The sequence below is a fragment of the Vicugna pacos genome, chromosome X (genome assembly GCF_048564905.1).
Source record: "Vicugna pacos chromosome X, VicPac4, whole genome shotgun sequence".
Classification (NCBI taxonomy): Eukaryota; Metazoa; Chordata; class Mammalia; order Artiodactyla; family Camelidae; genus Vicugna; species Vicugna pacos.
Genome location: NC_133023.1, coordinates 78943363 through 79231720, shown reverse-complemented (window position 1 = coordinate 79231720; position 288358 = coordinate 78943363). Strand labels below are relative to the sequence as shown.

The following is a 288358-nucleotide window of genomic DNA, read 5'->3' as shown; positions in this document are numbered from 1 at the left end:
AGAGGGAAGGGAAGATGCAAACATGTGGAAACTTAAATAATTATAACATGTTTAAATAGCAGTTCAAGACCACAATAGAAAAGATGCCACAAGGCACTGTGTGATTAATTGCCAAATGAATTGCATGGAAAAATAATTACTATGGGAACTCAAAGGAGAGAGAGAGAGAGCACTTGGGGCTGCGGTGGTCAGGGAAAGCTTTAAGGAGGAGGCATCTAAGCGTCTATAATTGACTGCAGCCATGCCTGTGTAATATTAAACAAAGACTTGGAGGGAAAAAAAATACTGACTCTGTTTGAAGTGAGGCATCTTAATGATTTAACTGATACCACCATTTCATTTCAATCTCAGCAAAATTCTCTACAATGCCACCTTCCCTATGAAGACTTCTGTGGCCTCTGTCTAGTCTTGAGGTTACCAATTAGCAATATAACAAGCTGCATCTGGCTCACAGACACATTTTGTTTGGTCCAATTTTTTTTAAAAAAGAATGAGCTGCAAAAAAAATTGTAATGGGCAAATCTCACATAAAAGAGGTATTTCTGTTTCTCTAGAAAAATCAGAGGGCCTGGCAACCCTAGGTAGGAGCACGTACAACCTAGGAACGTGGCTAATTTCACCCCTGCGGGCAGCTGCAGACGTTTCAGTTTGTGATCTCCTAGAGTCAGAGGTCTTAAACTGAAAGCTATCTTACGAGTGCATCTGTTTTCGTTCCTTGCCTTTGGGCAGGTATGGTATCATTACCCCTAATTTACAGAATATCAATTAAAACCCATAGAGGTTGAGACTTGCCCAAGGTCACAGAGCTATTAAGTGGAAGAGGGAGAACTACAACCCACGTTTTCTGCTCTTTGGCTGTTTAGCGGGTAGACGTTTTCAATGTTCTTTCAAAGATCCGGCGTTCCAGGCTAGATGCATATTGCTTAGTTACGTTCTTCTGGCATTTTCTGGTTATTACTTTGTTTTGTTGAACAAATTTTGATATGATGTCTCTCTCAAATTACATTGTAACAGCAGAGTGCAAGGGGCCCACATTATGTTCTATGAAAGCCCAGAGCCTGGAACACAGTGCTTCACATTTAATGGGCACTCAGCAGATAGTTGTTGGCTTATAGAGCAGTAAGATTGTGAAGAACTCACTGTGTAACCTTCTTTCAAAACTTGGGTGTGTTAAAATGTGCTTATTGTTTAGAGACAAATATATCTGTTACCTTTAAGATGTTTCAGCCTTGTGATACTTGGTAGGGCAAGCTGTTTGATGTGAATAGGCTGGCTCGAGGATAATCTTTTCATATTTCATGCAAATGTTTTCATCCTAAATTGAATATGTCAAAGAAGGGAATGAGTGATTTGTTTGTCAAAGGACCCATCTTTTGATCAGAGTGAGGGAGGGGACTATTATAATAGACACATGTCCCTGGGATGTACCTTACTGTGTCTTGGCTGCTTTCTGAGTGACAAGAGGAAAGATAAAATAATAGGAGATGTAGGGAAAGTGGTTTAAAGCCTTGCCTTAGAAGATCAGACGTTCTCAAACCTGAGGGTGCATCAGAATCTCCCGGAGGGCTTATTAAAACACAGATTACTGTGCCTGTCCCAGAGTTTCTGATTCAGCGGTTCTGAAGTGAATTTGCAGTTCTGACAAGTTTCCAGGTGATAGTGATGCCACTGATCCAGGGACCACACTTTAAGAACCATTGCCTTAGATTAGCAAAGTGGTTATCTCAAGAGAGTAGCTAATTAGATGGATCTGAGCAACAGTTAGCAACCAGAAGGAAAAAAGACCATGGGGAAAGGGTGTGACGTATGCAGTGGGGAGAGTGTGAACTGGCCAGGAAACCAGAAGGGCTGGATTCCAGTACCAGTGGTATTTTCTTAAGCAGTGTCCAAACATAGTAAGTACAGTTTAATCAACACGTTCCTGATTTATTTTACTAGCGTTTCCCAAGTTACACACTATGGAACCCTACAAGTTGCTCACAGGCATTCAATGGGATGAAAAAGATCCATAGTCAAATAAGCTTGGAAAATTTTGAATTAGATAAAATTGAGCAGGGTTCTTTACTGCAAGTCTCAGAGCATTTAAAATGCTAATAAGCATTGTAGATCTCCAAAGGAAGATAGAATATGTAGCATTTCTCAGACTTAGTTGACTAAAGATCCCTTATTAATGCCTGGCTAGTTTTCTGTAGAATATGGCTTGAGAAACATTCATTGGTTTACATCCACATGCCAAAACATTTTATCAATGTGTGAGGCTGCTTGTAACAATGGAAAATGGCACTGGCCTGGGAGTCAACATGTAGGGAGTTTTGTCCTGTTTCTGCCACTTCGTTCTACCGTGAGTTGACTTGCTCCCATGAAGATGGGTGTGACTGAAATTTATCATTCCCTTGCAAATGGTAGCAGCCAGTAGCCCCAGCCAAAACAGATCATGTGTGCGCACACACACACACACCCTTTTTTTTCTAAAAATCTGGAACTCACCATGCCCTCAGGAGTATTCAATCTTCAAAGCCAGAAGGGTGAGAAGCCTTATGCAGACAGTTTGATAGGAAGGAAGGAAAGAAGGAAGGGACAGGCCTTTGCAGACCATGATTCCCTCTGGAATGAACAGGCTGAGAAGCGTAGACACATCCTGTGTTTATTTGATTCCTGGCTCTTAGAGAAAGTTTTGTTTTACCTAGGACACTGAGTCAGCTTATTTGTTTACCATCGAGCATTGGAAGTGTGTCCGCCCCGCAATTAATCATTAGTTGTGTTTTTTTCCCCACTTGAACAAAATAGAAACCTGACCCAAAGGAGAAACATTGCAAGTTGTATGTGGCAGGAGGCCACAACCTATCTACATTGATAGATAGATGAAATACATGTCCACATTAAATAATCATTTGAAAAGAAGCAGATGGGATTTCAGATTCAACTTGCTGAATTTATACAAGGTACATAAATATAGGCGACATAGGATTCCTTGTAGATCTGTGTAAAACCTTTTTAAAAAAATGTAACGGTCAATTCAGATTAAAAAAACAAAATGTCTACAAGCTTTCTGTTTTATTTTTTATTTCAGAATGAAAATAATTTGTAATAACCCAGGAAAATGTATGTTCTAATAACTCTGATTACCTATTTGATTGCATAGAAGAATGACCACAAAAGCATCAGTACTGCTTTCAAATAAAATATTTGGGAAGTAACAACACAGAAGTAGCTTTTAAATCTTTTCTCTTTAAATCAGATCTCCTGTATATCTTAAAGCTATGTGAACTGAACATGCCTGAGAGGTCTCAGGAGCCTCCCTACTGCTGTAGACCCCCAAAGCACAAGGCTGTAGAGAAGAGCACGTGCTATCAGACAGCATGACAGAGCTGGCTCTGTTGAGTTCTTTGATCACTGTCTAGCTTCTGGAAGGGTTGAGCTATATTGACTCAATTGTCTGGTCACTCTAGCCAAGCAGCTAATGAATCCAAACTGCCTTATCAATCAAGGCAAGAAGGTGAACTTGGTTTTTCATGTAGATTTTGACTATAAGGGCTTTCAAGAAAGAAGCTTCCCGAGTGTCTCATAAACCTGCAGGATGCCTCTCTTTCCCATGACGGTTGAAAGTTATTGACTCCTGAGCCAGCCTTGGTGGTGAACAACTGGAACCTAGTTGTTCAGAGTAGGCTCAACTTCAAAAGGAGACTGGTTTACTCTGGAGTGGAAAGTGGAGAGAATCCCCATGAAGCTCTTTCTCTTCGCCTATTTCCTTCTACAACTTTAAGTTACTTCCTATTGATCTGCAGTTTTCAAATGTGTGCTGAAAGCTCTGCTCTTCTGGGCTCCTTTTCAGTGTTTCTGCCTAGCTTTTCTGGGTTTGCTTTTATAGAATGAAATCCCCTTGTTTGGTTTTCTGCACATTCACACTGAGGCAGTGAATGTCCACTAACTCAATTCAGAGCCACAATTGAATAGTGTATTAAGAGTCCATGTGACTGCCACATGGGCCCTGGACTGCTGAATTCATGGGCAAGTCATTGTTTCTGCCACCATCATGCTCAGGCCCCCTCCCCCAAGTCTGTGGTGAACATAGATTAATAAGCACTGACTTAGACTCAACAGTTTTCTGATAAGTAGTGCAATACTGATGATTTCTCTTCCCCTTTCAATTTTTTTATAGTAATCACGTTTTTCTACATCATTATTGCAGCCTCCAAGTAGTACTGCTTCAATGTAGAAAATTTGCAAATTCCTTTGCTCGGACTCCAACACCATGGCAGTGGCAGAACCATTTTAGGAATGTCTCCTGCCACAATTTCCTCTTTGTCCTCCCCCCTCCCTTCTCAACTTCTCGTGGCTTCCATATATTCCCTCATAAAAGAGGCATCCGAGTTGTTTAGTGAGAAGCCATCTGTATACACAAAGCCATAACATGTGGATGAAAAGGAAATACTGTGAACCCTCTTAGGCCAAACACCCAGATGTTGGCAAGTAGTTCACAGACCAAACAGCCTAGTCATTGAACAATATCACCTCCTCCTTTTTTATTTATCCAGACCTTTTGGCATCACGCAGACATGGCCTGTTTTCACCCATGATTTTGTCAAAGACTGAAAAAAATTGCGAAAAAGATGATGCTTCTCCTCTGATGAACAATTATCAATGAACTCTCTGTTCAGAAGAGCAACAGATAATGTTTCACTTAGAAAGACCAATACTACTGAATTAAAATTCCCATGGGAGTTTTTTTTTTTTACGTTCTTGTGAATCACAGATGAGTTTATGATGATCCATGCTTGTAGGAAAGAATGGCAAATAAATTCATATTGATTATTCATTTAAAATAGCACATCTAAAAATGTTCAGCATTGCATTCACTATCGGGCACTTATTCATCTACCAACTCCGAATGTGAGTGGAAAGAAGTGGAGCCCAAAGCCGAAAATGTATTAGAAGATTTAAGTGTTCAGCTTTCCACATATTTTTTCAGTCTGTGTATGTTTGGAAATGTACAGTCAGATCATTGGGCCTGGAGTATATAGAAGGTGCCCGTGGATTACAGCAAAACGATTCCATTGCTGTTCTAAGCTATTGGTTGCTTCCATCCTCAGAGGGTCTGGGAGGGGCCTGGGGCAGGAAGGGCCCTTGGGCCTTAAATAAGTATTTTTATATGTATTCCATGAAAATTAAAGAGGCTGGAAAGCACTGAGGAGGATCAATCAAAAGGTTTGATGTGATGTGTGTATGTGTGTGAGAGCTGGGGTTTGGGGGTTGTGGGTGGATTAGGGAGCCTGGGCTTTGGCCTCCCCTCTGCAACTTCTTTCCAGAGGTATGTGTTGGCAGGAACCTTGCTTCCTGGATTAAGACCACATTTGGGGCATTTGCACATGACCCCTCAATCTCTGGGCCTGTTTCTGACCAGAGACCGCATCTCCCATGGAAACAGGAATGCAGCAGAGAACCTAAGAGTTTGGGCAGTGAAGTCCATTGCCTGGGTTCAAACAGTGGTACCATCACTAATTAGCTGGGTCATCTTGGGCCAGTAAACTTCTCTGAGCCTCACTTTCCTCACCTATAAAAGGGACGGATAACAGTACTTACCTCATAGCTGTTGTGAGGAATAAATAAAGGCCTGTCAACTGCTTATCCCAGTGCCTGGCATGGAGCAGGCACCCATTCAATGTTGGCTATTATCATTCTTGACCAAATACTATATACCAGGTGCTTTATCTTCATCCTCGAGCCCCACAACAACCAGATGAGGCTGATACAACCAGTCTTGATTTTCACTTTGAAGGTGAGGAGGCTGAAGCTCAGTGAGATAAGGTCCACTGCCTGAGGCCCCACCACGAGGAAGAGCAGAAAGCAGGCTTCAAGCCCCTTCCTCCCTTCCTCCCAGGGCCCATCTTTCCACTCTGGTCACTCTGTCCATGCTTCTAACGTTTCCTCTGCCTCATGAACAGCAATGATCAGGTCAAGATCACCACCCTCACCCCCACCAACTCCAACATCTCTGCAGTTTCCAGGTGTAGGGAAAACTGTAGAAGATTTTGAAATGCACCAAGGAAATTGCTGGATATCCTCTCAATGTAATTCTGGGGGCTCTGGGGAGTGTATAGGTCCAGTGTCTGGCAGAATACAATTGCTTATTGCTGCGAATATTGGCCAGTTTTTCCTGTTTTACATCCATTTGTAAATTCATTTTAGCATTCCTTAACTGACTATAAATGTGTGTTACTTTGAGTTTTCCTTTGCACCAGTTATGCTGTCTCACTGGTTTCTGCATGAATGACTTAAAACCTTCTGCATGTGTTTATTTGAAACAAATGTACAAAGCACGTATTTCCTCACTAACCCTCACACAACCCCGTGAGGGGTTGCCATCTTGTCACGATTTTACAGAAGAGGAAGTGGAAGCTCAGAGCATGGAGGTGACTTGCTCAAGGTCATGCTGGTAGTAAGTTGATGGAGCCAGGATTCGAATGCAGGGCTAACTTTTGAGCCGGCCCCAGTTCCCACATGATTTCAATTACACAGTCCTATGCAGGTTTGAGGGAGAGAGACAGGCAAGGGAGGGAAAGGGCAATTTGCTTGTGACTCCAGAGTGTCCCACGGAAGCTCTGGAATCTCCTGGGAGTGAGGATTGGGTTGGCCTATATGAGTTACTCAGGGCACTGGAAATGCAGCCCACACCAGATTGCAGTGGCCTTCCCTGTGGAAGGCTTCCTACTTGCCTAGCTGCTGGCCAAAGCAGCAGAGGTCAAAAAAGAGAGCTCCAGGGTCCTTCTAAGTAGGGTGGTTTGTGTCCCCAGGGGTCATGGGAGAATTCATCAGAAGGAGCTCTGGCCTTTTAAGCAGAAAGTTGCTTCAGAAACAGCATAGGCAGATTAGAAAGAGCCTAGACAGATGAGGTGGGCATTTGTCTTTTTTTTTTCTGGCCACCTAATATCAAAAGCCTTTCCTCCACTGGGGAATCCTGACCCGGTCTGTTTTGTGCCCCCCTCCATCTACCACCGCTAGGTAGAACACAGGCCCTAGTATCCAGTATTACTCCATATACATTTGTTGCCTGAGTGAATGGGGTCAAACCCAGGTCTGACTCTAAAACACATGCCTTAAAAAATTTCTCATGAAAAATTTCATACATGCTGAAGTAGAATAGTATAATGAACCCCTCTGTATTCATTACCAGAGTCAGTATCTCTCAGGATTTTTTCCTGTTAGCTTGATTTATCCCCCTTTCGTTTTCTCTCTTCTTTTATGCTTTGCCTTAATATTTGAGAGGGAATCCCAGGTATTACATCGTTTACCTTTACATACTTCATGATGCATCTCAAAAAATGAGGGATATTTTCGTATACGGCGACAATATCATCATTGCCCCTAACCAAACTAACAATAACCTCTATTAAAACCAGGCTCTTGAGCACTACAGAGTAGTTTCTCCATCCTGCTTTCTTCCTCGGCCCCCAGCAGGAAGCATTTCTCAGACATCTGCTCCTGTACCTCCTCCGAGCTGGAATTACAGTGTGATGTGTATTGGGTACTCACAAGGTGTCCTCTTAGGTAAGCAGGGGGCTCTGACTGCCCTCTCCTTGTTTTCTCCAAGGTCACACAGTGGATTAGTAGCTGATGAATGAGACTCAAGCATTGCAGCTGGGTCTTTACAGCCTCAAACACAGCTGGCAAGGAAATTAAGTGATGGGCTCCCAGTCCTGGGGACAGTCCTGGTTTCTGTTGCTGTTGAAATCCTTGCCACTCAGCCTCAAGAAAATCCCTTCCCTGGGACAGTGTGATCCTGGCCCATTGGGACAGCCTGATTGATGAGCTCAGAGGTGCCACCTAGGGTAATTCTCCTCCATCTGATTGGAATGCAGCCGCCACCTACAGGCAGGCCAGCCACATCCTGGAGCTCTTCTCTTCTTTACATGTTCCTGGAGCCGACTCAGTGCAGGGAGGGTGGGTTGGGGGCTCATCTCTCTCCTCTTTCTAGGCTTCCACTTGCTTGATCTCTGTTGAAGGAGAGACTGCAAGAGCACTCACCAGCTGAGACAGGGCAAATGTATGAGGCAGCTTTTCTGTTCTTGCCTCCTTCTTTTTCTTAGGTCCTCGGGCTCTCCTGAGGTTCACCTCCATTTCTCATTCCCCAGACCTCTTCCGCTCCCCTAATCTCCCACCCAGATTTTCCAGATAAGTCACTCAGAGCCTTGTGTTCCAAAATGAAAACTGGCCAGTGAAGAGAAGGAATCCTTGCTGCTGGCTGGCAGAAGATTGATCAGTCCAGTCCAACTGGGACAACAGAAACCACGGAGTATTTAAGGGAGAAGGAATTCAGTGCAGAGAATTGGTTATCAGCTGATGAGAGGGCTTCGGTGCCAAGCAGAGGCCAGTGAGGCAAACCAGACATTTTAGCCACAGCGAGGAGCTCCTACACTAGAACCTAGGGGCTGGGTCACTCGGTGGAAACTGGAGCTGTGGTAAACCTGGTCGTGGCCGGAGGCACGAAAGAGACACAGCCACTGCTGGGGGCATCACACGAGGCAGAAAGGGAGGGAGGGAAATACCCCAGATTCTCTCTTCCTTCTGCTTTCCAATGTCCTACCAGTAACTCCCAGTGGCCAAACCCACCAGAGCCTGGGAAACAACCTTCAAGGGTCCACTCATTCCTCTCCTCCCCTGCCCCCGTCCCTCTCTTGCTACAGTATAGAGCAGAGGACGGAAGAGGAAGAGATGGATTAAGGGCAAATAGGCCTGGGACCTGCATGGGCCTAATGGCTGAATATATACTCCTCCTCCCGCCTGCTGCCCTCAACTTATTTGGATGTATCAGGGTCTATCTAGAAAAAGTGCTTTTACCCCAAACCAACAAGAAAAAAAGAGTTTTATATATGAGGCTGGGGGTGGAGCCCAAGCCTGCTTCCTTGACTAGCTGCCTGCAGGTCTTATCTAGATTCTTCCTAGTTCTCTTTTTCCCTCCTTCCCCCACAGTGCCCCCACCCCCTACTCAGAGTCCAACAAAGAGAGGCCACTTTGCTTCTGGCAATATGTGACGCATTCACTGGATCCCAGGACTATGTAAACCCAACCTTCTTCCCTGCAGGGTTTTGGCTTGTCAACAAGGCTCTGAATTGCAATGTTGTCAGGCTGGTGAACCTGCTGGCATCATAGTCCAGACAACATACCTACTGATGCCTCAGCTGCTCAACAAGTTCAAATGTGTAGGTGAAGGGAGATGCCTGGGAGGGGAAAAAGAAAAGAACCGAACGACATACTTTGCCATGCTTTATCTCACTTAATCTTCACAGCCCCTCAAAGAGGTTGCCCTTCTGCCTGTTTTTTAAAAATATTTTTTTTAAAAAATTGGAATAATTTTAGATTTACGGAACAGTTGCAAAGACAACTCAGTTTCCCCTAATGTTAACATCTTACATAACCATCTTAGGTCTGCTTTTACCCATGAGGAAATGGGGGCCCAGAGAGGTGAAGTGATTTGTCCAAGGTCACAGAGCTAGAACACTGCAGAAGAAACAGACATAAATCCAGGTTGCACTTACTGCATTACACCATTGGGTTGAATTATTTGTTTCCATCTCATTAGGTGGGAAGTCACTCTCTGAACTGGAGCCTTTCACTTCACCTTGGAGTTGGCTTGCAAACATTATCAGAAGGCACTTACTTCCACAGAGCCACAGAATGTTTACACTAAAACGTACATCTGAGGCCATTTAATTCACGGAAGACAAATAAGCTTCATTTCATTTGCCAACTTTAATTGAGCGGTAGAGGCTATTTAGGCCCCAGCATTTAGAATGACTATGTTTGCTTCTCAGGAATGGGCACTGTGATCGATTCCTGGTGACCCTCATGGATGCTGATGAAGAGAGTGGTGGAATCCATGTGACACATTAGTTTCCCCTCAGCAAATCTCATTTTACAAAGTATCTGAGGTCCAGGGAGGAGATAGGGTCTTTGCTTCATTAGTGGTACTGCTAAGAACAGAATCCAGGCTCCTGACTCATGGTCTCGGCTTCTGTCTGCTCTACTATGGACTCACAGTAACAATCACAGCAACTACCACTTAATGAGCGTCTTCTTGCTGCCAAGCACCGTGCTATGTGAGTTCCAACTTCCGTACCTTACCTTTAATCCTCACAACAACCCCGCAAGGTAGGTATTTTTATCCCCAACTTACCTAAACTTGGGGAAGTTCTAAAATGTGCCTAAGGCCCACAGCAAGCCAGTGGTAAAGCTGAAATTTAAACAGAGGATGGTCTGGCTCCAAAACCTAAATCCTGGATTCTCACTTCCTCCAGACACCATGTTGAATTTGTCTTCACAACCTACAGCAGGTGGAGGTGACCCTTGTCCCACTGATTTTGGTGAGGACTAAACTATGGTGCAAAATAAAATGATCATTTTTGTTCTGAATAATTTTCAAAAAAGATTTGCTTGCAGGCCCTTACCTAGATGGAACTGATTTGTTTGGGCTGTTTCATGTTAGATGTGTTAAAAATTGACCTGTTAGAAGAGCTGACGTGAAAGATGACCTGGTTCACTTACAAATAAATGATTAATACAACCTCATTGTGCAGCTAGACTGCATTACTGATTCTCTCACTTGGGAAGCTCAGAAAAACAACAGGTCTGGCAATAAAATCCATGCTAGCAAAAGACTATACTGTGGGATGACCATGGATGAGTCAGGGAGAATCAGAAGATAATTAACTAAGAGTGAGCTCTATGGAGTGCAAAGATAATTAAAAATTGTTCCTTCTCTAAGCTAAGAGTGTCTGACATTGTCAGCAATGGCAATGAAAAGGAGAAGGGGAAGGGGTGACTTAAGTGGAATTATTAGATATAACATTTAAAAGAAATTGACAAGGACCAAATTTCAATGGGAAGACATTCAATTCAACCAACTACATTTCAGCAATTCACCATTGATTAGGGATGTATTATGCGTGTGGCTGTGGCCTACGTGCTCAGGGGAGCTATGAAGATACAACACTCTTCCCCCTGACAGTTTGCTGAATAGATACCCAAGTTTTGGCAGGATACTAAAGAATCTCTTATCTACAGATACGGGTGCAATTTAGAAAATTGCTTCTGTTAAACAATATTATGTGCGACTGTACACATATCTTATGTGCCAGATGTTCCTGTTAATGTCAGGCTAAACATTCAAACAGCATGGATGCCTGAATAGCAAATGCATTAATTATCTAGGTATATGCAGTTCAGTGGCCAAAACTCTCCTAAATATGAGGAATCCCTTCCTGAGAGGCCCCGACATAGCCTTACTTTTTGTTTATGGCCACGGGGTCTTTCTAAGTGCTTAATGTCTATGCTACACTGGTTATTATACATTTTTAAAATTGAAGTATAGTTGGTTTACAACTTTGTGTTAATTTCTGGTGTACAGCCTAGTGATTCAGCTATATATGTATTTTTTTCTTTCCTTGTCATATTCTTTTTCATTATAGACAATTACAAGATATTGAATATAGTCCCCTGTGCTATACAGTACAACCTTGTTGTTTATCTATTTTATATATAGTAGCTTGTATCTGCAAATTCTGAACTCCTAATTTATTCCTCCACCCTCCCCTTTCCCCCTGGTAATCATAAGTTTGTTTTCTATGTCTGTGAGTCTGTTTCTGTTTTGTAAATAAGTTCATTTGTGTCATTTTTAAAGAGTCCACATATAAGTGATATCATATGGTATTTTTCTTTATCCTTCTGGCTTACTTTACTTAATATGACAATATCTGGGTCCATCCATGTTGCTGCAAAAGGCATTATTTTATTCTTTTTATGGCTGAGCAGTATTCCATTGTATATATATACCACAACTATTTTATTCAATCATCTATTGATGGACTTTTAGGTTGCTTCCACATCTTGGCTATTGTAAATAGTGTTGCTATGAGCATTGGGGTGCAGGTGTCTTCTTAAATTAGGGTTCCTTCTGGATATATGCCCAGGAGTAGGATTGCTGGGTCATATGGTAAGTCTATTCCTAGTCTTTTGAGGAATCTCCAAACTGTTTTCCACAATGGTTGCACCAAACTGCATTCCCACCAACAGTGTAGAAGGGTTCCCTTTTCTCCACACCCTCTCCAGCATTTATCATTTGTGGACTTTTCAATGATGTCCATTCTGACTGGTGTGAGGTGATACCTCATTGTAGTTTTGATTTGCATTTTTCTGATAATTAGTGATATTGAGCATTTTTTCATGTGCCTATTGGCCATTTGTATTTGAATATCTCTCTGCTCTGAGGTGTCACTCAAGAATACTCTACCTTGTCTGACTCCTCCTCCAGAGATTGTAATCTCTCACCAATTCTCACTATTTCAGCTCCATCTCCACCTGCCATGTGTTGTTACTTAAATATGCTATTCTCTTCACTTGGAATATATTTTCTTTCCTTGTCTGCCTAACAATTGCTACTTGTCCTTTAAGTTCTATCTTAGATGTCTTCTCTGTGGAGCTTTCCCAACGCCCCCGGGTATCCCACTAGCCCTCCCAGATCTGCCTCTAGTACAATGTGTTCTGTCGCACTGCAGGAGTGTGTTGGCTTGTGGCCACTTGAGTGTGAGCTCCTTGAGAACAAGGACTGGTGTTTTCATGTCTGACTCTCCAGGATACAAAGGAGGGATTCAGGGCTTGGGTGGTGAATGAATGAATGAATGAATGTCCTAGCCCTTTGTTATCTTCAGAGACTATTACCAGGCCTTTAAAATTTGGTCTCCCTTTTCTGCCAAGAGGTGGTAAAAACAGGCCAGATGGACTTGATACTTAATGAATTTCTACTAAGTACCAGGCATTGTGCTGACCATTTTACACCCACGATCTCACCTCTGAAGGAGATGTTTTGATGTCCATCCTTATTTTACAGATGAGGAAGTGGAAATTCAGAGTGGTGACTTGCCCAGAAGCGCATTGCTGGGAGGTTGCAAAGCCAAGATATGAACCTAAGCTTTTGGTCTCCAATGCCTTCTCCTTTCCTTTGTGTTTGGAGGGTGGGGCCAGTTCTGGGTCAAACGGTGACGTTAAGTCAAGTTTGTTTTTGGTGCCTTTAGACTCCCAGTGTATCTCAGGGACTCAGTGCCACAATATCTCCCAGCCCCTACGCCCCCCACTATGGCTCCTACAGGTAGCCCATCCCATTAGGAGCTCTATCCTTTCCAACCCCTCTAAGACCTTGACTTTTGGGCTGTGCTAACCTTTTCCAGGCCACATATTTACATTTTAACAGTGTTCTCCCTGAAAACAGTTTAACCCAGGAGCAGGTGGTCCCTGTGGGAGCTGTTGGGGGACTTCTGTGTTGTGGTGAGTGGGGCAGGTTGTCTGGGAGCCCCTTTCAACATCCGCCAGTGAAGCTCTTCCTACAACCAAAGGATGCTTGGCCCCTCCCTCAGATGACTGAGTTTTCTGAAATCAGACCAACTTGTCTGAATCCAGCTCCACCATTATGTGATTGATGCTGCGATTTGCCACAAATTCCTTCACCTCAGTGAACCTCTGTCTCCTCCTTGGAAAAGTGGATCTCATACTAGTTCTCATCTCCTAGGGTTGTTGTCAGGATGACATGAGATAACACAGTACAGTGTCTAGTACAAAATAAGCACTCTGAAAGGTTAATTCTTCCCTGAAATCTGTTTTTGCTGCCTCCCCCACCCACTGCCACCCAGCTTTTTCTTCTTCCGCTGTTTCATCCCTCACCTCACCAACACATCTCTGTTTGCAAAACCTCTCCTTCCTCTCCCTCAACCGACTCCACATCAGACTGTCCAGGTCAATCCCATTTCCACATCTTCTCTCCTGCCATCTGATGGCACAGATTTGAATTCAGAAAACAGAGTCCAACCGTCTGAGGAGGGTTGGCACAGTTCATCTTACCTGAGAATGGTGAGGGCTGACTTGATGGCCCCACATTGTAATCTGATGGGGGTTGAGAGGTCTTCCCCTGTCCCCAGATAGCTCCTTTGTGCCTATGAGTTATGCCACCCACCCTACCATCAGCGCACGATTCCTTTGAGTCCAACTGCCAGGGGTGGTCTGGCAGGGGTACCTGGGCCAGGCAGGGTGATTATCTATACCTGAGTGCAGATTCCTTTATCAGAGACTTTCCCATTAGGGGGTGGAGGGGGAAGGCTTTTAGGGAGCTGACTCCCCAGGGAAGACAAAGACCAGGCCAGCAGGGGTGGGGTGTGGGGGTGTGGGGGTGTGAGAAATCGGCAGACTGAAGGTTATGTCCCCGGCTCACTTTGGCCTAGGTGGGCCCCGGGTGTGGCAACAGATGTGTGCTTTGGAATCACCAAGGTTGGGGAGCTAGGCCTCAGAGGGAGTGGCTGTAGGCTGAGCTCATCCTGAAATGATGTGGGCTTGGATTCCCAGAGGGCAGAGAGGTGGACCAGGGAGGAGGCCATGCTTTTGTGGGGATCTAAAGACAGAAAGAGGGCTTTGGTTTCCTTCCTCTTTAGGTGTCGGTGATGGTTGCAGGTAGGTGGGTGGTAGCAGAAAATGGCCCCTGAAGCAGGGCGAGGTCTCCTTTTTCTGATTTGGAACAGGAGACCGAGCTCCAGGACTGCCTCCTTTCCTTGAGGAAGCAAACAGCTTCTGAGGGTGTGGTAGGGTTCACTGAGTGTTCTCCCTCAAGGGAGGCTAGTCCCTAAGTGAAGCTGCCTGGCTGGTGGAAGGGAACTGGGTGTTCCCCAATCCAGAGAAGCAGGTGATCAGGTGCCCCTCCCTGTAGGCTTTTCAGTCTGTCTCTTGCCGAGCTCTGCCATCCACTGCAGTCACTGTGGGAGAGGAGGCAAAGCGGCCAGTGTCTCCCTGCCCCTGCTCTTCACTGAACACAGCTTTAAACAGAGGTCAGAGATGTCCACCCCCTGCCCCTCCTGGTGATTCTACCACACCCTGCAGACCCCACATGAGGATGCTGATTCTGAAATTTTGTGGCCATGCCCATAGGGACCATGGGCCAAGTATCTGAAATCACCATAACCATAACAAAAACACTTACTGACCATTTGGTGAATTCTTTGAGCTGCATTACCAGAGGCCACTTTATATACAGGGCCTGAAAGGGCCTTGACCCGAGGAGTAATGAGGAGGTTCCCCCTGCTTCACATGCACGCATGCGCGCGCGCGTACACACACGCACACGCACACACACAGCCATCTTCCTCAAAACGTGTCCATGGTACCAAGGCTGAAGAGAACGTTACAGACATATGTTCTGCCCGCAGCCAAAAGTCCTCTGTCTTTCCCAAGTCCTACTGCTGGACCAGACTCCCGGTACCCAGATCCACAGTCCCATATCTATCCTTCCCAAGACCCTAAAGCTCTGCAAGCTGAGGGCCTTTTGTAAGTTTATGGTAAACTCATTTGGCAGCAAAACTTGAACTGGCATGAGGCTATTTATAGTCTTCCTTTATCATGCCCTGTGTGAATATTCATGTGTTTTTGCTCCAGAAATATCAGTGTACTTCATTACTGGGTGCTGCCTCAGACCCTGCTAGAGGTGGTATCGAATATGACGCTACATGCACCCTCTGGCCTTTTAAAATTCCAACGCATTCCAAATTCCTTCTATTATAGGATGCATCCCACTGTCTTGTAATGATCTATTTGCTCTCTCTCCCTCATGAACCTGTGAACTTCTCCAGTGCCCATCACACAGTTCAACATGTGTCTGGGGCTCTACTAATGGTTTAGGACTGAAGAATGAATGGCCTTTAGTGTCTGAGGAGATGCATTGTTGGGAAGTTCTTTCTTAGATCTAACTTAAAGTATCTCATGCTGCAGTTCATGTATTCGGTGTCATCAATAGTGAGGAAGAAAGAACAGCTGGTCAGACGCCTTCATTCTTTTTTTTCCCCCCTCTTGGGGCTAAATCGTCCTTATAATCCTAATACCTTTCACCTTTTCCCCTAGATCCTTTTTTCCAATCCCTTAATCGTCTTCACGGCTATCTTCTGAAGCCTTTACAGGTTCTTTCATTCTGAAATTGTGGCTGAGTGCTTAGATCTGGTTGCAAAGAGCTTGGCCATTACACGTAATAGGTCTCCCCGTTTCTATGGTGAACTTTCCCAATCAGTTTCATTTCGCTGGGCGAAGAAGCTTTGCCTTTTAAAATACACTTACAGGGCAGACTCAAGGGGCCACAAATGACTCTCCCAAGCATGCTGCTTGGTAAAAGGCAGAGGAAACAGCATGATCTGACCATAAGAAACGGTAATTACAGAAAGCCGAAAAGCAACAGGTAATACGTGTAATAGGAACCAGCATGCAAAAAGCACTGTTGATAATTACAGTGACCTCAACCTGCCATTTTTACCTCAGGAGAACTAGCCTTGTTGGTACGCACCTCGTGTGCCTTTTCACTAACAAGGTTGCTAAAGGCCATTTCTGACCACTTATTTCCCATTAAATGCAGGGAGTGAGCCTGATTTGGGCTGGGTTATTGCAAAACCACTGGCTTAAGTTAAACTCCTTGCTCATTAAGCCTGTTAGACTTCCTGTAACTCACGATTTTTTCTTGGCGTAAGTAAAAACATTTGACTCAGAGGCAAAATGTATTGTATTAATAACCGGGAAAAACAAAATACTATAGACTGTAGCATTTTCAGGAGCTGATTCTGTCATCCGCAGACTGTTGGAACTGCCATTATGATTTCTCATAATAACCCAAAGTGTTTCCTTTTTGGGGTGGAAACTAGACATCCTGTGATAGAAGATTCAGAGATAAATTTTTGCCAGTCAAATTTCTGGGGGAAAAAAAATCTATTCAGGTGTGCCTGTTGCTTCTCCCAGGCATGAGTCAGAGACTTTTGTGGGGTTTTGTGCATATGCATTTTTTAAGAGGCGCTGATGGATTTTTACATACAGGTCATTCTTTTTTAAAAGGTCACATTACAATGTTTCTATCCTTTCTCGTGTTGTTATACCGCAGGGAAGGAGATGTAGGATGCCAAATTGCAAAGGGAGGTTGTAAAGAGAGGAATATTGAAATTGGATGACCAAGAACTCCCAGAGAGGGCCCTTAATGGCAGAGGGGAGCCCCTTCTGGGCGAGTAGGAGGCAGCATAAAAGCCAGATTAACGTGAGGAGGGGGTAAAGCGCGGGGTGGGGGAGGAGCTGTTGTGGGAATGCTTTCTTTACCTCCCCGTCTTCCCAGGCCTGGCTGGTGTGCACCTGAGAATGCTAGTGCGCCAAGGAGGGGAGGACAACCTGCCCTCACTGCTAATGGGAGAGGCTGGAATTTTCTTCCAGAGTTTCTACATGTCTTTGGCCAATGCTCATGATGGCCATTTTCTCTTTTAATGATTATAGTTAAGTTACCTTTTTAGGGAACATTAAGATAGGCTCTGTGCCAAATGCTTTACATAAGATATGTCTTGTAATTGTCACAATCCTTCAAAGAAGGTACTATTATGCCCTTCAATTTCTACAGGGAGAAACTGGCTCAGAGAGGTTAGGCAACCTGGGTGAGGTCACACAGCTGGGAAAGCAGCAGAGCCAGAAAAACCCAGATCTGCCCGCCACCAGATCTGGTTCTGAACCATTCTGTGTAAGTCCTTGGAATGTCAAACAGCCCCCGTTGATGAGCCGAACTGTATTTTTTCCTTTCACCAAATAGAACATCGGGCTGCTTGATTTTGTGAGGCTGTAATTACAGCAACTAAAAGGATGTTAGCCTCCTCTGAAAGACCTAGCTGAAGGGCTTTCTATTGCTTTGTCTAGGGATTTGCTTTCCCTACCCCACCTCCCCTCTCCAGCTGGATAGCAACCTTCAAGAGAAGATTCTAGACTGATTTTTATATTCTTCTGCTTTCTCTAGCCTGCACAGTGCCACACACATAGTAGGTGCTCAATAAATATTGACCCATTAATGGATATCTGGATGTTCCCTTCAATGGTTTCTGGGTCATTAAAACCCTTAGTTAATGCTAAGCAAACAGGTTAGAACCTTCAAGGTGTTTGTTGCCTTAATCTAGCTGCTTATACTGAGATGACTTTTTAATATCATCTCTGCACAGGAGCTGAATGGTCTCTTTGGCACCTGGATGACTGATTGTGTTTTTCCCTTTTCCTCCAAAAGCTCTGGCACCAGGCAGACACGGCTTGAGGTGATTAACCATGCAGCCAACTTTGCCAGACACCTTTTCAGACAATTCCTGAATTTTCTAAGAACGTGGGTGCCGTAGTTAAGTATAGTTCCTAATTAATCTGGCTCCCCAATTCTGGTCTGCTCAATGACTACTTCTCAGATTGTCTTTGTGGGATGAGATAGGATAGAAAAAAAAACTGTAAAAAGCATTCTTTTTGCCTGGGAGAAGAGAGCCTTTCAGATTTTCCCAGCCTAGTATCTCTCAGCAGATGCAACTTCAGCCCAGATGCAGACCCATCCTGGTCAGCCTCAAAAAAACACTTTTAACTTGGTCTGGAAGATAAAGTGGAAACATGCAGAATGGGACAAGTAACATTAGCAGAAGCCAGTTTTCAGTGCACACCATGTGATTCCCAGAATAGCAACAATAACTATCATTTTCTGGTGGATTACTGTGTGCTAGGCACTCTGCTAAGCATCTTATAGGCATTCATTTCATCCTAAGAAGGACAGTATGGAGGTAGGTACTATTATTATTACCATTTTCTGAATGAACAAACTGTAGCTCAGAGAGTCTAAGTGAAACTTCTCAAGTCACTCAGCAGTATGAGGTAGACCTTGGGTTCAAGGTCCGTTTGATTTCAGAGCACAGACTCTTGGCTAAGGTGCTCTGCAGGGAACTAGGCTGGGTTCTCAAATGTTCGGGGGGCTGTCTGTGCGATGCTGACAAGAAAGCGCTTTAAAAGACTGGTAGAGGAAAGCTCAGAGGGTGGGCAACTCTCCTTCTCTTCCTATTTGCAGAAGAGGGTTCTTTTGTCTTTCAATATCCGATGGGAATCTAGGTGTGGGCAAAGGGCTACCGGGATCCGGTGAGACCCAAATTCTAACCTGGCTGTAGTCGGACCTGATCTGCCGATTATCAACAGCCCGGGCGGGGATGGAGAAGGGGCTAAGGGCTGAGCTGCGGAGTGGAAGGGCCGCCATCTGCCGGTAGCGGCACCCTTGGCGTGGCGTAGGAGACTCCGCTGCGGGAGCTGAGCTCAGTGGGGGCACCCAAAGGGAGGGGCAGCAACAGGTTGCGATGCAGTCAAGCAGTTCACTTCGTTGGAAGCTGCAGTCCGACTCAGCCTAGCTGAACCGATGAAGAGGGAGTGAGGCTTACGAGTCCTTTCAGACACTGGGAGCAAGGATGGGACTCCATTCCTTGGGGGCAGAGGTGAAGGGGATGGGAGTTTGGGGAGAACCAGACAAAGACCAGTTCTATGGAAACTGAAAGGCTAGAGCCGTGACTCGAAACTGAGCGAATACTGCCCCCTAGGGGACTTTGGGGGAAATCTGTGAGCTCATTTAGTGGACAGGAAATGGAGATACTAGATGTCCCCCTCTGCCTGGGACAGTCTTGCAAAATGGAGAATAGTCCAGCATCCTGCATGATTTTTGAGTGTTCTGTTGGACTTCCACGAAGGTGAAAACTCTATTTATAATGATCAGAACGTTGACTATAAATATTTTACCTATATGCATAAAAGGTTTTGCTTCCCTACCTCCACACAGTTTTAATGAAACTATTGTGTAGAGAGAGGGAAGATTGAACTTTTTTTCTTTTCCCAGAGGTTTATCCAGAGTCGGTCATTGTTTAAAAAAAATCAGGCCAACAATTGCGATGTTGCTTTTGGAACTAGAGTCGGTCATCAATGCAACGTCCCTTAGCAGTTTGTGTTTGTAGCTGTTGCATTTGTGGGGGTTCTAGCTGAAAGCACAGGCCTCTGCCTACTTCCTTCAGTCTTTCAATGCCATCCTGTGTGAGTATTTACATATTTAAATACATTTTAGTTGAGTATGGATTACTTTCATTTCCTCTTTGCCTGACGGGACATCTCTTGATCTTATGTATGTATGTGGGTTATTATATCTATGTCTTTAATTTCAGGATAATAAAGGGGTGCACCAAAAAACATTTATTATAAAAAGAGATGTTGATTCTGATAGGGTTGAAAATGACTGTGCTAGCCTGTTGGCTTCCTGTGGGCCAGGACCGTGTCTGTTTTGCTTCCATTTGGCCTAATTAACCCAGTGCCAGGTCAGAGTAGGTGCTGAGTAAATAGTGGGCGGGTGAAGAATGAATAATGAATGTGGACTCAAGCACAGAGCCAAGGAGTTAGGGATCTAGGGCAGCAGAGTCGGGGGAGAAAACTGGTCGGACATGGGGGCTCTTGATCACCTAAAGAGGGCAGGATGCCAGCTCTGAGAAGAGGTCATAGTTCAGAGCCTTCTCCCAAAGCTAGAGTGTCCAGATGTCACGGTCCAGTGCTTCTTACAGGCCTGTTGTCTCATGAGTCATGCTCGGGCCCAGGGACTGAGGTTAGATGATCCCAGTGGTGGAGAGAGATGTGTTCAGACCCTCACTTGCTGGTACCAATCTTAGGAGCCACAAGATCTCGCCAGCTTAAAAAAAGGCTGGTCCCAGCATGGCTGTACCTCTTTGCATGGTGTTACCTGAACTGTGGCAGAGTTGATCCATGAAACATGAGCCTTGGATGTGGTCCCTACAATATGTCAATGCTCTCTATGTCTACAGTGGGGTCTCAGGCTGCCTTGACCGTCAGGCAGATCTAGCCCCCATTTTTCTGTTGTTGGTACTGTTTTTCTCTCTTCTGGCCCCCCTTTCCCAATGATAATGTGCGTACCTCTTCTTCCTGGGTCCTGTCCTCAAAGGTGACTACTCAGTGTCTGACAAGTGAATAGCAGAAGTCTTCAGGGCTCCTGATGAGAGAGTGGGCCCCCACTTGGCCTGGGGATGGGGGGTGAAGGAGAGCACACCTCTTAGAGACAAAATACAGAAATGCTGAGGGAGGTATCCAAGTACCTAATGTAATGGGTTGTGGGGAATATCTCAATGGGAGAGAGCATGCTAAGCATGTGTGAGGTCCTAGATTCAATCCCCAGTATCGCCATTAACAAAGAAAAATCTTCCCAAACCTCTGCCTAAAGTCAGAGGTGGAAGCGACCTTGAGGTCATCTGGTTCACTGGATCCCAAACCTGTCTGCACAGTGGAATCACTGGGTGTTTTGTTGAAATATGGATTCAGTGGCCCCTAACATTCAGGCAATCTGATTCAGGAAGTCTGAATGAGGGCTTGGAATCTGCATACTAATAAGTACTACTGGAGATTTTGATGAGGAGCTTGGCTAGGGAATCCACTCAGGCTGACTCGCTCATTTTACTGGAAGCCACCTGAGTCCCAGAGAACGGAAGTGACTTGCCCCAGGTCACACAGCAAGTCATGGCAGGGTTGGAGCTGGAACTCAGGTCTCTTCCCCCGGTGTTGGTGGTGGGAGGACCTGACACTGTGCCTGGTTGGAGAGATCCTTGGCATGGGAAGAACAGCCTTAAATCTCACTGCAGAGGCTGGCTGCCCACTCTGCCCGTAGGTAGGGGACAGACGGGATGTTATGAAGTGGTTTTACCTTATTACCAGCAGTAAATTTACTGCAGGGTTTAGGAGAAAAGCAACAAAATACCCACCAAGATTAGTAGGACAATAAGAACCTGCCAATATGTTCAGCTATGTCCACCCATGGAAAGCCAAGCGAAATAATAGTGGCAATTATCCACCTATTTTGTTCGAACACTTTGACCGAAAATCTCCTGGTACTGAGGGAAAACATGAGTTAAAAAAAAAAAAGGTCACCTCAAGTGGCCTGAATGACTTCAACCCCCACTTCACTTTTCTTTTTCCCTGGAGACACCTTCCTGCCCACCTGTCTCCTGGGGGTGTGACAGTGTCCACGTGCCCAGGGAAATATGGACGGAGAGGGGAAGGCTTGTACAGGAGACACCACGTGAAATGGACTACGAGGTCAAGCTGTATTGGAGATAGTGTAAACCCTTGTCCTTTTAAGATAAGCTTTTGAATTCTAGGCCTGTTCTAGATAGGACCCCAGAAGAAGCCCCAGAAGTCTCCAAATGGCCAGAGTGATGGCTTTGGCCTAATTCGAGGCAGGCCCCTTGGAAGACTCCTGGGAAGGCAGCTGCTCCATCAGCCACTGAATGAAAACAAGCCAGATTTCTTTATTTAGAATAGACACTTCCTATTTTGATTCTGAAATGGCAAATCTGTCTGCCTTCTGCCCCCCAGCCCTCTGCAGCCAAAGCTACCTCAATGGGAGGTAGCCCAGCCCAGGTCAGCAGGTGTTTGCCTATTTATAAGCAGCAGGGCTGCCGCGGGGGCTGCAGTCCTATCTCTGCACGAGAGGTCAGGGGGCTTATTGGAAAGGGAAAGGGCCGTGGCCATGGCCGTGGCCTCAGACCATGAATTTCAGCATGGGTCGAGAGGGTGGTTCAAGTGTGCTCATGAGTGGAGCTGCGGCGAGCTCAGTTACGTCTTGCCTGCCATAGGAGTCAGCCCCTCCTTCAATTTCTGTTCAGTTCTGCCACCACTAATTTGCTATGTGACCCCAAGCAAGGCTCTTCCTTTCTGTGGGCCTCACCTCACCATCTTTGGGGAAAAGGACACACCATTTAATTCGGGGTAGCATTTATTGTGACAACTGGCCTGCCACTGGGAAAAAATAAAGCCAAATCTCCACCTCCCTCCTTATTCCCAGATAGATCTCAGTTTAGTCAAAGATTTAGATTTTTAAAAAGAGAAACCTTTGAAAGATTGGAAGAAAGCATCAGAGAATTTTTTTTAAATATTGAGATTGGAAGTCTTTGCAAAGCAAGAAAAAATCCTAGGAGCTATAAAGAAAAAAGAATGACAGATTGGACCATGAAAAAAACTGAACACCTTGGCTATGGCAAAAGACATCTCATGCAACGTTGAAAGATTAAGGACAAACCAGGATAAAGTCAAAGTCAGACAGAGGCTTATTATTCATAATATTTCAAGAGCTCCATTATGGGAAGTGCACTATTTTCTTTCCAGCACTCACCATGATCTGCAATTACATTATTCAGTGATTTGCTTATTATCTGCTTCTTCCACCTACATGTCCGCTTCATGAAAGCTGAGGCTTTGCTTATTCCCCACTGTATCCCTAGTCTGAGGGCAGTATCTGGCACACAGTAGGTGCTCGATAAATACATATTGAAAGAATGAATGAGGGAGCTTCTATAGATCAGTGAGAACATGATGAACCGTCCATTGGAAAATGGTCAAAGAATAATGAACAGGCACCTCACAGAGAGGACACAAAAGGTTTATGCCCTATAAAAGCGTTCACAATCTTGGTTATAATTAAGTAAGAATAATGCAAATTAAAACAGTGTTGAGATGGTTGATATGTCATTTTTCATGCCTCAGATTGGCAGAAATTTAAAAGGTTGCTAACACCCAGTGTAGATGAGGATATGGTGAAACAGGCACATGTGTTTCAGTGCACATCTGTATTAGCACAACTTCTGAAGAGCAACTTGAAATATTATTTGACCCAGCAAGTATTCTTTTAGTTTATCCTTTTGAAATCCTCCATGTATAAGGATCTTTATTTCAACATTATTTGTAAATAGCAAAAAAAAAAATGGAAATAACCTGAATGATGTCAGTGGAGGACAGGTGTCATAATTTATAATTTATAAATAATTTATAGCATGTTTGAATAATGGCAGACTAAGCTTCATGAGGCCAATGATGAAGAATTTGGACTCTGTGGTCAGACTACCTGGGTTTGACTTCCTCCTCTAGTCCTTGTGAGCTGTGTGACCTTGCCCAAGTTGCTAAACCTCTCTGTGCCTCCATTTTCTCATCTGTAAAATAATGCCTCCTTCATAAAGTTGTGAAGAGTAATGAGATAATCCCTATGGCATATGAAATACTTAAACAGTACCTAGTACAGACCATTCAATAATCGCCATCCATTACTATCCCTACTACTACTGTAATGATGACAGTGACAATATAGCCACAAATAAGGGCAAGCTAGATCTATATATACTGATACACGTAGCTAGATCTTTATGTATTGATACTTTTTTTTCTGATTGATGTCTCCAATACAGTATTGTGATAGAAGCAAGTTGCAGAAAATTTAGTACAAGAGGATCTGATTTTCGTAAAGGATATTATATATTATTCATAGGAAAAAATCTGGAAGGATAGACAGATTGTCAGCAGTGGTTACCTCTGGGGAAAGGGATAGGGGAGGTGGATTTTCACTTCAGTAATGGTTAGAATTGTTTGAAACAAGCACGTGTTAGTTTTATAATAAACAAAAGATGTAAAGGGAAAAAAAGCTTCATTTGGAAGTCTGAGGACAGTTAATCCCACCGAGCCTCACATCCCCCAGTCCTTGGCTACAGCCCAAACGTGAGCCTCCCTGCCCATCATCTGTCCTCTCCCATACCGTCCCCATTCTGCTCTGTGCTCCCGTTCCCCACCACCCCTGGCTCACCCACCTCCCAACTACTGCCCCCTCCCGCTCTTCTCTGGACCCTCTGGAAACCCCACCCCATGGGAAATAATTCCCCCTACACTCTAAATAAGCATCGCAGAACACCGTTCTCTACCTCCGCGCCTGGAAGCGCTGAAACCTGTCTCCGCGGAGGAGCTCACGGCTTTGCCTGCAGCGCCCTCTGGTGGACACTTCTCAGACTCCACACCATAGACACCCTAGGGCTGGGAGGTGGGGTCTGTGCTCTAGCTTCCCCTGTTTGCGTCCAGATCGTTACTCCTCCGCCTTCGGCCAAGAACTCCTCCTTCTGATGCCATCTGGCTACAGCACCCTCTTCTCTCCTCTCCTCTCCTCATCGACTCTTCTTTTTAGCCACCCCTCCTGGTCAAACCACCCCCCTCACCCATTCAACGAAGAGTTCGACATCTGGCTCAATGTCTTCTTCTCCACCCCAAGTCCTGACATCATCCTGGGTGAGTTGACATCCATGATCCATGTGCAGGACACACTCCCATTCTAGCCGTACCATCCTTCATCATCGGTCGGAACTGCTTCATCTCAGAACCCACCATTATCCATATCCTGCCCACTGACCTCAAAGCTCATCCTTTTGCCTCAAGAGGATCTCCAGGCTCTTGAGCCCCCTTCATTCTCCCACCCAGTCAGCCCTTCCCACCTTCCTTCCTTCCCCCCATCCTTGAAAATGATGATGATGATAAAAATAATAACGAATATGTATGTGCCAGGCACATACTAAGCATCTTACAACATCATTTCAATAACTCCATGTAATTCTCACAATAACTTTACGAGACAGGTATTGTCTTTTTTTTTTTTTTAATGAGGTGACTGGGGCTCAGAGAGGTTGAGTGACTTACCCAAAGTCCCACAGCTAGTACAGGACAGAGATGAGATTTGAAGCCAGGTCTGTTTGCTTAACTCCTGGAGTGTAGACGTCAGGATCTTGCCTATATCCTCAGCTCCCTTGCCCCTTGTCTTTCTGACACATCCACTAGGCAAAAACCCAAGCCTGGATAAATTTAACTGACAGCCTCCTCCTCGTTGCTTACACCCAGATGGAGGAACACTGCTGGAGAAAATCCGATCACTTTGTTGATTAGTCCCACTCAGAAGTCATAGTTTCCAACCTCAGCTGGGCCCTCGACTCGGCTAAACAATCCTTTTGAGTAACTGTCCTGACAACAGCACTTTCAAACTTTCTCCACTGCCCTCTGGAGTCAGACTGTCTGAGTTAGAATCCTGCCTCGGCCACTTCCCTGCTGCATACCGTGCCAGCCTCTAAGGAAGGGTGAGGTGGAAGGCAAGGGAATGAGGGGAAGGGGTCGGAACATGTGTTGAGTGTCTTCTGGGTACCAGCGACTGTGCCAGGTGCTTTGTATGCAGTATCTCATCTAGTTCTTCCAGAAGCTCCAGAAGGGAGATGCTATGGTTATTCTTGCTTTACAGAGGAGACTAAGGCACAGAGAGGTTAAGTCACCCACTAAGGTGACACAGCGTGTAAGTGGAGAAGCCATCTCAATCGTTTGGACCCTCCTTATCTTAATCGATGACTGTGACAGCCTGCTAAATGGTCCCCCTATTACCTCTCTCATATCCTTCCCATCTGCCCTCCATTCTGTTGCTGGGGCAATTTTCCTCGAATGTGTATCTGACTGTGCCACTACCCTGCTTAAATTAAATCTTTCCGAAGCTCCCCTACGGTCTTCAGAATGAAACCGAAACCTTTAATTTTCATGATTTGCCCCCCTCCTTCCGTTCTTGCTGTGTCCACTGCCGTCTGCCTAGGATCCAACCATTCTGGACTATTTTTGGCTACCTGATGACACCTTGTTTTCTCCTAACGTCATGCCTTCGTGTATGTTCTGCCTGGTCTACCCGATCTCCTGCTCCCCGCCACCAGCCCATCTCCAGTGCTTCTCTTCTGTGCGTTCACAGCATTTATGCATTGATCACAGGCGCGCTCTAATTTCTGACTTGTCTGTTTCTCTTGCTAAACTGGGAGCTACTTGAGGGCGGGGACTGTGATTTTGTCATCTCTGTCTCCGCACTCCCCGAGGCGTAGCATCAGAACCCGGTTCAATCCATGTTTGTCGAATGGCTGACTGACTGAATGAATGGAGTCAATGAGGGAAGAAAAAGCCCTCACTTGGAAAGTTTAGTGACATGAGCTTTATGGTATCTGGTTCTTGGCTGAAGCTGCTGCAGTTTTTCCCTATGACTACAGTGCTGTAAAAATATGTCTGCACGTGGATAAAGACTGGAAGAGAACTTTCCACACAAAATTAAGAGTTTTGTTAGAGTGGTGAGTTGATGGATGCTTTTTTTTCCTGTTTTCAAAATGTTCTCTAGCGCTTTCCGAGTGTTTTGGCAATGTAGCAGACACAGTAGAAATAGAATCTGGGGCTCTCGTGCAGGAGTCGACAACCAGTGTGTATTGATGTCCAGTGTACCCTGTTGGGTTCTGGTGCTGTGGGGAGGGTGGTGGGTAGAGAGGACTCATTCTGATTCAGGTTCACATGGCCAGGAGTCTCGCCAATTTGGTTGGATTTGCTGGAATAAAATGAGAACTTTCAAGAATTTTCCAAACTCCTGGGTTGAGGTATTTTTTCTCCCAAAGCTGGGCAGCAAACAAAGATGGCTTTTGTTGTCAGTAAAGTACTCATTCCTTCTTCTTTTTTTTTTTTGTCCTGCAAAGTGACTTCTGCAACTTTGGGGGATAGATTTAAATGAGTGGGGAAATAGATGGCCCATGTTCGCGTGGCTTAGAAATGACCCCAACGATTTCCCTTTTCTGGCTCTCGAATAAAATGTTTAGGAATTTCATTGGCAAAACGATGAAATCGTTCCTTTACTGTGGCAGGATTTCCAAAACTACATATCGTGTGTTAACCCAGAAGAGGCAAATAAAATAAAATAAAATAAAATTAGGAAGCAGCGCTTTCCAAGATTCAGATGATGAGTATGCTGCCTCTGTTGGGGGCTTACTCACTCCGCGGTGTCCAGCGCTGTGTTCAGGACTTTGGAGCTATCTCATTTAAAACTCGGAATGGCCTTGGAATCGAGACGGTTAGTATCCCCACGTTAGAGATGGTGGAACTGAGGTTCAAAGAGATTCCACTCTGAAATCATGAGGCTGGGCTTGGAAGCTGTGTTCAACTAGTTCTGCAGGCAAGTGCTAACCACTTGGCTACCCTGCCTCTAGGCTAGTCTTGCTACAGAGGGACAGAAGTACGGGCTTATTTTTATTTAACAAATAGCTTGATGGTGTTTACCGTGCACCCCTGCATGTGGTAAGTGCCTTACAAACATTCACTCACTAGATTCTCATAGACCACTATGTGAGGAGGTACTATTATTGGCACCTTGTGACAGATGACAAAACAGAGGTGCCGAGAAGTTAAGTCACTTGCCTGGGGTCAGGTGGGCTAGTATGTGACAGACCCAGAATACAGTCCAGGCAGCCCTGTTTTGGTGTCTGACTCATCCTCTTGACCCTGTGCTGGACAGCATACTATTCCCTGGGTCCTGTCTACATAGCTCAGGCTCCGAAACACTGAAGACACTGGCCTCTTTTTGTAGTTTTAAAACAGATTTGTATTTTTGGAGCATTTCCCCCCAGTCAAGCTGTGTGTTCTCTTCCCAGGAGTTTTGAGGGCATAACGGATAAATACGTACCTCTGTCCCTCTGAAGCAAAGCGTAAGCACCCGACAGAGGCAGTGTACTCATCATCTGAATCTTGGAAATTGCTTCCCAATTTTTTTTTTTTTGCCTCTTCTGGGTTAACTCGCGATGTGTAGTTTTGGAAATCCTGCCGCAGTAGCCAAGGGGTGAGAGTTTTTCTGTGGCGCCAGCTGAATGCTCTGCTTTGAAGCCCAGTCTCATGATTTTGGAGCTGAACCTCTCTGAAGCTCAGTTTCCCCCTCTTTGCCAAAGGAGAAGGGAGCTTTCTCCTGACACTTTCACTTCCTTCCATTTTTCAGTGTTTGGAGCAAGAGGTGGGTTCCCTCAACAGCTAGGCCCTGGATGGGTGAGGGGCTTTTGACATGTCCCTTCAGGCATCAAACCGACCTCTGATCATTCAGCAGAAACTTCAGGAGAGCACCCCTTCCAAGGCAGTTTGCTCAGTCACCAAGAGCAGAGCAGACAGCATGCACTTCCCTACCCACCTCGGCCTGCCTCGCCCTCCCCACTTCTGATCCCTCCTGCCACCCTGCTTGAGTCCCCAGAGCCCAGCGAGACAATGGCGGCGGCTCAGCTCCGAGGGAGGGGGAGTGAAGGGGCAGCAGGCCCAACCCACCAGCTTGAAAGCTTCATTTGACAGGGGACGAGGCACATCTGGTTTGGGTTTTCCATTCAATTCAACAATGATTTATTGTGGGCCTGCCAGCTGCAGAGGTTCTGGGCGAGGCTAGGCAGGGAGAGATGCAGAGATAAGTCAAATATTGTCTGTGCCCTTAAAGGAGTTTCATAGCTTGTAACGAAGTATAGACCTGAATGTGCGATTTTTATGGGATGGGTCCCGTGCTGAGCAGTTTACCTGGTGTCTGTTGTCTTTGAAACTTCGCAACAGGTTCTGTGATGGGGCAGGGAAACTTACTACTTCCTTTCACATGTAAGGAAACTGGGTCTCAGGCAGGAAGTGACCAGCCCAAGATCACACAGTTTGGAAGTGATGGAGGCAGACCTGGAACCTAGATGTGTCTGGTTCCCAAGCCAACGCACTATTAACCATTACTGCACCCTGCTTCCCAGAGATGAGGAGGATGGTGATTAACCACAACCCTCACTAACTCCCTAGACCAAGTCTCCTGCTGAGTGGGCTGCAGATATTATTTTATTGGCAGCTTCTAACATCCCCTTGAGGCAAGCTGTTATATCCTGTTTTCCAGAAGAGAAAACTGAGGTTGCTTACGGAAGCGAGGGAGTTATTCCAGCCCACTGTCTGCTAGCCAAAAGAGGTAGACTCAGGGTACCATGAGGGTTCAGGGACAAGGCAATGAATTGTGCCTGGGAAGGTTTCATGGCAGAAATGGCCCTTGGATTTGACCTTGAAGGGTGAGTTGGGGTTTGATAGGTAGAGTTGGGAGAGAGCACCTAGTCAGAAGGGGTATTACGAACAGAGAGATGGATTGTGGGGCATTTTGATCGCGAAGGCAGTAGGTTCACCCAGTTTGTGGGCACGGGACCCTGGGTGTAGGGGAGCAATGGGAAGGAAACTGGATCCCCCTGAGGGTGTTCACATTGTGTCAAGTTGAAGTTCTTGTTTTTCAACTAAGCAAGTCCTCCATCCAAAAGGCTTTTCAAATGATACGATCATGTAACCCATGAGCCAAGGCACAGGGGACTCCCGCTGTGTACATACTCCTGTGCTGAGAGCTGGGAGAAAACAAGATCCACACACCAAAAAAAGCCACAGCCAGCCCAGACAACTTGTGATCAAGGCCAAATGAGCTTTCCCAACTGTCAGATTTCCAGGAACAGAAGGGTGGGGGGAGGTGGGGGGTGCAAGTGGAGGCTTCTCCAGGAGAGTGGGTCTGGGCTTTGAGGGGGTACTTTAACAGGCATGAATGGAGAGGAAGGCTGGCAAGCTGAAGACCAGGTAGAACCACTAGTGTTGCTGGCACGAAGGGCTCTGCAGAGGCCTCCCTTCCCCAAACGGCTGCTGCCCCAATCCGTGTCTTGACCTCCGGGAGTTTACTGGGGAAGATGAGACTGTCCGGGGTCAGAGACAGCCCGTGGGAGCTGGGAAACAGGGCTGGGTACCCGATAGTCCTGATCCTCCAATTTTCTACACTTAGCCTCAATTCCTGGCAGCTCCCCCAGCTGCTGAATTGTATGTGTATGTGTGAGCGGTATTTTAAATTAAGCAGTGAGTGCTTTCAGCTCATCATAAACATGCTAAAAAGCTTCAGCCGCGGCCTGAGCCCACCCCCGCCCCTTACACTCAGGCGGCAGCTGGGGCCACTCGACCCTACACTCTAATGCGCGTTGCCTATGACTCACCAACGAAATAGACTATATGTTTCAGTCTTCCTGGGTAGCTGCTTCCTAGTTGTGGTGGGAAATCTCAGTCCGAATTTGGAAGGCGGAGGGCCTCAGCCCCGCCCTGCTGACTGACAATTCTACAACATATGGAGTGCCTACTGTGTGCAAGGCATTGTGGGTAAGTCCATTCATCTCTCTGGGCTTTCCATGTCCTCATTCAAGATGCAGATCATCATCCTGCCTGCTTTACCTCCCTCCCAGGGCTGCATGTCTCAGCCACATAGTGCTTTTGATTTCTGGCTCATTCCCAGGGTCTTTTTCCTGCCCCAGGGCCTTTGTGCATGCTGTTTCTTCTTCTACCTGAACTGCTTTTGCTCTTGCTTTTGACACGAGAGGCTTCCCCTTAACCTTTCAGACTCCACTTAAATGTCACCTCCTGAGATATGCCTTCTCTGACCACCTCCAGTTAGTTCCCTCCTGCCCCTCCCTAATATTCCTTTAATCAGCAATACTTCCTTAATTGCACTTACCTCTCCAGGTAATTATGTTTGTTTCTATGTGTCTGTTTCTTGTCTGTCTTTCCCACTGGAATGTAAACTCCAGGAGGACAGGGACCTTATTTTTATTGCTCCAAACTGTGTTTCCCTCATCTAGACGGGTGCTTGGCACATAGTAGGCTGACATAAACAAAACCATCTGGGAAATATTTTCTCCCTGAGGTTTGTGCCAGACATATGGTTGCTGAGGGGAAAATCATGACAGAACTGTGTCATTCCAAATAAGAAAAAAAAATCAGGCTAAAGGGAGGAGTTTGTTGAAAGCAGTTTTGTTTTAGAAACCAGTCCTTGGAGTCTCATCACCAGACACAGTCTTAGGAAAGTCAAACAAAAGGAATAGAAAACATAAAAAGCTAACTTTTTACTAGATGCTTACTGTGTGCCAGGAACTGTTCTAAGTGTGCTACCCAGATTATCTCATTGAAGCCTCATAATAACCCGATGATGTCAATTCTATTATTAGCCCCATTTTACAGATGAGGGAATCGAGGTTCTGAGGTGGTAAGCAAAGTGCCCAAGGTCACACAGCTAGCAAGAGGGAGAGCCAAAAGTTGAACCCAGGGCAGTCTGAGGCCATGAATCGAATCATCTATACCCTCTGCAGCCCTGGTCGTCTGTCCTTCCCACTAGACTGGGAGCTTCTCAAGTGAAAGGACTCTTATCTCCTTTATTTTTGCTTCCCCTGTGCCTAGAATAGAGCTTGTTCCAGAACAGGTACCAATCAATATTTGTTGAGTAAATGAATGAGTAAGGCAGTGAGTGAATCCATGTTCCTTTCTATTCTCAGGCTTCAGGCTTATGGGCTCATGTTTATTTCCCTGGTTTATATTAAAATGTAGCACTGGAGCCAAGGTGTGTTCTGATGCAAGAGGTCCCTCTCCCCACGGGATATAAGGGGGACTGGCTTTGACTGGGAAAACCGAGGCAGCGTCTCTAGAGCAAGGCACTGGATTGTAAGAGTTTCATTTTGTCGTCAATCTAAAAAGTAGCTGGACCTGTTTAGGACTTACACAAACTTTCAGTGTTCCAATCCCATCTCAAATCCTTTGCAGAACGAGGCAGGGTGTGGGGGAGGAGGAGCAGGGGGCAGTTATAAATAAACAAATACCCACAAACCGGCTGGTTTTTTAAACAGAATTTGCTTCAATCAGCGCTGCGCCACATTTTCCCAACTGGCCTCCGTCATGAGAACAAGTGGGAACTTTCATACTGAATGGCTTTATTTTTTTTTTTTTCCGACCAGATGAATGGTAGGAGTTTTGGCTTTGGAAGCAAGTTTCAGATCCTCGGCACACACTTTGCTGCCCTACTGTGCCCCGACCATCACACACAGTGCCCTGCACAGCATAGCCACTCATCACATCTGCTGCTTCAGCCCTCCAAAATAATTGGGTCATTGTTTTATTACACCAGTGAGAGAGCTGCGAGCCTGTTAGGATTATGTCATTGACATTTGCGTGAAAAGGCAATCATGATATGCTGGTCATTTAACACAGCTGGGAATGCAACTGTGTTGTCCTTGTTTGAGGTTCTCATCTGACCATGTGACTTCGTGTCACAGCCCAACCAGTGTCAACGGATCGCTCTGATGTCTGTCACCTTTAAAAGGTGTTCTAGCCCTTTCCAAAGACCAGGCAGGATCTAACTCTTTTCATGCACTTGGACTTTTCTGCTTGTAGACACAGTGGGCAGAAGGTGAGAGATGCCTGCTCTTCAGGCGTGAGGGAGTTGTACACTCTAGTGGCAGGAAGCTGTAATACAGTGTCATTTGTTCACTAACTGCTGAGCAGAGCCAAGGACAGTTTTGGCTCGAGAACAGACGAGGGCTAATGTTGTCTGTGGGGGGAGACTATTTAGACAATTTATGAATCAGAGTTCTGTGGCGATTTCTATTGTGTGTTACTTTCACTAGGACCCATGCTTTGATTGCAGTTGTCAGATGCTTCAGCACGGGTCTCTGCTAATGAAGTTAGCCTATTTGCACTTATCAACAGGTATTAATGATGGCAGAACATCTCAGTTGCCAACAAGGAAATGATGAGCACTGATTATAGAAGTAGAAACAGACCTCAAATTCATGTGCCAGTTTTTTCTAGTGCAACTCACCGATCCACTTCTCCCACTAACGTGCTAGCTAGAGTTTCATGGCATGTGGCCATTAATGTCCTCTTCGAAGGAATCTATTGCAGACACCTGTCCATCCCTCTTCTGGTCCCAGTTCTTGCCAAGCCAGCCCTTACCAGCCACCTCGAGGTGTGACAGGCACAGCTGGCCCAGTTAAGGGAGTCAGCTCAAGAGAGGCGGTGGCTTAGATGCAAATCTCCTAATCCCCAGTGCCATGACTATAAAGAATTCAGGTTCCTGAATTTCTCTTGGCAACCGATTCCAAGTCCTGTGCCTTCTGGCTGCTTTGGTATTTGTGCTGCTCCTGATGCCTGCTTTTGATCTGTCTTTTCCTTATGGCTGCAGTTTCCCTTTCTGTAAAATGGGGCTCTTGCTGGGATCAAATCAGAGAACTTTACCCAGACCTGGCACAGTGCCTGGTGGAGAGCGAGTAAGTGCTCAACCAACGGTAGCTGCCATCTCCTTTTCCCAGTCCAGGCTTCTTCCGGTTCTGGTCTCTGAACCTCCACTATTGGCCCTGGACCAGGGCCTGTTCCCTCTCCTGGCTGGCAAGCCAGGTCATCTACCTCTCAGACAATCTGAGCTCTCTTCTCTGGCAGCTTTCTGCTGTCCTTACCTGTCGCCATGTGGCACTCACTGTAACCACAGGTGGACCTCTGCCAGCTGCTGACATTAACCTATTGAATTCTGGCAGGGCAGAATAAGTTTCCAGACAGGAATTTGCATGTCTGGGCCAGATACAAGACCAGGAGTCCAAGCCATATTTACCTGCCCTCCTGGAGGGTGAGCCAATCACCCGCATTCTGGTTACAACCAGATGTTTCACACCCATGACTGCAATGCCACCCATCAAACAGTCGCTTACAAGAAGTGTAACCTGTGTATGACTTCTCAAATTTCTTAAAAGCAGCTACCACACCTGGATACGTTTCCCTTGAAAAGGAGCACCTTGTTGAGGGTCTTGTAGGAACTTTCATTTGGAAGCCCTGGGTGTGCTTCTATGCTCTTTCCAAGGGGGTCCCTGACTGTTTTAATTTGCAGGGAGTTAAAATATTGGAGAAGATAAGAGATCTTTCCCAAACTCACCTGATTTTTGAAAAGGCTCTTCAGTTGCCTTGGCGAACAGCCAATCCAAACACTAAAAAAGAGTCAGAGAATGCAGGAATCCCGAATGCAATGCTCGGTGCATGTCCAAACAGGACCGGGGAGGGGGGCAATAGAAAGTGGAGAAAAGGCAGCTTTTGCATCCTAAGCTGGGAGCCAATCCCACCCCATCTTGTCCAGTCTCCCGGCTACTCTTAAAAAGGAGAGAGGACATGTGGTGACATCACTGACAGCAGACTTCCCTCCCAGGACTGAGAGTGAAGGGTCTGTCCAATGAGGTCACTACCCTGATCAGTTGTCAACTGCTTTGACTCGTTTTTTTTTTTCTTCTGTTTTGGCCTTGTTGGTTATTGGTGCATTTGTTTCTCCCCTGATAATGTGAATTTCCCAGTGTTCCCAACATTAGGTATTACATCCTAAGAGATAGGTGGCCTCTTACTGGGAATTCGATCTTCCTCCTTCAGACCTCATGCAGTTGCTAAAGGGCATCCAGAGGCATCCTGAGTTTCTTTCAGGCCATTTTTTTTTTTTTGAAAATACGTATTCACTAATTCGTCAGATAGCTTTTTTTTTTTTTTTGAGGCGTTATTCTGTGAGGTACTGTGCTATCGCATGCTTTACAAACCACGTCTTATTTCATCCTCACCACAAAGCTGTGAGGTGGGTACAGTCATGATCTTAATTTTACAAACGGGGAGACTGGGCTGGGGGAATGTAATGCAAGATCACACAGTCGATCCGTGGGGAGCTGAGGTTCAAATCCAGGTTTATCTGCTTCAGCGACACTATTCCTCCTCCACATAGCATATTTTGGGCCCCTCACAGCCCTTAAGAACAAAATTAATCCTCGGGGAAAATTGCCTACTCCACTTTTTGCTAATCATTGCAATTACTACTGCTATTACTCCTGCGGCCGCCGCTGCCATGGTTACTAGTCCTATTATCATTTTCCTAACACTGGTGTGTGCTTTCTTCCCAGCCGCCAGTTACAGGTTTCCTACCCAGGCCCATATGAGTCCAGCGCACCCATTCTACTTTTTCATACTGCCTGGAATGCCACTCAGTAGAAGTAAGACACACAGAACTGGGGCAGGTTACCGGCTGTTAGCTCAACTTCCAACATACACCGCAAATGTTATTGAGCACATACTAGATGAGCGATCTATAGTTGTTGTCCTCCCTCGAGTTGCTCATAAAACCGTCCAGATAGACAGATATGGGAAACATACATTTAAATATAGTACATTTACCTGACGTAAAGAACAAGCATGACTTGTAATTAGCATATCAGTATAAGAAGGCTCTGCCACTAACTAGCTACCTGGGTGATGTCCCCTTAACCTCTCTGGGCTTCTGTTTCCACATCCGGGACCCCACCGTAATAGTCAGAGCCATTTATTAGGTACTTTACTGTGGACCAAGCTCCAGACTAGGTGGTTTCCATTTAGTCTTGACCACCATTATTCTCACATTGCCTTTTCTGGAACTGAGGCTCAGAGACAGCAGGTCATGTGCCCTAGGTCACACAGCTCTTCAGTGGCTAATTGTTTCCATCTCCAGAATCTTCTAAGCCACTGCATGGTCTCCCTTAACTCATGAGTGAACTCCAAGTCAAGTGTTCTCTATTATGTTGCCTTAAATTTAAAATCAAGGATGGTCTTGTTCCACGAAGCCAAGAGGATAAACATTTGAAAGAGCAAGTAGTAGGTAGAATGTTGCCAGGAAGAGTTATATAAAAGCGCAGAAAGACACACAAGGGAGTTAACGATGTTGGGGGCGCTGGGGGCGGCAGTCACATGGGGTGCTTAACTGGATCCCAGTTAGCCCTTACCTTCCTCCTTCACCATCCTGCTCCGCAATTTCTCAGGCTGCTCTAAAGAGCACAACCCAGCTAGAGACAGCCCGAGCCGCCACAGGAGGGCACCAGGCCAGGATTGGCAGGCCAAGGGCAGTTGGGCTCTGGACTGGAAACCATAAATAACCACTTTAATGAAAGCCAGCTTTGGTCAAGAGCCTGGTCATTTCTTAAGAGATTCTGTGCCTCTTATATGGACCTAGTTACTTGAGAAAGGCCTAGCTTCGCGTGTATGACAATGATGATAATCCTAACAGTTTCCGTTTAGTGAGCACTTATTATGGGCCAGGCCCCGTGCTAAACACTTGCAGACACTAACTCCTTTAACCCTCGCGCAGCCCTGTGAGAGCAAGCGCTATTGTTTCCCCCATCTGACATGGAGGCATCACGCTCAGAGAGGCTAAGTAATCTGCCCAAGTTCATACAGCTTGTTGGAGCTGGAATTTGAAGCCTGAAGCATCTGGTTCCCGGGCCAGAGCTCTTAATTCCTGTATTTAATGAATGTCTGTTAAAGGGATAAACAGATGAATGAATGGACAAACGTATTAATTCATTTCACTTTCCTTTAACAAACATTTATTGAGTGCTCCGTATGTATCCGCCCCTATGCCAGGCATTGAGGATTCAAATGTTAAACATTTAAACACAGGCACCCCCCACTCCCCGAACATGGCCCCTGCCCACGAGCTCACAAAAGCACTCTCTAATGTGGCACGATTTCTTCTGGGGAAAAGTAATTTGAGTTTCTTGAACAGCAGTTTTTAATGATGCTATTAAATTTAACCCAAAGTGGAGGTTGTGCACCGGTGAGCAAAGAGTTTCAAATGAGAATGTGTCTTTGATTAATCATCAATTCAGCCAGAGAATGGTTACTACCAGAAATGGAGCTGCAACTCCCATCACATGAGCTAACTCTCCTTCCATCTATCACGTCTGTACCCTCTCGAACCCTCCCACCATAACAAAATGATCTGTCCTCTAATGGACAATTATCCCATTCATCATCTTCCTGGTCCTGCTGATTGCTGGCAGTCTACTTGCCCACGGAGGAGACTTACAAGTAGTCACGACTGATGATGCACTGGAAAATTGCTCATTTTCACACATTTCAAATCCATGCAGACTGAATGCCTTTGCAGGCTGCCCTTTAAGCTACATTTGTTTTCCAGGTTATATAAGAGCAAGTTATGAATTCTTTACCTGTATGTGAAACGTAGCCTCTCAGAATATTTCAGAAAGCCCCTAGGCAGGAGCCCTATAAATATTAAAATAACAAATGAATGGAACACACCTGGGGTAAAAGCAGAGGCGCAGGCCCTGTTCCTGGGGCTCGGGTGGCTGGTCAGTCCCGTTAGGGTGATCACCATCTTCCTTTCCCTTTCCAGGTATTTTGACGAGAATCCCAAGTTGATTAGGGTTGAGGTGAGGACTCATGGCGCTGAAAGCAGGGGTTGAGTGGACAGTGAGAAATGCCTGTTGAATTCCCGGGGACTATTGCTAGGACATTTGAGAGCATAAAACCCCTCCTCACCAACCTCCCACCCCAAGTCTGGTAACACCTTCAACTTTTGATCATTGTAACCAACATGCCGAGTACAATCAGAATCAACAGTTGCCTAAGGCAAAAATCCAAGGGTTATCTTTCCCACATCCTTATTTCTCACCTCTTCATTCAGCCAGTCACTCAGCCCTGCCAAGTCTACTTCCTAAGCATTTCTCCAATTTGACCCATTTTCTCCATTCCTCCTGCCAGTGCTTTAGCTCAGGACTCCCTTGCAGTCTTCCCTTGCCTTGATTCTTTCAATAGCTTCCTGTTTCCTCGCCTTTTTTTTTTCCCCTCTGTGATTGTTCTCCCCAAAGCGGTCCTAGGGACCTTTCCAAGTGGCCTATCAGACCATTTCACACCGCCTCCTCCACTTAAGCCTAACTGGCTTTACAATACCTGAGACCAGAGGCTCTCAAAGTGTGGTCGTGGGGCTAGCAGCCACAGCATTTCTGAAAACTTGTTAGAGTAGGTACTTCGTAAGACACCTATGGAATCAGAAGCTTGGGGTGCCCCTCCTCGCCGGCAATTTGTGTCTGACAAGCCCTCCATGTGATTCTGATGAGCGCTTAAATTTGAGACCTCCCACCTCTAAGCCCTGGTTCTCAATCCTGCTTGCATATTAGAATAAACCAGGGGAACTTTTAAACATTCCAACGGGCCTCCCCCACAGGCTAATTAAATCTGAGTCCCTGGGGGTGGGATCTAGTCATCTGTGTTTTCTTAAAGCTCCCCAGGTGATTTCAGTATGCAGTCAAGGCTGAGAACTACTGCTCTGCGGCATGCAGTCCCAATTCCTCAGCTTGGTGTTTAAGGCCCATCTCTTTGGTCACATAGCCCCATGTTCCTCCTATGCTTATTCTAGAATTGAATCGTAGGGAATCATTTACAATTCTCTGAGGCCACAGACAGTCTCTCACCTCTGGGCATTTGCACACATCTCTTCCCCTCCTCGGCCCGCCCCTCCCTCCTTCTCTTCACCTAGCTAACACCTTATCTGCACCACAGGGCTCAGAAGACACTTCTACAAAAAGAGCCTTCCGTGACCTCCCCAGTCTGGGTTGGAAGCCTGTTGCCTGTACTCCCATAGCACTTTCCACATCAGCTTGTTATTCTCTGCCTAGTTGTCTGCCTCCCCTACCAGCCTGAGAACAGGGATTATCAGCCTAAAGGACAGTGCCTGGCACGTGGAAGATGTTCCATCATACCACACATTCTGTTCCCTCTTCCTGGGGTGCCCTTCTGTGCCTTGTCCACGGTGTGAATTTCTACTCCACCCTCAACATACAGCTCAGATAACACACCTTCTCAAAAATCTCTGAATACCCTGTCTGGGTTTAGGAGACCTGCCTTGGCGCTCCCGCAACATCCTAAACTTAATCCAATCCCGGCCATTAGCACAGGGGGCGGTCAGGGTCTGTTTACTTAATCTGCCTCTGTCACCGTGAGCAGCTTGAGGTCAGAGGTGGAGTCACATGTATCCCTGAAAACCATCCCTTAGCACTATTCCTAGCACACATCAGGTGCTCAGTAAACATCTGGAGAATGGATAACTGCATAAAGTGAAGACCCCTCTCCTTCTCCATGTCCGTGTCTTCTGCCACTCTTCCTGTCCAGACCCCCACTGCTTTATTGTAATTGTCTCCTGACTAATCCCTATCTCTCCTTTCTCCAATCCATCTGTACCCTCAGCCCCATGCGGCTTCCTAAAACCACAGTCACCATATCCCTCTTGGACTCACACACTTTCAGTGATTCCTCATTGTCTGCAGAGCAAATGTCAAAATGGCATTCAAGGACTTTCCCAAAAGTGCCCCTGTCTTTCCAGCCACACCTCCACCCATTCCCCTCTACAGGACTGGCTGTATCATTTGTGGATGAGCCCTGGGGCAAAATGAAAATGTGGAGCCCCGTGTGGAAAAATTTTAAAGACTTCCAAGATGGCGACAGCAGTACATTCAACCAAGCATGGGACCCTTGTGAGTGCAGGGTCCTGTGCTACGGCATGCAGCATACGGCACAGGCCTGCATGTCTCCAGCGTGCTGGCCAAATGAACTCACTGTTCCCTGAACTGCTCAGTGGGATTATTTTCTCCATGATGTTGGTCAGGCTATTCCCAGTCCCCTCTGCCCCTCTCACCACTCCCAAGCTCCTCCTCCCCCCAGATCCACCGCTTCCCTGTCCTTCAGGGAACTTCTACCATTCCACACCACGGTGGTTTCCAGCATGCAGCCTAAGAGTGATGGTTATTTTTCTGTGTGTAGTTGTGTCTCTGTACTGACTTTTAAGCTACTTGAGGGCAGGAACTCTGTGGTGTTCATCTTTGTAGTTTCTACAGATCGAACACAGTGCTTTGTACCCATCTCCCTCCTTGACTGACTCAGGGAAAATATGCCCCAGCCCCAGTAACCGAGTCTGCCAAACAAATTAGGCACTGAGAACCTGACTTGAGTCCTTGTGATTAGCTATGGAACATTGAAGGAGTCCCTGCCTTGTCTGAGCCCTAGCTTTGCCATCTATTGAAAGATGATATGTTTGCAAAGCATTTTCTGCTAGTATTTTGTTCTTTGCTAATGTTTTCAAAATCTTCTTTTATTTTTAAATACACCTGAAATTAAAAAAGATACCTTTTCTATCACGTAATTGTAATATCTGAATCTTGGAGCATCGGATTCGCTTTTTGTTGTTTCTGGCTTTGTTGTGTGCTTCATAATTTTGGATTATGAGTTCATGTTCAGCCAGACTATCCATGGGAATCTGAAATTAGATGGAGGGTTGGTTCCTCCAGGGAGAATTTGTGTTTGCTTCTTCTAGATGCTTCTGGGCATTGTGAACCCAGGACTTTGAGTGAATTGTTTATTCCCAAAGGCAGGAGCTGTGCCTTATTTGTCTGTATCATCTGGCTTAGCTCAGGGACTTAGAGAGGCTCAATGTGTATTTGTTGATTGAATGGATAAATGAATAAGGCATCTCTGAACTTCTTTTGGAAGCCCAATAAGAACTGTACCTCTGGTGGTAACAAAGGACAGTAGGTACATCAGGAAAATAATAATTACTAACATTTATTGAGCACTTATTACATGCCAGGTATCATCCTTAGTGTGTATTAACTCATTTGATTTTCACTGTAACTCTGTGAAGTAGGTACTATTATTGTCATCATTTTTTTAAATTGAAGTATAGTCAGTTACAGTGTGTCAATTTCTGGTGTACAGCACAATGTCCTAGTCATGCATATACATACATATATTCATTTTCATATTATTTTCCATTAAAAGTTATTATAAGATATATAGTTCCCTGTGCTATACAGAAGAAATTTGTTTTTTAATCTATTTTTCTAGATAGTGGCTAACATTTGTAAATCTCAAACTCCTATATTTATCCCTTCCCACACCCTTTCCCCCAGTAACCATAAGATTATTTACTATGTCCGTGAGCCTGTTTTTGTTTCGTAGATGAGTTCATTAGTGTCCTCTTTTTTTCTTTTCCTGGATTTCACATATGAGTGATATCATATGGTATTTTTCTTTCTTTTTCTGGATTAATTCGCTTAGAATGATGATCTCTAAGTCCATTCATGTTGCTGCAAATGGCATTATTTTATTCTTTTTTTATGGCTGAGTAGTATTCCATTGTATAAATATACTATTGTCCTCATTTCACAGAGGAGGCACATGGCTCAGACAGGCTGAGTAACTTGGTCAAGGTCACATAGCTAGTGAATGGCAGATCTCAGATATGAACCCAGAGATACATCCTACCCTAGAGATACATCTAACCATCATCCTATATTGGAGGAGAGAGCAATAGTTGTGACAGTAGCAATAGAGTGGAAAACTTCAGTACTGCCAGAGGAACTGTAAGAGGCATACAGGCTACACCAGGCATGGGAGGAGACTTGGCATGGTCTTGTCTTGTCAGTTAATCCTTGTATGTAGTTTCCCCATACCCCCGCCCCCTAACTAGAATAGGAGCAGTTCGAAGATAGGAACCAGGCGTTACAGCTCTTTGAAATGTTTAATATATATTCACTAAATGAACAAATGAATTTAAAATTGATTTGAAATTAAACAAATGAGTGCTTTAAATAAATTTCTTCACATGTTGGTTGTCAGACTGAAACTGGTGATAAAGCTTTCACTTTGCTTTAAAACCTGAAAATGCCTAGATGTGACCATAGACGATTGGGTATAGTCACACCTTGCATTTGTCCCAGCGTATGGTTTCCAGGACGCCCTGGGAATAGGAAGGAAGAAACTTGGATTTTGCCTTCCTAGGCCCCGAGGCTGTTAGGAACCAAAGGCCACTGTGTTTGTAACCCGTTCCTTTGGCTGCTGTCCAAATCTAGGAGGGCCTGGAGGGAAGGGGGCGGCTTTATTTGCTCTTATCCTTGCCAAGGCCAGGAAAGAATTTGAGTGTGGACTCTCAGTAAACATTCTGGGTCTTCCCTCCAGCACTGGTCTGATGGAATGAAATTCCCAGTCTCCACCAATCTTGGTTCAATATTTATCTGGGGGGTTTGCAGTGAAACTGGGGACAGGGCTCTAGAATGAAGAGGAATGGAGTTGGGGAGTGAGGGGAGGGCTCTGTGTGTGTGTGTGTGTGTGTGTGTGTGTGTGTGTTTACTGGATGAGGAATGGCTGGGGAGGGGGCGGTACCAGGATTACAAGGCAGTGAGAATGGGGTTGGGACAGAGAGTACTGGAGAAGAAATAACTCCTTAGCACATATTCGTTCCTTTCCAAGGACTTCTCTTTGCTGAAACAACTTGCCTGGTCCCAATCTTAGAAGCCCAGATTGGGCAGATAGCCACCCAGGTTCCCAATTTGACTTATGGGTTGGGGGTGATGATTAAGAGGGTGAAGAGATGCCCTGGGAACAGGAGTTGCTCCATGACTGTGCTAATATTTTCATTGCCTCTATCCTGCTAGGGGCCATACAGCAAGTCCTTCCCTCTGCCACTGCCTGAACAGACCAGGACTCACTGCTAGAAAACCCCTGGGGACGTCATTGCTGAAGAATTTCATATGGGGCCGGGTGGATTTGAGGAGCACGAGGAGCATTCGGGCAGCTGGCGAGGTCTAGGCTGGAAAGAGATACGGGAGTTAGGAGCATATAGGTGAGAGCTGAGCCTGCCCAAAGGGAGCATGTAGACAGGAAAGTTGAGGAAAGGGCTTGCAGAGTTATTATGGCCTGTGAGGTGGGAACAGGGCTTGGGAGTCATATAGGTTTGAGGAGCTTTCGTGTACTCATTTATCCAACCCATCCATTCAACATTTATTGAGCTTTGTGCCAGATACAGAGTTGGAAGAGGAAGTTGGGAGTTTAAGAGGGAGAAGGGTTAAGAGGGGATCCCTGGGTGGATTCAGATGAAGGAGAAGGGAGGGGCTGAGGGCCTGGGCTCTCTTTTGCCAGGAGAGCACATCTGTTAACACAAAGCTGCATCTGTATCCCAGCCAGATCTCCCCTCTTCATCCCTTCCTCTCTACTCACCCCCACAAGATGGGGAGCCACACGGTGGCTTCCTCCACCCCTGTACCCCCTCCATGTTCTTTCTAAGCACTTAACTGTGGCGCCAGCAACACCCCTTCTGAGCGCTCACGCAATCCCCAGGGGCGGGTTGGGTGGGTAGGTGGTTGAGGGGGAGTTGATAGTTGAGAGAAAAAGAGAAGGAGCTGTCTGTCTGTAATTAGCTCCAGCTGCTGCTGCCTGGCAGCACCGGGGCCGTGGGGAGTGTGAATGCATGTGTATCAACCTGTGCGCGTGGCTCCTCATTGCTATCATTCTATTTTTCACCGTATTGTACACTGGCTTCGGCCTCCCTGCTCCACAACCTCTCTGGTCCCTGCGGATCCCAAAGGACAGAGTGTTCCACAGGCAGCACCAGCTTGAATCGCTAATGCTGCTAAGCAGAAGGACAACAAATATAGGCCCCCATATGTCCTGGATACACAAGCCCCCACTCCCTCCCTCCACCCCCACTTCCTGAATGTTTCCTACTGAGCGAAGCCCCGGCACTTGAAATTAGCATCACCTCAGTTCTGCACAGCCTTTTGGCAAAGAGCTTTCACAGCTGTCATGTCGCGCCTCCTCAGACAGTCCTGAGGGGCAGCATTTTACAGGTGAGAACCCTGAGACCCAGGCAAGCAGGGAGATTGCACAAGGTCACCTGGTCGGTTGGTGGCAGAGCTGCGTCCAGGATGCTGTTCCTACGACTCCTGACCGGGTGCTCCATCTCCAGCAGGGCGCTACCTAAAGGGCTGCTGCTGGGTGGCTCTGGCTGCTGATCTCTGTGCTCCTGAGAACCTGTGAGCTGTGGTTCCAAGACCTGCCTCGGCAATTGCTGAAAACTAGGACCTCCGAAGCTGAGCCCAGACTAAGAGCTTATTTAGGGCCTGCCGTATGCCTACCATCGTGCCGGTGCGTATAGGGGCCTCCAACAGGGGTCCACCATAGCCCCTGCCCTCAAAGAAATGACAGTCAGAATGGGGAGACTACGTTAGACATCAAGTCCAAAGGCAATCCCAAGGGCCTCCCTCTCTTCCACTTACCAGGGACCTCGATGCAGAGACGCCTTCTGCATTCACCTCTTTCCTGCCCCAGCCCTAGGGGGTGATGAGGATCTAGGGCTAAGGATGAAGGATGGGAAAATGGGGGAAGAAAGGAAAAACTAGAGTTCCTGCTTAGTGTCAGGCACAGTGTGGTGTATATATGTTATACGTATATCATCTAAATGATGTTTATAATATATATTTATATACACACAAACACACACATACATAATCACTTTCCATGAGTTAACTTATTTAGCTGACTGCCATCCATATAGAGTTCAGGACAGTGTCTTGCACATAGAAAGCACTGAAGGGATGCTAACCTTCATTCTTATCATAAACATCTTCTTTATCATTATCTGCATGAATATTTTATGTGTTGTCTCATTTAATCCTTCCAGCTCTGGGAGGTAGAAACTATTCTTTTCATCTCCGACTTACAAGTGAAGAAACCAATAGTTTATTGTAGCCAAGGCTGGGTGATACTGCGAATGCAAAGGAGAACCCACTACGGTCCCAGGTAGCCTTTGGGGACCTCTCCATCTAGCAGGAGGGACTGAGATGTACATAAATGAGATGCATGGTCCAATGGGTGCTCTAGTCAAGGAGTGTCGTGGGGGCCCTGATGGTGAATGACCTGGTATCTGGGGAAGTTTGGCAGATTTCTCAGATGAAGGACATTTCAGCTGGATTTTTGAGGGTGGAGGCTTTGCCAGGGGGAAGGGGAGCTTTGGGGGAGGAGAAGGACATTCCGGCAAATGGAACAGAGTATCTATGAAAGTGCCTGTTCTGGAGGGGAGGGGGCGATCGTTGGTGGGGTGTGCGATTGGCGGCAGCAGAAGTGGGGGGAAATGTGGTTGGGAGCAACTTATTCAAGGCTTTGTTGGCCAGGCTGAAAGTTTCACCCTTTGTCCTGTGAGCGATAGGGAGCCACTGAAGGTTGTATGAAGGCAGAGGAGTGACAGACCAGGAAGGCAATTCTTAGAGAGGCTTGGAGTGAGTAGACCGATTGGGAGGCCACCTCAAGGGTCCCTGGAAGAAGTGGCCAGTGCTCTGGACCAGGACTGAGGCAGTGAGGGCAGAGAGCAGAGGGCCATTCCGGGGATGTGTCCACAGGTAGAAACCACAGGGTTGGGTGTCATGGAGGGTCAAGGAGAGAGAAAAGGTGACGATGACCCTGGGCTTCCAGCTCGGGTCCGTGGTGATGCTATTAACTGAGGCGGGGAGCACAAGACTGTTAGTTGCCGGGGCGTGAGTGGCGGCAGGTGGCAGATTCAGCCTGGACTCCTTGGGTTTAGGCTGCCAGTGGGACGTGCGAGTGGACATGTCCAGCCGGGAGTGGGGTGAGAGGTGGGCTGAGAGCCACCAGGGTCCAAGTGGCGTGAGTTGACCCCATGGGACCGGATGGTGTGTCTCTTCTCCCATTTACCCCTTCAGGGCAAGGGCTGCAGACAGAGCCTGGTGGGTCCCGGCACAAAAGGGGCGAGGTGGTGGGGCACACCGGCTTGGGCTGAGAAGGCACCCTTCTTCGAGCCTCTCCCAGAAACCTCGTCCCTTCCCCTCAGGACCAGTGTCCCCTTCCCATGGCTGTGCCCCTGCCAGCGGAGGGAGGTGCTCTGTGGGCAGGTCTCATGTTCCACAGGGGCCACGAGCCACGGAAAGGACAGTCTCTTCAGCTTTTGAGCTCTTTGGGGGGGTGTCTTCTAGTGAAGTCCAATAAATTAACCACGGGGGACTTGGGACAGAAAGGACAGATACCTAGGCTATACGATGACTGCTGGGGCATCCAGTGCCGACAGCTGAGTCTTCAGTGCTACGAAGCCAGAAGCACATTCACGACAGCATTTTTAAGGATCCAGCCTGTGCGAGCCACTGCGGGTCTCCTAGGAGTCCTGAAACTTTAATTAGACCCAGCAGGTCCCATAACCAAATCCCATAATCCCATAAATCCATAGCAACAAGTTAGCCATGAGTTTTAGTTACACTCTGAATGAAAGAGGCCCCAAACGGCCATCTTCTTTCTGAGTCTCTGACCAACTCCTGCCCTAGAACTACTATCCAGGATGGCCTGGATCTCCTCTGAAACCCTGAGGATAGCTACTGATTTCTGTGTTAAATCCCTGGGACCACGCCGATAATACTTCTGAACACTTTACACACGTAAACTCATTTATTCCTTGTGAATACTATAGACCCTGTTTACATATATAATATTAATAGTAATAATCATAACAGATCACATTTGCTGAGTGGTTCATGTAGGCCAGGCGTGGTTCTAAACACATTAGACGAAATCACTCATAATTCCACATGAACAACATCTGAGGTAGGTGTTACTACTCTCTCCTTTTTACAGGTGAAGAAACAGATCACAGAGAGATTAAGTCGCTCAAGGTCACACAGCTTATAAGAGGCCTGCGCTGTGAGTCCAAGCTTGCCAGTGTGGCTTCAGCATGCTCTGAACCACCCAGGTCTTCTATAGCCCCCAGTAGCTCACAGTACCTCCATATAAGGACTCGCTGTCCATTTATCACCTCAGGCTGGTAGCATCACTGATGTAGCTCAGATATTTAAAACTGCTCTAGGTCTTCGTGAAGCAGCCTAGGAGCTGCTGCCTGGGCTAGAGGTCAGGACTCAGAAGTCATTTACATGTGCTCCCAGAGAGTCAGGATGTAGGCTGGGGCTGGTTATAGGAATCAGAGCCCCGGGATCTTCCTCCCCACCCTCCCGGCCCCCATTCCACAGGATGGAGTGCACCATCTTATTAAACCTGCAAATTCCAGAGATGGACCCCAAACCCAGAGCCTCTGTATCTCTATGGAGATGGTAGCTGGAATATTGCACTTTAGCAAACTCCCTTGCTGAAAAAGTTCTAGAACTGCTCTTGCTTAAGTCTTTGAGAGGATAGAAGCCTGTCTTCGGATTCTGGAGGTCCCCAAAGCATGCGTAGCGGTGCTTCCTCCCCCTCCCCTTTGCTGAGCAAAGAGTTGGGGAGGGCTAGAATGCAGAGAGCACGCTGAGGGCATGCCTGCACAGAAGGCAGAGCTTTTTCTGCCACCACACCCCTTGAAAGAGAGTGAATTCTGTATCCTCTGGAGAGGGTGGGGAAGGGGAAGAGAGGAAGTGAAGGAAAGCCTCTTGAAGCCGCAGCACCCTGGGGCCCAGACAAGGGAGTGTCCTGGGGTAAGCAGGGTGAGGGGGGGTTTAAGGGAAGAGGAGCGGAGGGCCAGCAGCCACAGGGTCAGGGAGCCACAGCGGGAGTGGACGTGGCTAGGTATTGATGCCACAGCTGCCAGAAGCAGAGATGCAAAATTTGAGGTGGAACGCCCTTCCTTTTGTTGCATGCTTAAGGAGTTGCACCCTTCTGGACCCCGCCCTCCCAGAAATGATTCCGTCTCACCACTAGGGGATGGGTGGCAAAGCTCAGTCTGCGGTTGGGGAAAGCCGAACAAAAGATTTCATAAATCCTTAGTGCTGAATCCGTCTATTTAGTTAGCTGGGGTATGGAGTGGATGTAAAATTAGTGAGAGGAAAGGCTTGGGAACGCTTTCATCTTGTGAGACTGGGAGGCAAAGGAGAAGAGGGCTATGTTAAGGAAATGGTGAGCCCCAGAAACCCTGGTGGTGGTAGATCGCCACTGAGCGGGACCGTTTGCTGCTCTAACCCATTCTCAGAGGATGGCGCATACAGCAGAGAGCTGGGAATCTTAATCAGGGCTGGTTTGTGTTAAGTACTTACTTTGTCCCAGGCACTATGCTGGGCTTTACATGCATCATCACAAGTCACAGCACTCTCTGATAGGTCCTCCTGTTATTGTGCCCATTTTACAGATGAGGCTGAGATAGGTTATATGACTTGCACAAGGCCATGCAGCTAGTGAGCGGCAGAGCCAGGATTTCAACCCAGGTAGTCTTACTCCAAAACCCTGTTTCCTAGGCCCTAGGAAGGACATAGGGATATGGTGGTTCTGTATGGGCAACCCCTCTTTGCACCTTACGGCTTTTGATGATCAAGGTGAGTCACTGTGTCTATCATGAATCCCCTTGGGTAGGAGTTCAAGGCTGGTCCCAGAGAAGGAAAGGGCAGGGCAGAGTCTCAAAGTCTTAGTCCCTCTGTGATCCTTTCCTTTAACCTGCCCTCCTGGGTTGGAGAAATGCCAGGGTTGAGAGATGACAGATTCTTTGATCTGTTTGATTCTTCATACTGAGGTCTGAACATTTGTGAGAGCCCCTAGTTCAGTGGCTCAGGTAACCAAGCTCAAGGGAGCCTTTGCAGGGAACTTTCCTATCTCCTGTCCCCCCTCTAGGAGGTACCATTCTTCCTCCTCCTGGTACCCCAGTTTCATTAACTGAGTCTTTGTCCTATTACCCAAATCCTGAGTCTATACCTCAGTAAGCTGTCTTGTTCTCCATTTTAGCAAGAAGAGAACTTTCCCTTTCTGCCAACAGACCTTCTTGGTACTTTTGGCCTTGACCCAGGTTCTGCCTCCAGACTCCTGCTCTGAGGCTACACTTCGTCCCTGTTGTGATCTCATTCCTCCACTCTCTTTCCCCCTGTATCAGAATTTGCTGTCAGAATTTACATGGGATGCATCCAGATGAGGCTTAACAGGTTGACTATCCCAAGAGTTTGGTATTTTCACTGATGCCAAAGCTCTGGGTCAAAGGAATTATGTACTTAAGAATTTTCAAGACCTTGGGAGTGGATAGGGAGAGATTTGGAAGGGCAAGGGAATGTTCTTAATAATTCTGGAATGCCATTGGGTAGACATAAAATTCCGGCTACCACCAAGGCAGAACCTGGATTATTTTGGTTATAATCAGAAGCCATCACATAGGGCAATCTCTCTTCTCCCACCCACCGCTCAAGGCTTTGACTGAAAAGTCTTCCCGACAATGAACTTCTATGATCCAAGCATCATTTTCTCAGAGCTCTTCAGAAGGAGAAAGGCTGGGAAGCTCCACGAGTTACCAAAGACCCCACAAACAAGGCAGTAGCCAAAGCAAAACCAAATTCCTCCCAAGACTAGTTTCTTTCTCTACCCTGGGAATGAATCCCGACTCCACCAGAGATAAGGTGAATTTCCTCTTTTCATTTCACCAGCACCGATATTAACACGGTTCTCCTCCAATCCTCCCCAAACCCGGCAGAGTACAAATCAGAAGCTGCTTATTTTGCCACGCTGAGAAATTTAAGGTAGCCAGCCTTAGTCTAACAAACATCTTCTGCTTTTTTATTTGCTAAAGACAATGTTCCTGCTATGGTGCTGTGTGGAAATAAAAGGCCAAAAACTGCTGGCCTCATTCTGTTCTTATTCATGGCCTGGGAAGTTGGTATGAAAGCCCCAAAGGACAGCTTTCTATCAGACATTCCTCACCCTCACCTCCAAACAAATCTGGTACCCTAAGAATGATTTGGTCTTGGTGGTGGGGAAGGAGAACAGGTAATAAATAGGGCCTGGCTCTGTCATCCGGGCTCTTTTGAGGGAACTTCAGCAGTCCCCCAATGAAGGGCTGAATGTCCCCTTTGGAGCAGTCATTTGAGCTGCTTCAGGGACTGAGGCTGGCCAGAGACCATGCCAGTCTCTCAGGAAAGTGGTAAATAAAAACATCAGAAATTTTCCTTTCCTGGGAAGCCTGTAGCTATTTTGGCCTCTCTTTCCATTCAAACAGGGAGGCATTGAAAGGGACCATCATCAACGCAGAGCACCGAGCCTCCCCTTTGTGGCAGTGTCTCTAACTGCATTGAGAATCAGCCTGAGCCACACTGCTCTTTTTACCACGGAGGAGTTTCTAAATTCTTATTTAGAATCCCCCCACTCCGCTTACAAGTGTATCTTTCACCGGTTCAGCAAATTGCTGCATAAAAGATGGAGAAGCCAGCAGAGGCAGTGCCCACGATAGTAGCTGGGGTGGCATTTAAGAAATTCAAATGCTAAGGGTGTGCTTCTCCCATTAAGTCCAATATGAGACATCAGGTGTGCACAGCACTGATGAACACAAGACCTCGAAGGTCAGGTGGAGTTGCTGGGATGCTGGGGGCTTGGGAAAGAACAAAGAGGCATTTTCATTTTCCAAACCAAGAAGCAGTTCGGAGGCAGGGGGCGGGTGGTGGTTATCAGGAATTCTTCCAACGCCATGGGCCAGCCCACACCTGAGTCAGATATAGATGACCTTCCCCAGGCCCTGCCTTCCTCTCCCCCTCCCCCGCCCCCCAAAAGAGCACGAGCGGTAACAAGCCCGGAGCCAAGCCCTGAGCCAAGACCCGATACTTACAGGTGCAGAGGATTTTAGGACAGGAAAATGGTGATGGCAGGCTCCTGAATGCCTGCTGAGTCAGTTGGATCAGGTTAGGAAGTGATGATTGTTAAGAATGAGATGTTTGCAAAATCTGGTCACCCCACTCCCTGCGTTTTTTCAGTCCGCATCCAAACTCAGACCACCTCCCCCCACCTTCCAGGACATCTGTCCTTCCTGGCTGCCTGGTGCCTCCATGCCCCTTACCGTGAGGGTGCTGGCAGCCACACTGCCTCTTGGAGCCTGTGGCCCGGCAAGGTAGTCAGGCTCCTGGGATTAGGCTGGCAAGAACGACTGTCCTCCAAACGATCAGCCCAGAGAGAGAGAGAGAGAGAGAGCGAGAAAACCCGAAAACGGGTCCAGGACGGAGAGCTCCTGGTCCTTAGCATGTTTCTGGCGTATTCCGAAAGTGGCATCCACAGCAGAGAAAGTGTCCCAAAATAGCTCAGGCTGCCAATGCTTCGCTGAAACCTGAGAAAGAATTGCTGAATTCAAAGATCTGGGTCGCTGTGGGTGTGTGATCAAAGTGCGGATTTGTTGGGAGGAGGAACTCAAGCCATGAGAGACATGAGGTCACCTGGGCATGGCCTGCCTTCTCTTTTCCAACTTGCTTAGGTTGGTGGTGGTGTCAAAAAGCTCCCCTGTGCTGAGACAGAGGGCTGGCAAGAGGTCCTAGGAATGCTGTGTTCCTTCCCAGGTCTCTGATGCACTACCAATATGAAATAGCAATGCTCTATTTTCTGCATTTCAAACAAGGGAATGGATACTGTGCAAAGGTTTCTTTAAGATATTGCTCCATAACTGATGCAATCCCCTTTCCAGTAGATTTTTCATTTCTTTTGGCCTTTGGCATAAGTAAATGTCAATGTCTTAAAAATCAACAGAGAAGAGCAAACAGTAGGGTCTCTGTGATTTTTCTTGGGATTTGAGAAATCTCCCCTCCCGGGCTTCTGATTGGATGGTGTCTGTACATTGCTGCCCATGGTACTGGGAAGGGTGAGGTCCACCCAGACACGCTGTCTCATTTTTGTATTTGCTGAGATCTTGGGACATTCACTTGCACCAGGTATGTTAAAAATTTTAGGATCGTCTGCCTAGCATGGGGCTCAGTATGTAGAAAGTTCAGCATATGTCTTCCTTGGATCAGCCTTGGGGTTTAAGAAGAAAAAGCACAGAATTTGGTTTCTAGTTCCATCTCTGCTGTCTTTTGCTGTGTGATTTGGGGTGAGTCAATAATCCCTACCCCAGCAGTATGTATAATGAAGATGAATGCCACTAGGGGAAGGGCTTGCCACTCTCAGTGAATGGTAACAGTCTTTAGTTCGTCGAGGGACCCTGACTGGTGGCCACTAGAGTCCTGTATTAACATGCCTGCAGGGAACCCGACACATACCACAGTGCTAGGCGCAAGGGGCTTTGTGCCTAACGGTCCAAATTATTTCTGATTCCAAGCTGTAGGACTTTCGGCTGGTTGCTCAGTGCCCAGGAGCTCAGTTTTCCCATCTGTCAGGTGGGTATACACATTATTAATAGTGTGGACTACAATCCCTTATCTGAAACCATTGGAGCTAGATATGTTTTGGAGTTCAGGAGTTTTGGATTTTAGAAAAGCAATAGGTGCCATATAACATGTATTATATAACATCCTTTATGGCTTCTGGGCCAAATAGCCTGTGATCAAACACACTAATATTTCTAAATGGGATAAACGAATAGCCTCATGCCAATTCAGGCCCAATTTGGCCACCAACTGAGCCTGCCACAAAATGTCAGTTTTCAGAATCTTTTGGATGCCAAAAAGGCAGGTAAGGAATTGTGGACAATGAAAAAAGCTAATGCTTCTTTAGTGCATGCCATGCACCAGGTATTGTTTGAAGTAGTTTCTGTGCATTAATTGATTTAGTTGGGCCAATGACACTCTGAAGTAGGCATTGTCACCCCCATTTTATGGATGAGGAAACTGAGGCTCAGAGAGGTTAAATCACTCATTCAGAGTCCCAAAGCCAGTGAGGGGCAGAGCTGGGATTCTAACTCAGACAGTTCGTCTTCAGAATCTGTGCTCTTAACCACCTTCTCTACCGACTCCGTGAGGTTAAAATGAAGCTTCATACACCCACAGGGGCTAAGCAAGTCATCGTGAAAAAGTAAATATAGTCAGTGGTATTGAAAACAAACTGGTGAGCTAGTGACCCATCTTCAAGGAACGGCTTATTCAGCTCCAGCTGCCTGTTGTCGTCTCAGAACCAGGATCTACGCCCTTTTGTTTTTTCTCAGAGAAGCCAGAAACCCAGCTTAATTGGTGAAATCTAACTTTCAAGTGTTGGCAACTAATTAAAAAATGGTTAAAAAAATTGTAGGGGTCAAATAAAATCTGTCTGCAGTCTGAATCTGGTCTGTGCCTGCCAGTTTGCAAGCTGTGCGAGGAGGAAATAGATGCGAAAAGTGCTTTGAAAATTTAAGAACGTGTTATAGACACAGACAGTCTCCTTTTTAGGGTTAAGGTTTTTTTTTCCCCTTGACTGTGTCTAGTATTTTGAAAACTGATGTTCCTGGCCTGATGGAGATGAAAAGTCGGAATTAAATAGAGACTTCATTGAACTTGAACGCTTCATTCTTTTGGCAGGCTGGATAAATGAGAAGCCTAGGTGTACGGGACAGGCTAAGCCTCAGGATTCCTGCCACACCCACGGGCCCCTTCTAAGGAGTTTCCATCTGCAGACCCTTTCCTAGCTGAGGGAAGCAGCAGTTTCTTATGAATAGGTGGCTATGTTTGGTGCCACGTGATCCTGATTCCCCCTGGCAGTAGCCAATTAAGCCAGGAGAGGGCATCTGATCCCAGAGCAGTCACTCTATAGGTTGGCAAGTTGCCTGGGAGGGAACCTGGGATGAGAACTTTGCCTAAAAAGCACAGTGGTGACTAAATTTGGACCAATGAGAATCTCTGGCTTGGGGAGTCTGAATAGCAGACCTAGAAAAAGTGAGCAGTTAGCAACAGGGGCTGAAGCTGAACGCTGAGAAGGCAGGCGGCAGGGCCCACGAATGAACAAGACCAGGGGAGATTACTGAGCTTCAGCTAGGTGTCAGACACTTCACACATGTTTTTTTGTTTAAAACATTTAAAGAGCTTGTGGGGTAGGCACTTTTATTATCCCTATTGTACAGACAGGGAAACTGAGGCAAAGTCACTCAAAGTGCAGGGGCTGGAGCCCAGGCTGGTTGGATGTTAAAATCAGGGTGTATAAACCACTATCCCAGCAGTTCTTCAACGCTAGAGGGTTTCAGAATCACTTGGATCTAAATGCGGTCTGACTCTTTGAACGTGGGGTCCCCCCTCCCCAAGTCTGCATCTGCATTTTAACAGTCCTCCTGGGGGGCGGCTGATGCCTGAGGGGTTCCCAACTACACTTAAGGGAAATGCAGTTTGAGGTGGGGGAGGGTATAGTTCAGTAGTAGAGTGTGTGCCTATCATGCACAAGGTCCTGGGTTCAATCTCCAGTACTTCCATTTAAATAAGTAGATAGATAGATAGATACATGCATACATACATACATACATACATATATTGATAGGAAGAAATGCAGTTTAAGAGAGTACAGCAGGTACTGGAAACTGCACTGCCTTCACCTTCAGAAACAAGGTCAATGTCCACAGACACAGTCCAAGTCCAATTGCAACTCTTTTGGAAATGGGGCCACTTTTGCAAATAAGAGGACATCAGTTTGTCCCCTTTTCTGATCCAGGAAGTATCCACTGACACCAGTCACCTGCGTGAAGATGACAGGGCTGAGATGGATGCCCCACAGTTTGTATAGGAGGACCTAGTTGCTCTTCAGAGTGCAGAGCTCACATGTTCACTAAGCACTTTCCATGAGGAACACAAATTGCAGGAACTTAGTGCATTGGCAGCAAAAACAGGAGAGAAAAATGACAAAATGCAGAGAGATAGATTGTAAACCATGGGATTTAAAAATGTAAACCTTCTTCCTAGGCTGAACCTAGAGGTTCTTCTCAGCCCTAGAATAATCGTGTAAGAATTCCATGTGTGCTCTTATTTACAACATTGATAAAAGGGTGGAACAGGGCAGGATGAAGGCTAGCAGCCGCCTTCTAGATTGTTGTAGAACCCCAGTCTGGCAATGGTATTGATCCAGTTGTGAACGCCTTCTTTAGGAACTCTCCCTGGGGAGACAAGTAATAGTCTGAAGGTTGCTTGGAGAGTCTCAAGTCAGAAACTGCGTTGTGGTCCAAATGTTTAATGGCGTCAGGCACGTATTCCTACAAGATGGCTGTGTGGTCCAAGGGATGGCATAGATCAAATGCGCTGGCCAAGTCCCGCCTCAGCAGGGCTTGACTTTGCACTTGGCGAGTTTTCTTTCTCTCATGCTCCTTCCTGTGGACACTTGCTTTATCTAAGTTAATGTCCTCACTTAGGCTAAGGTCAAACTCTGTTCTTCCCTCTCCTGGCCAGAAAGACTTCCCGTCTTATAGGTATCTGATCTTATCTGTTTTGATGCTTTAACTCTGAGCAATTCCCTAAAGAAGGTCCTTGGATATGTGCCTATCCTCCAGGAAAATTGCAGCAGTCCCTGGGTGCAAGTAAGAAAGCCTGAAGACTACATAGCCAGTATTTTGTAAAGTGAAATCTATTTCATTTAAAGGGCTGTCCTTTATTTTGAGATTGTTTCCTTCTCTTTTGGTGTTTAAAGAAAACCCTCTTTATGAAATGATAATTTGGGGGTGTTTTGTCTTGTTTCTTAACACCCTTACTTGGAAAAAAAATCTGGCAACCAACTGTCAGTCCCCTAGGTTTTTGGTTTGCGATAGCTGCCAGTCTGGAAACCTGGTTCAATTTGTACAGTTCTGCTAGAACCTCTAGGTACCTCCTATCATCACTTGCGTCCTAAGTGCTTATAAATTACCTGCTTCATAATCTGCAGCAGAATCTCTCTGAGGATTGACATCAAGCTTACAGCTCTGGAGTTTACAGTATACTGGTCTGTAGTTTCCTTATTTAAGGAAATTGGGACGCTGCCCATTTGCAGTCCTTTGGTATCCCTCCTGTTCTCTCCGATTCCACAGATCCTTCAGGGCAGCACCTAATGCAAGCCAGTTCCATTTGCTCCTCTTAGAATGTTCTTTTCCCTATAGAATTGGACATGCATATACATGTTGTTTGGGGAATTTGCAGCACATCCAATGAAAGTGTAATTCCCAACTAACAGTCAAATCCTTCTCTTTGGAGCTACCCAGAACACACCTACCCTCTCTTCCATATGACAGCCCTTCAGAGCCTGGAAGACAGTTGTGTGACTCTCTCACGAGTTAAGAGCACCAGCTGAGTCAGACAGACCCGAGTGACAAGCCCAGCTTCACTCCTTCTCAGCTGTGGGAGCCAAGGTAAGTTACCTGATTTTATTCTCTCTCTACTTCATTTCTTTGGCTGATTTATAAAGTGAGAGTGAAAAAACCCACTTCATTGGTTTATTGTGCAATGAATAACATGATGTATGTGAAGAGCTTAACACAATGCCTGGCAGGAGGAGCACTCAGTAAATGCTATGCCCCTCGCCCTCTATTTATAAATAGTCAGGTGGGCATTTGAAGCATCAGGGCTGTTGAGGGGGGCGGGGGATGGGTAAAGGAGTGAGGAGGGTTTCTCCCTCTCTGATCAGGGAAGGCACAGGACCCTCAAGTAGACCAGGTGTTTCTTAATCCTGAGGTTGTCTCTTTTCTGTTATCTGAGCGCCGGTTTGCCAGGGCTGGAGGAAAGGACATTGTGCAGAATCTAGGGAAAGGTATATTTTCAAGAGCTGGAAAGCTGTTTGTTGACATATTGAACCATCTCTTGTTTATTCTTATTTCCCCGAGCAGCTGGTCATGCAATCCCCCAAACTCAATTACCTTCTGTGAGGCTGCAGGAGCCTGACACCTCCTAGCCGTATTGATCAGTGCAGACTGGGCAAGACGTGAGAAATCCGAGAGATGCTAAGCAGCAGTTTCCGGGCTTTTCCTTCCTTAGAAGGCCTCCCCTCTCTATGATTGCAGATACACTGCCACAAATAAAGCGGAACTCTGTGACCCAAATGACTCTCTCAGTAGCCTCCTTAGAAGCCGGCTGATGACCACTAGTCACAATGGACCAGAAGTTGGACTCCGAGAGTGACCAGTGCAGAGTGGTTTTCTGACTGTAGCTCTTTGCACACACTGGGTTTTGCAAGCAATTGCATGATATGAACTCTGAATGCCATTGTAGCTAGAAAAAGTTTGGAAGGAGACACACCCAACTGTGAACAGACAGAGGAATGGGACTTGAGGGGATAGGGGGTGGGGTAGGCACAGGACTAGCTTATCTCTGTGTAGGATTTCAAGTGTTTAATCTTGTGAATATATTCCTAGATTACTTGTGTAATTATTAGACATAAATAATAGTAGAAAAACAAGAAGTTTTTTTTGAAAATAATAATTAAAAAAGAAAAGTGAGCTATTGGAAACGGTTTTCAGAGGTCATTACTGACCAAGGATCTGAGTGGTGTGAGGATTAAGCTTGTTGGGGAGAAAAGTTGCTTGGGTGGGGAGATGTTGGGGATCTTTAGAGAGAGGAAGGGAGACTGCCAGAGATAGAAGCCTAGTGGAACATACCTTTTAAAAAGAAGAAAAAATTTTCTTTCTTCTAATATAAGCAATATGGGTCCATTACAGACAAAGGAGAAAACACAGCTAAGAAAAGTAAAAGTAAAAATCTTGAATCTCATCCCTTGGGTATGCTCCTTGTTAATGTCTTGGTATACATCCTTCCAAACTATACTGTTTTCTTTGCAAAAATATCCATATTTGTTTTATACAAATCAGATAATCATTTTCACTGGTCACTGCAGATGCAATGTGATTTGTTTAATCATTAAATGAATGGTGTTCTAATATTGGCATTTTGGTTATTTCCAAGCTTTTATGATCATAAACAACCATGTTCTCTAGCTGTGCTACCTTGGGAAAGCTAGCTAATCTCTCTGTGCCTCTGGTGCCTCATCTGGAAATGAGAGTGATAATAGTTCCTACCCCACAGGGCTGTTGTCAGTAACAAATGAGATCACGTATAGAAAGTGCTGAGCACAGTGCCCAGCACAGTGAATGTTAGCTTTTATTATTAGGTGTAATCATCACCATCATCATCGTCACTGTTGTTAGGTTTCCTGTGCGTATTTTTTGGTGTAAGGGAAGGGGAGAGTGACTAGAATTTTTCTTTTTGAGGAGTATACTCCGGTGAGTTCTGGAGTCAAACAGACCTGTGTGCTTTTGGTCATGTCAATTCACCTCGCTGAGGCTCAGTTTTCTTATCTGCAAACTGAGGATTAAAAAAAAAAACCCTAGCTCACAGGGTAGCTCCTAGGATCAAAGGAGAGAATGCTGGTGAAGCCCTCACTGCAGTTCTCGGCATATGGGAAGAGTTCAAAATCGGTTGATACTATTATTAGTAGTAGTATTAGTATTAGTACTAGTATCACTGGGGTGATTCAGCCATTAGTAGGTGTGGGAAGAGGAAGAGGAAGGCTGCAGTGAACAGAGCACTTGGAGTGTTTCTAACCACTTGTTTGTTTGCAAAGAGAGGAAATGATTCTGGAATCAGACTGCCCTGGGCTCAGATCTGGCTTTGCCACGTACTAGCTCCGTGATCTTGGTCACAACTTCTCTAAGCCCCTCTCTCATTTGTAAAATGGAAATGGCATCAGTGCCTACCTGCAGGTGTTGCCAAGAGGCCTGACAGTATAAGGCAAGTGGAGTGCTTAGGCCAAGTGCCGAGGTATGGCTGGTTGCTCATCATTGTTGGCTGTTGGAGCATGGCGAGGTTTATAACGACCTGAATGCCTCCCCACCCCGGCTCTGCATCCCTTTACCTGGGCTACTTGAACTTCACCCAAAGGTTTTGCCCTCTCCAGGGCTCAGGGACCAATTCTACCCCTAGTCTAGGGGTTTAAGGGCGCCTGATTCAGAAGGCTAGAGGGCTCTGATAAACCTTCCTGCCAGTTCTATTCTGACCTTGTGCCCCAGTTCTAGAAAGCAGGCCAAAGCCCTGCTTCTGTGAGCAAGCCCTCACCTGGTATGCTCAAGGTTGGCAGGCTTTTCTCGCTAGCTGTCTGAACTCCCTGCAGTCTTGCTGTCACTTTCTAGCCCCATGGTGTGGTCACTAGCTGCCAGGTTTCCCTCCGTGACCATGACACTGGAGCACAATGGCTTTTTAATTATCATCATTGCTGGGCTCTCTTAAGTTCCCACGACCCCTCCTGGCCAACTCTGGTTTCCCTGCACCTGAACCTTTTTGAACTCTTCTGCCACAGCTCCACTCAGCCTCCAGCCCGGGTTCCCTTCCCTCTCACCCCTGCCTACTCTTGCACGGAACACCGGTTGCAGTGCCTGGCTCCCAGGACGCCAGTGTCTGCTCAGTCGCAGAGGGAGTGTCTCATTTGCTGAGCCAGGACCCTTTCCGTCTCATCTCTTTTCTTGTGTGAATCTCTTCTTTCCTTCGAGACGGCCAGAAGCGGGCACAGTGGGCTGGTGCAGCTACTGGGGTGAGGGGAAGAAGGGTGGAGTTGCATAGGCCGAGTGCTACAGTGGAGCTTCTGGAGGACTGTCAAGTGAAAGGCGGCCAGAGGCAAATGTCAGAGCCTATATAGAGGCAGGAATCTGGGACCAGAGAGACAGAGCAAGCACTAGCAAGTCAGGAGCAGTGGGGCGGGTGGGCGGGCAGGCTGGCTGGCTGGCTGGCGGGCAGGAGGGGGGCGTGGCAGGGGATAGCTAAGGGAGATTGCAGAGAACAGCTGCTGGTATTGGGTCTTACTTTAATGAACTGGCTGGGCATGGGGCATAAGTAAATTGGCCAGACCAAAAGAGCTAGGGGCGCAAAGGACACACTCTCCCGCTTCTCCCTAAATGGCAAGGTAAGATCTTTCCGGGCTTTGCCTGGTGGGAAACTGGCACGTTCAGGGATTTTTCTGAAGATGGGGGTGGGGAGGGTGGTCAACTATGACTGCTCTTTTGACTCATCTTTCCCATTGCACCAATGATTAGAGCAGCCAAGGTGCCAGCAGGAGGCCAGTATTTCTTTTACTACACCCCATCTCCACCCATGTGCAGGCTGAAGATGGGGGTTCTCAGTCATGTGACTGAGTAAGAAGGATAGAGGGCAGACAGAGTGGAGTGTTACAGGACAGTGGAGAAGAGTAGGGGCTCTGGAGCGGGATGGACCTGGGAATCTGTGTGATAGCAGGCAAATTATGAAGCTTCTATGTGCCTTAGTTTTCTCCTTTGGAAGATGAGGATAGAGTATTACCAAAATCGCTTGGTGCTGCTGTGGGGGCCAAATGAGACGATGCATGTAAAGTGGACAGCAGAGCGCTTGCCAGGCACTGCCTGCTCAATAAATGTTGGCCATTGGCATTTCTGTCACTAGGATTCTCATTATCATTATGGAGGTACACTGCACAAGATTGATGACTTGGGTGCCATTGTCCCAAATGAGCCAGTGCTCCATGTGGGGCATGCGCAGGCCCTGGGGATGTGATAACATTGTGTAATGTGTGTGTTGGTTTCCAAACTCTGTGCCAAGAAGCCCCTTCAGGGGCTGCTGCAGGGAGTGGGCCAGAGGAGTGAGGCTCTGGGACTGCCCACCCATAGGCCATCAGAGAATCTTGAAGTTTGTACTTGCTGTAGATGAGTCTTCAAGGGAGCCAGTGATCTTGGATGTCGGAGAGATAAATGAATGCAGCCTTAGAGATGCCAAAGGCTGGGCAACTCCGAGGAAAGGGTGACAGTCAAAGACATACTGTGTCTTCTTTAAGATGCAGTGACCTTATTCTAGCCCCAACCCTGGCTAATCTAGAAAGCTGGTAAAATGGGGATAATACTGCTATCTATTGTAAGATTCAAATGGGTAATGCTTGCAAATCCCTGTACATGATAGAGTTTAAAGTTAGGTAGATTGCCTAAAGTATAGTGCCTGAGACACACGAGGTGAGCGGTGAGTGGTAGTAACAGTGGTGATTTGGGGTGTTAATAAAAATTATATCAAGCAGGAATTTCAGTTCATGGAATGATGCTCTCAGTCATTGATCAGTTAAATGCCTTCCTTTTCCTGAGGAAAACATTCAAGGCCATCAGTAGTAAAATGCGGACTAAACCACTGGCAGGACTCTGAACCGTACAAATTAATCATTATCCCGGGGCAAAGGGCCTTCTCATCCAGGCCTGCCAGTATCTGGGCTGGCTTGCTAGGGCTGGAATGGGAGAGAGCCTAGCTTAGGAACCGGTACTTCTCAGAGTTTTCCAGAAGGTGGTGCTGCTGCTTCATTTGAACCAGGACAGCCCAGGCTCTTGGCTGCAGAAGTTGCCCTCATTTACGGCTTTCGTAAACTGAGAGGCGGTACTGGGTGACTGAGCCGTTTGATTTGAAAAGGATAGGGGTGGAAAGAATATTTGCTCCACCTTCAGATTTGTTTACTGTTGCACAGTTTCTTTCACCTGATAGGCCCATCTCCGATGCCCCATAGCTGGCAACACATAAAAAAGGTCTCCATCGTAAATCATTTGTCTGTTTCCCCATCTTCCTGATGCTAGATTTTGACTGCTAATCTTGTTTCCTGTTTACAGATTTTCTTGCCACTTGGGCTTCAGCAGGACCCCTGGTATAATTACTTAAGAGGCTCCCTCTACACTGTCCTGTGGCCACAGCAGATATGTCAATACCCTCACATTCACTGCGATTCAACAACATGCTGAGGGAGGAAAATGTCGACTCCCAAAACAGGAGGATGACCTTCTCTGGACCAATGATAGAGACCACAGAAGAGGTCCAAATTCTGCCTTCTCATGTACAGCCTATGGTTTCAACTTCAGCGTCAGATCCTGGAGGGATGTCCACACAGCTGACGACATCCCCAGCCTTTGACACCATGGCCACACCTCTAATGGGAGAGGCAAACTCTGGAGCAATGTCCTCACCGCTAATGCCAGTCTCAGACCCTGGGGCACTGTCCCCGTTACTAACCTCAGCTTCAGATTCAGAGGCACTGTCGCCGTTGCTGATGCCAACCTCAGACTCTGGGGTGCTGTCCCCATTGCTAATGCCAGCCTCAGATTCTGGAACACTGTCCCCGTTGCTATCCACTTCAGACTATGGATTAATGTCCCCAGGGTTGATGACAATTCCTGACTTTGCAACAATGTCCACAGTACTAATGGCAACACCAGATTCTGCAGAGATATCACCCCTGGCAATGACAGCTCCGTCCTCTGAAGCAATGTCCACACCGTTGATGCTAGCCCCAGATCCTGGAGAGATCTCCCCACTCCTAATGCCAGATGTAAACCCTGGAGAGATGTCCACACAGCCAATGCCGGGCTCTGAAGGAATGTCACCATTGCAAATTACAGATGAAGACACTGAAGCAATGTCCAAAGTGCTAATGACTGCCCTGGCCTCTGGAGAGATATCGTCACTGCTCATGTCAGGCACTGACTCTGAAGCAATCTCCTCACTGATCATGTCAGCCCTAACTTCTGGAGCAACGTCAACCCAGCCAACGAGCAACCAAGACTCTGGGGAATTGTCAACCCAGCTCATGTCAGGGCCAGAGTCTGGAGTAGTGTCTTCACCACTAATGTCAGCTCCAGGCTCTGGAGCAATGTCCTCACCGCTCCTGTCAGTCCCCGATGCTGGAGAAATGTCTACATTGTCTAAGTCAGCCCCTGACGCTGAAGCAATGTCCCCACTGCTAATGATGGCCCTCAGCTCGGGAGGGATGCCCACCCAGCTGGTACCAGCCCAAGTCTCTGGAGTGGTATCTTCACGGTTAACACAAAATCTAGACTCTCAAACTGTGTCTACTCCGCCAATGAGAGCAACAGACTCCGGGGGGATGTCCACATCGGCAGTGAGAGCCTCAGACCCTGGAGCAAGGTCAAGACCACGAATGAGAGCCTCAGCCTCTGGAAATGTGTCAACATTACTCAAGACAGTCCCGGACTCTGGAGCACTGTCTACCCCGGTGATGACAGTCACAACCTCTGGAGCAATGTCCACAGATCCAATGTCAACTGCAGCCTCTAGGGCGATGTCCATGCAGTTAACAATGGCCAAAACTTCTGGAGCCACATCCACATCCACGGGCTTTATGAAAGCCCCAGCCAAGGGGGGAATGTCCACACCGCAAAATAGAGCCCCGGCCTCTGGAACGAAGTCCACGCCACTAAGGAGAGCTCCGGCTCCTAGAGCAATGTCCACCCCGCCAAGTACAGCCCCAGTCTCTGAAACAATGTCTGTGCTACAAATGACACCCCCAGCCTCTGGGTCAGTGTCCACACTTCAAATGAGAGCGCCTGTCTCTGGAGCAATGTCCTTGTCACAAAGGAGAGCGACAGCCTCAGGAGTGACAGCTGTACCACAAATGAGAGCCTCAGCCTCTGGAGCCACGTCCACACTGTTTATGAGAGACACTACCTTGGGAGTGATGTCCGTGCCCCAGATGAGAGCTACGGCCTCGGGAGCACTGTCCAAGCCACTAACACCATCCAAAGCCCCAGAAGCAATGTTCATGCAGCAAATAACCACAGCTTCTGGAGACATCTCCACCGTGCCAATGAGAGACACGGCCTCTGGGGCCATGTCCATGCCGCAGATGTCAGACACCGCCTCTGCAGGGATGTCCACACCACTAATGAGAGGCCCAGCCTCTGGAGACACATCCACACCACAAATGACAGCCGCAGCCTCTGGAACTATGTCCGTGCCTCTAATGAGAGCCCCGGGCCCTGGAGTGATGCCCACAGTACTAATGAGATCCACAGCCTCTGAAAAGATGCCCAGTCAGCCAATGAGCACCCAAGACTCTGGGGGCATGTCCATGTCGCTCAGGAGATCCGTGACCTCTGGAGGGATGTCCCCACTGCAGATGCGAGCCCCAGCCTCTGAAATGATGTCCACACCAAAAATGAGAGCCCCAGCCTTTGGGGCTGTGTCCACACCATTGATGAGAACCTCAGATCCTGGAGAGATGTCTGCACTGCTCACAAGAGCTTCATCCTCTGGAGAGATGTCCCCAGCACTGACGAGACCCCTGGCTTCTGGAGACATAGCCACCTCTCTGAGAGCCCCAGCTTGTGGAGCAATGTCTACTCCGCAAAGGATGGCCACAGCCTCTGGAATGATGTCCATGCCACAGATGAGGGCCTCAGTCTCTGGAGCAACAGCCACATCGCTAATGAAATCCATGGCCTCCGGAGTGATGTCTGTGCCTCAAATGACAGCCACGGCCTCTGGAGGGGTGTCCATACCACCAATGAGAGCCCCAGCCCCTGGGACAACATCTATACCACAAATGATGTCCACAGCTTCTGGAGAGATGTGCACTCCATCGATGCAAGCTCCTGCCTCTGGAGTGATGTCCCCGCCATTATTAAGTGCTCCAGTCTCTGGAATTATGTCCACACCACTAAGGAGACCTTCAGCCTCTGAAGCTGTGTCCACGGAGTTAATGAGAGCTCCAGCTTCTGGAAGGATGTCCACTGCACAAGCGACAGCCATGGCCTCTGGAGGGAGGTCCAAGCCATTTGTGAGAGGCACAGCCTCTGGAACAATGCCCACGCCACTGATGTCAGCCGCGGCTTCTGGAGAGATGTCTGTGCCGCTAATGAAAAGCATGGCCTCCGGAGCAACGTCCACACTGCAAACGAGAGTTGTGAGTTCTGGATCCATGTCCTTGCCACAAATGACATACACAGCCTCTGGAGGAATGCCTGCACCACCAATGAGAGCCTCAGCTTCCGAAGCAAGGTCCACTCCGCTTATGAGAGCCTCAGCTTCTGGAATGATGTCCATGCCACTTCTGAGAGCCACAGCCTCTGGAGGAATGTCCATGCCACAGATGAGGGCCCCAGTCCCGGGAGCCACGTCCACACCAGAAATGGCAGCTGCAGCCTCTGGAATGATGTCCACTGAAGAAATCAAAGGCACAGACTCTGGGGAAGCACCTGCCCCTCACATCAAGGTTACAGCCTCTGGATCAAAGTCCACACCACACATGACTGCCACCACCCCTGAAGCAATGAAGCAACCACCAAAGGAAGTCCCATCTTTTGGCATGCTGACCCCAGCACTCTGTTACCTATTAGAAGAACAGGAAGCAGCCCGGGGCTCATGCTCTGGGGAGGAAGAGATGGAGATTGATGAGGAGAAGCAAATGAAGGGATTTTTGAATGATTCAGAGAAAATGGCCTTCCTGGTGTCTCTTCATCTGGGGGCAGCAGAAAGGTGGTCCATCTTGCAGATGGAGGTAGGCAACCCCCTCTCGGATGAAAATAAATCTTTCCTGAGTCGATCCCAGGGCTTGTATGACTCCCTGTCTGACATAGACATCCTCAGTGCGGTTCTTTGCCATCCCAAGCAGGGCCAGAAGTCAGTCAGGCAGTATGCCACTGACTTCCTGCTGCTGGCTCGACATTTGTCTTGGTCTGATGCCATTCTACGGACCAGGTTTCTGGAAGGACTCTCGGAAGCTGTTGCCACCAAAATGGCCCGGATCTTCCTGAAGGTGGCTGGCAGCCTAAAGGAGCTGATAGACAGGTCTCTCTATACTGAGTGCCAGCTGGCTGGAGAGAAGGATTCCCCGGGCAGCTCAAGCCAGGTTCTGCCATCAGCCTGTAAGCGGAATAACGAGGAGGCAATGGGGAATGAACTGAACTCTCATCAGCAGACTGAGGAGGTAATGATGGGGAAATCCACTTAAGGTTTTTGAGTTAAAAAATGAGGAAGTAATGACGGCACACACAGCATGCTCCTTTGAATAGGCTAAGGAAGAGGTGAGGGGGAGGCATTGAGCTCCTAGATTCTAACCCTCACCTGGAGTTTCATCAGCAGGCCTGGCTCTGCAGTTATTTTGGGTGTATTAATCACTTTGAGGAGCCATGCCCTACCTGAGTTACTGAGGGCCTGGGATGGTTAAAAGTCTAAGTCTTCTGATTCTCAGGGAGCTGGCTGGGCTCTGTCCCAACTCTCCACTTACTCCAATTCTAAAAGAGGGGTCATGTTTTGGGGGCTGTGTCCCACCTACAGTCACATGAGTTGTAGACCCAGGTCACTAGGGAACTGGGCTAGTCTAGTCCTCAGTCACACTTTATACAAATAAGGTACATTAGCCAAGTTCTGTGATCTAAGTTACTGAAATTATCCAGGCAGAACCCTGGAGTGATAGTGAGCATGGCTCTTACCTCTGCTGTTTTTTTTTTCTCACTCCCAGCACCAGCATGTCCCTAAACGCTGTTACTACCTGAAAGAGCATGGAGACCCTCAGGAGGGTCTGCACAACCACCTTCGACAGAGCACAGGTCATCAGAAGGCCTCCACTAACAAGTAATGCTTTCTGGATTCTTCTCCTGTGATATCCAACTCTGCTGCTAACTTCAGGACTGGTTCCTGGACCCATTCCATTCAATTACATCATTAAACCTTGTGGCCTTCCCCCTTCAGCAACCCCACTCCAGGCATATACCACCCTATCCCCCACGTGGCTGCCTTGACCTTATCTTTCACCCCACATGCCTTTGACCTGCCCCAACAATCAGAGCGTGGACTTTAAGAGTGTTTGGTGTATGAGATTCTGAACTCCCATTACTACTGAGGCCAGTCCTAGGTCCTGGTCCAGGGAAAAGTCTAGGCAGGAGAAACCGTGTCCTACCTCAAAACACCTTAGAGTGTCTTGCCATGAGTCATCAGGCAAACTTGAGGAAGCCCTGGTCCCATTCCACCTGGCAGGGGAGCCTGTAAGGAGAATGATGCCCACTCCTATATACCATCCTTTTCATCTAGTAGACTTGTCCCTATATGCCCCAACTCACAGCACCTAAAGTGAGTCTCCAGGGCCCTTGCCTTGTTTATAATCTCCATCCTGAACCATTCGTTTTGATCTATAGTAATAATCATAGTAAAGGCTAACATTTATTGATTATGTCTTGTATGACACGTACTGGGTAAACTCTTGGCAACTATCATCTCACTACATTCTTACCATAACCCAACTTGTTCTTGTGTTGTCAACTTCTGATGTCTTGATCTGTTGTCTGTGGCCCTTATCTTGTTCCTCAGTGTCAAATCTCTAGCTCTGACCTCTGGGTGACCTCCTCAGTTGTTAGTTCCCCTCACTCCCCTTGGCTATTGTGCTTGCACTCTTGATATTGTGGCCAGCACTCTTGATAAAGGTCTTGGTCTTTAAACAGGCATAGATAGTGAGAACATAATGTGAGCCGTGTTTTGCCTTCAGGCGGTGGGATTATGGGTGTTTCTATTTTCTTCTTTCTACTTCTCTGTACTTTCCAGATTCTCTACAGTAAGCATGTATTACATTTGTAATTGTAAAAGTAAATAAAGTTCACTTACAGAAAAAAAAAGAATTAACTGTGGCTAACAGAATTTGATTTATTGAGTCCTTCTTTCAATCAGTATTTATTATCTAACATGTGCCAGCCACTATTTTGGGGGACAGACAGATAAGAACCTTGATCAAATGAAAACTTTATTCCAAGGGAAGTGGGAGACAGACTATAAGCCAGAAAACACATAAGTAAGATAGATTGAAATCATGGTGAAGGCTATAAAGACAAGAAATAAGGATAATGGGGAATTTGATACTAACAGAGCCAATTTATTCAATAATAGTCCACGTAATTTGGTTACTCAAAGATCTTTGAAAAACAGTAGCAGTGACATGATTAGAAATGTATTTTAGAAAGCTAACTTGGCAACAGTTTGGAGGCAGGATGGGGGAAGGGATCATAGAGCAGTTATGAGCCCCCTACTGCAACAGTACAGGTGACTGATTCACCAGTGCCTCAATTTATGGCTGGGGCAGTGAGGATGGAAAGAGAGGGACACGGACCAATCCCTCTCTGAGGACTCAAGTCCTCTGTTCTATTATCCTAAACATTGGATCTGATTCCAGGTGAGACAGGATGGAAGAGGGCCGGACACAGCCATTCAAGGAATGACAGCAATTAACACCAAAATGTGGAAGATTCGACTCCCAGTTGGCCTTGAGGATTAAGACAGTGGGAAGTTTGACTTCTAGTAGACCTTGAGCTTCATTATATGCTCATTGTAACATATTAGTGTGATCAATAACGTGCCCGCAGGTGCCATGAGAGTCCCAACGCTAACCGCAAAAGGCCAAAGAGTAGGCAGTGGCCAAATTCCTGGGGATCCCAGCCCCTTCCCCAGAGGAGTTAGAGTGGTCCCACCTGTAGGCATGTGAAGCTACCGAGCCCATAAAAACTGGCAACACAGCGCCTCGTGGCCGCCTCTGTCTCTCCCCCTCCTCTTTGGAGATGGCCTGCACTCTGTCTATGGAGTGTGTACCTACTTTTACTCTAATCTGAGCACCCAATCCCCACACCTCATGGCCTTCTCTTACCTTTTGAAACAGCCTACACTCTATGCAGTCTGTATCTCTTTAAATAAATCTGCCTTTACTCAACTGTGGCTCACACTTGAATTCTTTCCTGCACGAAGCCAAGGACCCACACTTGGTGAGGCATGTCCCAGGGACGCAACCGAGGCCTGGGACATGGCCCTCCTCATGCCCCACATCCATTTTTCCTGCATCACAGGACGAGGAAAATGAGTCTCAGAAGAAACAGATTGTCAGATAAATTAGCAGCCCCGTGGTGATATAGACAAGAATCTGGCTCTATGGGCTGTCTGTAGATGCATCAATCCCCAGTGCTGTTGCCTTGGGAGAAAGAGGGTGTGATAAGTTGGGACCCAAATTCTAGGTAGTGGACCCAGCTTTCCCGTCTTCTCTGGCCCTGTTGGCTCACACCTGGCCCAGTCCAGGCCCAAGTGGACTTTGGATCTCCATGTTCAGCTTGAGTCACTCTTAGCTCAGGAAAGTGCTGTTGACTCTCTCCTGGAAAAGAAACTGATGATATGGAATCATAATTCATGTCTGGAACATGTATAAGGGAAGGAAAATGTCTTACAAAGGAAAGGAATTTTCTGATAGCCATGATAACGGAGAACAATAGCAATTCTTTTCTTTATTTTTCTCCCCAGTCATTCTTCCTTTTGCCTTTGCCTCTCCTGTCATTTAAGCTAACATCACTAGAGATAAATGGAATAAACAAAGCCCAGTCATACCCTGCCAGAGCCCAGTCCCTGCTCTACTACCCACCCCAAAGTTATAATTAGAAATTTCAAGAGCCACTTAGCATCTACATGGAGCTGGGCTACGGTATGCCCAGGTACTTGAGACAATTTCATTTGCTGTAAAGTAGTGTTTCAAGTTTCTCCAGGGCTCACTGGCCTATGGGTAAAAATAAGGTCCCATAAACAGTGAAAACTCAGATGTCATTGACTCCTGTCCCCACCTGTGTGTTATAGGACTTCAATCCTTTGAAGTTTTCCTCCCGTTATTTGTGGAAGACCCCAGCAGTTGCCTGTGTTCTGATAGTCTTCTGTTCTTCCATTCCTACTTTGCCTCCTGAAGGTCAGTTGCCCATATTGCCACACGAGGGTGACCCCTCCACCCTGCCCCAGCTACTGGTAGCTGACTCTGGCTGTGGGAACATGGAGGCCCCTGCTGGGGTGGGGCGTGGATTCTGCAAATCAGCCGGGGGCCTAAATGGTGCTGCCTTCTCTTTGGCTTTAGCTGAAGCCACCGATGGGTTCACTGGAGTAGGAGTTCGGGGTGGTAATTCCCGTCCCTGTGCTATGCCACACTTTGTCACCTGGACACTGAAACAGCATTACTTCTCTTCTGTATCTCAATGAGGCCCCCATGAGAAGAGCAGCTTCAGCTTCTTCCTGCAGCAAACTTTCCCTCGCTACCCCTATCCCCATGGCCTGGGCTCAGACTTTCAGACTCAGGTCCTCTACATAGAGAACAAAAGCCATCAAGTCCTCTATCTGGACCCAACCTCCAGCCCCTATTTCTATGTCTCTATCCCTTCCCCCTAAAGCACTGTAAGTCTACAGGTCTCTTCAAAACCATTATCCTCCAAGTGAATGGGTGCTACAGACTCTCTACACACCCAGTCCTGTGGCCCAGGTGGACAGCAAATGTCACACTGTCCTGGTCCTCTACCCTTCTGCCATCCTCTCACCCGCTGCTTGGTCTGTCTCTGCCCCTCATGGGCCAATAGTGTATAAGACCTTCTAAAGACCACTTCCTCCATGCAAGTATAGGCTTGGGCTGCCAGTGAATGCCTCCGACAGCTTCCAAACATTTTTGAGTCTCACTTTGGGCTCAGCTGAGATCTCACTACTCTGGACTAATTTGGTCAGATCAGATATAGTGCATCTTCCCCTCCTTCGTCCCAGTAAGCTGGAGACCTTGAAATAGTCTAAACCTTACTCTCCAGCCAGAACATTACATGTAAAATAACTGGCCCTACCTCAGAGCTACAGAGAATTTAATTTTTTTATGGCTTAGGTGTCTCCTTCCTTCTTACCAGGTCTGAAAGCTCTGCACATCTTGAGCAGCTATGGGGTGAGGGAAGCAGGCTGCTCAATCTTTTGTGATCTAATGGGGGATTTATAGGAGAATAGACATTGTAGGAGGTTGAAATGACCAGGGGAGGAGGACACATGACTTTACAGGCCATGTGATCTCTCAGGATCTCAGTTTCCTTTTCTCCAAAATGGGGATGATTATCAGTATCCTGCTAACCTCACAGCATCATGGGGTAAACATTGTGAAAGGGTTTGGAAAAATCAAATGCAAGATGTACAAATGTAAGATCTTGTTATTATTCGTCAACCTAGGCTTGGCCCTGAGGAGGTTGGGAAGTGGGTGGGATAGGGCTAGTTGGGACATGTTCAGCATCCAGTCTCTTCAGGGATTCTATTTAAACTGTGGCAGAAGATCTAAAAGTAAATCTTTGGCTGCTGACTGGCAAAAGCCATAGTTTAATGTTAACAACTATAGAGCACTTATCAGGGGTCCAAGCTCTGAACTAACTGATTTATCTGGATTATTCCATATAATCTTCAAAACAACCATGAGAAGTGGGTGCTCTCATTGATCCTATTTTATTTTATTCTTTTACCAAGAATCTCTGGCACAGAGAGGTTAAATAACTGGCCCAAGGCTATAGAACTAAAAATGAGCAGAGCTGGGACTTGAACACGTGCAGTTTGACCCCAGAGCCCCCACATGCAATCACTCCACTTATATATGCATGGCTTCATTATTCGGAGCCAGATGGCCACTGTGAAGACTTACCCTGTTACCCTGAACAAATTTGCCACCCAATAGCAGCCAACATTTGAAGCTCATAAAGTCTGAGGCCTCAGCAAAAATGGCCCTGCTTTCCCCTTTCCCCATCTTAGATCCAGATGTGAATCCTCCTAAGGGTATTTGGGGGAAGGCTTTAATATTCAAGGAAAAGAATCAATCATTGTGGGATGCTACTGAGCTCAGGAGGTTCTGCCCAGGGGCTAGCTGCAGCCCCAAAGTAGAACAGCCTCTGTTCTGAGCTCTGGCCTGAAAAGGAAGGTTAGATTCTCCCCTGGGCATCTTCCCATTGAGGAAAAAAATGCATCTTGGACCCAAGCATCTGTGGAAGAGTATAGGACTTTGAAAAGTGGAAGGGACTTTTGTGGTTACACCAAGAGCTGGCATTTCTTTCTCAGCACTTATTTTCCTCTCTTTGTCACTTCTCTCTCAAGAAAGGGAGGAATTGGGTAAAGAAGGAAGATGATCAATCATTTAGATACTCCATGCCCCTGCCTTCCAATGTCACCCTTTTCCAAACCCCTCACCTTGGAAAGTGGTCCTAGTTCTAACATTGGGGGGAATTTACACATTAAAAGGCACCATTTCATCCACCCCTCGAGCCCCTTCCCCCATGAGTGAAGCAGGTCAATTGTATGGTAAAAGATGGTAATTAGAACTTTGGTGGTGATCACTTTGTAGTGTATACAGATGTTGAGTTATAATGTATACCTGAAATTTATATAATGTTATATATCAATTTTACCTCAATTTAAAAAGGGTCTATATAAGTCAGAGTATATTTAAAGTTGTCTAGAGGCATTGCTCAATAAAAAATTAGAATATTCATATATTTTTTAAAAAGGTACCAAACACTTCTGGTTTAAGCAACTTGATAGAGATAATTTGGAGTGGCTTCTCCCATTATATACTCAAAGAAATGCTAGATAAACTGTGGGAGGAAACTCACAGCTGAGCCCAAAATAAAGAAAGGGAAATCCTCATGGGCAGAAAACTACGAGGGATCTTAATGGCAGACCAATAAGCTCTTGAGCCCTCCAGGGTGGATGTGGTAAAGCCAGAAGAGATGTAAGCTAGCTGACAGGAGAGTATTTACAGAGCACTTGAGCAGCAAAACTGTAAACTTCTAATTCTATATACTACTCAACTATCACTCAAGAGTCAGTATGAAGACTGAGTCAATTTATCAAAGAAAAGAGGCTGAAAGAGGTTGCCCTTAGAGCTGGGCTGAGCTTGGAGAAGCTGGCAAGATTTAAAAAGAAAAAAAACCTCCCACTGTTTGACAAACTTTGCTAAGAATTTCACTGGTCTAAGCACTGATGTATAAATGGGTATTGAACAGACTAACCCTTACTTTCCCACAATATTCCCTAGTATTTTTTAAAAAATTATTTTTCTTTGGTCAGAGCTTTATTGAAATATAATTCATGTACCATATAATTAATTCATTTAAAGTATACAACTCAATTTTTTAGTATATTAACATAGTTGGGCAACTATCACCACAATCTAATTTTATTTTATTTATTTTTTGCCATAATCTAATTTTAGAACATTCTCATCACCTCAGAAAGAAACCCTGTACCCATTAAGCCATCACTCCCCATTCCTCCCCACCTTCCCACTCCTCACCATAAGCCCCTCAAAGTACTAATCTACTTTCTATCTCTATAGATTTACTTATTCTGGACTTTTCATACAATGGAATCACATATTATATGTGGCCTTTTGTGTCTGGCTTCTTTCATTTAGCATAATGTTTTCAAGGTTCATCCGTGTTGTAGCATGTGTACATCTTTTTCTAGTTGAATAATATTCCATTGTATGGATATACTGCATTTTGCTTATACATTCATCAGTTGATGGACAACTTGGTTGTTTCCACCTTTTGACTATTATGAATACTGCTGCTATGAACATTCCTGTACAAGTTTTTGTGTGAATATACATTTTCATTTCTGCTGGGTACATACATAGAATTAAAATTGCTAGGTCATATGCTAATTGTATGTTTAACCATTTGAGGAATGCCGAACTGTTTTCCAAAGTGGCTGCACCATTTTACATTCCCATCAGCAGTACACGAGGGATTCAAGTTCTCCACATCCTTGTCAACACTTGCTACTATTTGTTTTTGATTATAGCCATTCTAGTGGGTATCTCATTGTGGTTTCGAATTGCATTTCCCTGATGACTAATAATATTGAGCTTCTTTCTAATATATTTTTATTACAAACTGAACTGTCTTGCAGCATATTACCATAAATATTGTTGGAGGCTTCACTTTTCAAGAGTATTCTGGGAGAAGTTACTGCCCTCCTTGCTCTCCAGTCCATCCCAGCTATGCTATTGCCCCAAATCTTTTCAGGATTCAAGGAGGAAGGCAGCTAGAAAGGCAAATTCTCATGCTTCCTCCCAGACATATAACAGCTTTATTTTTTTTAATTTTTAAAAAAAATTTTTATTGAAGTATAGTCAGTTTACAATGTTGTGTCAATTTCTGGTATACAGCATAATGTTTCAGTCATGTGTATACATACATATATTCCTTTTCATATTCTTTTTCATTATAGATTACTACAAGATATTGAATATAGTTAGAAACAGTAGAAAATGTTGTTTATCTATTTTATATGTAGTAGTTCATCTCTGCAAATCTTGAACTCTCAATTTATCCCTTCCCACCCCTTTTCCTCCGATAACCATAAGTTTGTTTTCTATGTCTGTGAGTCTGTTTCTGTTTTGTAAATAAGTCCATTTGTGCCATTTTTTTAGATTCCACATATATGTGATATCATATAGTATTTTTCTTTCTCTTTCTGGCTTACTTTACTTAGTATGACAATCTCCAGGTCCACCTATGTTGCTGCAAAAGGCATTATTTTATTCTTTTTTATGGCTAAGCAATATTCCATTGTATATAAATAAACCACAGCTTCTTTATCTGGTCATCTATTAATGGCCATTTAGATTGTTTCCATGTCTTGGCTATTGTAAATAGTGCTCCTATGAACACTGGGGTGCATGTATCTTTTCAAATTAGAGTTCCCTACAGATGTATGCCCAAGAGTGGAATTGCTGGATCATATGGTAAGTCTATTTTTAGTTTTTTAAGGACTCTCCATACTGTTTTCCATAGTGGCTGCACCAAATGATATTTCCACCAACAATGTAGGATGGTTTCCTTTTCTTCACACCTTCTCCAGCATTTATCATTTGTGGGCTTTTTAATGATGGCCATTCTTACCGGTGTGAGATAAAACCTCACTATAGTTTTGATATGCATTTCTTTGATAATTAGCAATATAGAGCATTTTTTCCATGCACCTATTGGTCATCTGTATATCTTCATTAGAGAATTGCTTGTTTAGTTCTTCTGTCCATTTTTGGATTGAGTTGTTTGTGTTTTTGTTATTAAGTTGTATGAGCTGTTTGTATATTCTGGAAATTAAGCCCTTGTCAGTCACATCATTTGCACATATTTTCTCCCATTCTGTAGATTGTCTTTTTGTTTTGTTTACAATTTCTTTTGCTGTGCAAAAGCTTATAAGTTTAATTAGGTCCCATTTGTTTATTTTTGCTTTTATATCTATTGCCTGGGCAGACTGCCCTAGAAGAACATTGCAAAGATTTATGTCAGAGAATGTTTTACCTATGTTTTATTCTAGGAAGTTTATAGTATCTTGTCTTGTATTTATCTTTAAGCCATTTCGAGTTTATTTTTGTGTATGATGTGAGAGAATGTTTTAACTTCATTGATTTACATGTGACTGCCCAGTTTTCTCAACACCACTTGCTGAAGAAACTATCTTTTCTCCATTGTATATTCTTGCCTCCTTTGTCGAAGATTAATTGACTGTAAGTCTGTGGGTTTATTTATGGGCTCTCTCTTGTGTTCCATTGATCCATATGTCTCTTTGTTTGTGTCAATACCATGCTATTTTGATTACTGTGGCTCTGCAGTATTGTCTGAAGTCTGGGGGGGTTACTCCTCCAGCTTCCACAACAGCTTTCTTTTGACTGCTGCCTTCTGCAACAAGATTGCCTCAGAATAAAGGTGAGTGTGGGCTTGTACACTGGAGTTTGCTGGAGGCCCAGAAGCCCTGGCTCAAAGGAAAATTCCCAGAGAAATGTGGGTCTCTTTTCTGTAGATTCTTCCTCCTTCAACCCAAAACTAAAATAACCCAAACAAATAATTCATTGCTGTGGTTACTCATAACCATAAGAGTCTAAGACCCACTTATTCTGACACCACTCAGAATTTCTCCATAACCCAGTCACCAAAGGTTACTTTCCTCTACCTTGAGGAAAAATGAGGAGGACAATGAGGAGGAGAAGGAGAGGGAGAGAAAGAGAGAATAAAACAAGGTAAAAATCTACATTCTAACTCTAGCTGTGCCAGTGACAATCTTTGTGACCTTGGGCAAGTCACTTGATCACTCTGGGCCTCAATAACCTCATCTGTATGGTAGTTCAGTTTTCAATAAGGAAACAGAAGAGATGATAACTCCCTTCCTGTTTAGACGTGCTCTGAAATAGGAAGGTATCTAAGTGGCGTGGGGAGAGGACTGCTGCAGTTGAAGCCCAGTCTGAGCCATTGCTAGATGGCAGCATTGTATCAGCAATTATTCTAATGATGCTGGCTGAGGTGTGGTCGTCTCCGAATTCTTTAATTCAAAAATATAGTCTTTTCCTCTCCCATAAATGGTATTCTTACAAAAGGAAGGTAATTTCTGGAAATCTGCAGAGAAACCAGAGAGAGAAGAGTGTTTCTGGGCTTCTGCAAATTTCATTGCCTATTAACAAATTTAAGATTGAAAAGAAAGATTGTGCATTTTAATTTCTAATTAAACCTATTTGTTTTTGGTCACATTTGGATACAGTTGCACAAATATCTCTTCTTCTTTGAAAAACCCACCATCATCATGAGGAAAATGTTCAGATTTATTTGAAACTTCCTCCAGAGGTTTGATTCACAGATTCAATGACAGAATTTCTTACTAGGGCATTTATTATTTTCAGTCTCTTCCTTCTTTGTCTTATATTTATTGCAACCCCCAAATGGAATACTTAGGAAATAGATTTATTATAAAGAATCATCCATAATTTTGCCACTGAATCTTTTGATTACTTGCCACATGTCACAGTGGTTAAGTTTCTGCATGTCCAGGTAGCATCCCAAGCCACCTGTCTGGGGCAAAAAAAATATATATGGCTGCAGTAACTGTTCAAACCATATATTTCTAGCTGCATCTCCTCCAGCTATTGCTGGTTCTTCAGTCCTCCATGAGGTCATGCTCCTCCCCCCAACCTCAAATTCTCACAGACTATTTCTAGGAGCATCAGGAATTGTCTTACTTGTGATGTGCTCATAAAGATAGTTCTCTCATCATTTATTAAGGAAAAGAATGAAATGGACACATTGCAACTCTATAGCAGTGGTGGCAGATACATTTCCACTTACATGTTTACTCCAATAATTTGGTAATAGCCTCTTAGAGCGTTGTTGAGAAGAATTCTTAGGTCACATTTGGAATCCATAAGAAAGAGGGCAAAATGAGCAATTCATTAGTAATGTCTGCTAAGAACAGGGGTCTGGGTGTGGGTACAAATCAAGAAAATTGCCGTCATTAAGGTAATTCATGCAAATAGCTTTGCTTTATTAATAATAATGATAATAATAAGGAAAATAATATTTTTAATACAAAGTTGGATATTATTGGAAGAGACCTGGGATGTCTCAAAAGACATCCAGGCTAGGGCTTGTCCTGGTTGGGAGAGTATAGCTGATCTTCAAGAACTCTTAGAATCAGGAACTTGAATGCCACCAGTATTCTTGGTTTTTCTCTTTGCTTTTCATGCCTGCACCTTTCTGCATATTGACTTACTTTCCCCCTCTCTATAGGCTGGCTTTCTCCACCTGGTGGATGATCTGGGCCCCTAGAGCTACCCTGTCCAATTTGACAGCCACCCACCCCATGTAGCTATTGAGTACTCGAAATGAGTCTAGTCTAAATTGAAATGTGCTGACTGTTAAGTGTAAAGCACATACTGGGCTTTTTAAAAATTGAAGTATAGTCAATTTATAATGTTGTGTTAATTTCTGGTGTACATAATAGTGATTCAGTTGTGCATATATATATTCCATTTCATATTCTTTTTCATTATAGGCTATTCCAAGGTATTGGATATAGTTACCTTCACATACTGGATTTTGAAGACTGAGTACTAGGGAAAAAAATGTAAAACATCCCATTAACTAAAAAAACATTGATTTCATGTTTAAATGATAACATATTGGATGTATTTGGTTAAATATAATGTTATTAAAATTAATCCCACCTGTTTCCTTTCTTAATGTGGCAATTAGAACACTTAAAATTACATACTTGGCTCACATTGTATTTTTATTGGACAGCTCTGCTTTACAGCATTACAACTTATATAGCTACTCAGGGAGTGATTGATTGAGTTCTCTTAGAGCAAAGCACAAAATAATGAGATAAAGGGGCCTTACTGGGAAGTTGGACCAGAGGCCTACCCCTAGAGCATTCCTATGTGGCCTGAGGTGGAGAGTCATGTGAGAACACAGCAGCTCCAGATGGGACACAAAGTTGGGGTAGCCTGAGAGACAATTCCCAGAAGCATGGAGGGGGCTACTGGATCGATAAAGCAGTAGCTATCCTCCAATCTGGGATTATCCTAAATGCTTTTTAAAAAACCCTCTAGTTCCCACAGCCAATTGTGTAGCAAGTTCTATTGATTCTACCTCCATCCATTTTTCTCCATCCTTGATGTATCTTTCAGTCCCTGTCATCTCAGCTAGGGTGAGGCAGTCACTGGCAAATGACCTTTAAATAAGCATAATATACAACTAAAAGACTATTTCTTCCCTCTAGCTTGGCATTTGGGAAAATCACACTTATTTCCAAGCAAAAAGGTTTCAGTTAATCCAGGTTCTTCTCATCATACATAATTAACTAGTTAGCATTGAATTGCTTGCTTTTAAAGTAATTGCCAAATAACTAACTTACTGTTTAAGCTCTAAAACGAATTATTTGACCTGCCGCCAACTTCTTCTCTCCTCAGAAGTACTTTGGGACTCTAAGTCCAACTGTAGCTGGAGCTCAAAGAAGTATTTGTATTTCTATGTATCCATGTTCTTTGATGTAACTCTCCTTTCTATACTCACCACAGTTCAAGGCGTCTTTCCCAGAATCTCTGATTAAAAAATCCCCTGGCTGCCCTTAAAGTAATTGAGATATGTGATCTTTGCTAAGAACCCTTGAATATGTGAGAAACTCTCAGTGACAGTTGAAGAAAAGGTGTAGGCATTACCTAGGGATGGGACCCAAGTGTTAGCAAGACCAAGATCTCAACTCCTGTCCTGGCCTTCACTCAGGCTTTTATTTTCCCCCTGGAGAAATGGTTCAATGATTAGAAATACTTGGGAAGGGTCTAAAGATCAGCCTCATACGGCAAAAGTCCCATTCTCAGTTTAAATTGTGCTCATGACTGGGATTCAGATGCATCCTTGCATGTAAGTCTACTAGCATGAGGGACTGAGAAATTTCCTGGGAGAGAATTCATTCCAAATGGAGAGGGAGCTAGGCCTGCAGGCTCCGTCCAATTATCTAGACTTAGTGTGGGAGAGGAGAGCTGATGTGGAGAACAATGTGGTATCTGTCATTTGGCTGTGCCCCTAACTCAACATCCCTTTAACAGAGTGTAAATGAAATGGGAGTCTCGTTCCCTCCACTTAACCATCAAATATCATGCAGTTTTAGTGCTTTGAGGACTCTAAGTGGCAGTCCTAGTGGAAGAACAGCACCTGGCAGAAGCAACAGTGGCAGCAGATACAGTGGTACCCAGCAAAAGCCTGTTAAGGAGGCAACAGAGTAGAATCTCAGAATGGCAAAGTGTGTTGTCAGTGTCACAAAGGAATAACCCCCATTTTGCTGACTGTAGTCCCTAATTCCTGCGAAGTTTTTTTTTTCCTGAGAATTCTGGAGGTTATTTCACAGGCATGCACAAAGAAGCATAGTCAGAAAGCATTTGATATCTGCCATATTTTTCCCTTTAGCAGTGTGGCAGGCTTTTGCAGACACTGCCCCAACCCCAAGTCCTGAAATAAGCACACAATTAGGAACCTTGACAGAAGCAGAGGTAATTTACTGGCACTTGAATTAGCATTAGGGTCTCTAGATCCCCATTAAAATGGCTACATTCTCATGATGTAAAGAGCATGAACATATGAACCATGTAGGAAGCCAAATTCTTTGAGCTAGAAAGATATGAGATGAAAGCTGACTCAGGTAGAAATGGAATTGCAAGGACTTGGAGTTATAGTTGTTGAGTGCAGTCAAAGAAGAATGGCTTAATCCACAAAGAAATAAAAACAAACAAAGAAAAAACTTCTTTGTCTTTAATTTCCAGGAATTTAGTTGTATAGCATTTGACTTATTGATCTATTAAGTCTTCAAGACAGTATAGAACATCCAGAATTCTCCACTTGTGACATCAGTAGAAGGAGGTATCAGGTGCACCCCTGAATGCAGTTCTCCTCTGATGAGGCCCAGAAGGCATTAGCCATCCTTTTTTAAAAAAACACCTTTACTGTGGTATGATTCCTCGACAGTAAACTACACATATTTCACATGAACAATTTGATAAATTTTAATAGATGTATACACCAATGAAACCACCACCACAATCAAGACAGCTAACATTTCCATGGAGGACACTATGGAGATTCCTCAAAAAACTAAAAATAGACTTACCATATAATCCAGCAATCCTACTCGTAGGCATATATCAGAGGAAAATGTAATTTGAAAAGACACATGCACCTCAATGTTCACAGCAGCACTATTTACAATAGCCAAGACATGGAAGCAACCTAAATGTCCATCGACAGATCACTGGATAAAGAAGAAATACTACTCAGCCATAAAAAAGAATGAAATAATGCCATTTGAAGAACATGGATGGACCTGGAGTTTGTCATTCTAAGTGAAGTAAATCAGAAAAAGAAATAAAAATACCATACCATATGATATCACTCATGGAATCTAAAAAAGGACACAAATGAACTTATTTACAAAACAGAAACAGACTCAGACATAGAAAACAAACTTATGGTTACTAGGGGCTAAAGAGGGTGGGACGGGATAAACTGGGAAGTTGAAATTTGCACCTCTTGGGGAGTGATGGAAATGTTAGCCATTCTTTTTTGCTGCAGCTGTTGCTCTCATTTGACCTTGCTACTGAGGATTCTAAGCCTATTCTGGATACACAACCTCTAAATTTCTCTTTACTCAAACTGTGTCATAGCAAAGGTTTGAGCTTGATAGGACAGTGATCATCATCTTTTTTTACTGGGACACAGATAATTCAAGACAGAGAAAACTTGAGGAAATGCACATTCAAAAACATTATCAGCCATTCATTCATTCAACATGTATTGAGTGACAACTGTGAGTGGGGCTCTGTCCAAAGTGTTTATTGACTACACATATAGCTAAATGAGCACCTAAGCTTGAACATGTGGCAGTGTCTATCTTCAGATACTTCAAAGAGAGACACAAATTGATACAGGTATTTTCCTTGTGGTTTATATTCCTCTTCTTCCACCTAACCCCTCCACCTTCCATGCAGAATTGTTATAGCTGATCTAGGAGAGACCCAATTCTGCTAAGCACATAAATGGCTCCCTGAAGATGTCTATATTTTAGTCCCTGAAAACTGTGAATATGTTAGGTTACATGACAGAGGAGAATTAAAATTGCAGACGGAATTAAATTTGCTAGTTAGCTGACCTTGAGATGAAGCTATTTTTATGGATCATTCAGGTGCGCCAATGTAACCACAAGCATACTTATAAGAGGAGGAGGGAGGCAGAAGAAGGAGAATCAGAGTGATATAGCATGAGAGGGACTTGGACCAATGTTATTGGCCTTGAAGATGGAGAAAGGGGGACATGAGCCAAAGAATACAGGCCACCTGGAGGGAGAGAGAGGGATAAATTGGGAGTTTGGGATTGGCAGATACAAACTACTATGTACAGAATAGATAAAAAACAAGGTCCTACTGTATAGCACAGGGCACTATATTCAGTGGCTTGTAGTAATTCTTAATTAAAAAGTATATTAAAAATAATATATATATATACACATATATAAAACACTGAGTCACTATGCTGTACACCAGAAACTAATACAACATTGTAAATCGACTATACTTCAATTTTAGAAAATGGGGGGAAAGAAGAATACAGGCAACTCTTAGAAGTTGGAAAAGGCAAGGAAGCAGATTACCCCTAGAGTCTCCAGAAAGAATGCAGTTCTGCCTATCCCTTGATTAGCTCAGTGAGACCCATGTTGGACTTCTGACCTCCAGAACTGCAAGATAATAAATTTGTGTTATTTTAAATCACTGAGTTGGTGGTAATTTGTTACAGCAGCAATAGGAAAACTAATACACTAAGGAATTGTCTAAGTCAGTAGTTCTCAACCTTGACTGCATAATACAATCACTTGTAGAGCTTTTAAAATCCTAATACTCAGGTCACACCCCAGACCAATCTGAAACTCTGAGGATGAGATTCGTGCATCAATATTTTTTAAAGCTCTGCAGATAATTCCAATGTAGAACAAGATTGAGAACCACTGATCTAAGTAAATTTTGTATATCATGATGTTTTAACTCTGAAAATCTTACTTGGCTGAGAACAATTTCTTCTTACCTATTTCCACCAGTTTGGCTTTCAGCAGGACAAGGTAAAGTCAAAAGAGATTCAGTCTCAAGAATCCCTGGGCCATGAAGTCCGGCAAGAAGAGCTTAACACAACCTCCCAAGGAGCTGGAATGAAAAGTAAACAATGGGCAGAAGCTTGCCTCTAGCCTCTGTTTTGACAGATTCATTATCCTCTAAATGCCTGGATGTGTATTTATTTATAAAATGCCACTTATTTTTCTTTTCAGTAAGGCACCTGAAAGTCATTGGAAGATGAAAACATGTTTGCCAAGAGAGTCTTAAAAGATGATCTATCAAGACTTTTGCATAAGAGAATAAAGTTGATTGCATACTTGATCAAATAGACCTGTTACTTCGCAGAGAGCAGTGGGAGCCATGTGTGTGTTACTGGCACCAGCAAGCTGGAGTTTGGAGTTCTCAGCCTAGATAATGTAAAGCTGAGAGTTGCTTTCTGAAGCATGAGGGTTAAAGAATAGGATGTATATGAAATTAGCTATGTCTTTAGCAGTAATGAGATATATATACCCTGAACCTAATTCCTCCTATAGATTCAGGCAGAATTGCCTATGGCAGATTAGCCATGACATATAGGTAGTATGAGTCCAGAGAGTCAAATTGAATCTTTCTGGTCACTAGAGAACACCCCATTTCACTGCCAATCTAATGATAAAGACATTGTAACTGTCCAGTTGACTGTTGTCTGATCTGGCAAGGGGCTGATGGATTTCTACACATTTATGGGGAGCAAAGTATGGAGAATGCAGAAAGCCTACTTTTGTCCATGAAGGTGGGACATGTATATATGACTGCCATGAACCCACATTCCCCAGATTAAGATTTGGTCCAAGGCAGATCAAGTGTTTTCTGTAGAGTTGACCTCAAAGGCCTGAGCAGGAAAGAATGGGCCAAGATCAGTGGTGTGTTGGAGGTGACCTCCACCAGTTCACTAGTGGTGATTATGATTATCTATGCATCAAATATCATCACAATGGTAGGCCATGATGGGAGCATTTGCACCATAGAAATTGGCAAATGCTACAAATCAGTCTCCCACCCCAAATTCCCTCCCTCAGAGAGCTGGTTAAACATTTACCAACACACTTGGACTTATAACACAGTGAAACAAGCTGGGTCTGAGAGATGCGGCAAGAAAATGAGTAATGTTTTGCTTGAAGAGATAAAACTCCCATAATTGCTGTCTATGGGAAGAGGTCTCAGATACCTTCTTTATTTCTCTAAAGAGTGAATCAGAACCACTGTGCATATGTGTGTGTGTGTGTAGGTTTCATGGAAATTGGATTCAACTCAATATAAAAATAATTTATTAATGTTCAGTACCATTCAAAGGGAGAAAAATTTGTCTCAGGAGATAGTGAGCTTCCCCATCACTAGACGTGAGCAAACAGAGGTTTAAAAACAAAGCATAAATACAAAACAGAAACAGACTCATAGACATAGAATACAAACTTGTGGTTGCCAAGGGGGCGGGGGTTAGGAAGGGACAGACTGGGATTTCAAAATGTAGAATAGATAAACAAGATTATACGGTATAGCACAGGGAAATATATACAAGATCTTGTGGTAGCTCACAGCGAAAAAAAAATGTGACAATGAATATATGTATGTTCATGTATAACTGAGAAATTGTGCTCTACACTGGAATTTGACACAACATTGTCAAATGATTATAAATCAATAAAAACATTTTAAATAAATAAATAAATAAATAAAATCACACTCTCACACACACAAACCAGTAGGCAGGTCTATTATAGAGGAATTTCAAGTATTAGATAATAAACTAGACAAGAATGTATGATCTCTAAAGTCTCTTCTAACTCTTGAGATATTTTTGATTTTGTGGAAAAGTAATTGATAGATTTTGAAGAACTTAAAGAGGTCTTGCATTGGCTGAGAGTTGAAAATCAGTATGAAGGGAAATAGTTTGTAAGAACTCAAAGAATACTTCTCACCCCATTCATACCATCTTCCTCCTAATTGGCTGAATTCATTCTTCCTCAAGGCACTAACTTATGGGAACACAGATAGGGCATGAAGGTCTTCAAGGCCCTTTTCTTTACTACAGATTGACATTGTTAAAGAGGGTCTTTCCTCTGACCAGTTGCCTAACTGTGTCTTAGAAGAAGGCTTGAAAGACATATATATATATGTCTTTCATATATATATATATGAAATATATATATATATATATATATATATATATATATATATATAGAGAGAGAGAGAGAGAGAGAGAGAGAGAGAGAAAGATTTTTCCAAATTCCTCTGAAAGCTCAAGTACTACCCAAAAGTGTGTCCCCAAAGTGAATTAAAATAAGCATTCTACTCAAGCCAGGAGAAAAAAAAAACCTTCACATTAAATTAAGCAGGCATTGGAAACAATTATACTTCAGTGAGAAAAGTAGCTTCATGTTTACATTGCTTGAAACTATGTTCTACAAAATCATGTCAAACATAGCAACTGGGAAAAATAAACATGAAAAGTATGGAGAGGAATTTTAGTATATTAAATGTTCTTTCCTAGAAGCTCCTCATGATTCTCTTTAGTCTGTAGTCTGTTTTCCTTAAGCCAATCATAATCTTTAAGCCCTGAACCACAAGAACCAGTACTGGTTTTCAAGATTTGGATAGTTATTGACCTGCATAGGATGTTCAAATTATTCCCAGGTAGGAAGGCAGCTGACTTTTCAAGTACCTCTCTTTTTTACCCCAATCCACTAGGCTATTGATAGAATTAAGTGAAAACTCCATGTATATGTGTGTGTGTGTGTAGCTATTAATGTGATATGTGTCTGTGAGTGATATATATATATATATATATATATATATATTTACATATATATGTAATGGCTTTGGTGATACATGGACCTTATTTGGAATAAGAAATAGTTTAGAATTGAAACAGCTGTAGGAAAGCACTTTTGGATTGGAAGATTATGACCTTACATAAAGCTGCTCCTCCTTAAAAGTAACAAGAACACAAGAAAAATGTTCAAAATCAACTTCTTCAGAACTCTAGAAATTAACCAAAGTCTTTCAACAATCCAAGAACTTTTTATTCCAGAAAAATGACTGACTCTCAGTAAGAACCATGAGTTTTATGGTATTTTAACTTGCTCTGTTCCCATCCCCGTCTTCCCAGCTCAGTGGTAGCCTTTAAAACCAATGGCTTCACAACTGTGGTATTTGTGAGAATCAGCAACCTGACAGCCACTGGAGGAGGCAAAATAGGTTTTAAAGTCCCCAATAAAGCCCTATTTTTAGAGAATTGTAATTGTCATTATTTGAGCTACCTGACCGCTTCCTCAAAATCCTCACTTGTGTTTATGCATATGTTTTGACTACTTATTGGATAATCCAGTTCGGATCTGGGTTTTTAGAAAACCAACTTAATGTAAAATTAATTATTTAATTTCACTTTGAGGAGTTTGGGGCAACTATTTTGAAACAGGGGGCCATACTCCACTCCCTTCCTACCCTCACATCTTACTTACATATGCAGAGAAAAACATACAGTTTAAAGAGATTTACTTCTTAAATTTTTTATTGATTTATAATCATTTTACAATGTTGTGTCAAATTCCAGTGTTCAGTACAATTTTTCAGTCATTCATGGTAAAGAGATTTACTTCTGAGACAAAGAAAGAGGGCTTTCATGTTTCACCTTAAGACTAACTGTATAGACCTCCTCTAGACAATAATTCAAAGGAAGACTTGCTATTTTGTATATATATTTTTTATTGAAGTATAGTCAGTTTACAATGTTGTGTCAATTTCTGGTGTACAAAGGAAGACCTGTTTTAACAGGAAGAGCTACAAAAGTGAGTGTTTGGATTAAGCCTGTTTTTGACTCATTCCATTAAGTGGTGAATGCTTTTCTGAAATCCAGACCTACAGCTTACAACAAAATAAGAATGGGGTAGAAAGTCAAAATCAATGAAAAAATATAAGTAAAATTTAACTATCTTGAAAAAAATAGCTGTAAATGATATATGAGAATGAGATTAAATCAATGTTTCAAGTTCAGTTATAAAACTGATTACATTTCTTACTTTTTGTTTTCCTCTGTCTTTTGTTTTGGTACTCTCTGTTTTATTTCATTATAGTTATAAAGTCTGTTACCTATTTTATGTTTTATCATGGTTAAATCATATTCATTATTCTCTTAGGTAAATAATACATTTGCTATAGCATTTCCCTGCAGTTACTTAGTACTTGGTTATAGGAGTCAAAACTAAGCATAACTATGTTATCTGAACAGTCATTCCAGCTCAATCTCTGAGATAGTGAGCAGGAAATGTCTCCAACTTAGGACACTACAGCCTCTGCAAAGCGACCACATTGTCTTAAGGTTATGAAAGCCTGGACTACAGTGTTTGGGTGAAAAATAGAAAGTGAATATAAGGAGTGCACACCAGAGGTATCAACAGTATCAATGTGCGAGGACAAACAAGGTCATAGGGACATAGAGATGAATTTTTTTTTTAATGAGATACAGAGGAGGGGATAAGACAGGTTCTTTAAGTTAAATGATGAACAAAAGGAACTAAGATCAGAAGACTTGAATATTTGTTGCCTACGGAAAAAGAAGGTAAACGTAAGATTGAAAAATGACTTATTTAAAAAAAAAGAAAAATGACATTTGAAAATTTCAAGCTTGAATGACTGGAAAGACAGAAGAAAAAGGAAGTAGTTTGGGGGAAATGATAATAGGTTAAAATTGGAATAAGCTTGATTTTGAGGTGACTGAGGATCTCTGACATGGGTAATATAAAGCTGGTGGCTGGAGAAATAAGACTGTTTCTCCAGGGAGACTCTAGCTAGATCCAGAGTTGGGAATCATGTTTGTGGCTGGATATATAGAGAAGACAATCCTAGGGCTGGGAGGACTGTGATAAGGTGATAGGAATGTGGGAGAAAAGCTTCTTGAAGAAGACCATGTAGATTCTAAGAGTGGTCAGATTGGGGAAAAGAATGTGGGTAGAGAAACACCATGGTGTAGACAAGAGCCAAACAAAGAATAAAAGCCACGAAACCACAAAGAGTATACTCTTTTTCTCTAAAGTATCATTGCCCTCCAACTATTCCTTTTTGGATGCCTGGGTCTGAAGCACGGCAAAAGAAATTGAGATTCTGCTGGAAGATACATTATCACAAGTATCTCAGAAGAGACGATCAGAACGGTACAAGAAAAATTAAATGATTATGCCCCATGAAGGAAATGCCAAAGGACAAGCCTTTTTGTTGGCTTTTGTTCTATTTGTTTGCTAGTAGAATGCAGTAATTAGGATCTAATCACACACACACACAAACACGTCGTTGGTGAAGAGGAGCCAAGTTGGTCAGAACTGGGATCTAAGTCCTAGATCTCTTTTTTTTTCTCCCTGACTCGCCTTATTTTTCAGTCTTCTTGAAAAATGTTTTAGCAGCTTTGCAAATATATAAAAGATTTATGGAAACTCAGGACTCAAATAGCACTAATTTTGAATCATGTACTTGCTCAATGTGGAGTAAAGAGTATGTCAATGCTTCTGTTCTGTACTTCTATCTTGACGAGTTTATTATTTGGTTGAAAAACTAGACATTAGGCTGTAATATAGCATATTAGGTGTCAACTCCAAAACAAATTCGTTTTCACTGATATTCAAAGAAAGTTTGTTTATATGTTTGAAATTAAGATTCATTTCCCCTAGATTAAACACATATTTTTGAAGTATTTTCCACCCACAAATAATTGCTATCAAAATAGAAAAATATATACTCAAGTTAAGCAAGCAATGCATCTTTATTAATTCAGAATATTTCTGGCATTGAATCATACACAAAAATAACTCTCACTTCCAACTTTGCTGAAGGCCTTCTTTCTAAAGAGACTCTCTGTCCCTATTACTAGATAGCCATTGAAGTAACCATTTTTCAGCTGCAGTAGTGTTATTATTTCCCCCTCCGCCAGCAATGTGGTTGACTTGTTGCTCTACAGTTGTTTGCTGTGGCCATATACAATTGAACATAACAAATAACCATTATAAAATCTGCTTTCAACACGGAACCATGTCTGAATTAATTTTCCTGGTGGAGGCCGAGAAACCAGGAGCAAATGTCTGTTTTAAGGTACTGTAGCCACCAATTTATTTACACCTTGCTGAAAAAGCCCAACAGCAACAACTACCTCAGCAACCCAACTTCAGTGAGCACCACGTGAAATGAATCACATGCCTTGTCCTGTTGAATCCCCATAATGGTCCTCTGAGATGACTACTATTATATCCCCATTTTGCAGAAGATGCTGATGTTAAATGTTTTGCCTCAAAGTCACATAGCAAGCAAGTGGCAGAACTGAGATAGGAACACAAATTTGTCTAACTGCAAGGTCTATGTTCCTCTATTTCCTCTAAAAGTGAGGCTGTGCTATAGATAGCCCAAATAGTTTTGAAAAGGAGAAAATATGATAGAAGCTGTGATAAAGACATCTTAGATATTTTCTCCAATTATGAGGTTTTATCCACATTAAAGGAGTCAAACTGGTTTGAAAGCTTTTTTTTACACTTTTTATTGAATTATAGTTATTTTACAATGCTGTGTCAAGTTCCAGTGTACAGCACAATTTTTCAGTTAAACATGAACATACATATATTCATTGTCACATTTTTTTTCGTTGTGAGCTACCACAAGATCTTGTATATATTTCCCTGTGCTATACAGTATAATCTTGTTTCTCTATTCTACATATGCCTGTCAGTATCTATAAATTTTGAAATCCCAGTCTGTCCCTTCCCACCCCCCACGCCCTTGGCAACCACAAGTTTGTATTCTATGTCTATGAGTCTGTTTCTGTTTTGTATTTATGTTCATTTTTTTTTAGATTCCACATATGAGTGATCTCATATGGTATTTTTCTTTCTCTTTCTGGCTTACTTCACTTAGAACGACATTCTCCAGGAGCATCCATGTTGCTGCAAATGGTGTTATGTTGTCAGTTTTTATGGCTGAATAGTATTCCATTGTATAAATATACCACATCTGCTTTATCCAGTCATCTGTTGATGGACATTTAGGCTGTTTCCATGTCTTGGCTATTGTAAATAGTGTTGCTATGAACATTGGGGTGCAGGTCTCTTTTTGAAGTAGGGCTCCTTCTGGATATATGCCCAGGAGTAGGATTCCTGGGTCATATGGTAAGTCTATTCCTAGTCTTTTGAGGAATCTCATACTGTTTTCCACAGTGGCTGCACCAAACTGCATTCCCATCAGCAGCGTAGGAGGGATCCCTTTTCTACACAGCCTCTCCAGCATTTGTCATTTGTGGATTTTTGAATGATGGCTATTCTGGCCAGTGTGAGGTGATACCTCAACGTAGTTTTGATTTGAAAGCCTTTATTTGACTCCCTTTGCTACTCAATTAACAAGTATCTAGAGATGAATGTCAGAGTGAGTCAATTCAGGTCTTTATCAGAATTGTGTCAAACATCATCTTCTCAGTGAAGATGCCCACTCTATTAATAATTGCAGTGTTCCTCCACCCCAAATACTACTTATTCCTTTTCACTGCTTTATTCTTCTTCTTAGCACATATTGCCATCTAATGTACTATAACATTGACTGCTTATTTGTTCATCTCTCCAACTGAGATGTAAGCCCCTAAGGCAAGAATTGCTCATTATAGTATCCTCAAAGCCTACAGTTATGTCTCATACATAGTAGGCTCCTAGAAAATATTTGTTGAATGAACAAATTTTTTAAAATCCTCCTTGGCCTCTAGAAGGGCAACTCTTTGAATAGTACTGTGTACTGGTTACTGATGTTTTGCTACTTCTGTTTCCTTGTAGATTTTCTGGGCTAAATAATGGAGCTGGAATAGTTAAGTCTTCCTAGAAATGTGAGTTTGGAGGTATCTTTTAAAAAAAAGTGAAGGCCAAAGAATAGTGGAGAATAAAAGAAAGACCTCCCAAGTTGAACAAATACTATCCTCCAGATGGGGATGATTAGGCTGGTCAAAGGGGAAAGTCCTTGTTCAGCAGTTATCAGAAATTAGAATAAAAAAAAAAAGAGCATCATTAGCCGAGGGCCTTGGAAGCCAGATAAAGACATTTGGAGTTAATACCCCAAGGAATGATAACTGTAGGAACACAAGCCACAGACGTCAAATTTCCTGCTCTTTATTGGCTGTGTGATCTTTCCCACATTACTATATTTGTATGTGCTTCAGTTTTCTCATCTGTAATATGGGGACAAAAATAGTGCAATCTCTACCTCATAGGGCTGTTGTAAGAATTGAGATAACACAGGCAAAGGGTTGGCACAATGCCTGGGATATAATAAATACTCAATGACAGTTACCTCTTATTATTATTATCATTTTATATTATGAGTCTTTTCATATGGTTTTTTGTTATGAGTATTTTACATTTACAAGTCAAAACTGTTGTGGCTTTAGGGGGCCACCAAACCAAGAGCTTCAGTTGCAAATATGGAGGCCAGGAACTGGTATGAGAGTTAGTCCATGCACAGGGCAGCAAGCATGAATCACTTTTATGGAGTTGCCCACTTAAATGCTGACACCAATAACTACAGAATGCAGTGGATTCTGGAGAGCTTCCTAGATTCTGGACAGCCTGGGACAACGGCCAGATTTGGATAGGGGAAGGCAGCCTATCTGATGTTTTAAAGTTTGGCACTGAAGGTCAGCTTTGTATGTACACTGTTACTACTTTTTTATGTAGACAAATGCCTGCATGTAATCCGCTACACTTAACAGTTTTAGCAGCAGACCAATCAAGCAAGACATAGGTGAAGAAAAGTGGTGGAGTTGGCACATGAGGTCAAAGCCATTATTGTCATTTTGGGTCTTGGCTACAAGATATGAAGTTTCTTGGTGACCCCATATGGTAGACAAGGAAGGAAAGGGAGGTGGAACCCAGGACAAGGTCTGTTCACAAGGACAGTGCAGGGTACCCAGGGCACGTGGTACTTGAAAATCAGCTAGATCATCATGGAGTAGGTCTGTCCACATGCAGTGGAGGCCCAGCCCCTGGACTGTGATCTGATCTTGAGAAGAAAGCTGAACAAAAGCAAGAGTGCATGGGAAGATCACTCTATGGAGGAAGAGTATATGGGTAATCTGTGATTATCCAATTTAGTGCCAATTAGACCCTGAAGGTATGACTTGGACATGTGGAATTGTTTGTGGAGAGAAAGGAATTCAAGTCAAAGGGAGTAAGGTAGGCAAAGGAATAGAGCTGGGAGGGCACAGAGTGGCTGAAATGTAGAGCTGATGGAGGTGAGTGGTATGGGACAAGGCTGGAAAGGTAAGTTTGGGCCACATTGTGAATAGTCTTAAAATCCAAGCTAAAGAGTTTTAGGATTAATTAAAAATACTGGGAAACTACTGAAAGTTTTGGAGCAGAGAAGCAGCATGTTTAGTGATATGCCTTAGAAAGATTAATTTGTTGGTAATAAGGAGGGTGAGTTTCAGTGAGGTTAACCTGGAGACAAGGAAACTAGTTAAGAGAAAATTCCTACCACCTGGGCAGGTGGGAATTTGGGACTAAATTGTGGTTGTGGCAGTGGCAGTGGCAGTGGAGACAAAAGGACAAAGCCAAAGCATTTAAATGATAAAATGGCATCCAAATGGCACTAGAATACAAGTTCCAAGACAGCAAGAATTTGTGTCTTGTTTACTGCTGTATCCCATGCACCTCGAATAGTCTTTGCCACATAGTAGGTGCCCAATAAATTGTGAATGATGTCTAAACTTCGTGCAGCTTCTGTTATGATCTGAATGCTTGTGTCCTCTCAAAATTGATATGTTGAAATCCTGATGCCCAATGTGATAGTATTAGGAAGTGACACCTTTGGGAGATGCTGAGGTCATGAGCATGGAGCCCTCGTGAATGAGATCGGTGCCCTTATGAAAGTGACCCCACAAGAGCTCCATAGCCCCTTGCACCACATGAAGGTATAATGAGAAGTCTGTGACCTAGAAGAGGGTTCTCACTCGACCATGCTGGCACCCTGGTCTCAGACTTTCAGCCTCCACAATTGTAAGAAATAAACTTCTGTTTTTTGTAAGCTACTCAGTCTCTAATATTTTGTTATAGCAGCTTGAATGGACTAAGACAACTTCTATACATGGATCGAGTTGAGAAGAGGGCAGGAGCAGATATGAAGGGTCAGTGTTGTGGGAAGGAAATGGGGAAGATTTTCCTTCTGTGATAACTTGGGCAACAGCTTACAATTAAACACTAATGTAGTAAAAAATTCTTTCTAATAAGTGGAATCAATTTTAAAATGAAAATAAAAAAATAAGCCTGCCTTTGCTTCTTTGGATAGGTATGCTGTCTATTTAAAATAAGTTCAATTATTTACATGGCTTTTAAAAAATACTACCACATTCTGGTTTCATGATAGTAGAATAGAAAAGGACTTTTAGACCTTAGTTTTGAAAAAGACGTGATTTTCCAGACAGCCAAATGCAACCAAAGACAGAGACCTGAGTAAGTTCAATTATGCTGTATTTTTGAGGCCACTGAAACTCAGAGCAACCAAAGTGAAGAAAGCAAGAGAGCCAAATAAAATACTTAACAGTTGGATATCAAGAAAAGCTTTATGATCGTGCTTGTAATTCAAGCTTTTAGTCAGGAGGAACTACAGGCAAAATAGCAAGTATCTTTGCGAATTTTCAGAAATAGCTAGTGTTTATTTTAAGATAATACTCATATCCCATCCTTATATAAGACTTCTTAGCTTGAGAAGGCTTAAGAGATGCTGGGCTTTAATTTTCTCTGGTGCCTTCTTGGTAGGAAGTTAGATACATTAGAAAACAAGAACATGCAGTCTGGCTACTGGGGGCAATTTATTGCATAGCTGGAGAGAAATATAGCTCATCTAATTCACACGAGACCCTTTTCAAGTATATGTCTTATGCTAATTTGGCTGAGTACCTTTCAGACTGTTCAAGTGCCATTTTTGCTCCTATTCCCCAAACTCAAATACTCTTTTTGGGGTTTTAGAGGCTGAGGGTCTGACAGAGTTATGAGAAAGGTCATTAGACTTGGCCCTACTCAACACTGAGGGATGATTTGCAGCTAGCCTGCTGAGTTTGTGAGTGTCTAATGTGAAGACAAGCAAAGCCAATAACTTTGGCCTCTTAAAGTCCACTTGGATGCACCAGTCTATCTGGGTTGATTGCTTACACTGATCAAATAGACTAGAGGACTGCCAGTTCCTTTTTTATGATCCCTCAATTGGAGAGGCCATTTGACAAAATGAAATCTAGTTAGTGGATTCCAATTAGTAGGGTCTCAAGGGAACATAACAGCAGTCTATTTTGTTATGATCTTCAGGAATAACAGAGTGATGGAGAAGCTTGGGCCTGTGTCTTCATTTATGGTGGCAGAAAGTTTTTCTCAAATGTATTGGTGAAGCATAATAACGAATCCTGCCAGAATCTTATTATTATGCCACCTTTTAGGTGAGCCACAGTGGATGGTTTTACTGAAAGGTATTGGGGATGATCTCAAGTATCACCATGGATCAAGTAAAATTTAATTTATTGTCACCACTTATTTCTTGGAAGGCAATAACTATATAGGTGTGACTAGCAAATTCTTGCTGGGTGAACTGGTGACCATTGTTTGGATTTGCTTGGGATGGAGGGGTTCCCCAGGACGTGGCACTTTCAGTACTAAAACTGAGGTAGTTCTGGGTAAACTGGGGCACTGTAAAACTGGTCAGTCTAGTCTTGAGCATTCACTTGCTCAAGTGAATTAAACTTGAGTATTCACTAAGTAAGGCAATATAGCATAGTAGTTACAACCACACACTATGCATTAGACATGCCTGAGTTCAAATCTGGTCCTACCACTCATTACCTGTATGACTTATAGTCAATTAATCTCTCTGATGTTTAAATTCCTCATATACAGAAAATATATATAGTATTAGAACTTACCCTTGTGATGATTAAATGAACTTAAAGTACTATGTCAGTCTCAATGCTTGGCACATAGTAAGTGCCCAGTATTTGTTAGAAATGATTTAAATTTGCTATGATTAGGCTTGGAGGAGGGATGATGCAGTTGTGGAGGGCTGAGGTGGGGTCCAGAGAAGGCCATGGTGTACAGAGCCCTGCTAAAGTCTCTAAACAGCCTCCCTATCTGCCACTTCAAGCACCACTGGATCTGGAGGATCATATGGCCCAAGTACACTCAGTGTGCACAGCATCCTGGTGCACAGCTCATCCTGGTAATGAGCTGGTATAACATATCCAAATGGGGAATACGTTGCCTCCAAAATCCAAAAACTCCCACAAGTTATTGTGACTCTTTCTTGCTTGTAGAGGGTTCCAGATACATCAACTTATCCTTCACTTTAGAAGGGATTGTTGATATGCCCCCACCATTGGACCTTTAGAAATCTCACTGAGGTAGAAGGCCCCTGAATTTTTGTTAGATAGATCTCCCACCCTCTGATATGCAAGTGTCTTACCAATAAGGCTAGTGTAGTTGCTACTTTTTGCTTATAAGGTGTAATCAGCATGATGTCATCAATGTAGTGGACCACTGTGATATCTTGTGAAAATTGATCAAGAACCCTATACACTGAAGTATGAAATAAGGCTGGAGGGTTTATATATCCCTTAGGTAGGACAGTGAAGGTATATTGCTGGCCTTGCCAGCAGAGAGCAGACTGCTTCTGGTGGTTCTTATTGACAGAGATGGAGAAAAAGGCATTTGTCAGTCAGTAGCTGCTTATCAGGCACCAGAGGTTGTGTTGATTTACTCAAAAAGCAAACAAACTATATCTGGTACAGCAGATGCAACTGGAGTCACCACCTGGTTAAGCCTACAATAATCCACTGTCATTCTCAAAGACACATCTGTCTTCTGCATAAACCAAATAGGAGAGCTGAAGAGGGATGTGGTGGGAATCACCACCCCTTCATCTTTCAAGTCCTTGATGGTGGCATTAATCTGCAATTCCTCCAGGAATGCAGTATTGATTTTGATTTACTATTTTTCTAAAATGGTCTACAGACGGTTCTAGTGGGTTCCACTTGGGCTTTCCCACCATAATAGCCCTCACTCCACTGATCAGGGAACTAATGTGGAGATTCTGCTAGTGGCTGAGTATGTCTATTTCAATTATGCATTGTGGAACTAGGAAAATAACCACAGTATGGGTTCAGGGACCCAGTGGACCCACTGTGAGACAAGCTGGAGCTAAAATTCCATTGATCACCTAACTTCTATAAGCCTCTACTCTGACTGGTGGATCACAGTAATGTTTTGGGTTTCCTGGAATTAGTGTCAGTTCATAACCAGTATCCAACAGTCCCTGAAAAGTCTGTTTATTTCCTTTCCTCAGTGTATAGTTACCCTAGTAAAAAGCCATAGAGAGAAAGATTAACAGTACGTATTTTCAGTAGTGTGCCGGGGTTCTGGGTTTATAACCCAACCCTAACCCTATGTGTTCCAGCTTAAAGCAGTCAAACAGAAGGGTTCCCTGTTACTCAAGGGAAGGTAACCCTTTTATTTTATTCTGACCTTGAACTGATTGGATAAAGCGTACCCATATTAGGGAAAGCAATCTGCTTTACTCAGTCTCCTCATAGACGCACCCAGAATAATATTTGACCAAGTGTCTGGGCACCTATGGCCCAATCAAGTTTGCACATAAAATTAACCATATAGCACTTTTAAATAAATTTTTTAAAAATCTGGTTTTCAAATGATACAGTTAAGAAAAGTGCATAACACATTTTGTGAGAAAATAGTCTTAAAGACCTTTATTCAGTATTATAAAGAGCTCTTACAATTCAATACTTAGAGGTCAAACAACCTAAGTTTTAAAAAATGGGCAAATGACTTGAACAGATACTTCATCAAAGAATATATGAATAGCTAATTGGCCTAAAAGTACATGAAAAGTCATCTAAAATAATTAGTTACTAGGGAAATGCAAATTAAAATAATGAGATACCATATCACAGTCACTAGAATGGATAAAAAATTAAAGAGACTCACAATAACAAGTGTAGGTGAGGTGGTAGAGCAACTAGAACTCTCATACCTTATGAGTGCATATTAAAATGACACAGCCACTTTGTAAAATATTTTGGTAGTTTCCTATGAAGTTTAAAATACACCTAGTCATGATTCAGTAATTCCATTTGGAAGTATTTACCCAATAGAAATGAAAACATATGTTCACACAAAGACCTGCATACAAATGTTCATAGCAGATTTATTTGTAATAGTTAAAAGTTGGAAACAATCTAAATGTCCATAAACTAGTGAATAGATAAACTGGCATATCCTTAAATGGAATACTACTTGGCAATAAAAAGGAATAAACTTCTGATACTGTCAACAACATGGGTGAATTTCAAAAGCAGTATGTTGAACAAAAGAAATCAGCACAAAAGAATACATACTGTATGTTTTCATATATATCGTATTCTAGATCAGCCAAAACTAATCTGTGATATATAAATAACATTAGTGATCTTTAGACTTGAGGGAGGTGGACTGCAAAGGAGTGTGAAGGAACTTTCTGGTGTGATGGAAATGTTCTGTATCTTGATTGGAGTGATTGTTACAGGAGTATATACATTTGTCATCAAACCACATATTTAAATGGGTGCATTTTATTGTATGTACATTTGACGTCAATAAAGTTAGTTTATAAAAAATATTGTTGAACACAAAAACTCAGTAGATACATACAGCAATAGACCAGACATCACTGAAGGGAGAATTACTGACCTGAATGAGAGATTTCATTCAAAGAGATCTCTCAGTGAGGAAATCACCCTGAATGTAGGACAGAGAGCCAGGGAGAAAACATGAAAGAGATATGAAGGATAGAATGAGAAGTTATAACTTTTATCTAATAGGAGTTCCAGGAAGAGAAAATATTTTTATTTTATTTTATTTTTGATTGAAGTATAGCTTTTAATATATATTTAATTTTTTTTTCATTTTTTTTCTTGGGGGAGGTAATTAAGTTTATTTATTATTATTATTTTTTTTTAGAGAAGGTACTGGGGATTATGGAAGTATAGTTGATTTACAATGTTATGTTAGTTTATGGTGTACAACATAGTGATTCAGTTATACATTTATATATTTTTTCATATTATTTTACATTATAAGCTATTATAAGATATTGAATATAGTTCCCTGTGCTACATAGCAGTATCCTGTTGTTTATCTATTTTATGTATAATAGTGGGTATCTGTTAACCCCAAATGAGAAGGCATGATTTTAATGGTTGAGAATTTTCCAGAATTGAACACAGACACAAGTGAAAATGTCCACTGAAACTGAAGCAGGAAAAATAAAAATGGATCCATTCTTAGCCACATATGAAACTTCAAAACATCGTAGTCAGCTCTGGCAACCCTTTAGGATCTTAAGCCCTTGCTGGTTCTTGTCTAGCTTGTCTTTCTCACTGCCTGAATCTTCTTTTTACTATTTCCTCCTCAGAGAAATTGAAGAGCTTGAAGGAGAAATCTGAAGAGCATGGTCTCTGAGCTCCCAGGTCTTCTTTTTCTCTTAATCTCGTCATTCAAAGATCTGGTGGATATCAGCATTCTGGCACTCTCACGGGGTTAGTATTTTCATTTTACTTCTACCTGTGGGAAAGAAGATCTTGGCTTTGTTAAGAGAAATTTAGGTACAGAAATGGGGAAGAATAGCTGGTTTGGACCAAAGGACCTTCCTGGAACACTGAAAGAACATTCCAAAAATGGCCACCTGTTCTATGTAAATACAAGGTTGGCTGGACTGGTGTGAATCCCTTCTTCCCTCCTGTACCATATTTTAAGGCCCTTTCTCATTTACTTTGAAATGATGAGGCTGTACTAGAGGAAGTGTGGCCAGTCACAGAGCCCCGTCCGGTGACTTCTGTAAGATGTTTTATTTTGATTTCATCTGATCAGCATTGTATGGCTGGAGCCATGGTAATCTCTCCATCATCTAGAGTTTGTAATCAGCTCTAAGGTCCCCTTTCTTTTATCATAAATCTATAACCCTTTCACTGCTAATGAGTATCTTGTAAAGAAAGGCCAGGAAAAGAAGTTGAGATTTAAAGGAGCTGGTCTTGCTTCTGGTGAACAGCTCTTGGCTGGGTAGAGGAGGAAGTTGAAAATTTGGCAGACTAATTTTTAAGGCTTTAAAATAACTGTGGATTTCAATTATCCAGGCTCTTTATGTAGTTTGCTCCATGTCGTCATTGGCAGGCTGGGCAGTAGCTACTGCTTTATTTATTTTAAACCCCATTACAGCTTTTTCTTCATCTAAAGGAGAAAGAAAAAATTCACATATTCACATCATTAGAAGTGTAACTTTTTTCCCCCAGCAAAACATGAGATTGGCATGTCAGGAATGCAGATGTTTGTCTATATCTGTGGATTCCAGCCTTTCTCACAGTCCCCTTGCTAATTGTTCTGCCAGGCGGCTTTTGGCTTTTACAAAACAAACTTGACCTGTGTGTCACTGCCCTTTTTAACAAAATTCAGTCTCAGAGAATAAAATAAGGAAGGTGTCCTTAAAGGATGTATGGAAGGGAAAAAGAAAAATCCTAAGTCAATAGAAATCGAATAAGAGGTTTGAACCTTTGGGTAAAATTATATGTAACTAATTGGAATTCTTTTTTTTTTCATGAGATAACAAAATTAGGCTCCTTAATAACTACTCCTTGGGATTAAATGAATGGCTTGAGGATACTGAGCAGGGGATGAGAGGGCTAGTCTGTAGTGACTAGGAGATCCAAGGCTGTTGCTACAGCTACAGACACAATGCTTGACTGTATTTTCTGAATATCCAAATAGTTTACTGATAGTTTAACAAAATTGATGGATCATTTTTTAAAAGTTTTTTTAGGGGGGTCAGTGGGAGTTAATCTGGTTTATTTTTTATTTTTAGAGGAGGTACTGGAGATTGAACCCAGGACCTTGTATATGCTAAGCATATGCTCTACCACTTGAGCTATACCTTCCCCCTTGATGGATCATTTTAATCAAAGTGATAGAATTAGAGTCTGTGTGGAGAGACTGCAAATATCTAGACGAAAAAAGGAATAACCTAAATCCATCAGTCATATGTTTATGTTTCCACAGTCCCAAGCATGAAAAACTGGCAAACTGTTGAATAATTTATTCATTTTAGTTTTTTTATCTGGATGCTTTTCAGATGCCTTAAGTCGTTTACCATGCCTTTTAACACATAGTTACCATGCCTTATCCTTCCCTTTTCTCCCGCCTAGTGCCTGCCATTAAAACAGCCTGAAATTCCTGCTTGATTAAACAGCTGATAGGCTATTTGCCAATCTGTATGAAGAACTTAGAGTTCAGTCTGCAGAGCTACCTGTGGCAAAGATGTCTACAAGATTCCCAAAGATTCCTGCTCCCAGTCCATGTTGTAGTGTTGCTGTCAGATAGTGGCTATCTAGCCAGAGACTGCATTTCTAGCCCCTTTCACGTCTAGCTGGGTCATGTGACTAGGGACTGCATTTCCCAACCCCATTTCACATCTAGATGGAGACAGCTCACATTTCATTGAATTTTAGAGGAATTGCTTTGTGTCATTTTCAGGCCAAAGTAGTTAAGAGGCAGTGACTTTACTCTGTCTCCCTAGCTACTGACCGAATAGGGAGAACTCAAAGGGCCCAGGGGAGGGCAGAAGGATGAGCTGGAATGATCTGGATTCTCGAGGTCGACGTGAGCCCTCAGCAACCAGGAACACTTACACAGGACTGGGAACTACTTTTACCGTGTTAAGTCACTGAGAATTTGGAGTTTATGTATGAGAGCAGCTAGCACTATCTAAATGAATACATTGTGAATTTCAGTATCTAAGCTTTAGAATGATCTCTTGGAGGTCACTTCTGCTGACTGTGCATGGTAAGGCCAGAAAGGGGTAACAGGACATTCTAGTAGGTCTCCATTGCCACAGTGTTGTCACAAGGGAACTGTGTTGGATGTCTTCTATTTGCCCTCTCCAAATCCCCTCTCTGCCCTTTTCTTTGCTCTCTGGCCTCTCTAATCTGAACTGTATAGATTATATCAACCAGCTCTCTTGCCCTCTGGCATCTGGCTGATTTTGGCTAATAGGAAGCTCCCACCGGAGGTCAGAGGGATGGAGGAGAGGGAAGTCAGAATATTGATTCCTTTGGCTCTCTCACTGTGAGGTTTCCTAAGGGTGGCTGTGTCTCTCAACCAAAGATCACTGCTTCTCTCAAGGCAGCCTTCTCCACAGCGCTCTCCTCTGCCTTCCAGTAAGCATCCTTCGTCTTGTGCCATCAGGCCTTCAGCTGGTAATTACTTTGCTGCTCCTAGTTCTGAGTACTGCACTATCCATTATGTGTCCTCTATATCTCATCCACTTTTATATAAATAGTCCCTTTTATGTGTGAATTATATCTCAATAAACCTAGGGGGAAAATAACCCCTTAATTCAACATCTCTCGAATTCTCCTATTTTGAATGTGCCATCTGCTTCTTACTGAGACCAGGACTAATACAGGGAATCAGAATTAGATGCCCACAAGATAATATATCCATTAGTCAATACGGATGGGCCCACTGAGTGCACCAGTCTCATCCAATTCTGAGTGTGTACAATTTTTGGAGGGTTTCTCATTTTCCTCTACAACAGTAGCCATAGTGACTGAAGACAGTGAATTTTTACCCTATCAATGAGATCTGAGTTTCTGGCCTAAAGTAACTGGCTACAAGTCTGATATCTCTTCAAAACATTAAGCTTGTAAATTTTGCTTTCTACTATATCTCTGTGTTTTAAAGAGGTGGAGCATAGTAGCTAAGAGTACTTGGAATCAGTGAGGCCAAGCTTCAAGTTAACCTTCAAGTTAGGTTGTCTCCACCAATTATTAGCTATTACCTCGGACAAGTTACTTAGTCTTTATAAGCTTCAGTTTCCTCATCACTAAAGTGAGAATAATAATATTAGCCACCTCGTGTTGTTTTGAAGATTAAATGCCTGACATATTAGGTGTTCAGTAAATTTTAGCTCCATATAACCATACGCCCTTGAATAAAACTGATGCTCCAAGAAGATGAGCCTCACTTATCCTGTAACTTCATATACCCTCAGTATATGATGACATATCCCAGTTTGAGAAGCATTCATACACTTGAATAAAGTCTAAAGTTATGTTTAAGAAAACAAAGGTGCTACGGGGGCCACGTTGCTGATATTTGACTTCTCAGAAAAAAGGAAATAAGAAAAGAAGGAAGGAAGGAGGGAGAGACACATACACATGAGACAGAGACAGAGCTAGAGAGAGGTGTGTCATCTTGAAGAGGCTGTATATCATAGCAATTAAGAACATAAACTGGGGTCAAATTCCTGACTCTGTTACTTATCAGCAATGTGACCTTGGGCAAGTTACTTAACCTCTACGTGCCCTAGTCTTTTCATCTGTAAAATGGGGGCTAATAATGGTATCTGTCTCATAGGATTGTTGTAAAGATTAAATGCATTAACAAATGTAAAATGCTCATAACAGTGCCTGGAACACAGTAAGCAGTAAAGGAGTGTTCATTATTTATTATTTCTTAGGAAAATTAAGAACCTAATTGTACTTCCTTACACATAATTTTCATTTTGAATTACATATAGGGTGAGGCACTGTATGTCTTTTAAGTGCTTAGTGTCATTAACATTTGAATCTGGCCTTGTCCTGCTTCAAATTGTTTTTTGTGTTTGGAATACACTCCCTAGGTCACCCTACCCTCCTTCTGTCCTCTCTAGCTGGCAAAATTATATTCATCCTAGCGCACCTCAAACTTTCCCAGGCACTTAGTCATTCTTTTTCCTCTGGGCTCTCACAGCACTCTGATCATCACATTGTAGATGCGGATGCTTCACTCACTAACCCAAGAGCTCTTCTCTACATCTTTCTAACTGTAAGTGTCTGGCATGTGGTAAGCTTTCAATAAACGCTGTTTTAATTGAAGTATGTATTCAGCCTCAATCTATGCAATGGTCTCATTTCATTTTAATCCTCATCACAACCAAGCAAAATAAACATTACTATCGCCACTTTATAGCTTAGAATACCAGACTACAGCAGAAGGAATTTTTGTTGTCAAGACCAAATTTCTCTTGCCACAATTTAGGCTTACTTCCTCTTCCAGAATAATACTTTATAACACCTTATACTTTTTTATAGGAATTGAAAAACAGTCTATTTTCCTTCTGTGTTCAAGAAAACTGGAAATTAACATATTGGTCACATTTCTGCATAGACTCAAACACTTTTCTCATGCTAAATATCAGAAGATCAATCTTTTCCCCAAGATATCAGGAACAGGGCAGAAATGTGTAAGCCAATTTCAGAGCCATAGTTTAAGGTTAGAAATTAGGACACCCAACGAAGTTTCCAGGAGAAATCAGTCCAGGGGCCCACCCAGTCAGGAGTCAGAGTTATTAAGCCATGATCTAAAAGTTAGGCTCAGAATCCAAAGTGAGTAAAAGGGTCAAAGCCAAGTGGAGACTGCCATAGAATCAGCCACCAGAACAGCCCCGAGGATGGTTGTCGAACAGATAATGGTGAGCAAATTGTTTCTGATCAGTCAACCCAGAAGATAGACATCAGTCAATAACGTATCGATTCTTCTTGAGGAAACCAGGACACCAGCCATGATATGAGGAGTCAAGACATAAATCAACCAAGAGATCAACATTTGCCTCTTTTTCCTACCTGCATGTTATGAGCCATGCCCAATTCTGACTGTAAGCTAGTCTGACAAAGTGAAATCACAACTATTAACATAATTTTCACTAATAAACTAGACGACTCTTTGATTAAAAAAAGCACTGGTTCATAATTCATATCAAAGTTGTTAATTATCAACACTAATGTTTGAAAACTGCTTACCCATACAAGTTTGTTGGTTTCTTGGCAGAGTGAAGAGGAGGGAAAAGAAGGAGGAAAGGATGCGTACTTTGGTTTAAGATACAGACCCTATGGTAAGTTGTTGCCATTATCATTGGATACTTTTTCATTTAGGTCATTAAATGTGGAATCAGTACTACTAGTTAAATCTCAGCTAGCAGGTAGAGCAGATCTAAATTGTTTCTTGTCAATTCAATCAAAACAGCTGACTATTTCTGTGGATATGGTCTCTTTTTTGAAACTGAAGTACAGTCAGTTACAATGTGTCAATTTCAGGTGTACAGCACAATGTCCCAGTCATGCATATACATACATACATTCGTCTGGGGATATGGTGTTGGTATAAGGAAAGCCATGTTTGAAACATGGTTCATAACATATATAAGCATGTCTCTAACTGTGCAAACAAGTTTGAAATAAATGAAGTCTCTTTAGACTCAGGCTAAATCTACTGACACATGATTGAGCTGAGTATATTTGAAAAGGCTCAGTGTTTCTAAATTGTCCCAGCTTATTTCAGATGGCCCCATAAACCAAGAGAGTAGAATTTCTAGTTCTCTGCCATTGAAGGGTCACGGTCCTGGGTTAATGAATTGGAGTCACCGATTTTCCATCATGTCTGATTCATGAGCTCAGTCTAGATTCTGTTTAAAGCCTTTCTTATTCACCAAGGAGACTGTCTTCTGCTCACACAACAGAGAGAAAACTTAATGAGAACTAAGTGGAAAATGAAGAGTTGTTTCTTCTTCAGATTCATTTTGGCTCCAGAGTGAACGCACATGCTTGAGGGTGTGTTTTTGTAAACCCCCCTCCCCCCTCCTCCTAAGTTACTTAGTTGGCTTATCCCATAGTTGTGACTAAGTTGGAACAGTCCTCTTGGGTGTGCCTTTCTCTTTCTGGAGAGAGTTCAGAAGAAGCAGGATCAGATCGTTTTGACCTGGAGCAGACTCAGGTTGGGATTGTTATTCCATTGTAACCCTCTGTCCTTGGGATAACAAATCTTTTGTCTTCTGTGTGCCCTCACCTTTGAGTGTCTGCTAAGATGTCAGAAGACACAGTGAGAAAGAGTTTTTGTTCCCATAGGGACTATTGTTGGACTCTACAAAATTTGGCTATGTGTCTAGAATCTAGTTGTTATTTGCAGGGCACAGTTGAGAAAAATGTCCCAATAGACTATCTCTGAGCATATGTATGTGTTGCTTCACCCGAATAAATCTATTTTGCATTTTAAGTATGGTTCAGAGTTGGTTTGCACACTTATTAGTCCCTGAGAGCCTTGAAGGACAAAGTGTAACATTTGTACACTCAAAACCATTCAAGAAAAACTCAACAGTCCAATTCATACCTCAAGAAGAGTTCTTTTAATGACTGCTAGGTACTCCTTTAACTGCTATAACTGTGACCTGCCTTTTCAAATTTCCCTTTAGGCTCAAGGCCCTATGCCAGGGCCCTATGCACTCTCAGACTTTTTCCTGACCAAGTTGTTTCAATAAGAAGTAAGGCTTCTTTGTTTCCAAGCTTTCTTGAGTTACTTCCCTTTCCTCCTTCACTTTTCCTTCATCTGTGTCTTGTCCGTTCGAGAACTGGCCACATGGACAAACAGAGGAGGTAGTTGTGTGCTGTGATTTCAGAGGCCCCATGTGAGGCACCCCCAGAGAGCACCACACAGGGTCTGCCACTGTTCAAACTCAGTGTCTATTCCAAGAGCCAGACCTACTTTCTGGGATCCTTTCTTTCCTTGTAGCAGCAGGGCCTGAGGTCTCTGTTTCCCTTTCCTCCATAGCTGCCAAGCTTGGACTCTTTCCTGCTAAACCTGGTTGTAAAGTTGATGGCAATCACCCTGGCCTCTCATCTCTGCTGATGCTTCTAATGATAAGCCTACAAGCCATTTAAGGATCTCGAGCTGGTGTTGGCAAACTACAGTCCACTGTCCAAATCTGGGAATTCTGTAAATAAATTTTTATTGGAACAGCCACATCCATTGGTTTACATACTGTCTGTGATGGCTTTTGCACTATAGTGGCAGAGTTGACTAGTTGTGACAAGAGACTACATGTGGCCTCAAAACTTGAGATATTTACTATCTGATAACTTACCAAAAAAGTTTGCTGCTTGACAGGTTTGAAGGCTGATCACTCCAGGAGAACAAGCACAAATAGCAAACACAGAGCCAAGTTGTAAAATTTACAACTTCTTATGTAATAGTTTCTGGTCAACTGTTTCTGACTCCTAAAATGGAAAACCTAAATCCAGATGGACATCAGGTGGTTGCTTTCAAGTCTGTGGGTGGGCCTCAGCCTCTTTGTTCCATGCCTTCTTTTTCTCTCAGACGTAGGGATGGGCAAGTGGATTCAACTCTATGAAGGTCCACCTTCCCAGCATATAGTCTCAAGATGCAATCCAGGCAAAAATTTCAGATGCCTCCCTTATAAAAAATGGGAAATTTGTATCTCTGGGATGCCTAGACAAGGTGCCATTTAGGTACACTAGGTTTCTTTCTTTCTTTTTATTTAATTGAAGCATAATCAGTTATAATGTATCAATTTCTGGTGTACAGCCTAATGTTCCAGTCATGCATATATATACATATATTCCTTTTCATATTCTTTTCCATTAAAGGTTATTGCAAGATATTGAATATAGTTCCCTGTGCTATACAGAAGAAATTTGTTTTTAATCTATTTTTTATACAGTGGTTATCATTTGCAAATCTCAAACTCCTAAATTTATCCCCTCCCACTCCCTTTCCCCTGGTAACCATAAGATTGTTTACCAGGTCTGTGAGTCTGTTTCTGTTTTGTAGATGAGTTCATTAGTGTCCTCTTTTTTCTTTTCTTCTTTTTTTTTAAATTCCACATATTGAGTATGTACACTAGATTTCTTCTTGCTGTCTGCACTCCTTACCCCCAACTCCATCCAGAAATATATTTACATGGGCACTCTACTTATTTCTTATCTTGGATTAAAATATAAATGTGCTCTGGGAAAGGATGACACAGTGAGCCAATAAAACCTTGGTTTGTTTCTTTTTATTGCTTCCTATCAGATGGCAGGACTCTTGAGTATCTAATGCTGTCTACTTCAGAGCCTCTGTACTCTCCTTTTCCCAGAGCTGAAGTTACTTGATTTCCTTCTGTAGGCTTCAGCTCCATTTGTTCTCAAGGACCAAACCTAGCCTTGGTCAGGAAGGATTAACAGTCTCCTAGTCTAATACTCTGGGAAAAGGGCATTAGGTTAACCTTGTTTTAGGGGAGACCTGACTTTGTGTTCCAATTCTAACTGCCCTGCAGCCTTATTTTCTGATTACTCATTTTGTCTTGTTTAACTATCTAGTACCTCCAGTTCCACTCTGTCTATGTCCTCTTGGGACAGGGATCCTGTCATTAACCCTTAACCCAGTGGTTGGGGCCCAGCTATCCGTCAACATATTTCCTGGATATTGGCTTTGTACCTGAATTTCTAAGTGTCACCCACCACTGGATAATCAGTTTTGAATATTCTTTTTAGCTGCGGAGTAACCATTATCTCATTTTTAGATCCCCCAGTGCCTACAAATGGACCATTAAGCAAATGATTACTGAATTCCTGCATAAGATTCTTTCTCCTGTTCTTAGACACCAACATTGATTCAATGTAGGGATTTCCATGTCCCTAATGGTTACCCCTCGGCCTTCCCACAGTGGGTTAGAGCCTTGGAGGTCCAAGAATACCAGGCTTGGCTGAGGAAAGAAGTATATAGTCTATGAAAGTTCATGGAAAAGTTGACTCATTTGACCTTTTTGAGGCTGACTAATCTGATTTTCATGGCTATTTTTAATTCTCCTATGTTTACATTCTTAGTACCATTTTTGCTTGCTTTTCTCACTTTTTAACTTGTCTCTTTTTAATATTTTTGCACCTTGCCTCTGATGACTGAGAAATGTGATGAAGACTGCAGTGTAAGGGTTTATCCTCTAGGACTGTGACAGTTGTGGGGTTTTGACTTAGAGGTCCAAGGAGGTCAAACTACAGCCTTAATCTTCCTAGCATCTTAACCATGGCATCCATGAAAGGCAGTCAGAATAAGAGGCAGAATTCTGGATAGAGATGAACCACCCTACTTTGTCTTCTCCTGAAGCAGCACATAGCACAAATCCTGACAGAGTATCTACTCATGAAAGCATTTGCTGAATGAATAACAGTTCATGTGAATTTTTTAAATGCTGGCTTAACCCATTTACTCAGTTAACACTATCTGTACGTTGTTAGAGGTGTCTTTTTTTGTCTCAGTACTCTTGTCTGACCAGAGTAATTATTCTTCATCCCTCTGTCCCCCCAACACAGAAACAGTGATGGAACACAGCCTGTGCAATTGAAGAGCATTTGAATTTCTCCATAAAAGAGAAGTATTTTAAGCAACACCAAACCTGAAAACTTTGAGATGGGGTGACAGCTTATATTTATGGCATTCAGTAAAATTTCTTGCTTGAAAAGAACATCTCCTTCCATGAGACTTGGATGACATACGAGTGAACTGAGATAGTGATAAGTTAAACACTGGCTTGGGTTTCAACACAGCTTGGGTTCATAAGGCACAGTGTGCCTGGCCTTGTCAGATGGATAAACTCTACAGCACTGGACTGTTTCCAATGCCTATCAGCTACACCTAGTGGGCTGTAGCTGTGGTACAGCCCATAACTGGTAAAGAAAATTTCCTGCTGTTTGTCTGTTCAGACCTTGTCTCAGCCAATTTTAAGATGCATTGACTTTTTATCTTCTTACAGTCTTTTGGGGCTATTGGTCATCTTTTTATAGATAAGGAAACTCAGACTCAAAGCAATAACTGACCAATCCATCAGTCACTCAGCTAGACTTGAGATTAAACTCGAGCTTGGCTTTCCTGATTCCCTAGTTTAGGGCTCTTTTGATCTCCCCAGACTGCCATCCTGGCTGTGGTGATACTGCTCATTCTCACTGGGTTAGCTTGGCTCTATGGCTGTCTTACCACTGAGGTTATATCTGTCTGACGTAATAACCATGGGTTGAAAAGTAAAAAATAATAGTCCATAAACCCCAGTCACTTAACTAATTATTCAACCAAAATGACTACGTGTACATGTAGAAAAACAGAAGCCATCACTCTCCCTCAAAGTTGGCACCTCTCCACAAATTCTCCATATAGGGCAAATCAGTTTAGCCAGTGGTGTTGGAATATGATTTATCAGCCAGGGAAACAATCTATTTTGTTTCTTTAAGTTTGCCTCAGAACAATTCTGAGGACTTTGCTTTCATTAAAAGACTTACTCAAGTCTTTATTGACCTCCTACTGACACATAGATGAAGAACAAACATTTACTGTTTTCTTCGAACAAAATGCTCTTATATAGCCACTGTGTGTATATAGAAAGAGAGTATTTCATGAGCAACATAACATACGTGGTTCTTGCCTTTGAGCATCTTAGAATATATTTAGGGAGGAAGGGCTAATACTTATAAAATAGGCATAGAACAATACAAGAGGTACACCAAGAGCTAGTGTAGGTGTTACTGTTTGTGAAAAGGAAGAGATGTCCTTAGTCTGGGGGCAGTCAAGGAAGGATTTTCCGAAGATATGGGACTTAATCTAGGCTTCAAAGACTTATTAAGATTTTGATAGACAAAGGAAACAGAGGAAAGTATTTCTGGGTAGAGAGACCACATAGGAATTATAGGAGTGAGAAACACAGAAGCTAGGATGACAATGAGATAATCAGTATAAATGGAGTAGAGAGTATGTCTGGAAGGGGTAAGCTCAGCCTGAGCTCTTCTGCTTAGTATTCAAACCCTGCATTATCTACCCTGGTGTAGTCAGTGACTTTTCTTCTTCCCAAAGTGTGTGCTAGAGAATAATTATCTTGATGAAACCTAATGTCTTAGTGTCACCTTCCTCTACACCCAATTGGGACCAAAACCAATTGCATTTCAAAAATTGAGAGGTAACTCCACCAAAGCCTATTAAATCAGTGTGAGCATCCAAAAAGCAGATGTAGAACACTGCTCCTAGACCTAGAATGAACAATGTTGTTAGGGATCATAGGGAAGGTCATGGAAATGGTTTTGGAAATGTTTGATGCTGGAATTAATTGCTTTCAGTTTTGAAAGAACCTATTTATCTTTCTCATTTACAGTGAAAATTCAGTGAAAGGGAAAACTTGCTCCTAAATAATGGCAGGAAAATACCTAATGTTTTAGAGAATGAGCTGGCTCTTAGTGGAACTGATCTACCTCTTGGGTAAGCTGTGTGTGGTGAGAGGTCTGAGACATTTTTTTCCCCAGTGGTCCTGTTACTGCTTCAGATTCCTTGGTAAGCCAACAATTTGCGAGTTTTCTTCAAATAAGGTTCCTGTGCGTATTCACAATAAGCCCCACCTCAGTTGCTTGGTCTTTCTTCTGAAGATGACCCACCTCACATGTATGTGAATACATTTCCCATAATTACTCCAACAGCTGCATTTTGATGATCTGCCTGGGGGAATAACTGTCAATGGATAAAATATAGCCAGCTCATCTCACCAGTAAATAATGTGCTCTTTGGTTCCACCAAGTGAAAATGAGCCTCTCAGAACCTCTTTGCTTGGAATGATTTCCAAGGAAGAATGAGTGACTGAGACTGCTGACACTTTTCATACCAAATTTAGATATCTTTGACAATTGCTCCAACTGGCTTGTTTCAGGATATGTTTGTACACCATGTAAAGGGACTGATACCACAATCACCTAACTATTCCCTTGTCCTCCTGTTTGCACACATCAGAGTTGTCGGTGTGTTAAAGCTCCTAGCAGGCAAGGAACATGCTCTTCAGAATCCTGCTCTTCAGAGCTCCCAAGACAAGAACAAAGGATATTTCCTCACTATCAAAATGGTCATAGAGTTCCTATAAGACAGATTTGAGGCAATGTGGTTGACTGTGTCAGGATCTACATTCCAGATAGAATTGGAGTGCGTTAGCTAAATAGGAGGTGAGGTTAAAAGGAGTAGTAAACGTTCAGATATTTTTATTGGTTTATTTGCCAAATTCTACCCATAACCAATTAGGAAAATGGTAACTTTTTTATGTAACTAGATGCGGATTTGGAGAGCAGTTGAGCTTCAAACAGAAGCAGTGCTTATATCCCATGGTAAAATGGTGTTTATGTATTTAGGGTTAGGAATGAAGGTTCCTTTTCCTTTAAAACAAGGATTCTCAGCCTCTTTCAGGGGAAAAATTCCTGGTTTCTCTTGTGGTGTGTGCCTTGTGGGAGTGTTGAAGATGTCCTTTTCAGGGTTCTCATCAGATGGAGATTTAGGGAACAAGTCACAAATGGGACAGATCCTTGGAAAGCCCATGTTTGAAACTCTGAGGAATGCATATGTTGCATCAATGCAGTCTAATTTCTTTAGTGAGGAAGTTCCTGACTGGCCGATGCAGTCTGGAAAGAATCCTTCTTCTGGTGCCCTCCTGGTTACAAATCAGTAATTTATTCAGTTGATGCATTCAGCACAGCCATTCTCTTCAATTTCTGTAATTTATTGTTTGACATTGTGGTATAGTAATGGTCACAATTTGTTCATGTATCCCTGATGCATGCCTTCATATAATCTCCTTCCACTCTCACTCTGGAGTTGGTTGTGTGACCTATTTTGGCCATTAGAACAAGTAGCACATGAAATACAAACAGAGACTTGAAAATTGCTCACACATTGGGACTTGCTCTCTTTCACTGCTTAAAAGAATCTGTAAAGGACAGCAGGTGAAGAAGCTTGTGCTAGTATGCTAAATGAAGAGACATATGGGGCTCAGTCACCCCTATTGCCTCTGTCAATAGCCTACCAAATGCCAGACATGTAAGTGAGACTATCTTAGATCATCTAGCTGTTAGCTGATGTACCACCTGACCACCATACCATAGAATAAAAGAAACCAGCAAGGACAACCCCCGCTGGCTTAGATCAGAAGAATCATCAGGGCCAGCACTAGGGTGAAGCAAGTGAAATGTCTAGAGCACAAATTTTAAGGACGCATTCATTCTGAGGATCATGCAAGTACAGAGTTGGCAATTGCATGATCCTAAGAGTGGATTCCTCCTTAAATTTTGTGCCTTAGGGCATTTTACTTGCCTCACTCTAATCCCAATGCAGTGAGCCACCCAGGTGACCCACAAAATTATAAGCCAAATAAGTGTTGTTTTAAATTATCAAGTTTTGAGGTGATTGGTTACACAGCAATAGATAGCTGGTATATGTTGACTATTTACAACATTCTTTCTCTTGCTCGCTCGCTCTCTTAGAATGGCAGAAAGCACCCTGAAGGAACTAAACTACAAGTCCAATCAAGCTATTGAGCTACTTGAGGGAAGCTCTCCTGATGCAGTGGATGAACAGAAAGTTTTCCACATAAGCTATGAATTCCAAGTCATCACTTGTTCTCAGTATGCCTTATTCTAGGGGTTGATGGTGCACCATTCTCCACAAAGCTGATGTTCACTGACTTAGTGCTGGCAAGATGTAGCTGATTCCTTTTTCTTTTCTCTTTTTCTACACCTGGCTCAATCTAATGAGCTCAAACTCATACCCTTTTTCTCTTCTCCTTAGCAGCACTCATTAACCTCCTGAGTAAATTTGACCCCCTTGTCTGTATAGATCCATGGTAATGACAAGGTTTTTCAGCTTAAGTGAACATTTGGGTCTTGTCTGCCCATTCCACAGTCATCTTCTAATGTGAAACTTAGAGAAGCTAGATTAACATGACCCAATCTCTCTTTATCCTATGAAAGGAAACTTATTAAAATAACAGCATCCATTATTGTCTCTAAAATTGTGTCTTTTAAAGAAAAGATTATATAAAGATTAAAAAAAACATAAATTCTGAGATACAATTAGTTCCCTTTCTCGCAATAAACTTCAAATAATCTACCCCAGATAGTAATTACTCTGTTTGATAGAGAATCTTTTTCACAGATATCAGATACCAAAAAGCTGACCCATGGTTACCTGTTTGCATATTTCAAGCAGTTCAAGCAACTTCCATGCTCTGATAGCTTTGCTCTGCTTACAATTCATCAAGTGCTTTGCTTTTATTTCTAATTGCATTAGTGAAAGTATCTAATGACTAACCACATCATACTAATTTCAGGGACTTAATGTTTCTCAACTTGTTTTTAAAGGAACGACTGTATTCTTTTCACATGGCTCTTTCCACTTTTTCCTTTTTAAGGTGCTTTCTTATATCGTATCCTTTCTAGATCCTAACAAAAATACTAAAGAAAAGTCAGGATCTACGACTTGACCTTTATACATGTTGAGATGGTCTCTTTCAAATCAAGCCTTCTCTGGACCTAAAACAGTTGTCCTTAGGAATAGACTCACCATATGACGCAGGAATCCCACTCCTGGGCTTATATCCAGAAGGAACCCTACTTCAGGATGACACCTGCATCCCGATGTTCATAGCAGCACTATTTACAATAGCCAAGACATGGAGACAGCCTAAATGTCCATCAACAGATGACTGGATAAAGAAGATGTGGTATATTTATACAATGGAATACTATTCAGCCATAAAAACTGACAACATAACGCCATTTGCAGCAACATAGATGTTCCTGGAGAATGTCATTCTAAGTGAAGTAAGCCAGAAAGAGAAAGAAAAGTACCATATGAGATCACTCATATATGGAATCTAAAAAACAAAAACAAAAACAAAAAAACAAAGCATAAATACAAAACAGAAACAGACTCATAGACATAGAATACAGACTTGTGGTTGCCAAGGGGCGGGGGGTGGGAAGAGATAGACTGGGATTTCAAAATTGTAGAATAGATAAACAAGATTATACTGTATAGCACAGGGAAATATATGCAAAGTCTTATGGTAGCTCACAGAGAAAGGAATGTGACAATGAATATATATGTATGTTCATGTATAATTGAAAAATTGTGCTCTACACTGGAATTTGACACAACATTGTAAAATGATTATAAATCAATAAAAAATGTTAAAACAAAATAAAACAGTTGTCTCCTTTCTGCTGCCAGGCAGTACTGGGGCTCCTCATACTTGTTCACAAGCATTCCTGGTTCCTGATATATATTACATTGTCATACTACATTATGCTATGGTTGCTTACTTCTATTCTACACAAGAATATAAATTTATCAAGAGTAGAAATGGTATTTCACTTTTCTCTGTATTCTCAGCACAATGGCTTACACATAGTAAATGCTCAGTAAATGTGGTAGAATTATTCTATGAATGAATGAATGGACTAAAAGCTGAAGCTGGAGAACCACTGTGGCCCTTTAAGGTATATAACAAAGAGGGTGAGGGCAAAGGGTTTTTCAATCAGACTGGTTTCATTCTCTAGCTCCAAATTATTCTAGCTGTGTGGCCTTAGGCAAGTTACTCAGCCCCCTCATGACTCAATTTCTTTGTCACTTGACACAATGCCTGGCGCATGGTAAACAGGCACTCAGAAATGGTAGCTTCTCTCAGTAGTGGTAGTAGTAGAAGTAGTAACCACAGTGCCCTTTGGGTTTTCCAAATGAAGTCAGCTTCCACTACGTAGGGCCCAGGTCCCTGAAAGTGCAGTGACAACAGGATAGCTCTGCAATAAGTCACATGAAATTCCCATAAAGGTTGAATTAAAAGTGCAAATATCCACGGTTAAATAGTTATTGCACTTAGCAGAATTGGTGGGGCCATAAAACGAGACTGCTTTTTTGTGTTTTTTATATCAACAGACCAGAACATTTTACACTAACAGATGAGAATCACTTTGAAGTGGTTGAGTGTTGTCCTTCCAAATAGCAACCTTGGGGGAACATGCTTATACCAAAGCAGCCACTACTGCCCAAATATTTTGGACTTCTTTTTTGGGAAATGCTTTTAGAACTGGCTTATGAGACACATTAGAAACTAGGTTTTTCATATTTTAGTTGTAGTCACACACCCTGTGCAAGGAGCATATACTCTGTCATCTGACCCTGGGCGTCAGTATTGGCTTCTGGCCCTGATTCCACAACATAGCTTTCCAAGAGCCCAGCTTCCACTGTGACAGACATTCTAATCAGTGGGGAGAAAGGATTCTTTCTCTTGGATTTGCACAGAATGGTTCTAGGAGTGGGAAAGTGCCATCTGTTGTTTCCAAATAGACTTTGGAGTATTGGGAAAAAGTATTTTAAAGGTGGAAAAGGCCTGAAATATTTTCACTTTATTTTTTGCTAACTAGAAAAGGTAATATCCCCTCCATATTAAATAAAAATGCTAATGTTTTCTACTTCAAAAATGTAATACAGTCCATGGTAACAAAAAGTAAAGCAATGTATGAAGGAAAAAAAATAGTTGTTTCCCCTCTTCCTCCTCCAATTCTATCTTCCTAATGAAATATATATTATCATCTTGATGTGTATATTTCTATACTTTTCTGTATATACAGGTACACATAAACACATAGGCTTCTCCCCTTTTTTGGTTTGCAAAAATGAAACCAACCATATACATTATTTTATAACCTATTTTTACTTACCAATGTATCATGGACATTCTTCCAGGTCAACAGTATAGGTATAATCAATTAAAAAATACCTGAAGAATATTCTGTTAGATGGATGTACCTTAATTTATTCTACCATCCCCTTATTGAGGGATAATATGTTGTTTGCATTTTTTTTGCACTCTATCTGTCTAATGCGGATTTACATTCCTTGTATACTTGTGCTTTTTAAATTCTCCATGTATACAGTGAGAATGCTGGACGAAAGAGTATGTATATTTAAGATTTTTATAAGATTTTTTGTTCTGCCAGAACAGAAAAAATAATTCACATTCCCACTAGCAGTGTATGAAGATGCTTGCCAATATTGAATAGTGACAATCTTTTAATTTTTTTATCTTTGCAATTGAAGGATAAAATGTATTTCCTTGTTATATTAATGTGTGTTTCTTTGACTGCTAGTGAAGTTGAGTATTTTGTACTATCATATATGTCTTTGCCATTTGCATTCTGAGACACTCTGCTATGATTCTGAGTTAGCAGCTAGAGATTTTCTGCAGTGATTCACTGGTTCATAATCTTTCCTATTTTTCTATTGTGTGGGTTGTCTTTTTCATATCAAATTGTAAGAGCCTTTAAAAATATGAAGGAGGTCAACTCTTCATCTGTCTTATGTGTTGCAAATATTGTCTCCTGCCTTGTTTCTCTACTGAAAGTTTCCACTGTTTTTCACTTGTGAAATTCCTTCCAAAGAAGCCATTTGGACACCACTTCATTGTCAAAAAACTTTCCCTGACATTTAACATAAATTCTTTGTGTTGCAATTCACCTCTCTTTTCCTGGGTCTTGCGCTTCATTATTGCTGTTTCCCCAAAGACAACTGAACTGTGTCTACTGGAGCTTTTCTATGGATTGAATGACTGTATTGAATTGATTCACTAGTTTAGTCAAGCATCTCCTTTGACTTACTTTTTCCCCCTCGCCATTAAATTGACTGGTTGTTTGACTGAACTGACCTCATTAGCCAGTTTTTCTGGCATATTGAATCTCTGTGTGTGTGTATGTGTGTGTGCATGCACACCCAGTGGCAGGACCACTATCCAGTGACTTCAATTGCTGCTTTCAGTTGAGCCGATCTACCTTGATCCATTTACTTGGCATTGCAATCAGCAGCAGCCCCACAGTGGATTTGTATCATTCCAGTTGCCCTGCTGGGTAGAGAGAAGACACGTTTGACTGATTCAACTGAGAATTCTGTTATGATTCTGCCTCTGAGCATGTAGAACAAAAGTGTGAAATAGGCCTGTTTGGTTGGTGGCATCTCATCTTTCAAGGCCCAGTCTCTGGTTGCCTTACTGGCACAGTGCTGATGCTCTCTACACCTTTCTCTCTCCTCCTGTAGCCAAACAGCAGTCTGATTTTCCAGCGTGTAGGTTCTGTGCTCAGTGGTAGAAAGTAACACCTTTTCTGGATGATTCTGGGTGTTCAGAGATGAGGCAGTAAGAACAAGGTAAGGTTATTGTTAAAGGTTGGTGAATGGGGGAACTACATTCCTAACATTGATTCTGTAAGAGGCTAGTTCTCTGGGATGTAAAGAGGGCTTGTGCGCAGAAAATTTTCGTGGCCAAATATTGCATAGGATCTGACGGCTGGGTCTAAGAACCTTTCTAGTCATGTTCCTACTATGCGAACTTCCCTACTGAGGCAAGTCAACTCATCTCTCTAGGCCTTGGTCTTGTCATTGGTAAAATCAGAAGAAGCACAGTACTAAGACCATAAGACTGTTTGGTGGATATAATAAACTACTGCATGTAAAATACATAGTGCACGGCCTGGAACTCTAAGTACTTAATTAATGTGAACTCTTCTTATTCATAAATACTTTTTTGGAAAGTCTGAATTATACAGATTACTTCTCGAAGCCTCCAATAGGCTGATGTGCCTCGTGTATCATCACAAGGGGAGTAGAAAAAGAAGTGATTATTAGATCATGGACCTCTTCTTTCTTCCAATGTAATTCTTAATGAACTTGTGCTCTGTGGAGAATACTTCAGGAATATCAATGTAGAGAAGGAAGACAGGGTTTGGAGACAGAACACTTGGGTTCTGGTTTGACTTGACAATTACCTCTATTGCTTTTGTGACTTTGGGCAAGTCACTTAATCTCTCTGGGCCATAGGTTTCCCACTTGTAAAGTGAGGAGCATAAGACCTTCTCTCTTACTTGTCTTACAAGGTACAGGGAGAGAGCTTTGTAAACTATGCCTCACTATATTAACCCCAGGGATGAGGAGCAAGAATGACTGCTGTGAATCCAGGTGCAGAAAGAAGTGAAGAGAGGACTCCTTGTGTGGCAAGTTCAAGGGCATGACCAGCGAGACCTTTGGATGGCAGTGATTAGGATTAAAGCATGCACACAACAGAGCTCCCTGGAACTTGCAGTAGGAGGCAACCTGAATTTCTAGGCCCCATCCAGGTCTCTGGGCTATTTTCTCACTGCAGTTAATCACCAAAGCTGGGATACTTTCTCTACATGGACAGGAAAGTTCTAAAGAAGTCCAAACACCACATGACCTATTGGTCTGGCCCTTGGCTTACATTATTTGCTGCTTTCCTCCATGTGAATTAATAAAACCCCTGGAAATAAAATCTGTGCCTAATTCATACTAAGATTTTAGTAGCTGGAAACAGCCTTCAGAGTTTTCTCTCCAAGGCTTTTTTAGAGGCAACCTCCAGGAAAGTCAATACTTACCTGGAATAGCAGGCTGATAGGAAAGATCATCTGGGGCAGGAGGGCCTCTTCTGCACCCCTCAAACCAGATCACAGAGGTGACTGTCTCCTTCCTCTACAAAGTGAATGGGGCTCAAATTAATTTTTCCTCTGCCTATTGTTTTCAGATGCATGCGACCCAATGGAAAGACTATACAAGGAAAGCACATGACTAAGCCTTGTCTGTAACATTTTGGCCAGATGTTAAGCTTACCTGCCTTGGAACCTCCCACCATTTCCTTCATCAGTAACTCTCAGCATCCTTCTTCCAACTGGTCTAGATGCTTGATGAGTACAGTTGAAAGAACACTGGGCTGGGAGTTGAGACCTGGAGGTCCTGTCTGTGCTACTGACTCATTCTGTGATGTAAGGCAAGCCATGACCCCTCCTTGAACCTATTTTCTCATCTGTTGCACAAGACATTTGAACTGGGTGATCTCAAAGTTTCCTTCCATTTCAGTCTATAGTTTTATTTGTTTATCTACACCCTCAGATCAGAGTCACCCTCATTCTATCTTCCTGTGTGGAGCATATCCTTTTAAGGCTAATTGCAGGATGTTGGAGAGTTGTCCAGGAACATATGAAGCATTGTAATATTTGTCTGAGATTAATCAGACACAACAAAACATGCAGGTGGTTGCTCTTTCCCTTCAACTCCTAGCTCCGGGGATCTTGCCTCCTGGAAGTTGTTCACAGGCTACAGCTGCAGAGCACAGCCTGTGGATTATTGCCCAGAAGAGCAACTTCTGTGAACTAGGGGGTGAGGATAAGACTACTCATTGGGCTCCTTTTCCTGTGGATAAGGGTGGGAAAGTTGAGGGATGGGTTGCAGGATAGGAGTCATGGAGTTCAGCAAGAACTGAGGTCAAAGCCATCATTTTTGGCCCTTGGTCCTATCTGGGAGCTGGCTTGGATTTACTTCATGAAGGAAACTGTCTCATGCTGGCCCACCCCAAACTTCCATATGTTTCCAAATATACTGATACCTAGGATCACATAGACTTCTGTCCACATAGTGGTGTGGCATTTTTTCATTTCTCATCAGTGCTTGAATCCCCATGGACCTCCCCTAACCCTATTGCCTTCTGCTCTTCAACCATACTTGACTTCTCTCACTTTGGGTGCCTTAGCATACGCTGCCCTCAACTTAACTCATTGTCTCTTGTGGGGAATTTTTTCCCCTTAAAGACTCATCTCAAACATTATAGTCTATGAAGTCTGCTGCTATTGTCCTAGACGAAGTTGATCATTCTGTCCTCTATGTTTCCATAGGATTTTAGACACTCTTCTACTATATACCCACTAGGCTGTAAGCTCCATGGACCTCTGATTTTGGTATTGATTTAATGCAAACTTCAGTAAGAGATAAACCCTCAAATCTTAATCTCAATAGTATAACAAGGTAGAAGTTACTTCTCACTCTTATAAAGTCCAGTTGGTGATGGCAGGGTGGGTGATGGCAGGCCAGTGGAGGTGCTAGCATCTTTAACATGTGGCTTCTAATGTCCTCTTGAGAATCTACATCCAGCCCATTAATGGGAGAAGAGAGAGACAATCATTCACCTAAGGTGGTTTTTATGGGCCAGATCCTTTAAATGGCACACATCACTTCCATTTACTTTCTGTTTGCTGGAACTCAATCACATAACCACATATAACTGTAAGGAAGGTTGGGAAATATAGTCTAGTTATGTACCTGGGAAGAAGAGGGAAAGGATTTTGGTAAACACATAGCTGTCTCTAGAGGCCATAATTGTTTATTCACTGCTGAATCCCTAGGACTAGCAGAGTGACTGGGAGATGGTGACTACACTGGATTGTGATTGAAATTCCACCACTGGATTGTGACCTCATGATCTAGTATCTTAGTACCCCAATCATGCATGACACATAATAGGAGGTTAATAACTGTTGACTGGTTATTATTGGAATTGTAGTATCCAGGGGTTATTCCTGTTCAAGAAGGACTTTCGGTATAACTCACCTCCTAAGGACAACTCATTCTCTAGGAGATAGCTCCTGATCAGGATGGCCCTTCTGCCATTGGTCTTTAACCCAATATTCTCCAATCACCTGATTTAGCTGCTTGTCAGACTTCCTGGAACCCAGGTGTCAATTCCTGTCTAGCCAGAGGCAATTCCTGAAGCCTTGAGCGCCTTTCTATGTGATGGCCTGTCTTATTCCCTCTTCTTTTCCTCCCCTTTCCCACAAGCATGTGCTCTATTTCTGCTATCTGCTATCTTAGTTTTTTCTCTGCCAGCTACATGTGTATTTGGCTACCTCCTGTCCCATTATGTGCATAATTGGAGGGATGGAGAAGGATGTGATGGAGGAGATGCTGACATTCCAACCAACCTTACTGTTATGAATATCTCATAATGCTTGCCTCTGCTTAGCCTAGTCTAGTCCAGACTAGTTGTTGTGATTCAGCCAATCAGCATATTTTATTACTTGGAAATACATTTCTGGAGCCATAAAGAGGATATTAACTAATGGTGACTGGGAAATGTGTTCTTGTCTTGCAGAATGTCTTACTAGCTAAGATCTGCTCAACCAAACATTGCTGTTCCTTAAAGACTTCTATGTGAGAAAAATAGAATCCACAGTATATAAGATGGCCAGGATACACCAGTACTTCTGAACACATCTGTAGAATAAACTGGACATGACAGGGAGAGGTATTTGGCTAAGGAGGGCATGATTTGGGATTAGAGCCTGCCTAGGGTGAGCCTGGAGAAATTTTGTAATATAGCCACAGTAGTCTCAGATTAAGAAACCATCTCATTATCAGAAGCAGATGTGTAGTACCTTAGCAGCTCAGATAGCTTCTTCCGATTTTGAGAATCTTCATATATCTCAAGCTGAAAGATAATGTAGTTCTTCATAGTAGATCGAGAGACCTCAATTTCCCTACCCTGAGGCCTTCCTCCTGCTGCAAGGTGATTCTTTACTCACCCTTTGCAGGGACCTGGAGCCCTGTGTCCCTAGGATCTCTCCCCACTCCCCTTGGTCACACCTGCTCAGGTTATTCCCATCCTTAGGAAAAGGACAGTCAATGTGCCTCCCCGTTTCCTCATAGTTTCCCTGTCAGGACCTTGTGACTGTGAGAGAAAGGGATCTAAAATTCTGACTCAATGAGTAAATAGGACAAGTAGTTATTAGTGCCAAGAAGGCAGCTGTTTGCTGAATGGCAGCTCCGGTCTGACCCAATTGTTTTTCCAGAATGGTGCCCCTTCACCTCCACAGAACTTGGATTAGAGACATCTGAACATGGGACCCTGGTTTATTTATTTTTCTTACCTCTGCTTTAGATGAACATGTGAGAGCTTGTTCAACTGACTAAGAGCCTCAGATACAGAGATGAAAATTGAGGAGATAGCTCAAGGGAGCCCAGGAAACCAAATAAAGGAAATCTCTCAGGCTTTGGACTCACTGGAGGCCAAAAAACAAGAAATGATCCCCTTCTCTGATACCTTGAAAGTGAAATGGCCATATATGGTTATGGATTGGTTAGGAGGGGATCACAGGGTTTGAAGGGAAGGGAGGTAAATACAAAACTTGAGTCTACTGAGTAAGATAGTACAAGGAATAGTCATTGAAGCCATTCTTAGGAGAAATAAGAACTGGAGAAGCTTGAACATGTGCCTTTCTCTGAAATTTCTTCTGAAAGTAAAAACAAAACATAACAAAAACAGCAATGAGTTGGGGAACTTGTGGAGGAAGAGATACCATGAGATGGAGGTAGGGGTTGGGGGTTTGGGAAAAGAGAGAGAGAGAGAAGTGATCTGAAAAAGTTGGCCCCAGATACTTTTTTCCTTTAAAAGAGGAGGGAAATGTTTATTTGGATTAACCAAGAAAACAAAGGGAAATCTAATAAACACTGTAAATTCTGCTCCCAAATTGTTTGTGTCAAATGTCTCTCTTGTCTGTGGTATAGTAATAAGGAGACTAGAGAGGGAAAAAAATCATGGGATTGTTTATTTTAAAAAGTGAAAAATAAATCCAACAACAAGGAAAGATGTTTAATTTAATCATCTGGGGGAAAACAGTTACATGAAGTAGTTTTTCTTACTCTGCTGTAAAAGCCCCTTCTGAGTCACCAGAGAGTCCTTGATTCCAATATGTCACTAAAGGAGAAAGTCAGATGGAGTTTGCACACACATGAATCCTTTTAAGGGCAGCTTGATGTGCAGTATCATTTCTGGGACAGGAGGCTCTGAGAGCCACCCTTAGAATGTGGATCTTGGAACTTAGAATAATTGAGCTTGATCATTACACCTTCTGCTACCTCCATCCACTCCGTGGATCTCAAGGCATTTGCAAAGAGCTTTGGCCCTGATTCAACAGTCAGTTTTGATGACTTCCAGGAAAGGGACTTTTGTTCAAATAAAAGACCAGGAGAGAGTAAATCCTTACCTTTGATAAAACCTACTTGTTATAGTCAAGTTCCCCTGTTTATTTATACAATGGTAGAAGCTCATATTCTAAGGAATTTCTGATCAGCACCTGAAGGGAGGGTAGCAGACTGAAAAGACTGAAAAGATATGAGAAATGATGTTAACCAGTTCTAGGTTCAATTCCCAGATTTATCTCATATTGGCTGTGTGACTTTAGCAAGTCATTTAACCTCTCTGAGCTTGTTTTCTTCATTTGTACAGTCAGGGTCATAATAATAGTACTCATTTCACATGGATTTTGCAAGGATTAAGATAAGGTTGTAAGTGTTCAGCAGCTATTAGATACAATAATTATAATATTACTACATTCAAAAATCAATCTATATCAATTTAAAAATAAACAAACAACGAATTTAGTGCAGGGACCTATATTCAATATCTTGTAGTAACCTATAATGAAAAGAACATGAAAATGAATATATATATATATACGTATATATATATATACATATATATATATACGTATATATATACATATATATATATGACTGAAACATTATGCTGTATTCCAGAAATTGATACAACCTTGTAAACTGACTATACTTCAATAAAAAAGAATGCAAATTTTAAAAAAGAATAAAGTATCTAGGAATAAATTTAATCAGAAGGTTGGAAGACCTGTACTCTAAGAACCATAAGATACTGAGGAAATAAATTGAGGGTGGCACAATTAAGTGGGAAGATATACTGAGCTTATGGACTGAAAGACTCAATATTGTTAAAATGGCTATACTACCCAAAGCAATCAACAGATTCAGTGAAATCTCTATCAAAAAATCAACAGCATTTTTCACAGAACTAGAACAAATAATCCTAAAATTTGTATAAAACCACAAAAGACTCCAAATAGCCAAAGCAACATTGAGAAAGAAGAACAAAGTTGGAAGTATCATAGTCTCAGATTTGAAACTATACTACAAAATGTTAAGTAATTAAAACAATATGTTACTGGCACAAAAATGGACACATAGATCAATGGAATGGAAAAGAGAGCCCAGAAATTAACCCATACTTATATGGGCAATTAATTTATGACAAAAGAGCCAAGAATATACAGTAGGGAAAAGATGATCCCTTCAATAAGTGGTGTTGGAAAAACTGGACAACTCCGTGCAAAGGAATGAAACTGGACCACTTTCTTACACTATAATACAAAAGTAAACTCAAAATGGGTTAAATACTTAAATAAAACTTAGGAGAAAACATAGGCAGTACACTTTTTGACAATGGCTTAATATTTTTTTTTTGGATCAATCTCCTCAGCCAAGGGCAATAAAAGCAAAAATAAACAAATGGGACTACATCAAGCTAAAAATCTTCTGCACAGCAAAGAAAATGATCAACAAGAAGAAAAGGCAGCCTACTAAATCAGAGAAGATACTTGCAAATGATATATCCAAAAAGGGCTTTTTGATTTCCAAAAAATATAAAGAACTCATACAACTCCATATTTAAAGGAAAAATAACCTGATTAAAAATGGGCAGAGGACCTGAATAGACATTTTTCCAAAGAAGATATACAGATGGTCAATAGGCACATGAAAACGTGCTCAACATTACTTATCATTAGGAAAATGCAAATAAAAACCACAATGAGATACCTCACACCTGTCAGTATAGCTATTACCAAAAAGACAAGAAACAACAAGATCTGGTGAGGATGTGGAGAAAAGGGATCCCTCTTGCACTATTGGTAGGAATGAAAATAGGTGCAGCTATTATGGAAAACAGTATGGAGATTCTTCATGAAACTAAAAACAGAACTACCGTATGACATAGCAATTTCACTTCTGGGAATTTACCTGAAGAAAGTGAAAATACTAATTGGAAAAGATAATGTGCTTTGCAGTATTATTCATAATAGCCAAGATATGGAAGCAACCTAAGTGTCCATAAATAGATGAATGAATAAAGAAGATGTGATATCTATATATAGATACACACACAATGGACTATTACTCAGCCATAAAAAAGAACTATTACCATTTGCAGCAACATGGATGGACCTGGAGGGCATTATGCTAAGTGAAATAAGTCAGACAGAGAAAAACAAATACTGTATGATTTCACTTATATATGGAATCTAGAAAACAAAAGAAATGAACAAACAAAACAAAACAAAACAGAAAAAAAAGTAGAGAAACCAGACATAGCTGTCATGAAAATATCCACTGCCAACTATTTGGCTACCATTTCAGAATCCACTGTTGAGGCTTCATTCCAACAAAGACTACCAGAAGTCATTGGCTGTCAAAGAGGAAATGCCTGGGTTGACCAGTTTATTCTTTGTATCAGTGACTTTGTTTCTGGTTCTTATATATCTTATATATCTTTCAAATCTCAACCTAAATGTCACCTCCTCAAAGATGCCTTATTTGACCAGCCCTATCTAAGTAGGCACACCTCTTTTGCTCTTATTGCACTTCTATTTTCTTCACAGCACTCATTCTAATTTGTGATGATGTATCAACTTGTGTGTTAATGTCTGTCTCCCACTAGACTGTGAACTCCATAAAGGTGGGGGTCAAGTGTTTGTTGTTTTTCTCCCAGCACCTACCACAATGCTTGAGAACACAGTAGATGCTCAATAAATATATGTTGAATGAGTGGATAAATGTGTGTTGTGGAAAGGATTTGCTAAACACCTGAGTATGTCTTACTGGTGCTGCCCTTTGGAGAGAAATTCTCCCTTTGATCTTTACTAAATTTACAATCCATGTTCTGGGTTCTTTTTAAAGGGAGTGGGTAGGAGTGCCAGGATCAGATGTGTACTACCATTATGGATTTTAAAAGCCGTATCATTTTCCTGATCATTTATCCGCTATTCAGTAGAGCTAAAAGTCAGCCAATGTAACCCATCCTAGCAATCTATTCAAGGTTTAACAATTTTTTTGTCTTCTCTGATAGGCTATTATATTTTTCAATCATATTTGGCATTCCTTCCTGCAGTATCTCTACCTACAGAAGGATGATACTCTCCCACCCTTTCAAAATCAAACTCTGACATATGACTTGCTTTGGTCAATAAAATATGAACAGAAGTGGCATGTGTCACTTCTTGGTGTGAACTGGAAGAACCAGTGCTTGCTTTGCCACTTTCCCTTTTCTACGTGATGCGTTACCTGGCAACATCCAATGTACCTCCTTTTCTGTTAGCCAGGATTCCAGAATGAAGACAACTAAGATCTGCTTATGAGTAGTGCCCTCCCCACTGCCTTCTAACCAACCTATTTGGATATGTAGTATGAGCAAAAAATAAATGTTTACTATAAGCCACTAGAATTTTGAGATTGCTTCTTACTGTGGCATAACCTAGCTTATACTAGCTTGTATAGCTTCCAAGGATGTCAGAAGAGTGACTTTAAATAAATCATCTGCAGTTGGTACACAACTGTTTCTTGAGCTTAGACTGAAGAACCAACTTACTTCTTGCTTCAATTCTAGTATAAATACTGAAAAAGTCCAGGTGTAAGAGGTGGTCCTCTTAAAGACAAAGCCTGTTCTGTGACTAAGCACTTTGCCCTCTCTCCCTGGATAATGAGGTAGAACCTCTGGGCAGCCCCAGATCAATGGCTGTCACAACTTTATGGAAAGCATATTGTAAATCTTCACTTTCTCTCATCATAAACCAGTGTGGGAGTGGGTATCTGTGTTGCAAGTGGAATTTTCTGCTTTTAGTGACTTGACACTTTGGCCTTTTTGTTACAAACCCAGTTTTAATTTTCTTAACATAGTCCAGGCACAGCTCATAAACCTCTGCACCCTGGGGAGGCCTATATGGTCAGTTTCATTACGGGCTAAGCTTTTGATATTTTTTACTTTGCTTGAATTGATTACAAGTGTTCCAACAAGTAGCCAGGTGATTTCCTTGTCTGGGCAGCTCAGGGCAAGGGGGAAACCAAGGTGTCGGAGCACATATAATAATTGTTGAACTTGAGGAAGGTGTATCAGTTACCAGATGGGTGGAAAACAAGGCACTGACTGTCAGTGCTTTTTCTAGTTTTCAGGTTTGATATTCTCAGAGTCCTTTGTGTCCAGAAAATTGCAAGTGAAAACCAGTCATTCAATAAATATTCAATGGGCACTTAGTTCTTATATTACTTGATCTCTCAGTCCTCAGTATTTCACACAGTTGGCCTCTCCCCCCTTGAAATATCCTCTTCTTTTGGCTTCTGTGACACTTTTGGTCCTCATCATATTTCTCTAGTTCCTCCTTGATCTCTTTTGCTGGACCCATACCTCTGCCTAGTTGTTAAATGTTGGTATTCACCATGGCTTTGTCCTAGCTCCTATTCTTATTCTACACACTATTCCTGAGCAATTTTACCCATTTCCTTTACTTCAGCTACCATCTCTATATCTCCAACCAAATTCATTTTCTAGAATATTATATTTTTATAGTCAAATGCTACTGAGCATCTTCATCTGGATGTCCCATGGGTACCTGAAAATCCACATGTCCAAAGGACCATGTGATTTCCTATCCCCTATATTCCTCTTCCTATATGTTCTTTATATCAGTGAAGGCACTGTTATCTACTGAGTCACACGAACAAGAAACACAAATATCACTCAAGATCACTCTCTCTCCCTCATCATATCTAGCTAATACCTATATACTGATGACCGCCAAATCACTCCATATCTACGTTTCTATTGGATTATAACACCCAAAGAGAAGTTTCATAGGCATCTTAAAGCCAACATTTTCCAAATATAATTCACTACCAAGTGCCCTTCATTTGCTTTATCTCTCACCATGCATAAATATCATCCTTATTACACATGCCATGTAATTTTATGCCTCCATGAATTTACTTATGCTATTCCACCTGCTTAAATGCTCTTCTTTTCTGCACCTGGAAATTTCCTATTTATCCTTCAAAGTCCAGCACTAATGTCACCTTCCCTGTGAAGCATTTCATAGCTTCCCTTAGAATAAATCTCCTATTATCTATATTCCCATAGCATATCTTTATCTGTCCCAAAACACTTACCATGATATAACACATTTATTTTTCATGTTTGTCTCTCTATTAGACTTTAAGCTTCTTGGTGGCAGGGACAATGCTTTATTAATCATGTTCCCTCAGCACCTAATAGTGTGATTGACATGAAGTAGGCCCTCAATTCATGTTTGTGAAATGAATGAATTAAGTAATTAATATTTTACTTATATCCACATTTTCAGAGGAACATGAAGAGGGTTAGAGTAATTAAGTTTGAACAGAGATGATTAAGAGATAATTTAAAACATTTCTTCAGGTAACTATTAATCCCTTACATTTATAGAGTCCTTTAAACTATCAAACAGTATCAGGCACATTATTTTATAAAGTCCTCACAACAACTTTGGGAGGTAGAGTAGGGTTGGAATTATTATCCTCTTATGGAAGGCACAAAATAAGGTACTAAAAGGCAACCTGTTAGGTGATTGTGGAGATGAGACTAGACTCCAGGCTCCTATCTTGTCCAAAGCTCTTGGAGTGTTACTATGAGGATGATAAACATGTTCTTCAGTTCTACAATGGTCAAAACTAGAGTAAACAGGCTTCACTATTGTAAAGAGAAAGTATCCAAATGGATGAGAAACTAGATATTAGATTAAGCTACTAGGAGAGGCTGTAGTTCTAGATCCTTGAATAATTTAAGAACCCATTCATTTCCATCAGTCTCCAATAGTAACAATGGCTACTATTACACTATGTGCCAACAATGGCTACTATTATACTATGTGCCAAGTACTGTGCAGGTGCTAACTTATTTAATTCTCACAACAACTCTATGAGGTATCCTCATGTACAAAATAAGAAAATTGAGGCACAAGGAGGCTAAGCAAATTTTCCAAAGTCACACAGCTACACACAGCTAATATTTAGCTGAGCTGGGATTCTAGGCTATCTGATCTCATTCTAAAGCCTTTAATTCTTTTCTCTGTATTATTTAAAGTTTTTTTTTAACAAATAGGCTTTATTTTTTTATAGTAGTTTTAGGTTCACAGCAAAAGTGAGTTAGTACAGAGAGTTCCCATATACTCCCTTCCCCCCACTATCAACATCTCTTCCCACTATCAACATTTTCCACCATGGTGATATATTTATTACAATAAATGACCCTCCACTTAAACACTTCATTATCACCCAAAGTCCACAGTTTACATTAGGGTTTGCTCTGTGTTTTACACACTATAGGTTTGGACAAATATATGATGACATGAACTTATCATTGTCGTATTTTACAGAATAGTTTCACTGCATTAAAAATACTGCATTCCATTGATTCATCCCTCCCTTTCTTCAACCACTGGCAACTACTGATCTTTTTATTGTTTCTGTAGTTTTGCCTTTTCCAGAATGTCATATAGTTGGATTCTTACAGTATGTAGCCTTATCAGATTGGCCAGTGTTTTTTATATATTTATCTATTAGCTCAATTTTATTGTTTTATTCATTTGATTCAAATTTTATGTATCCCTGATAAATTTATCTACTTTATCAGTTCCCAAATGAGATGTGTTAAAATCTCTCACTATGATTACGGATTAGGTTATTTCTCATTTTAATTCTGTCAACGTTCACTTTATACATTTGGAACCATATTTTAAGATGCACAGAATTTTTTTTAGTGAATGGTGATTTGTTATTCATTAAGTGATGCATCTCTTTGTCTTTATTAATGCTTTTGACTTTAGATTCCATTTTGCCTGTTCCATCTATTTCTGTCCTCCTATTTTTCTTATAACTTCTCTGATTCACGATGTTTTAGGTATGTCTCTTATAGGCAGCATATAGCTTAATTTTTAATATCTAATCTGATTGTCTCTGTCTTCAAATAGGTGCTTCTAATCCATTTACATTGATTGTGATTATTGATATATTATTTATTTTTATTTTATATGTATATATATTGCTTTTTTTCTTTTCAAGTCACATTGTCTAGGCTCATCGATTTTTTTTCAGGATGACTTTCTTTTCACCTATGAATTGGGGCAAGGACGACATAATTGCTCTTCTCAGGCCAGCAATTAGATTTTTTTTTTTTAAGAAGACAGTCTTTACATTTCTCTTCTTTCCTCCTTTCCCAGGTATGCCAGTTTTAACTCTGCCACTACACATAGAACTTGCAGCCCAGACTCATCCTCTTTTAAGTATTAAAATTCAGATCCTAAAAACTATATCTGGTTCACTTATCCCTTTGAGTCACAAGTCTTCAAATTCTACTCACCATTTTGGGTATTTTCTTTGTTTCTGGTACCTGGAAATTTCTATTCTTCTTTTCAAGATCAAGTATACATTTATACTTTTAAATCTGGCATTTCTACATATCTAGAATGTGTGAGTTTGTGGTGTGTGTGCGTGCGTGTGTGTGTGCGTGTGTGTGTGTGTTGGTGGGATGTTGGATTACTATCTACATCAGCCTAGGTTTTGATCTTGACTGAAAACAAGCTTGTGCTTTTAACCACTAGGCTCTACTGCCTCCCAGTGTTGTTTTTCCTCTTAGGCTTCCAGTATTACCCTTGATGCTTCTGTGCATTTTATAAATAAGGAGACAGAATTTGTGACATGCACTTTCTCCATATAATATAAATAGACATATCTGTCATACTTGGAGTTATCAAGTATGGAAAACAAGTTAGCAAGTTAATTATCCTTATTTACTTTCCAAATCAACCAATTATTTATTTCATAAACTAATGGTTTGGTTTTGATTCAGGACCGTAATAAATGAAAACATTGTTTGCCTATTTTAGTTATATGCCACCCTTTCACTGGACATCAGGGAGCCAAATTCAGATAGTTCCTTTTTGTGAAGGCAAGGCCCAAAGCTTAGTGAAGAAAGTAAAATTTGGTTCTTGGAACTGAAGTGTAAAGATCCTATATAGATATGCTGACTGTTTTTCCCCACTGCATACATTCTGCTTTGACTAATATATTTAGAAGATTGAAGATCAACACCTGTTCCTCTAGTGATTCTCTCTTGTACAGTGACCTTTGCCTAACCCTATATAAATACACAGGATGATTAAGCTGTCAGATATCATACGGGACTTTTTCAAGGGTGAGGACAATGAATCATTCCTGGAATTTCTCACTGATGGTCCCCCAGATGTCTGCCATCTACCTTGCCAGTTATTTCTTTGCCCACTTTTTAAAATTAAGCCAGAGTCTCCAAATGGGTCACTAATGTTGTGGCATTTAAAGATTCTCTATCAGTTATAGGGCTTGGACTAGATGATCTATTACTAACAGCCCTCCCAATTCTGGCATTTTATGGGCTCAAATTTCATTGCCAGCTTCCATGATTGAGGACAGATATCATATGACATTAAGTTTGTGCTTAAGAAAGTGTCAATGCTCATGTTTATTGCTACAACAGGACTTAACACAAAGCTATTTGTAGTAGAGAACTCTCTAGGGTTCCAGAGCTTTTCTAATTGGTGGGAGAAAAGTGAAGGAAACTAACATTTGTTGAGTTATCGCATAGTATGTATTATCTCAGTTAAAACTTACTGCCTATGAAGGAGGTTCTGTTTTGTCCATTTTATAAGAAGTTGAGTTTGAGAAAAAGTAATCAACATGCTCAATGTTGCATACCTAGTTATTACTCGAGGTGAGATTTGAATCCAACTCCTGATTTCAAAGTCTTTCTACAACTCATGCTTTCTGTCTATCTATCAGTATATTCATTTATCATATATTTATTAGGCACCCACTATGTGCCAAATAGACACTGTGGATACAATGGAGAATAAGATAGAAAAGGTCCTTGCTCTCCACTGGGGTTCATTTACAGCATGAAATTATCCTGAATACAGTAGATGACAGGCCAATGATCATTGCCATGGCTGCACAAAGATTCAACACAGATGATTTGATTACAAAGATCCTGGAGGGCCATGGTGAAATCTGGTTAACATTGGTCAGGAGAAGGACCAGTTTTGCTCTGATCATCCTCTTATTAGAACCCCAAAAAGATCTCATCACATTTGACCAAAACTGATGTCAAGTGGTATGAGGGGAACTTAATCCTCTTATGTATACAGGCCTGTAAAAACCCCAATTTTATTGAGGTATTTTATATATATATTTTATATACCATAAAATTTACCCATTTAAAGTATCTAATCCAATGGTTTTGAGTATATTTACAGAATTGTGCAACCATTACCACAATCTAAATTTAGAACACTTTCATCACCTCAAAAAAAAAGAAACCACATAAACATTAGCAGTCATTCCCCATTCCTGCTGTCCCTCCTTCTCTGCTTCAGCCCCAGGAAACCACTAATCTACTTTCTGTCTCCATGGATTTACCTATTTTGGATATTTCACATAAATAGAATCATGTACTATATGATGGTTTGTGACTGGCTTCTTTTACTTAGCATAATGTTTTCAAAGTTTATCCATGATGTAGCTATATCAGTACTTCATTCAATTTTATGGCCAAATAAAATTCCATTGTACAGATATACTACATTTTATTTATCCATTCATCAGCTGATTGACTTTTGATTCTTCTCACCTATTAATAATATTGTTGATGTGAACATTTGTGTACAAGTTTTTGCTTGGACTTCTATTTTCAATTCTTTTGAATATATATTAGGAGTAGAATTGCTGGTTCTATGGTAATTTTTAATGCTTAAAATATTGAGGAACTAACTTTTTCAGCAGAGGCTAAACCATTTTACATTCCCATCAACAATGTATGAAGGTTCCTATTTCTCCACATCCTCACTAGTGTTTTAAAAGCCTGTTTAAAGCAGGTCATGCACTTTAATAATAATAATAACAACAACAACAACAGTAATAACCAACACTTATTTTGTGTCAAGTACTCTTCTAAGCACTTTACATAAATTAACTCATTGGTTCTTCATAGGAACCCTATGATGTAGGTATTATTATTTCAGATGAGGAAATTAAGGCAAAGAGAAAATAAGTAAATTGCCCAAGTTTACAGAACTAAAAAGTTTCAGAGCCAAGATTTGAATCTAGGAAGATTGACTCCAAAATTTTTGCTTTTGACAAATAGATAACATTGTTACTCTAAAGATAATAGCTCACATTCTAAGTGTTTTGCACTCATTTTCTCATCTCACCTCACAAAATGCTATTTTATCACCCTAATCTTATAGATGAAGTGACTGAAGTCAGAGAGAATTTAAGTAACTTACTCCAGGTCACATAGCTTATATTTGTGAAACCAAGATTCAAACTCAGGTCAGGCATGCTTAGCTCTTCTGCTCTTTGGAACAAAGCTGGAGCTCAAGCAGCTTCAGTGGTAAAAGTGGAAGGGAAGACAACATCTATAAGCAGTTCCCACACTTAGGGGTAAAAGCTATAAGAAACACGATCACCTCAACCCTACTGAATTCTCAGTGACATCTGTTTGCAAATATTTGCAATTAAAAAGTGAAAGCAAAATTAGCTGAGAGGTTCAGGTGTGACTCCATGACATGAGGGACTTTTGGGAGTTAATAAATGGAACATTGTCCAAATAAGAATGCATTTCCAGTGGACTGTCACCAACAGTCACCACTGGTGCCAAAGAAGGGGGACTGGCTATCTTTTAGAATGTTTTTTTTTAACATTTTATTATTGAGTTATAGTCATTTTACAATGTTGTGTCAAATTCCAGTATAAAGCACAGTTTTTCAGTTGTACATGAACATACATATATTTATTGTCACATTTGTTTTCGCTGTTTTAACAGTTTTATATTTAGCATTTTGTCTTTCCAGGTAAGAAATCAGATGCAGACTCCTTGGATAAGGTATTTGCTTTGATGAATGAAAGGTGAGGGATGTCTGGCTGAGGACAAATGTGAAAAACATTAAGAAATACCTGTAACCCCAGCTGTGGGCTAGAACTTAAAAGCCTGAGGTTGATTGCTTTATCAAATTGACAAAGGCTGTGTGGTGGTGAAGATTATAGTCTACTGTTCTTTTGAGTTCTATTCTGGACTCTGCCACTTGCTAGACATGTAATTTAATCAAGTTACTTAACTTCTCTCGACCTTGCTTCCCCCATCTGTGAAATGGGCATCATAGCACATATCACACAGAATCATGTAGAGGATTAAATGGGTTAGTACATACAAAATGCTTAGAATAGTTCTGGCATACAGTGTTTGCTGCTTATATGGTAGTAGTAGTAGTGGTAGTAGTAGTAGTAGTAGTAATAATAATAATAATATGTTGTCAGGAAAGAGGTAATATCATAAATCTCAAAATGAAAATACCTTGAAATCTCACTTTTAGAGAATTATCCTAAATGAATAACTACATATTCGATTACAAGTATGTTCACTGCAACCATGTTTATGTAGTGGAAAACCGAAAACCATCTATTAATAATGTAGACCTGCATGCCTTGACAATGAATGATCTTTATGATGTATTGCTAAGTGAAAAAAATCAGGCCATAAAATAGCACATTATTATTCCTTATTTTGAAAAATATGTGCACACATATGCTTAGGGACAGGTCTGGAATATCAATATAATAAACAGTAGCTATCTCTAGGTTGATGATCATTTTTATGCTCTCCTGGCTATTTATATTCTATTCATTTTTTCTCAATGAGCAGATACTTGTGTAATTTTAAACAGTCATTTAAAAATTCAAAGCCTATAGTATCTGATCCGCCTCATTCAGCAGCGGGTTTGGACACTTAACAAATGCAGCCTGGGCTGTATATGAGGTACTTTACATTCTCCACAGCCAACCAGGGGACAGAATCTCAATTAGAACATCGAGGTCTGGCTTCTGTGGCCCCTTGCTGTGACAGTTCCACCTAGGAGCTGCTGTGGATTTGCATATATTAAACGCCCACTGGATAGCTGCCATCATCTTGAAAAATTGTATGTGATCAGTGTAGGGTAGGGCAGAAAAGGGAAAATTCGCCTTTGCTTCATGGCACCCTCTTCTTGTTAATGCTCATTCAAGACTGCTTTGACCACAGTTCAGTTGTGGTTTGGTAATTTCCATGGCTTTTTTTTTTATGATGGGGAAAACAATTTGCACAGCATTTTCTTTCGTGAGAGGCACTCTTTAGGGAAGAGATGTTGTACAGCTGGATCACGTGCCATGGGATGTATGCAGGCTTAGAATTACAGAATTTTCAAAAGAGTGATGCCCCAGGGACTGTCCTTCCAGTGCTGCCTGCAACCATTATAAGTCCACGCTGACCTTTCAAGGAACAAAAAGCTCATGTGCTTTTTGTATCATGAAAACAATCTTTCTTTTTCACATTTTCTCCTTGTAATTTTTTACAATTTGTAAATAATTTTTAAACTTGGACCACATATTTGTAATGATAAAAGTGCTTTTTAAGATGTTCTGATTTTGATATTCTACCCAAGTTGGGGGAATGGGAGTTTGTCTACAATGCCTTCACGCACAACAAAAATCATTGGTCTAAGCCAAGCCTCCTTCCCCATAACCATCTCTCTCTTTCATTCAGTTCATTATTGAGTCACTACCATGTCCTGGGGAGTGTGCAAGCTCATGTTATGTTCCTTCCTGTGAAAAGAGAGGCCCCACAGATCTAATGAATAAGTCTGTGGTTCAGTGTGAATTAGATTCACTCATCCATCCTTCCATCCATTCATTGAACAAATATTTATTGAGCACCCATTATATCCCAGGCAAAGTTCTAGGTTCTGCGGGTAATGATAGTGAGCTGGAGCTTACATTCTAGTGGGGAGAGAGGTAATAAATAAATAACATAAAGTCAGGCAATGGTAAGTGCTAGGAAGAAAACAAAGCAGGGTATGGGAGTGCTTGTTTAGATGACATGGTCAGGGGAGGCTCCTCTAAGGAGGTGACATTAGAGCAGATAGCTGAATTGAAGAGACTACAGCACAATTAGAGACATTCCAAGGGTTGAAATCTGTTTTAAACAGTTATCCAGTGTCTGTTTCCAGAACTTGTTGAGACTCAGGGCAGAAAGTTTCCCCTGAACCTAAAGTAAGAGATGACCAGGTCTGGGCAAGCAGTGGGAAAGAGTCTATAGCCCATATCAGTATCCAAGAGTCATAGCACTAGTCATGCTATTGTTCACAGAGGAGGACTCAGAGTGCCCACCAGGGTGGCCTGTATCCGGAACAGAAACCAGCAGTTGGAGCTCTCAGCTCCTTAGGCTCTCAGGTTCTCTGCTTCTGTGATGGGCAAGTCACTGGCCTCTGCTAACCTCCTCTATGCTTCCTCCATAACCTTACCCTGCCCACCTGGTACCATAACTGAAAGGTCTGGAGGAGCTCCAGTTTTCCCAGGGCAAAGTTTTAAAACCATGGGACTAGATGCTCTAAAAGCCTACCTCAGGACGGAAGAAGCCTAACTGTCAGGGCATCCAGGCAGCATTTAGCTGAGAGCCTGGCAGGAGCAAAGCAGAAGACCATTTCTGCTTTTGGGAGCAGAGTCACAAGCTAATGGTAGGGAGAAAGGGAGAGAAAGCAGGTAAACAGGCTTCAGGAAAGACAGTACCAAGATAGAACTAACTCTGAGCACATAGGAATGCTAGCAGTGGCTGTATTTGTAACCTCTTATCTTTCTTTTGGTGCCCCCTCTCTGTTTTCAGCATCCCTGATACAGCTTCCATCCAGATGCTGCGTTTGTTCCCAATTAAATGCCCACTAATCTCTCCCCAGAAAGGATAACTTGCAACATCCCTAACCACTGGGTTATAAACTAAATATCCCAGAGTCCCAGGGTTCTGAGGCAGTGCTTTGAGGGCCACTTTGGAAACTGAGTGGAATTGGCTGAGCATTTGGGCTTTGGAGTCCCCAGCCCTGATATTTGTGTCTTCTATACATACTGGCCTCTACCAAAAGGTCCAGTTTCTTTAAAAAAAAACTCACAAAAACAAAACTTAAACTGTCACCTTAAGGTATTACAGTAGAGTCTAATAGCTAAGAGTTAGGGTCCAGGATAAGGCAACCTGCATTCTGTTCCAGTTTCATCACAGCAATGGCCTTGGACAAATTACTGAAAATTCTCTGAATTTGAGATTTCAGTCTTTCTCAAATAACTGAAAATTCTGAGCTTCCTCATATGGTTTTCATGAGGATCAAACACAGTGATAGTGTATGGAGGGCTTTGTACAATGCTGGCCACGTAATAATGACATGGTAGATGTTAACAATTCTTAGCTACATTTATTAATGTATTCTAGAGCCTTGCTTCTTAAAGTGTGACCCGTGGACCAATAATACCAACATCTCCTGGGAGCATGTTAGAAACACAGAATCTCAGGCCCAATTACGGACCTACAGCACCAGAATCTGAAGCTTCACGAGATGCACAGGTGATTCACATGCACGTTACACTGCTAGAAGACATTCAAGATATAAAGAATTAATCTCTGATGGTGGATTCTGGTCTATGTTGGGGCCATTAGAGGTCCTTCCTGGTGACTTTTAAATCACACTGTATAGGCTATTACTTTCTCGACCAAGAAGGTTGATTTTTTCAAGCGAAGTGCCTGATTGCCTCTGGAAAAGTTGCTCATCTTTCAAGGCACAGCTCAAGCAAAGTCTTTCCTGACCCACCTGTCCCGCCACCCACACCCTCATGGAACTGAACACTTCTCCCTTTGTCCTTTCTTTGACTCCAAACTGACTTCTATATCGTATTGCCAAAACACATACAGCAGGGTTGGAATGTATATCTAGCAATTCAGATGTGCAAAAATGTTCTCTAAAATTGAACTAAACTACCCCCAGGAACTTCCCATCCTGCTGGGTAGTGGGGAGGAAGTGCAGACACATAACTCATTGTGCCATTTGAAAGAATCTGCCTCTTTGGATAAATGCTGAGTCTTGTATGTTTTAACTTCACTTCCCCTCCCCTTACATGGGAGGTGTCCAGGGGCTGTGGGGTTGGGGACAATAGATTCTTGGATCCATGATCATTCTTCTGGGTGCTCACTATTTTCTGCTACAGAGTGGCTGGTCTGGAACAATCCCTCTGCTCCTGTGCTGATTTCTGCTGAAGTGCAACGAGTCCCTTCTAGTCTTTTAAGAATTTCATTGGTTGCACCGTTCATTGAAATCCATAGTCCCAGGTATTTGTTTCTGGTTGCAAAAGCCCCCTGATTTTGTAGCCTCTTCATTTCAAACATAGGCTTCTGGTGGCCCACTGGTCCTCTCTACCCCTCAATTTTGGATTTTCTGCATACCAGTGGCAGGTAATGAAGAAACAGAAGTGCTACATCAGGCCCATGAACTTTGAGACCTCCCTCTCCTATTGCCGTCCTATCCTCTGGATGCAAGATTGCTTCAATACCAGGGTGGATGCAGATCTTCTCCAGGGAGTGTCACATCTTCCTAGTCTGTTCCAGGTGAGGAACAGCCCTCACTTCTTTGGTGGCTTCTACCAGGCCCTTCTGATATCTGTCCACTTGCTCTTCTCCTTGGTGGGAACTTTCTTTACATCCTAGACTGAGTTCTCTTTACTCATGGCTTATAATAAGAGCACATGCTTTGCTTTGAATATATAAAGGGAGCTTCTGATGTTTGAAAATTATTTTCTTACTTGATAAAACCTCATTCTTAAGACCATTGTCTAACAGGGGTTCTTAACCATTTTGTGACATGGTGGCCTTTTTTAGCAATTTGATGGTGCCTAAAGCCTCCTTCTCAGAATGATATGTTTAAATAGATTAGACAGAGTACACAAGATTGCAAAGGAAGCCAATTATATTGAAATACAATTACAAAATATTAGCAAATCATGATAGACTAATATTTGTGCTTCTTTATCAGTGCATTAAATGATACAATCTAATCGCAGGTCTAGTAACCACCACAATTTTGAAGTAATGATGAGGGTAAATAATATTTTCAGAAAGCTACACCATTATTAATTTGATATGAAAATGTGATTCCTATTAATGACAAAGTCATAGGTGTGGCTGAATTACTGTGGTTTGTTTCATACATTCATAATGAAAGTAAACGTTAATTTTTGGTGAGAGATTTTTGGTGAAAGTTAAGATGCACATTGCCCTTGAGTATTTTTCTTTACTGTGGATCCCATGGTTAAAAAAAAAAGTACAACTCATCTAGATACTGAAAAAAAACCCCCACAAAATTTAATCTGACAGCCGAAGCAAAGCAATGACTTACAGTACTATTCCCTGAAGAGTGGAAACCTACAGATTCAGTGAACCCCAGGACATCAAGACTTATAGGGAATGAAAGATTCATTCACATAACAGTTTAAAAATGATTATAGCCATTACACTATTTATTGGCACTGATTTGTTTTACTGTCTGTCTCCTCCATTAAACAGGACACTAGTACTTGAGAGCAGGGATTGTGTTTTAGTCATCTTTGTCTCTTAGGAGCTAGCCTGACACATGGCTGGAGATCAATAAACGTCTAACATATGAATGAGCAAACCAACCAGCTTTGCCAGCCAATCTGCAGGACCTAGCAGCCTGCTGAGCCATTCATTATTCTCTATTCAGCTCTTCTTTACACTCTAACCATTCCAAGTTCACCATCAAAGTCTTGCTCACTCATCTCAACTCCAGTGCACTCCAACCCTCAGCTTTTAATCCCTCTTCCCTTCAAAACACATACACAAGCACACACACACACATCACAGTAGGATGAGTCATGTAACCAACAGCAATTGCCACCAAACACTGGTACCTCCTATTTATTCAATGCATGATTTTGATGCTCTTACTATGTGCTGGGCTCAGAATACACAGCTGAGGATACAGAGGCAAGTAAGCCAGACATAGTCCACACTCCTCCATCCTGAAGTTTACACTCAAGAGCAGTGACTTTTGAATTATGGTCTGTAACTTCTTGGGTTCATGGTGAATCCTCAGAGGCTGATATAGGGAGACAAAACTGTCAGAGGTCTAGGTCCCCTTCCCTCCTTCATCCAGAGCACCTACACTTTTTGTCTACTTTATACATCGAGTTTCATTTTTAGAAAGAGTTTCATAGCTAAGAAATATTTGAAAACCACTGCCCTAGTGGAAGACCCTGGCAATAGCAGTGATTCTAGGCTCAACCTCTCAAAAACCACCTTCTTGAAATGATAAAAGAAGAGCTTGTGTGTTCAGATTTAGTACAAACAAAGAAAAGTTCCTCTCATCCTAAAAGTCTTTAAGGATGGAGATTCTAGAAGACAAAGTCCCTGAACCCTTGGCTATCTGGCCATCAGCACCTTTCTGCCTTTGATAAGGGTAGGGGAAGGGGCTAAAAGGGAAAGCAGCTGTGTGGCCTCTGTCCCTAGTTGTGGGCCCCAGCCACGGGACCTACAGGAAGGAGATGTGGATTTTCAAAGAATGGAATTTCCCGAGTGGTCATACCACAGACGCCAAGCTGATGCCTTCTCCTTGGCATCCCGTGTCTCTTCTCTGCCCTGTAAGTGAGATGGCAGAGAGAATCAGGAATACAACCTCTCCAAGGCTATTAATGGCTGGAAATCAAGACCAAAAATTTTAATACAGAATGGTGCCCTTTTTAGACTGCCTTGTTTAGATGGGGAGTGCAAATTAGAAAAAAAAAGTGGGGCCTGTGGAGGCTGTGTTTGGAAACATATGAGGCACGTGGTAGGAAAACATTTCCCCCAAGAGCTGCCTTCTCCAGGATTGCATTACTTTGTTTGCTTTTAAAGGCAGATGTGGGAACAAAGAATTTGAATTTGATTGGCTAAGCAACTGCCTCCTTCCACTGTCATCTCACCCTAAGCCTTGGAAAAGGTCAGACAGACAGTGATGGTGGCCCAGTCTGAGTAGTGAAGGATAAGATGGATGAGGATATCATAGGAGTGAGGCACAATGGTTTGCATTGTGCAAAAAAAGCAAATGCTGCTTATCTATTCATTCATTCAACTATTTCCTGAGCATCAATTATGTGTCAGGTACTATATGAGGTGCTGGAAATACAAACTCACAAACACAGCCTACCATTTTGGAGCATAGGTGAGTTACCACAGCACTGTAAGTTTTAGTTTACCCATTTATAAAGTCAGGTCAATCTGAATGCCTCACTCATGGGGTTGTTAACACGGACAAAATGATTAAAGCCCAAGTATGCTCACCTGAAATGTTTTGTAGATTTCATAGTAAAAACAGATTTTCTCTACTCACTTACCTGCTTAAAAGTTTATAAATAGTCCAGGAAAAGACATGACTATGAGGAAATGAGGCAGGAGAGGTCCAGAGATTGTTACTATGGCTATGGAATCTCTCCGTAAGAATTTGCCTCTAAACTTCAACCTGCGAATTTGGCCAGACTGTGGCCAGGGTTATACTGCCCCAGTTTGTTAGGGGGCATGGATTTCACAACTCCAGCTGCATTTTGCACTGATGAAATTCCAGCACAGTTAGTTGTTTGTTTCCTAACTGATTGCAATCCTCAGGGGCATCATGTCTATATAAAAACTCAGGTCCTGGCTCTACCCAGAAGATGCAATATTAGTGGTATTTTCTCCAAGAATTGGGGTCCTCTGACCCTAAAATTCATGGGTCCTCCTTTAGTCAGAGTCTGTCCAATGAGTGTCTTTGCTTCAGTGCCCTTACCTCTGGAATCAGGTTTGCCATATTCCCTTTTCCCTCTGCTATGTCAACTGCAATGTTCCAGACAGCGGCTGATCTTAATAGTCTAGATCTTAGAGTGAAAATAATATGAATCAGAGGCTCAACCAAACCGTGATGAACACATAGCATGAGTGAGAAATAAACCTTTGTGATTCATAAGTGAAATTTTGGAGTTATTTGTTACTGCAACATAACCTCATCTATTTTGACTGATAAAAGAAATGCTGAATAAATGTTCATTCTTATTATTAAGCAGAATCTCCCTCTTTCTCATTTTACATGAAATCCCATTATAGCATGATAGTGAAAAATTTAGTAATTCAACTGGTTGCTTCATCTTCACCAACAGTTTTCTGTTTATTAATGAAGCCCTGTTTTCAAATAAAGTTCTATACAGGACTTCAATATATAAAACAGGTAAAAGCAGTGGTTTATTCATACAAATTTGATAACCCAAATACATATTTACTTATTATAAAGAAAAAGTAATAAATATGTCTGTTTTGATAAACACAAACATTTGAAATAGGAAGTTATAAGGCAGTTGTATCAATTCATTTGTACAAATGAATTTGTTTTGGTTGTGTAGCAGTAAGAGCATTCTGACCCACAAAGATAAATATTTGCAAATGGTGGTTTGTATTCCCTCATTCAACAGCATGCTGTGGAATTACAGTATATTCTTTGATTAAACTGGATGGCAAATTAAGTTTGAATTCTGCACAAAAATAAATCTACCAGGTAGCTCAAGTTAATGCACTGTTGGTCTTCAATGTACTAAAATGTGACATATATAACATTTTTGAATGTGTGCATTCTTTTCAGTTATATTTTTTGGTTTCAATTTTTAAGCTGTTTATAAATATCTTTAAATGAGATTCAGATTGGTTTTGGAATTCCTAGGACATTTTTTAAGAATCCTTGGAAGGATACAAAAATATTTACGTATATCAGTATTTTCCAGGCATCACTAATTTATATACCACCTACACTGTTTTTGCTATACCCATAAACCATCTGTCCACTTAATATCTTTCATCAAAGTGACTCACTTAAAAAAATAACCTCCTCCTAAGCAATATTTCTGAAATAATGGGTCTGATATAATATTTGTATTTTTTAAAAGTATATAAGAACAAATACACAAATTTGAAAAAAATTAAATTCGTCTGTTTACCAGCTTTCATTTTACATTTGCTGTTAGTAATAAACATCACACTTACAGAAATATTGACCACAATCTAAAGCAATCTATTATTGTTTTTTTATATGATTTTATGATACTTTTTTGAAACAATACTGAATTACTCGGATTTGTATCTTGATTTAGTATCATGTAAAAACAGCCTAACTATGTTATATTTCATTCAAACTTTTCCTGAAAAAAAGAAAAAAAGAGTGTAGAACCGGTTTTCCCAGAGTGAAAAAAGAACCAGGGAACCAGATTTTGTGTGTGAAATGGGGCATGAGAATTGTCAGGGTAACTGAGGGGCGCCTACTAGACTCCAGGCCACATATCTAAAAGGAATTCACAGACAAAGTATGTGGTAGCAGTAAAGGATTTAATCTAAGAAAGTAAACCAGTATGTAAGAACTTAAACTGTAGTTTTTTCTGATGAGCCGCAATGCAAGGATGCCATCTGTAGATAAAAGAGTTGGTTTAGTTACTTGGGTTTTTAAGGATAGTGGCATCAAATACTTGTTTGAAATAGAGGATGTAATGAATAGAGGCCAAAAAATAGAAAGTATCTCCATTATAAATTGACATAAATCATAATACCCACTGATGCTTCACAACTTTTTTTTCCTGTTTCAGACCCTGACAATTGACAGTCTCTAGGGTCAGCTCTATAAAGGGGACAAATGTGAGCACAGAAAATCTTCAGGAAATATTCTAAGAGAAAATAAACAAACGAACAAAACAGTCCACATTAATGTCCAAAATGGCAGGTTTCTCACTGACCTAACAGCCTGAGTCCTCCTCAGTTAGAAACTCATAAACATCAGATGCTCTTTTATGCAGCTCTACAACAGAGCAACAGCAGGAAACACCTGGAGAACAAGTTGGAAATCCAGCGGTTGGCTAGCTTTTTGATTACCTTCTGCCTTTTCACTGCAAGACAGCCTGGATTTGACTCCACCATCTGGAAGTCTCCTGCCACTTGTGATACCTGATGGAATGACATTGCAACCTTTTAGTGTTTTGGTCACTAGGTCTTCCAGGAGGGGACTTTGTTTTTCTACACGTGCCACTCTTATACAGAGTGGAGTTCCATGAACATTGGTGTAGGAGTTCAGCAAAATAGCAGTATTCTCTCTCACTCATATGGCACCAGGAAACTAAACCAGAATGTTCATTGCAGCATTGTTTGAAATAGTGTAAAATTGGAATCACCCTAAGAAATCACTGATTGTTAAATGGATAAACTGTAGTATATTTTTACAATGAAAGAACATAAATAGTACAAATGAATGAACTTGAAGTACATGTGTTAACTATGGATCAAACTTGGAAAAAATTTACAGTATCATATCACTGATACAAAGGTTATCAACATGCAAAGCAATACTATATATTGTTTAGGAATATGTTCTCTCTCTCTCTCTCTCTCTCTCTCTCTATATATATATATATATATATATATATATATAAAATAGATATACACATACATACATACACACACACATTCATACACAGTAAAAGTACAAAAAAAAGGAACACAATCATCCTCAAGTTAGATGTTACTTCTGGGAAGAAAGGGAGGAAAATGAGATCAGGGAGGAGCATGCAAAGGGCTTTGACTATATATTTTATTTATTAAGCTAGGTGGTAAGTAAGTGGGGTGTTCATTACATTTTTTCTCTACATCTTTTTAATATATCTAACATTTTTATAAATAAAATATGCTCATTGCAACAACCCATCTGACAGAGGTCCATCAAGTTCTAAGGATCACTCATGTGAGCTGAACTGTTCTGTGTTCTTGGAGCTTGAAAATTGTACAAACTTGTGCTGACCCTGGAAAGGGCAGGTCATGTGGTGCTACTTCCTCAAAAGTGGACTTTGGATTGTAACTTTCTGGGAGGTGGAAGTCATTAACAACTTGTAACTGGATTAGGCAGTGACCTAGCAGGGCCCTGAGGGAGATAGGACCTGGAACATGTTGGTTGGCTTCGTGAGAAGAGAGACAGTTCTAGAGCAGTGGCCAGTAAACTTTTTTAAAATGAGGGTCAATTCAGAAAAAGTTAAAATGCTTATGAACCACCTTTGTGAGTTTCGACTTGGATTATTTACTTTGTAGAGTAAAAGAATGCCAATGAGACCATTGGTTCTGCAACTAAAACATTACTATCCATCCATGTTGAGGGAAAGCTACCCAGAGATGCCATTCTAATATTTCACATTAAAATTAGACTGTGTGTTATAAGATTGGGTGGCTGTGTGAGGCCTGTGTTTCTGTGGGTAGTAAATCACAGGTCAAGAGCAGGGGATGACAAACTACAGCTCATGGGCCAAATCAAGTTGTGGTCCACTTTTGAAAACAGAGTGTTTTTTTGGAACAGAGCTATGCTCATTCATTTATGTATTGTCTATGACTGATTTTGCACTACAATGGCAGCACTGAATAGCTGTAACAGAGACCAATAGGTCCACAAAGCGTAAAATATTTCTTATCTGGCTCTTCAAATAAAGTTTATCAACTAGACTAGACACCAAGGGTGGATCAAGTAGGATGGAGCTGAGTGGGGCAGTGGAGGCGCCGGGTTCCAGACAGGAGAACGGAGAGGCAGAGAAAGGGTAACTTAGGACCAGCTGGGTCCATTTCTCCAAACCACTGCCAACCAGCTCTGTCTGCAACTGTACTGAGGTTGTTCCAGTCCATATTCCTTGATGACTCATCCAGTGCAGCCACCAGCTACTACCTTTTCTCATAGTACCTCCAGACCTGGGCAAACCAAAAATCCATTAATTATCAAACTCTTATGTCCTCCCGTCTCTCAGCTTTGCTCCTCCGCTTGTCTCCCCCATGCCAGTGCTGGCAAGTTGATCCTGCCAATTTCTTAGGACAAAAGCATTACAGTCATTCTTGACCTCTCTCTTTACAACATCCACATCCAATCCATCAGCAAGTTGAGTCAGCTCTGCTTTGCAAGTGTATCAGCATTTGTCCACTTATCTTTCCACCGCTACTTCAGTGGCCCAACTCACCATACTAATCCTGCCTGGATCACCAAAATCTCTTCATAATGGTCTTCCCACTTCCATCCTTGCTTCCCTATAGTCTATCCTCCAAGTATCATTCAGAATCATTTTTTAAGACATAAATAAGATTTTGATGCTCCTTTATTGAAAACCTTCCAGTGGCTTCTCATAATAAAATTCATATCCTTAGTTTATAAGGCACTCCACCATTTGGACCCCGTTACCTCTTTAACCTCAGTTCCTTCCACCTTTCTCCTCCATTACATCATTTCAACCACTCTACCCTCCTCACTGTTCTTGAGCCATGCCAGGCCTTAGCACATGATCTTCCCTCTGCCTGAAACAATCTTCCCACAGATATTTACATAACTCTTTGCCTCACCTCCTTTAAGTCTCTGCTCAAATATCCCCTTTTCCATGAGATCTTCCTTGATCTATCTAAAATGATGAACCCCTACTCCCAACCTTGGTATTTTCCATCCTCCCAAACTCTGCTTTTCTTTTCTTCATAGCATTCATCATCATTTGGCACCATATTTATTTAACAAATTGTCTTGTTTATGGTCTGTCACCCCCTATTAGTACATAAGCTCCATGAGGGTAGAGATGTCTGTTTGCTTTGTTCACTATTATATTCAATTGGCCTAGGAAATTTCCTGGCATATAGTAGGCATTCAAAACATTTTTTTGTTGAATGAGTTACTGGAAACTAGTTTCTAGTAGGGAATCCGTGGACCTTGAAAATCTCTGCAAACTTTCGCTAACATTAATTACTATGTTTTTCCCAAGATAGCTGCTTGTCCTACATACCTCTAAAAGGCAGAATCCAAGAAGAAAGGCCCAGGACTTTAAGTCTCTGGGCCTAAGGCATGGTGGTCCTCTGGTATTAGATACCTTTGGCCAGTGTGACACTTTGCTTCTGGAATGATTAATTAGCTTTGGAGGGGCCCTGCCTTCCTCACTCTCTCCTCTCCTTCTCTCCAAGCAGGGAGGTTAGGACTCAGTTTTCTTACTTAGTACCCCTCTGCATTGTTCAGAGTAGGCAGAGCAGTGGTTTTCTTTTTGATTCGTGTGAGCAGGCCCCATCAAGTCAGCTGCTTGAGAATAGGAACAGTATATGAGCAGCTGTGGTGGCAACAGCACTGACAGCAGCACCACAGGCAGCTCATTAGGTCCAACAAACCCTTTCCCCTGCAACCCCATCTTTCAGCCTCAGGGCCTCTTCTCTCCAAAGAAGCAGCTTCTCTTTTGTTCAGCCCAAGCCTCGGTTCCTGGGGGATAAAAGAATCTGCGGCAGCTTGAAGTCGAGGCCAGCATCAAGCAATGGAACAGGTTTAAAATAGCTCAATGAGGCCATAAACTCTTAATGATCCAATCTTTCAGCAGCCCTGGGACGCTGGATTTCCTCCAGCTCCAAGCCCCCACTCATCGGTTGCCAAACCCACCAACAGTGGTCTCTTTGTTCCTCTTATCAGGCTGCAAAATTATGCTGTGGCAATTGGGCCTTTTGACGGTTTCCTTCCTTTAAAAGACTCCTCAGAGAATGAGTAGGCCAGATGGGCATGAAGGGTCCACTCACCCTTTTCCACCTCAGAGTTGGCCTTGCCCTTCAGTAACAAATAATTTCACATATTAGAGTCTTTGCTCAGGAAATGCTTCAGAGGCAGTGGTCTCTCTCCAGCTGAGGTTTTCTACCCCCAACCTCATCACCACCACTTACCTAGGAGATTGATTGAGGACACTAATAACTTAGAACCCTGGGAACCAGAGAAAACTTCAAGGTATCATGCTGACCATTCTCCTGCTTCTAGACTAAGGCAAACAAGATAGGTAAGAATTTCTGCTATTTAGTAAAATTAAAAAAAATAACTTTTTGGCAATAGTGATTGTACAGCCTGCTTTGCCCCTGTGTTGAGAGTCAAAATAGTGTCTCCCTCCATGCATAAGAACTTCGAGCCAATTAGGTAAGGCTGGTGGCTCTGCTGGCCACTCTTCTCTAACAAAGTCAAGTATGGGGTCACCTCCAAGCATGTGAACGTCTTTTTTTCCAATGAAATTTATCATTTAGTTTTCCCCAGTTTTACTAAGATGCAATTGACATATAACATTGTATACATTTAAGGTGTACAGCATAATGATTGGATATCTATATATATTGCAAAACGATTACCACAATAAGTTTAGTTAGCATCCATCACCTTACACAGTCGTATTTTTCTTGTGATAAGAACTTTTAAAATCTACTCACTTAGCAACTTTCAAATATACAATAGATTGTTGATAACTATAGTCACCATGCTGTACATTCCATCTGCAGGATTTATCTTATAACTGGAAGTTTATACCCTTTGACTGCCTTCACTCATTTCCCCTACCCTCTACCTGCCACCTCTAGCAGCCACCAATCTGTTCTCTGCTTCTATGAGTTCAGTTTCTTTAGATTCTGCATATAAGTGAGATCACATAGTACTTGTCTTTCTTGTCTGACTTATTTCACTTAGCATAATTCCCTCAGGGTGTATTCATATTGTCATAAATGGCAATATTTCCCCTTTTGTGGCTGAATAATATGACATTATATATATTAGATAGATAGATAGATAGATAGATAGATAGATATAACATTTTCTTTATCCATTCATCTACTAATGGACACTTAGGCTGTTTCCATAGTTTCCTTATTATAAATAATGCTGCAATGAACATGAGCATGCAGATATCAATTTGAGACAGTAATTTTATTTCCTTCTGATAAATACGCAGAAGTAGAATTGCTGGATCATACGGTAGTTCTATTTTTAAATTTTTGAGGAAACTCCATACTGTTTTTCTGTAATGGCTATACCAATTTACATTCTCACCAACAGTGTACCAAGGGTTCCTTTTCTCCACATCTTTGCCAACACTTGTTATTTCTTGTCTTTTCAATAATAGTCATTCTAATAGGTGTGAGATTATATCTCATTGTGGTTTTGATTTGCATTTCTCTGATGATTAGTGATACTGAGCACCTTTTCATGTACCCGTTGGCCATTTGAATATCTTTGGAAAAATGTCTATTCAGATCCTTTGTCCATTTTAAATTGGACTTTTTGGTTTTTTGCTGTTGAGCTTATGTAGTACTTACAAATTTTGGATATTAATTCCTTATCAGATATGTGAATTGCAAATACTTTCTCCCATTCCCTAGGTTGTCTCTTCATTTTGTTGATCATTTCTTTTGTTGTGCAGAAGCCTTTTAGCTTGATGTAGTTCTACTTATTTATTTTTGTTTTTGTTGCTTTTGCTTTAGTCAGCATATTCAAAAAAAGCATTGCCAAGACCAATGTCAAGGAATTTTTTCCCTATGTTTTCTTTTAGGAGTTTTGTGGTTTCAGGTCTTATATTTAAGTCTTTAATCCACTTCCAGTTAACTTTTGTGAGTGGTGTAAGATAAGAGTATACTTTCATTCTTTTGCATGTGAATATCCAATTTTCCCAACACCACTTATTAAGAACAGATTGATTAAGAAGAGATTGTCTTTTCTCCATTGAATATTCTTGGCTCCCTTGTCAAATATTAGTTGACAGTAAATGCATGGGTTTATTTCTGGGCTCTTGATTCTGTTCCATTGGCCTATATGTAAACATCTTAACTAAAAGCCTGAACTCTAAGCCTTGTTGGATGACAATCATATAACAAAGTGAGCTTGAAAGGAGATCCTCCTCTAGTTGAGCGCTGAGATGACTGCAGTTCCTACTACCACTTTGATTGCAGTCTCAGGAGAGACCCAGAGCCAGAACCACGCAGATAAGCTTCTCCTGGATTCTTGACCCCCAGAAATTGTAAGGTAATAAATTTGTCGTTTAGAGCCAAGAAGTTTTGGGGTAATTTGTTATTTAGCAATGAATAACTAATACAGGAGTTGAACAAGCAAGGGCTTATAGGTAACAATAAGGAGAACTTCTCTAGAGGTAAAGTTGTAGGTACTACCTCTTGTCTAGTAGAGAAAGTCCAAACTTGGCTGATAGTAGGATGGGGGTATCTTCTACCTTCTGGCTCCACTTGACTTTAGGTTGGTGTTATAAATGTTCATAGTCCCATTAGGAAGTAATATGGTCAAGAGGTGATAACTTGTCCAGGTTGGGGAAGTTTGGTATTAGTGTATTAGGTTCTGAGGGGCAGCACATTGTTCCTAAGTTCTTTTCAGCCTTCTAAACTATTCCTCCTGTATAGTGCTCAAGACTTTGTAGATGAATTCATCATATAAGGCAGACATATCATCATTTCAACAAACATATGGTGATTTTATTTCCTCTGGTTTCAATTAAATAAAATCATTGATTTAATAAGAATTATGACCCATTAATAAAGCTTTTCTGTGAAATTTTTGTATAGCCCTATACATCTACATCTAATATCAAAATTCCTGATTTTTAGGCCATTTTGACAGAGCAGGTGGAAACCAACACACAGTACATGAAAATCACTGCAAAAGGACACAGGCTGCACCCATAACTATATTGCAGAGACCAAAATTTCTGACTCCACAACCAGAACATTGTTCTTCAGATTTTTTATCATTATTGTTATCTTTGCCTTTTCTGGATTCTTTACTCAAGAGTGTGTTTTTTATAATAAAACACATGGTTTAACAATACAAAATCACCTGTGAAAATGATTTTTAAAACATGCTTTCTCCCAAAGCAAACTATAGATTCAATGCAATCCCAGCAACTTTATTTTTTTGCAGAAATAGAAAAGCAAATCCTAAAATTCATATGGAATCTCAAGAGACCACAAGTAGCCATAGTAATCTTGAAAAAGAAGAACAAAGTTAGATGTCCAATACTTCCTGATTTCAAAGCTTTTTACAAACCTACAGTAGTCAAAATACTGTGATACTGGCACAAAAAAGACATATAAACCAATGGCATATAATAGAGAACCCAGAAACAAACCCTAGTATTTATGATCAAATGATATTTGACATGGGTGCTGAGACCATTTAATGGGGAAAGGACAATCTTTTTAACTAATGGTGCTGGAAAAACTAGATATCCACATTCAAAAGAATGAAGATGAAGTCTTATACCATATACAAAAATTAACTTAAAATGGATCAAAGACTTAACATAAGAGCTAAAACTATGAAACTCCTAGAAGAAAACATAAAAGCTTTATGACTTTGGATTTGGCAATGATTTCTTGGATATAACAGCAAAAGCATAGACAACAAAATAATAAATAAATTTGGCTTCATTAAAATTAAAAAAAATTTTGTGCTACAGAGAACAGAGTGAAAAGGCAATCCATGAAGTAAGAGAAAATATCTACGAATCATATATCTAATAAACCATTACTATTCAGGATATATAAAGAACTCCTACAACTTAACAACAAAACCAAACAACACAATTAAAAAATGGGCAAAAGACTTCAATAGATAGTTCTCTAAAGCAGCTATAAAGATGGCCAATGAGCACATAAAAAGATACACAACATTGCTAATTACTGGAGTAATGGAAACCAAGTCACGAGTTTCCACATCACATCCATTATAGTAGCTCTTTTTAAAAAAATCAAAGAAAAAAGGTGTTGGCAAGTATGTGGAAAAATTGGAACCATTGTGCATTGCTGGTGGGAACGTAAAATGGTGCAACCATTGTGGAAAATAGTATGGTGGTTCCTCAAAAAATTAAATATAGAATTACCATATGATTCATTAATTCCACTTCTAAGTTTATCCCTGAAAAAATTAAAAGCAAGAATTCAAACAGATATTTGTACATTAATGTTCATAGCCACATTATTCACAATAACCAAAAGGTGGAAGCCACCTAAATGCCCATCAATGGATGAATGGATAAACCAAATGTGGTATACATATACAACAGAGCACTATTCAACTTTAGAAAGGAATGAAAGTCTGATAATGCAGCAACATGGATGAACCTTGAAGACATTATGCTAAATGAAATAACTCAAACACAAAAGGACAAATGTTATATGTAAGATACCTAGAATAGTCAAATTTTTAGAGACAGAAAGTAAAATAGTGGATGCTGGGGGCTAGGGGGAGGAATAATGGGGAGATAATGGTTAATGGACACAGAGTGTCAGTTTAGAAGGAAGAAGATGTTCTGGAGATGGATATTGGTAGTGGTTGCACAGCAATGTGAATATACTTCATGCCACTGAACTGTACACTTAAAAATGGTTAAAATGGTAAATTTTATGTTATATATATATTTACCACAATAAAAAACAAATTTAAAAATGCTTTCTGTCTGCAAAAATGTTTCCCAGCCTGCCACATTTACATTGGCTTCATCCCAGTTTCCCACTGCCCAGGATTAGGCAGCTTTCCTCCAAATCCCCCACCCTTGGCCCAAATCAGCTAAATCGCCATGACACCAGCCCACTGGAAATAATTTCTTTGTTGGGATAAGTTTCGCAGAGATTGGAATGTCCCTGGTGATGCCACCGTGAGTCAGACAGAGCTCTGTAGTTTCTCTGCAAGCCAAATAAGTCCTGAATGTCCCTGGAAAAATCTTCTCTCCTCCCTACATCCATTTTGTTCCCCATGAAAATATTCATTATTACCATTTATTTGGCATTTTAAAATTTGCATTGTACCTTCTCACATAAACTGTTACATTTGATAAAACCAACTTGACTTGCCCAAGTTCTCATAGCTACTAAGTGGTAGAACTGGGACTTCTTGAAAACATACTGCTCGCATGAGATTCCTCCTTACTTGACTGCCTCATGGGCATGTGGCAACATGTTCAAAACTAAGTTGATCAGCTCCTCCTCCAACCTACTTCTCCTGTGCTTCCAATCTTAGTGAATTGCACCGACATTCTGTCCAAGGCAGAAACCCTGGAGTCACTATTAATATCTCCTGTTGCCTCACCCCCCAACAGTCAATCTGCCACCAAGTCTGCGGATTCTATCTCTTAAACAATCTTTTAAAATATATTCACTCCCTCCACCCTACTGCCACCTCCCTAGTTCAATTCACCATTTTCTCTCAGCTGGATTCTTGAAATAGCTTCCTAAGTGAATTCCTTTCCTTCAGTCTTGCCTCTTTACAATCTATTCTCCAAAGAGTGTCCAAAGCAATCTTTCTCAAATCAAGTCTGAGTATGATTCATCTGGGCATTTTGTTCATTTCTTGTTATTTTTGGCAGTGGAGACTTTTTTTTTAAAAGGAAATATTTAAATAAACCCATATATATGTATGTATAAAGATAAAAGCAGAAGAATCCTATTGAAGTGAAGGTCAGAGGCCTGGATCCCTGAATATTTTATGTCTCCTATTTTCCCTGAGGCATCAAGGATTCTGCAGAACAAGAGTTAACAACCACTAATCATATAGAAGAAAGCTTCTTAGCATGGCTAAGAAGTTTATTATGATGAAGACTTTGTTTACCTGTCTAGTTTCATTCTTCATTCTTGCTACTCTTCTTTCCTGTATTGTTAGGATAGGCTAGGCTGTGCTGTAGTAACAAACAAACCTCAAATCTTAGTAATATAAAATTACAAAAATGTGTTTCTCACTCAAGCTACTTGTCTGTTGCAAGACATCAGGGACTCTGCTCCACTTCATCTTTATTCTGGGACATAGGATGATGGAGCTTAGACCACCTGAAGCATTGACTGTCACCATGGCGGAAGGAAGATAGCTTGGTGGATCTTTTTTTTTTTTTATTGAAGTATAGTTGATTTACAATGTTGTGTTAGTTTCAGCGGTACAGCAAAGTGATTCAGTTTTATATATATATATACACACACACACACACACACATACACACACACACACACATATTCTTTTTCAGATTCTTTTCCATTATAGGTTATTACAAGATACTGTAAATATTTCCCTGTGTTATACAGTATGAACTTATCTATTTTATGTATAGTAGTGTGTATCTGCAAATCTTGAACTCCCAGTTTTTCACTCCCCTACTCCCGCTTTCCCATTTGGTAACTGTAAGTTTGTTTTCTTATGCCTGTGAGTCTATTTCTGTTTCATAAATGAGCACATTTGTGTCATTTTTTTAAGATTTCACATGTAAGCGATATCACATGATATTTCTCTTTGTGTGACTTACTTCACTTAGTATGATAATCTCTAAGTCTACCCATGTTGCTGCAAATGGCATTATTTCATTCTTTTTATGGCTGAGTAGTATTCCATTGTATATACATATCACATCTTCTTTATCCATTCATCTGTTGATGGACTTTTAGGTTGCTTCCATGTCTTGGCTATTGTAAATAGTGCTGCTGTGAACATTGGGGTGCAGGTATCTTTTTGAATTAGAGTTTCCTCCTGATATATTCCCAAAAGTGGGGTTGCTGGATCAAGCAGTAAGTCTATTTTTAGTTTTTTAAGGAATCTCCATACTATTTTCCATAATGGTTGCACCAAAATACATTCCCACCAATAGTATAGGAGGTTTCCCTTTTTTCCACACCCTCTCCACCATTTATTGTTTATGGACTTTTCAATGATGGCCATTTTGACTGGTGTCAGGTGATACTTCATGGCAGTTTTGATTTGCATTTCTCTGATAAGTAGCGATGTTGAGCATCTTTTCATGTGCCTATTTGGCCATCTGTATATCTTCATTGGAGAAATATTTGTTCAGGTCTTCTGTCCATTTTTTATTGCGTTGTTTGTTTTTTAGATATTGAAGTATATGAGCTATTTGTATATTTTGAAAATTAGTCCCTCATCAGTTGCATTGTTTGCAAATATTTTCTCACATTTTGTAGGTTGTTTTTTCATTTTGTTTATGGTTTCCTTTGCTCTGCAAGAGTTTTTTAAAATCTATTTATTTATTTACTCAAGTATAATCAATTTACAATGTGTTAGTTTCTGGTGTATAGCATACTAACTCAGTTATACATATATATTCCTTTCATACTCTTGTTCTTTAGGCTATTACAAGATACTGGACATAGTTCCCTGTGCCATACAGTAGGACCTTGTTGTTTACCTATTTTATATATAGTAGTTAGTATCTGCATATTCCAAACTTCCAAATTTTCCCTCCCACCACCTTTCCCCCCAGTAACCAAAAGTTTATTTTCTGTCTGTGAGTCTATTTCTGTTTTGTATGTTCATTTGTGTCATTTTTTTAAGATTACACATATAAGTGATATTCTATGGTATTTTTCTTTCCCTTTCTGGCTTATTTCACTTAGTATGACAATCTGCAGGTCCATCCATGTTGCTGCAAATGGCATTATTTTATTCTTTTTTAAGGCTGAGTATTGCATTGTATGTATGTATGTGTGAGATATATATATATATATATATATATATATATATATATATATATATATCTCACAACTTCTTTATCCAGTCATCTGTTGATGGACATTTAGGCTGTTTCCATGTCTTGGCTATTGTAAATAGTGCTGCTATGAACATTGGGGTGCACATATCTTTTCAAATTAGTTTTCTCCTGATATATCCCCAGGAGTGCGATTACTGAATCATACAGTAAGTTTATTTTTAGTCTTTTAAAAGACTGTTTTCCGTAGTGGCTACATCAAACTACATTCCCACCAATAGTGTAGAGAGAGTGGATAGGTAAAATAGAGTGAATGCATGCAACAGTTGGAAGGAACAGATTAAATATACACGTGGCAACATAGATTGATCTAAAGCATGATGCTGAATGAAAAAAAGTAAGACAACAGAATGAGCTATATAACATAGGACCACTTATGTAGATTAAGAATACCTGCACACAATACAATACACAGTTTGAAATTACACATTGAAACAAAAAAGCTACACATTCAACATGTTAAAGTGGCTATAGTATGAGGAGAAAAAGAGGGAATGGGTTATGGGGTTTAAAACTAAGATAAAATGAACACAACTCGATACATTGATTTGGTGTTTAGAGAACCCACATTTCTATAGCCTGGGAGTCAAGTGTCTCATTCACTTGACTCATTGAGCTTCAGTTTCCTCAGCTGTATGGGAACAGAATTTCCAGTCTAACTACCTTCCAGGGTTGTTGCAAGACTCCAGTGTGCCAATGGACAGGAAAAGACTTAGACAAGTTTAAAGTGAACACACTTGTGTGACACAAGCAGTAGTTATTGTTGCACAGAGTAAGCATTTACTGTTTGTCTTCCTTCCATGCATTTCTACTTTGTCTCTTCCCACCAATTCTGATTCTCATTTAGGGATACATACAGTTTTGAGAAAGCTGGCTATATTCCCAGATGGAACACATGGCCTAGGACAAGTCAGTCAGTCATTTTATTCCCTGGCCACTGTGATTGATTTGAGGTGGGCATATGACCCAAGGTGCTGAAATAAAATCTAATCTCAAGACTTTGGCTGGGACTACTGGATGTCTTCCTTGTTTGATGTGAATGGTGTAGTATGTGGCTCTGGAAGTAGCAGCTTATTTGTAAGGAAATTTATTTGTAAGTTTCTTACAAATGGGCATGAAACTTCTTAAACTTCTTAGTGCAGTAGCAAAGCACTAAGCAAAATGGGTGGGTCCTCAGGTTGAATTGGTACATATCTCTACACCAGATGGAAATGTTCCCCAGAAAATGCCCTGAAATGGATTATTCAAGGTTTTCAGCAGTTCCACACTGCAAATGATGTCAGCTGCTCCTATTTTGAATGAGGAAGAAAGATATCCGCTTTCATACATTTGTTTCCTGATCTGTAGTTGACAAGAGAAAGAATCCTGGAAATAGAATTGTTGCAGGTGCCTTATGATTCCAATCCTTTCACCACATGTGATGACACAGAAACCTTGGGTTGTAACGAATGCCCCTCCTGAGGATCGTGGGCTTCAGAGTTCAATGTCACAAGGGAGCATGAGGAGCCTCAGTGTCCTCTGCTCAGCACAGCTTCTTAGATTCCTAAGGCTGAGTCTGTGGAGCAAATGCTTTTGAAATGATACAGCAGCTAAAATGCTAACAAAGAGAGTTACATTCATCATCCAAACTCCTGCTTCCCTTCAGTGGCCTTGACTTCTAGACAGAGTTAGAGTACTTTAACACCCTCAAGCATTTTTTGTACAGTTGGTTTTCCAGATTTGGGGTAGCTAGGCAGGCAAAGGGAAGAATAAGCCTCCAGAATGGCACTTGTTGCTTGTCACAAATATCATCAGACTTGTTCGCGATGCCGATCATGCTTACTGGGCATGATGGAGAATACAGAAGTCTGAGGCTTGGGTCATGCCCTCATTCAACAGAGTGCTTAGTTAGCAAGACAGGAAATACAGAGTCACTTATCATGCTCCTTCCAAATACATAGGTTTTTTTTTTTTTTTTTGCCTAATTTACTCCTACTTACCCTCAGCTCGAATATCACTTCCTCAGAGATGCCTTCTCTGGTCAAATCCCTGTAATACAAACTCTCATAGCTCTACGTAAATCTCCTTTGTAGCACTGATCACACTTGCAATTTATATTTACTTGTTTTTATATTTGGTTCTTTTTTAGATTAAAGTTAGTCTCTCCCACTAGACTCAAAGTTAATTAAGGGCACAGATGGTATAAGTCTTTGTTGTTTAAAAGCACATATATAACTTTTATTATGTGTCAGGAAATTTTATCAATAATTTATAAATATTAACATATTTAATTCTCACAGTAACTTCATGAGGCATTATTATTGTTATTCATATGGAGGAAACTGAGACCCAGAGAGGCAGGGTAGCCTGTGCAAGCTCACAAAACTAATAAATGACAGAGCCAGGATTCAAACCCAGGGAGGCTGGGTCCAGAGTCAGTGCTCTTAACCATTATGCTGTTTTGCTCATCATTGTATTTCGAGTAGCTAGTGCAATGCCTGGCTCATATATGCTCAATAAAAATTTGTTGGATGAATTAATAGGCCTTGTTCTTTGTAACCCCAAGTCAGACAACCAAAAAATTCGGCTAATTATCACACATTGATCTATAACTCATATATATCAAACTTACATTTCATTTATGACAAGATGATTATAGCCCCCTTTGTGATTTGGTGGGGCATTATTTTAGGTTTTATCTATTTTTTCTTTAAGTTTTATTAATTTCAATTTCTTTCTATTTATCCAATTAATGTGGAGTATCCGAAAATGAGTTAGATAAAACAGAAAATATTATGTAAAAAAGTGTCAGCTACCAGCATGGCCAAGTAAGCTCGTTAGACTTGACGCTCTTGCAAATAAAAGACTAGGGTTTGGCAAGCTATGGCCCATAGGCCAAATGCAGTCTACCACTTGTTTTTGTAGACATAGATTTATTGGAACACAATCACATCCATTGGTTTATATATATTCAATTTCTGCTTTCATGATGTAATGGCAGAATTAAGTAGTTGTGACTGACTGTATGGCCTACAAAGCTTAAAATATTTACATCTGGTCCTTTATAGAAAATGTTTGCCATCACTTACTCTGGACAAAATACAACAAATAATGGCATGAAGGCACTGAAGAGTGAGTAAAAGGTGTTGACATTTGGAAAAAGGGAAGATAGGGAGCATTCCACTTCACTACCTAATATTGTTTTTATCATCATCTTCTCAGAATACACAAAGTCAGAGAGATGATATCAATAGGAGTCAGCCTTCTGTGGCGCTGAGGACAGCTTAAGTTCATAGGCTGTGGATATTAGAGGTACAAGGGGCTCAGATATGGGGAGCTTAATATGGCGACTGTGTTGACCTCAATACTCCTGATGGTTGAGTTTTTTCAAGTAACACCTTTATTGAGACATAATTTACACACTGTAAAATTCACCCTTTTAAATTGTACAATTAAGTGGTTTCTAGTATATTCTGAATTATGCAGCTCTTCTCTATTAGCTCTGCTTGAGGATATTGATTCTTTTGTGCTTGTGATGGTAGTCAAACTTTGATTACCATCCTATTGTTGGGCCAAATTTGCTCCCAAAAGTCAAACCCTGAGTGTTCCACTAGCTTCCTCGAGCATTGGTCTTTGTGGAGATCAAACGAACATTTAGGGCGGCTCCCTGAAACATGAGCATTGTTTTCATTTTTGTTTTGTCATCTATTAACCAGTCCTGCCCAGACCTCCTATGGAAAATGGATCTGTGAGGTGGATGAGAGAGGCTCCACCCTACCCTGCTGGCACAAAAGTATCTTCAGTATGAAACTTTCAAAATGATTAAACTTCTTGTTTTAATAATTTCTTCTGGTTAAGGCAGTGGTTCTTATTCTGAGGCCACAACCTTCAGGTTAACCAGGGACCTGCAAATCCACCTGTGGACGAAGCATTGTCTTTATTTTGGATAAATATGTCTCAAACATATATTTACTACTTATTTATAAAACACATGTGGCTGCTGTTGTGATTAATAAAGCACAAAACCTTCTAAACATGTACCTGATTTCCTAGTAACTTTTTTCATTATCTAGTTTCTCAATCATCAGATACAAAAAATACAACTACCATCATGGGATAATCAGACAAAGATCTGATTCACAAAAGAAGTCATGTGGACTTAAAAAAGTTGAGAAATCACTGAATTAAATAATGATCCTACTTCATAGGATACACAGTTTTCACTTGGTACAGCATCAAATTATCAGTAGTCATTAACACGATAGTCTGAATTCGTTGAATTCCTTCAGGATGGGCCTCTGAACAATTCCATTCTAAAAGCAGAATGGGGATCAAAAATGGCCAGAGCAGGTTTAGTGGGCTTAACAGGTCAGCCTTTGAGGTGTCATGTCTGCTTGGGAAAATGTGTCCCTTTCGTACTTATGACAGAGGTCAAAACCTGATGGATTATTGTTTGGCTGGTACCACCCTAAAGAACCAAACTCCAAATGTTCTCCAGCTTCTTCCAGCATTGGAAGACACTCAAAGGGAAACAAGAGGATGCTGAGCACCAAGGGTGGAAGCTAAAAGGGAGGGGAGGCTCTCAAATATGTGACCAAAACCAAATCTGTCCATTTCTTAGTTTGTTGAAAGGAGATAGTAGTGTCTACCGCCAAACCTTAGCAGACTACTTTAGATTTCATTTTGAGCTTCTCCTTTCCTTTGTTCTTTCCCAGAATCTCCTTCCCCTACACTTGCTTGCAAACCTTTCCCATCCCATCCAATCCAGAGTCCCACTTTTTATCCAGAGCCGTTTAATCAGCTCGAGTTGTCTTGTGTTTTTCTGGAGGGGTTCCCTTTTCAACATTGCCAGAATGTCTCAATATTCTTGGAGCTTGTCCTCAGTCTTCAAAACTTCAGGGCGTCCCATAGGCCACAACTCCGACTTCAAATGCACACTGACCTTTTCCTTTCAACCAAACATCCCCCTCCTTCCCTGTTACATTGCATCAGAGCCTCCTCAAGCCTGTTGTCTTGCTCCAGGCATCCCCCTGCCTGTGGCTTGGGGTTAATATCTGGTTCTTTCCAATCCCACCCCATGTGATTGTGTCTTTGTTTCAGATCCAGGAGAGTAATCATACTCAGACTGGGTCTCCACTAGCCAAAGCAAAAGAGACATTTGAGGAAACAATCGGCCAGTCACTGCATAAGGGGGTTTTGGGTTGCCTGACAATCAACTCATTGCCTCAGTTCTCCTTTCTGCCTGACCTTCAGGTCATCAATGGCTACTTTCTTTGGCACTAACAAGGCAAATGTACAATGACTTTAGTGGCTTAAGAAGAGGCCATACCCCCAGAGGTACGCCAGAGAAATTATTTTCTTAGTATTGCAGAGTAAAAGGCTCTTGAGAACTGGCCTGAAAATTTTATGTCTGCCTTTCTCCAACCTCTGTCTGACTGCCACCTAGTGGCATATGGCGGGGTGGGGGTGAGAGAGTGGAGGGTGGGAGTGGTCCACAGGGTGCAGTCAACAAGTGGGTGCATTGTCTCTGGAGAAGTTGAAAACAATGGAATCGACTAAAACTTAGTCAGATTTGAATTTTTACCATGCTCTAGCAATTCTAAACAGTGTCAGAGATAAAATACTTGTCACTTTGGTATGCCACTCTCCCAACTCCAGCACGTAACTAGTCCCCTCATCCAGCTTGGGGAGCCATGCTTAATGCTGACTTTTCAGGTAACAGTTCACATTCATATCTAGCTCCTTCATCAAAATCTCTCTATCTTGTGTTCCATCCTCTTGGGGCTCTGCTATCTACTTTCCTTGGTGGAATTTCTTTATGGGGGTGGGATTTGCAGTGGGTACCTAGCACTCCCGACTCGGAGCACCGGCAGTGTAACTGGACTCAGCTAAAGAATCAATGCTTTTGTCCAATGCTTGTTCAAATTCCTTTAAAGCAGTGAAACCTTGTTTTCAAACAACATAGAGTATGAAACCCCAACTCCTAAGACTTTAAGCCTCGCCTCTCATGTCATTTCCTCAAGGAAGTCTTCTTTACCCTTCCATGATGAGGACAAGCCCCCACGACACACTCTCCTAGCGCTTTGGACTAACTCTTTCATCCCACCCATCACACTTGGAATTACTTGTCCAGAATCCGTATTCTCTGGTGGACTGTAACCTCAGTGCATGCAAATGCCAGGTTGATCTTGCTCACTGTTGTAGAACCAAGCGGGGTGCCTGGCCCTCTGTAGGTGTTCCATAAATAGCTGGTGGATGAATGGAAGCTTTCCTCTTACTACAGCCAACAAGTCAATAAGCACCGCAAATAGCCAAGTCACCTGTCACACCATGGCTTTTATTGACATTATGGTCAACAACGACCTCCAGATCATTTTTCAGAGCAAAACAAAGTGGTAAACCAGGTTTTCCTACCTCGTAGTCATGTGATGACACTTTAAAACTAAATGCGGCAGCCACAGTGCTCAGTTTCTAGTGGGAAAATTTATTCCTTCTCTCCTGAGCACTAAAGTCAGATTCTTGCTCTTACTAAATCCTGGCTGAAGTCGTGCGAGGACATCCTCTCTTCTTTTCTATACCAAGACCTCCTTTTGGCTATCCCAGGTTGGCACGTCCTTCAAAACCAGGCTTAGACTCCACTTTCTGCCTGAAATAACCAAGCCTAGACTGCTTTCCCCTTTCTCTGAACTACTAAAGTTCAAGAACAAACAGTTCACCTAGTAATAATAAAAAAAAACCTCTGGAATTTACTGTGCCTTTGTTATGTGCCAGCCACTATCATAAGCACTTTACACAATGTCATTTAAGATTCACCATAACCCTATGAGGTAGAGATTATTCTTTCCCCCGTTTTACAGAAAAGAAAACTGAGATTAAGAGATATCGAAAGCAGGGAGAAAGGGAAATAAGTCTGAATTGTTTGCATCTATTAGCTCTCTGTCTCCTCTTGGTTTCCTGATTGGGGTGGACTGCCTGCAAGGTTTGACCCTACACTTCTTATTTTATTTTGTTTTTAATTTTGCTGAGTCTCTGAACAGAGGTGAACGTCTTGATCGCAGGACAGAAAATGGCTAAAGCCCTTCTGCAGTGTTTCCTCAGACAGATGCTCTCACAGGAGAGGTAGGAAAGGTTTGCTTACTTGGTGCCACCTACTTCCTCCCTCCTGCCCAAATATCAACCCCCACCCCCTAAAAATAACTCCCTCCTACTGCCTCCATTGCCCCGTGGCCAGAAGGCTTTTACTCACTCCAGCCCCCTGCCTGTAATTTTGTTCTTGGGGAATTCATTTTGAGCACAATAAACAGTAATAAAGTCTTTAAAAGTGAGTGAAGAGGTAAGTGAGGGCTAAGCGAGTCTCATTCACTTCACTGAACCTGCTTGCTGCTGCCCGCTTCATTCTGAAGGCCCGGACAGCTGCCCTGAAGGCATTCGGTTCTGTTTGTTGAGCGATGTTGGTAACGGCAGAGCCCAAGGTTCTTTGCTGAGCAAGGCAGGCCTGGGTGGGATGGCGGGATGTGAAAAGGGGACGTCGGCACTGGGGACCCGGGGAGCTCGTGATGAAATGAATAGAGGAGGCTTTACCTTCTTTGAAATTTTGCCTGGAGCCTGCTCTTCATCCCCCCTTCACCCGTCCCACCCAGAAAATTGAAAGGACACTCCCTGGTTGCTTCTCTCTCCTCACCACCTGCCCTTGCCACCAGGACCCAGCTTAAGCAGGCACTAATTAGTGCTCTATATAACTTGGCTACATTCAGGGTTCAAGAGGCTTGTGCCGACTGTCTGGGAGATCTGAGCATCGAATAGAATGATGTTTCTATGAGAAAATGCATTCTGGATGCTAAATTGGAGGCCAATATTTCATTCCTAGATTGGGGACTTCATATACTTGGAGGCAGCTCAGAACTCCTCTTGTCTGCATTAACTTGAAGCAGGCCTTGGGTCTCCTGTATTGTCCATTTTGTGAAGGCTTTATATACATCATGTGGGAGCCTAATTACTCACACACACAGATAGAGCGAGATCTAAGTGTTGTAATATGTACTATAGCTACTCTAAATATTACATTATGATATAGGTAGTATATGTAGAAATACAGATACTGCTTACCATCCATATTCTTGAAGTAAGAATCCTTCACAGCTGTGAGGCCTGTACTGCAAATGCGGGGACATCTTGCTTTAAGAAGTAAAAAAAAAAACAATTTATGTTTTATGTTTCAGTTATGTTTTATGTTTCAATTATGTTTTAAAATCTATGTGTAAATCCAATATTTATCAGTAATTTCAAAAGACGGCTATGGCAAATCATTTGGCAAGGCAAACAAGCACCTTTTCACTTGTGTTTGTTTACCCAGATCTTATTCGTCTCCCTTAGGTACAGAGAAAATGTCCCGAAGGCCTGCCTAGCCCCTGGATATTTAAATAATCCCTGGACTGCTTTCTTTCCGAACTGAAGAAAGAATCCCATCAGACTGACTATTCACTTGGCAAATATTTACTGAATGTCTGGAAGTGCTGGGCACCAGGTCCCTGCCCTCTCGGAGCTCTCCAGACTCCTCAGGGAGACTGTGGCGGAGCAAATGCTTCACATTTTAACACATGATGGCATGTAAAAGATGAATGCACTCCATGTCCTCATCTCTAAAATAGGGTCAATGATGGGCCCTATCACATAGGGCTGTGGTGAGGATTAACTAGGAAAACATGCATGTCGATTGATGACCACAGTGGCTGGCACAGAGTTAGTGTTTTGGTTGCTATTTCCTAGGGAAACAACTAACTGTGCCTGAAAGAGGTGGATGAGGTCTGAGAAGAGCAATGTGAGTTTTAAAAGACGAGTAGGTGTTTGTGAAGTAGAGACATCAGAGGATGAACGTTCCAGGCAAACAGAGCTGTGTGCAAAGACACAGAAGTACTAAGGACACAGTAAGTTCTAGGAAAATTGAGTTGGCATAATTGGAGGATAGTACATAAGGAGAAAGGGGAAATGCTGGCAAACCAGGTGGGGAGCTAGCAAGGCTCCACAGAGGTGACATTTGGATTGGGTCTTGAAGGATGAGTAGGAGTTTGCCAGGCAAAGAAGTGGGACGGATTTCCTAGCTGTGGGAAAGCACATACAAAGGCACAAAGTCATAAATATGTATGAAATATTGGGGAGACTGTGTGCTGTGGCTTGAGCTCTGCATTCAAAGACTTCTTTCTTTCCACTGGGACGTTTCAGAGGTATCTGAACTTGCTTGACAGACTGTGGGGTAGGCCCCCTGAAGTCAGTTTGCATGAGGGATTCACTGAGGGAATAAAAGCAGTTCATGTGCATCAAAGGAGAAATGAGTAGAGCCTCATGTCTATCTTGTGGGGTTACATGGGCAGATCTCAGAGATATTGCAGGTTCGGTTCCAGACCTCTGCAATAAAGCAAATACAGCAATAAAGCAAGTCACATTTTTTGGTTTCCTGGTATATATCGAAGTTATGTTTACACTATACTGTAGTCTATGAGTGTGCAATGGCATTATATCTAAATAATGCACATATCTTAATTTAAAAAGAATTTATTGCTTGTTGTTTATCTATTTTACTTACAGTAGTTAGGAAGTGCAAATCTCGAACTCCTAATCTATCCCTTCCCACCCCTTCCTCCCCGGTAACCATAAGTTTGTTTTCTGTGTCTGAGAGTCTATCTCTGTTCCGTAAATCAGTTCCTTTGTGTCCTACTGTTTTTAGATTCCACATATAAGTGATATCATATGCTATTCTTCTTTCTCTTTCTGGCTTACTTCACTTAGTAAAGGTCATCTGACTGCAAAGTTCTCACTCCTAACTGTGATGCTGTAGTGTCAGAGGGGTGTCAAGCTGAGTGTGCAACAGCCAGGCCCACCCATCACCTGTTACCCAGTCCGAGGTCAGCACTGCCCAGAGAGTCAATCACTCACACAACATTCCTGCACAGGGTTTTTCAAAATTAACTTTTTTATTAATTTAAAAATCCAGAAATACAGTGACTACATAAATAAGTACCATGTTTAGGTACATGTCCTGTGAGAAGAGTGAAAGGGTAATACTGTTATGTTACTCTTACTTGTTTACGTGAGTTAACTATTAAATGGCTACAACTGCTAAGTGGTGCTTATGGGCTTTGTTGTTCCAAGTGTTTATGGTACAAATAAATACACAAGAAGAACCACATCCATTCCTGTCCACTGACTACAGGCGGCTTGGCCTCTCCTCCTTATGCCCCACTCCCGACACGATACCGAACACTGGAGGGTTTCGACGCTGGCTTAGCACAGCTCCCCAGCTCCTGCTTCACACAGCACTTGGCAGAGGTGTGTCCCAGCACCTGGCGGCAGGAGTCTATCTAGGGAAGCTCCCTGGGTGTTCCCTTAAGGTTGAGCTTTCAGAGAACACCTGGGTGGGAAGGCTTTGGGGTGGGTCATCCAGGAGGGGAAATCACTGCTTTGCCTCGGGATTCGGTGACTTGTTTCCACGCTATGGAAAGGCTGCCACCTCTGGGAGGGGAGCAGCGGCTACTTAACCTCATCCACACCCTCCCGCCTCCAGTAATGCCCTGTGGCCTTTCAGCCCTGGATGTCCTACTTCCTCTTCCCCAGGAGAATGTCTGGGGGGCTTGTAAGAGGCTGCTCCCATGAAGGCCTGGCCACTGGGCCCCTGTGTCTCTTTTCTGAGAACAGACTTCTTTATGTCAGGTTGCCAGAAAGACTGGACATTTTACATTTTTCCCTACTGGTGTCAAATTAAGGGTGGGGGAGTTCCTTTCACCCATGATCACAGAGTAGGAAATATGGCATTTCTTAGTCCCTACCTTTTCTAAGTATTCACTAGAGTTCATTCATGCCCCCTCCAAGGAGATCAATGTAGAAGGCAGGCCTGAGCGTCCCGCTATGGAGAATGTACAGTTTTCCCACAAAGGTGATTTCTAAAGCCAGGCCTCAGAATGGATCGTTTAGGCTCTGGTATCGGGCTGCAAGTAGACATTTTCAGAGCAGGCTTCTCTGGGATCCATGGTTCAAATCCGTGCTCAGTGGAAGGTTTAGCATAAAGAATGTTATCAGAATCCCCACCTCCCCAGATGAGCAATAATTCTAACTGAAGAGCCGCCGTTCAGAAGCTTGTGAGGACTGAGCTCCTTTACAAAGTAAAAATCAACTCCTGCAGTTGAAGAAGAGAAAACTGCCCTTTTAAAGAGCTTCTAGAATTTAATCATTTAACTGAAAATTTTGGACTAGAAAACTAGGACCTCAAGAAAATAAGTGAGGATTGAGCTGTTAATTGGTGAGTTTTACTGACTTGAAAACATGGCCAGCCTGTTGACTGCTATTAATTCCTTTCTTCAACAATTATTTTGTCTTCAGTTTCTGAAAACTTTTACCCAATTCTAACTTCTTTATAGAGGCCCCATAAGTTCGGGAAGAAAAGAGAAGTGGTGTCACGAGGAAGTTATTCCCCACTTCAAAGTGAAGGCAGCCATGCAATGGTGTTCTTATTCTTCACCAGACTTGGTGACTTCAACAACCACATGAGTTGGTGACTTCAGCAACCACACTGCAGACCTAAGGGCAGAGCCTTGTGCTCACGATGCCTTACTTATCCTCCTGGGTACCAAACACGGCCAAGCGACTTGGGAGCCAGGCAACAGAAAGGAGGGAAGAGACTGTGCTGGCCTTGCCTCAAGGTGAAGGCTCTAGTTTAGTGTGTGTGCCTGGGTGTGTGCACGTGTGTGTGTGAAGTTGGGAGTTAATTTTTTTTAAAACACAAGACATCTAAAGTTTGAAGAGTAGAATTTCATACAAATATTTTCTCTGTACTACAGAACTCCTCCTACGAAGCAATTCCCTTCAGTTTCTCTCACTGGAATAACTTTCTAGATAGAAACCCGGGGATGGGGTTGGGGGGTGGTTTGTTTACTCCTTAATCTGTAAAGAAATGTGATTCTCCCAGAAACTACAGCAGTGTTGTGGTGTTCTGGCCCTCTTCCTCCCATAGCTAATTCAAGACTCTTCTAGTCTCTTCGGAGGAACTGTTTAAGGGCTGACACACCACTCCAATAAAGGAGCAAGTTATGCTGTGCATGGCGTGAGTAATTAACTGCATTTGAGTTTGGGGTTTCAGGGCCCTGTTGACTTAAGCAAAGTAAGCCTGCAGTCCAGCTGCAGCTTGAGTTTTCCTGCTATACCCTCTCCAATACTGTCTGTCTCGTCTAACAGTGGCCCTTTTCAGACCTTTCCAGGTACAAAACCTTGACCAAATCTTCAAGCTCTGTTCTGCACACCCGGCTTGAACACATCTGGCTGATCTGGGCTTCTCCTTCGGTGAAGATCTTCCACTGGCCTAAAAGGCAAACACAAAGTGGCCCGGGGATGTAAGAGGAGAGCAGAGCCAATTAGGAGTATAATCTATATACCACATCCTTCCCCACCCACTCCCGGACCCGCCAGGGGAGCTGGAATACAGGCGTCATGTGCTTACAGCCCAACAGCCCCCAAAACATTTTTCTGGGGACAGATATGGAAAATGACCCTCAGAGCCTTCATTTCAATGCACAACATTTCTAACAATCCCAAGAATACATAACTGCTTCCTCGGGAGTAAAACCTAAGTATTACTCTTGTGATTTTTACAGTCTGTTTAGCATTCGCAAAATGCTCCACTATCAGGTTGTGAGCTATTAGGTGGATCACTTGGCACCAGGTCAAATAAGACACTTTGGAGAACAGTTCCTGGTGCATCCCTGAGCTTTGCTTGCTCTTTGAGGTCTGAATATTAGTTTGGGTTACTTGATTATTTACTGCTGTTTTCTCTATTCTTGCCACTCTGTTAAAAACGGTTCCCCTCTGCTTTCTCTGATGCCCACACACTGTCTTTACACCACTTTGAGTGGCCCTCACCTTCCTATGGCTCCTTAGAAAGGTCCATCCTCACATTCCCCATGTGATTCCTCTCTGCTCTGGATGAACACGGCTGCATCCCTTCTGTTCCCTGTCATCCCTGCTCGTGTTTCCTTCCATTCTCTGTTTTCTCCTCCCCCTTCACTATGGAACTGTCCACACTTCCAACGTGTCCTTATCAACTTCTTTGTTCACCATACTGCATGCTAACTGAGCAAACATTTTTGAGTGCACACCCTGTGCTGAGTGCTGGAAACCACCCGATGTCTCTGGACCATCCCTTTTCTAACTCTCACTGGTCCCGCAGTGGCAAGATCTTCCTCCTCCTGCTATCATCTTGCTCTGTCAACTAACCTTCCTAACAAAATGCCCATCCTGGATCTCCTCTTCAGTCTTCTTTTCATGCTCTTGTGGTGTTGCAACCTGGAGAACTCCCAGTCCAAGGTCAGCAAGCTCCTCTTAATCCAAAATTGATGTTGAACCTCTTTTTTTTTCCTAGCCACAGGAGACCATGACCCCCTTCCTTATAGCCTCCATTTCTCTGGTCCTTTCTCCCTTAGATTCTTCACTTTTCTCTATTCTCTCAGACTCGATGGGAAAGGAGAGATAAGTTGGGCAAAGAACCAGCTTTTACTGAAGCCCTATGGCGTGCCAGGATCTGATAGGCACATTATATACAGGGGTCAGGCTTGTTCTTCTCTGCCCTCAGGTGACCCTGCAGGATCATCTCATTCATACCCACTTCCTTCAGCTGCACACAGTTAAAGGCAGATACCAGCTACCTCCATTAGATACCACATATCCTAACTGTGATGGGCAGTTTGTTAAAATCATCTTTCAGGTACCCTAGTGCCTAGCACAGTGCCTTGCTTACAGTATGAACGCAAATATGTTCTTGGTAATTAATTGGTAATTTCAAAAGTCACATCATTGATCCTGGAATCTTAGGCTCTGCCTCCTTTATTCCTTACTCGTAAGGACTCCCAACTACTCCATCTGAATCCTCCTACTGTCCAGGTATTGTCTACCAGTCTCGAGCAGAATAAACCATTGACCTCATCAACCTTATTTCCAGCTGCCTATTGGATCACTCTACTCAAATAGCCTTCAAGCATCTTAATCGAAACATGTTCCAAGTAAAACTCATTTTTTTTCCCACCAATACCCATTCATTCTCCAGAGTTTCCTGTTGGTGAATGGTACTACTATCCACCTCGTCTATAAAGTTGTTGACATTGGAGTCATTCCAAACTCATTTCTCTCTTTCATACTGATCTTGATGATCTAACCTCAGAGCTGTCTGTCCCAGGAACTCCTCCTTCCATCTAACCAACTTCATACAGTCTAACAGCTTCCTACAGACTATCACCAGCTCTCTCAATAAAAGCCCAACTTCCACTTCATATAGCAAGTATCACTTTCTAAAAAACAGATCTGAACGCATTGTTCACTTGCTTAAAACCCCCCACTGGGGTTCTCTGGTCTGGAGATCAAGTCCAACTTCTTAGCATGGCATACTGGGCTCTTTAGAATATGGCTTCATCAAAGTAGGTGCTTCATAAATGCCTCCGACAGCTGAGAGACATCTTCCCAAAACACCAGTTTGAAACTACTATGCTGTGTGGAATTTTGCAGCAACTACCCACGCTACTTGCCTCCTACCTGAACTTCTCACTGGTTTCTTCCAGGCCCTCTGACTACTCCCTGCCTACAATTCTTCTTGTATTTCAGTGCACCGTCTGTGGCCTTTGTAATTCTTCCTCACCCATACCCACGCACCCATCCACACTCACATTTCTTGTTTGCTCCCGTCTGAGTCTTCTCTTAGGCTGCACCCTCTTCCTGGACTGATTTCCTGTCCTGTTGCCCAGTCACACCCTTCTCTTTCAAAACCCACCTCCTCCCCGAAGCCTTCCCCAACTAAGCCCATCTGGCTCTCATCTCGTTCTTTGCAGATCCCTCTGAGCTCTTAGGTATTTAACTCTTCAGAACTATGCTAATACATAGTGAAGGCATTTTCATGTTCTGTCTCGCCCATTAGAATTCCCTGTGGACAGAAATTTTGTGCCTTTTATTCTTTCAGAAGTACTCCCCACCCACCAGCGCCTGCAGGCTCTAGCCCCAGGCTCCATCTAGCGTAGGAAGTGGGAGAGCCTGAGTCGGCCTGAGCGTTTTTAAAGAAACATGACCACCTGGGGCCGTTCCAGAGAGTCAAACGGAGCTTTGATGCAACACAAGAATTGATATACATTAATTTTTCTCTCATCCCCATCAGCTAGGGAAGAGCCTTCCAGATGTGAAGTTTGCACAGATGTACCAGACCTAGAATCTTGTAAGCTTTCTCCAACCCTTTTGAGACTCTGGGTTTAGTCACCTGGAGAGAGAGAATAGCCCCTAATGTTGACACTGAGCATTGCTCCTGTTTACTGAGAATATGGGGCGGGGGCTGGAGGGTACTTTGTTTAGAACTAGGCTACAGTAAAAACTAGGTGTGTTTTCCAGGGAGGAGTAAAGAGAGTCCCCACTTACTCAGGGTTGTCCTCGTCACCAGCTTGAAGTGAGGGAGCTCCTCAAACATCCTCTTGGAGATCTTCTCAATGTGGAAGTGCTGGAGGATGCCTGGGGCCAAGCAAAGAGTGTGGCAGGTGGTCAGGCACTCTCTATCTGGAACCACCAACCCCTTTTTTTCCTGCTTGGGCTGAACATATCATCTCATTTCTGGGGCTTAGGAGTCTCGAGCTGAGTTGTGTAATGTGCTTAACCAGGAACTTGGGCGGCTCGAGGGTTATAATTGACTCCATTTGTTTCCTTGGCTCGCCAGCCTCCCCCCTGGTTCTCCAGAGGATGGAGATAAGGGAGACAGAGCTGCTGGCCGTTGGGACCCGCCCCTAGGGAAAGCCACAGGGAATCAAGCATGGGTGCCGGTTGGAGTTTCCGCATCCCAAGGCAGTATTAGACATCGTGTCCTTGCCCCAAGTCTGGTCCCTGCCAAGCCACTGGGCTGCCCTCCGGCTCAGCCGTGAGAGCCAGTGATGGGCCTTGCAGACAGGTTCTTCGTGTAAATGGAGAAGCCATCCCTATTCTTGAACTCACTGAAAAGCCTATTTGCCTTTGGGAAACAATCACATCTCCTTTAGCTTTCCCTTTTAAAAATGGGGAGAGATCAAATAATGGGGTTCCCACAGGCTCAACCTTGCCTGAGTAGTTTTTATCAGAATAACACATGAACAACAGAAAACAGCCTTGCAGTTAAGGAGCAATATGGTACCAGCCCATGTAAATAATCTTCACAAGGTCTACAGGGAGCGACAGACACAAAGCCTGGGTTTTCTCTATCCACCAGGCACAGATCTTGATTACCCAGCACTGTGAACAAGAGGTTATTTAGATGAGACCCTAGCAAGTTGAAAAGCATCCACACACCTCTGTGACGCAAGAGATGTGGGGTGATGGATGAATTGTGAGCCCACTGCTACGAAAGCTTACAGAACAGCGCTTAGTCCTGGTGACCAGTTACAGAGGGGCCAGGGAGTTACAGACAGCAAATCAACATCCCTAGGTATGTAGCAAAAATAAACAGTGATGAGACATCTATGTGCGTTCTAGCATATTTCTTAAGGGGCAGGGAGGAACTCGCTCTTTTCAGAAAGAAACGTTGTTGTGAAAAGGGAGAGAAAAAGGACCCCCAAATACTAGAGCAGGTATTTCTCAAAGGATGGGTCCAAGGGCCCCGTGCATCAGCATCACCTGGCTATTCGTTAGAAATGCAGACGTGTAGACCCTATGCGAGGCTGACTGAATTCGTATTTCTTGGATGAGACTGGACAGCTGTTTTAAACCAGCTTCTTGTGTGATGCGGAAACTCACTCAAGTTCGAGCACTCTTGAGCCTTACGTGGGGGCATTATTTCCCAATTGAAATCTCACCGCTACACTTGGATTCCTAGAAAACTTGACCAGACTACAACTGCCCTAGTCTTGTAGCTGTGGGATGGTTTGAATAGCTGCAGGTTCACAATGAACAGAATGTGGCTTGCTGTGGCAGTCAACGCGAGTAACCAGAAAGGAACTGAACATCATGACTGGGATTGTTCCTCCAGTGAGACTATCATCTTCTTGAGGGCAGGGATGATGTTTTAAATGTTTTAAATTTGTCCGACTGCAGAGCACCCAACATGATTCGAGAGACTCAGCTTTGTGCTGAATGAATGTATTTTCACGTTTGCTGAGCTTCGTCTTGGAAACAACGGTAGACTACAGTTTGGTATTTACAACCCTGGCTGTACATCAGAATTACCTGTGGCGCTTTCAGAACAAACACGTAAGCCCAAGCCCCACTCCTGGCCCATTAGTCAGAATCTCTGATTTGGTATTTAAAAGCCTTCCCAGATGATTCTGCTGCGCAGCCAGGGTGAAGAACCCACTCCTCCGGCCTTGGTTGTGTGAGGAGGACAACAAACCCCGATAGTCAATACTTACTTTTCAGCCCAGGTCACGGTTAAAGTGAAAGGCCACAATGAGCCATGTGTTAGTTTCTAAGCAATCAGGAAATCTTCTGACCCCAACAGAGGAACAGACTGAAGCAAAATGAAGGTGAGCCTTCCCTTCCTTCCCTCTGTCCCCCTTACAAAAAAAAATAAGAAATTAATGTTGTCTTGCTTACCTTTTCGAATGGTCCAAACGTGAACCTCTACCTGGGGTGGTCTCTCTGTCTCCAGGGCTATTTTTCTGGTGGTCTCCCCATCCTCCATGAACACAGACTCGTACACGGGCATTGTTTCTTCTCCACAAAAGTAGCCTTTGCTGTCAAAGCTTTGGCCGGGAAGTTCTTCTGGAATCACGAAGCAAGTAGAAAGATTTGTCATGGGTTTCCAAAACTAGAAGCAAACTTCTTCACTTATGTATCTCATTGTTAATAACACCTCACAAGCATCAAAAGTGGACAATCAACAAGAATATGCCTTCAGAGATAGAAAGCCCACCTTGTAGCCGTCACCAAATCACAAAGGCGCACATGCCTCTAAGTCCACGTGATGACTGAATCCACAGTTCTGCAGAACACTGGACCCAAAGCTACACTAGATCTACCACTGTCATGTGAGAAGTGGACCTTCACGAAGAAGAAGAATGTGATCAGGCATGAATCTGTTGGGCACTTAAGGGAGCATATGATCTTCCATGCTGGGTCAGGATCATGGTTTGTCTAGCTCAGTGTTGCCAACAGACACTCAAAGAACGGGCTGACAGAAAGTCTTGGTTAACTTCCCTGATGTCACTTAGGTATACTTAGAAAACATTTATGACACTTATTGATGTGCATATATTTGCCCAAAGGATCTATCTCAATTGGCTTGACATTTCTGAATGCTCTTTAATTTGTTTGTAAGGGTAATGAAAATACCAGATCAACACCAGGGCCAAAACCTTGATGTCAGATTGGTCATACATATGCTATACCAAATGAACAGTTGGAAGACACAAAAAATTGGTCAAATCCCTTAACTATGGATCATTTAAAGTATAAACTAAATTGCTGGATTTCAGCTTCTAGGCATAAAGGTACCAGCCCCCTTCGACTCCCCATTCTGCTTCACCCTCTTCTTTCTTCAGGCCCCCACCGAAAGACGTTTCCCTTGGTTGGTTATCCATGAGTTAAGTTCCTTTGCTGGCCTTGAAATCAGCACCATTTTCAGCTGTGTATTTAAAGTGTAACAACACTTGAGCTGAAACTGAATTCTGTCTAGGCAAGAGATGTGCTTATGTGTACAAAGCAAAGAGCAACACAGTAACTCCCAGTTACCGAACAAAACCAGGGTAATCTGGGGAAAGGTAACTCGCCCTCATGGAAACAGTGGCATGGTTCCTGCCAAATTTCAAAGCAACCTTCCTGCTAAGGCCATTGGACACAGAATCCGTGTGATGCTGTACCTCTCAAGGATTTAAACTTATTGAAAATTAAATAAATAAAAGTATGGATTTGTTTTTTTTTAAAGTGTAATGCTCAAATCAGCAACAGCAAAGGGAAGCTGAGGACCCTGAAAACTGAGTATGTGCAGAAACCATCTGTAAGAACAACTGATGAAAGCATTGTGTATTGAGTGCTTTGCACCTGTGATTCTAATTGGGGGGGCTCACTGTTAGCCATTTGGACCAGAGGTAATCAAACTGCTAGTGTGTATCTCTTGCTGATCTGATTCGCTTTCCAACCCTCACCACCATTTGGGCGCTGAAAGAACAAAATCCAAGTCTTCTCTGGGTGATTCCAGATTGGATTACTCAATTTATAGATCACCTTAGAATCAAGCTTTCTTTCTCCTTTTGTCTTTTTTTTAAAGTTATTTAATTACTCGATGGGTTGGTCTTTTTTGGTTCCATTAGGTAATTAAGGGATGTGTGTGAGCACTTTTCAAATGGGTGGAGGGGGGAAGAGGTCACTGAGTCTACCGGAACCTCTGTGTATTTAATTACCAGCTTTAGAATGAGAGCCAGGTTCATGTGTTCAGTCTTCCTCACCAGCTTAATACTGGCTATGGCTCTAACTGCCATGTGAAATCCATGATGGCACGGCAAGTACCTGTAACATGCTAAAAGTTCTCCCAGTGTCCTGAAGAGTCATCTTGCACCACCACCCCTCCCCTCCAAGAGCTTCATTTACTCACCAGAAGGGATCTACAAACCACAGAATCATTAGCGACTCAACCTCACTGGTACATAAAAATATTGAGTAAATAAACAGAACGTGTCTTTCGAGCTACCTACTCAGCAACGTCTTTTTCATTTCACACACTCTACTTCGAGGTGCTTCCCGATCACTCCATTTTCACCTACTTTCATTTTCTTCTGGGGAAGCAGGCCATGCCTCAAGTCATTTCTAGCCATTGCCACTTCCCACGAGAATGCTCCTGTCCTGAGCCCCCCAGAACTAAGAAACTGGGGAACCATTCCTTATGGAAATGGGGGTGATGGATGCAGGAGATGTATTATCCTGGCCCAAGAAACAAACTTTAAGTCTTAAGGGGGGCTTTTTCTGCTCGAACCTAAAGGGGGTGTGTCATTACAGGATTTTCAGGTATTGGGGTGGTATGGTGGGGTTGAGAGGTGAGTTGGGGAACCTTCAAAGAGCGGAAGTCCTACACAGCCCTGCAGACGGCCACTGATACACAAGGCAAGGCCAACCTCTACAAGAGTGAAGAGAAGAGAGAGAGGTAAATTCCACATCTTTTCTTTTGGCCTTGGTTTGGTACTGGAGGAGCCTGCAATCATTTGTTGTGGTGAAACTTTCGGCTGGATCATCAGTGACTTTTATTTCTTTTCCCTTCTCAACATGAATAACTGAATTTACTATTGGTTTTTCCATCGGTCTTCTTCCCTCCTCACTCCTTTATTCCTTTTCCTCTGTGTCTTGTGTCATTTTCTAAGAGGCTGAGGATGTCACGATCTTCCCATTTCTCACCCCTTCACATCATTCAGAACTCTCAGAGGGGAGGGTATAGATCAGTGGTAGAGCACATGCTTAGCATGCACAAGGTCCTGGGTTCAATCCCCAGTACCTCCACTTAAAAATAAATAAATAAATGAAATGAAAACCTAATTATACTCCCTCCTGCAAAAAAATTTTTAAAAAACCTCTACTCAAACAGCATTCTTTAAAGAAGCAGTCCCTGACCAGTCTTTTGAAAGTGCTCAGCTCTGCAGGTCCCATTCACTATTGCCTGATCCTGTTTGTTTTTTCTTCATGGTACTCATTGCCACTGATAATTCCCTTATTGGTTTGTGGTCATTATCTTTCTTCTCCCACTAGAATGTAAGGAGCATGCTGGCAAGTAGCCGGCGTCTGTCTGCTTTCTCTCTCTACTTTCAGTACCTGTAACGGTGTCTTGCACACAGTAGGCACAAAATACGTGTCTCCAGATTGAATGCTGCACAAACAAGTACATGCCCCACGTGGCCCTGAAGCTGCTGAGTACCCAGGTCTCTGCGGATAGTGACTCTTGTCGGGCAATGGGACTACCAGGAGACTTTCCATTTGCAGACACCCATGTGTGGCTCACTGAGGGACAGGTGTGCATGGAATAGGACAGACACTCTCTCCTTCCATGCTGCCCTGTAAGTCCTCCTCTCTACATGTCTGAGCAGTGTGGGAAAGCAGGAAAGGCCTCTCTTCCAGAGAAACAGGTTTAGTCAACGAGACTCTTCAATATATCACCAATTGGGATTCTAAGGGAAGTCTTTAAAATAATGGTTGTTTAACACTTTTTCTTTTCTAAAAAATGTGAACATAAATTTAATTTCTCTGGATTAAATGCCCAGAAGTGGAACTGCCAGGTGGTATGGTAAAGGCACATTTAGTTGCTTTTTTTTTAAATTGAAGTATAGTTGATTATTACTTTGTCTAATTACAAAAGTGCCTATTGTTGAAAATTTAGAAAATACAGATAAAAAGGAGAAAATAAGAGTTACCCATAATTCAGTCACCCAAATACGACCACTATTAACATTCAGCCATATGCCATTCTAGTCTTTTTTTTTTTTTGATCTAAGTATATTATCAATGCTTTTTTTCTTTAAATACAAGAAGTGGGATCATAACATACATATTGTTTTGTAGCTTGCTCTTGTCACTTAACAGATATATTGCAAACATCTTTCTGTGCCATTAAACCTTGTTCTATGGTGATTCTTAATGGCTGCATAATATTCCACAGTACAGGTACACCATAATTTATTTAACAATTTCCATAGTGGCGGACTTTCAGTTTGTTTCGAATATTTCACCATTGTAAACAGTACTGCAGAAAAAATCCTTGTTTGTATATCTCTGTATGTCCCTGATTACTTTCTTTGGACTCCTAGGAGTGAAACTGCTTAGCCAAAAAGTATGAACGTAAAGGTTCTAATAAATACCACCAACCTGAAAGGCAGTGCCTGCTCTGTGTCCTGTTCTCACACCTTTTTGATTCCTTCACTCTTACTTGAATCACCTACACCAATAAAATCCTAACCACACAAAGAGATGGGATTTGGTCCACAAGTCTGAAATTCAAATTGCAATATTATATAGTGGGAGAGTTTATCTTACCTGAGGTAGTTTAGCTGACTATTAGTTTGTATCTGAAATTATCTTATTGAATTACTTTTATCTTTATAGGTGTTAGACCCTTGACAGAAGAGAAAACTGTGTTGGTGGAAGTACTCCTAAGTGATACTAAAAGGCTTGGGGATCCAGTGAGATTGCAGACTTGGAAGCTGTAATAGGTCATCGTAGCTGGGTGGCCCCCATGTCCACATCCTCAGAATGTGCTCTCTCCCTACTCCTAATGAGTACATTTCCTCATCAAATTTAATGCCCAAATTCTTTACTCCATATCAGATAGCTCCTGACCTTCCTATCCACACCCTGCCCCCTGTTTACTCTGGAAGATGAAGGTCATTACATTAAGAAAGATTTTGTTTGTGTCATAGCTCAGTGCTTCTCAAACTTTAATGTGCATTGGAATCGCCTGGGGGGCTTTGTTAAAATGCAGATTCTGATGCAGGTCTGGGGTGGAACCTGAGAGCCTGCATTTCTGACTAGCTCCCAGGTGCTGCTGGTCCTCAGACCACATTTTGATTAGTAAGACCATAAACCACCCTGGGCCTGCAGCAGTGGTTCCCAAACTTGCCCGCACATGAATATTGCCTGGAGATCTTTTAAAAATTCCAAATCCCAGGCCACATCTCAAATCAATTAAATCATAATCTCTGGGGATGAGACACAGGTATTTTTAAACACTCTCTGGGGGATTCCAATGTGCAGACAAGTTTGGGGACAACTGGCCTACATGAAGATGCTCAAATTATGTATATGTAATGACTAAGTTTATATTTGCCTGCTACTCATGAGGAATTGCCTAAATTGAATAAATGATTTAGCTCTCTGCCTACATATAAAAACGTTTGGTTTTTCATCTGTTTACAAAAATGCTTTGCAGGTTGACATCAGACATGATAAATTCATGTGCCTGGAAGGGAATAATTTCATTCAGTCCTAGAATGTTAGAGCTGGGAAGGGCCTAAGAAATCTCCTCTAACTCTTTTATTTTGCAGAGAAGGAAACAAGCTCAGAGAGGTGAAGTGACTTGCTCCAGGTCACACAGGAAACCAGTGGTAGAGCCTGGGCAAGAATGCTTGTTCGCTAATCCAGTACTCTGTCAACCCCAATACTACAGACTGTATTTTTTTTCTAGCTCATGTGTCAAAACCACCATTTAAGTAATTGATTTCCCTTTTTGAAAATCAGACATTTTCTATGGGCCTGGAAAAAACAATGGGATGGAAGTGACCTGGGTTCTGAGTCTTGGTTTTATTATCTATTTCTCTGACTCTGGGGAAGTCATTTCACTTTATACAACTCAGTTTTCTTATCTTTAATAGAGAAATAATAATATCATTATAGGATTTGAGTATTGGAAGGAAGCTTGGAGATCAATTGTTTCAAACTTTCTATTGTGCAGATGAGGCTGCTGTGGCCCAGAGCAGATGTGGCACATTTCCAAGGTCATACAGCAAGTTACTTAGGACCAGAACCCACTCTCCTTCCACTACACCTCACCTATCTCTCATCCTGCCTCACAGGGGAAAGGGAGGAGTTAGTGATATAAACAGAAGGTGCTACTTACTGTCCCTCCTAATAATCACATTAACCTATTTTCTCTACTATTTAGAAAAGCAAAGCTTCAGTTCAGCCCTTAGGGCTACATGTGGTCAAAGGTGTGGTAGACATAAGCAAATCCCCAGCCTATTTCTGAGAAGTAAATTTCTTCCAAGCAACCATCTTATCAGCCCTTCAAGAGAGGAGCAAATGTAGTTCGTTTAGTTATTAGCAGAACTATTACTGTTACAAAATGGCAGGTTGTGATGACGTTTTCTGATGCTCAAAGAACATTGAGAATGACTACGTGGGGATCTCCATCAACCAAAGGCAGGGCTTCCAACCAACGCACCTTTTGCCTTTTTACCTGGACACACCTTGCAGCACTTTCCGTCTATTTTTTGAGGATACTTGCAGGGGTATCGATTGGGGCAATGGATTTTCTTGCACTCTTGCTTGGTGACGTTACAAGTGCACAGCACACACTCCACAATGCCAAATGCCCGGAGGTTTGGGTGCCAGGACTCGCCATGGGAATAGGTCTTTCCATTGGAAACACACACTGGAAGAGAACGCAGGACTGGAAATTAAAGGCTCAGGAGCTGAAATGGACCCCTATGCTCACAACCCAAGCCCTGAACCCCTTGAGACATTGAGCATCCTTTGTTCTTGTCATGGCCATAGAGATATGTTTACAGAGCAGCCTCTGTAGCCAAACAAACAGCTCGGGTCTTGTTCTACTGTCAGCTACTAATCAGGTCCTTCAGCAACAACCTCTGGATGCCCACAAGTGCCTGACACATAGTAGGCAGTCAATAAATATTTTTTAAATGGAGGAATGAATGGGTGCATAAAAGCAGAGTTCTATCTGTCCTGGGTGTCTGATAAGGAACCTCTGCTAGGATGTAGTGTTCATACCTGCAGCCCCATAGAGGATTGGTCTGGGCCAAGTGGATGTGCTTCTGGGCATGAAAATCTCCCAGAAAGATTTGCTGCCCAGGGAGGCTAGATGCAAAAACTACTGCTCTTCTCAAAAGGCCAGTTTCTCTAGATCCTAAAGTGAATCCATTCACAATGTCAAATGCTATAAGAATCTGATCTACTAATGTTGCCGGAGAATAGGTTCTTGTCTCGCACAAGGAAGAATTCAAGAGCAAGGCATAGTAAAGTGAAAGCAAGTTTATTCAGGGAGATATATACTCCATAGACAGAGTGTGGGCCATCTCAGAAGGCAAGCAAAAGAGCGACCACGAGGTGCAGGGTTGTTAGTTTTTATGGGCTTGGTAATTTCATATACTAATGAGTGGGAGGATTATTCCAGCTATGTTGGGAAAGGGGCAGGGATTTCCAGGAATTGGGCCCCACCTACTTTTCTACCTTTTACGATCAGCCTAGGAACTGTCATGGCACGTGTGGGTGCGCCATGAGGCTCAAGGTCTACTGGAAGTCGAATCTTCCGCCATCTTGGTTTTAACCAGTTTGTCCTGTCCTCAGTTGTTGTGTCATTCCTTTAACGGTTGTGCCTGCCCCCAGTCCTATCTCACTAACACAGATGGGTATGGAGCTTAATGGTGTTGGTCTACTTTCGGGCATGGGAAGGAAGATGCTAAGACAAGAATGAGAGGGAAAGGACCTATGCATCCCAGGTAAGTGGTGAAAGGCAGCCTTTTATGCCTCTAGTCTTCAGGCAATGTCCTGTGTCCTTCACCTCAGAGGGGCTATAGAGATTTGGCTATAGCAAATCACTGCCCACCCTAAAGATATCGTTTGGTGGCCTCACATTTGTTGAATGGAAGAAGAGTCACTGGCTCCATGTTTTCTGAGGGACTTTGCAAGAGCAAGCATCTGGGCTGCAAACCAAGGGGCAAATGCAGGGAAGGGGCCACAGGAACATCCTTCAGTGAAAACCAACCAAAACATAGCCAGCTCCTACTGAAAGGCACAGAGCTAGGCTCCAGCATAAGACCTGCACCGGGCTGCCAACAGGGAGGTCTGAGAATGAGTTCTCTCCCTTTCGAAAGTGCTGAGACATTCCAGAGATTTCAAGCCATGACGGGGATTGAGTGTGTTTCTCATTATTCCCATCACCTCATCATACCCAGGGAGACCTGTCGGCATCCCAGTCAACAACATCTCTAGGGTGGGTTGTATCACTTAAGGCGGGGCGAGAGTGGGAGAAATAGCCCCACTCGGGGCGTTTCTAGGAACTGACTGATTTGGCTGCAAGACAAGGGCCTCAGAAGGATGAATCACTGGGATATTTCTTTCTCATCAAGTCCACTGGGTCACATTAGGAAATATGGATGATGTTGGCTGTCTCTTCCTGTCCTTTGCAAGAGCTGCTAGAGTGCTAGGCACTCTAACTGGTCAATCCACATAAATATTTCCAAGAATCTAAACCAGAGAAGCTCCCAACCTTACAGTGAGATAGAACAGGGACTTCACATCTAAACTATGAGGCTCAGGGGTATGGATGGGATCACAGGACAAGACAGACCAGATGTGTTATTCTCTCTCCTGCCCTCCCCTCTTCTCTCTCTTCCCCGCAGGCAGTGACACACCCTTCTAGACAATGCGATCAAGTGGGTGCAGAATCTGCTTCAAGAAAAGTTCGGCTGGACTCAAATTAAAAATGGTGAGGTCCAATTGCTTCTCCTCTTGGACTCTAGCAAGGGACAAAGTAGATGCATCTCAGAGGAACATACTGTTAGCAGGAGGGCTAAGGAGTAGGGCAGGCAGGTTCCCTCTCCCCTAAACATTTGGACTAAGGGAATAATGCAGACTGGGTGAGAGCCTACACTCGGAAGTGCATTAGGGTGAGGTCAGTTCTCTAGGGAGAAAGGCAGCCTTCTCCGCACCAACAAATTCTCAAGATGATTTTGACTCATCCAGCTGAGGCTTCGAGAGTTGGAGGTGGGGACAAGTGACTTTCCAATGAACTAGAATAGAAAGGTCAGGAGACAATGGCTGCATCCAAATCAATGGGGGCAATGAATAAATGTAAACCAGCTGGGGCTTTTGTAGCATATGGAGAAATCAAGGGATGAGCCTCTGTCCTGAAAGTGAAGAGGCCTGTGGAAATTATGCGATTTAGGATTTTCAAAGTCCATTTCCCCCACACATTTTTTAAGGCTTTGAAATACTTTCAGAGCAAATGGAATCTATTGGAGGCAATTTAGGATTGAAAATCAAACTGCATCTTTACATAACTCCTCCTCCTCATTTCATAAATTCATATCAGAATGCCTTGGAATTTAAAAATAATAAATTTCAAATCAAACCCAGATCAATAGTAAATACTTCCAATTCTTCTAATACATCACCATTTTTATTAAGAGTTTTATTTTGAATGTTCTTCTTTTAAGCCTCTTAGTTTCAAAAGCAATTTAATTTTTTTATCTGTAATCTGAAATTTACATCTAACTAGTAACAGATGTGATCAACCAGCTTTGGCCTGACTAGCTTTGTTGAGATTTATAGTAGGAGTTCTTTGTAACGGATTGTTTTTCACCCATGTTATTCAATCATTTGGTTTAATAATTTATTACTTTTAACCCATTCAGAGAACTGCCTTTGATTTGTTTTTCCTTTAAAGGAAACAAAACATGTTTGTGGTTTCATAAAAAGGAACCAGCTGAGCTTTTGCTCTGAAGCGCTGGTTGACACAATGCCTAAAAAAGTAAGAAGCAGTCAATTGTTTGATTGAATTTCTCCTCCCCTCACCCCCGCTACTGGCGGGGCCCAGAGGTTGGGGGGTGTGGCCAGGGAACTCTGTGCAGGAGAGAACAGGACCTTGGATGTGTGTGGGTGCCTTTTGTAGCCAGCTGGTCAGCTGAGTGGCTGCATGGTGGTGTTAACCTGATCGGCCCTCCTGGTGTTCAGCCAGGAGGTTTCTGGATTTCTTACTGGATTACTCATTTCTAAGGCTAATCTCCTCCTATGAATTAGAATATCTGAGCATGAGGCCTGGAATAAGTACCTCTAGCAAGATCCCCAGGAGAATCTGGGGTGCAATGAGGGGCGAGAATTGCTATTCCTAAGGTTTGGATAAGAGCTTCAGAAGTTAAGCACTTAGTACCTTTGACTACTGGAAAACAACCAGTCTTTCATTTTGTTAAAGCCCCAATGAACTTTCCCAAATGACCTTCAACCCCCAGGGGCAACTGAGAAAGTGCTGGAGGGTGCATTATGTTCACTGCTTTCTTGCCTTTTGTTTAAAATAAGGACAGATACAACTGAAATACAAACTATGCTCTTTGCGCTATATTTAGGGAAGTCCAAGGAGTCCCCTGGAGTCACTTGTCCACATTCACTTGGTAGACCAGATGGCGAGTGATCCACATGTGAATGTATGATATGCATGAGAGAAAGGGTCCTTTCCCGGCTCTAGCCCTCCAAGGACCAGGACTGCTGAAGCCCTGGCGTAGGTGCGAAATCAAAGAAGCATGCCCCTTACCTTGTCCATGCTTATGTTTGTTATTGATGACAATCTGCACGATGGTTCCCGATGCTTGCTGGGAATCCATGAGAGCTCCCCGGTGACTTCTGGACCCAGGAAAGCGGGGCAGACCTCCAGCCTGTCGGCTTGGTGGAGGATCATAGTGAGAGCGGTGGTAGGAATGTCTCTGTAAAATGACAAAGGACAGACTCAATTCCCTAAATCTGCCAATGAGAAGGCGCAGATGGACTTAGCTACATGAGAAGCTGTTTGATGATTTTTAGTGATGAGCTCTGATCATAACTGCATGTCCTCCCACACCAACAGAGAAATTGGGATGTGAAAGAAGAACAGCCCAGGCCATATGCTAAGATTTTTCTCTCTCCTTGTAGAAGACTGGACTAGATTTACAGATGGGCTCCTGAGGGGAAAACAGCCAAAAAGACTAAAGTGTCTTTCCTGCTCCCAAGAATCTCACATTCGGGTTTAAGAATTAAGGTAGTAGCCTGCAAAGCAGGCAAATGTGATGGAGGCCACAGGAGAAGTATGAAATCCTGTGCAAATTAGGACAAGAGAGAGAGCTTCTAGTCGGGGAGGGTTTGTGACCTGGGCCATGAAGGGTGAGTAGACTTTTTACAGACAGAGTTGGTGAGGAATATTCCAGGCAGAGATTTCCAAGTTGAGAAGGTGTAGCAGAGAACACAGAGTCCATAAAAGGGAACAGTTGAAGGATAACATTCCAAAAGTGGGTTACAGCCAGATCATGGAGGACTTGAAATGACAGGCTAAGGGGTGAGGACTTTATTTGGTAGGCAATAGAGGTGAGGGTGTAGAAGCCTTTGAGGGTTTTTTTTTTTGAACAGGGGAAAAAAATCAGAACTGTGTTTCAAAGCATTGAGCCCTGATAATGTGTAGAGTGAACTGGATAGGAGGAAGAGATGGGAGTCTAGTTTAGATGAGACGTACCGAGACTCCAAATGCAGGCAGTGGCATGAGATCATAGAGCAGGACACAGACACCCCAATGTTTTATAGACAGAAGAATGGGCCATGCAGGACAGTACTAGAATGTCAGCTCCATTTTGTTTTGCTCACTGCTTTATCTCCAGTGCCTGGAACAGTGTCTAGCATCTAGAAGGTGTTCATCAAAGTCTTCTTGAATTAATGAAGGAAAGCTGTGGTCCCTCTTGGAAGCTTAGAGTCTTGAAGTACAAGTAACCCAATCATTGCTCTTTCAGCAAGGGTTCAAGACATGATGAGGCCACTGTTCTGCTACCACCCCTCGCCCAGGAGCCTAAGTAGAGTGGGGGTGGAGGAGGATGGAATGGATGAAGAACAGAATCTCAAGGCTTAAAGCCAAATAACATTGTGTTTTAGGGGTAACTGTTAGGGTTAAAGGAGTGGGGAGTGAAACTCATGAAAAAACCTTTTGCAGGCAATTAAAAAGGAAGATCCTTATGTTCAGTGATAGAAATGTCTGGCAACATTGAGAAGGTAGTTATGGGGTCCCCTGACCCCACCATCCCATAAAACATTTATTACAGTTATGTTCCATAGACACATATGTTACAAATTTAGCTTTGGGAATGATTACTCTCCTGGTGGCGGGGGGAGGCACTGGTGGGAGAAGGGGAGAGTGAACAGGAGCTGGAGTAAGAGAAAGAGAACACTATTCTATATCTAACAAGAGCCCATGCTGGTGCATTGCTATAAAAACTCACACAAATAAGAATTTGCATCCATTTATTATGCACACAGGATTCTCAGTGCAAATATTTTTCATTCCCACAATGGCTCATATGTCTTTTTCTACCATAATCACTCACATTCCACAAAGGCCATTACAAATTGTTCTGTCCTTTCTGGAGTTTGGCAAACTTTTGCCAAAGGAACACAGAGAGGACAGTTTGGCTGGTGGGTGTCCTACTGATGCTAAAAGGAGTGGGTTCGAAGGGGCTAGAATTTGAGAGGGAGGGTCGCTGACCCAGGATAAGCTGCAAATACAAAGAGTTCTCTGATTCATGAGGGTGAACACAGGATGAAAAGCCGTTCTTTGGTACCAGGGACTCAGATCCTGGAAATATGATAAGGGTAGAAAAATGAATCAAGACAAAAAAACCCTCAAGGGTTTTTAATCAGAGGCCCAAATATAGACCAGTCAGTTCCCCTAAACCTCATCTTATTTAAGTCTTTTGTTTTACACACAGAGAAAGTGAGGCCAGAGAGGAGAGGGGCTTTATTCAGGGTGACAGCGAAGGCTGAGTTTTTAGAGATGGCAGGAGAGCAGGGAGGGAGAGAGGAAGATGAACAGGAGGAGGAGGCAGAGTGGGAGGACATAGGAGAGATCACGTCTGATCCAGCTCGGGGGTCCACAAACATTTGCTTAAAAGCTGCTCCAAAGAAAATTTCTTTCCAATTGAGAAGTCTGCTGCAGCATTCACAACCACACACACCACTGGTCTCTCCGCTGCACAAGGAGTCACCTGGGGAGCTGTGAAAATATTAGTCCCACCCCCAGGGACTCTGATGGAATTGATCTGGGGTGAGGCCTGGGCATCAAGACTTTTATAGACTCCTCAGGGGACTCTAATATGAAGCCAAGGTTGAGAATCACTGAGATAAAAGATCTTCTGTTTCGGCTTGGGGATGGGGGTGCTGATGTGTGATTTTGATTTAGGAGTAATGGCTCTTTTAGAGTCGCTCCCCCGAACAAATGAAAGAGGCTTACCAGGGGCCGGTCTGACCTTGTAACTTATAACGAAGGAGAAAAAGGCATTAACGCCTTGGAGTTGTAAGTGAAATTGGAGCTTATCTTTAAAACCAGCTGTGAATAGGCTGCTTGAGAGAGCAGGTCAAAACCAGTTAGGTAGAAACGATCCAATAGCTAGGCTTTGTTTTTTTTTTTTTCCTGCTCAGTATTTTGGTATTACTTGATTTACTGACTTGAAGGGCTGACAAATATCTCAGGCTTTTGAGGTGGCTGTTACACAGTTCTTTTCTGGTGTTGGAAAATCCCCGGCATTGCAGGCAGGACTTACCCAGGAATTTCTTCTTTACTTGTTCTAAGGTCTAATATATAAAGGTTTTATTGGCAGAGACAGGAAAACATGAAAATGTAGAAGTGGCCTTAGAAGTGCCTCCATGGTTCTGATCTTGTGCATTTGGCCGGATGTTACGATTGGGGGAAAGAGGGTAAACGGTCCTCACCATCTCTCTGCATTCTCTCTCACAATGGCAAGTGAATCTACATTTATCACAGAATAAAAAGTTTAATTTAAAAAAAGTCTTCAGACTGCGTTCGAACCCACACAGCCACGAGCACATTATATCTTAGTCACAAGTAACCTAGGACTATGCCTATCTGGGAGAGACGTAGGCCAGTTTCCTATCCAGAGCACTGTCCTGACAATGTGAATGAGACATGGATTTTTATCTGTCTCGTATTGTTTCTATCCCAAATTCTTTCACTTCTCTAATGGGAAATCTCTGAGTAATCCACTGGGGGCAAAATCAGAGTTTGGCTGTTGTCCAAAACAAAATGATGCTTGCTTTCATGTTTTGGCTTTCCATCCTGTGCCTACTTCTTTCTCCTCACATAGCCGCCCCTCTGCCCCCACAAACATATACACGCTTCCCCTGACGGTACAAGGACCAGTTCATATGAAGTTATGATCTGGAAATCAAACAGAAACTGTTCCAGGTTTTTACAAAGGAGTCATCATTGAACCATTGGTTCTCCTTCGTGTACAGTTCAGAAAACTTGGTATACTGATGGTTTTCAGCCCACTTGGCAAAATAAATCAATCAGCTGTGTTTCTGTTGAACCGAGGCTGTGATGGTCCCCTGGGAATAGGAACAGTCTACTAAAGAGGCCATCCACTGAATCGGAAATGTGTTGTTAGGGCTGCCCTTTCTCCCATGCAGAAAGTAGGGCCTGCAAAGGATAGTCAGAAGGGATTCTCCTATCTTCTAATAAGTTTGAAGAATTTCTGATTTGGGACAAAGTCCTGTGCATTAATGTTAAGGAACCCCCCCACCCTCTACCACACACACACACACGTACATTTCACTCCACCTTCCAAACCCATTCATTCAGCATGTATTTATTGGGTGCCGACTATGTGCCAGGTACATACTTTCCCATTACTACAGATGCTACTTATTATTCAAATCATATCCCACAATATCTATTCCTTGTAGAACAAAGGAAAATATTTATTTATAATAAAGTGGAACCATCTGGACATTTTGGCCTACCAGGCCAAATGTTTGTTTCTAAAGATAGGTCTTGAACTCCTTTGAAAAATCTCTAACTCTTTCAAGGTCCTGCCTCCTATACCTTACCTCTTTTGCTACAGGAAGTATCGGGTAAAATCTAGCCCTATCACCAGCAGTTTAGGAAGAACAATGAGGCTGAAAGAGAATGATGGAGGTGGGGGCAGTGTGATATGAAGTCAAGGAGAAAGGCTAATTAATGGCATTTCCAGCAAGACCACTGAGGTGGCCACGGTGCTTAGTGCTGGGGGCTAAGGCACTGGGCTTAAGGTGACTGAGAACTAAATTTGGCTTAGAATATACCATATGATTGACAGCCACTAATTTAGGCACTCTCAACTTCCTACCGTGATAAAAAATTGGGGCTGAGAAAAAGGAAATGCACAACATAGAACACGGAGGCTGATATCATCTCCTGTCAGGATCTGGAAGGAATCTCAGTACAAAGCAGATAGAGCTGGATGGAGAAAATCTTTCCTTGGGGCCTATATTAACCTGCAAACTGGGAAGCCCACCCTTTCTTGCAGGAGTGCTGCTTCTTTGAGATATCCAGAGTATTATTCTCCACTCCACCCACAAATTCTTCTACACTTATTTGGAAACAGCCATGTCTAGAAAAGAATATGACTAGAGAATAAAGCAAATACATATCCTTTCATTTCATGGCTGAGGGTGTTGGCAAGTAGGGGGCACGCAAGTAAAAAGTGGCACATGTGATGGCCTTAGCCATGCTGTGATGTTGTACTGGTCGCTTTATTAGGTCCTGGATCAACACCCTCTCTATTCTCAGGCCTGACCTATAATTCTGGAGTCTCTTGCCTTATATACAATGCTTGTTGAGAACTAACTCCTAAGGTTTTAAAAATCATTTAAATTTGAGTTATTGCACAATGAATTCATGCTCATTGAAAAACATCAAAAAATACAGAAGATACAAAATAAAAAATCGAACACTATCTTTCCTCCTGCCCACTTCCACCCCTCTGAGAGTCTCATTCTTTTAACATGTTGATATGTGACCTTCTAGATCTTTTCATATACATTTAAGGCATGCACACACAATTTTTACATAAGGAAATGACAGTATAAATTGTATCCTGTATCTTGTTTTGTTTTTATAGTATATCTTGGCAATCCCTCCACTTTACTACATTTTTAAATATATATTTTTATTTAAGTATAGTCAGTTTACAGTGTGTCAACTTCTGGTATACAGCACAACTTTAATACATTTTGATGTACCACATTCTTTCTAACAACTGTATGGTGTCCCATAGATTAGGTATGTTTAACCAAGCCCATGCAGATAGCATTTAGATTTTCTCCATTTGTCTTGCTTTTTTGAAAATAATTCTGCATTGAATGCTCTGTACACTTCTTTTGCACAAGGGTATGATAAACGCCCATCTGTGTGCAATGAATGCCTTGGGACATTTTGTACTTTTTGTAAGCTTTTTTTTTTATTGAATGAAAGATTCTTTAAATTCTATGGTGCTTGACAATTTTCAAAAGTTTCACACACATGACTTCATGTAATCCCATATGGACTCATATAAAGTCCTTCAATATGATAGATCCTTTGAACTGGAACATCTTTTCAGGTTTTTAGAGGTTTGGAGTGTAACTCTACTTAGACATATATTTCTTAGAGGGATTCTATTTTGTTAATTACTTCAAAATACAAAGGAACAAGAGATGATATTACTATACATAGAAAGATGCCTGCTCATAAAGCTTATTCTGAGATTAGCACCAAGAATGGAAATGAGAAGATGTTGCAGGTTGAGGAAGGGAATCTGGCTGCTACCTTCCCTCTGTTCCAGCTGTACGACTCAGAGTCTGAGGCTTAGGCGAGGGTTTATGTGGACATGTCCAAAGTATCTGGGCCAAAATGATGCGCTGACCTACATTCCAATCTCCAGAAGGTCCTCACTGTTGAGGCTAGGGGTGGTGATCTGCCTTCCTTACCCAAGACGAAGATTAGGCAAGTCATTTCGAAAGGGTACCAACTTCTAATCTAGATGAGGGGTGCCTCAGGGCTGGGCTATGATTTCTTGGAATTCATGTCCTGGCCCCATTTACCAATTACACAATGCACTTAAATGGTTACAGGTTGGTGGTGGTGGCATTCAACATTTCCAAGGAAAGGGAAGAAAAATAGTGTTAAAAATGGGCCCTCTTGTGGAATTGCTGGGACAGTAGCCATGGAGAGAGGGAAGTCTGGCCTGATGCTGGGGAGTTTTGAATTATTTGAGCTATTCACACTTACTGCTTCTCTGTTGGCAGGCTGCCTGAAGATATCACCATCAGAATGTTCCCACGACAATTCTCCATCTCCTGTTTATTAAAAAGAAATAAAAAAAGAATTAGACATACATAAAAGGGAACAATACCACCCCTGTGACCCAGTAACATTTTAGGTTCTATGATCCCGAGGTTCTTTAGACATGTTAGCTATTGTAGCTGTCCTTCAAACAGCAACGCTGGAGATTTCTTTCTGGGTGTGCCTCATTTTTCAAGACAACTCTGAAGAAAGCTGCCACTTTCTAAAATAGAACATCTAGCAACATTACACAGAATTTGGAAAATAAAAGGGAAAATAATCACTTTCCACTGTAATAGAGCCATCATTGTCACTTTTGCTTATTTTACTCTGATGATAGTTAAGTATTTTCAGGTCATTTTCAACTTGTGTTTAAGCTACCCTTAAAAAATGAGAGTTTTGAGGATTTGGTCTGTCATGATTTGTTAAATTCACCATTATGTCTCTGAGAAGTTATGACTTGATCTGAAAGTTAAGTAAAACTTGCTATGGTTGGAGTGTTTACATAACCAGTATCCAAGAGGTACTCCTCTGTTTTTGCCTGAGACACCTTTCTCTGGGTCTCTATGACCCACTCTTTGAACAGTGAATCCCTATCATTGCTGTCTTTCAGAGTAACTACTTTTAGGAGGAAGATTCTACTTTCAGCCTTGAGAAAAAGAAACACACAACAGATGTGGATATTTCTCAGTTGATTAAAAATAATAAACAAGAGGATAACCTCCAAGAATATTGCCTTGTATTATCTATAACCAAGCAAACAGATGGGAAGAGCTTGATATTAGAGATACTTGCACCACTCTAAATGATTACTCTGTGTGTGTATGTGTGTGTGTATACCTGGTTGAAGATAAACACAATATCTATTCAACCGTATATTTCATGGAATAACAAGGAATACAAAAGTGTATAAACATTAAGAATCTTCTATTCTAATTTATCTCCCATGCTTTCAAAACCTAAGTCTAAACAATAACATGTTCAAGTACTGTTACTGGTTTAGGGCTTGAAAAAGACCTGAAAATTAATTTGATACCAATATTATCATCAGGCAGCAATGTAAAACAAAGCACGGCTTTAGCTCTCCATGATTCAAAGATCATCTTATGGGAAAAAAAATCATGAATTCTGTAAATTTAATTCTGGTTGCTAGGTTAATCTTTCTAAAACACAGCTTTGATTGTATAATCGTGTTATTCCCTGATCAAAACCCTCCATGGGTTTCCATCCAAGACTCTATAATCAGCCCCCACCTCATCTAACTATCTGAGCTACTCTACAATGGGAACCCTTTGACCTCATTACTCTTCATTGAACATGTAGCTCCCACTCTTGCTTCCATGTTTTTGCTCATGTTATTCCTTTTCTGAAGTTAACTTCCCACCTCCCACACCCCAAAGCTCCTATATGACTATGAAAACCATTTAAGTTTTTCCTCCTCTACAAAGTCTTCCTCAAGTATTCTTACATATTTCCAATTGCCTAAAGGACTTAGCATCCTGTAGCCTCAGAGGTGCATAGGACTTCAGGCATAATTTTGTCTAACTGTTCCATTTAACAGGTGGAGAAACCAAGGCTCAGAGAGGGCAAGGAGTCCTTCACTCACCTAATGAGTTGACGAAAATTAACACCCAAAATCCCAGATTTCTTGGCTCCCAAATAAGTGTATCCATTCTCCAGGGGCAGGGTTTATTATTTGTGTTATTTGTGGCTGTATCACCATCATCTATAACAGTGCCTGACATATAATAGTCACTTGATAAATACTTGTCAAATGATGGAACTGGGAGGCCTTCTATGACCACCTATCTAAAATTTCAACCCCCTTCTTATAATTCCTATCCCCCCTCTTTGCTGCTTCTTCTTAGCACTTCACAGTATCTTACATTTTACATATTTTATTTATTGTCTGCTTTCTCCCATGACAATTCCCCAATGAGAACAAGGATTTTTGTCTGTCATGTTCAGTGATGTAATCCCAGCACCTAGAACAGTGCTGGGCACACAGTACTTATTCAGATTTTCTTGAATGAATCAATACTAAAACACTTTACAATATTTTCTGCTGTTAAATATTTCCTGAGCCTGCTTTGTCTCCCTGAAGAGACTGTAAATCCCTTGAAACCAGAGATCATGTCTTCGATCTCCCTCTGTATTGCTTACATCACTGGTTCTCAAAGTGTGGTCTCTGGACCGGCGGCAGCAGCATTACTTGGGAACTTGTCAGAAATGCACAATTTTGGACCCCACCCCAGACCTACTAAGTCAGAAACTCTGAATCAGTGGGGATCAGTGATCTCGGTTCTGACAAGCCCTCCTGGGGATTCTGATGCAAGCAAGAATTTGAGAATAACTGGGCTGAAGCACTTAGCATATTCCTGGTTACATATCAGGTGCTCAGTATACGTACTGAATTGAACTTCAGTTAAAAAAAATACAGAATTAAGTGCTTAGCTAATAGTATACTTGCTTCTACCTGGTTATTCCACGTCTGAGTAAAGATGGCAGACAAGACTACATGGAAACCCTGATTAACCCTGTAAGGGCGAATATGCTTTCACCTTTGTTCATGTCAAAAAATAATGCTCAAACATCAGCTAACTGCATCGAATGCTTCTTGGGTGGAGAGCCTGATACTAAGGCAGAAGGAGAAGAGAAATCAGGGCTGGACCCTTGCCCTCAAGACATTTACAACCTGTTTGGAGGTGACAGGAAATCAATAGAGAACAGAGCCTAAACACACACACACACAGAGTAGCAACTGGAAACACAAATGGCATATACATGCTTAGGAGATACTGAATGTGTCGAGTGAGCAGTCAGATGTAATCATGGAAAGCATCCCCAAAGAATTGTTAAACCACATCTTTAGAAGTAGATACTGCAGGGTATAAACAGACAGTGATGTGGATAAAAGGAATCTCAACTGAAGGGAATGGCATTTACAAAGGACCAAAGCTTTGGAAATAGTAAGTCACATACTGGACACAGCAAGTAAGGCGTGGCTTGAGTAGAAACTTCAGATGTGAAGCAAGAGAAATGAGGTTGGTGGAGAGAGGTGGGAGGGAGAGAGGCTGGTAGGAGGAAGGGCGAGAGGGAGGAAGGGAGGAAGACAGGTTATTGAGGTAACCAGGGTGGTAAATAATTGCCACATAGACTTCAAAAAGAAGCTGAAGAATTCACATTTGATCATGTTACAAATTTTTAATTAGAGGTGCCTATGGTAAAAATGATATCTGTGGATGCTTATCCTGGCAATGGAGTGTTGACTGGTTACGGAGCAACCGGAATCTGGGAGGCCAACCAGAAGGCTGTTGTAGTAATATGTGATAGGCCATGAGAGTCTACAAAAGAATGGAGAAGGGGTGAATCAGACTACTGCAGATAACAAGAAAATGATAAGACCGTGGTGGAAGATTTGATAATCGAGGCTGAAGGCAAAAGAGAAAAGTATAAAATGACTCTAGAGCTGCAGATCTGGAGAGCTGGGGAATGGCACAGCCCTTGACAGTGACTGAGTGGGGATAAACTGGGATTTACTTGTTCCGTTTTAGCTGGTAGCAGTGGATCTAAGCTATGTCCTCAGCCACATGAAAATATGGAACCAGAAAGAAGGAAGCTTTGAAACCAGAAAAGATTCGCCAGCCAATGGCAAAACAAAACGTAAATGCTATAGTATGTGGTTTCAAGCCTAATCGAAGCAGCCAAAAGAGGACAAATTATAAAAGAAAAAAATGGTAGACTGGCTCTCTTCATCAAATGTCCATATAAAATATAGATTTAATAATCAGTATTGACATGAAATGTTTATTCACACGACCTTCTAAGAAGTTCAATTTATTGCATTTAGACCCTAGAGTCATAAAAGGGCTTTTAAAGAGTGTCTTTAAATACTTAACAGTCCAGCCAGAAGCTTAAAACAATATAGAAGCATACAGTCCCTGTTAAATAAGGAGAAAGGCAAGATAAAGGGACGAGGCAAGTCATTTATCAAGCAGACTATTAAATACCCTAAGCACAAGTTCAGATGAATGTGTCACAACCACCCTAAGCGTTAGCAGACGTTATGTCTACCTAAACTTGAACTATTTCACTTCATTAAAAGCTACTGGAGCTATTACTTGTGTGTGTGTGTGTGTGTGTGTGTGTGTGTTCTCAATTAGGTACTACTAGTATTTTTGTTGCCTTTGAGCTTTCAAAGTCATCAAAATGGCATTCTCTAAGCTTGAATGTTCTGTAAGTAGCCAGTAAGGGTTTCAACATTTTAGTTATTTTATATATGAAGCATAGTTAAACTTGAATTATCTTCTTAGATGTTCACATTTTGTATGGCTATAAAGTGATTCTTTAGACAGGGGCAGGGTCTGTCTGGAGAGCTGAAAATAGGTTTGTCCATTTACAATCTTAGATATTATACCTTAGATATAGCTAAGAGACAAAATACATTTCTAAAAAGTAGGCATCAAAACTATATAAAAAAAAAACTGTTTCTTTGTTTTTTTTTCCCTGATTCACTGGGCAAATTATCTTGAGAGGAAGCCTCTTTTTTCAGCCAAGACTTTAAAAAAAACAAAAAAAAAGTGATTCTAATGGAGACAGATGGATTCTAGTTAATTCCGAGAAGCAACAAGATGTAATTTTAACCAATTTTTAAAACCAAAATGAAAAACAACTCTAGTGTACTGTATGTCAAACAGTATTCATTTAACCTTAAAAGCCACATGTGTTGTTTATTCAAACCTCAATTATACTCTGAGTGGTACCCTATGGAGATGGAATGGCTTGGCTTTCTGGTAATGGGAGAAGTGGAGAACAAGTATTTGAAAAATGGTCAAGAGCTGGGCTAAAATTCAGACTGTTTATAACTCCCATTGCTCCCATTAATCTCTGGTTGGCCGGAGCAGGTCACTGAAGTAAACCCTGTCCTTTCAAAAGGACTAAGTGTACAATGAGATTACGAGATACCCACGAAAATAAACCTCAGACAGCAAAACTGCGCCAGCATGTGGCCACTTTTGAACCACACACAAAATCATAAACAGGGTGCCCCATAGGTCCCGATTTATCTAGGACATCCTAGTTTCATGCCTGTTTTTCTGGCAGGCATAATTATTAATTATCACTTTCAAAAGTGTCTTGGTTTGGACGATATGGTCACTTTAATCATAAGGCAAATGGAAATTTTAAATGAATCCCTGAGACAGGGAGAAGTGATCTCCATGACAAGGGAATGTGATCTCTGTATTTTTAGAGGAACAAGTTGAAATCAGCAGAATCAAGGCAAATACTTAAGGGCTTTTGAGGGAAAGTGGGAGAGGGCAGAGAGGAAGAAACTGATCGTGAAATCTCTACCTACTATGTGCCAGGTTCCCTGGTGGGCCATTTTATAGCCAGTACACAATACTCAAGCTGGAGATGAAAGAGGGAATGTAAGCAGATGACTCTGGATAGCTTCTGCCAAACATCTAATTCTACAGATTCTGTGGAGAGGGAGCAAGTGTGCTGAAATTTGAGGGACGCTTTAAAGAACGCTGGCATAAGGATTCACCACCGGTAGACATCTGAGCTTCCAATAATGATATATAGTATTGCAAGAAGCCCTCCAGTGTCTCATAAAGTGGACAATCACTTTTTTTAAGAAAATAACTTTATTGTCAAATAAAGCATTTTATTGTTTGGGCTGCCAATACAAGCTCTTAGCATTTTAAACAAAATATCTTCCTGAGAAACACTAAGACACAGGCAAGGGGGAACTCCTGCCAATAGTGGCAAGCCAAATCTGAAGAGCAGTATCAAGTATTTATCCAGAAAAATCAGAAGTATGTACTTTTTAAAAAGTGCATTGTGAGAGTGCATATCTTTGCAAGAAGGCATCATGGGAGAAGGAATAAAGAAACTTAGTTAGATGATGCCCATGACCCACATTCTGCTCTCTTGGTGGAGATGTGGTTAAACAGATCCAAGTTTATGGTTAGATATAGGGTCTTTACATCCCAGAGTAGTCCCAGTGAATCTGCTGGAAGTGTTACCATGTCTGGTCCCTGGCAGCAGAATTGTCACAAAGTCTGCTCCTTCCAGTAGCCTCAGAGTTAACAGAGCCCCCAAAGTTGCTTCGCATCCCCAGGCTGAGAGGCAGCATAGTAATAATGGCTAAGAAAACAGCCTGGAGCCAGACTACTTGGGTCCAAACCCTGTCTCTGCCCCTTCTTACCTGTGTGAGTCTGGACAAGTAAATGAACCTCTCTGTGCCTCAGCTTCCTTATTGCTAAAATAGAGATGATAAAACCTATCCCATAGGGTTGTGAGGATGAAATGAATGAGTATATGCAAAGAGCTTAGGACAGTGCCTGGCACATTGTAAGTGTCAGCTATTATTCCCCACTCCCCCTTCTTCCCATCCTTTGCCTCCAGTTCCTTCTTCTCAAGAATAGCTTACATATGAGGAAAACCCAACTGAAGGGACTCTCAGAAGTGTGCTCCGCATTTAACAAAGGAAAACTGCCTGGATTAAACAAATAAATGAAGCCTAGCATAAAGAGGAAACTTATGCCCACATACAGAAAGGGAATAATTTCATTTCTACAGCCAGGGTCCTGGAGATACCAAAACAATTTTTTAAATGCCTGCAGAGATTCCTTCAGCTCTTCTTTCTCAACTAATGATCAGATTCTCTCATCATTATGCTAGTCCTCTCTTTATTGTCATCTTTATTTAGAAAGGAGCTTATGTTTTAATTAAACCTTTTTCTCTCTTGGTTTAAAGTGACGCTTGAGAGGACAGATATCTGCTTCTTTGGGAGGCAGTGCAATTTACATAGTCATAAAGTGGAGTGGTAAAAATCCAAGTACCCAAATAAAGTAAAGTCCTGCACTACCACGTTCATACATGGAAAATAACAAGCAGGATGGAAAAGGGAAACTCAGTGATCTACCAGTGTTTACCACCTGGTCAACCTGGGAATGAAAAGCAGTCAACTTAAGGTCTTTCTTCTTTCCATAAATACCACTTTGGCTTCCTGGCCCTATCCAAAGAGGATTGGACTACTTCGTGGGAGCAAGGGATGTGGATATAGTTTTAATAGCTAAAGCAAAAGGAAAAGTGGATGTAGTCATTCCAGCAGTTTGCTTAAATCAACTGAATAATTGTAACAACCATCCACTTTGCCTGGGCTATGGAGACCTGGACTTTCATCCACTGTGAAGAAATAATTGCTCTGAAATGCTTCACTGGGAATTTCTTATTTTTATTGTAGAACCAGATTCATAGACACATGAAAAACCCTCCAACTCAGCAACAGGATGAGGCATTATTGACCTTGACAGGATATCCCAGATGGCCAATTAGGAATCATCACTATTAATTTGTTAAACTTAGTATGAAAGTTAGTGCTATCCAATCCACAGTCTGAAGGGCTTTCTGTCTAAGGAGAAATATTCTAGACATAAAAGACATGCTGAGAAGGAACATGATGACCTCAGAGGGGTGGGAGTCCCGGGACAGCATGCAGCAAGCATGCTGGATATGAATTCTGAGTGCAAGGGATGCAGAGAGAACAAAAACAACCTGAAAGTTTCCCTGGAAAAAAGAGATTCCAGTTGGTATTTAGAAGAATAAGAGAGGTAGACAAGGATGGAAAATCCCTAAGATGGTCCCACATTCATCAATATGAATGATTGACTTTTGAAAAAGAATTACTAATGGTGATCAGACTCTTCTATAGCTATGCGAAGATCAGAGTGTTTCAATACATTTTAAAGTTTAGGTGAGAACATACAAACTCAAAAGTTATTCAGTTAATTTTTATTTTTTAAGTAGTATTTTTCTTTAGCAATGTTTCCTTTCTATCATTGTGACTAGGAAATGGTAGTGTTTCCACAGACAATGTGGGCAAAACCAAAAACAGCTCTAGACTGATATGCACGGATCTATATTTGGAGTTGTTACTTTTTCCAGTTTCCTTTGATTTTGAAAACTTTGAAAAAGTTGGTAGATTTTTGTGATGTTAAAAAAAATGAAATATCTGACATACAACTTCCCTCGAGCTCTCCGGGTTCCAGTCAAGATGGCATCTGAGGTGTAATTTTGCTGCTTTTTGGAAAGAGAAATCAAGAGTCTTAGGTAAAATGGCAGTTGTCTTGAGCACTAACAAATTGCCTTTAAACAGCTGCTTCCCGTTTCAGTTACCTTGAAGGAGTTAGCAGAAATATCTCAATTTCATAAAAAGAGATTCAATTTTCATCTTGGGCTCACTGGAGATGTGCTGGATAAATAAGCTTAGGTTGAGTAAGTTGTGAGGTCAGTCATTCTCCTGCCTGCCTAGCCAGGACCACACTTTCAGTGCTTGTCAAAAGCTTTTCATAACTGTGGCTCTCTTTCCTTTTAACAAATCCATCATAAGCTATATGCTTAATATTATGCTAGGGGAAATAGAGGAAGAAGATGGTCCTTTCCCTTCAGAGCTTGCCAGTTGAGGAGCCAAGACCCATAAAATAATGAACAATTGAAGAAAATATTTTAAATGCTGTAGTCCACAAACCAGACTAAGCCCTCAAAGTGGTCAAAGAAGGAGATCATCGAGGACTAGAGTAATCGGGTAAGGCTATTTAGAAGATGTGTAACTTCAGCTGGAGTCTTGAAAGATGGGTAGGATCCTAACTTGCAGAACAGAGGTGGGAAACTATTCCGAGGTTTGGCGAGTAAGGATTAAGAGAGGCACATAACAGGAGGCAGGATCAAGATAAAAAGTATAAGATTCTGAGCTCACCTCCTACCATGGACACACAAAATTTACAACTCTTACAGAGCGACTAACAGAATGACCTGAAGATTAGCAGAAAAGATTTTCCACCACCAAAGATATAAAAAGGGAACCGCAACAAGACAGGTAAGAGGTGTGGAGATGCAGTCCAGTCAGGATCCATACTTTTGGTGAAGTGACCCACTAGTGGAAGGGATAGCATAACCATGAAGGTCCTTCTAAAGGAGTGAGGGATCTAAGTCCCACATTGGATTCCCCAGCCTGGGTGTTCTGCATCAGGAAGATGAGGACCCAAAACATCTGGCTTTGAAAACCAGTGGGCCTTATGTTCAGGAGAGCTGGAGGGTTGTAGGAAACTGAGACTTCACTCTGAAAGAGCACATGCAAAAACTCATGCACTCTGAGTACCAGCACAGAGGCAGCAATTTGAAAGGCACCAGGGTCAGACTGACTTTCTGATCTTAGAGAGGCTTCTAGAGAAGCAGGAGGCAGCTGGGACTCCCCCGATGGACTGAGATGCTGGTGGCAGCCATTATTGTAAGCTCATTCTACTGTGCTGACACTGGCATTGGCAGATACCATTTTAGAATATTCCTTCTAGCCTATTAGCACTGGGGGATGCCCCACCCACCAGTACACCCATAGCAGTCATGTGCAACTGAGTCACACAGCCATCCATGCCTGGGGCCTGCCCTGCCCATCAGTGTACCTGCAGCATTTGCACACCACCTAGCTGCACAGCCAGCCAGGCCAGAGGCCAGTACTGCCTACCAGTACATCAACAGCAGTTGGCCTTGCCAGAGAAGAATGGTGCAAAATGCCCACATAGGGGACACCTCTGGAACATCTGGCTCTGGTGACTAGAGAGGAGCATGCTGTTGGGCCCCACAGGACATCTTATACATATGTATAAGGCCACCTCTCCAAGATCATGAAATGTAAAGTGCCTACCTAATAAGGAGAAAAAATTAGAAAATTAGGCAAAAGGAAGAGACAAATTAATTTTTAAATGAAAGAATAAAACAAAAACTCAGAAAAAGAGCTAAATAAAATAGAGATAATCAATCTACCTGATACAGAGTTCAAGGTAATGACCAAAAAGATACACATTGAACTTGGGATAAGACTGGATGAACACAGTGAGAACGTCAACAAAGAGTTAGAAAATATAAAAAAGAACCATTGCTGAAGAATACACCTGAAATAAAAAATACACTTGAAGAAATTAATGGTAAAGTAGATGATACAGAAGAAAGGATCAGTGACCTGGAAGAAAGAGCAGTGGAAATCAACCAAGCAGAACAGAAAAAGAGAAAAGAATTTTTTTAAATGAGGATAGTTTAAGGGACCTTTGGGTGTAACATTAAGGGTACAAAAATTCACATTAGAGGGGTCACAGAAGGAGAGAGTGAGAAAAGGATAGGAAACTTATTTGAAGAAATAATGGCTGAAAACTTCCCTAATGTGAGGAAGGAAACATATATCCAGGTCCAGGAATCACAGAGAGCCCCAAACAAGATTAATCCAAAGAGATCACACCAAGACATATCACAATTAAAATGGAAGAAAGTTAGAGAATTTTAAAGGTAGCAAAAGAAAATAAATAGTTACATACAAGGGAACCCCTATAAGGTTATCACCTGAATTTTCAGCATAAACATTGCAAGCCAGAAGAGAGTGGCAAAATACATTTAAAGTGTTGAAAAGAGATGATCTTATGGGTTTTTTTTCCCTTTCTCTTGTTGATGTGATGTATTACATTGATTGATTTGCATGTGTTGAACCACCCTTGTGTCCCTGGGATGAACCCCACTTGATCATGATGTATAATCTTTTTTATGTGCTGTTGGATTCTATTTGCTAATATTTTGGTAAGGATTTTTGCATCTATGTTCATCAGTGATATTGGTCTGTAATTCTCTTTTTGGTAGTGCCTTTGCCTGGTTTTGGTATCAGGGTGATGGTGGCTTCATAGAATGAGTTTGGGAGTATTCCTTCCTTCTCAATACTCTGGAATAGTTTGAGAAGGACTGGTATGAGTTCTTCTTTGTATGTTTGGTAGAATTCCCCGGTGAAGCCGTCCGGTCCTGGACTTTTATTTGTAGGGAGGTTTTTTATTGCTAATTCGATTTCATTTCTAGTGATCAGTTTGTTCAAGTCGTCAGTTTCTTCTTGATTCAGTCTTGGTAGACTGTATATTTCAGAAACTTGTCTATCCCCTCTAGGTTATCCATTTTGGTTCCATATAGTTTTTCATAATATTCTCATACGATATTCTGTATTTCTATGTTACTTGACATATGGACCAATGGAACAGAACAGAGAGCCCAGAAATGAACCCACAAACTTTTGGTCAACTAATCTTCGACAAAGGAGGCAAGAATATACAATGGAATAAAGATATTCTCTTCAGCAAATGGTGTTGGGAAAACTGGACAGCAGCATGTAAAGCAATGAAGCTGGAACACTCCCTTACACCACACACACAAATAAACTCAAAATGGATCACTTGAACATAAGACAAGATACAAGAAATCTCCTAGAAGAAAATATAGGCAAAACATTATCTCATATATAACTCAGAAATGTTCTCCGAGGGCAGTCTATCTAAGCAATAGAAATAAAAGCAAGAATAAACAAATGGGACCTGATGAAACTTACAAGCTTCTGCACAGCAAAGGAAACCAGAAGTAAAACAAAAAGACAACCTATAGAATGGGAGAAAATTTTTGCAAATGATGAAACTGACAAAGGCTTGATCTCCTGAATATATAAGCAGCTCATACAACATAATAAGAAAAAAACAAATAACCCAATCTAAAAATGGGAAAAAGACATAAACAAGCAATTCTCCAAGGAAGAAATACAAATGATCAATAGGCACATGAAAAAAATGCTCAGTATCACTAATTATCAGAGAAATGCAAATCAAAACCTTTATGAGGTATCACCTCACACCAGTCAGAATGGCCATCATTCAAAAGTCTACAAATGACAAATGCTAGAGAGGCTGTGGAGAAAAGGGAACCGTCCTACACTGCTGGTGGGAATGCAGTTTGGTGCAGCCACTGTGGAAAACAGTATGGAGATTCCTCTAAAGACTAGGAATAGACTTTCCATATGACCCAGGAATCCTGCTCCTGGGCATATATCCAGAAGGAACCCTACTTCAAAAAGACACCTGCACCCCAATGTTCATAGCAGCACTATTTACAATAGCCAAGACATGGAAACAGCCTAAATGTCCATCAACAGATGACTGGATAAAGAAGATGTGGTATATTTATACAATGGGATACTATTCAGCCATAAAAATGACAACATAACACCATTTGCAGCAACATGGATGGCCCTGGAGAATGTCATTCTAAGTGAAGTAAACCAGAAAGAGAAAGAAAAATACCAAATGAGATCACTCATATGTGGAATCTAAAAATAAAAAATGAACATAAATACAAAACAGAAACAGACTCATAGAGATAGAATACAAACTTGTGGTTGGCAAGGGGGGAGGGGGTGGGAAGGGACAGACTGGGATTTCAAAATTTGTAGATACTGACAGGCATATGCAGAATAGATAAACAAGATTATACTATGTAACACAGGGAAATATATACAAGATCTTGTGGTATCTCACAGTGAAAAAAATGTGACAATGAATATATATGTGTTCATGCATAACTGAAAAACTGTGCTCTACACTGGAATTTGACACACATTGTAAAATGACTACAACTCAATAAAAAAAAGTTAAAAAAATTAAAAATAAAGTGCTGAAAAGAAAAAAAATTACAACCAAGAATACTATGCCTAGCAAGGTTATCATTCAGAATTGAAGGAGAAATAAAGTGTTTCCAAGACAAGCAAAAACTAAAAGTTTATCATTGTTAAACTAGATTTATAAGAAATGCTGGTATCTTCTTTAGGCAGAAAAGACTACAACTAGAAATTTAAAAATAAATAAAAGGAAAAAACTCAGTGGTAAAGGCAAACATATAGTAAAGACAGTGGATGAGCTACCTAAAAAAGCTAGTATGAATGTTAAAAGACAAACAAATAAACAAAAACAAAGCATAAATACAGGACAGAAATAGACTCATGGACAGAGAATACAGACTTGTGGTTACCAGGGGGGTGGAGGGTGGGAAGGGATAGACTGGGATTTCAAAATTGTAGAATAGATAAACAAGATTACACTGTATAGCACAGGGAAATATACACAAAATGTTATGATAAATCACAGAGAAAAAAATGTGGCAATGAATGTGTATATGTCCATGAATGACTGAAAAATTGTGCTGAACACTGGAATTTGACACAACATTGTAAAATGATTATAAATCAATAAAAAATGTTAAAAAAGACAAAAATTGTAAAACAACTATAACTACAAAAGTAGTTAAGGGATATGTAAAGTAAAAAGATGTAAACTATAACATCAAAAACAAAAAAATGGAGAAGGGAGTAAAAATGTATTGCTTTTAGAATGCATTCAAACTTAAGTTACTACCAGCTTAAAACAATCTGCTATATATAGATCAATATATAGAAATCTCATGGTAACCACAAACCAGAAACTTACAATAGATACACAAAAAATAAAGAGAAATGAAGCCAAACACCAGACTAAAGAAAATCATCAAATCACAAAGGAAGAGATTAAAGGAAGAAGAAAGGAACAGAGAAAAACTTAAAATCAATCAGAAAACAATGAATAGAATGGCAATAAGTATATACCTATCAATAATTACTTTGGTTTAAATGCTCCAATCAAAATACATAGGGTGGCTGAATGGATAAGAAAATAAAGCCCATCTATATGCAGCCTACAAATCTAAAAACACAAACAGGCTGAAAGTGAAAGGATGGAAAAAGATATTCTATGCAAATGGAAATGAAAAGAAAGCTGGGGTAGCAACACTCATATCAGACAACAAAGAGTATAAGAAAAGACAAAGAAAGCATTACATATTGATAAGGGGTCAATCCAACTAGAGGATATAACAATTGTAAATATTTACCATCCCAACATAGGAGCATCTGACTATATACAGCAAATATTAAGAGACATATAAAAGAGAAATTGACAGTAATACAATGACAGTAGGGGACTTTAACACCTGGCTTATATCAATGGATAGATCATCCAGATAGAAAATTGATAACAAAACACTCATCTTAAATGACACTTTACCCAGATGGACTTAATAGATATACACAGAATGTTTTATCCCAAACCAGCAGAATACAGATTATTTTCAAATGCACATGACACATTCTCCAACAGTGGCCACATGCTAGGTCACAAAATAAGTCTCAATAAACTTAAGAAGATTGAAATCATATCAAGAATATTTTCTGAAAAAATGGTATGAAACTGGAAATCAATTAGAAGAGAAACAATGGTAAAAAGCATAAACACATGAGGGTAAACAGTATGCTATTAAAAAACCAATGGGTCAACAAAAAATCAAAGAGGAAATTTAAAAATACCTTAAGACAAATGAAATTGACAACATGACTTTCCAAAAACTTATGGGATGCTTCAAAAACAGTTCTAATAAGGAAGTTTATAGCTATACAGATCTACCTCAACAAACAAACAAACAAAATCTCATATAAACAACCTAACCTTACATCTAAAGGAACTAGAAAAAGAAGAACAAAGCCCAAAGTTAGTAGAAGGAACTAACAAAGATCAGAGTGGAAATAAATGAAATAGAGACTTAAAAAACAATAGAAAAGATGAATGAAACTGAGATATTTCTTTGGAAATATAAACAAAATTGATAAACCTTTAGCCAGACTCATCACGAAAAAAAAGAAAGAAAGAGCCCAAATAAAATAAAGAGAAGAAATTACAACCGATACCACAGAAATAAAAAAGATCATAAGAGACTACTATGAAAAATTATATGCCAACAAACTGTACAGCCTAGAAGAAATGAATAAATTCCTAAGGACACACAATCTCCTAAGACTGAATCAGGAAGAAATGGAAAATCTCAACAGACTGATTACTAGTAGTGAAATTGAATCATTAATTTTAAAACTTCCAACAAACTAAATTTCAGGACCAGATGACTTCACAGGTGAATCCTACCAAACATTCAGGGAAGAGTTAACACCTATCCTTCTGAAACTATTTCAAAAAATTGCAGAGGAAGAAACACTTTCAAACTCATTCTATGAGGCCACCATCAACCCAATATCAAAATCTGACAAAGATATCACAAGAAAGAAAATTACAGGCCAATATCACTGATGAATATAGATGCAAAAATCATTAACAAAGCATTAGCAAACTGAATCCTGCAAATTGAATACATTAAAAAAGATCATACACCATGCTCAAGTGGGATTTATCCCAGGGATTGAAGGATTTTTCAATATCATTGTGATACACCACATTAACAAATTCAAGAATAAAAACCACATGATCATCTCAATAGATGCAGAAAAAGCTCTCGATAAAATTCAACATCCATTTATGATAAAAACTCTTCAGAACGTGGGCATAAAGGGAACATACCTCAACATAATAAAGACCATAATGACAAACTCACAGCTAACATCATACTTAATGATGAAAAGCTGAAAGCGTTTTCTCTAAGATCAGGAACAAGACAAGGATGCCTACTCTCACCACTTTTATTCAACATAATTTTGGAAGTCTTAGCCACAGCAATCAAAGAAGAAAAAGAAATAAAAGGAATCCAAATTAGAAAAGATGAAGTATAACTGTCACTGTTTGCAGATGACATGATACTATACACAGAAAATCCTGAAGATACTACTAGAAAACTACCAGAGTTCATCAATGAATTCTGTAAAGTTTCAGGATACAAAATTAATATACAGAAATCTGTTGCATTTTCATATACTAACAATGAAATATCAGAAAGAGAAATTAAGGAAACAATCCCATTTACCATCATATCAAAAAGAATACCTAGGAATAAACCTACCTAAGGCAAAATACCTGTACTCCAAAAACTATAAGATGCTGATGAAAGAAATTGAAGATGACACAAACAGATGGAAAGATATACTGTGGGGAGAGAGTTTAGGATTAACATACACACACTACAATATATAAAATAGATAAACAAGGACCTACTGTACAGCACTGAGAACTGTATTTAATATCTTGTAATAATCTATTATGGAAAAAAATCTGAAAAAATATATAAATGAATCACTTTGCTGTACACCTGAAATTAAAACAACATTGTAAATCAATTGTACTTCAATTAAAAAAGTAATTAAAGATACTGAAGCCTTGAGCTACATATGAAAATGAGCAGAAGACCTGAATAGACACTTTTCCAAGGAAGATATCCAGATGGCCAACAGACACGTGAAAAGATGCTCAACATCACTAATCATCAGGAAAATGCCAATCAAACCACAATGAGATATCACCTCACACCTGTCAGAATGGCTATCATCAAAAAGACAACAAATAACAAGTGTTGGCAAAGATGTAGAGAAAAGGGAACCCTTGTGCATTGTTGGTGAGAATGTAAATTGGCACAGTCACTATGGGAAACAGTATGGGAATTTCTTAAAAAATTCAAAATAGAACTCCATAGGATCCTGCAATTTCAGTTTTGGGTATTTACCAGAAGAAAATGAAAACACTAATTAGAAAAGACACATGTACCACTATGTTCACTGCAGCATTATTTACAACAGCCAAGATATGGAAATAACGGAAATGTTCATCAACAGGTGAAGGGATAATGAAAACGTGATATATATATATATATATATATATATATATACATACACACACACACACACACACACACACACACACACACAATATGGAATATTATTCAGCCATAAAGAAGAATGAAATCTTGCAATTTGTAACAACATGGATGGACTTTGAGGGCATTATGCTAAGTGAAAGAAGCCAAACAAAGATAAATGCCATATGATCTCTTTAATGTGGAACTGAAGCAGAAAACAACCAAACCAAACAAAACAGAAATTGACCCACAGATACAGAGAATAAACTAGTGGTCACCACAATGGAAGGAGGTGGGGTATGGGTGAAATGGGCGAAGGGGATTAAGGGATACAAACTTCCATTTATAAAATAAATAAGTCACTGAGATGTTATATACAACATAGGGAATATAGCCAATAATATTGTGATAACTTTGTATGGTGACAGATGGTTACTAGACTTATTGTGGTGATCTATTCATAATGTACAAAATGTTGATCACTATGTTGTACACTGGAAACAAATATGATATTGTATGTAAAAAAGAGAGGCACATCACAGGGGTGAAGGTGGGGAGGAACATGGCATATTATAAGACAGAAATGCTAGACTATAGGTGTGCGTGTTGGTGTCAGAGAAACAAGGATAGGTAGCAGGCTGAGAAAGGGTCAGATTGTTTGACAGAGGGCCTTTTGTGCAACTACTAACCATTATATATACAACAGATAAACAACAAGGTCCTACTGTATAGTACAGGGAGCTATATTCAATACCTTGTAATAATCTATAAAGAAAAGAATATGAAAAGAAATATATATGTATAACTGAATCACCATGCTGTACAACAGAAACTAACACAACATTGTAAACAGAACATATTTCAATAAAAAATTAAAAAAAAAACAAGCTGCAGGGCTGAGATTGGGTAATATGATAAGAAATGGAAGACCTTGGCCAACATGATCAGGTAGTACTTTAAGAAGTCTGAACTAGCATAGTGGCACTGTTTATGACAGCCAAGACATGGAAACAACCTAAATGTCCACCAACAGATGAGCGGATAAAGAAGTTGTGGTATATTTACACAATGGAATACTATTCAGCCATAAAAAAGAATAAAATAATGCCATTTGCAGCAACATGGATGGACCTGGAGGTTGTCATTCTAAGTGAAGTAAGCCAGAAAGAGAAAGAAAAATACCATATATCACTTATATGTGGAACCTAAAAAAAAAGATAAACAAACTTATTTACAAAAGAGAAACAGACAGAGACACAGAAAACAAATTTATGGTTACCAGGGGTGGAAGGGGGTGGGAAGGGATAAATTGGTAGTTTGAGATTTGCAGATACTAACTAATATACATAAAATAGATAAACAACAATTTTGTACTGTATAGCACAGGGAACCATATTCAATATGTTATAGTAACTTATGGCTAAAAAGAATATGAAAACGAATATATGTATGTTCCTATATGACTGAAGTATCGTGTTGTACACCAGAAATTGACACAGCATTGTAAACTGACTATACTAAGAAGTCTGAACTTGAGTATCATGCAGCAGGTACAACGCAGGAAAGACAGTACAGACACTCCTACAACATAGGGTGGCTGGTTTCATGGTGGGTCAGAAGTCAGGGATCTTGGGAGGACAGGATTGCCATTAGTTAGCCCCCTAAATTTTGAGTCAATCCTCCCAGATTCTGGGGTGCAGAGAGGAAAAAGAAATGTGGTGTGAGCTGAAGCTGGAGAGACAGTCTTAAAAGTCTTCCTTCACCTCCCTGACTAGGTCGATCCCCATCAGTTACTGGCTTTTGTAACAGCTTTCCTTTGTAGCATGTGGCACAGTTCCGATTTTATATTTCCTTGTGTCAATATTTGATAAATGTTCGTCTTCCCCATTAAACTCCACGAGGGGTTGTTCCATGTCTGTTTTGTTCACCAGTGTATCTCCAGTACCAGCACAGTGCTGGGTACTTAGTGGTTGCATGACAAATGTTTGCTGAATGAAAGAAGGTAGCTGTTTACACTCGGGCCTCTCTAAGCCCAGAAAGAGAGGTGTTCCCCTGTGGTTGGGAATGGGTAGGCTGCAATCTTGATGGGGAAAGATGGGCAGTATGGTTACTCTCTTGGGATTATCTGCCTATGCCAATGTGCATTGCATGTACTCTCTTCCCCTCTACTCCCCTGCACTAAGAGAGGCCCTTGTCACACTGCTACAGATGGCTCCCACCAGACAGCATAAGAGCTTGGGACTCTAGAGCCAGGACAACAATGTTAAATTCTAGCTCTGCCACTTACTAACATGCAGCCTTGGGCAAATCACTTAACTTCTCTGCCTCAGTTTTCTCACCTATAAAATAGGGATAATAATAGTTCCTACTCTGTTGTTAAATGAGCCATTACACACATAAGTGCTTAGATCATCGCTTGGTACAGAGTAAGTGCTACATATGTACACCATCTACCAAATGCAGTCTTGGCTCTCAACACAGCTGATAGCTTACCCCAAATATGTCTCCCTTGGCTAGAGTTCAAGTACATAGCCTTCCCCTTTGCTTTGGCAAGATAGGTAGGAGACAGGAAGCAGAAATGATAAATGGTGGGGGGAAGCTGAGAGTGGGTTTGGGTCTGAGGCCTGCCCACCCAGAATGTGGCTGTGGCACAATCTCTGCAGAGATTTTTTTTCTTCTGTTAAGAGTTTACCTTAGGGCTCCAGTGGCTGTTTGCACCACACTTCCAGTCCAGATGAGGTTTGCTGAAGTGCCAGCAAGGACACGCACCCTGCCCACACTCTCCTAACTGTCCTAGCCTCAAAGACACATCTAAACAACTGAGGATGGGGCTGAGATTAATCCATGGCTAAGATTGCCACCTGATCCAGAGGGAAAGGCACACGTTAGTGTTTGGAGACAGTGCAGAGAACCTGTTTCAATGGGGCCCTTTGTACCAAGGTAGGCAAGTTCAGTGCTCAAAAGTTTATTTCTTCAGCAGTATTTTGCCTGCAATTAGGGTGGCCAGTGTAGTGGAGAAGCGCATCTGGGTTCCCTGCTCTGTGAGTAATACGCTTATACAAGGTATACCTTTGTAAAAACATCATTTCAACAACAACAAAAAAACTAGGTGCTTCAAAAATTAGAACTTCAGAGGAAATTCAATCATATTATATACAAATGAAAGATGTAAGGAAATTAAAGGCAGAGAAAAAAAGCATCAGTTTTATGAAGTGTAGGATTTAGTCTTTAGAGGGAAAGATGAAAGAGAATAGTTTATTTAGACTGGAGAAGAGATGGCAAAGAAAGAACTTAATGAATTGTCAAGTATGTGAAGGGACATACATCATCAGTAATAACCAGCTTTTAATCTGTTGCTTCTGAGGACATAACAAAAAGAGAAGAAATTCAAATTGTGACAAGAGAACCGCTGAGAAGATGGTTAGCCTCAGGAACTGTTGCCCCAAGAAGGACTAGAAATATAGTTCTTTATATGGAGATAAAGTAAATCAAAAGGCAAGGCTATCAGCAATAGCGAAGTTGCAATTCTATTTAACCCCAGGGTAATAAATATAGTAAAAATATATAAAATATATTAAGTTACATTATATATGGTAAGCGGTAACTTTGTATTAGACTTTCTCCTGGCATTCTACTTCAGCTCAGTTAAATTTTACAACTTTTCCGTGGGTTGTAGATATCATAATTGCCATTTTCACAGCTGAGAGAACAAAGGTCCTGAGTGGTTAAGTAGCTTTCCCAAGGTAACATCACTGGTCAGCAATATCTATGCCAGGTCAAATCTGTGTCCTTCTGGCTTCAGAACCTATGTCCTTTGCACTATATTTCTGCGTGGATGCAATAATATGTCTTTTTGCAGTTTCCTTTCTTTCATTAATTGTTCTTCACATTAGATGTCACAGAATTTTTCCCCAAACAAAATCACCTCAGCCAAACAACAGGAATACAGTGACTAGCTGGTTATACTAGTAACCAAATGTACACCTCTGCTAAGAGTGGACTCTCTTGGGTGTAAAGAAAAGGGAACCCTCCTACACTGTTGGTGGGAATGCAAATTGATGGGGCCATTATGTAAAACAGTATGGAGGCTCTGTAAAAAACTAAAAATAGAGTTACCATATGACCCAGCAATCTCACTCCTGGGCGTATATCTGGAGAAAACTCTAATTTGAAAAGATACATGCACCTCAGTATTCATAGCAGCACTTATTTACAACAGCCAAGACATGGAAATAACCTAAATTTACCAAAGTAATTTCAATATGCAGCCATAACCAAGAAACAATGCTCTAAATATACAGCTGACCCTCGGTATCTGTGGGGGATTGGTTCTATGACCCTCCCAAATACCAAAATTCGAGGATGCTCAAGTCCCTTATATAAAATTGTTCAGTCTTTGCATATAGCCTACGTACATCCTCCTATATACTTTAAATCATCTCTAGATTACTTTTAATACCAAATAGAATGTTAATGCTATGTAAATAGTTGGAAATACAATGTAAATGCCATGTAAATAGTTGCCAGGGCAAGGCAAATTCAAGTTTTGCTTTTTGGAAATTTCTGGATTTATTTTTTCTCCAATACGTTCAAACCACGGTTGGTTGACTCTGCGGATGCACCACTTGCAGATCTGGAGGGCCTACTGAATTTCAAATTTGTCCATTTTTCGTTATTGAGTCCTCACTCTATGGGAGACAGTGTCCTAGGTCCTTTTCCTGTATTATCTCATTTAAACCTCACAACCATTTGGAAGTAGGTGCTAACATTATCCTCATGGTAAAGATTGCTAGAAAGCTTGAGTACATTGCTCATTATCACCCAGCTAGGAAGCAGCAGGGATGGGATTAGAACTGAGGCAGCCTGGCTCCAGGGAACCCAATCTGAACCACTACTCTGCACTGTGTCCCCAGACCAGAAACCCACCTTCTTATCCTAGAAAGACTGCTATACTCATCTTCCTGGTCTCCCCATTTGTCTTATTTCCTCCCTTCAATCTAGTCTGGACACAAGAACCAGTGAGATCTTTTAAGACATCAACTGGATCATGTCATGCCCGTGTACAACCTTCTGATGGCTTCCCAATGTACCTAAAAAAGGAAATTCAAACTCCTTCCCATGGCTTTGAAGATCCAATGTGGTCTGACTCCTGTTCACCTCTCCAGTCTCATTACATGCCAGTTATATTCCTGCCACATGGGTCCCTAGGCTCCTTGAATGCTCTAAGCTCTTCCCTGCCTGGTCTTTTGAATTTTCTTTCTGTTTGGGATGTTCTTCCGCCAGGACCTTTGCATGGATAATTCCTTTTCATCCTTTTAGTCTGAGAGTACGTGTCATCTCAGAGAGGCCTTTCCAAATGCTCAACCTAAATGCCTTCACCTCTTATTTTCTCAGTCCTTTGTTTATTTTCTTCATAGTACTCACATTATTTATATTTAGATATTTCTTTGTTTATTACGTCTTCTCTGGTAAAACGTGAGTTCCATAAGAGCAAAGAAGATATCTTGGCTGCTATGTATGCCACATATGGCTGTACAGGTTGTGTACTGCACAAGGGCGCCACAGCTACAGAGGTACATTCACAAAGATTTTCTGGTGAATGGCAGTCAAGTATCTTAAGTAAGAGAACCCTTTTTGTAATTCACATAAAGATGCCATAGAGGCTAGTAGTGCCCTGTATGTCAACTGTATTTACTAATATGTATCCAGCCTTGAGCACAGTGCCAAGCATATAGTAAACAATCAATAAGCATGCTGATTGGATAGAAGGAAAGCACAAAATTAGGATACAGCCAGGGGGCAAGTGGGAAAGAGGGGACATAAAGGACTGCTGATAGATTTGGTAATTTGAGAAAAAGGGAATAAAGGAGAAATTAATGGTGATTATGTTTGATCTAGGGAACCTAGAGAAAAAAATTGGTGCCATTATCAAAGAAATGGAACCCAAAGAAGAAAAAAACTGGCTTGAGAAGATGATGATTCCCTTCTGGATATAACTCGAGAAGATGCTGTCTTCCACTTTGCTTTCATTGAGTTTGTCACCATTTTACAGCGGGATTTTAAAAATACTCCTGTATTTACCCTACACAGTATTCAAAATGGTCACATTAATGCTTTGCGAGGCCCATTCTTTCTTTTAAGGCTGTGTGTGGAAATGCCCTGTGTTTTACAATCCAGTCATGTAGGGGCCAAGCTAGAAGGGATTAAGGAAGGAGAGCTACAGATACTTACTTTCACATTAGATGACTGTCACCCTCCTTCCCCTGCTGTGCTCCAGCGCAGTTTCTTTTAGGCAGTGACCCTTAAAAGCAGTGCTTTTATTTGTTCTAACTTTTGTGAATGAAAGCATCTTTAAAAACTAAGGCTACCACAGAAAATTCTCTTTCCCTAGGCCACTGGACAGGTTAATTTCCTCTTCTAAATCTTGCTACTCAGGATGGAGGCACCTGAAGTCTTGGGATGCAGGATACCTACCTCTACACACCCGGCAGCAGGAATCTGGAACAGAGACTGGGAAGGCACAGGTTAACTTGGGGCAAGTCTTGAGACCACAGTACACATTTCCCTCCTGCCAAAGAGAAACAAAATTAAGGTCAGAAAGAGCTGGCATACGTGCTAAGGCTTTAGCTCAGTACCTGGGATGAGTAGGGGCTCAAACACGACACATTCCTCCCCTCCCCACTGCTGTTCCATAGTCGGTTCTAGGTACTTCCTAAATTTTATGATGCATTGTTTTTTTATTTACTATTTCTTCAGGCCACAGACTAAGTCACAGAAGAGTTGGCAATCCTCTTCAGGCATCCTGGTATAAGATGGAACAAAGTTGTCAGTGAGACGGCTGCTCTGAGCTGCCAAACAACCAAATATAGTCTTGCCCCTCTCTTCTCTGTCCATTCTATCCCTTGGCCCTCATTATGCCTCAGCTGGATGTTGGGGTTTGGGGGGAATGCAGATTCACATGATAGCTTCCTTTCATAACACTTACTAGAGTCTCCCTTCCAACAAAGTAGACAAACTCTTCGGGTTGATACAAAACTATGCAAGGTCATCTGAATGGGTAGTTCAGTCCAGCACAAGCCAAGGGAGAGGATCAGATTTACTTGCTAGTTATGTTTGTCCTTGAATAATGTTCATTCCCTAAAATTCTATGTTCCAAACATTATTCCTTAAGCCTTGCACTTAGTTTATAGGAGCATATTGTTCTGGGGCTAGATGGGTTCCTGAAAAGTCATTAGGAAAGCATGGCTACAACAGAATCGCCCACACTACTAAGATCTTCTATTTTTACTAAAAATCCCTAAGCAAGGAGATTCTTTAACTTCCCTTGTCAGTCCAGTGTTTAATACCCTTTATAGGCAGAAAAGTTGTTTCTACACCTAACTTCATTCTCTCATACTTCAGCTTAAACAGCCCTTTGACTCCATTTTCTGATTATATCTATTACATTCTCTGGACTGCACAATTAGATGATAATATAATCAGTATGTCTTCTTCCTGAAGTATACAATTCTCTTAACAAGCAATTTCATCATCAAGTATTCGTTGAGAGTTTTCTCACTGCAGGGAACCAGGAATGAACTGGTTAGTAGAATATTTAAGGGATGGGAACCAAGAGACAACCTATTTTCTTGTGAATTAGACTGAGTGTCCCTAGATCATGCCAGTGACCTTTCTAACCATAGCATTTCCAACACTTCAAATAATTGAGTTGTTCAGGTGAAGGCTTCGGTGGTGTCGTTATTGTAAAAAGGCATACAGGTAGATCAAGGCCATTAGCTCATCTTTGTCCTTTTAAGCAGTCCTAAAGTTTTAAGACAAGGATATAACTAGGTCTGACCTCTTCAACAGAGTAGCTCAGGGTTGATGAAGATCACGGAGTCTGGATTGGTAGGGAGGCTTGTGATTTAGATGCAATTCATCTTTCAATCAAGCACCCTACAGTGTAGGCTCAAACTAAAGGGACAAGTATAGGAGCACTCTTATTTGGGTAGGGGACAGCACGGACAATAAGATACAGGGTCTTACCGAACAGCTGCACTGGGTGCACTGGTTGGGTTGCCGGTTCTGAAAGAGCCCTTCAGCCATGAACAGCTCACCATGTTGGTAAGTGGTCCCATTGTACTCACACGACTTGCTGGTCACCTTATTGTTCGCAGTGGGTAAGGAGTCTTCTGGGACAGAATGGAGAAAAACCAGACCACATATTGGCATCATTGGAAAGAATTTCATAAATCCCAACAGCAGATAGGGCTGTACCACATCGAGGGAGTTAAAAATAGTCCCTAATCCAGTGGCTGATAACTTAGATAATATTAAAGCAGCCAGACAAGAACAGTAACTAATGCGACCACCCACCCATTTCTTCACTTGTTGGACATTTATTGAGCACCTACTGTATACCAGGCACTGTGATGGGCACTAGAGAGAGATCAGTGAAGAAGGACAAGACCCCTCCCTTGATGGAGCTAATAGCCTTAGATGAATAAGGTATTACCTTGCCTGGAAGAAAGGAGTTTTTTCAGATGAGAAACCACCTATTATGACTACCTTGGTAACTGTACTCCCTCCAATGTTTCATATCACTTGCTTGTATCCTTGTTCCAGCCTCTGAAGTTTTTGCTTATTTTTAATCCTTCTACCAAGACTGCTCCCTCCCTCCCACTCTTTTCCACCTATTGAAGTTCTGTCTGACTTTGAAGGCTCAGCAAAAGTCCCCTATCCTCCATGAAGCAGTCCCTCATAGCTCCAGCCCATGATCTGCACCTCTCAAAGTGTCTTATGTCTGAAGTACAAATTTGGCACTTGAATATTATTGTAACTCATATTTGTAAATTATAGCCACTCAGCCAACAATTTACAAAGAGCTTTCACATAAATTGTTACAATAAAGCCTCATAACAACACTGTGAAGCAAGCAAGGCAGATTCTTATCTTCATTTTTCATTTGAGGGTGACAAGTCTCTGAGGTTGAATGACTTAGCTGGAGTCACGAAGGTAGTGAGTGATGAAAAAGGGAACTGAAATCTGGTCCTCTACCTCTAAATTCCATCTTCTTTCTACCAACCCATGTATACATTTGTATGTATTGCTTTTGAAGACTGGGACTCTGCCTTACATGTCTCTTTCTCCATGGAGTCTGGTGGAGGGTTGCCATGTAACAGAACCAAGAGACAACTCAGAGTTCACTCTAAGTGAATGGTCTCAAGAAGTCTTTTGACTAGGCTTCCTTAAAGTGCATACTGTGTACATACACACACACACCCCTCCCAAATAGCAATGAATAAGTGCCCAGGTTAAACTAATCATCAATGTACAAATTAACAATAGATACAAGCAGAGGTTGTGAAGTACCTGTTTGAGGCAGTGGAAGAAGAGAAAAGAGGGGAGTTGTACATTTCACTAGGGAGAGGCTTAAAGAGTTAGACCATCCTACACTGTGGGTGGGAATGTAATGGGTGCAGCCACTATGGAAAACAGTATGGAGGTTTCCTTTTTTTCCTAACATTTTTCATTGAGTTATAGTCATTTTGCAACATTGTGTCAAATTCCAGTGTAGAGCACAATTTTTCAGTTATACATGAACACACATATATACATTGTCACCTTTTTTTCACTGTGATGGAGGTTTCTTAAAAAACTAAAAATAAAGTTTCCATATGATCCAGCAATCCCACTCCTGGGCTTATATCCAGAGAAGACAAAAACTCTAATTTGCAAAGATACATGCACCCCAATGTTCATAGCAGCATTATTTACAATAGCCAAGATATGGACGCAACCTAAATGTCCATCAACAGATGGATGGATAAAGAAGGTGTGATATACATATATAATGGAATATTACTCAGCTATAAAAAAGAATGAAATAGTGCCATTTGCAGCAATATGGATGGACCTAGAGATTATCACACCAAGTGAAGTAAGTCAGGCAGAGAAAAACAAATATTATATGATGCCACTTATATGTGGAATCTAAAAAATAATACAAATGAATCTCTATACAAAGCAGGAACAGACTAACAGGCATGTAAAACAAACTTATGGTTACCAAAGGGGAAAGGGAGATAGGTGAGGGATAAATTAGGAGTATAGGACTAACAGATACAAACTACTATACATAAAATAGATAAGCAACAAGGATTTAGTGTATAGCATAGGAAACTCTGTTCAATATCTTGGAATAACCTATAATGGAAAATAATCTGAAATGTGTGTGTGTGTATATATATATTTATATCTGAATCACTTTGCTGTACACCTGAAAATAACATATCATAAATCAACTATACTTCAATAAATTTTTTTAAAAAGAGTTAGACCATTTTTTATTTCCCACCACTCAAAGCCATAATGAAAATGAGTCCACGTTATGGTGGGTAAATTATACCTCATTAAAACTTTAAAAAAAACAGAATGATATTGTTCTCAGGATATAGGTAAACATGATAAAGGCCAATAATAATATCCATCATCATCAAACAATAGTTAACATTACTGTGCCCTAAATAATATGCTAGGCAAAATGGTGAGTGCTTTTCAATACATTTTCTCATTGGTCCTTACTAGTAACATTCTGATGTAGATATTAAGGTTCTGTCCATTTTGCTGATGAGGAAACTAAGGCTCAAGAAATTAGGAAACTAAGGCCCAGGGTCACACAACTTATTAATTGTAGCACTAGGAGCTGAACTGATGTTTGACTGATTCAAGAATATTCCCTCCTAGGGTGCCAATCACTTCAAACCTGTCACAAGTAAAGGACCATTTAACTTAAAACCAAAACCAACAGAACATGAAGGGGGTGTGGTCCCTGCAGAATGGCCTCAAATACCTAGAAAATTGACATCGCACTTTCTATGGCTTCGTGATTTGGGTAACTGATTCAATTCTATACTTTGCTACATAAATTGATCTAGCTTCAATTTCTGAGTAAATCACTCTTTGGGTGTTAAGTAGTTATTAATGACCCCTTACAGAGTACCAAGGAAGTTCCTTAATTTTGCCTTAAAAAGAAAAGCCTTAGCTCCTAGAAAGCATTTAACTCATACTAATTGGCCCTCTGGCCTGGGCTGAGTCCCTGCTGCTGCCCACAAGTACACACAACAGACAGCTGCAGCTGGTACACATGCGTGAAACCCAATGGACAAAGTACAAGAGCAGGGCCATTTGCCCCTGGGCCCTAATTATACCAAATTGCAGTATTTTGTGGTGAAGGAAAACTCGGATGACCTACAAAATAATATTTGCCATGACTCTTACAAGAGCTGGCAAATCTTTGGAATACTGAAAGAAGAGAAAGTTTGGGTTTTGGTTTTTTTTGAGTTTTTCTTTTTGCCTCAAAAGAACTTGGATTGAGTTTTGAATTGGGTCTTCCACCAAGGTGAGGCAACTGCAGAATGAAGTTTTCCAGTGGACCTTGACCTTGAGAGTCTTTCTTGTAATAGTCTTCAGAGTAACCTGGCATTGGAGTCTATTAATCTACTCAACAGGAGTTGGAGAGAAAGCAAAAAAGAGGAAGACAAAAAAATCAAAGAAAAAGAAACCAATGATGGTCATGCTTAATGTTAGTTTTACGCAAGAAATTTATCTTAACATCTCCCCATTTAATCTTATTTCATTTTTCTAATATCCCTAATGGGGCTGAGGACAGGGGAGAATTATGAATATGAGGCTACTAATGCCTCAAAAGATTTGGTCCTTATCACACAGCTATTTACTAGAAGAGCCAACTTGGAAATACACTTTTCCTGCCTTGAAGTTTGGGCTCTTTTCACACAGTGGGTATTAAAACTGGGGGACAAAAAGGAAATGAAATTAGTCCTTGGAAGAGATATCTGTGTTCTCATGTTTATTGCATCCCATGTTTACTGCAGCATTAGTCACAATAGCCAAGATATGGAGACAACCTAAGTGTTGATCCCATATTCTATATCCTTGGATGGATAAAGAAATTGTGGTGTGTGTATATGCATATATAATGGAATATTCAGCCTTAAAAAAGGGATCCTGCCATTTGCAACAACATGGTTGAACCTTGAGGACATTATGCTAAGTGAAATAAGCCAGATACAGAAAGAAAAAAATGCATAATCTCACTTATACATGAAATCTAAAAAAGTCAAATATGTAGAAGCAGAGACTAGAATGGTGGTTACCAGGGGCAGGGAGATGTGAGAAATGGGGAGATATAGGTCAAAGGGTACAAAGTTTCAGTTACGTAAGATGAATAAGTCTAGAGAGCTAATGTGCAGCATGATGGTTACAGTTAATAATACTGTATTGTATACTGGAAATTTGCTAAAAGAGTAGATTTCAGGTGCCCTCACCACAAAATGAATGGTATATATCAAGAGATGATGTTAATTAGCTTAACTGCAGTAATCATTTCAATATGTATATGTATATCAAATCAGCATGTTGTATACCTTAAATATTTACAATTTTTATTAACGAAAAGAATTTTTTTTTAAAAAACTGGAGGGCAGGATCACTGAGTCACAATCCTAGCTTGTGTACCCACCTCCTATAACACTGCACAAGTCACTTTACTTCTTTGGGCCTCGACTTTTCTATCTAAGGATGGGATACGGAACTTAAATCTCCCCTTGCATCTTTGAAGGGCCAACACAGCATGCAAGGAACCACAGAAGCAAGGAAAGCCACCTTGGACTCTTATCCTCTCCCTTCCCAGATTTTCCAAGGTGGTTGGGTTTCTAACCAACTATCCTTGGACCACATTCAGTGTTCCTGGCCAAAAGCTGGCAGGAAATCAGTTTGAAGCAAGGCTGGCTTCAGGGCCCTTCAGGAGAATGCTACAACAGAAGTCGCCAGGCTGCATGATTTTTAGCCTCTGCCATCTCCCGTTTCTAGTCAAATCCCACACAGCACTCTGAGCAGTGGAGGAAAGACACTGTCAGGTAAGACCAGCATTAAGCCATCTGACTACAGTTGTGTTGCAAAAAGGCACTGCCCCTTCTCCCCCAGTAAGGGATGATCTTATATGTAAGCAGAACTATGATTTCTGAGGTGCTCAGAAAACACTCCCTTATCCTAAGGATCTCTGACCTCCTTTTCTCTCACTGATGCTTAAAATGCCATTAGAAGTCCATTCCTTTGAAATAAGTGATTGCCTTTTGGCAATCAGATCTTATAATTCAAAAATTTCTCTGAGAGGATACACATTGTCAGTAACATCTTAGTGTGAATAACTTTGCCGCAGGCTTTTTCCCCCTTCAGAGCAAATGGCAAAATTAACCAAAAAGTCTGTGGTCCTATCCCACTTCCTTTGGTACACCATTCTCTCCCCTCCTGGCACAACCCCTCTAGAACCCACTGTCCCCAAGCTGGTGGCTCTCTTCTCCACTCTCCCTACCATAAAATTTTCATTTCTTAATGGGCCAGTTCTTTGCTAGTCAGAAAGGCCATTTGTAAGTAGGGAGACAAATCAGCTCCCCGGATTTATGAGATAAATGTACACCTCTCCAGAGCTCCCAGGCATCGGATCTCCTTGACTCCAAGGAGTCCCTCCCTTCTCTTGCCATTGCTACTGTTACTCAAGATCTGACTTTATTTTTGATGGCTGAGCTTGATGCTTATGTTTCCAGTCTGATTCCCTCTTGTCCTAGTGGCACAGTCCCAGCATATCCGCAGGCCATTTTGGAGGTGGTGGTGGAGGTGGGATATGTAGATGATGGTAAAAGGCTTGAAAGAAGAGGTGATGACCCCTTGTATTTCCTTGAGACACACACACACACACACACACACAACAAAACAGACTTGTATAGTCCAAAGGGCTAAACTCTCCAGGTCCCAGAAACACAAGAAAAGAGCAGCACAAGTCTACAAAAGGAAGCTCTGCATTGGATGCTGTAGTGTTTTTCAGTTCCGTATCTCAGTGATGCAAGCAAAAGGAATTAAGCCTGGTCTCTGGGGTCTGCAAACATTACGTATAAATCTCCGCTCTGGCATGTCTTTTGCTCTGTGACTTTGGGAAAGATACTTAATCTCTTTGCACTTCAGAATCCTCATCTTCAAAATGAGCATGCCATCTACCTTACATGGCTGTGAGGTTTAGAGATAATTTATTTTAAAAGCTCCAAAGTATCTGGTACATAGCAAAGTTCACAATAAATGGCAAATGGTGTTGGTCTAGAGAAAAGGCACATAGGAGAAAGCTATTAACCTGAATAACATGAAGGCATTTGCCTTGTTTCCATGGATGCCTGGACAATTAATTAAAAGGCATTCACATTGTGCTTATGTGTATGGTGGGAGCGGCGGGGATAAAGGCCGTTTCCCTCTTGTTTTCTTCTTCATTCATCTAACACTTATGAAGGTCCTTCAGCTACACCTGGCACTGATAGGTTCTTGTCGGAGCCAGCCGACAATCGATCAGGTCCAGAAACCTGTGCCACAGGACTGAGAAAAGAAAGACAAGACTAGAAGGTGGGGTTGAGAGGGTCTCACTCTAGCCCGCAAGACGCTAAGCCAAGAGTGGACCTCGAGTTTATTTCAGGCAGTTAATTTATACAAATTAAAGTGACTACCTTGTGCATTCTTGCACGTAGGCACAGGTATTGTTTTATGGTTTAAACACAGTGTGTACTAAACTCTCTAACTTGTGCATTGTTCTATAGATCAATGTTGTTTATAATACTCATAAACTAGGGTATATGTTCCCACATACCAAGATCACTAACTAAGGTTATTGTTTCTATAAACTAAGATCACTAACTTGTATGCTGATTGTATCTCTCTGTTCAAAGATCATCAGTAGCTTAATGGCTCAGGATGTTCCTAGGGCTTTTAGATCACCTGGTGCATTCTTTCCTGAAAAGGGGTGGCGGGACAGAGATTGTCTTTGTTAGATCAATCTCAGAGCCTGACGCCAGCACTTTGGGATTTATTGTCCCTTTCTGTGCTCGGCAGTCCTCAGGTCATGAGTGGCTCCCCGCAGGTTCTTGATTATACCTTGACAGTAGCTGGTACCATGGTAGGTTAGAGCTACAAAGATAGATAAATAAGATGTGTCCTGGACTTCAAGGAGATTTCTACTCTCATTGGAGGGGCCAGCACAAAAAGGTATTAAATGACAACATAATTAAATAACATGTAAAGGTTAAGAATGGAAGAAAGGTCATATTATCACAAATTGCCCAACTATGTCAAGTATGAAAGAGTATCAACTGCATTACTATGGATTCAGGTTAGACACTAGAAAGTATTTTAGCTGAAAGTGTTAGGGGAAACTGAAATCACAGGTCAACCAGCCATGGAGGGTAGTCATTTTCAAACTGTTCTGTACTGCTTTGGGATTCCTCAGAGGTGTCAGGGAGGCATGAGGAAAGAAATCCATTCTTCACTTCCATTTCAATAGAACAGCTCCAATTTTATTGGTGTATGTGTTTTTAGGATTTTTTTTTTTATGATTTCAATCTAACAAAGAGCTTTGCTGCTAATAGACACTGTAAAACCACTGGCATAGAAACTTTTCAGAGATATGCTGTTTTTGAATTAAAATCCGATTTATCTATAATATATAAAGAGCTCCTAGAAATTGGTAAGAAAAAGACTAATAGCTCAACAGTAAAAAGTGGGCAAAGACTATATAGAGTTGACAGAAAGGGAATGACAAATGGCTCTTAGACATAAGAAAATGTGCTTAACCTTATTCATAAGAGAAATGTACCACTATGAAAAACAGTGTGGAAGTTCCTCAAAAAATTAAAACTAGAACTACCATATGATCCAGCAATTCCACTTCTGGATATTTATCTGAAGAAAATGGAAACACTAATTTGAAAAGATACATGCACCCCCATGTTCACTGCAGCATCATTTACAATAGCTAAGACATGGACACAAGCTGTTTCCATTGATGGATGAATAGATAAAGATGTGATATGTGTGTACACACACACACAGACAATGGAATACTATTCAGCCATTAAAAAAATAAAATCTTGCCATTCCTGGCAACATGAATGGATCTTGAGGGCATTATGTTGAGTGAAATAAGTTAGGAAGAGAAAGACAAATACTGTATAATCTTATTTAGATGTGCAATCTTAAAAAATAAAAAGCTCATAGATACAGAGAACAGATTGGTGGTTGCCAGAGGCAGGGGGGTGGGTGAAATGGGTAAAGTAGGTCCAAAGGACTTATAAAATAGATAAGTCATGTGGATGGAATGTACATCATAGTGACTATAGTTAATAACACTGTATTACATACTTTAAAGTCGCTAAGAGAATAAATCTTAAAATTCCTCATCATAAGAAAAAAATCTGTAACTATATATGGGGACAGATGTTAACTAGACTTACTGAGTTGATCATTTTGCAGTATATACAAATATTGAATCATTATGCTGTACACCTGAAACTAATATAATATGTCAATTATACTTCAGTTAAAAAATCTACATCGAGATACCATTTTTCTTATCAGATTTGCAAAAATCCAAAAGTTTGATTAATAAACTTTCTCAGCAAGGCTGTGGAGAACTGATACAAACACTACGGAGAGAAATTCAGCAGTATCTATCAATTTTAAAATATATGTATTTATGACCCAATAGTAGGATTTACTTTTAAGAATTCGTGCTACAGATATACTTGCACATGTGTGAAATATCTAAAAGTTATTCACTGCAGCACATCTGGTTAAATATGTGATGACTCACTAATACAACAAAATAGTATGCAGTTGTATAAAAGAATGAGTAAGCTCTCTATGCACTAACATAGAAAGATAGCTTATTAGGTGAAAAAAATATAAAGTGCAAAATTCTATAAATAATATACTACTTTTTATGTAAATAGAATATATTTTAAAGAGTATATATTTATAGTTGCTTATATTTTCATAAAGAAAATCTGGAAAGATACATAAGAAAATATTGAAAGTTATGGGGGGAACTGTGTTCTAGGGAGAAAGGTAAGAATTGGATGGATGTGGGATGGGGTGAATTAGACATCTTACTGCATATCTTTATATATACCTTTTTATATGTAAATATATATAATCATATATACACATACATACATATATCATTCATATTCTTGAATGATACAAATGTTCCTATTCAAAAATTAAATTTGAAGAGTCTATATTTGAAAAAGATTCTACTTCAAGACCATTTTGGGTCTCTTCCCACCATAGAAAATCAATCCTACAAAGCTGGTCATAGAAGCTCAGCTCTATTACTACTGGGACCGACTTTAGCCAGGCCTGTGTTTCCAGTGTGACTACACTGAGCTGGTTCTCTCCTGCAGACACTATTCAGCACCTTTGGGGAGAGTGGTGGGGGATCTATTACACTGCTTTCTGAAATAAACTGCTTTAAATAAAGTTTGTAAATTTGGGCTGACATCTGGGCCTTGGCTCAGCTGGAAAGAAAGCAGGTAAATAAGGATGCTAATGGGACACCTCTTGCGCTCCTCCAAGGAGCACCACTGTAAGGGAGGGAAGAATAGTTGGGCGCTGCATCTCGGTCAAGCTAGGTCAGAGTATACAGAAAGGATGTGACACATCTTGCAGAATTAATGCATGCCAAACAGTAGGTGTCTAAAGTCCCCTTCCAAGAAAGAAACATTGCTCACCCTCTGAGGCCATGTGGGTTCAAATGAGTTTTTCTTTGGGATGCTCACTGAAATCAAAAGTATTTCTTCAAATGGGTCCATCAGCTAAAGCAATGACACCTTCCATTCAGATTTGTTCCTTCAGTTCTCCAATCACTATTACTTCTTTTTGCCTTTGGCTGCTCAAAGTGATGACTTAACTAGACCTGCTGTCCTTAGGCAGAGACCTGTGATTTCCAGATCTTCCCCAAACTCTCCTTCTCCATAAAAACTTAATCCTTCTGTGTCCCATCACACTGAGGCCCTGCTGGGGTAGGGGGGGTAGCACTCATCTTCTTGACTAATTCATACCAAGGTGCCAATGGAAGACAATATTTAAAAAACAGGTTCTTTTTCTAAATGATTAAATTGTAACTTCAGCCTTTGATGCTTTATCCATAATGAGACTGTAGAGCACAGGGCAAGGAGGGCGAAACATTCTGAAACTTAGGGCTCAATGTGGGGGAGTTTACTGACAATATAGCCTCTAAGATCTGTCCTAGTGGGCGGAAAGGCCTTACTTTAGGGTGTCCAAATTGTGTTCGAAATCTAGCTCCCCTACTAATTAGGTACCACTCATTAACTAAGCAAATCACCTAGCATTCTTGAACCTCAGTTCTCCCATCTATAAAATGGGGCTGATAATAGTACTTACCTCATAGGTTGTTGTGAGGATCAAATGAGGTGAGACACCATGCTCAGCATAGTGCCAGGTACATATTAGTGCTCAGCAAATGCCGTTATTGTTATATTACTACTAGCTTTAAATGATAGGGTTTCTGGAAGGCAGAAAGCAGGTCGATAAGGGAAGAAATGTGGGGTTGTTTGTTCTTACAGTGCCTGTTATAGACTGGATGTTTATGTCCCCTTCACCAAATTCATACACTGAAGACCTAATCCCCAATGTGATGGTACTTTAAGGTGGGCCTTTGGGAGCTGGGGCCCTCATGAATGGGATTAGTGCCCTTATAAGAAGAGACAGGGGAGATGATGTCTTCTCTTAACCATATGAGGACACAGCATGAAGGTGGCTGTCTACAAGCCAGGAAGCAGTCTCTCACCAGACACCAGATATGCTGGCACCTTGATCTTGGACTTTCCAGCCCCTAGAACTGTGAGAAACAGGTGTTTGTTGTTTAAGCCATTCACCTCTGATATTTTTGTTATAGCAGCCCAAACTGACTAAGACAACTGTCTTTCACTGCCCTGTAAAATGTCTCAAATATTGCCAGGCTCTGAGTGTAACTAGAGAGCCACTTCTGAATCATCACGTTTACTAAGAATCCTTCTGTGCCTCAGCTTCCAGCTGACTCCATCTGCCCTATCGCCCCATCTCAGTGGGGAGCCCACTGAGAGTGATTTCTCTAGCCAAGCAGCTGAGTTCTGGCGAAAGCCATCTACCAAATGCAGAGTCTCTGCTTTAGATTTCTTGAGGGCTCCAGACAGGTGGATTTATTTAAGGGTCATGAGTGTATCTGTGATTGAGTAGTCCTGAAGGTCAAAGGAGAAAATCTGAACTCAGCCAACTCTCCCACTGTATTTTGGCCATTATTTCCAGGCTCCTCTCCTGCTGCATGTTTTCTAGAGCCGCTAAACAAGTCATTGTGGATTGGTCTGAGTTTCAGCTTTGTTCTGGGTCAGTACCTGAGCTCTTCCCTGGAATTTCATATTTTTCAGTTTAGGATGCCTCTCTCCTTCCCCTCTTCATCCATTTCCCCTCTGCCTGCCCTTTATGGCCCAATTCTAGTCTTACCTCTTCAAAAAAGCCTTGTCTAACTATTTCCACACTCAAAGGTCTCTTTAGGGGAAGGGAAAAGGGTAGAGCAGAGTGCTCCTGCTATGTCAGAGCTTCCAAAGGTGGCAGGTTCACTCTGTCCCAAACTCTCTTCTTCTCTGCTCTGCCAGAGTGCTTGACATGGTCCCAGCTTCAAGTATTAATTAGAGTAGGGCTCTGCCTTTCCCAGAGGTTTAATAAGTTCACAGTAATGAATACTGAAGACTGAACAGTCCCCCAATAAAGAGCAAGGTCTTGGAGGCAAGGGGACAAAAACCACAGTGACACACCACTTCGCACCTACTTGGACAGCTATAATAAAAAAAGGAAATAATAATAAGCATTGGCAAGGATGTGGGGAAAATGGAACCTTTGTATATTGCTGGTGGGAATGTGAAAATGTAAAATGGTACAGCTGCTGTGCAAAAAAGTTTGGCAGTTCCTCAAAAGTTAAACATAGAGTTACCGTATGAACCAGTAATCCCACTTCTAGGTGTATACTCAAGAGAACTGAAAGCAGAGACTCAAACAGATCCTTGTACATGAAGGTTCATAGCAGCGTTATTCATAATAGTCAAAAGTGGAAACCACCCAGTGTCCATTAATAGATGAAATGATAAATAAAATGTGATGTATCAGACAATGGAATATAAATCAGTTAGAATGGATGAACCTTGAAAACATTATGCTAAGTGAAAGAAGCCAGACACGAAAGGTCACATACTATACAATTCCATATTTATGAACCAGGAGCTGGGGGGAGGGAAAACAGGGCGTGACTGCTAGTGGGTATGGGGCTTCTTTCGGGGATGATGAAAACATTCTAGAATTAAGACAGTGGTGATGCTGGCAATATCTTGTAAATACACTAAAACCAACTTAACTGTACTCTTTAAAAGGATAAATAGTATGTAAATTATATCTCAAATAAAGCTGTTACCAAAAAATTTAAATGACCACACATCCTACAGTGCAGACACAAAGGCTGAGTATCAGCGTGGGGCAGGCCTGGACAAACTGAAAGTGCTGTGTGCCCTGGTGACAGGGAGGCAGGTGAAGACTAGAAAGGTCAATGAAAAGGAAAGGGAGAACCATAAAGGGGCCGAGAGGGTCAATCCCAAGTCATAATTTTGTCCATAGGGTATGCACCTTGGGAGTTGGGATAGGTCTCCCAGACAGCTGAGCTCAAGGAGGGGGCTCATGGGGGAAGGACTTTCCCATTTGGAATCTTCAAGGACACTCTTCAGTATGACCAGTGGCCTCCCTACTCCAACCCCAGGCCCAACCCTCCATGGGGTCCCAAGCCAGGAAATTCCTGCAGCAGATTCAGCAGATCACTCTGCAGCTAAGCAGACAGACACAACACTCTGCCCCAACCAAGAAGGTGCCGAGTGAGAGGAAACAGTAATCTGCCGGTCCAGCTGGAGAGGAGAGGGGAAGAGGGTGCTGAAAGCTCACACCCCCAGTGTAATCCCAGCTCGTCCCCTCCTCATCCGGAACCCATTTGCGGGCTGTTTATCACCCCACTTCCGTTAATGTTTCAGCTGCTGTCAGTCAGTAGCTGACCCTGCCTGAAAATGCCATCTTGTCAGACAGATGTGGAGGAGAAGGATGACTTGAGGAGAGGCTTTGTGCAAGAGGAGAGCACGCCTCTGTGGGGCAAGGGGTTCCGGCAGGCTGGGCACTCGATCTCGGGGAGAAGGGGAGCACATGCATTCTTGGCTGGGTAGGGCAGCTGACTTGCTGTCTTTGCATCTCTGGGCCTCAGTTTCTAAACAACTTTCTGCGTTTGTGAGTATGTGAGTATGTGTTTGTTGCGGGAAATCATTTCACTTGCTTCTATTTCATGCGGACATAGAACAAACAAGATTCTATTTTTTGAAAAAGCCTGGGGAGAAAAGACGCTATATGCAACACAAACAATTGATTCTGATTGTCTCCAGCTTACCAAGTGCAGTCCTTCTGAAGGTAAAAAGAGATGTATAATTGAGTCTGCTCCAGCGGTCCGGTGTCCAGAGTTTATACATCCCCTGAGGGTTCAGCCAACTCAGAAAACACCCCTCAGCTTGTGATTCTCTGCCTTTCAGATAGGAGATTTTGCCTTGCTGTGTCAGTCACCTGCCTTCGGGCCAGCACCTGGAGCTGAAGCTCTGTATATGGATACGTGCAGAGCGGCATCATGGGGCACAGCCCAGCCAGAGTGATGAAGTGCATCTCAGAGATGCATCCCCACGGCTAAAGAACACTCTCTGTAATACCAGCTGGTCCTCATCCCCACTGCATGCCTTGCCAGCTCTGCTCTGACTCATGCTAGACCCACCCACCCCCGCAGCCTACCCTCTGCTTACTCATCTCTTACCCAGCACTCACCATCTGTCAAACACACTGATTTCTTGCAGCAACTCCAATGGTCTGCCCGTCTGTACCCTACCTACAATCTAGCACCTGGTAATAGATGTACTGCTTGCTGAGTGATCAACAAGTGCAAAGGGGGAGGGGCTTATGTCTTGACCTATCTCCTCCTGGCTCTAGCACTGGAACAAAGGAACAAAACACCCAAATAGTGATATACACTTGAATGTCACAAGTCTATTCTTAATGTTGTTAAGCTCTAAGTGTGCACCTCCAGGGGTGAGGGGGTTCTTCATTTAAGTCCTAGAGATCTGGAGAGAAACAAATATGATGACTCTTCAAAGGGATTCTGAAGCAAGTTTTGAGTGCATGCATTCTTCTGGGAAGAGGGTCCGTGGGTTCCATTAGACTCTCAAAGCATTCCATTACTCAAAAGAGGTGCCTGCACTATTTTAACACAAAGCAAGGGGTCTGTGGGTTTCACCTCAGAAGCACTGGATCTTGGCAGGCAACTCAGTCCAGTTTCTAGGGCTCTAGGGCTATGCATGCTCATTTTCAGCCTTCTGTGTGCTGAGAGCAGTTACTGGTGAAAGCTTCCCATAATCCAATCTTTAGAGGGAACCTCTACGTCCTTTCCTATCAAAATGTCTTCTTCCACTTTACTGAACAGCTTTATCATCAGCTCCATTATTCAGCTCATGGACCATTCCAATCACATTACATAAGCCTTCTAGGGTTTCCCATGTACATCTCCAAGAGGAAACTGGAAATGGCCTTCTCTCTTGACAGATGGAAATGAGGCCCAGAGCTTCCCGGGGGAAGACCATTATTTAGTGCCAAAGCCAGGATTTAAACTTAGGTTTCCTAATTTTACAGAGAGCCACAAAATATGAGGGCAAGAGAAGCCCATTAAAAGCAAGTCCAACAATTGAAGGAAAAGATAAAACACAAATCCCTCTGTTTTCAGGGGCGAATTCCCGAATCTCAGCTCTTCATCCGAACTTGGATTATGTATGTAGCCCAATGAAAAGAACCCCTTCTGCAGTGGATATGATCTATTGTTCTTTTGCTACTACACTGCGGGTTTTTAAAATTTTTAATTATCCAGCGGTATAATAAATGGACTTGCAGTTGAGGAGAGAATGTTAAATCAACTCTTCTGCATGACGCCTAATTGTTAATGACAGGCTTTGTGGTAACATGTGTCACTCACTGCCTTCCTCTTCTCCCTAAATAAATTAAGAATGAGTTCTACTATTACTTGGTTAGTTCTAATCATTTGGGAAGCGGGCTTTTTTTTGAAGGTCAACGACCCTTTGAAATGGACAAATTAGTCACTACCCTCAAGCAGCACTTACAGAAACAATGTGAGGCATCTGGCTGAGACAGTGGGGAGTGCGGTCAAGCATTCCTTTGTATTGCCTACACAAGCATTTCCCGAGTCCGCTCTGCAGAGCACTACTAGTCCACAAGATGCTCTGTGAAAACAAAATTCTGTGCTTCAAATAAAATTGGGAAAAGGTCCATCGTCTATGCTCACAACAACCCTTTCAGCGTGTTAAAGGATCTCAGAAATTCCATAAAAAAAAAACCTGTTGAATTACAACCCAGCATTTTCTCTGACTGACTTTCCTGAACCATCAGACTTTTTTCTTTTCATCTGTGTAACAGCTATGAACATCCCAAGAACACTCCTCTGCACCACATCTAAAAAGCAGATATGTTGAGGATCTGGATCTCTGCCATCTCATGGACACTAGAAAGTACTGAATTCAGGACCCCACCCCTACTTTCACTCAACCTTCAGCTGAGACCTAGCTAGTTTCTCTTAACCTTCAGCTGAGACCTAGCTAGTTTCTCTTACATGGCTCACTCAACCTTCAGCTGAGACCTAGCTAGTTTCTCTTACATGGCTGCACAGCCTCTCCTGCATCTTTTTCTTTCTTCCTTCATTTCATTAGTGAGCTTTGTAAACGTAGAGAAAACGCCCCCTGTGAAATACTGTAGAGTGCTATTAACTTGAACCATACAGTCTGGCACTTGCAACGACAGCCCAATGACATTAGGCACTGGAGATACAAAGAAGTCCAGCCCAGGAGTTTGGACCGTGCCTGTATACGATGAGAAGCCAGTGAAGTGATTTGAGCAGTGCAGTTATCTGATGAGATTTACATTTCTGGAAGACTGTTCTGGGATGACTGGAGGAGAGACCGTGAGGTTGGAGGCAGGACCTGTCAGGAGGCGAGTGAAAGAGCCTATTGCTATCACATTACATCCTAAAGGAAGAAAAGAGGCATTCAGTACTTGAGGATTAATTGGGAAAACTTATCCCCAAACAGGCTTTTTGTTGTGTTTGGAAATGTGTTAGCAGCAGGCTTCAGAAAGTGGTCCCTGGAGGCCACTGGCAGAGGCTGCAGGGAAGGCGGTGGCAGATGAAGCCTGAGGGCTGCTGAAGCCAGCCAGCGCTGTTAGGGAAAGGCCGTCCGCCTCTTCCTGGAGACCAGACGAGGCAGCTCATCTGCCATGTCACAGAACTACCAGAGGAAAAGACAAAGTATCATGTTTCTCCTCTTAGGAAATCCTTTAAGAACCAAAGCCAAAGTCCCTGCAGGGCAAAGAGTAATGTAGGTAAACATACACAATGCAGAGAACAGAAAGGGCGTGTTAGAGAATCTAGATTCAAAAGGACTCCACCACCGATTGCCGTGAGGTGGTGGCTGTTCCTCAGGAAACGGAGGCATGAATAGTAATGTCAAAGCTTCATGCAAATTTCCAGTTTGAAGCTGGGATTCATCTTTTGGCAGCCACGTGCTCATAAGATGGCCCCTCTTCTCATTGTAGAGTTATTAGTGGGGAAGGTGGTCATAAGGGTCAGAGGTTACGTAAGTAAATAAGGTTTGTTACCATCTTCAGATTTACCAAGGCTACAAAAGTAGCAGGAGGCTCAATCATTGCTTTGGACCAGTAATTCTCAAAATGGGACCTCAGTTCTCAAGTGGTCCACGGTCTTTGGTGGGAGCAGTTTCAAGCTCTACCCATCGGCCCACCCCTGATTGGGAATCACTGAACAGAGTGAGAGATGTCACTGATGGGAGTGAGGCGTATGCAGACAATTTAGAGGCAAAAAAGAATTTGAGAGCCACAGTTCCAATAACTGCAGTAGTGGCATCAATAACATTAGTTATTTAGTCATTACTGACTCGTGTTTACACTGTATGCTCATGTTCATTAGCTCTTTTCTCCCTATGGCCACCCTAGGAGGTGGGATTGATATAACTACCTTTTACGGATGAGGAAACTGACGTTAGGGAGTGGTCAAACTAGCACTGGAGCCAAGATCTCGGGATCAAGAAGTGGAGCTACCCGGCATTGCTCTCAAGCTCTAGGCTGCATTATCTGAAACTACAGCCAGGGTAAAACAGCTATGCAACATAAAATCTTTTCTGTCATTCTAATTGCTTTTCCCAAATTCTTCTCACTGTTGCCTCTAAAAAGGAAACCACTCTCTCTGTCTTTCACACATACAGGCACCTAGAAGGTCTAAAAAAACAGAAGGTAGCTGATCAAAAGGATGTACTTGACTACATCACCACACGTTAGCCTCAAATGGTTGGGGAGAGTGAGAGAAAGGGTGTGCGGGGAGGCTATGCCCTCGGGTTGTGCCTTCTTGAGAATGGCAGAAGCAGGGAATGTTAAAAACTGAAGATTACCTTATAAATTACTGGGCCAGTGAAATAATCTTAGAACAGAACAATTCCCTCTCTAGAACCTGAAAATAGCATTGGATGGCCAGATCCTCTTTGCAGAGACCACCAACCCCCTATTCAGAGTGAGGTCCAGGAACCAGCAGCATTAGTGTCACCTGAGAGCTAGTTAGAAATGCAGAATCTCAGACCCCTCCCTCCACTCAGAACTCCTGGGTCAGCATCTCATTTCAACAAATTCCCAGGGATTCACGTGTACTTTAAAGTTGGAGAGGCACTGCTTTAGGGCTTCTGGATTGAGAGCTCATTTTCTTCAGAACCTTCAATAATGCCCTAGAAATGAGTCCACTTCTCAATGGTTAATGAATATGAAGAAGGCTTTTTATTCTCAGTTCTAGATGTATGCATATAGCGCCTGTTCCACGCTGCTTCAATCTATGGCCCACAGGGGTACAAACACAGGCAATCTTAGAACTGTGTTTCCTGCCACCCATAACTTTTGTCTGCAACTCCCATTTCTGTACGAAATGGCCAAATACATATAATTAAAAACCAGGATCCTGGGGAAGTGAGGGAATCTATGTAAAATCACAAATACTTGGGACTACAGCAGTGGTTCTCAACTGAGGGTGATTTTTCCACCAGGGGACATTTGGCAGTGTCGGAAGACATTTTTTATTGTCACAAGTTGGGGAGGATGCTACTGGTGTCTGGTGGGTAGAAGCCAGGGAAGCTGCTAAACAGCCCCCAATGCACAGGACAGCGCCTGATAACAAAGATATATCTAGCCCCAAAGCAGTTAAGAAAACCTGGACTAGAGGAAATAATACAGACAAATGACCGGATCCCTAAATATTCAATACACAGCTAGGGAGAAAGGGAACCTGGAAGGGCTTTCTCCATTCTGACCAACAGCTATGGGTTGGACACGAAAGTTCTAGCTGCCCTTGAAGGAGTGATGCACTCCTTTGGCTTAGAGAGTTGAGCTTTCCCTCGACCTAAAGTTCTTCTCCAAAACCACACCATGTAAAACCAACTGCTCAGGAAGTCACAATACATATAGAAAATCTTTTTCACAAATACCAATTTTCAAACCTAGCATTATATAAAACGAGAAGAAACCATACTTTCATTTTTTTTTCCTTTTGCAACAAAAGGTATATACCATGAAGTAATTAAAAATTAAATTAAAAAAAACCCTGAAACAAGAAGTAGCTATAAGAAATACCAACCAATACAGTTAACATAATTATTATATATAAGCATTAAAGGATTCTGAATGCCCTGGTAGCCAGGGTAAAAAGAGGAAAAAGATTAGTAGTATAGTTTCCCCTTTTACTGGCTTCCTTTTCGTTTCTAAGAGTGATTTATAAACAGTTCAGGATTCAGAATGAGTTGCCCAGGGTCACTGATCATCATTTCAATGAATGTCAATTCTTTCACTTTCTTGCTCCTAGGACACACAGCCCAAGTCTCTGTAGCAGAAAAAAAAAATGTAATTGCCCTTACCTATGGGTCCAGAGGTACTGTGAAATACAAAGTAAATGTGAAGTTTGGTGGAATTGCATTTATAATATAAGTTCTCTGAGGGCAGGACTATTCTCTTACTCCACCAAGGCCTATAATGCTGCTCCATGAGTGTCAAACACTTCAGTATTGAGAGGATGTTGGTGAAGACTTTGGTCTGAGACTCAGCAGTTGGAGCCCTTCCTACCAAAAAAAATCACCCTTGCTTAAGACAAATATATAGTAGTGCTGAATGCTTTGGATCAACCCTATCCACCTCCCCAGCACCCAGCTATACTATGTTTCACAGCTTCACCTGCACTTAGGTGGGGCTAAGTGGATGAGTTCTAGCCAATGGAATGTAGTGAGAAATGACGTACACGTCTTCAAAGCCTGGCTGGCAAAACAGCCCACACAAATTTCCTTCTCTTTTTTTCCCCTAGACTGAGGACTACAAACAGAAAATCCAGTGGAGAACCTAGAGGATGGAGAGGCCACTACAGTGAAAGGAGCCTGGGTCCCTGAATGACTGCATGGAGCAGAGCCCTCCCTCTCCACACTGCTCCAACTCCTTGTGTTTAGCCACTGAGAGGTTGGGATTGTTAGAGCAATTATCTTATCCTGATTCTTTTGTCTTTACTCTCTCCTCTAAAATGTGAGCTATAAGTTTCATATTAGCCCATAATATTGCATTAATATCACCTAATATCACTTCCTACCTACCATTCACTTGCCACCTCCTTCTTCCATCTTGACCACTGCTCTCCAAAGCACGAAGGGAAGTAACTGCCTAGAGTCAATACGTGGAGAATTTCCTCGAGTCCAAATTCCCATTATGATCCAGCAACCTCACTCGGGGCATATATCCAGAGGAAACTCTAATTCAAAAAGATCCATGCACCCCAATGTTCATAGCAGCTGTATTTACAACAGACAAGACATGGAAGCAACCTAAATGTCCATCAACAGGTGACTGGATAAAGAAGGTGTGGTATATTTATACAATGGAATATTACTCAGCCATACAAAAAAATAAAATAATGCTATTTGCAGCAACATAGATGGACCTGGAGATTGTCATTCTAAGTGAAGTAAGCCCGAAAAAGAAAGAAAACCACCATATGAGATCACTCATATGTGGAATCTAAAAAAAAAAGAACACAAATGAACTTATTTACAAAACAGAAAAAGACGCAGAGACATAGTAAACAAACTCAGGGTTACCAGGAGGGAAAGAGGATGGAGAGGGATAAATTGCGAGTTCGGGAATAGCAGATACTAACTACTGTATATAAAATAGACAAACAACAGGGTCTTCCTGTATAGCACAGTGAACTATATTCAATACCTTATAATGGCTTATTATGAAAAGGAATATGTATATATGAATATATATGTGTGTGTGTATATATATACACGAATCACTATGCTATATGCCAGAAATTAACACAACATTGTAACTTGATTATACTTCAATTTAAAGAAAAGCAAACCAAAATAAAATCAAACCCAGAGGCATGAGAAGTCCAACTGTTCTCAGGCCTACTGCCCAAGGGCAATCAATCCTTGGATCCAATGGCATGAAGGACCTGGGTCAGAGGTCTGACTTTATGTCCATGGCTCATCTACATAGCATTTTAGGGAATGGATACTGTCCCAATGCTTTAGTTCCTAAGCCATCCACCCATGTGTCAATGCCAATGACCAGCAGGGCTGAGGAAGGCCAGGCAGGGCTGGGCAAAAGAGACACTTAGACCAGATAACCTAAGGGCTAGGCAAGGAAGGACAAGAAGAAAACTGGGAAGGAGTTCCTGGAGTCTGTGGTAGTCATTAGGGCTATCCATCATATTCATCAACATTCTACACGGCAGCATTGCACTTCCCTGTGTCCTAGAGGTCAAAGCATGACCACGTGCCTTTCTCTGGCCAATGACAAATGAACAGAAGTAATCTGTGTCACTTCTGGGCAGAAGTCTTTAGGAGCCAGGACACAAATTGCTACGTTCCCTTCCCATGCCACTGGAACAAATTTCCAGATGGCAAGGCTCTGTCAGCCAGGGTCCCCAGATGAGAATGACATGTGTTAAATGGAGATGGACAGGCAGAATGAGAAGCAATAAACCTTTGTTGGTTAAAGCCACTGAGATTTGTAGGTTGTGACCGCATCATAACTTAATCTATGCTCACTGCTACAATATTTGAGCAAGAATGGACTTTCATATTCAAACTGGGAAAGATGAAAAATACTCCAATTTTTTAATCTCTTCCCCTAAAGAATTGAGGATAAAAGAGTGGTCTCTCTCCCAAAGTGATATTCAAAATGCCCTTAAGCAGCTGAAACCAGTTCTCAGTTACAAACTGGACTAAGTACATTGTCTCGAACAGGGGTCATGGGCCAAATCCGACCTGCAATTTGTTTTGTAGATAAAGGTTTCGTGCCCTTTAATTTATGCGTTGTTTGTGGCCGCTTTCACACGACAGTGGAAGGATTGTTTCAACAAAGACTGTATGGTCTTCAAAGTCTAAAATATTTACTATCTGGCCCTTTGTAGAAAAAATAAAATTTCTGACCCCTGGTCTAGAAGACATCAAATGAAAACAGATCCGTGAAATGTCTGGAAAAGAAATGCAACAAGCACTGCCACTCAGAGTAAAGAGTACATACTCTTGGTAGCTATGTAACCAAGAGCATACACAGATCAAGAGTTAGTACTAGCAGGATTTTAATTTGTGCTTCAGGCCTTTGGGGAGATAGAAAAGCAAAGGGAGCCCTGATATAAATGACTTCCAATAAGCACATCTTTTATAGCTCTGTTGTTTACCATCCACCCCACCCCCACCCCAGTATCAGGATGGGGACAGGATCTGAACAAAGGATATACACAATATATGTCAGGATTAGTGAACCTGACAGTCCTCAGGATGACTCAGTGGAAAGTTGCTTAAGTGCTTGCTCAAAATGATTCACTGCCTGGAGATTCCATGGCAAGTGAGATTCTTAGCCTAAACTGGGCGGTACAGTTTGTCCACCTCCCTGAACTCAGCACAGGGCAAGCAGGCAGGCTCTAAGTGAAAGAGCAGGCTCTTGGAGGGGCTGATGAGGGTCTCAGCCTGCTGGAAGCAGGCTCTGCTGTGGCCACTGGCTGCCTCTGGGGGTGGGGGCTGGAATGCTAGGAATTCTGGGCTGGCTTAGCAGGCACTCCAACTGGCTTGGTGTTCTACATGCTCCAAAGACTTTCTCCAGTGTCCTTGGCATCCAATGACTGTACTTGGGCTTCAGATTTTTAGGGCTGGGTGGGTCCCTGGAAGCCTTCTATCTCAATACTTGATCACTCCTTCTTTAGGTGGTACCAGCAAACGAGCTGGCCATTCCACTGCAGATGGGACACAGGCCATTTGTTCCCTTCCTTGGCCTGGCTCTTGGCAGAGCTGCCTGGAGGAGCCAGCTGCTTGGCTTAAATTCAGCTTTTGGTGGTTGTGAACAGGTTTTGCTTCAGTTCAGATATTGCTGAGTTACTGGCGGCTCTGGGTTGGGGACAAAGATTTGGGGTAGGAAATAGGGATAGGGAGATGAACAGACACTTTGCTTGGACCTATGAGTTGAACAGTCTTCCTCTTTAGCAGTTGACTCTGAAGCTAGTTTGGACGGGGTGTTTTCTCTCCATTTCTAAGTGACTAGTAAGATATGGGCCCTAAGCCCTATTTGTGGTACCTTAAGTTTGTAGGCGATTGCGTTTGGCCACAGAAAAATTGGAGAAGGGAGGGAATTATGCCCCACATTCCTGGTTATGCTGAAGTCTAAGAGAATTCAGAATGTGGATGGGGTCTGGAGCCCAAAGAGCTACAGCGTTTTCATCAATTTGCTAGGCAGCTTCCTAAGGTTCTCTAGTTTAGACCTGAACGTCTGCAGAGGTGGTAGCCACATCCACAGAGCAGAGGTCCCTGGACTGAGACAGCATGGACACTGGATAATTTGAAGGCACTGACTGAGACAGAAATAGATTTTCCTGAAAAATATAACATAAAGATAACACATAACAGGAAACACATAGAGAATTAATTTCATCCCACAAACTTATCCAGAGCTTACATTGTACTTTGGCACACGAAGAGATAAAGATACTTGGGCTCCAGATTATTTTCAAATATCAGGGGATTCATTTCAGCTATACACAGTGAAGAGAGTGGAAAGGAAGAGGATATTTACTTCTTTGAAACTTATCTGCAAGGGAGATGAGGCAGAAGCACAGTATAGGAGGTAGGGAGACCTGGGTTCCAGGCTACCCTAATTATAATGAGCACTGTAGCTTCCGGTAAGTTATAGAGTCTTTCCCGGTCTCCCTATTTGTCGAATGGGAGAGGAGGAGGCAGGACAAAAATTCTCTTGCAGATATAATTTTCTGTGGTTGTAGAATATGTGATTTCTGCTCTCAGAAAGTTTAGTTGCAAGGCCCTGAACAGACAGATGAAAGGTACAAACTTAAATTCAACGCAGCAGAAAAGTATCCAATAAATGGTCTAGAGCCATGCCATCTACTACAGAAGCCACTGGTCACATGTGTTTATTTACGTTCAAACTAACTGACTTTGAATAAAATGTAAAATGCAGTTCCACAGTCATACCAGTCACATTTCAAATGTTCAACAACCAAATGCACCAGTGGCTGCCATATTGGACAGCACAGATACAGAGTATTTCTGGCACTGCAAAAAGTTCTGTTGAATAGCACTAGTATATTCAATGTGCATCAAGGATGTTCAGAGAACACAGAACTTCCCCTCCATGCCTCCTAGGACTGGGCTCATCCGGCTGTCCAGCTGTGACCAATGCTGACCTTCCCAGACAGTGGGACTGTATTCTGGCCACCAGCCACTATTATTGCCCTGCTCAGGGAGCTCAGCCATGCCACACTTCCTCCAGTGACTCTGCTCCTTTGATCTTTCCCAAGGGCCTTTGGGTAAGCCATAGCCACCTAGCCCTCTCATGAAAAATTCCCTTTTAAACAGACCTATGAATAATCTAGATAATCCAGCAATTCATGCATCTTTTAGAGCTCCTCGGGCTATCTGCCCAGGAAGTATGGTATGCAACATCTGACAAAGAGCAGTGTGATTGATCAGTGAAAGTCAGTGTTGTATTTATTTGTTGGGAGAAGCAAGCCTGGCCAGGACTGAGAAGAAAGTCCTTATATGCTCCCTCCACAGCACTATTAATAACATGAAAAAAAGTTATCCAATTTAATCCCAAAGACTGATTTGAAATCAAAACAAAGCAAGTGAAGGAAAGCAAAACAAAAGCACAGCGAACAGCGAGACAGGCACAAGTGCTCCCCAGGGTTCCTCTAGCTCGCGGGATGGGTGTAGGTGTGAGTGTGGGAGTGCGGTGGAGTGTGTAGTGAGGGTCACGTGTGTGTGAGTGGGAATGGCAGGGAGTGTTAGGCAGATTTGGAGGCTTTGGGGGTGAGGGCTAGGCAACTGTGCTCTGACTCAGAGGAGGACTCTCTGCTTGCTTCTCTCAGTGGGGAGAGGCGAATTCAACTTGTGTCGAACAACCTCATGCCCAATTCCTCTTAAGGGGGGCAGGGAGGACAGTGTCATAACACAGAGAGTGTTAATGGCTGCTATTTTAACAATCTAAACTCACTGCCCCAGGGCGCCAGGAGAAACTAAATAGTCCTAACTGCAAAGGGTGCAATTTCAAAAAATCAAATAAATAGCTGAAGGCACACTCACACTGAACTTGTGCCCAACTCGCTGTCAATCAACAAGTTTCCACTGAATTCGGGACAAGCCACCCCCTCGTCCAAAAAGAACACAGAAAACATTGGAAGTTCAGTTTGGGGGCAGCTGGATGATCTTATGTATCCTGTCCTTCCCAGTTTTTTTTCCCCCTTTTGCTCCTTCCTTCTCCAGCTAAGACTTTTGTTCCCTTATCCAGCCCCTCCCAAGTTAATTTCTTTCTAATGCATCTCCCTGGCTCTGGCCCTCAGTGCTATGCCTCTTCTATTTTGTCTTCCCACACATGACAACAGACCTGCTGACCTGGGCCTCCAGGCAGGGCTGCACCGGCTGTAAAACCACAGCTTCCCACCTGCCCTGTGCTCCGAGTGGAGACAGAGAAAGTAAACTCAAATGTACACCAAATAATGACTCCCCATGACAAAATTTCCATTTTGCCAAGCCACATGCTGAAATTTTATATTGCTTGAGGGTTAGGATGTGGCCTAGGAGTAGATTTGAAACTGACCAGACACGGCCACTGAATCTTAGCATAAAATCCTCAGCTCCATCCTGGCCAGTGTGTTCCTACGTTCCCAGACTGAACTCTGGCCCTGGATTCTAAAATAACAATGAGAACCTGCAATTACAGGCTTACTATGGGCTGGGCCCTGTGCTGAGCCCCTTACATGTACTAATTCATTTACTCCTCAGAATCCTCTCTTGAAGCAGGAACTATTATCATTTCCTCACCTACCCACTCACACACAGTCAGTCTTACCCACTCAGACACACACCTCATGTAGGCTGACACTCACGCTGTGTGTGATCGCTGAATGAAGCCTCTGTGCTGTCTCCTCCACACTTAGTTCTTCCAAGGCCCCTCCCCAAAGTCTCTCCACTGATATCTAGAATCCTACCAGTTGTGACTTCTTTTAGTTAAGCATTTACATTTCTGTTGATAAAGAGAGAAGCCCCCGCCCGCTCCTCCTGGAAGGGGTAACCCAGCCTTCTTCCCATTAGGTGATAGCGACCACGTGAGCACTGAGTGGCTGGGAGAGAGGTGAGGATGTAGGGACTGAGAAAGATGAAAGGGGGTGCAAAAAGATGTCTGAGCGTACTAAACACAAACTTTACCTCCTCCCAACGTTTGCAGTGGCCTAGAGGATCGAAGTAACGTCAAACTCTAGGATGTATGAGATCATTTGAGACTGGGATTCCATCAACCTGACCTTTCCAGCTTCCTCCCTTCCACATGGTCCACACTCACTCCAGTCCCGCCCCCCTCGCATATGCCTTTGCGCATGCCCCCACCCCACCCCTTCTCCAAAGTTCCATTCCTCTGTCAGAACCCAGCTAGCTTGAATGTCAAATGCTGACTGGCTCTTGTAGAGTGTCTCTCTCTCTCCTGTCTCTGGTTTCTGGCTGCCCGGCTGTTGTACACACCTCTACCGGAGTACTCATCACATTATGTTGTCATGATCTCGTCATACCTGTGTCCCCCGCTAGACTGGGAGCTCCTTGAGGCGGGGACTCTGAAACCTCAGCACCATACAAGGGATCTGGCCCAAAGCTTGTACTCAGTGATCATCTGTGGAATGAGTGACTGAGTGACTGAATGAGTGAGTGAGTGACTGAATGAGTGAGTGGACATGCATCATCAACTCTGGTTGGGAGGAATTCTCCCTTTCCCGGGCTTCTCTGGGTAAGGCTGCTGTCCAGTGTTTCTCAATAGGGTCACCACTGGAATTTGGGGTGGGACACTTCTTCACTGCATTGTGTTCCTCCTCACTGTGTAACATTAAGCACCCCTGGTTCCTGCCTACTAAATGCCAAGGACATCCCCCAATCACTGTGATGACCAAAACAGGTTCTCTAAATTTCCAAAGCTGGGGGAGAAGTGTGGAGGGGAGCGATCGTCCCTGGCTGGGAAGCAGCACTACAGCTATGGTTTCTCCCCCTGATCCTGGTGGTCTGAGGGGCCTTTACAGTAGGGTCATGCTATGCTCCTGCACAAGGTGTTGGAAGACAGGCTCCAGCCAGAATGTGAATTAGTAAGAAAGCAGGAAGTGAGGCAGTTCAGGCCTGCTTGCAGGAATTACGGCAGCCTAATCAGCACACAATAGTACTGAGCAAAGAATCCTGCTCAACATTTTTATGACTGGGGGCAGCAGGAGGGGTCAGGCCTAGCCCAAAAAAATCCCCGTGAAGCTTTCAAGGCAGCCCAGAGACTGTGACCTTGTCTCTGAGTGCATTCTCAGCACTACCGCCCTGTTTCTGCCAAGGGTTCGCTCTGCTTTGAAAACGTCAGCATTACTGGGCATCACACTCTCTTAGGGCACCTCTGAAAATCTAATCAGAAAGAAACAGAAAGGGAAGGCAGAGGTGATGCCATTCATTTTATGCCTTCTGCCCAACACTCATTAAACCTGTCACCTGTTTCCTTTAGACGCCCCCCACAACTTTTCCCTGACGCTGGAGACATATGGCCAGCGCCCTGGTCCCGGGGCTGCTGTCACTGAGATCTATGGGAACAAGTACTGAAACGTCGGAGCTTCAGGCTTTGCCCCACTCTCTCTCAGTGATTCCAATTTGGGGACCCTGGATTTAAGTTCTTACTTTCCCCTGTTGCACACTGCTTTACTTATATATACCTCTTTACGCTTTTCAAAGCAACTTCCTACATTAACTTGGTTTTCACTGGCAATGCAAACCTTAGGAAAAGGTAAGGAATTATCACTCTCATTTTACATGTTGAGAAAACAGGCACCAAGACACCAGCCGGCTCTGTGAAAGTCCCACAGTGAATTGAGGGGAGAGCAGGGTTAGACCCCATCTCTTTTCTGGCCCTGGGCCTTTTCCCCTGTCATGATAGTACAATACAGCCTCACCTCCGGGAGAGAATGCACATCCACAGGACCAGAGCTCCCTCTCCTTTCTAAATGTGTCTTGATTCTGGAAGCCAAATGAGCCCTCTGGTCAGTGATATAGACCTGAAGCCAGGTGGCTTCATCTAGATGCCAGCATCCTGGTGCACTCTGCAGCTTGGAGGTCAAAGCCACAAATGCCCCCATATGCCTTCTGACTAGTTCCAAGGGCATACTTGGAGGACAGAGAGCACACCCTTCTCCAGGCTTTGGTATTGCTCTGCTTTGTGCAAAAACAAACACACAAAAGCCAGACCAAACCAAACCAAATGCCAAGAAGACCAAAATAATATAAACAATTAAAGAAAAAATGTAGCCCCCAAACAGCCATATGCACATACACAATCTTATGCTTGATTGTACTATTTAAATGTCTTCTGGTTGCCTCCAATCATAATCACCCAAAACAAATGAAAATGTAATGTCATTTAAAAATATGTTATGCAGGGAAATATAACTGACACATCTAAAACAGAAATGTGTAGCTAAATTGATGTTTATAAGGCAAACACCCCTGTAACTACTATGTGGGACAAGAAAGACAGTATTAAAGACAAATATCTCACTTCTCTGTGGAATCTTAAAAAAATGAGACAAATGAACTTATTTACAAAACAGAATCAGGCTCACAGACATAGAAAACAAACTTACAGTTACCAAAGGGGAAGGGAGGCAAGGGATAAATTAGGAGTTTAGGATTAACAGATACAAACTGCTATATATAAAATAGATAAATAACATAGTCCTACTGTATAGCACAGGGAACTATATTAAACAGCTTGTAGTAAACGTGTAATGAAAAAGAATATGTGTGTATACATATATATATATATACATATGACTGAATCACTTTGCTGCACACCAGAAACTAACACAAACTTGTAAATAAACTATACTTCAATAAGAAAGAAAGAAAGAAAGAAAGAAAGAAAGAAAGAAAGAAAGAAAGAAAGAAAGAAAGGAAGAAAGAAAGAAAGGAAGGAAGGAAGGAAGGAAGGAAGGAAAGCCTAGCCAAGCCAAGCCAAGCCAGCATTGCCAACACCCCAGAAGGCTCTGCACCAGAAATAACTACGATCCTGACTTTTGGGACAATCGCTGCCTTGCTTTTCGTTATTGTTTTATCACATTTATGTACCTCCCTCAACAATATAGTTGAGTTTTGCCTGTCTTGAACCTCCTATTAATTGAATCACATTATATATGCATTTGTCCATGTGTGTTTTGCTTTTACTCAATGTTAAGCTTGAATTATAATATATTGACTTTCAAAAACTTCTGCTCCCCTTATTTGTGCCTTAAAGTCCTTCCCTGTACCTACCTTTTTTAAAGCTGAAGGTCATTTCAACCCGCTCCCCCATTGGAGATGGAAGGAGAAAGTTGATGAGCATCTTCTAAGACCCACTTATCTTTCTGATGTTTGTTGAAGTCCCTTCAGTCCTTCTTTTCACCGGGCTCAGTAATTACACTTTTCCTTCAACATTGCCTCATAGGTTTGATACTCTAATCCTTTAACCATCTTTCTAATAAAATCATACTGAATAGTGCCAGACATGACTGCCCTCAGAAAGCGATCCCAGAGGAGGCCCTTTTGGAAATGTACTTCTCCAGATAAAGGGAAACAGGGATAAAGTTCTACCCGTTTGGAATTCTTCAAAAGAGAACAAAACTTGCTGGTTATCAGCTCCTAATGATGCTTTCTGAAGTTCCCTTGGAAATATTAATAAGGACTATGTCTGTCTTTCAAACCGCAGAATTTCAAACGATCATTCCTGTGAGTTACTGCTTGTCAGGCCTGTCATTGTCAAAGACAATGTAGCCTCTGGGGTCTCCCTCATCCTATGAAAACTATTCTCAGAGAACCAAGATTTGCTAGATTCTTCTGAGACCCCTTGGTTATCTCCTGATTTTGCTTTCTCAACACTACCACCAGCCTCTTCTCAAATTTCTTTTCCATCCTGTTCCCCATTTAAAAAAGAGACATGCTCCAACACGGATGAACCTTGAAGACATTCTGCTAAGTGAAATAAGCCCCTCACAAAAGGACAAATACTGGATGATTACACTTATATGAGGTACCCAGAGGAGTCAAACTGACAGAGAAAGTAGAATGATGGTGGTCAGGAGCTGGGGGAGGGGAAATGGGGAGTTGTTTAATGGGGATGGAGTTTCAGCTTGGGAAGATGAAAAAATTCCCGAGATGGATGGTGGTGATGGTTGCACAACAGTGTAAATGTACTTAATGCCACAGAAGTGTACACTGGAAAGTGATTAAAATGGGGGAATTTTGTCATGCATATTTTACTACAATAAAATTTTTTTAAAATAAAAAATAGAGATAAGAAAAAAGGAAAAGAGAGAGGAAGGGAAACAGAAACAAAGGGATATTTAAATATTACAATCAAGCATAAGATTGTGTATGTGCATATGGCTGCCCCTTGTTCTCAACCCCCTTTTCTCTCCTATTAAAATAATAAAGGATTACAGAGCTTATAAAAGGTAGGGTGGTGAGTGTGGACTCTGATCCCTGAGGGCATGATCTTGTGAAGATTAAAGAAATCAAAGTTGCACAATTTTGCTAAAGAAAAGAAAACAGAGCTTGCAGGGACACTTACTTTATCTCTGTTTTAAAAGTAACCTCTACTCCCAAGTTTGAAGTCTTTCCTCTCTTCCCCAGTTAAAAAAAAAAATCAACCAACCTTCTTCCTCCCTCTCCTGTAGACAACTTTGATTTATCTTTTTCTTTAAAGATACAGTATATATACTTCATAGCCTCTCTCCAATTCAGGGAGTACAACCCTAAAAAGAAAACCTGTTTCAGCAGCCACACGTCTATTGCCGAACCATTTCCCACTCTCTGGGTCTTATCGTATGTATGGCAAAGGCAAGAGACAACACATCAAGATATTTCTAAAACAGACTACTTTGATCGCCAAGGAAATGGAGTCCTATGAGGAGATGGATTTTGGAACAGATTTCAATAACTGACACCCGCAGTCTGCCAGTTTCCAAAATCACTTCTAGGGAATAGCTGACAATGTAAAAATCTAAATACAAAAATCAGACAAAAATCATTCTAATAAAGACTGCTATTTATCTTAGTGGCTGCAAATAATCTGGTAAACCTTTTGGGTTATAGTTATTTTGCATCCAAAACCCTGAAGTGAAACCCTTTGGCTCCATGCAACAGATAGCAAGGATATCTGGTTACTGCTGGAACATATTGGTTTTAAATTAACAACACCAAAGTGAAAAACTTGAGAGCTGGCAACCCATCCTAGAAGCCACTGTGTCTTCTGCCATGAAAAAGGACTTATCCTTGGCCATTGCAGAGAGGCATGGTCTCTGCAGGACTATAGGGAAGGTAAAGCCTGATTCCCTAAGCTCCTCCTTCAACCCTTCCTCCACCCCTCGCCGGCCCTGACCCTGCAAACTCTTCCAGGAACCCAGGTTAGTGGCCTCAGGATCTCCCACCACATACCCACCTCCACTCATTACCATCAAATCCTGCTTTCTAGATCCTGCGTGCTGGTTAAATTAAAAACGATTAATAAGAGTTTATCACTTCCAAAGATGGATGAATTTATCAGGAATCAAAGTCTGAATTCAAAAGATGAAGCTATAATAATAACAGCATTTCAGCTATCAGGCAACTTGGCAGGGAAGTAGGGAGGGAGAGGGGGAGGCTGACACAATGCTGGCTCGACAGTCTCAGAATCACAGGTCTGGGAAATCAAGGTACTAATCTCCTGTTCTGCTTATTCAGAAAGCAGGCCCTGGATGGATCAGACCCGCAACCAGGAAGAAAACTCACTAAAAGACATTTTACTAATCCTTCCCTTAAAATACCCTGGATGTGACTCTTATTTCAAATTAAGTTGAAAACAGACTAAGCTGAAAACACTGATTTTATTTCAAACTATGTTGATTGCTTTTCCCTTTGAGAGTTTCATTTGTTTATCAGCAGAAATTCCTGGGCTAATTCCGAGAAATGCCATTCATTTCTCGCCAACAACAAGTCATGGACAATGGGTGGGGTAGAGGGGTGAGCTCCCCACGGAGGGTCTTTCTTTCTGGACATGACAGCCAGGGGCTCTGACTGTGGAAGATGGCAGAAGACAAAGGCTTTGGGTGGGAGTGCTGGGAAAGCAGGGAGGCCAGCCAGAGGGAACAGTGAGTCCATGTTATTGCAGGGTTGGTCCTGGAGAAGTGTCACGCAGGCAAAGTAAGTTTCCGGGGTGCCTATGCTCCCCATTATCAGAGAAACAATGTTGTTAAGTTGCCCCCGGCTCTCTGCAAATGCACAGGGCTCCCTACTCCAAGATCTTGGCCTGGACTGCTCTCTGCAGGCAGTGCTCTCGGCCTCCTTTATCAAGATCTCCCCCGGGCCCTATTACCATAGTGCACTCCCCAGTCCAGCTGCATCGGAATTAATTGAGGTGCTTGTTTAAAATGCAGAATACCCACTGCAGCCAACTGTATCTGAATTTTTAGTGTAGGGCCTGAGAGTCTGCATTTTATCAAATCCCCTTAAGCACACTAAAGTTTGAATAACATTAATTTGGGGGTCTTGTTCTAAAATGGCCTGCTACCCTAATGGCCTTCCCCAAACTAAGATACCTATTTTCCAATAGCTTATTGCTATAATATAAATAACTTCTAGAAATTGAATGGCATAATCCAAGATTTCCTAGAACATATACTAAACACTAATGCTGCAAAGTACTCTACACGAAACAGGTTCCATGGCTGAATAAGTTTGGAAAATACTGCATCCTATACACTCGCTTATAGATTCATAATGCATATTAATATATTAAAGGCTCTGAGAAGTCCTGCAGTAAAAGAAACCTGTTTATCTCTAGTCCAGAAACTCTCAAGTTTATTGGACCATATAAATGTTTTCTCTAGTTAACCCTATATTTTAATTTTAATCCCATAAAATTGTGTTTTTATGCATGTAACAAACTTAGGGAAACAATGTCTTAACCCAGAAGAGTGATTGTAATGGCGGAGGTTTCTTAAATACAGAAAGCACATGGAAGATTTATTTGGGACAAATGGAGCTTTTCGGTATCCCTCAAGGATATGCCACCTTCTTCACCTTTGTGTGAGGCCAGGTTTGATTAATGTCCATTGAAAGAAACAGAAGAGTTCTGTTCTACCATGACAGAAAGTCACAGTTTTCTAAAAGTCTTGTTCTTATATGGCATAAGGGCTTCTAGAATACTAAGAGGAAATCACATTCTTTTTAAAAAGCAGCTAAATCCCCAGGGTTTACCAGAGACAAAGATCACCTCACCTGGCAGAAGGCAAGTTGGATGTCACGTTCCTGAAGAAGTTTTAACCCTTTATACCCTGCACAGTGTTCAAGGACCAAGTGTATGAGGAAAACAATGGAAATATAGCATGGAAGACAGTGAAAGTGGTCTGAGAGGTAAGAAGGCAGTCAGTAGAGACATGAACAGTGATCAACATACTGATCAATATTTGGTCCTGAATCAAGGCCAGCAGTCTGCTGAAGCTGTTGGTTTCAAGCAGGAGCCTAGAGAAGTGTCTTTCTGTGGTCTGATGGCCATTTAAGAACTTTGGAAATGTAACGGTCAATTCATTAGAAAGAAACATCTGAGTCATTGGTGATAGATGTGGGCTAATATTTGTTTGTAGTTGATTAACAGTGTGATTCCAAAATTTAGAGATCCCTGATTTAACTTGTTCATTAGAATTATAATACTGTTATACCCAATTATTACAAAAAAATTTGCTGTGGGTTTTCCACAAAGACAGTAGGATGATTCTGAACTGTGAGCTTCCTTTGAATATTATCCTTTTGTATGATCAGCGTCCTGATTTGTGTATTTTAGACCTCATTCAAATTGGAAACTTACATTTACTCTTGTGCTGTAAAACTTTTCGAGTTGTTTATTGGATTGTGAAAGTGTTTCTGTATTATGGACATCGAGAAAGCTACTTTCACAGTAAAGCATTTGTTAAATATTTAAAAAAGAGAAAAAAAGAAAAAGAAAACAGAAAAAATTAAAGACTTTCCTTACTTACATTAAAAAAAAACATACTGATCAATAGTGAACATCTCTATGGTGACCTGTCAACAATCAGTATAAGAAACCTAACAATGATAACAATGATAATTAAGTAAAACCTCTGTTATCTAGAGATCAGCATTCCAGAATCCTCATGCTTTTGGATAGCTCTGGACTCAGAGGCTTTTTGGGGTTTTTTGTTTGTTTGTTTGTTTTTTGCTTTTGTTTTGTTTTTTCTATATACCAATCTTTTCCAGGCAAAGAAACAGCCCTTGTAAACTACGGCTTTCGTAGTTCCCTTAGTGGAGGAAAAGAATATGCTAACTACTGTTACTATTTAAAAGGAATTGATCTTTTTCAATAAGATCCAAGAGGCAAGTGAATACAGAATTCAGAAAAGAACAAAAGGAGAAATGCAGAGAGCAATGGAGAGCTGACATGGATGATAGCAACAGCAGCAAGCCTGAGGATGGCAGCAGATACTCAAAGAGATAAAGTGAAAAGTGAGATGGCTTTAATATTTCAAAGAAATTCCTCAATAAGTTAAACATAGAATTATCATATGATTCAGAAATTCCACTCCTAGGTATATACCCCAAATAATCAAAAATATATGCCACACAGAAACTTGTATTTGAATGTTCATAGCACTATTCACAATAGCCAAAAGGTAGAAACAACTCAAATGTCCATCAACTGATGAATGGATAATCAGAATGTGGTATATCCATACAATGAAATATTATTCAATCATTACAAGGAATCAGGTACTGAAATGTGCTACAAAGTGGATAAATCTTAAAAACATTATTCCAAGTGAAAGAAGCCAGATGCAAAAGGCCACATATTGTATGGTTTCATTTACATGAAATGTCTAGAATAGGAAAATCCATGGAAACAGAAAGCAAATTAGTGGTTGTCAGGGGCTGGTGGGAGGTGGGAGGGGTAATAGGAAGTGACTGTTTAATGGGCACAGGGTTTCCTTTTAGGGTGGCAAAAAATTTCAGGAACTAGGTTAGTGGTGATGATTACACAACATGGTGAATGTTCTTAATGCCACTGAATTGTATACTTTAAAATTATAAATTTTATGTTATGTGTACTTTACCACAATGAAAAATAAATAAATCTCCCCCTCGAACTTTTGCCCTTAAAAAACTGGAGGGAGCAAAAAAGGCCTGTCTATTTGATTACTGTAATACTGTAAGTCACAGACACAGACATAGTCCCAGAACTAGGTCCCCTTTTTAAAGAGTACGAGAGCACAATGTGCAGGTAGGTCAGGATTACAGACCAAAAAACAGAGTCAAAGTGGTTGGGTGACTTACAACCCTAATGCTAAACTGTCCAAGGCCAAGTGCTTTATATCTACCTCATCTTATGCAGTCTGTTTCTGCATAGTATAGATTTGTGTAATCTAAACTTGTTCATATGTGAGTGGCAGATAAGAGCATGATGTTGGTATAAAATAGAAATTGCATTGGTTCATACATGATTTTTCCCACAAATTAATATTTTGCACCATCAAGTGACAGCAGCTAAATACTAAGTACACTAACACAACTGAAATAGTGTACTTGGAAACAACCCTTCCTTATACCTCTTCCTTCAACCTAATGTCACCATTTTAAAGGATGAAGTCTATACTTACTGTAATCTTTGATTTAATAGCAATCTAAGATGACTTTTCAAACCATGCTAGTATCTTATTAGTATAGCTGTTTTGTTAGTACTCTGGTTACAAAGTTGCATAACTTTAGAGTTGCTTTTTCTAATCCTGTTTTTTTCCTTAAGCCCTGTTATTTTTCAGTGTACAATTTCGCAAAATGGGAGGATTTTCAGAAATGCACATATTGCATTATAGCAGAAATGCCTGTATTTGCTAGCCAGCTTACTACCCAACTCCTGTTGAGAGAGAAAGAGCAGAGGGCTTCCAGCATCTCCTAATGGGAACACACAGGCTACAGTGCATCAATGGAAAGGTTGTTTCCCTAACCTACCTGGAATTTAAAAGACTGGGGTGAGGAATGCCTCTCTTGGCAAAACTACAATGTCACTCTCCCTATTAAAACCATATCATAGAACTAAACTTTTTCACACCTAGCTGAAAGGAAACACAGGATTAGGTCTCTGGTAACAGATCAAATCGGATATTTTGGCAAATTTATAACACCTCTTTAATGACCTGGGAATGCTGGAATATCTCTAAGGGAACCCAAATTTATAAAGTTTATAAGATAGCAACATGTAAATATTTTTAAACCTAATTCAAAAAACTGGGGAAAATATAGTTATTAAAAATAAAACAATAAATAAAACCCAACAGATAGCCTAAATAGTAGGCATGAAAGGGATAGAGGAAGAATTCATTCTGAATAGTGAATTCTTCATGGAACGGCCATTTAAGAAAACTGCCAGATAACATCATGATTTAGGCTCCTGGTCACTATAAAAGTCTTCTTTTTGTTTGTTTGTTTGTTTTTAATTTTTTTCATTTTTTTTAGGGGGGAGGTAATTAGGTTTCTTATTTATTTATTTACTTTTTCAGAGAGGGTACTGGGGATTGAACCCAGGACCTTGTGTATGCTAACCACTTGTGCTACTCCCTCCCCCCTAAAAGTCTTCTTTTTGGTGGTAAAATTATACATAAAGAACAAAAGGAAACAAGTCATATTCTTTCTATCCCCCTCCCTCCTTTACCACTCTACTCCACCAAAAGAGAAGATACGGAATTTAGAAATCTCTCAGCAGGATCAACAGAGAGTCCTGCTTAGAGTCTAGGATGAATTTAATGAACTTTCTGACTTCTGTGCAGTCTTTACTTTTTCATTAAGAATGTTCTAGCCTCCGTGTAGCACTAGCCTCTCTGGGCCCAGCAGAGCCCTGCAGTATGTGACCAAGACTTGACCTCTGCCATGAAGACTTGGGGAAGTGATGGAGAAAAAAATTTCACTTGTTATTCATGGGAATCAGTATCAATTTCTCTCTGGTAATTCTGGAAAAGCAGTCTGCACACTCTGATTCCCACGGTTCAGCAGAAACTACAGGAGACAATCTCAAATGCAAGTGAGAACCTTGGAAATTTCAGAGGGTAGGGAGTTTAGAAAGCAAGAGCCATGGGGCACACAGAAACACATAAGAGGTAAAGTCTCTGTCCCCTCCAGTGGAAGATGAGCTCTAGGCATGGCAGGTAGGAGCTTCCCACCAATCCATCACTATCCAATAAACACTCCCTGAAGTTGATTCTGCTATGGGATAGCATGTAAAACCAAAACCTTGGATATATGGCTTCCTTGTTTGTTTTCTCTTTTTAATATAGAACTTGTCCATCATCTTGGGTTTTTAAATATTCTATTTCTAAGTGAAGACATTTTCATTACAGTACCTTCCATTGGGTTAAGACAGAAAACCAGAGCCCCTTCCTTTGGCCAAACATTCCTGTGGCCCTGAAGGCATGAGTTTCCTCATGCCTAATAATCACTGGGATGGAAGGAATACAGAGGAGTCATCACATCCACTGCCCTGTCTCAAAGCAAAACTGCCAACTCTATCTCAGATGGGTGGGTACCTTTTTATTTCCAGAAATATTCAGTAAAGAGACTATAATTCTCCTTAGTCATTTATTCTAGGATTTAACCACCACTGTGTCCCAAAGGTCTTTCTTTTATCAAACTCCATTCTTCTCTGCTATGGTTTAAACATGTTTATTCTTGTTTCATCTTCAACAAAAAGAAAGAATAGCTGGTTTGCATTCCAGTTCAATATGGCAGAGACAGCACATGAGAAAACTCCCTGTTATTTTCCAAACAAAGAAGAGTAATATGTGAAATATAAAACTACAGATAAATAAATAAATAACGAGGCTTTAAAACTGCAAAAATCATTCTCAGAAACAAAAGGAAACTCTCTATGAAATAAAACACAGAGGAAAGTACACAAATAAATGGGGGGACAAAGACATATGGTCCATTGGCAACTGGGACTGGATATAGACAGCTGGGGCCAGACCGCTGAGCAAGAACTATGGCCGCTAAGTGGCTTTCTGTATAAAGCTGGGGAGTACGGTCACACTTCTCACATGTCAATAGGGGTTGACACAGCTCTGCCCACCCAAGGTTGTTTCCTCAAATGGTTTGATTGCCCAAGGTAGGCAGCTATAGCTGAGGTCCCAATCCAAGATCATTATCAGGGGCTAGCACTGCACAAGAAAATAGAGGTAAAAATAGACCATCTAAGCATGAGGGAGCCCAAGGTGGGACACCAATATATGGTCTGGTTTAGAGCTAAGTGAACTACAAGGCCTGAAATAATGCTAGCACAAGAAAAGAAAGGCTTATGCAAGAGAAAACCCCCACAGCTGATGAGATCTTAAACAACAATTTTAGAAAACAAGGGGGAATCCAGAACTAAGAAAAGCTATTAAGAAACCCACCAAAAGTGAGAATTCACACCTGAAAAACATATGGATATTTGAGCAATCAGAAATGGACTTTAAATATTTAAATACCTTAAAGAAATAAGTAAGAGAATAAGACCCCAAGAAACAATAACAGGGGTTTATAAAGTAGCAACATGTAAATATTTTTAAACCTAATTTAAAAAATTGGGGAAAACACAGTTATTAAAAATAAAACCATAAATAAAACCTAACAGAGAGCCTAAATAGTAGGCATGAAAGAGATGGAGAAAGAATTCATGAATTGGAGGACAGAACTGAAGTAATGTACTATTACAAGGAATATACCAATATATCATCATGGGGGAAAAAATAGAGGAGACATTAAGAGACACAGAATGTCAATTAAATGAGCTGCAACAACATACACCAAAGACAAGGTTAAGAATTAGAAAAAAGAAGAAGGGGTAATTTTCACAAAAGTAATGACTTAAAATTGAAGAGAAATTTGAGTCCTTTGGCCAAAAAGAAGTCATGTGCTGAGGAGGCTAAATAAAAATGAATCACACATCTACATGCCTCACTGTGTGTATCAAAGAAAAAGAGAAAATCTTAAAAGCTAGAAGAAGGAGAAAACAGATTACCTACAAAAGAACTATAATCAAAGAGGAGACTTCTTATCCACAAAGACATCAAGAAACCATTTATTAATATCTTCTAAGTGCTGAAGGAAAATAAATGGGCACCTATAGTTTTATACCCAGCCAAATTATCACTCAAGAATGAGGGCAAAATAAACACATTTTCTGCATATAAGGATGAAGGAACTTTAGTACCACTGAACTGTTAGTTCTGTTTAGTATCACAGAAAGAATTGTTAAACGTTACAGTTAACACGAAAAATGCAAACGACAAATGCTAGAGACGGAGTGGAGAAAAGGTAACCCGCCTACACTGTTAGTGGGAATGTAGTTTGGTGCAGCCATTATAGAAAACAGTATGAAAGTTCCTCAAAAACTAAAAATAGACTTACTATATGATCCAGGAATCCCACTCCTGGGCATATATCCAGAGGGAACCTTAATCCAAAAAGACACCTGCACCCCAATGTTCATAGCAGCACTATTTACAATAGCCAAGACATGGAAACAACCTAGATGTCCATTAACAGATGACTGGATAAAGAAGCTGTGGTATACAATGGAATACTACCCAGCCATAAAAAATAATAAAATAATGCCATTTGCAGCAACATGGATGGCCCTGGAGAATGTCATTCAAAGTGAAGCCAGAAGGAGAAAGAAGAATACCATATGATATCACTCATACGTGGAATCTAAAAAAAAAAAGACAAATGAACTTATAATATAAAACAAACAGACTCACAGACATAGAAAACAAATTTATGGTTACCAGGGGGAAAGGGGATGGTAAGGGATAAATTGGGAGTTTGAGATTTGCAGATACTGACTGGTACATATAAAATAGATAAACAAGTTTATACTGTATCACACAGGGAACTATATTCGATAACTTGTAGTAGCTCATGGTGAAAAATAATATGAAAACGAATATATGTATGTTCACATATGACTGAAGCATTGTGCTATACACCAGAAATAGACACAACATTGTAAACTGACTATACTTCAACTAGAAAAAAAGAAAAGAAAAAGAAAAATGAACTCACAAGGAAGTGACCCACAAGGACAAGGGGGCAAAGGAAACAAACCGCTGGTTTCTATACTCCACAAAATGGACTTTTTAAGTCTTAAAAGATAATGGTGTTTATTTCTTTCCATTTTTCTCTTTTCTGGGATTTATGACCTCAATTCTTTGATACTTTCTTTTTCTCTCAAAAGAACTGCTAGCTTATACTTTTCCTTCTTCTCAGTACTTGCTTCCTGTTAGGCAGCTGCCCCAACCTCATTCCCAGGGAAGAACAATCTCTACACAGCAATTTAGATAAACTCCTATGACATTAGACCACTTCTAGAGACTTCTTGGGGGAAAAGCTTTTATAAAGTATTTGACAGGTAACGTAGTAGATTTCTTTGTAAAGTCCCATACTAAACCCTTGTAATCCAGTTTAAATAGAAGCAAATAAACACATACAACAACTGTAAACCTCATTTAGGGATTTATTCCAAAATCAACTTTTAGGCTGATCATTTGCCAATCAGTCTCTCATATCTTGAAGCATATACTATTGTCACCAATACTCAGAATGATAAGCCTGTTACATGGCATGACCCTCTGCCATCTGGGAAAGAATCCCAGATGTCCATCAGAGTGTATTTACCAATGTAGGATAGTATACATTATAAAGGTGGTGACAGAAAGGGTTTGGGGGTTTTTTCTCCATTAAACAAAATCTCCATTCCTGTAACATTTCAGTTAACTACGTGTTTACTGAACCTCGTTCTTACCCCATTCCTACCATTTTTGCCCTGATACTTTTGCTTTCTCTATTTAAGTTCCTCACTACTTTAAAAAAGCATCATTTTTGCTATGGACCGGTGGTTCTTCATATTTTTAGGGTCATGTACACTCCATTAGGAATACCAATAAAGCTATGGGTCATCTCTAAAGGAACTTAGACATATACATAGCTACACCAAAAGCTGCAAACAATTTTAAAGGGTTCACTAGCCCCCCAAAGCCCACCCACAGACCCCAACTCAAGAACCTCTGTCCTTGAGGCAATCAGAACCGACTTACAGGACTACAAAGCTTCTACTGCCCAGATGCCAAGATTGTCACTTAGCCTTTCCTAAGACTGCTGTCAGGCCCACAGGCATTCTCTGAATCATTCTGTGTTTGCACGCCTCTGGCATGGGAGCCAGGCCCCAGTCAGACATGAACAGTGTCACTGAGGGAGCCTCTGCCTCATACAAACACTGTAGCTGCAAACCATGAAGACAGATGTCCTAACAGCCTTGTGAAAAACTCTGTCTGCCTCCCCCTTAGCATTGATCTGAACGATGTATACATACTAACTGTACAGTCTGGGGGAGGGGACCATTCAGCAGGCAGGCAGCTTTATACTGTCATAAACCTCACTGGTTCAGCTCCTTGGATTTATAAACAGCCCCTTATCACTTAGAAGCTATACTCAGGTGCAGTCCCAGCACTAACTGTGGAGGACACATGTCTCTGTGCTACAACTCCCCTGGTGTCCACTGCTCATGGCAGGAAGAAGCTGTTTATGGCAGAAAATCTCTGGGCCACAATTCCCTTCCCCGAGTTGACATTCACCTTCAAATATTAAAAGCCCAGCGAAAATCTGTTACTTGGAACTCAATAACTTGTTAGAACCTAGAATGTGCCCACCTCGGGCTATAAACAGTATTTAGGGGTCAGTGCAGGCTACCTAAAAGTATCCTATTGTGATTTCTGTCTGGAAGTTTCCTTTCCAGGGAATTAGGAAGACGGAGTGGATTGGGTGGAAGAAGGAGGAAGGAGAACCACAGCTGGGAAGAAAGAGGCAGGCTGGTTTACCTGGGCAGCGAGGGCAGCAAAGGTGAGGAATATGCACGGGAGAGACGCAATGAAGGCTTGGACATCTGACTCGGCTGCAAAGCACATTTCCATTCTGAAAGAGAGGAGGCAACACCACCAACAAAAAATAAGTGTCTTTCATAGGTCACTGGGATTATGCCAGTTTGGGAAACAGTCATGCGGGGACTCACCCAGACGGTGAATAATGCATTCCCGAGAAACTGAATGAAATCAGCATTTTCTTCCCTTTTCTCATCACTAGCACCTCCGCTGGGTTTGGATGATAGCTTATTGGCATATTTTTCTAAGGCTGGGATCACTACTGCCCCAGTTTTCAAAGCCTCCCACAACTAGTGGGAGGCTTCTTCTGATTTGGCTCTGTGATGTTTCTACCATCCCCCAGCTCTGCACGTCTTCTCCAAGAGCCTAGTCTGATTTCATAATCACCTGCCCAGTAGCATGGAAAAAAGGGATCATGAGTGATGGGTCCCGCAAGCTGCTACCCACCCCTGGGCAAAGAGATATTACCCTAGCACATGGATCCTGAATTCCACAGAACTCTGCTTTGGTCCAGTAAGCTGAGTGCCTCCTCTCCTCATTTCCTTTCAGGTCAAAATTTTTCTGAGAACAAGTTAGAGTTTGGAAATGAGCTGATTAGCTAGTGTGACTAGGGGAGGGGGCGACTGGGTCCCTTCCTGATTTACAATTACAAGATCTCTAGCTTTGACTGCTTTCAACAATTCCTAGAACAAAAGAAGGCTTTGGAAATCAATTTTGCATTAACATTTTCCATCCATAATTTATTGGGAGCAAGGGTTACCTGTATCTGTCAGGCTCTGATGGGGGAAGAGGGTGATGAAAAGGATGGAGAAAGAGAAGATGCCTAGCACTTGAACCGCTGGCACTGGGATCATATTAACATTTTCACTGCCCTGCAGACAGCAAAGCCTCAGCCCCCAAGGGTTAGCTGTCCATTTCCAAAGGATTGGGTCAAGAATCTGACACAATCATGCCATACCAGGCAGTTAATCAGTCTCTAGATGCTCTATTTAATAACTGTCTTAGCCATTTAAAGAGGCAGATGTCTTTCATCCAAATCTGAATCACCTTATACCACAACCCTTTTTCTTTTCTCATGTACTTTCTAGAAAAAATTTTTTGAGTGTTGCATTTGGAAACACCATAGGGCCTCCTTGCGTGTCACTCCTCAGAGCCAGGTCGTGTCCCGAGATCACCAAAGCACATCAGAAACCTGGCTGAGGTCTAAACTGATTCCTCCTTAATGCTTTATACTGATTTCTATTCTAGAATTAATAGATTAATAAAAATAATAACCATAATGATAGTGATGTTACAGCAGTTAACATTTCTTAAATATTTACTGTGGCCAAGCACTGTTTTAAGTAATTGAGATGAATTAGTGAATTTAATCCTTATCATAACCCCGTGAAATAGGTAATACCATTATACCATTTTAAAGAAGAGGAAGCTGAAGAAATCTCAGCGAGGTGAGGTAACTTGTTCAATGTAACTTGGTTCCTGGGTGGCAGAGCCAGGGTTGGAAACTTGGTCTGTCTTGATTCTAGAGCCCTAAAGCCTCTTAAGACCACCTAATGTTGCCTAAAGGTTCGATTTACACATAGTCAAAATTCTGAAAGCCAATTTTCTGTTCAAATGGCAAAAGAATCAGGCTTGCAAGTGACTGTTCCTGCTCTACCTGGGCACTAGCGAGGAGTTGCAGTTCTTCCACGAGGTCTCAAGTGAGAGGCTAGTCCTGAAAATTCTTTCTCTATATTCAGAATTCTCAATTCTCAAGACCTAGTACAAAGCCTCCCTTCCCAATTGGCCTAGGGCATTGGTTCTACACAAGGGGCCATTCTGCTCCCCAGGAAACTTTGGCCATGTCTGGAGACATTTTTGGTTGTCACACTGGGGTTAGTGCTACTGGGGTCTGGTGGCTAGAGGGCAGGGGTGCTGCTAAACAGCTTACAATGCACAGGACAGCTTCTTACAAGCAATTATCTGTCCTCAAATGCCAATAGTGCAGAGGCTGAGAAACCCTGGCCTAGTCCTTGACAGTAGAAGCTTATTCAGAAAGATGGGCCATAGTTGTGGTCCTGGGTCAAGGCCATGGAAAGAAGATGGGACTACCTGTTTTGTCTATTGCAAAGATGGCATTTAAGCTGTTCAAATGCCTCTTTACGTGACTGGACAAGAGCCAAAGTCAAGCCAAGAGAACTCTAATCCTCACCAGAAACAGGCCAAGGTTTCACAACCTCAATCCTAATTATAGTTATTGGCTGAAACAACATAAAGTACGCTCTTCCAATGAACCAATTTACGAACTGTCCTAATCTCTTTTTAAAGGCCAGTCTTGCACCAGTATTCAAAAGTGATTTTCTCTTACAATCCAGGCATTATATTGAGCTTTTTCTTCCACTCCACTTTTTCCATGTCCTATTTCATTTGGCGAAGAGACATCAGTATCTGTCTATAGCAAAAAACGAGATCACATGAAAATAAAGCCAAAAAGCTATCAAAAAAAAAAAGGACAGGAGATGTGTATTTTTCCTTATAATCTGCTTCTCAACTTCTCTTAGGCTTTTATCACTCACGCTCCCTGGCCACCTAGGCACTTGAAAGCATCTCTATGTGCTGAGGAGCAAAGTGGGAAATCACATGCCATGAGCGATTGTACCTCTGAGCAGATGCAGTTCACACAGTAAACCAACCCATAAGGTTCCAGGTAAGGATGCCATCTCTCACCCACTCTGTACTTCTTGTCTTGGAACACACAATATGTCTCTGAATCTATGAGGAAGAAGATGGAGAATATGCTGGTTAGAAAATATGGACCAAATCACAAAATCCACAGGCAGTCACAAGTTCCATGCATTTTCATGTACATCAAGAGAAGTGACATAGGAAATATTTATAGACCCCTACTACAGGCTGTGTTTTACATGCTTCCCTTATTTGATGCTACAATGATCCACTATTAGTCTCATTTCACAGATGAGGGAAATCAAGAGTCATATAACTAGTTAGTAACTGACATGAAACTCAAACCCAGGTTTGCCTGAGAGTGAAGCCAAAATCTTGACTACTGCTCTGTGGTAAGGGTAAGATAAGAGAGCACACTGTGTGTCCTTTTAGGAAAAGGTTGTGCTCCCTTGCTTTGGAAATACAAGCTAATGTCTGAAATGCTGATCTATCACAAACACTCTCAGAGCTGTCTGGTGGTGGTATAGGAGTGATGGACTAAACACAAATTGTGTTAGGTCTCTACAAATGGCTTTGCTAATGGATGCTAATATCATTTAATCATTAAACAAATATTTGGGCACTTGCTCTTTGCTAGGCCCTATGTTAAGTGCTGGGGATAAAATGGTGAGCAAAAACACACACAGCTCCTCTTTGTTCTCATTCAACTTACAGACTTCTTATGCAGAAAACCCCCAATTAACTAAAAGTAATATCTCCCTCCCCTTTGCTGGAATAAAGATTTTGATAGCCACAGCTTATCTTGTACCACAGTTACTTGAGCACATACTGTGTTACTTGTCTTCTTTTATGTGTCTTATTTCTCCATCAGGGTAAAAGGTTCTCAAACGTAGGCAACATTCATTCTTTACTGTCTCTCACTACACTTTGTGGCCACTAATGTAAGTAATTGACAAATAACAAGGAAGTAAATTTCCAAATCATATGATTTGTCTTTCAATCCCATCCTCTTCTAGCTCCTGCTTCCCATCCTCCTTCCCATCACACAAAGTCAAAATAAACCAAGACTCCTCTTGTTGCAAACACATTAATTTCCCCCCCACACACACACTCCCTTGCAGACATTCCTCTGATGACCAAAACTGAAATAATAAAGACAAATAAGCAAGAAACAGGGAGAAGATATTTCCAACAAATAAAGTATTGGTATAAATACAGCATTAGTATCTGGAACATTTTTTAATCATTCAAACCAATAAGTAAATGACCAACAAACCCAATAGAAAAATGATCTAAGGACATGAATAGCAATTTAGAGAAGAAATGAGAGCAGGCAATAAACAGGAAAAGATTCAACCTCATTAGTAATCAGAGATTCAAATTACAACTACACTGAGATAAATGCTTCAAGTTACTTACTGCTTCAAAGACCCTCTGTGATTCTTTCCAACTTCCCACAAGATAAATTCCAATTTACTTTTCAAACCTTTATTTCTAACTTCTTCAGGATAATGAACTAGGAATCAGAAACTCTGGGTCTGAATCCTAACTAACTGCCTCTAGTTGTGTGGTATTGAGCAAGTCATTTAACTTTATCAATCTCAATTTTCAACACCAATGAAATACGGATTATATCTTTCTCAAGCAAACGTGAGAAGATTAGATAAAGCTCCTGTAAACTATAAAGTGCTACAAAATGTAGAGTGTTGTTTTATATTAATTGATTATTTTCTAATTACAAAGGTAATGCATGCTCAGTGTAGAAAACTGGAGAATACAGAAAAAGAACAAAATAAAAACATAAAAGTATATAGAAAAAAGAAACATTCCATACACAGAACTCCAGCATAAGACAGAACCACTTTTAATACTCTAGTAATTTATACATAGCCTGTGGATTGAAGGAAAAAATCAAAAGAGAAATTAGGAAGTATTTTGTACTAAAAGAAAATGAAAACACAGCATATCAGAATTGGTGAGATTCAGCTAAAGAAGTGCTTAGAGGGAAATTTATATCACTAAGTACCTATATTAGAAAAGGGGAACAGTCTCAAATCAATGCCTTAAGAAACTAGAAAAAGTAGAACAAAATAAACCAAAAGAAAATAGAAGGAATGAATAATAAAAAGCAGAAGTCAATTAAATTGAAGACAGAAGATCAATAGAAAAAAAAACCAATGAGACCAAAACCTGGTTCTTAAAGACTATTAATAAAATTGATAACCTTCTAGTAAGACTAACAATGACATAAAAAATGGAATATGCAAATTATTAATGAAGGGACAAAAGAGAAAACTTCATTATAGATCCTATAGATATTAAAAGGATTAAAAGGAGATTTTATGAATATCTTTTACACCAGTTAACTTAACATCTTAGATGAAAGGGATGAATTATTTGAAAGATATAATTACCAAAGGTTACTCAAGGAGAACTAGATAACCTGAATAGTCCTACATCTTCTAAAGAAAGGCAAAGGAAGTAGAATAGCCAAAACAATTTTGAAAAAGACAGATGTTGGAGGAAACACACTATGTGATTTCAAGACAATACAAAACTAGTTTTCAGGACAGTGTGTTAGCAAGAGGTTAGACAAATATATCAATAGAATAGAATAGAGAGTCAAAAAATACACAATAAACCCACACTTATGGGTCTACTGATTTTTCAACAAAGGTGCAAAGGCCATTCAATGGAGAAACAATAGCCTTTCAACAAATGCTGCTGCATCATTTGGATAATCATATGCAAAACATAAAATAAAATAAAATGAACTTTAAGCTATATCTCATACCAGCTACAAAAATTAATTCAAGATGGATCATAGACACACTTTAATGTGAACCCTAATACTTAAAAACTTCTAAAAGAAAATATAGGAGACTATCCTTGTGACCTTAGGTTAGGCAAAGAGTTCTTAGATATGATATCATAAGTACAATCTATAAAAGAAATTTTGTAAAATAAGTCTTCATCAAAATTAAGAACTTCTGCTTTTGAAAGACAGTGTCAAGAGACTAAAAAGAAAAGTCACCAACAGGGATAAATTTCCTGCAAATCACATTTCTGTAAAGGACTTTTATCCAGAATATATAAAGAAATCTCAAAACTTAAGAATAAGGAAACTAACAACTCAATTTTAAAAATGGGATTACAATCTGAATAGATACTTCACCAAAGAAGATACAAAGATGTCACATATATCATTAGTCATCAGGGAAATGAATATGGAAACCATGAGGACATATCAGTACTGACTTACTAGAATGGTTAAACTCAAAAAAATCTGACAATACTAAGTGCTGATGAGGATGTGAAGCAACTGGAACTCTCCTCATACAGTGCTGGTGTAAAACAACCTGGCAGTTTCTTCTGAAGTTAAAGATACACTTACTATACCACCCAGCAATCCAAAACCTAAGTATTTTTCCAACTAAATTAAAAGTATATTCAAACAAAAACCTGTACATAAATGTTTAAAACGGTTTTATTCATAGTCTGCAAAACCAGTAAGCCACATAAATGTCCTTCAACTGATGAATTTTAAAACATCCGAACAATGGAATATTATTCAGCAATAAAAAGAAAAGACTGATACACACAAACATGGATGAATCTCAAATGCATTATGGTAAATTTTTAAAAGCCAGATTCAAAGTCTACATAATATATGATTACAATTAATTATTTTCATTCTGGAAAAAGCAAAACTATTAGAACAGAAAACAGATTAGTAGTTGCCAAGGGCTGGGGTGGAGGAAGGATTTTACTACAAGGGGGTACAGAGTAAATTTGGGAGTGATGGAGCTATTTTATATCTTGATTATGGTGGTGCCATTTGTCAAAATTCACAAAACTGTACTCAAAAAGGGTGAATTTTTAAATTTTATTTTTTAACTTTTAAAATTGAGATATAATTGACATCTAACATTGTATTAGTTTTAGGTGTACTAAAAAGGGTGAATTTTGCTGCATGTAATACCTTAATAAGACAATAAAAAAGAAATATATAGAAGAAAGAAAAATCACACATAATTTCACTTCCAGAAGACAACTACTTTTAACATTCCGGTAATAGCCTTCCAATCTTTGTTTTCCTTTTTCTGAATTAATAGACTTCATTTCTTAGAGCAGTTTTAGGTTTACCAAAAACTGAGCAGAAAGTTTAGAAAGTTCTCATATATTCCCTCTTTACCTCACTCCCTTTTCCTTGGCATTAACGTCTTGCATTATGTTTGTTATAATTCATGAACCCATGCTGATATATTAGTATTAACTAAAGTACATTGTTTACATGAGAGCTAACTCTGTGTAGTTCTATGTGTTATGACAAACATATAATGACATGCATCCACCATTACAGTATCATACAGAATAGTTTCACTGCCTTAAATATCGCTTGTACATCTTTTCCCCTCTCCACTCCCACAACTCCTGAAAGACACTTTTTACTATCTCTATAGTTATGTCTTTTCCAAAATGTCACATAGCTGGGATCCCAGGGTATGCAGTCTTTTTAGACTGGCTTCTTTCACTTAGCAATATGCATTTAAGATTTTTCTAAGTCTTTTCATAGCTTGACAGCTCATTTATCACTGAATAATATTTCATTGTATAAATGTACAGCTTGTTTATCAATTCACCTATTGAAGGACATCTTGATTGCTTCCAATTTTTGGAAATTGTGAATAAAGCTGCTAAAAACACATGTGTACAGGTCTTCGTGTGGCATGTTTTTGACTCATTTACATAATACCTGAGAGTAAGGTTGCTGGATTTTATAGTAAAGCTACGTTTAACTTTTTAAGAAACTGCCGAACTGTCTTCCAAAGTGACTGTACCACTTTGCATTCCCACTAGCAATAAATGAGAGTTCCTGTTGCTCCACTTCCTTATCAGTATTTTGGTGGTGTCTGTATTTCAGGTGTTAGCCATTCTAATAGGTGTGTAATGGTATCTCATTTGTTATTTTAATTTGCAATTCCCTAACAACCTATGATATTGAGCATCTTTTCATATACTTGCTTGCCATCTATCTTCTCCTCTGGTGAGGTATCTGTTTAGCTCTTTTGCTCATTTGGGTTGTTCATTTTCTTATTGTTGAGTTTTAAGAGTTATTTGTATATTTTCATGTCCTCTACCAGACATGCATTTTGCAAATATTTTCCTTCAGTCTGTAGTCTGTCTTTTTACTCTCTTAATAGTGTCTTTTGCACAGCAGAATTTTTCACTTTTAATGAAGTCCAATTTATCCAGTTTTTCTTTCATGGAGCATACTTTTGGTGTATCTGAGAACTCACTGTCAGACTCAAGGTCACCTAGATTTTTCTCCAATGTTATTTTCTGGAACTTTCATAGTTTTGCATTTTATATTTAGGTCTTTGATCTATTCTGTGAATTATTTCTGTTTATGGTCAAGTCTATACTCATATTTTGCATGTGGATCTCTAGTTGTTCCAGCACCATTTGTTGAAAAGATTACCCTTTTTCCAATGAATTGTCCTTGCTCCTTTTGTCAAAGATCAGTGGGTCTATATATTTGTGTGGGTCTATTTCTGGGCTATTATGCTCCACTGGTCCATTTGTCTATTCTTTCAACACCACCACATTGTCTTAATTATTATAGCTTTATAGCAAGTCTTGAAGTTGGCAGTTGTTAGTTCTTTGACTTTGTTGTTCTTTAATATTGTGCTGGCAATTCTGGGTCTTTTGCCTTTCATATAAATTTTAGAGTCACTTTGTTAATTTCCACAAAGTAAGTTGCTGGGATTTTTATAAGTATTGCATTGAATCTACATATTGAGTCGTGAAGTACTGGTATCTTAACAACATTGAGTCTTTCTGCCTATGAACATGGAATCTCTTTCTAGTTATTTGATAGCTTTCCTGAGAGTTTTGTAGTTCTCCTTATATAGATCTTGTACACATCTTGCTAAATTGATACCTAAGTGTTCCATTTTTTGGTGCTAATGTAAATGGTGTTGTGTTTTTAATTACAAATTCCAGTTGTTCATTGATGGTATATAGGCAAGCAATTGACTTTCATATATTAATCTCACATCCTTCAACCTTGGTATTATCACTTATTAATTTTAGGAGGGTTTTTTGGTTGATTCTTTGTGATATTTAAAATAATCATGTCATCTGCTAGATAAGGTAATTTTATCTCTTCTTTCCAAATCCTTTTATTTTCATTTCCATTTCCCATCTTATTGCATTAGCTAGGACTTCCAGTACAACATTGAATAGGAGTAGTGAGAGAGGACATCATTCATTGCCTTGTTCCCAGTCTTAGGGGAAAAGCATCTGGTTTCTCTCCATTAAGTATGGTATTAGCTGTAGATTTCTTGTAGATATTTTGTATGAAGTTGAAGAAGTTCTCTACCCGCCGCCATTTCTCATTTGCTGGATAGGGTCAGATTTTGTCAAATGCTTTCTGCATCTATTGATATTATCATGTAGTTTTTCTTTTTCAGCCTGTCGATGTGATAGATTACATTAACTTGATTTTTGAATGATAAAATAGCCTTGCATACCTGGAATAAATACCACTTGATTGTGGATTTTTTTCCTATGTTACTGGAATAGATTTGCTAATATTTTGTTGAAGATTTTTGCATGAGAGATATTAATCTGTAGTTTTTCTTTCTTATAATGTCTTTATATGGTTTTGGTAGTAGGGTAATATTGGTCTCATAGAATGAGTTAGGGAGTGTTCCCTCTGGTTCTATCTTCTGAAACAGATTGGAGAGTATTGGTAATACCTCTTCCTTAAATATTTGGTAGAATTCATCAGTTCATCATCTGGACCTAGTGCTCTCTGTTTTGAAAGATTATTAACTGTTGATTCAATCTGTTTAATAGATATAAACCTATTCAGATTGTCTATTTCTTCTTGTACAAGTTTTAGTTGGTTGTATCTTCCCAAGTATTGGTCTTTTTTTTTCCTAGGTTATCAAATTTGTGGGTGTGGAGTTGTTCATAATAGTTTTTATTATGCCTTTGGTAGTAATGATGGCCTTCCTTTCATTTCTGGTATTAATAATTTGTGCCTTCTCTCTTTTTTTCTTAGTTAACCTGGCTAGAGTTCTATTTTATTGATCTTTTCAAAGAACCAGCTTTTGGTTTCATTGATTTTTTTGCTATTGATTTCCTCGTTTCACCTTCATTGATTTCTACTTTAATTTTTAAAAATTTCTTTTCTTCTGCTTACTTTGGGTTTGATTTTCTAGTTCCCTAAGGTAGAATCTTAGATTATTGACATTAGATCTTTTTTCCCCTAATATATTAATTCTATGCCATAAATTTCCCACTAAGCACTGTTTTTACTGTATCCCATAACTTTTTATAAACTGTATTTTTATTTTCATATGATTTAAAATATCTTTAAATTTCTCTTGAAACTTCTTTGATCTATTATGTGCTATTTGGAAGTATATTGTTTCATCTCTAAATATTTTAGATTTTACAGCGGTTATTGATTTCTAGTTTAATTCCAGTGTGTTATGAGAGCATATATAGTACAATTTCTATTCTTATAAATTTGTTAAGGTGTGTTTTATGTCCCATGAATGTGGTCTATCTTGGTGAATGTTTCATGTGAGCTTGAGAAGAATGTGTATTCTACTATTGTTGGTAGTAGATGACAATTAGATCCAGTTGATTGATGGTGTTGTTCAATTTAACTATACCATTACTGATTTTCCGCCTGTTGGATCTGTTTATTACTAAGAGAGGGGTATAAAAATAAGTATAATAGTGAATTTGTCTGTTTCTCCATGCAGTTCTATCAGTTTTTTCCTCACATATTTTGATGCTCTACTAGGTACATACACATAATTTTCCTTGCTCTGAAGTCTGTTTTGTCTAAAATTAATATAATTACTCCCATTTACTTTTGACTAGTATGTGTTAGAATGCAATATCTTTCTCCATCCTTTTACTTTTAATCTATAAGTATTTTTACATTTAAAGTGTATTTCCTGTAGACAACATATAGTTGTATCTTGCTTTTTTTTAAATCCACTTTGATATTAACTGTCTTTTAATTGGGGTATATAGACCATTCACATTTAAAGTGATTATTGATACAGCTGGACTAATATAGACCATATTTATAATTATTTTCTATTCATTGCCTTTGATTTTTTTCTTTTGTGTATGTATGTTTCACTCTTTTTCTGCCTTCTCTGGCTTTAACTAAGTATTTTCTATTATTCTATTTTCTCCTAGCGTATCAATTATACTTATTTTTTATTAAAATTTAGTAGTAGTCTTAGAGTTTGCAATATAGATTCACACTAATCTAAGTCCACTTTCAAATAACACTATACTGTTTCACAGGTACTGCAGGGACTGATACTTTATAGCAGCATATTCCCAATTCCTCTCTCCCATTCTTTATAAAGTGCTGCTATTCATTTCACTTTTCCATAAACTACCATCACCCAACACATTGTTGCTATTATTATTTTGACCTAACTTTATTTTGTTAGATTAATTAAGAATAAGAAAAAGAATTGCTTAAAACTTTGCCAATTTGGTAAGGGAAATGGAAACATTCCTTTTTTTCTTTATCAGGAATGTTAAAATATATATTCATTTTTAATAACTATTTTTATTTCCTCTTTTATGATATTACTGTTATTATCATTAATATTGTTATATTAAGCTATATTCCTGGACTAAATATAAGTGCTGAAAACCATTTACTAATTAAAAGAACTCAGAAAATCAAAATTACTTTGTAGGCAGAACTTGTGTATCTTTTAGCTAATTCTTAGGAATATAATTTTCTTGGCATACACACAAATTAGACTTCTGATCCACAATGTTCTAGAATGGAGTAGGAAATATGTTAACAATCCTTGTATCTTTAACTGAGGAGAGATAATCATGAATTTCCCAAAACAAACATCTAAATGAGGTAACTTTTGCAAACCTCCACATGTTGGTGAGAGAAGTGACTCTTTCTCGACAATAAATTTATAATCAATGACATACACCTAAGTTATTTGTATTTCATACATACAACTTATCTAGACATTTCAGAAAGAATCTAAATATACACTTAAAGTAAATCCATGAAGGGGGCGATTAAATGGCATTATTAGGCTGGCATAAATTGGCCTACTTGTATGGTTCTGCAACCACTAAGTTTGAATGATGGTAAGCTAGAAGTTACTTTGTTGATTTAAATCCACATTGTGTATTATGTATTTGATTCTGGATTATTTTGCCAGAGATAATTAGCTCACTCAGAGGTTGATATCAGTTCTACCTACTTAAATATGAAATTGGATGAGCTTTCACTATCAGCTATGTGATCTGCATGGTTGGGGGATTTATTCTTCTTGATGAAAAAGAAATGGAATAATAGAAGACAAGGACCTCTGAAAGACTATAAGCAAGCACTAAAATAAGATAAGCTATTAAAATATGGGTTTCAAATGCATTTACATATTTTTAAAACTCACATCCAAACTGTTAAAGGTTCTAACTTGCAAGAAAGTCTGTTTCCAAAGGAACTGTATATACAGATGCCACAAGGAGGGTATTCTTTATATACAGCTTTTAAGCAAGTTGCTACTGCTTCTCTGAAATATCTTTAAGACAGGTTATTTCATGGACACTACTGAATGGATCTTTTCAATATATCTGAGCTCATCATTATTCATGAAAACCACAAATAATCCAAATAACTTGTTTTCGCCAATAGATTCTGTTTTCCCCAAATCCAGCCTCTAAAGAATATTGCTAGCCAATGTGTGAAAACTGAGTGATCTGAATTTTCCTGCTCCAAACTTGGCTCAAAGGCTAAAGGAGGTAGATGATAAGTGTAAAAAGCAGCCAAGGAACCAGGTCCTAAAAAACACAGAGCCAGATGAGAATGATGATAACAGTAATAAAAACAGCAACAAAATTTGTTGAACACTTCGTATGAGCTAGCCTCTGTTCTAAGGGTTTTACACCTATGAATTCACTAAGTTCTCACAACAGCCCTACAGGGTAGGTCCCATTATTAGCCCCATTTTACAGATGAGGAATCTGAGGCACAGGGAGGCTTGGTAACTTGCCCAAATTGACATGACTAGTCAAGGTATAGAGCTGAGATTCAAACCTAAGTAGTCTGGCTTCAGAACCAAAAACTGGAACCAGTATAGAATTTTGTCTCTCCTGTTACCTAGTTGTAAGGTGCATATCACCTGCTTTTAGAACATGGAAAATAAAAGGCTTCCACACATTCTTGCCTAACTTTTTCTTGAAATACCCTTCCACCCTAACTTTGAAACACAGCTTTACTCACCTTTTAAAGAATCAGGTGTTGTCTGTAGTAAAGTCAAGTCATACTCAAATAGACTACATGAGATGGTGTAGCTGGCAGACTTCATTTTGCATTTTTTGGTATCTAACTCATAAAGTATGAAATAGTGCCCATGCTCTCAAGGGCTATGAAATCTAGTTGAGAAGACAAGGGTAGCCCAGCTAAAAGTTCTTTTTCGTTCTCCTTATATCTAACAGAACTTTCCTCTTAATACTCACATGGCACTTATCCCATATTACGATACTAGTGTCTTACAAATTATGCATGTTGAAGATGAAAATATATTCCTCAAATACTAACTTTGGATAGAAACCTGACCCTAAATGTAAACTTAATGGTCTTTCATCAAGTACATTGGTCCTATTATCTCAGCAATATGGGATTTGGCCAATTATGCCCCAGACAATAAACCACAAATTCCTGGAAGGGGCAAATTCAGGAACTAAAGGCAGAGACAAGGAGCTAAACAGTAATGCTACTGATGCTTTTAAACGATGCTTCTGCAATTATTTGACACTGATTTTTTTTTCGATTACAAAACAAAAGTAAACACTATCATTGTCAAGCCTTGTTTTACCATGGTTGTCTAAGATTAAGTGGTTAGCACAATTATAGCTGATTTCTCCACGGGTACACTGAACAATCATCAATTTTCAGAAACTACAATAAAGTCAATTTCAGCACATGCCTATAGATCTGAACTTTAAAAACCTTTGGCATCACCCAGGAGTGAATTTCATGAGTTACACAGCATCACTGACCACACCTAAAGTCCCAGAATATCATTTTGGACAAGAAGCAAAAGTGAGCTGATTTTATTGAAACAATGATGCCTCGCCAACTTGTAGGAGATTCAGGCAAGTAAAGTAAGCTTATCACTTGCCATTATCTGAGAGATATCAGCTAGAGAATTCATGACTTACCACTACCTAATGGTATCTGCTGAGTAGAACTTGGTAGGAGTTCCAACTAACATTTGAGATGGATCTTCAACCTGCACCATCATACCTATTTTTCAAATGGTTCTGCTAGCCCTAGTTAAAAGTGGCAATCCCTGTTACTTTAAGGGCGTTTGTTAACAGAAACAACAGAGATGTGTCACTATACCATTCGATGCTTTGCCTAATCATTACTGTCTAGCACCCAGGACTAGGTCAAAAGGTCAATAACTTCATCACCAGTCTAAAGGCAAGAAAACATTCCCATGAACTGCTTTTGATAAGAGCTATTACTGTAGACACCTCATCATGTAAGTATTAGAATAATATTTATTTTATTATAACACAAACAGTCAGTGGAAAGGAAGAGACGAATCTTTGCTCTTCATTATATAAGTAGACAAATGAAGTAAACAAATCCATTTAAGTATTTATTTTTTAAGAAGGCTACCCTAATAGTGAAGAAAACATTAAAAGCATAAGTACTTCTCTTCTGTCATTTATCACATTTGAAGCAGAATGGAGGAAAGGCAAGATGTAGTGGTTACAGGAAAAAAAAGTGTCCTATTTCTCTGGAAATTGGGTTTCTAGAATTGAAGTCTTGGTCAGATTTCCTCAGGGGTTTAAGACTTCATTTACAGGCTGTGGAAGCCAGGGGAAAAGGAGAGCCAGGAAAAAAGTCAAGTTCTCCACTTTAGGAATACAGCTTATTCCTTTTTATCTAGGAGTTAATTATCTAATTCCTACTTGGTGGATCATTTGTCCAAAATTAATTCAACTTCATATATACTGAGTGGCCTATGCACAGAATGGCCCTCCCACTACCTGCCTTTTCTACTAGCAGGTGGGCAAACTCAATGAGAAGAAAAGGGTCCATATTTCAAAGAGGTTTGACAGTTGAGTAAGGCAACACCATTGGCTAAGATGAGAAACGGAGATTTTCCATGAAATTTCAATTCCCTGTGCTCTTCTAGTTCTCATTAGCATGGATAACTGGGAGTTGATGGTATTCTCATTAGTCTTTACTGCTTGGCTGGTGAAACCTGATCTGAATATTTTTCTGGAGAAAATCATCTCTTACTTGTCATCTGGCATAGGGCTTGGGGCAAAAATCAAAGCTCTTGTTCGCAAAAACAAATTGTTCTCTCTATCAGCACCTCAGCTGCCCAAGTCTCTGCTAAAGGAGGTTGAATTTCTGTTTGGTCAAGAATTCAAGTTGTGCTTTTGAACTTTTCACAACAGACTCAACTCTATATGCCCCGCAAGTGGTATCTAAAATATCCAGCTGTCAGTTCAGACAACATGGGCTATATTGCCACTACAGGTGCATTTTAAAGAATCAGTTGTGAACTGACATAAAAAATCAAATTGGTTACAAGACAGTGCTTCATTTCTATAAAATAAATTGTATGTATAGCTGAGCACAGAAAAAAAAGAAGTCTGTATGCCAATTAACCATGGGATAACCATAAGTAAATGTTGAGATTACCAATGACTTTTGTTTTCCAAATACTTTTATGTATCTTCTGAATACTTAACAATAAGTATCTATTTTAAAATAGAAAAAAAATCACATTAATACAAAGTTTGCTTAGGGCATCCAATAATTGGCAATCCATTCTACTAGACATACTAAATGGCCATTTGTTTAACATTTCCATGTTACAGCCTTCAATTAACTTAGATCATCCAGAGGTAAAATATCCAGACCACATTTCTTTAGCACTTAGAGAAAGACTTTTATTGAGTTATAATTTAATACTTGCCCTCTTCCTTTACAGAAAGGTCAATAAAGAAATGCCAAACACAATTCTTTCTTCTATGAAATCAAGGTTACAGTTGGCGTCTTTGTACCACCCAGAATGTATTTTATTCAAACATCCCATCATTGATGCTGTTTGAGTAAGTAGGAGGTGGGAAATGAATCTCTGTAGATGAAACTAATTTTCTCTTGCCAACAAATAAATGCAGTTTCTCCTTTTATCATTTCAGGAAGCATAAGCCAAATTTAGCACGTGAATACTACAATGTACCAAACCAGGTGTTAAAAACACCTACTCTTTATACTGTCTTCAGATGGCTTCTATTTTTTTGTTTCACCTTTCAAAAAGTTATCTTGCAATGATTCTTTCATATACAACCTCTATCTGATCTTTTTAGAAGTAGGCAGTCTATAAGTCTTAAGTGAATAAAATACTCTTTGCAATGATCTTGTGACAATGAGAAAAGTCCAAGTGTGCTCCAAGTATCTAAAGCCAGAGCTTTGGTCTTCCTTGTCTCACCTCCTTAGCCCCTCTTCTGGTATCCTTCAGTTTGTTGTCCAGAAAGTGAGAATTCCTCCATTTATAAGTAGAGAATCTTTAGTCCAGAGAGCATGAATGACTCAACCAATACACACAGCAAGCAACAGAACTGACCAGAAACCAGGTCTCCTGACTTAAAGCACAGTCCTCGTTCCATTAGACTGTGAGGACATTCCAATCCTACTGAGAAGTCAGGGAAAGCGAAGAAGCATGGACATAATGGCACATATTTTTAACCTTTCTCACAAATTTCCTTTGGCTTAGCTTATTTAAGCTCCTGAATAACTTTAGTCCTAGTCTCTGTCTTTTAACTCCCAAATAGTATACTGCCTGCCTTAGGAATTCTAGTTACAGAGTTCTTTATTCATTCACTTGTATTATTTCTTGCGTGTTAAGTGGCTGCCATGTGCAAAGGACTGGGCTTCTCTTCCAGAGAACACATTGGCCTCCTCAGAGAGTCGTCAGAGGCAAGATGCTGTAGCGAATATAACACTGAATTTGGAGACCTGGGTTTTAGTTCTAGCCCTGGCTTGGACTTGCTCTCTGTCCTTATACAAAGTCTCTGGATCTCATTGAGTTTCAAGTTTCTCATCTAAAAATTAAGGGGATTATATCATTTGGCTTGCAATAGAGTTACTCTAGTAGCTACCACTTACTAAAAACTGTGTGCCAGCCACTGTTGCAAAGCCCCTGGTGTGCACAGTCTCATTTATTCTTCAACCAACCATGCTGATGGTCAATATACTATTATTTTCCCAACTATACTGATAAGAACACTAAAGTCGGAGAGGTTAAGCAGCATTCCCAAGGTACGTTACAAAAGTCAGGGAGCTGGGGTTGATCTACGTGGACTCTAGAACCTCCATATCCAACCCCATTCCTCCACCTCAACATAAAAAATAATTAATACTATACCTTGAAAAGCATTAAGCTATCTAATTTTAAAGTATTCTTCATTTACTTTCCCACCTATTTCAACTTCTAAGAAGTGACTAGGTCTATTCTTTTGCTTGTTTCTTTCTTTTGTCAAATAATCACTTCGAATGTCCAAGTGAGAATCTGGAGGAGGAAAAGTCAAGCCTCTCTGGCTGGCTTTCACAATAAAGAGGCTCTGGGTAAGCTCCATAAGGCCGTGCTTCCCATGTCTCAAATTGTCTAAGTATCTTCCTCCTTCCCGTCAATCTTTTGGGGACTCACTCTTCCTGGGAAGTTCAGAGGCCATTTTCAGCCAAATACAAATGTTGGAAGCTTTTCTCCTGAGGAGAAAAATGATTGAGAATCTAGTCCCTCGGAAGATCCAGCTAACTCACCGTACAAAGCAGGGATGGACGCCATAAAATACATGAACTATTTCTCCCCCCAGGATTTTGTCAGCCTTGGCACAGGCTGGTCCATTTGAAATACATAACTGAGTATTCTTAACAACTCAATTCTTCCACCTCACTTTGATCAATAGTTCATTACCTAAGTCAGATCTGCCAAAAGAGGCAAACTCTTCAGCCCAGTTTGTCCTATATTTGCATGAATATTATGCACTGAATGTTATGCTCCCTTGAACTTCAAAAGAACTTCCTGGCCTCTTTTGACTACAACTATAACAACAGAGCATAATGGTGTTACAGAAAGACTTTTCCCAGCTAAAGACCTCAAACCTTGCTGCTTCTGGACAGTAACAAACTTTCATATAAGTCACAAATGGCTCATTCATCTACTGCAATGCACCGTCAGTATTTCCTGGGTTCCTGAGCCTGTTTTCCCTCCCATGAGAGCACCGTAACTCCGGCTAATTAGCAAGTGGTAGCACGCACTTCTACCTTTCCTTGTGAAAATAATTTTCTGCAAATAAAGCATTTTCTCCAGACCTCTTCAGATTCTTCACCAATTGAGTGTGCATCTTTGACCAGAACAGCACCACCCCCCATTCCACCCTGATGCCTAAAATAGGAGAGGGGACAGGCTACAGAGCATCCACCTTGATCTAGGAGCTCATATTCGAACCAGCCTGTGGAAGATCAAAAACCTTGGTTTCCTTAGGTAAGATGGCATCAGGCAGCAAGGAGAGATGTGAAGCCTTATTACCCTTAAACTTACACGTTCCCTCAAGTTTCTCTAGTTTTTTTTAAGTTAAAAAACCCCTCTTTTTCCTTCTTCCACTCCCAAACCTACCCTTCTCTAGAACTTGACAACAGAAATATGGGAAACAAGATGTTCTTTTACTTTAAAGGACTTTTCCCCTGTTGTAAAAATAATACTTGCCAATTGTGAAAACTTTGGAATAAATAAAAGAAGCACAAAAACAAACAAAAATAACAGTCATGAATCTACTACCCAGAGATAAGAAGTAGTTCCTTATTGCACAACACATGTGAACATAAATTTCAGATGGAATAGAGAACTATGGGTAAAACACCAAATTATAGAAGTAGTCGAAGAAAATACAAGAGTATGGAGTGGGAAAGACATTCCTAGGAATAAGAAGTCTACAAGCCACAAAGGAAATGAATGGCAGATCTGACTACACAAAAATGTAAAACTTCTGTACGGGACAACACAACTTACACAAAGCTTAAATCAAAGGGAAGACTGGGTAAATAATACATGAAATATGAAAGGTTAATAACAACATTTGAAATAACAGAATGTTAATAAATAAGTCTCTGCAAATCAATAGGACAAACAACCCAACTGAAAAATAGCCAATTCACTGAAGAAATACAATTGAATTAAAAAATAATTGCAAAGATCCTCCAGTAATAGGAAACTATCACAGCAAAATTGAAATACAATTTCCCTGGTTAAATTAGCCCTAAAATACCAAGAGTAATAATACTTTTGGTGAAGGAATTAGAAATGGTATGAAAAGGAATATATGTATGTATATGTATGACTGAAACATTATGCTGTACACCAGAAACTGACACAATGATATGACTTTTTCTGAAGGACAATTTGACAGTTCTTACCAAGATTAAAGCTGAACATGCACTTTGACCTAACAATTCCTCACAAACACTTGCTTAAGTGCCTTAAAGTGTTCATTAATGCCTTATTTATGGTAAGAGCAAAAACTGGAAACAACCTAAATACCTACAAATAGGGACTGGTTAAACAAACCATGTCACACTAGTATAACTGGAAACTATGTAGGCATTAGAAAGACTATGGTACAGTTACACTTAAATGTTCTAACATGGAAGAATGTCCTGGATACATTGCTGAATAAGAGCAAGTTACAGGAAAGATATATATAAAACCCCATCTTTTGTAAAAGAAAAAAACCCTATAGACATGTATGTATGTTTTTATAACATACAGAGAAAAGAGTTTGGAAGAATACATAGCAAGCTATCAGTCATGGTCATCTCTAGGGAGTGGGATGAAAGTTGAAGAATATACATTCTTTATAAAGCTCAGATACTCTCATGTCATTTTGTACAATGAGTATTATTAATTTTAAAATTTAAGAAATTTCAAAATAAGTTAATATAAGCCTTTTCCAGGGCTATCAAGTATTCAATAAGCAGTGTTTGAATGGTAGCATGATAGTACATTACATGGATCATTTATGTAACCATTCTCCACTGCTTCTAGTTTCTCCCTGTTAAAGCTGCAATGTAAATCTTTGTGCATGCTGTGTGTGTGTGTATGTGCGTGTGTGTGTGTGTGTATCAAGGCAACATATATAGGGCATTCGCTTTGAGAGTTTCCTTTTAGTAGAGATAACTTTGCACATGTCTTCAAGAGAGTTAGCGTGGATGTGGTCACACAGAATGATGCCGAGTGGCTCATTCAGGGAATGACCATGACCTTAGCCTCGTTATCTGACTATAAGCCTGAAAGACTAGACTAGAACTGGTTCCCTAGACCACCTGTTACATAATTATTTTGACACCACTTGAATATCAAAAGGGCTTGGGACAAACTCACAGGCAGTAGGAAATGTTAGAGAGTGATAGTTTGGGGTCTGTTGATCGTTTTTAAATCATATTTTTCTTTGGTTTGTCAATTAAGCTCTAAGTTGCATGGATAATATGCCTTAATTCTTCATGAATATGGAAGGCTTCCCAGAAGAGATGGTCCTCTAAATGTTGCAAGCTTCACCCTGATGCCATAGAGCCCGAAGGGAAGTTTCTTCCTAAGAGAGGAAGGTTTTTAAGTCCAACTGCTTGTGAGCTTAGCTGACAACGGATAAGCAACTTTTCTATCACATTCACTTAAATCAAGGAGGACTTCTGGAAGAAGAGGGTTCTGAGACGGATTCAGAGTAGAAGGAGAAGGAGGTCAGTTGAGGAATACAAGAGGAGAGGCTGATCCAAGACTCCTTGCTGAGGCAGTGCCCTGCCAAACTTCCTTCTGTGTATCCCTCATACTAGATATCACCACAGATCACTCATGCTTAAAAGCCTAATCAAAAGCACTGTTTCTCCCAGGAAGAGGACTAACTTTACTATGAAAATCACAGTGGGATAGAAACACATGTATCAGTGGAATAGGTTTGGCACTGCTCTCCCAGTCAGCCAGCCTCAGGCCTCATATATTGAACTTGTGCTGATAAAGGAGATAAGTATTTAAGTGATGGGCTTCAGATGCTGTTTCAGCTCCTACCAAGCATATTTTCAGTTCCTTCTCATGAATAAGTTCAGTGGAGCAGAGAATGCCCCTCTTGGACCAGTTCCACTTTGTGCTTCTTTTGATGCAGCCAGAAAGGGGAACCAGACTATGGCTTTTCCTTCAAATTTAGAGCAAGGGTCCACCTCAGAGGTGGCTGCAAGTGGCCCAAAGAAGGTAAGGCTCACACTGGGTGAAGGCAGCAGAAGGCTCCTAACAAGAGCAGAGATGTCAACAGCTACTCATAAATCTCCCAAATGTGGCCGCAAGGAGGGTTAATTATCCCCTTTCCTGCCGCTCTGCTTTCTCCAATGTGTTAGCCCATCACACGGATCGCTGACTTTCTAGAAATATTCCCTGGCTTTGTGAGGACGTTCCTTTCAATAAATGGCATCCAATTTACTCACGGTCCCTGGAATCTCAATTTCCTCAAAGGATTTTTCATCCGAATCCAGTTCATGTGAAGGTTTTTTTCCTTCTTCGTTTTCCGGCAAAAGGGAACAAGGCAGAGCCTGCTTTACTTTTTCTTTCTCTCTCTCGCTCTTTTTTTTTTCCTGTGTTATTCTTTTTCATAAACTGAAAATCTTTGCTGAAGAGTCTGAAATTTGGGAAAAAATCCAGCTCATCTGTCAGATATTTCTAGAATTACGTAAAATGGAATGAGATTTGTACAGTTTAGAACAGGAAAAGGCAAATAGGCTAATGTGTCATGTGTTCTGTGAGATGAAAACTATATGATAATCAGAAAAACAGCCCCAAATTTAGTTGGCCCGATTCAAAGCTCTCATTCTTTTATCAACTCATGCATAAACCAGTAACATTCACTTTCTTCTCTTAGAATGATGGCACGGCCACATTTGGGCTAAATCACAATCCCTATAGAGTATAACCACATTTTCAAAATTACAAGAAAGTAACTTGTTTTTTTAAACTCAAGACACTTACGTTTTACTTGCTCTGTTTTGCTTCCTTCTAGGAAAAGAAAGAACAGCAACAAGGAAAAGATGTATCTCATGCTTCCCATTTTCCACTTTTTTCTCATTTTGGCCACTACAAAAGGCAACTTGAAACTTTCAGGGCCTGGTGTACTCAAGCTGTTGGGAAGAAAACAAACAAACAAACAAACAAAGACTTAGAGCAGATTCTCTGGAACCAGTGGAGATCTCTGATGCTTAGGCTTCTAACTTGCTTGGAGGGCAGTGGGGGTGGGAGGAGAACACTGGCGAATTTACATAGGTGCAAGCATTGTTCCTCCCCCCTCGCCCCCCCACCCCAAGAAAGAGAACTTGCCTCTCCTGTCCTGCAAAGATCGTAGGGGGAAATTCAAGCAGATGAACATATATTCCTATCCAACGCTAAGGCTAAATCCTTACGGGCAAGTGATAGGAAAATAAAAAGAAATTTTGAAACCCTCATTTCTAAGGGAATTAAAAGTTGATTTCTCAAGAGGTTTTCTTTGGGAGAACAGGGAAACTGGGGCTTGCAAAATGGCTACTTTGGCAAACAAGATAAAAATAATGGGCAGTGACTCAAACAATTTCTGAAATGAAAGTTAATGGATTGGAGCTTTAAGACTACCATTATTATTAATCCTTCAGGGATGAGGCACAAATTGGTCAATGTTTCTCCTGTGTCTGCTATGAGATCTATAAGGATTTGCAGCTTGCCTACCTATGTTGGAACAGATAGACGTACTTAGCAAATGGATGCAATTTAAACACCGAATGGTTCAGACATATTCCTGTCACATGAAGTCCCTTGTGAAATAGCAATTTAAAACGGGCCGTTTTTAAGGAATATCAGGCAAATTTAAATAGGTAATGTGTTCGTACTACATTACCATGCAAAAGGCCATCAAAAAAAAAAAAAGGAACTACAGCTCTTAAAAATATGAGACCTGTATTTCCAGTCTAAGGGGTGGAAATCTTAAACCTTTCGAGTCTTAGAACACAGAAGGTTTGCTATAGCTCATACCCAGTCATAGGTCATCTCTATAGACTTTAGAGTTGGCAAAACTCTTCAAATGGGTGATTTGAAAATATTTAAATAATTCGAGAAACACCACATTTCAAACTGGGGTTAACCTTGGATGGGAACTGAGCTCAACGATCTCTTCAGAGGGTCCAACCTAAATATTGAGTATAAAGAGCTGGATGGAATGCAAGATGATCGTTCCGGAGAACTGAATTGTCTTTGGGCCACGCTGTGGATGCCATAGCTCTTACTTTAAATGCTATGAAATTGGCCAGATAATTTAAAATCCATTGTTTCAAATTATGAGTATGTAACAAAAAAAACTGATCATAGAGAATAACTTATTCTATCAACCGGGATTTGCAGCACTGGTCTGCATTCTCTACTTCCTCCTTGCTTCTTAAACAAGGACTGAATTCTCCTAGGACATGTTCGTAGCCTTCCAAAGGCCTGGCTCCTGATGTGCTGGTCCCCTCTATGAGCTTCTGGTCCACCTTCAATCACTCAGAATGCCTATCTCTATCCTCTGAGAGCTACCAAGTTCCCTTGAAGCAAATCATTTCCATGGACAGTTTAACACAGTTACCCATCCCAGTGAGCTTCTTCCTGAGCCTACTTTAATAAGCTGATCCCCCAAGTCTCCAAATGGGAAAGGTGTTTTTTTGTTTTTGTTTTGTTTTGTTTGTTTTTGTTTTTACCACCAAAATCCAATTGATCACAATCACATCTGGATCTCAGGGGATATTTTTGAAACCACAGTTTTTGGGTCTCCCCAAGCAAGAACCAACTGGGTTGTTTTTCTTGTACAATGGTTGGGTGATTCGGTGAACAGTAGCATTGCTTCATAACTCAAGCTGGCAAGAAAACGGCTCTGAGAATTTTACTGCTTTTCTTAGGTCTCAGTTAATGGTATGAGCAAATAGAAAAGTTGGTGACTAGAGAGTAATTAATCTCTTTCGGCGTTCCTGTCATCTGTGTGGCCTCCCAGGCTGTGATGGAGACCATCAGAAAGTGAATCGCTTTATAAATAATCACTTTTGATTTACAAGATTCTGAAGTCCTGCCTTTGTATTCTGAGCAGAAATATAACCCTAGGAGAGTTCCCTCCACACGTCTCTGTTCAATTTCATTTTATCCTTTTAACTTTTTCTTTTGGGGAAGGGGGTTGATTCAAGACATTTGTTGGGGCTGCAGCAATAAACACAAGCAAGCATTGCTCAGCAAACATGCCTACTCTTACACTTGCAAAGAGCCAAACTGTCCTTAATTTTTCAAATTATACTTTGACCCAGTTAACTGGAGTTATTTCAGCATTAACTCTCTGTCTGCTTCACAGAGGCTGCTGGGCCATTGAACTTGCACTGGCTCTTTCACAGGTTACTTAGAAATGTAGCCATTGACATATTTGGGGAGGGGGAATCCAGGCCCCAACAAGAAAACAACAAAGAAAACAAAATCCCAGACTAACACTGAGGAGCTGGGGAGAGCAGGTGGGCTTTCCAAGAGCACAAGAAACATGTCAGAACTGAAAGACATGTATTGATTAAGCTGCCCCAGTGAAACAAGCCTTCACCTTCTCAGAGTTCATTTGCATCAAGCAAAGGGACCAAGGGCTCCTTGCCCAACTGTAACTACAAAGCGATCTGGGCCATCAAGTGTCAGGCGTCTGCCTATTCTCAGAAGACATCTCGGTAGAACAGAATCAGAGGCATTCCCAAAGGAAGGCTAAGGGGTGAGCCCATGTCAGCTAGCTCTTCACGCCCCACAGTATCTCTTTAATCCTCCCAAGAGGCTTCACTGCCCTTGTAATCTCACATTCACTATCATCTGTGGGACAGCCCCCAGGGTAGCAATTCTCTTTCTGACAAACAAGAAGAAGACACTGGAGTCTCAGGCCCCTGTCCATCAGCTAAAATCCTCTCCCCAGTCTACCACCCAGCAAGAAAAGTTCAGTTCACCCGTGGTAGGTTGCTACTGAAAAATAGCAGCTTCAGCCCTGGGTGTCTTTGGTCAGAGTCGAGATGCCGTCATTGCTGCTATGACTGACAAACAATGCCTTGACTTCGGCTTGCAAAACACCTTGCTTTCTATCATTTCATTTTATTGCCCACAACAACTCTACTACCTTCAAAACGGGCACCCTGGAGCCCAGACAACTCAACTGCCCATTCTCATAGTGTTCGTGGCAGGGCCGGCAGAAACTAGAAGGCAGGCTTTTCAGGCCCTAAGTTCTGGCGATACTGCGTTACTCCCTAAGCCTAGCGTCTCCAACTCTGACCCCAGTGGTCCTGACCGGAAAATGAGACATGTCCAGCGGAGAGAGGAGCCTCTCGCTTGTCCGCCCTGTTTCGTTAACTTTTGCACTTACGAACCACCCACTGGTCCAGGGCACTTCAGCAAGCGAGGAAAAGGGCTCAGGACACACGATTACTAAGGCGACTGCAGAACCCGTTAGGTAGTTACCCAAGTGGCCTCCCAGCAGCTTCAGAGACTGGAGATATGCAGGCCGAGCGGGAGTGGCGAGTGGTGAGTTCGAATCCAAGCCCTCCCCCAACCCCGACCTGCCTGGGGGTCCGGCGCCCCGGACGGTAGAGCGGGTTGGGGTGGCAGAGTGGGGAGTCCGGGTCGCCCTGGGGGGAGATAGCCCACCTGTGCAACGGCTGGAAAGGGAGGGAGGGGAAGCGGGCGCCGGGCACTGCTCACTGACCTGGCCACTGGCCTTCTCCGTCTTCCACGCGTGCAAGCGCTCGGAGCTCCCCGGGGCGCTCCTCCGAGGTCTGGGGCTCGCAGGTTGTGGCGAGAGCTAGAGTGCGCGAGGGAGGAGGGGGGACTCAAAAGTGGGTGGGAGGAAAAACATCACCGCCCTCACACCACGAGGGAGCAGCGGCTCGCTCGGCTCCCGGGGGCAGAGCCAAGGCGCGGGCGCGGCGGCCCGGGGCCACCTGCCCGCCCGCCGCCCGCTCCCCACTTGGCCGGAGAGGCCGGCCGCTCGGCGCGGGCGGGAAGTCCGCGAGCACGCAGCCGCTGCAAGCCGGCAGCCCCTCTCCGCCCCAGCAAGTCGGCCTTTACTCCCGCTCCCCCAACCCGAAAGTTAAGAAATCGGGAGAAAGTGTGAGGCTCAGCCGGCGACTTTCCCATCACGCAGCGCCCCCACGGCACCCCCCTCCTCCGGCGAAGCGAGCGTTGGGGTCTTAAAGGGACCGCACATCTCCTCCCGCCCCTCCTCCCCCTCGGCGCTGGGTGCACCTAGGAGCTCCCCACCGCTCGCACCGGCGGTCTGAAGACCCCGGCTACCTTCCAACTTCCCAGCCGAAAGCCTGCGACCCCTCTCCTCCCGCACAACGGCCTCTCTGCGTGCACCTGGTCCAGTACTGAGCTGGTGCGCGGGACGCAGGATGAGCTGGTCTCGAAAATTATGCCCTAGCAGGATGCTTATCATTTCGGGGCGTTTCCCAAGTCCACATCGCAACTAGTAAAGTGACAAAGCGTTGGTGTCCCTCAAGGCAGGGTGGAGATGGGTGTGTGGGTGGAGGGAGAGGGGACGACTTAGAAATCTGCTTTCTTCTACAAAGAGGGCTCCCAAGCCCCACGGAAAGGCCCTCTACTAACTGTTAGGTGTCTTGAAAACTTGGAGCGGCTCACCTTAGGTAGCCACCACTGTTCTAGCAGTCCCTGTGATTCTGTCTTGGGCCAAAAACCCATCCTTAAAATCACAGTAGCACTGCTGATGCCTTGGTAAGCCTGCAACAGACTAGTCCAAATTTGTGTTTATTCGGTGAGCTATAGTTACAAAGAATTATCAGAATCCTCTAAGGGCCTGAAAGCGTTGCCTTGACAGACAGTACCCATTTATATTTAAGCCCTAAATTTAGAGGAGAACTGCAGGGCTTTTTTTCCACGTGGAACTGCAATAATATTGATATTCCTAACATCTGTATGCCACTTTATGGCTTACAGAGCACTTTCACATACATCATCATTACTTTTTCAACTCTCAACATGCTGAATTATCTGTGTGTGGCCTCAAGCATTAGAGTTGGCCAGGACTTTCTAGACCATTCAGCTCAGTCTCTTCCTGGCACAGAAGAAACTGATGTGGGGGAGGGGACAGGGAGGTGATGTATCCAAGGTCACACAGCTAGTAAATGATAGATTTGAGACTCCAATTCAGATTTCCTGACTTTCAATCCACTACTCTCTGGCTGTTATCTCCAGTCTATAGGTGAGGAAATTGCTGCTCAGGGAAATTGTGGCTTGCCAAAAAAACACATATCCTGAAAAGAGAACAAAGGAAAATTAAAACAAAAATAACTGTCCCTGGAAGTTATCTCCTTTTTCTTTCTTCAAAAGTGTTACTATCATACAACTAGCTCCTGCATTGCTGGAGATGTTTATTTCACTGTTAACAAAGAAAAGGAGGCCCTTTCTGAAATGTTGCCTTCAGGGCCCAAAATGTCTAGCTCCATCCTGCTGCTTGGGTAGCCATACATTGCCACATGCATTCAATTTGTGCTGTACTGTATAGTTTGAACTTGCTAATTTGTTGCCTTATAACTGTTCTCATGCTATTTAATGCACTGATGTTTTGTCTCACTACACTGAGTTCTTCAAGGGCAAGGACTGGTTGTTCAAGTTCCTTTGTATCTGCACCCCCAACCCCCATCATCACTCCCAACGTGCTTAGAAGGTATTCAGGAAAATGGGTTTCAGGGAATAGCTTGGGACAAACATGGATCCTAGCATTTAAAATCAGTAGACTCACTGAGATTTAAAAGCTCATCTATTTGGCTACAACCACTGACTCCCCTTGCTTGATGTAGTATTCTGATTACTGCATAACAAACCATCCCAAAACCTAGTGGCTTAAAAGCTTAAAATGATTTATTATGATCAAATGGTTCTTTTCAACTGGGCAGTTTTTGCTCAGGATCTCTTACATACTTGGCAACAGTATAAGGGGGCTGCTCAAATTCTCTGAAAGGTTCTTCATTAGTGTAAATGCTGGTGGTCCTTGTATTAGTTCCAGTCTTGATTTCTGAATTGGGAACTCCGATTTGGGTCCTAACCTAGACTTCTTACCAGGTCTTATTCAAGCTACAATAATGATTATCTCTATGCCTTATTTTTCTCTATTTATTAAATGGTGACTAGAGCATAGATCATCTCATACTCATTTTTTAAAAAATGTTTTATTTGAAGATAATCATAGATTTACATGCAATTGTAAGAAATAAATTCAAAGGAATCTTAAATACCCTTCACCCCCAATGATAACATCATGCATAACTATAGTACAATATCACAAACAGGAAATTGAGATCAATACAATCCATCCACCTTATTCCAATTTCACCAGTTTTATATGCAGCCATCTGCCTGTGTATATAGCTCTATGACATTTTATGACATGTGTAGGTTGATGTGATCACTACCACCCATCAAGATACTAAACAGTGCCAACACCACAAGAATCTCCAGTATTACTCTTTTATGATCACACTTATCTTCCCTCCTCTTCTTCCTACTCCCTGGCAACCACTAAACTCTTCTCCATCTCTATAATTTTGTCATTTAAGAGTATTACATGAAATCATACAGTATGTAAACTTCTGAAAGTGGATTTTTTCACTCAACATAATTCTTTGGCAATCCATTCAAGCTATTCCAGTATCAAGAGTTTGTTCCTTTTATTGCTGAGTAGTATTCCATGGTATGGATGTATCACAGCTTAGAAATTAACCATTCATCTATTGCAGGATATCTGGGTTGATTCCAGATTTTGGCAGTTACAAATAAAGGAGCTATGAACAGTTGTCTACAGATTTTGCATGAGCCTAAGTTTTCATTTCTCTGGGACAAATGCCCAACAGTGTAGTTCCTGGATTGTGTGGTAAGTGCATGTTTAGTTTCGTAAGGACCGCCATATGCTTTTTCAGAGAAGCTGTGCTATTTATATTCCCACCAGTAATGAATGAAAGATCCAGTTTATCTACATCCTTGTCAGCATTTGTTGTTGTCATTATTTTTTATTTTAGCCATTCTGATAGGGGTATAGGGATATATCATTGTGGTTTTGAATTGCATTTCCCTAGTATCTAATGATGTCTACCATCTTTTCATGTGTTTATTTAACATCTGTATATCCTCTTTAGTGAAATGTCTCCATGTAATTTTGAGATTTTCTAATTGGATTGTTTTCTTACAGTTGAATTTTAAGAGTTCTTTATATATTCTAGATACTAGTCCTTTGCTCCACACATAGTTTGCAAATATTTTCTCCCAGATTGTAGTTTATCTTTTCATCCTCTTCTCACAGGATTTTATAGAACAAAAGTTTTTAATTTTGATGCAGTCCAATTTATCAGTTTTTCCTTTTATAGACTGCATTTTGACATTAAGTCTAAGAATGCTCTGCCTAGTCCCAGGCCCAACTGTTTTCTCCTATGTTTTATAATGTCATAGTTTTAAGTTTTACATTTTAATTGATGATCCATTTGAATTAATTTTTATATAGGTGTGAGATTTAGATCAAGGTTCACTTGTTTGACTATGAATGTCCAATTGCCCAGCATCATTTTTTTTAAAAAACTATCTTTCCTCCATTGAACTGCTTTAACGCCTTGATCAAACAATGGTTGGTATTGTATGGGTCTATTTCTGGTTTCTCTATTTTGTTTGATTGATCTCTGTGTCTATTCCTCCATCAACAGCACCCAGTTCTTACTTTTGTAGGCATATGGTAGGATTAATATCAAGTAGAGTGTCCTCCCACCCTATTCTTTTTAAAGATTGTTTTAGCTATTCTGGGTCCTGTACCTTTCTGTATAAATTTTCAGATAAGCTCATCTATGTCTACAAAAAGAAAAAAACCCTTCTCGGAATTGGATAAGAATTGCATTAAACCTATAGATCAATTTAGAAAGAGCTAACAACTCCATTGTGTCGAGTCTTCCAATCCCTCAACAGAATATGTTTCTCCATTTCTGTAGGTCTTCTTTGATTTCATATATCAATGCTTTCTAGTTTTCAGCATATAGAACCTGTACATGTTTTGTTAGATTCATACTTAAGTATTTAATTTTCTTTGGAGCAATTGTAAATGTTATTTTTTTTAAATTTCAATTTCCAGTGTTCATTCTTGGTATGTATTAATGCAATTGATTGTTGTGTGCTGATCTTGTGTATAATGTGTTGCAGAACACATATTCATTTTATTAATCTTTTCCAGCTTTATTGAGATATAATTGACATTAAACATTGTATGAGTTTAAGATGTACAACATGATGATTTGATATATGCATATATTATGAAATGATTACCACAATAATGTTAGTTAACACATTCATCACCTCATGTAATTACATTTCTTTGAGGTGAGAACATTTAAGATCTACTCTCTTAGTAATTTTTAAGTATATAATATGATTATATTATATACTTAACTATATGCTAACTATTGTCATCATCCTGTGCATTAGATCTTCAAAACTTATTTATCTTATAACTGGAAGTTGGTACCCTTTGACCAACATCTTAACCATTTCCTTCCGTATCATCCTCCAGCTCCTGGCAACTACCATTCTACTTTCTGTTTCCAAGCCTGATTTTTTTTTAAAGATTCTACATATAAGTGAGATCAGACAGTATTTGTCTTTCTCTGACTTATTTCACTTAGCATAATGTCCTCAAGGTCCATCCGTGTTGTCAAAAGTGGCAGAAATGAATGTGAAAATAGAGGTGTTACAGAATGATTAATACTGAACAATGTTCTGAGGATACAAATTTTAGCCGTTTAAATGCTTCTTATCTAATTTGAAACTGGAAAACCCAGATTATTTGATTAACTTTCAAAACAATAGCAGGACACATAAAGATTAATGAAGGATATTTATGGTGGATGTTTACTTCTTTATACAGAAAATCAGACTAACCTAGAGTTTGTATTAATCAAATACTTGATTCAATATTTAGAAGTTGACAATTCACTCTACAGACCTTTCAGGACCCTTAAGCTGTATTTTAATGTAAGCCCCTTTATCATGTATATATATTCTTACTTGTTACTGAGTTTTTGTCTCTTTGTTGTATTTTCTTCCTGCTAGTCATCTCTAAAAAGTGCTAAAACACAGAATTGGTTGTCATTAGTGTGGTTCATCTAATATTTCCATCTTTCTTCCTTTCAGGTTCATGGTAGACCTTTACCCACCTTCCTGCTATGGGGTAGAGCATGACCATTTGATTTGCTTTGGCCATTGAAATCTTAGCAAAAGTGATGTGTTACTTCCGGGTGGAAACAAAGAGCTGGTGCAGGATTTGCCCCATTCCCTTCCCACTGCCACAGGAATCATGAATGATTATATTGAAATGAAGTCTGAATTTCTGAGTGATTAAGATGAACAAAGCCCCCAGCCAACTCATTTCAGAAACCTAACGTGTTAATAAACAAAACTATGTGTGTTAAGCTTCTGGGATTTGGAAGTTGTTTCTTTTTGCAGCATAACCTGCCAAATCCTGACTGATAACACCAGTAAAAACAATTGTTTCCTCACAGTTTATGAAAACCAGAGAAGTAAACAGAGAGAGCAGCTTCTAGAATCTTGGAAATAGAATTCATAGAAGCCATCATTTTTTGGTTCAATATGTTCTTTTCAGTTGAGCTGTCATTTTCCATTTATGCCTTTCAGTTACTCTATCAAACAAAAATAACCCAAGGTAATTTTTAATTTGTGTTTTGTGTTAGGTCTGAATAGTATTTTATAGAAATGACTTTCCTTTTAACTGATTTTAAGATATTTGTAGGAACATTTTAAGTGATTGTCTTCTCCAAAGGAGCACATCTCCAGATTTATCATAAAGGCCAATGAAAAAGCAAGATTTGGCTTACAGAAAATTTCAGGAACATACTTATTTTAAAAATCAAGGTAAATGCATAATAGTGTGCAGGATTATAGTAAATATCTAAAAGATGAGAGGAAGTGTGTTCCTTGATTCAAAATTGTAGCATGCCCACAATTATCCTGAATGAGTCAACTGGGCAGAGCATAAAATACGTTCATTTCTGATTGAGGATTTTTCACGTAGTTTAACTACGTTTCAAACAGTCTTATAAAGGTATGTGAAACTTGTTAACAAGGGACATCATAAAAACAAACTGGTGATCTAATACGTCCAAGTGTTAAACTGTGCATAGAAAAATGCAATATGGCGGTATCAGAACTGCCTTCCTAGAAGCTGTATTGCTATAGAGAATGCTATTAAATTGCATTTGCTTAGATAGCTTACTATAGGACCTCAAGGTACCCACAGGCAGCTCCTTAGAACCACCATGTACATCCCACAGTATTTGCCTTTATTCCTAAGCTAGGTAGCAGAGCTATCCACTATTATTCTTCGGCAGAACCAACAGAAGTGACTGTCTCATTGTCTTAACTACAGCATCCAGTTCTCCTCAGGGAGGTAGCATGATGCCCTCAAAAGAACCAAGGTTTTAGAATCAAGCATCCCTGAGTTTGAGTCCCAACAAGTCATGTAACTTTTCTGAGTCTGTTTCTTTCCATGTAAAAAGAGGATGCTAACAATGCTGTTGTGGAAGGCTTGGCATAATGCCCGACATATAGTAGGTGCCTGATAGATCTTTTCATCCTCACTTTCCCTCCCTGCCCCCATTCCTTAGGCCAAATGTGAGAGAGATTCCACACTCAGTTAAGTCCTTTATTAGCTAATCAAGCTTCAGTGTGCCTGTCTTTAGAAGAGAGTAGAGATAAAAGCAGGAAGAGAAAACCAATAATTAGCTGAATTTCCCACCCTCTTCCTCTAGGCAGGGAGTGAGCTGGAGAGTAGAGTACCAACATGCCTTCGAGTGGAGCAGTCGAGAGACTGATGCCAAAATGGAAGGCACGCTCTCCTCACAAACAGGTGCATAAGCACTGGGGAATGGTCCTGGTGCCGGGACGACATCATCAAATGTTAGATGCAGATTTGGGCCTAAGGGCCTCTTCTCCAGCTTCATGGCACGTGGACTAGAAAACAAGACACGAGACAGGGTAGAATCATAAGAAGCCACCTGGATATTCTCACATCTGAATTCCCTGTTCTTTTCTGTTCTCAAGGCAGGAAAGTTTGTTTCTCATTAAGAAACAAGGCCGACAACTCAGCATCAGAGTTATAACCCAGGGAATAAGAGCAGGAAACAGAGGATCTAGAGAGCAAAGATGGCAAACTGCTGACCCAAAGGCTGAGGAGAGCCTGCACACATGTTTTGCTTGGACTGAACAGGGATTTTTTTTTCAAATTTTGAATTAGTTCCAAACAATCTTTAATGTTTATTATTAGGAGATTTCACACAAAAACCTTGATTTCCAGTTCCTCTTGAAAAATTAGAATTGCTGGCAACACTGGGCTGACATCTCTGCATAGTAACATAGGCTAGAATAGAATAGTGGTTGCTGCTTTTACATAGCATATGTGCTCGCCAATTGCCACAGCCCCCACCACTCCATATTGTGTCCCTCTTGTTACCTTCAGGCCTGCTTTACTCATTCAGATTACCTTTCTAGCCTCTAGAGGCATTTGAGTTTGAATTATGGTGTACAGTGATAACTATTTAACAAATGGCTCTCTAGGAAGAAAAGTAATCCTGATTTGTAGTAATTGCGAGTTTCTGTTATATAAATATCCCCAACATGATTGATCTCAAACTATCAACGTGTTGTCACTTAATGCAGAGCTGGTAAGTGATGCACACAACTGCCTCTCACAGGCTGGTGAGAGCTGGCTCCAGAACACCACTGGCTTGAATCCACTCAAAAAAGCTTCAGTAAAGTAAGTGGGATGGTAGGGGCGGGAGCCAGGAGATCTTATTCACAGGCTAAGAGTCAGAAATCTACCCGAAAAAGTCAGATTCAACACCTGACATGGAACCCATCATTAAGTCAACACTACTTCCTTGTTCCCCACCTCTTTTTAAAAATCCCAGGGGCCAATTATCCAGTTTGGGGGCATGGGTAATGTGAGAGGGAGGTGTGGACTGATGAAGGGTTGGCACTAGCTTGATGAGGTCAGATGACAAAACACAGGCCCCCTGATGGTACTGCTGAGTCCTTCCTGTCAACCAAATATAGGCTCCTTTTCTTCTCATGAGAAGGAGACTAAGGGAGGGGACCAAGGAGAGCAGTGAGCTGCCTATTTAGAAGCCAAGTTGGGAGAGAAATAGAAATAGGCTGTGAATTACATCCAGAAATCTCTTCTCACACTAGCACTGTGGGGCTGCTGGCCTCAAATGCAGATGGCAAAGACCACAAGTAGGGACATCCTCTTCTCACCTCCCCTACTGGAAAATGACTGGGTGTGCAGAGAATCATACTCCAGAAGGTGAAAACTCTATGGCACCTTGGAGACAACTTAGTCTGAATCTGATTAACTTACACAGGGAGCACTGAGGCCCAGGGAGGGGGCAGAGGGTAGGTAAGTGGTTCAATCGGGTCTGGAAGTCTGGTTTACTGAGAGCCAGTCTGAGACATTTCTTTTTTCTAACTC

The 288358-nt window shown here is 41.4% G+C and overlaps 2 protein-coding genes and 2 non-coding genes across 7 annotated transcripts; 3 read left to right on the top strand and 1 right to left on the bottom strand.

Annotated features, from left to right (window-relative positions):
• Positions 1–18547: 18547 nt before the first annotated feature.
• RTL9 (retrotransposon Gag like 9) lies at positions 18548–66961 on the top strand. The gene is made up of 5 exons (XM_072956363.1): positions 18548–18620; positions 55817–55933; positions 61178–61554; positions 61594–65286; positions 65821–66961. Exons 3-5 carry the CDS (start codon positions 61264–61266, stop codon positions 65935–65937), a joined length of 4101 nt encoding a protein of 1366 aa, XP_072812464.1. The 5' UTR covers positions 18548–18620; positions 55817–55933; positions 61178–61263; the 3' UTR covers positions 65938–66961.
• TRNAD-AUC (transfer RNA aspartic acid (anticodon AUC)) lies at positions 53968–54040 on the top strand. The gene has a single exon. It is a non-coding gene; the product is annotated as a tRNA-Asp (tRNA).
• Positions 66962–163268: 96307 nt separating the features above from the next.
• Positions 163269–280211, bottom strand: CHRDL1 (chordin like 1). 4 transcript variants are annotated; one of them, XM_006215184.4, is made up of 13 exons: positions 280117–280211; positions 279530–279625; positions 275794–275942; positions 256650–256762; positions 253952–254045; positions 212440–212585; positions 210889–210982; positions 187846–187913; positions 181321–181489; positions 177217–177426; positions 170898–171065; positions 168765–168854; positions 163269–165678 (listed from the first exon to the last, which is right to left on the bottom strand). In XM_006215184.4, the coding sequence occupies exons 3-13, from the start codon at positions 275888–275890 to the stop codon at positions 165548–165550; spliced, it is 1380 nt and encodes a 459-aa protein (XP_006215246.1). In that variant the 5' UTR covers positions 275891–275942; positions 279530–279625; positions 280117–280211; the 3' UTR covers positions 163269–165547. The 4 variants fall into 4 exon arrangements, with proteins under 4 accessions (XP_006215246.1, XP_015104150.1, XP_006215247.1 ...); XM_015248664.3 differs by lacking the exon at positions 280117–280211 and having other exon boundaries at positions 177232–177426; positions 279530–279944; XM_006215185.4 differs by lacking the exon at positions 280117–280211 and having other exon boundaries at positions 212440–212582; positions 279530–279944.
• On the top strand, positions 245504–245640 carry LOC116279368 (small nucleolar RNA SNORA2/SNORA34 family). Its single transcript, XR_004188726.1, has one exon. It is a non-coding gene; the product is annotated as a small nucleolar RNA SNORA2/SNORA34 family (small nucleolar RNA).
• Positions 280212–288358: the final 8147 nt, after the last annotated feature.

Excerpts from the sequence above, each read along its gene's own strand:
- RTL9 (XM_072956363.1), top strand. The coding sequence starts at position 61,264 with ATGTCAATACCCTCACATTCACTGCGATTCAACAACATGCTGAGGGAG. Across the intron at positions 61,555-61,593 it reads TGCCAGTCTCAGACCCTGGG|GCACTGTCGCCGTTGCTGAT; the intron begins GCACTGTCCCCG and ends TCAGATTCAGAG. Across the intron at positions 65,287-65,820 it reads CTCATCAGCAGACTGAGGAG|CACCAGCATGTCCCTAAACG; the intron begins GTAATGATGGGG and ends TCTCACTCCCAG.
- CHRDL1 (XM_006215184.4), bottom strand. The coding sequence starts at position 275,890 with ATGAGAAAAAAGTGGAAAATGGGAAGCATGAGATACATCTTTTCCTTG. Across the intron at positions 256,763-275,793 it reads CAAAACAGAGCAAGTAAAAC|ATTCAGAGACATATTGTGTG; the intron begins GTAAGTGTCTTG and ends TCTTCCTCATAG. Across the intron at positions 181,490-187,845 it reads AGCCTGCCAACAGAGAAGCA|AGACATTCCTACCACCGCTC; the intron begins GTAAGTGTGAAT and ends GTCATTTTACAG.